This window comes from Passer montanus, unplaced genomic scaffold (genome assembly GCF_014805655.1).
Source record: "Passer montanus isolate IOZ18808 unplaced genomic scaffold, ASM1480565v1 scaffold97, whole genome shotgun sequence".
Taxonomy (NCBI): domain Eukaryota; kingdom Metazoa; phylum Chordata; class Aves; order Passeriformes; family Passeridae; genus Passer; species Passer montanus.
Window position 1 is genome coordinate 1,221,699 of NW_024375145.1, and position 288,358 is coordinate 1,510,056.

Consider the following 288,358-nt stretch of genomic DNA (forward strand, 5'->3'; position numbering starts at 1 on the left):
TCTGCTCCCTGCCTTGGCTTCAGGTGGGAAGGGTGACATTAAGCAGAGCAGGAGCCACTTCTGCAGCCCTGGGCTTGCTTCTCCATCACCCCGTGACCCTTCTCCACTGGAGACTGAGCAGCTGCTCCTGGCAAAGGGTGGGAAGAGGAGAGGGTGGCTCTGCTGCCCCGGCTCCGCTGTGTGGAGCATCCTCTCGCAGCTGTGGCTGCAGCAGCACAGCTCCACGAGGGGAAGCTGCAGGTTTCTGCTCCCACTGTGCTGTGCTGGTGTCCAGCTGGAGCACTGGCCACCCCTTCCAGGGATGGGGAGATCCTGAGTCTGACCGGAATTCCGAACAGGGAGTAGGGCAGGGCAGCTCTCTGCCCTACAAGAAGCAACCAGTAGTTGTAGCCCGGGGCTAGCCAGCCTCGCTGCTGGCACCTCTTTTTTTTTTTTTTAATTTTTCTTTTTCACGATGGGAAAGAAAATAGATTATTTCTTTAAAGATAGAAAAAAAAACCACCCTTCCCCCTCCCCTTTCCTTTCCCACCCCCCGGCTGCCGGAGCTCTGATGGGAACCGGCCGGCCAAAGCCGCTCCGTCTCGGAGCTGGGAAGAAAGCGGAGGATGCAGAACCCACCCCCTTCCCCCCCTCCTCCCCAGCCCCCTCCCCGCCTTCCTCCTGCTCCTCCTCCTCCTCCTCCTCTTCCTCCTCTCCGCCCGGCGCGGAGCTCCCGGAGCCCCCGCGGAGCCTCGGGGCCCCGGGGCTGGAGGCGCGGAGCCTCCCCTTCCCCACCCGGGGCCACAAGGCTCCCCCCGGCCCTTCCCGCGGTGGGATGGAGCTTTCTGGGCACGGGGGAGGCTTTGGGGCCGGCCAGACAAAGGCACGGGCGGAGGTGGTCGCAGGGCTCCTGCGGAGCTGGGGAGGGAGGGATGAGGAGCTCCTCCCGGGCATCCCCAGCCCGCCGAGAGGGGAGAGAAAACCCCGCAGGAAGGAGGGTGTGTTACACCGGAGACCCTCTGGGCTTTTCGGGATGAGTGAGGAGCGGATCGAGCTGGGAAAACAGAGCGCTGCAGCCCCTCGGTGTTTTCGCCTCATTTTATTTAACCATCCCCACCTTCCCCGGGAGCCAAGCTTTCTGCACTGAACCAAAAAACTGTCCAGAAAGGGGATCTCCTTTCCTCCTCTTGGAGACCACGCAAACTGCCTCCACGGGTTATGTCAGGGGCCTGAAACGTTGTCTGATTTACTGTGAATGTCAGATACTTTTCTTTGTAAATATTTTAGGCAAAGTCGAAACAGTAAACCTTTGCTCAGGCTGCCAAAGTCTCCCATGACAAATCATTGTTTTCAGATGTTCGGATTTGTGTGGGAAAACCCAACAAAAGGAAAAATGTTTAGGCTTTGTCTCCATCCTAAAGCAATATCACTCAAGAAAAAAAAAATAATCCTCCCAGCTACGTCGTAGTCCAGAGATGAAGAAAAATACTATTTTCATTACACACTTCTTAAGCACAGGTTTTATGTTACTGACTCAACAATGATTATCATTTTAAATGTGAAACACAGGCCCTAAATGGTTCTTTATGAGAAACCATTGTTTTCAAATATCTGAAATTAATTAGACCATGGCTACAGTCAATGTGCAAATATCAAACTGAACATCTGTGGAAAAAAAGAGCTTCCCATCACTTGAAAGAATATTGTGGGTCTGAAACACAGTCTCTCAAGGAAAATCTAATTTGTCTGGCATAGGCTCTCTTAAGCTATCTTTTGTGGCTTCACAATCACCTTTTCTTTGTCTCTTCTGTGCTTTTTGTTCCTCCTGAGCTGCTGTGTGTGAAAAAAACTTTACGTAAAAGTAAAGGAAATAATTCATGCAATTTACATGTCAGCAGCACTAGGGTCAGTTCGAGCAAAATCAAAGATCCTTTCTAAGTTATTCCACCTGGTCAGTGGCTCTGAAGGTCCAGCTTCCCACTCCCATCTACTTGCAAAGGACTGTGCCATGGCAGCTGTGCTGAAAATGAATCCATTGCCCCAGTTTGCCTCTCAAAGGTACAGATATGTAGGCTGCCTCCTTATTCTGGAGTGATTCAGTTATCTAAACCCCAATGTGTTTTCAGAAACCACAAAATCTCCCAAAACAATAGACTTTTTGCAAGTTCTCAGATTCCACATTTAAGAAAAGCTTTTTTTTCTCCCCCAGTACTTCTCTTTCCTACGCTTCAAGTGAAATATGTTTTCAGAGGCAAATTAAAAATCGCCAAAGGAGTCAGGCTCAGCAGCAGTGGTAACCATAGTGTACACAAGTGCTTTCTCAAACAAAACACTTGATGGCTTATGTCAATGTTTCTTTTGTGGCAAAACCCTTCTCCACCTATTTTTACTCCATATTTCTTCAGCAGAGGGGAGAGCACTCAGCTACGAAAAACCATGAATAGAGTGTTTCATTTGGTAGCAGAACAAGCCACAATTGATGGTGAGGTATTATTTCTGCATTAAATGTAATGATGCAGACACGGCATTATCTGCACTGAGATAGTCGGTTTCCAGGACAGGATTTATCAGGAGAAGGTCCAGGCTTTCAGCAGCACTGGATGATGATGGCAAAGGCAATGATGTTTTCCTCCTGTGTTCTGATGCTGCCTTCTGTTCTGACTCAGTGTTTCTGCCTTGACTCCAAGGACAAGGGGCCAGACTGGGATGTTTTATGTTTCCACAGCTAATCCCCCCAAAAGCTGTGTCAGGAAGCTGGTGGTTTTTGGTTCTGGCTGGTGTAAGTGTCAGGCTGTGTCTCCAGGTCAGGCTGAAAGAGCAGCCTGCTTCCCACAGCTGGGTCTGGCTGCTGGGAGAATGGCAGCTTTGTGATTTTGGGGAGGAGTGGTCAGTGTGGGCAGGTCACCACCAAGGTCCTTCTCAGGGCTGATCCCTGTGAGGGCCAAACACAGCACAAGGCAAGAAAGGGGGAAAGAAACTAAGAAACTTATCAGTACAGGGTGGCCTGAGCCATAGTCAAGTGTTGTGCTAATCCGTGCTGTCCTGGGCTTCCTCTGATAAACTCCATCCTGGGCATGCATTATTTTTGTTTTGATAACTCCGTGGCTGCATCATAAACTTGAGTGTGGAAGTATTCCTGAATAATCAAATGCGGGTTTGTTCTCTTGCTTCTTACCAAAAGAAATGAGTCTTTCATGCTCTTTTTTTTTGTTGTTGTTGTTGTTCTTTTTTCTTTATGATATGAAGGTACCACCATTGTGCAAAGAATAAACTCTCTGGGTCTGGTTCCACACTGATAGGGCAAACTCTTGAAATGGATTAAGAGAGATTTTCTTAACTAATCTCTTCTTCCTGGGCCTTCTCATCCTTGGCTAAAGCAATAACAAACATTCACAATGTGATTAATCCAAAACCTACCAAAGTCACTGGAAAGATTGTGCTAACTCCACAAGTGTCAGTCAACAGTTTCTTCTCCTTGCCTGTGTGTGAAAGGGAAGCAAAGAAATTAAATTGATCAGGAAGACCCTAAAAAGTGGAGGAAATAGGGAATTTAGTCTTTTTCCTTGCCCCTCCCACCATGCTGGAAAATCTCTGCTTTTCTTTGGGGACTCCCTTTTGTTGATTGAAAGAAAGGTGGAAATCTTGGTAGCTGTTAGCAGGCAAGGAAGAATGAAAGCATCCATGTCTACAGGAAGAGTCATAGCCCACCTTGAGTAAAAGAGAGTAAATTTGGGCTCAAAGATCTGATCCTGTCCTGGCATCTCACAACTTTTCATTTGCTCTCAGACATGTCCAATAGCTGTCATAATAACATTTAAAACAAACAAACAAACAAATATATAAACAAAAAAATAGGCTGAGGATGTCTGCAAATATGTCTTGGCACAATTTATAAGAATCATGGGGTAGCTGTAAATATTTTACCCCCCCAAAAAAAACGTATCACTTCCTATGAAGGAAATGGGAGCTTTTTTTCTGTTCAGTGGGGAAAGAACGGGTATGAAAGCAGAGAGAAAGATTCAGTCCCTCTCTGTTGAAAATTACCTTACTTTGTTGAATATTCTCTGATTTTTAATGATTTTTTTTAGTTTTTTGAGGGCCTCAGCTAAGGAGATGTAACATTCTTGACCCTCGTTTGAGTTTTACACGGAACATGAATCATGGTAGGAGCAGAGAAGAGGAAGTAACTTTGCCCTGAAGACCTAAACACCAAATAAAAGTAATCAGAGACAGAAAAGAAAAGGAAAAAAACTGTGATTCGCCAAATAATCATGCTGTTTGTGAGGAAGATGAGCTCAGTGCTTTGGGAAGCCCAGGACTGTCAATGAGTGAGAACTGATTTGTGATGTACACCAAGAGCTTCAAGCTCCGTGTTCTCCCTGCACCATTTCCAGGTCTCTGCTGTAATTCAGTCTTGGCTGCCATCAAGGGTTTCTCACCAAGGTTTGGTGACACACATGCCATTTTTATCCTCCATCTGCTAAAGGAAGGATAAAAGGAAGTGTTTCTGGTATCCAGACATTCAGTGAAAGGTTTTCTCTGTTGGAGCAAGTGCGGTCTCCCAGGATGAGGGCGAATGGGAACAATGTTAGCATTCATTGCACTGGCTGTAGGAGCTGAAAGATGCCCTTTTTAGTTTAAAATCAGACAGAAATACCATAAACTTTGTGAGATTTTTCCATAGTAATGCAAGTGGACCTAGTCTTGCTGCGAATGCAACGGAGGAGTTCTCCCATCACCCGGCTGAGCACAACCCTTCAGCACTCTAGTCCCAGAAGTTTTGGACATTTCCGTGTCCACAAGTGCTCAGAGAGCAGCCTCTGATATCTCTTTGGGGTGATGAGTCTGCAAATGGGGCTGGTGAGGAACTGATAATGGCCTCTCATGCTGGGGACACCAGGTCTCCCCAGGATTCTGCAAAAGCTTCTGCCATGTGGAAGTTTTGTGATAGCTCCTGGTCCTTCCCAATGGTCCAATGAGCCAAGAAACCATAAATATGGATAACACCACCTGCCTGGTGTTTGATTTTGCAGGGTGAGAAGGGGTCCCGGTCTGCTCAGACAGGAGGTGAGGTATTTCTTTTCCTTTTTGTTGGCCTTGGCTACCTCCTTGCACAGCACACTACAGGAAGATGCTGTTTGATCACCTTCTTATCTTTTTCTTCCCCTGGTTCAAATGCACCAGGGGTGGGGGAAGCTGTGGGGTTGAAATGTTTCTACTGGAACCAGTAAAAATGGTGCCCAGCAGCATCCTCTACTTCACAGCTCCAGCACCACCAGCACTGCAGGATATCTCATTTTTTTGTGCCCAGTGAACAAACAGTTTTACCATTTCAAGATGGTTATGACCAAGCTGCTACAACAAAGCTCTCTGAAGCACAACAACCTCCATCTTTCCATTCAGCAAGTTTTAGCACTGCAGATCCAGGACAGCCCAGGAAGAGAGAGGATCTCCCTGCCACACTCCAGGGAAGCAGCTTGGGATAGGAGGATCTTCCTTCTTCTGTGCAAGAAAAACAGGGAATTTGAGGAACCTTTGGCACAGCAGAGACAGAGAATGGACCTGGCTGAAGAAGCTGCCCAGGCAGAGAAAAAGGGGGTTGAGGAACAGCAAGATGCCATGAGAACAAGGGAAACCAGGGGACACTGCAGCTGAGGGAGGACGAGTGTCAAAACAAACTCCACAGAGCAACAAAAGGCAGGGGGAAAATAAGTGTTTATTTTTCTCCCTGTTTGCTTTTTAATGAAAGTAGGCAGGCGAGTGTTTGAGGGTTGTTAGCATTTCTTGCTGACCTGCAGCTGGCGCATTTTTCACCCACTTCTGTCAGAATTTATTTGAGTTTGGTACTGAACGCTGATCAGACTTTGCCCCTTGCTTTACTTAGGCTCGGAATTGCTTATACAGCAAACACTCTCTGCTAGGGTTCTCATTAATCCACTTCTTTGTTGAGGTTTCCTAGAGGAATTCCTATTTGGTAAACCAAACAGAATTAAAAGGAATGCATCTGCACCGGGGATATCCATCTTGGGTCTCTGGGACCCATTGTCCCAGCTAAATTAGACCAGGAGGCCTCTCGTGTTTGCCCGGAGCTGTGATTCCCACTGGCACTTGATAAACCATTAATAGGCTACGTTAGTTGGGAGGTTTTGGCAGATTTGGGGCACCCCTGGCAGTGTGGGATGCGGGATGCAGGATGAGGGGTGTGGGATGCATGGGATATGAGATGTGGGGTGCGGGGTGTGGGATGCAGGGTGCAGGATGGGGGATGCAAGTTGTAGGATGTGGGATGCAGGATATAGGATGCGGGATGAGGGATGCAGGATGCGGGGTGCGGGATGCGCTCCCGCGGCGGCGCGCTCCTTGCCACTAGGTGGCACTTCCCATCCTACAAATTACAGTAATTAACGCACGTCTGCTGCCGCTAATGAACATCGCCGGCTCTGTTTGATCGGCTACAGGGCGCGGAACCTGATGCACAATCTTTTCCCTTCTTTTTTTTTTTTTTTTAAGGCGCGATTGACTGGTGATTATTCTCTGTCTCAGCTTCTTATCTTCCCTCTCCCCACTTTTTTTTAAATTTTTTTTTAAGATGCTCTGAACCTCACAATGAGGTCTTTGCCTCTGTTAGGATTTCTTAGCCTCCTACTCGCATGTAAAGTTGGGTCCTTTCCTCTAGAGATAGTGCTTGTTACTGAAAACAGACGATTTTTGGTCCCATTTCATTCCCTCTTTGTTGCCTTGGTATCAGACTCCACCAATGTGACACAAAAACAAAGACAAGACAGGAAAGCCTGTTTGGGTCTTCCAGCTTCTCCTCTCAGAGCAGCCACAGAGAAAGTCTAAAAATGAGAGAAAACTTCACAGTCCAGTCTAAGAAAATGTACACTTTCTTTATTAAAAAAAAAAAAATCAAAATAAATAGACCCAGGTTTTACTGTGGATTATGTGACACGTCACCTTGCACTTTAGGTTTCTATAAAGCCCAGTTTAGGTCAAACTGATTTTTTGGCAGAAAACCAGGCATAACTAAGAGCTTCATATAGTTTCCATCTGAAAACATAAATCAAGCAGCAGGCTCAAAGGACAGCCCAGCCAAGGTTTGCTGAACCCCACAGCCCCAGACAGTGAGGCTTTCAGTGGATGTAGTCCGATATGCAGTTTTGGCTATGATATGTAGATATGTAGTTTGTTTGTTTTGCAAAGCATCTGGGTGCGAGGAGGGGAGGAAAGATAAGTGAAATGTGGCTTTTTCCAGGCCCGGGAGCCGCCCCTGGCTCCCCAGTTGCTGGTGAACACTGGGCTCTTTTACACAGCCCCGAGTGGCTCAGCGGAAGCATGTGGGATGCAAATGGGAAAAGGGCACGAGAGGGGATTTTTACTTTTTTTTCTGCCTCTTTTTTTTTTTTTTTTAAGTGTGCACCACTGTGTGTATACTTTATCATCTGTGATGCAACCAGATATCCACTCCTACCTGCAGACTCCCATTGCCCCTTTCACTTTTTATCCATCCATCTTTGCTAGCTCCATTTTATTATTTTTTTGTTTGGTGAAATTATAGCTTTCAATGTTGCAACACTTGAATTTGCCAAGTCTTGCATGCTTTCTGTGCCCAGCCCTTTTTCTCCGTGTTTAGCTGTGTTAGATATTCTCATGCTGTCTCATGAGGATTGAGACCTTTGTTTTCAGAGCAGGGTCTGTATGATTTTCTGTTGAGTGCCTTGAGATGCTCAGTTTCACAGAGATGTTTGTGTGTTTTTTTAATAAAAAACAGTAGAACGAGATAATTTCCCACTTGTGGAACCATTTAATAAATTCTCACAGGCTTACAGCAACACAAAGAGAGGCTTGAATAATTCCTCTCAGGTTTTGCTCATTTTGCAGCAATTTTGTTTTCCATGCTCTGAAAGTCTGAGTGGTTTCTAGCAAAGCCCTCCACGCAGTGTAACCTCTGCTCCCTCGCAATCATTTCACTCCGATTCACAGAAGCTTGGATTGTTCCTGCCCCCGAGTATCCCCCAGGATTAATGCCTGTTAAAACTTCCTAACATATTCCAGCCCATTCTGCTGCTTTCAGCATCTCGCTGAGGACTTTCACTGCCCCACTTTGTACCGCAGGTCCGGAGCCTTATTAGCAAACTCTAATTATGTCACAGGAGCCACACTCTGCAATAATGGCCTTATATGCAACCCAGGTGTGCAAGAACTAAAAAAAAAGAATAAAAGCTTGGTGCAGAGTGCTGGGTGGATGAAAGGTGAGGGCGTCTTTATACCTTACAATACTTGAAAGCTGGAGAGAAAAAGCGAGTTCCAGATTGTGAATATGGGGCTGAAACTGAGGGCTCTAACACTGGCGAGGTCCCTGGGAAGGGTTCTGGGTCTGAAGACTTGGATTTGTTTGTGGCTATGATTGTTCCCTGGGCAGGCAGTGGGATGCTGGATGCCTGAGAGGGATGTAGGGATGCAGAGCTGCATCAGCAGAGCCTCTGGAGAGGTGTTTTGAGGCCAGTGAAGGTCTTGAAGCCCTGTCAGTGCCTGGAAAACCTGCTGCCCTTGTCAGCAGCAGCTGTAGAAATCCTTCCACGGAGCTTTGCTTCTCCTTGCAGAGTTTGCCCAGCCCCTTCTGTTCATACACATCTTTCTTGAATGTGCAACACCCCTGCTTCCTGCCAGGGCCTCTCCCTCTCCTGGGCAAACATGTCTCCCATTTTGACTCAAAAAACCTGGTTTTTGGGCAGAGCTTGAGCTCCCACACACCCCAAACCCTGTGGTACCTCTGGGCACTGATGGTGAGCAGGACCTGAGGTCTTGCCAACATCTGGTTCCTCAGGGGGCTTCCCCAAATTCCCCAGGGGCTGATTGTGTCCGAGGAGCACTCAGCAGCACTGACCCTGCCTCTGGAATCACAATCCCTTCCATCAGCACCAGGGGCACTAACTCATGGGTGCTGATACCCCTGCTGGTGTCTGCTCCACAGCCCTCGCTCCCCCTAATTGAATTAAGCAGCAATTGAATTAAGAAACCGAGGAGAGGGGAGGGCTGGGCAGGGCAAACAGGGGAAGGAGAGATTTGCACTTTCCTTGCCTTGTGCTGAAGATGTTTGTTTTGACACAAGAACGGGGTTAATTCCGCCTCAGCAAAGAAAGCTAAGCGCAATAAAGCTCTTTTCTTAGGTGGGAAGGTTGAGGAAGTCTTTAAACTGTTGCACAGGTAATAAAGATAAATTTGGGAGATAGCTGAAAAATTCCCCCTAAGATATAAAGTAATAACAAGCTGTTCACTATAGTTTGGGTCACAATTAAAATGCCTGTGGGATATATAAGTGTCATCCATGGGAGCTCCTGTCCTGCTGCTGGAATGTATTCATTACCCAATGAATCCTTGGGTGCTGAAAAGCTACAAAGATACTCATTGACTTTTAGGACTGATAAGTCAACCTTACAGGGATAGAAATACCTTTCTTGAACACTTTGACATAATTTTTGCATAAGAGTTTATGGTTTCGGCAGAGAAGTGACAGCAAAGTTTTAAATCAAGGAAAAAAATTATTATTTCTTATATTCTTCACTATTCATTGGTTGATAGGAGGGTGCTCCCTCTACTATTGTCAAGGAGCCATCAAAATCTTAACTTCAATTTTTCTCATTTCCTAAGAAGCCAAAGGGATTCCTAGGAGTTAATTTGCAATTTTTTGCTTGTGGGATGTGTGTAGGTAACCACATAGTTAGAACTTACACTTGCACCACATTTTCATTGTTTTCATTGCTGTCGTATTGGTTATTATTAGGTTTTATTATTAGATTTTTTTATTAGAATTTAGTATTAGAGCAGCCTAATTCTTTAAAAGAAGAAAACATTGGAGGTATTTTTATCTCGTTTCTTTTTAGAACATATATATAGGTCTTAATCCGAAACGTTTTGAATTTTCTCAGGAATCTTCCACTGACTTTGAAGAGCTTTATGCTCTGGTGTGTTCAGCAAAAAGGTCAGACAAAAGGAATATGTTGACTCTGCTCAGGCTTCTATAAAAGGAAACCTGAAAGCATTTTAAATAGAAAAAATGCTATCTTTCTGCAACGCGTGTTCCCAAGGCCAGACGTTTAAGCCTCCCCAGAAGCCGGCAATAAGCTCCTCGTTTAATGTCACAATTAATTCAACAGGGCTCAGCCAGGACAGGGGGTTGGTGTGAGTTCATGCACCCGTGCCCACGCAGGCGTTCACCACACACCGTGACATTGCCCTGAAAAAAAACCGAAAAAAACCTGCATTAACATCCAGTCCGGGGCTCAGTTCACAGCTCTGGGTTTGCCAGCTGAAAGCTGAGCCCCGCTCTGACTTGGGGCTGGCTTTGAAGGAGGCCGAGATAAGGCAGCATTAATCTAAGTGAGTGGTTCTTTTTGCCTGGAGGGAGGGAGCTGGAGCTCCTTTGGGAGGCCAGAGACCACCTGGGCATTCATCCTATCGGGCCACAAATCAGTGTGTTAATAGCTTGTGTACAATGGCCTGTCAGAACGAGCAGGAGGTACCTTTGCTGCTTCTACAAGTTCTGATTTTTTTCTTTTTTTAATTTTTTTTTTGTCCCTGGGACAGGAAAAATAGATGCTATTTTAAACACACAAGAACGCAGCCCTATTTAATAATTCCTTGATAATGCCAGTAAGTTTTTTTGGTTAGGGTAGGCGTAGGTAACCCTACAAACACACTTTTGTGTGAACAGGTGAGGTGTTTTGTAAGTGGAGGATTTATGGAGGGAAAGTAACAGGAGTGAAGTTTTGTGGGCATTTTGCTGATGACTGACTCAGGAAAATGGTCAGTTTTGGACTGAAGTCTTCACGTTGGGAGATGGGGCTGTGCATTGTCATCTGGAGAGACACCAGAAGTTTCCACAGACTCCAGCAAAGGCCTGACACAGGTGGGATCAAAACTGAGGAGCCGTGACCACATCTCCTGCTGGTGCTCAGCATAAAGGAGCTTTAGTTCCGCCACAGACCACGTGGATTCAGGAGGATTTGATATTAGAGACCTTCTGCTCACATATTGCCCATATATTAAAATTTACACCGCTGTGCAGCAAGGCAGACAAGAATGTTTTTCATACTCCTGACTTCCAGAAGTGCTCCCACACACAGAGCACTTGCATTATTGGGTCCCAGATAGCAAATGAAAGCTCTTACAGAGAGGGACCCACACAATGACCTATTCAGATTAAAACTTGTACATCTAGCCTTTTTTTTTTCAGAGCACAGACACTCTATCAGCAGCCAGACAAACGAAAAAAGAGCAGATATTTTAATATCACAGCCATTTCCTGGCTTGAGGCATCGTCCAATCAATCTTATAATTCATTCCTAAAAGCATTTCCAGTTACCCACCCCTAACCTACACCCACAGTGGCACTGAGAGGGTCCCATCTCCAGGGACAAAACATAAGTGGTAAATATGCAGCATCTTGTGAAAACACAGAGGTGGATGTGGTACAAAACACACCTCACCACTCCAGCATCAAGAAATCAAGACCACAAGAACTGCAATTTCATTTCTGTAAACTCTGAGGAGTGAGAATGAAATGCAGAGCCAGTGGGAGCAGGGACATGGGGAAGAAAACAGGGGTATGGCTCAGGTGTGTAGGGTTGGGGTCAGAGGCACAGGTGGAACAGGACTTGGCAAGGGATGTGAGGAGTAACAAGGTGAGATTCTGTCAGTGCAGAGGTCAGAAAGAAAGGCCAAGGAGAGAGCAAAGCCCCTGACACTGCCAGCAGAGAGAATTTGGGCATCACTTGATGAAACTGAAGAGTGACCACTTCTCTGTGGCCTGCTGAGATGCACCCCAGCACCCTGAGGGAGCTGGCTGGCGTTGCCAAGCCACCTTCCATGGATGCCTCAGGTTTTAGCTTTTATATTTTCAGATTCTGTGCTGCTTTAGTGTGCAGTTCTGATTTCCATATGAGGGGATGGGGAGCTCTGTGCACAGAGCAGGGAGACAAAACAATTCCTGCTCCAGCTGGGCACCAAGGACAAATGATCCCAATCCCAGGCCAGGAGCACAAAGCCCGTGGGCTGCAGAGAGAAAAACAAGCAGGGTGGGACTGCAGGGGCTGCAGCTGGGGTTGGACACTGAACTGCAATGTGCACATGGAGCAGAGCTGAGCCCAGGGAGAGACCCCGGCAGTGCTCGTGCATTTTGGGACCATTTGGGTTCATCTTGGGTGCAGCCCTGGCTGGGCTCTTGTACTGCCCAGGGTGCATCCATGGAGGAGATGCTTTGAATGAATCCCTGCTTTATTCTTTAGCTCTGTCCAGCCTCTGTTCAAGGTCAGCCTTCACAAAGCATCACCATCATATCTGAAAAGTCACAGCACTCAGGCAAAGCCCCTGGAGTGACTGGAAAACAGGAAACATCATTCCTGCTTTTGAAAAGGGAGGAAAGGAAGATCTGGGGAGCTCCAGAGGAGTGAGCATCACCTCTGTGCCTGGGAAGCACATGGAAATATCCCCATGGAAGCAATCTTAGTGTCCATGCAAGAGAAGGAGGGGATTTGGGACAGCCAGGTGGTTTCACCAAAGGTCCTGTGTCCAGGGAGTCCTCAGGACTCTGTCTTGGCACTCAACCCCTGCACCACGGGATGAATGGAGCACACTCCTAGCAATCTGCAGTGACACCCCTGAGGGACAGGGTGGCATCCAGAGGGACCTGGACATGCTCCAAAGTGACTCCAGAAGCATCTCAGGAGGCTGAACCAGGCCAGGAGCTGGTGCTGCCCCTGTGCTGGGGCAATCCCACACACAAGCACAGCCTCGGGGAAGAGTTCAGTGAGGACAAAGAAGGACTTGGGGGTTCCTGTGAGTGAAAGGCTGGATTTGAGCCAACAGTGTGTGCCCACAGCCCAGAAGGCCCGACACATCCCAGGCCTCACCAAAACACGGTGGGCAGAGGGCAAGGAGGATTTCTACTCCTCTCTTCTGTTTTCCTGGGACCCCAAAGCTGGGCTGGGCTGGGCTGGGACCCCAAAGCTGTGCTGGGCCCTGTCTATCCCAAACCATTCCATGATCCCACAATTGCCACTTTTCAAACAGAAGCATTCAGAGCTTGGTGGATTTCTCTCTCTGATGAGAACTACATTAAATAATTAACCTTGTGGAGGTGCCATTCCCACAGCATGCCCTGGCAAAGAAGTAAAAAGGCTGCCATGAGAAACATGAGGGAAATAGTTGAAATAATGATGACCAAAGCAATCCCTTAGTGAACCCATTTCTGCAGGCTTTGGGTGCTGAAACATCAGCACACAGTACCTGCAATTTCTGGTCTCTTCCCTTTTATCTCTGCTGTTACAATTAGCCTCACACACACCACTTCATGGTCAGTAATTACATTCATGACCCTTATGTAGCATGTCAGTGCAACAAAAAAAGAATTTAATGCACAGTGCTCACAGAAATGGTACTGCTGCCTGTTTAATGTGTATCATTTTCCTCTGAGTTACGTGAAAATGCAAAGCAAATGGTTTTGTTACTTAAAGTGCCATAGCACTTTCAGATGGTGAAGAGTCATTTTAACTTTGGAAATGTCAGAGCTGGGTGGGGGGGGACATTAGAAATTAACATTTCAGTGTTCCCTTTTCAAACCTGCAGAGGAAAATAAGCTCAGGAATCATAAATTTCCCTTTTCTTTTTATCGTCGTTAGAAATTTCTCTGCCTACAGCCCAGTCAACAGCAATTCAGTCGTGATTCATGTGTTTAAAGCCTGAATTATGACAAAAGGAGCCATAAATTGCAGGAATTATTTTACTTTAAAGATGATGGAGTATCTACTCTGACCAGAAGACTTTTAATCCATTATATTTCTTAAATAAATATGCCTGAGCAACTAATCACTTGCTATTAGCACTCTCCTATGATCACTTCAACTAACATAACAGTGTATCACTTAAATAAACTGGCAATGTGAACAGGGTAGATTTATGGGCTTTAATTTCTCAGCTCACACTTGTCTCTTGCATTTAAAACAAATACCAGAGTGTAGCTGTTGGCTGATGTTTGTAGAATCCATTTGTTCCATGTTTTGAAAGCAACTGTAGTATTCATCAGCCAGTTTGGGACTCAATTATTATGAAAAAAACCCTCCAAAAAACAACAAAAAAAAACCTCCAAGGAACTCCAAGCAAACCCAGCTAACTAACAAGGTTAACAAAAACGCCTGTGGATTTTATGGTAGCATTGGAATTATTTTATTTTTTTTTTAATTTTCATGATGACATATTTTTTCTCCAGTGGACAAGGTATGGGTAGTGCCAGAAAAATTTCTATAGCTCTGCTCATTTGAAGAAAGGTATGAAAAGGGGGGGTCCCAAAGGGGTCCTTGCTAAGCCAAACTGGCCTCACAGACAGAGGTCAAGTACCAAAATCTGATGTTTTGCCACCAAGAAGTGCCCAGGCAGGTCACATTTTACCTGGTGCAGCAAGCATGGCACATCCATCAGCTGGTGTTAGTCAATACAAGTTACACTTCAGGATATTTAAAAACAAAACAAAACCAAACCAAACAAACAAACAAAAAAAAAAAAAAACCAAACAAACAAACAAAAAAAAAATCTACCCATTTTAAGTATAAAAATAAAAAGATTAAATTTTATTGTGAAAAAACTTACTAAAGCTGGAGGTGAACGATGTAAATTTTAAGGCAACTCCCCCTCAAAAATGACCTCACCTCTGCAGCAGTTTTTGTGCTTCACCTTTCCTAAATACATTCAGAAGTCCTCAAGGGCAGGAGAGTCAGGGTGGCTGGGGAGGATGGGGAAAAATCAACTTTTCCTCACTGCTCCGTTTGGATAAATCCCAGCACCTCCAGTGGCACTTCCCACCTCCCACCAGAGCTGAAGAGAGAGCAGATCCTTGGGTTTTAACTGATGGTTTGCAATAAGTAATATAAAGGACAAATAGAAGAGTTAAAACAAAAACAGTAGCAACAAAATCTTCATTTCAGGCTGACCCAAAAATCTGGCATTTGTAGTCAACTCAAAAATTACTTTGGGATTAAGCAATATGTTCTCATTCCTAAAAAATGACTTTGCTTTGGATTTAGACTCTTAACTTAAAGGAAATGTGGAACAAAAATTCTGTCTAAATGGAAATCCCCAAAATAATCTGAAGTAATGCTTGGATTTCTGACTTTTTCTTGCTTCCAACTTTTCCTGGACTTTCTGGAATAATTTTTTTTTTTTTTTTGGTAGGACAAATGACTTGGCAAAAATTAAATTTTAGTTTCTACAATGCTACGATGTCACCACATCTCTGTGTTTCATAGAAAAAGTTTTTAGCCAGTTCTAACCAACTAATTCATATCCTGTGGGCAGCTATAGTAAACACAGCTCAAAAAGCAGTTATTTCTCATTAATAATGAACCCAGTAGCTGGAAGGAGAAATAAAAAAAAATTTCCCTGTTTGATTGCAGGGCAGCATCTTCTCCAAGATATCTGTCATTTACCAGCCTAATAACCCAAAAAAGAAATTGCTTTGAATTCAGGTACCTGTTGCTGAGAAGGCGTTTGGGAAGGATCAAAATTTTAAAAAACCCACTATTTTTATTAGTTGGAAAGGCATGGATCAGCTCTATTTTATCAGTGATTTGAATTTCCACATATTAACTGCAGGCATCTCTAAATCAATTTCTGGTCTCTGCAAGTGAAAAGCAGAATTGACATAAAGGGCAAAAACTTACATGCCCTCCCACACAACTGTCTTAAGTATATATCACAACTGATCTAAATCAAGCTGAAAAAAACCCCTAACCCCCCAAGAAATCAATAACACCAGGATTAGTTCCATGTTTGGTTTCCTTGCATGCATTTTTCAGTATTTCCAGACTACTGCTAAGTGCCACTAAGACTTTAAATTATTGAAGGCATTGAAACAGGAGATCCCTACTTTGTGTGGGTCTGGGATTGTTTTGTGAAGCCAGATCTAGATTTTGTCTTTAGGAAGTCCTTGAACAGTCAGCAGCAGTCAGGCCATCTGCTCTGGGATCATTTCAGGAAATAAAGTTGTCCTCACAGTGATGTTGGGAAGTGTGGTGACTCACCCTGGAAATCCAAGGACACTTTCCCCCATCCCACACACTCCCTTCACACCAGCCCCACAGAATTAATTAATATTCTTGGTGCTGCAAGGAAGGATTTTCGCAGAATCTAAATGCTCTATTCGCCCTGCCAGCATTTTTAGGGAAAGCTACAAGTTTTCAGGTCAGTGGAATTCTCCCACCAGCTGCCTCCTCCCGCTCATCTCTGCCAGGGAAGTGAACTCTGCTCTGGTGGTTTGGGAGCAGGAGAATTCCACACCCCTGAGCCAGGCAGGAAGGTGTCCCTGACCACAGCAAGGGGCTGGACCAGGTGACCCTTAAGGTCCCTTCCCACCTGGATCATCCTGTGAGTCTGTGGAAATTTAAATTTAATTTTGCTCGTTCGCTCAGATCGACACAACCCAGTAAATTCATCACATCCCTTCATTCAGTCTCTCTGTGCCTGGCTTTCCTGCCACCCTCCTGAGCTCTGTTCCACCAGGAACAGAGAGGAATCCGCCTGGAACCATCTCCATCACCTCCTGCCCCCCACAGCAGGCACATTTGTGTGATTTCACCCCAGCCTAAGTTGCTCCTCACCCCTTTAGCGATCAGGGATTTTGTGTTGCACTGCTTGCACATCTCTCAGGTCTCTCCCTGAAACCTCTGACTGAAATTCTGCAGCCCACCAAAAACCACAACTGAAGTAGAACTCTAAAATTCTGTGAGGAAAAGGAGCAGGTTACAGCATTTCCATGCTGCAGTCAGCCTTGCCTTTCCCACTCCATGAGAACAGCATCTCCAAAAGGCTGGATTCCTTCTTTTATTTGGCCATATGCTCTCACTGTAACTATGTTCTTTTCATAACAACCCTGCACTAACCATACATTATTAACCCCAGGAGACCCAAACTTCATTTTAACATTTTCCTGTAAGCAGCGTGCAAGCCTAAGGTATAATATTAATGTCTTTTTTTCACCCCCTCTGCTTGCACTTTAAGTATAAGGATATGGTAAGTCAGTTTTAAAAGAAAAAAAAAAAAAAAAAAAAAAAAGAAAAAATGAAATGAAAACTCATCCAGTGTGGAGCATCCAAATCTGAATTATTTTCTGGTAGGAAAGAGTGGGCAGGTGGTAAAACATCTGTTCTCTCTCTGGGCTTTAGGTATCCAACATTGGCTTCTGCTTTGCAACTCCTCTCCCATATGTGTCTCTTACAGAAGGTTTAACACTTGTTGGAGTCTCTACAGCATTTTAAAAATCAAAACAGCAGAAAAGCAGTAATTGTAATGTTATTTCCCAGAGTTTCTGCAATGAGAACTCCCCTCAGATTTAGGACTTTTGGGTTGCACGAGGTTCTGTGACTTGTCTGGCACAGAAACCAGTGCCCTGGTCAGGTGTAGTAACCCACCCAGCGGGCTGACAAACCCAACAACAATTTTGTTTGTGCTAAAGAACAAACAAAAATCCTCCTGCCCCTTGCTCCTGCACTTTGGGGAAAAAGGTTTCTATCAAGGGATCTCCGAGAAGAACCCTGTGATGTCTCAGGAGTCTCAGGCTGAGGCCTGTCAGGGTGTAATTAACAGATGCAGACAGACCCTCTCTCGGCATGGCCAAGCTAGTTTTACACCGGATAAGCCAGAACTGTGTTTGTTTTCATTTCACAACATGCTCATAATTTTAATGAACTCGTGTGTGAGATACGGAGAGGGAGAGCAAGGCACCGTGACCAATCCCCCTCCCTGAGCGGCTGGGTCTGGAATGTCACTGGAGACAGAAAACAAAAAAAAACTGCAAAAACACCTTCCCCACGGATGGGAGCACGGGGAGGAGGGGAGCGTCAGGAATGGGGTGGCAGCAGGAGCAGGGCAGTGACTGAACCCTGTGCTGAGGGACCACCTCAAATCCTGGGGGCACCTCTGGATCCCCCACACGGGGAATGGAGGGGCTGGAGCGTGGCCAGGGAAGGGAACGGAGCTGGGAAGGGAATGGAGCCCCAGGAGAGGCTGAGGGAGCTGGGAAGGGAATGGAGCCCAGGAGAGGCTGAGGGAGCTGGGAAGGGGCTGAGCCTGGAGCAAAGGAGGCTCAGGGGCCCTTGTGGCTCTGCACAGCTCCTGCCAGGAGGGGACAGCCGGGGGGTCGGGCTGTGCTCCCAGGAACAGGGACAGGAGCAGAGGGAACGGCCTCAGGCTGGGCCAGGGCAGGCTCAGGGTGGGCACAGCAGGAATTTCCCCATGGAAAGGGGGCTCAGGAACTGCCCTGGCACTGCCCAGGGGGGTCTGGAGTGCCCATCCCTGCAGGTGTCACCTGGAGGTGGCACTCAGAGCCCTGGGCTGGGGACAAGGTGGGGATGGGGCACAGCTGGGACTCCATGGCCCGGGAGGGATTTTCCACCCTCTGGGATTCTGTGATTCTGAGAGGAAGCAGGCAGCTATTGGGGCTGATTCCCTGGGACCTGGCTTGTTTTTACCCATCTATGATTGAATCAACAGCCAAAATAGCAAAATCTCAACAAGACTGCACTGCAGTCCAAAAGCACTTGGCCACACAAACCAAACACATTTGCTGGAATGTGTCTCAGGCTGAAACACAAGAAATGTTTTCTTGCACCAGACAATGTGATGCAAATGAGTGAACAGGTAAGGGGAGACCAAGATGTTTTATAAGACAAACTGGTGGACAAGAGGCTGTAACACAAGGTAGAACTTGTCCAGCTGTCAGGCTGCAGCTCTTGGAATAAAAACCCCATTTTCCCTCTGCTGACCAACAACAAGAAGCCTAAGGATGCTCTCTGAACCTGCACCTGTGCCTAAGATCACTCTTTTTTGGGCTGAAACCTGCCCATGCAGCAGCTGCCCAGGTGTTCACTTGCACAGCAAAGGCTTTTCTGCTGCAGTGCTGGGAAATACACACACACATTATGTAAAAAGGGATTACATGGTCTCCTGAAAATGTCACATTTAAATATCAGTATACAAAGCTTTCTGGCTCTGGCTGGGACACAGCTCAGTTTGCTGTGTCAAATCCCTTGTTAGAGCAGTACCTCACCCTCTGGGCAGATGATTTGGTGCAGGTCATGCCCCAGCTCTGACCTCGGTGGAGGGACACAGGGACCACATTCAGTGCTGCTGAATGCAGGTGAGAGAAGGGCAGGGAGGAGATAACCACCCCATAAATCCATAAATCCACCCAGCAGCACTCCCCAGGACCATCACAACACCAGCATGGGTAGGAATTCCCCACTTCTCCTGCAGCTGCTTTCCTCCCCAGGCAGGGCACCTGTCCGTGATCAGCACCCACAGGGACAGCCACACCTGCCCACACCCAAAAAAGGCCAATAAATATGAATATTAATACAAATACTTTTCCTCCTGTGCTGCCTGAAGCATTCCCACTGCCTTCTGCTGCCTTCCAAACCTATTCTGTCCATGCCACAGCTCTCACACACCCCCTGTGGATGGCAGACACCTGGGGGTACCAAAAATGGGGCCCAGCATTTCTGCTGCTCATGTTTAAAAATTATCCATCAAACATCTTACAGCAGAGGGAGTTTGTGGTGGGATGATGTGCAGGCCTTCAGCCAACCCCAGATTAAATTAAATTCAATGATACTGAGAGGTGAGCTCAGCCCAGCCCTGTGTTTGCCACACCTGGGTGATGCAGAGCATCCCTCAGCAATGAGGAGAGGAGGTGCTGGAATGCCAGGCTCTGTCTTGCTCCAAGGTCAGGGTGAATAAAACTCAGGAGATGTTGATTTTGAAGCCTCCCTCTGAAGTTTATCATCCTTATCTATTACAAATTCACAAGATGTGAGCTCTCCCTAGCAAGTCAAGAAAGTGCCCCGAAATGGTGCCTGTTCAAGGATATTTAAATCCCAAATACCCAATAATAATAATAATAAATTATTAAAAATTACTCAATAAACAGTTGACATCCATATTATTTCTGCTTCTTGCCCAATTATGATCACCCAAAACCCCCAGTGCAGACATCTTTCACCCAATTAGAGAAAACCACCCAGATTTGTGAAAAAAGAAGAAGGCGCAGAAAAGACATCCAACCCACACCCAAAATTCTCCATCTTGGCTCCCACATATGACCATATGCTAAAACCCAAACCTAAGTTTTGTCACCCCGTGAGATCACACAACACTATCCAAACCACACACACAGAGTTTCTGTGCTATCACTCAAATTGTGAAGCCTTTCCCAAGGTCTCAGCTCAAGTAAACAAGGTGTTTACTTAAGTGTAAGTACTCGAGTGTTTACTTGAGGGTTGACACCCCTAAATTCAGAAATCTCCAAATTTTCAGCCCTCCAGCAGGGAGGGAGGATCTCCTGACCTGTGCCCACCTCAAGGGCTGGGGCCACCAGTGGTACCACAGGCTGCAGCCTGGGCTCTTTCCTCCCATAAACAAAAACATCAACCTGTTTTTCAAGTATTACCCCAATCCTCCAAAGCACAGCCAAGGGAGATCCCTTTTCACACATCACCCCAAACATCAGAGCCCTCCTGTCCCTGAAGTCCCTCTAGGCACTTGCTTTCCTAATACAGCAACAAAGCAGAACTTTGAGTGCAGTATTTCACATTTTGACTTATTTTTAATGACTATTTAATATAATAACTCCTGTGCTTCTCTGTCTCCTCATTTCTTTGCTGCACAAAAGCTCTCCCAGTGTGTTTATGAATGTGAGCCACTCCACTGCCCTCCAGCCATGACAGCAGTGGCTACCTGGTCATCACCCCACCACCCTAACCTGCCACCTTGGCCAGTTTTATGCACTTTAAAAGTGCCTTTTTTTCCTTAAGAGAGCACACAGCTCACATCCTTGCTCCCCTGAAGTCTGCACAGGGTTTGGGGTTGACTGCAGTGTGGTGAGGACTTGACTCACTCATCCCCCTGCCCAGCCAAACTCTCTCAAGTGATTTTGTGCCACAATGGAAAGCAATTTATTACAAAAGGGCTACAGCAGAAATCTAGCCAGGCAAATTAAGAAAAAAACCACCCCTGACAGTAGAATTTATAGAGACGTTTTCCGAGGGCCTCAAAGGGATTTCATTTCCTGACAGTTCTCTATTCAAATTGTAATTTCAGGGCTGGGTGTGGAGGAGCTGATTTGGCAGCTGAGTCCTGGTGAGGGGCAGGGTGAGGGTGCCACAGCCACAGGCAGCAGGGGAACAAAGGGACTTGGGCCAGGCCTGAGAGGTGTGAACACCAATTTGAGAAAATTCCCCTCCGCTGGGAAACAGAAATCATTACAAAACAGCAAAAAGCTGGCCAGAACGTGCCCACCTCTGTTTCAGCCTGACTTTTTAGTTTTTCCCCTCCGCTGGGAAACAGAAATCAGCACAAAACAGCAAAAAAGCTGGCCAGAACGTGCCCACCTCTGTTTCAGCCTGATTTTTTAGTATTTCCCTCCAGATCATGTCTGTGCAGAGGAGAAAGGGAAGGATATGAAGAACCTGTTGTGGTGTGGAACCTACATATATTTTTTGTGAAACCAGAGACTGCATCTTTATTTTTGTTGTTGTTTGGGTTTTTGGTGGTTTTTTTGGCTGGTGCATCTTCTTGTGCTGTGTAAGTTAAATTTCTCATTTTAGTGATAAAATCAGACAAGGTTGGCCTCAAACACCTCCTTGTTTTGAGGCCTTGCCAGTGATTTTTGTGCATCAAACTTTGGTTTGGGCTCTCTGATTTGGGGAGTTTGACTTGGGAAGTTTCCCTCCTGCAGCGGTCCTGAGCAAGCCTGAAGGTTTCATGGTGAGGACCTGTGCTGCTCAGGAGGAACACAGGTCCGTGTACACCTCTGGTTAGGCTTAACTCAGCAAACACACCTCCTGAAAGATGGAAAAACCTGACCTGAGGGCAGCTGAGCCATCCATTGAGACTGGTGACACAACAGGAAAGGCCCTTGCAGCAGCTCCACCTGGAGAAAATCACCAGCTTGCTCCTCCAGACAAAACTGAAAGCAAAATCAAGGTTTAAGAAGAAGAAAAAAAAAAAAACAAAACAACCCAGCATTGCAAAACAGCAGCTTATTCTGGGCTCACAGCAGCTCATTATGGAGCAGTTGCAATAAATCACCATCCAGTTTGGCCGTGGAGCTCAGCTGAAGTCAAAGTGGAAGACACAACATTCCTGGGAGCTGTCATGAGGAGCCCTGTCCCATCTTTCCAAGGTTTGCACGAGCAGGAACGAGACAAGCTGCACGAGGCCAAGTGCTAGGCAGAAATTATTTCACTTCCTCCATGCCTCTGCAGCAAAAAATATTCCTCTCCCTAAACCAGCTCTGATTAATTTATTGCGGAGTTTTGGGTTAAAACGTCTCAATTGCTCTTTTGTTCTTGGGAGGACACTCTTGTTTTTTATAGATATTTATTAGCGCAGCTCGTAGACAGCTGATTTCATTTCCCATCTCTCTGGGTTTTGGCTCTGAGGAGGGAAGGATGGAGTCATGGGGCTGAAACAAGGGAGCAGGACTCAGGGGTTTGTCTCCTCCAGCACGAGGAGCTGCTCAGGACCAGACCCTGGGCTGCTCTTCCCCTGTGAAATAAAATAAATTGAAATAAATGTGGTTAGCCAGGCATGCCTGGAACATCACCAGCTGAATCAAAGCTGAGCTAAGACAGGCTGGAAAAAGCCAAAGATCAGGGATGCCTTCAGCTCACGGGCAGAGAGGATCCACACCAAGGGGAAATTTAGCTTTTAGTTCTGGGTTTAGAGCAGCTGGGAATATCCTGGCCCAAGCCAGGCTGGTGCTGCTGAGCTTTCTCCACTCTCACGTGAATAATTCATGGATAATTAATGTAAATAATTAATTCATTCATCCTCTGGGACATCAGGTGATGGTTTCTGCCTGACCAGGGCCTGCCAGGTACCAGGAAGGGTGAAGATAAATTTCTCCCTCCCCAGGAAGGGAAATTAACCATGTGCTCACTGTGTGGAAATGCTGTCAGAGAGTATTGTCAATACCTGCCTTCCCAATACAGCAAGAGTGGAAAACCTTGAGCACAGTATCTGGATAAATTCTCAATGACTATTTAATGCAAGAACTTATGTTCTCTCCTGTCTCCTCATTTTTTTGCTGCATAAAAAGCTCTCCCAGTGTCTTTATAAACTGGAGTTGAGCAGGCTTGTGAGTAGTCCTGTAAATATATTTTACTGCCTTTCTCTGTTTTTATGTGGATGTGAGTCTGGAGAACAGACTTTTCCTCAGCATTTTCTGTCTGGAACTCTGGCTTTTGGTTAAAACTGAGTTTTAACATCATCTTTCACGACCTTGGAAGCCAAAGAGGACCTGGCAGCATCTCAGAAAGAAAGGGCTACACGAGGCTATTGAGGTGGGTGAATAAACTGATTAATCCCAGAGCTTAACCCTGGTCTCTCAACCCACAGGAATCAGAACCATGCACTGGAAATGAGATGCAGGACTTCAAAGTCATGGTTAATTAAGCAGGAAAAGGAGGACAATGTGGCATTACATCATTTACTCAGAGCAGCATGGGTGCTACATGCTGTACTGATGATTATTAAATTAATTCTACAGCAATAGCTGCATAAAAAACAGATATTTAAACACTTCATGCCCTTCACAGGGTGGATGTCTACCTCTGGACATGAAGCTCACAAGAAACCCTTTACAGAGATGATTTTCACAGTCCCTTTCCAAAATCACCTGCCCAGTGGCTCCGTGAGGCTGTAGGTGATGGCAGAATTTTCCTTGGTTAAATATTTCAGCACAAGGAAAACAGAGCCATAAAAAACCCTCCAAACTGAGCTTTGTTTCCTTCCCAAGAAGGAACTTTAAAGTAGAATGGTCATCCTTTCAATCCAGGGCTTGCACAAACATCACCTTGGATCATATTAGAATTCAGGGGGAAAAGAAAAAAAAAAAAGCAGAAACCAATTAAAAAACCAAAACCAAAAAACACAACAACTACAGCAACAAGGACAACAAAACAAAATTAAAAAAACCCCAAATAACAAAAAACAAACACCACCACCACCAACAACAACAAAAAAAATCCCAAAAAGCCTAAAAAAACCAAAAAACAAAGGTGATATCTGGTTGCTGTTGTCACATCTGGCCAGTGGGACAGAATGAAATTCAATACCACACAGTGCCAAGCTTCCCACATCCACATCTTCAAGAGGTTTCACTGCAATTCTTACTTTTTATTTCAATGCCACTGGTGAAAACCCTCAATGAGATTGAGCCCAAGACTCATCCCTAAGGGATCTCCAGAAACAATTTTCCTCCAGCTCAGTGTTTTCCTTCTTAAAAGTGTTGGTCTTTAAAAATATAATTTTATTTCCCTAACAAAACCAGATTAATCCTGAGGACATGTATGAATTAAATTAATTCTGGAGCATGATTATAACAGCAGTGAAATGGTTTAATGGTCAGCAAAGGATGAAAAATTCAGATTTGACCAACATTATACGGAAAAAAAAAGACAAGATGGAGGATGGCAGATCAAAAGGAATTTTAGGAGAAAGATTTTATGAGCAGGCAGAGTTTGTGAAGGGAATTAGAATAAAATTAGAGCAGGAATATGTTTAGTATGAAACTGAGAGGATTGATGGTTGATCCTTTTTTCAGTGGGGTAACCAAATCCTGGGCATTTTTCTCAATTAGGATTGCTCAGAAGAAGTTCAGATGTATCACCTTCACTCTCTGGACATTCTTTTAGTGCCTTGTTTGCCTTCCATTTTGACTTCACCATTCCCATATTTTATTTTTCCCACCAAAAAAAAAAAAAAACAAAAAAAAAAACCAACCCCATTAAAAAAACAAAAAAAAAAACAAAACAAAGGCAGATCAAAAGGAATTTTAGGAGAAAGATTTTATGAGCAGGCAGAGTTTGTGAAGGGAATTAGAATAAAATTAGAGCAGGAATATGTTTAGTATGAAACTGAGAGGATTGATGGTTGATCCTTTTTTCAGTGGGGTAACCAAATCCTGGGCATTTTTCTCAATTAGGATTGCTCAGAAGAAGTTCAGATGTATCACCTTCACTCTCTGGACATTCTTTTAGTGCCTTGTTTGCCTTCCATTTTAGACTTCAGCATTCCCATATTTTATTTTTCCCACAAAAAATAATTAAAAAAACAAAAAACAAAACAAAACAAACAAACAAACAAAAAAAAAAACCAAAAACAAAACAAAACAAAAAAAAACACAAAAAAAGAAAAGCTTTGCTTTAAACATTTATCAGCACCTGGATCCCCACGTGTAAAGAGTTTTTCTTTCCTGCAGCACCTCCAGGCTGATGGATCAAACTGCAGGAGCTGCCAGAGCCAGCAGCACCACACTGAATATTTCCAGATAATCACATTTATCCACACAGCCATTCCTACACCACAGGCACAAAGGGAGGGAGAATCTGATGCACACACACGAGTGTCTGCTTTGGGGAATAATAGTGAGAAGGAAGCTAAAATAGTGATGCAGATTGTCAAAACATTACCTCAAAATCAAACTGACATTATCAAGCCAAAGGCAACACTTTTTGCAGCACTTCCTCAAGAATTTATGGGGTTTTTTGGGTTTTTTTTTGGTCCAGAATTTTCTTTTTCCACTCCTGTAAATAAATATTTTTGACCTGTGCTTTTCAAAATTTGCTGGATGAACTCAGACCTCAAATAACAAATTGTTTTGCATGGCAATACACATTCTGTTCAAGCATTAAAGGTATAAAATTCTAGATGAGTCCAAACCTTTAATGAAAACATGGGTTTTCCTTCTGCAAAGCAACTGCATTTTTTATCTTCCCGTACAAATATAGTTAATACTGCTGGAAAAAAAATTACCTGGGAAATAATTTGTGAAATGTTAATAAAGAATCTTTGGAATCTGATCTGTCATTCCTCACTTTGATTATGTTCCTGCCTTTAAAAACCCATTTCTGGGCATTTTTCAAACAAAAAAAAAAACCAACACCATTAAAAAAACAAAAAACAAAACAAAACAAAAAAAAACCACAAAAAAAGAAAAGCTTTGTTTAAACATTTATCAGCACCTGGATCCCCACGTGTAAAGAGTTTTTCTTTCCTGCAGCACCTCCAGGCTGATGGATCAAACTGCAGGAGCTGCCAGAGCCAGCAGCACCACACTGAATATTTCCAGATAATCACATTTATCCACACAGCCATTCCTACACCACAGGCACAAAGGGAGGGAGAATCTGATGCACACACACGAGTGTCTGCTTTGGGGAATAATAGTGAGAAGGAAGCTAAAATAGTGATGCAGATTGTCAAAACATTACCTCAAAATCAAACTGACATTATCAAGCCAAAGGCAACACTTTTTGCAGCACTTCCTCAAGAATTTATGGGGTTTTTTGGGTTTTTTTTTGGTCCAGAATTTTCTTTTTCCGCTCCTGTAAATAAATATTTTTGACCTGTGCTTTTCAAAATTTGCTGGATGAACTCAGACCTCAAATAACAAATTGTTTTGCATGGCAATACACATTCTGTTCAAGCATTAAAGGTATAAAATTCTAGATGAGTCCAAACCTTTAATGAAAACATGGGTTTTCCTTCTGCAAAGCAACTGCATGTTTTATCTTCCCCTACAAATATAGTTAAAACTGCTGGAAAAAAAAATTACCTGGGAAATAATTTGTGAAATGTTAATAAAGAATCTTTGGAATCTGATCTGTCATTCCTCACTTTGATTATTTTTTATCTTCCCGTACAAATATAGTTAATACTGCTGGAAAAAAAATTACCTGGGAAATAATTTGTGAAATGTTAATAAAGAATCTTTGGAATCTGATCTGTCATTCCTCACTTTGATTATGTTCCTGCCTTTAAAAACCCATTTCTGGGCATTTTTCTCTGTGTTGTCTCCTGTAGTTTTGGGTAGGGGAGAAGCAATTGAGGGATGTAACATCTCACTGCACACCTGGAAAAATTGGTTTTACAAACACTGAGTTAGAGAACTCTATCCACAAACCAAAACAAGTCAAAGTTTGGTAAATCTGTTAAAGAGGAGGGTGAGTGGAGCGAGGATTAAATCCAGAACTGCTCATGCAGGGATGGCAGAGACCTTGGCTTTTCTCAGACACAACCAAGCAACACCAAGTATTAAATTACTAAACTTTAAAAAAATCATTTTATGAGGCATTCCCACAGGGTTCCCTTCCCAAGAGTTAATCTGAAATAGATTTCACCTGTCTGGGTGAATTGGCCACATCTCCATGCACAGGGAAGAATGAGTTCAAAGACAAAGCAGAGATCCCCACTTTTCCCACAGACAATGAAATCCCTGAGGAATTTTCACTCATTTTATGAGGCGTTCCCAGAGGGTTCCCTTCCCAAGAGTTAATTTGAAATAGATTTCACCTGTCTGGGTGAATTGGCCACATCTCCATGCACGGGGAAGAATGAGTTCAAAGACAAAGCAGAGATCCCCACTTTTCCCACAGACAATGAAATCCCTGAGGAATTTTCACTGATTTCCTGCAGTTTTTTGCAATACCACCTCTGCTCTCACACCATGAGTGACCCACACAGAACTGATTTGGAGATTGGTGGGTTTTCCCTGACAAAATTGACTGGAAAATGGAAATTTATCAGAAAAATCCAGTAGTTTCTCAGATAAACCTTGAGAAAAGAGGATTTCACCACCACTTCCCACCAGGCTGAGGGCACGGACAGTGCCAGGAGGGGAGAAGGGCTTTGGGTGTGCAAGGAGCCCCAGCTGGGTGGGAAAGGGCTCACATACACCAAGGGCTGCAGCTGCATCCCCCACCTCAAAATCTTCTGCTCAGCCCCTGGCCTGACTCTGCAAACCTGCCAAAAAAAAAAAAAAATAAAGAAGAAAGGACAAAAAACAAAGAAACAAGCAAACAAACAAACAAAAAGCAAGAAACCCCCTGAATCAAAGAGAAACTCCAAAAACAACAACATAAAATACAAAAAAAAAACCCCAAAACCAAACAACCCAGGAAAACCCAAAAAATGGAAAACAAACAAACAAATAGAAAAATCCCCAAAAAAACCAAAACCCCTCAAAACAACAACAAAATAATACAAAAAACTGCACAAAACAAAACAAAACCACAAGAAAACCCAAAAAATTGAAAAAAAACCCACAACCAAACAAAAAAACACAAACCCCCCCAAAAATGAAAACCCACCAAAACAATAAAAAAACCCCCACAAAAAACAAAACCAAAAATAAACCCCCAAGAAAACCCAAAAAATAAAAAAAAAAAACCAAAAATAAATCCCCAAGAAAACCCAAAAAATGAAAAAAACAAACAAAGAAATAAACAAAAACCGCCAAACCCCTCAAAAACAAAAAGAAACACCTTAAAAAAAGCACACAATAAACAAAAACAAAAACAAAAACACCCCCAAGGAAACCCAAAAAATGAAAACAAAAAAAACTCACAGAAATGAAACAAAAAAAAAAGAAACAAAAAACCCCAAATCAAAACAAAACCAAAACAAATCCCAAAACCAAAACCTACAAACACCCAAACCAAGAAATAAAAAACCCCAAAAACACACATTAAAAAAAAAACTAAGAAAAACCCAAACAAACCAAAAAAACCCAACCCAAAGAAAGGAGAGAAAAGTAACATTTCCTATTAGCAAAAGAAATAAAAACCCCCAAAAACACACATTAAAAAAAAAAAAACTAAGAAAAACCCAAACAAACCAAAAAAACCCAACCCAAAGAAAGGAGAGAAAAGTAACATTTCCTATTAGCAACAACACCATTTTACTATTAGAAACCCTTTTACTCTTAGTTTCCTGACAGGGGGGAGCTCTGTGGGACGTTCAGCTCCATTTTCTGCTGCAGGCACAATCCAGCCAGGCTCTGGCACTCCGGGTTAAGTCATGGAACATTTTCACTTCAGAGCTGAAACCATATACAAGCTTCTGCTGAAAGCATTGTCAGATCAGCACTGGAAGATTTTAAATCAGGCTGTGCCTCTGAATGGGTGCATGAATGGCTCTTTTGTGGCCCTGCCACTTCCCAGGCACAAAGCCTTCTTAGCAAGCAAAATATTTTGGCCATTCATGTTTTTGCTGTGTGATTTATAACACTGTCCCAAAGCCCTTTGTGAATTTAAGACGCTGTGACTGTTTTTTTTTTTTTTTCAGAGAGGAATGATTAAATATAATATTCCCAGATCCCCATGTTCTTGTATGAAGCCTGCAAATGCTGACAGGGATGCTTTCAATGGAGTATAGGATGGAATTCTGGCAGAATCAGAGCCACTTCAAAAATATCAAGTATTTCACCAAAGAGCTTTGCAACCCAGAGAGCACAGGGGATTTAAGGGCTGACTTCAGTGGGATTCCTTCTGGGAAAGAACTGGATCCCTCTGTCTTAAGCAAGGATGGATTCAGGTCCTGAAAATGCAAAGCAGAATCCTGAGGTCCACGTTGAGCTCTTCATTTTGGCCACTGAAAGGTAAATGCATGTTAACTTTGTCTTTTTGGTGAAGGTTTAAATCTAAATTAATGCTTCATTTTGGGGCAAGATAAGCTCAGGCATTACCAGGTTTTGGTAATGACCACCATTACTCATAATGTTTGACAAATAAAGACAAATTTGACGTATTTTTGCAAACGCATTTTATTTTTCTTTTTTTTTTTTAAGAAATTGCCATAAGGAAAAAGCTGAAGTATCAAAAAACCCACAATTTTAAACGCTGTGGGTTTCTAGAGGAAGTTAAAACATAGTCAATACCAACTTCAGTAGCACTTCACTCCCAAAAGCTGGAATACCTTACAAAGCACAGTGCCACAGAGAACCCTCAGGAGAAAGGACATTTTGCTTTGACTCAGAACAGACCATCCCAAAGTCACACCTGCACCTCCAAAAAAAGCTGATTTATCCATTCCAAGGGCTGAGCTGGGAAAGGCTGAGCTGGGAAAGGCTGAGCACCGCTCTGGCCTGGCATCACTCATGCCTGGAGCCTGGGAAATGTTTGATCCCGAGCACAGCCAGAGGCTGTGAGGATGCAGAACCTCATCCACAGTGCCCTCCCTTCCCCACGCAGGGATGGAAGCTGCACGTGGAGCCTGAAACTCAAATGTGGGACAGCCAAAAGGAGGTGCAGCACCCAGGGCTCTGCAGGAAGCGTGGTGCGGGAGGGTTTACAGCCTCGGAGACAAAGTTTTGGCTTTGCTCAATAAAAAAACAGCTTTCAGCTCACAACTCATCCCTGCTGGAAGCAGCAGGGTCCCACTGCCCAGCCCCCAGGTGGCTACATGTCCTCGAAGAGGTCCTGGGGCTCACAGGAGTTTTCCAGGGTTTCCAGATCCCAGTCCGGGCAGCGCTGCCCCGAGGTCGCCTGCGAGCCCAGCCCAGCCCTGGGGACAAAAAGCAGAGGGGTGTGAGACAAACTGGGAACAAATATAAGTAATTTCAACATATTTTGGGGCTTTTCCTAAGAGGGAAGTGGTTTCTGTGAGACTAATTCATTTTCTGGGGTGGCAGTGGCAAAGCAAGCAGAGGAAATTCAGTGTACAAATGTTATGAATTTATAAATGTGTAATCTATGTATCTATATACAATTTTATATAAAAGAGTTTATACATTTATATTAATATATAATAGATTTATATTTGTATTGATAATTGTATTTATATTTATTTATACTTCATACAAATATATATAATATATATTCCAATATATAAATATATATAAATATATAAAAATAATATATAACACATATAAATAACACATATATAAAATATAAATAAATACTATATTTACATATAGATATATTTAATATATAAAGATATAAAAATATAAATAAATACTATATTTACATATAGATATATTTAATATATAAAGATATAAAAATATAAATAAATACTATATTTACATATAGATATATTTAATATATAAAGATATAAAAATATAAATAAATACTATATTTACATATAGATATATTTAATATATAAAGATATAAAAATATGTATATGTTATACATATAAATAACACATTTATATGTATAACATTATATGTATATAAAAATTTATATTAAACAGTTTATAAATTTATATTCACATAAAGTATATATTTTAAATTATATTCATTACTACATTTTATATTTATATTTTATATAAATATATAAACATTTTATGTATTTATATATTGTTATATGAATGTATACACATACAATATATTTATATTTATAATTTCATATTTATATAAAATCATATTAAAAAGCTTATAAATTTATATTTATATAAAGCATATATTTGTATTTATATTCATTATTATTATTTTTATATTTCTATTTTATATGAATATAGAAATAATTTATATTGAATATGCAAATATATAAAAATATATAAATTGAATATATTTATATTTATAATTTTATATTTACAGTAAAATTTATATTAGAAAATACTTTATAAATGCTCTGCTAGAAGTCTTTTAAACACCCTGGGAATGACCATTTCACCCACAACTTCCACATGGAGAGCTGGGAAGAGCAGCACAGATGCAGACACCATGCTAAGGGATCATGTTCCCTATTTCTGCTCTCTCTCCAGGACTTGATTACAGTAAAGACAGCTCTGCCCTTGTGCCTTGGGAAGGTGATGCAGCCTGTGTTTCCAAAAAGTCCCAAAAAAGTGGCATTTCCAACAGCTTCTGATCCTGCGGGAATTACACTTATAGAGGACGAATGCAGGAAAAAAACCCAACCAAAAAATAAAATTAAAAAAAAAATAAAACCAAAACCAAACAAAAAAAAACCCAAATGAACAAAAAAAAAAACCCCAAAACCAAAACCAAAACATAACAAACACATGAACAGAAAAAAACCACAACAAAAAAAACTCAATCCTGCAGAGAAACCCTTTTTTCTTGTGAGTTTAGAGGGGATTTGTCAATCCCAGGGGTGTGATAAGGATTCCAGGGACCAGCATCAACCACTGCCTTGAAAACAAGAAGTGATCCCCTAACCCTGGCTCAGGGCCTGGCTGCAGCTTCACAGGGTTGAGGGTTCATGCCCAGGTTTATTACAATGCTGACAAAAAAGGTGGAAAATTCAGGTATTTCCCAGGATGGGAAGAGCTAGACAGAAGTGGTGGAGAGCTCAAAGCTGCCCTGTGAGGATTCAGGGAAATGCGGCACGCAATGAAATCCTAATTTTCAGACTGACTCAAGCCTCTTCCTTCAAGTGCTCCGTGTGATAAAGTCAGTACTGTTGGTCAAATTAATGATTTTTTCAGTTTTCAGAAACAATTTTTTCTGTAACTGCTACCTGGGAATCTCTAGGGAGGAGAAGTCTCTATAAAAAATGGCAATTCCAAAGGGGAATGAGCTCTCTAAGCCACCAGGCACTGCCTGGCTCCCACCCCAAGCTGCTCAGCCCCTTGGGGGCTCAGAGCTCTGGACGTTCTGTGCTTCCTGGATCTGGGAATGAGCTCCATTTCATCCCTGTCGTGCTCCAGGGCAATCAGCAGAAACCCTATAAATGCTGAGTCGTGGATGCTGCCACTTCCTGAGAGCTCTCCAGGACCCAGAAGGGTTTCCTCACCACTCCTCCTCTGCAAACCCCTCTAAATTCAGTGTATTGCTATATTCAGAGTATGGTAATTGCTTTCTCTGAAAGTCTAATGAGCTTTCTCTGAGAGCTCTTCCAAAACTCTCTTCTTCGGGCCTGATTAAATTGTGCCAAGCATATTTTATATTCCTTTTTGGCATGCATTGACACCTAAACAGATATCTGCCTCACCAAAAAGCCACTGGGATGAGCTGTAAAACAGACCTGCAGGAACTGGACCCTTCACCAGTGGCTAAAAATTTATTTAAATTATTTAAAAATAACTTATTTAAAAGTAAAATGCAGGCACCAAGCCCCAGCAGAGGGTTTTGAGGTTCAGCCACTGAAGGTGTGTTGTTCTTTTACCTCTGTGGGTCCATCTCCAGTGAGAACAGCACATGTGTGGAGCCACCCACTGATCATTTAAATTAATTCTGAAAGGTCTCATTAGCAAATAAATTAGGCTGTGGAGGCCTTCGTGCCACCACGGGATATTTCAGATATGGTTTGTTGTTCTGCCTTTTTTTTTTTTTTTTTTTTTTTTTTTTTTTTTTTTGAGCATAGGCTCATATATTATTCAGGCATAAAAGAATTAAAAGACCTCTGAGACCCCACATTTGCTGGCTGTGGGATTTCAGCAGTTCCAGAGTTTTCTGATTTGGAGAAGCAAGCCTGACAGGGCTTAGGCAACGTCAACAACCATTCCATCCTCATCGGCTGAAATAACAGTTTTCAACACCATCCATGAGAGCACATCTTTAAGCCAAGCCACTGTTGAGTTTTCACATTGCACAGTGAGAATTATTAAGCTTCTGTGTCCTTGTCACAACATGGTCCTCATTTAATCTCCTAAAATCTGCCTCTGAATAAACCCAGAGTGGAGGCACCGGGCCCTTCACGCAGAGCTCATCAGCATCTTAATTTTGGTTTCAGGACTGGGTGATTCCCACTTGCATGGCAGCTGCTCACTGAATGCCAACAGCCTGCTTTGTTAAATTAAAATTATTTGGGATTTCTCAGGGAGGCTGTATTACCATATCCTGACACATAACTGAGTTAATTTCTGTGAATTGCAGCGAGTTGCACAGCCCTCCCTTGCCAAGAAGCCTGTGAGTAAGGCATTCTTCCTCAAAGTTTACTCTTCTGCTGGATCTCCTTTTGAAGTCCTGCCTTTTGGTAAACTTAAACTCCATTAACACATCTGGAGAACTGCTGACTATAAGAGATCATTTCATATTTCCTGACATTTAGTTCATAAATTAAGGCAGAGGAGCAGACCCACAGCTGGTGTGAATCACTGCAGCACTAATAATGTCACTGCAGCTCTGCTGACTTACAGCAGCTGAGATCCTGGCCCCAGATCTGGAAGAAAGTGGTTACATGACTGGATGTTTCCTTCCAGAGCTGAGCAGGAGTCCTGAGGAGCAGGAGACACGCAAGGCTCTCCTTCCCCAACAGCCCAGGAGCTCTGCAGGAGCTGCACCAAAAAAACCTGTATTTTCTGGAAGGATGAAGCGTCCTTGCACTTTGCCTTTGCCTCCAGAGCCAGCCCAGCACTAGGTGGTCATGACTCTACCCAAGCTTTTGTCCTTGGGCAACTCCCATGGGGTTTGGAAAGAGAAAAACCCTCGCTAAAAAACGTGGATGGAAAGGTTTCCCAAGAAACTTGAGCAATCCAGGATTGTGCCCCCAAACCACTGCATTATTTCCCTCATTTTTTAGTAATTGAAATAATTGCTTCCAACCCTGAGCTGGCGTTTAAGCAGGAGAGGGGATCTCAGCTCTCACCATCTGAATTTCTCAGTGTGTCCATCCTTGCTTTGGACATGAATCCTAATGAAGGCTTCATACCACGAGCAGACAATAACAGAGGGTAAAATCTGATATACACTTTCTTCAGTGTCATAAAAATAGGTGCCAGCAGCAGCTGATAGGCAGAGAATTATTCCTGCATTAACACAGATATCTAGAATTTTTGAGGGCCCCACTAAAGCTCGTGGCTGCAGCAGAAATCTTGGCCTGGAATAACCAATGTCCTGTGGTGCTCCCAGTGCTCAGAGAAATCCAGTCTGCCCGTGGTGACTGGGGAAAAAAAGAGGAAAGTTAACCACAAAAAGAAAAAGCAATGGTGTCATGGAGGGACATGGGGGAAAGCCTCTCACGTGGAGTGATGCACTGAGAACACTCCATGCAGACAGAGCTCTTTAAAAGGGAATATTAGAATTGTGGGTAGGCTAAATGGGAGCTACATCTGATCAAAAATATGATGGTACTCCCCCTTAGAGACATGCTAGAGTCACTATAAGGTAAATCATAGAGGCATTTCTCTTTTTAATTCGATATAGAATGGAAAAAGAAAATAAAATGTTTCACATTTTGGCAGTAGTAAGAGTATTCAGCTTCCAGATGCAGTTTTTGCTGGCATTTCTTCCCAGAAATGATATGAAAGCAGGCACATATACTTCCAAATAATCCTGCAAAATGTAAATTCCACCAAGTCTTGAAGAACTTGCTGGGTACATTCAACTTTGTGACTTTAAATTAGAGGGAGTTTTCCCTAAGTTAGTGAAGAAACTGAGATTTTTTTGTGTTGATCTGAGGAGAGCAGTGGTGCCAGAGATCATCAGAGCCCAATCCACACCTGGCCCCCAAGACAAATTCACCGAAAGTAGAGGAAAATACTCAGAAAATAGCTGAATAGAACAATTCCATGCCTGGCATTCCCCTAAGCTCAGTGTGTCACTGAGGTCACCAGAGAGACAATGACAACATTATTAGATTATATATCATATATCATATATCATATATTATATATTATATATTATATATTATATATTATATATTATATATTATATATTATATATTGTATATTGTATATTGTATATTATTATCACTATTGTTATTATATAATATAAATATATAATAAATATTATATAGATATTATGTAAAATATATAATGATAACAAGTATATAATAGAATATAAATAATACTACCAAAAACAACAACAATACAAATTATTCTTGTTCAGTTTCACAATTAATTAAGAATATTTTCAATGTAGCAACCACAAAGTCAGTGTTCAACCAGGGAATCAAGTGTTCCTTCTTAAGCTTCCACCTCTGGCTGGAGGCCAACCTGCACCTGCGCCATCTCCACCTCTGCACTGCAGGGCAAACCTGGAATTCCCTCAGTGAAACACAACCTAAAGACAAACTTTAAAACCCAGGACAATTTTCAATTTTGTCTTCAGCTCCTGTGAATGATGCTTTTCATTCTCTGGGACTAGAAACCACCAAATGCGGGATGATTTTGTTTGGTGCTTGCACAAGTTGTGTGGGTTTTTTTTTAGTTCACATATCCTTGGAATCCTCCAGAGGGAGGAAAGTGACCCTGGAATCCCTCAAATATTCCATAAATTGACATACTGACTGCAGCAACAGCAAACAAATCTTTCATATTAAGAAGATGCTCATATTTATCTCCTAATGACATAACTTTTAATTTCTGATATAATTTCCAGTAGTTGGTCTAGATCAGTTCTCAACATTTCTATTCATCCACTGCATTTATTTAGTCCTACACAGCAGAAACTTTTTTAGGGACTTCTTTGAGTTGCAAATTCCCAATTAACTTCAGCTGGCATTGGTGCAGGTCCTTATGTCAAGAGAACATTCTGGTTTAGCAATATAAATACAGCCTTGGATCTTTCCATATGATCAAACATGCTTACAGATGCTCACTAACAAAGATCCACTTAAAAATGTAATAATAGATGTCACTTACAAGGAAAAAGCCTAAGCCATGTTTGTTTTAGACAAGTGGCACACATTTCTGTGGCTCATTTCCACTTAAACTCCTTCCTGCTTAAATAAACTAGACCACATGCACTTCGAGGAACACACCAGCACCACTGCCTTCACTGGGGAAAAAACACAAACCTCTTAATCACAGCTACGAAAGTACAGAGCAAAGGGAAAAACTTGGTTTGTTTAGGAATTTTGTCAAGGCCCTCCATAAATCCAGCGCGTTGCAAATCTACTGGCAAATGCTGGGAGACATTTCTCAGAGTCATGAAGCACTATTTATCACAAATGCATTTATGAAACACCTAAACTGGCTGAACTGTGCCACAATCCTGCTCCAGGCTGTCAGGTCCTGGGGCTGCAGGGTCTCCATAACCCTTTCCTACCCCTCAGGGTGACCACAGAGGGCAAATAATAAAAAAAAAAATAAAAAAAAAGCTGGTTTGATTTCTTGTGTAGGGAGAATTTGTGTGTCCTGCTCTTCCTCTGTCTGCATCCCTGAAGGGGTGAAGGTGGAGATGGAGGGATGGGGTTTTCCACCCCAGAATCTGGTGACTGCACACGGCAGCCACGGCTGAAAGCCGTGCAAAAACAAAGAACAAAAGGGTGTTTAACTGGAGGAAAGCAGGAGTTGGGTTAAAGGTAAGTCTGAGCTTGCAGAGCCTCCTGAACCACAGACTCAGCCTGCAGCTCTCTGGGGCCCACCCTCTGCACTGCCTGCTGAAGAATGAAACCACCCCCTCCACAAATTAACAGCATTTAAAGTGTTCTAAAAGAAAAAAAAAATAGACTAGGTCACAATCTGTGTGATGAAAATTTCCCTCTCAGGGGCAGGCTGGGGTACTGTGATTTAGGAGCGTTGTGGTTTGATATGGGTGGAATTTGGGGATGTAATCTAAAAGGTTTTGGTGCATTAGTTTGTTGATTTATTGAGAAATATGAGATGTTTTTGTGAAAGATATGTGTTAAAGATGGAAAAAACTTGGGTGTTTGGTTTTTTTCTGTTTGTCTTTGTTCTGTTTTGTTTGAATTTTTCTGGGGTGTCTGTTGGTTCTTTTACTGATCATTGGGTAAAAGAGGGAGTGTTATGGGGTTGGTCTTGTTTTGAGAGATTTTAAAATTGAAAAAAATCTTAAATTCCCCAACCAAAACCACTACAAGTAGAATCCATGGACTCTTTTAAAAACTCGTATGACTGAATGAAGCACCTTCTTCCTCCCTGCTGAGCAATGTGTGCACATCCACCTGGGCACCATCAGGAGCCCATATCTCTCCAGATTACCTGTTACCCACAGATCTGCTCAGCAGGTTTTGGATTTTTCACTTTAATTCAGTTTACAGCAGAAAACCAGATCAGTAGAGCGTGTGGATGTATCACTCATGCAGGTGTTTTCTAATGACAAGATGCACTCAGACACACAGAGCAGCACTGAGTTCTTCATAAATCCGGGAGCAGGGCTCCACTTACAAGCTGAGGTAGAGCAGATGAAGTACAGCAAGGTTTTTCCTCCCCTCTAATGGGTTTCTATTGAATATAAAATTGTTTTTAGGACTCAGAAGTGTGCTTTCCTCTCTGCTGCCTCTTAACTCCCATTGAACCTCTCTCTGTGCTCCTCCTGACCCCTCCCCAGCCACAGATCTGAATTCATTCATGCTTTTCTGAAATGAGATCAAAGCTTTGATAATTAAGATCAAACAATCGCCTACAGTGACACCTGTGAGAGCTGAAACCTGTTCAAACACACAGGAAGAGAAAAAAAATTTTTAAAAAACCCCAAAAAACTAAAAGAAGGGGACAGAATGCATTCAGACCAAACACAAGTTCATAACTTGTTGGGGAAATGCTGCAAAAGAGTCTGGAGAATGAGATTTGTATGAAAGGTTGCACCATCCCCAAATAAACAAGAAAACCCCAGCTAAACAAAAGAATGGCCCAGTGCATTTCCTTTGGGAAAATTACTATAAAATAAGGGGTCTTCTTCTTAATCAGCTGCTTTGCTTTTTATTCACGTAAATAATAAATAATAAAAGAAAGCAGTGACAGTCCAGCTGGGATGCCAATCACCCCCAGAGGTGGAAAGGAGAGGAGCCCAGAAGGACCACCAGGCTCTGCACCAGGGAGCCATCCGTGTCCTTTTGGGAAAGGAACCAAGACAACCCCTGGAGCTATGAGACAGGAACCAAAAAAGCGACATTTTAAACAGAAATTTCTGATTTCCACCTCTCCACAGATCAAGGCATGGATTCAGGGAGCCCATGCACCTCACGCTGCCTCCACCAGATGCTCCTTGTCAGGCTCCAGGTTTGAGAGGCACTGAAATCAGGGCATGAGGAACAGGTCTGGGATAAAACTTAGGCATTTGAGGGTCATCAGGAGCACTGACCCACACAGGAAGGTGTGACACTGGTGTCCCACAGCCTGCTCAGCACCTGCATGGACACCTGCAGGTTCCATTTCACACGTGGTGCTAGCTGGGAAAAAACACTCAGCAATTTTGGGTTGCATTGGGGTGGAATCAGCACCTTCCTGTGGGGATAAAGAGGCTGTGTCAGGCTGAAAAAAAAAGGAAATTAAGGGATGACACATCAGCTGTCCACAATGTGGGGACAGCTGTCCTTGGGTCAACTCAGCTCTGCCCAGGTGCTCTCCCAGTTAATTTTTCTTTCATGGTTCTGTGTCCTCTCAAGGCCATGGAAACTTCCCAGAGTCTTGAAGACACCCCACACACAATGTACAGGAACAGCAGAACAACAGCAGAAAGCACAGAACACAATGAAAATGTAGCAAAATTGATTAGACACCATTGCACAGTAATTCTCTTTACACAGCTGCCCCAACTCCAGCCCAAGCCAGATTTTTACCTTCAGCTCTGACACATTAGTACAAACCCAAAGTATGTCCAGGAAATTGTCTTGTGCTGCTCTGGTTCTAAGCAGCATCCAAACCACAAACATTACACAGTTTTAATCCACAGAGAGCCCTGAAAATGGTCCCAGTGCTGCACCACCACTGAAAAATTTAGATAGTTTGCCTTTCTGTTGAGTTTCAGCACAGTGATGTAAAGGAATTTCTCAATTTGCATTAAAAGCATTAAGAGAGAAGGGAACACCATGCAACTGGGACTTTATTAGGAGAAGGCAGGTGTCAATCAGAGGGGAATAATCATGGTTCACATATGAAACAGGTGCTGCTGCTGCCTGGGTAAAACAACCCAGAAACAGCACTGAAAACGGAACAGGTCCTCCCAGTGGGAACCCAGGGTGGCTTGTATCCACCCTGTGGTACTGGGAAAAACGGGAAAAATAATGCATATTTTTCAAGCACACCTCCTCACCTGGTGATGTCTCAACTGGTTCCTTTCCAGAGGAAAAGAAATTGGAATCAGTAGTCAGCCCATGGCCCAAAAGCACAGGGAAGACACTGTCTGCTGTTAATTGAGATTGTGACAGATTGATCACTCTGATTCTGTCTGAAATGGGAATCTTTGCAAAGGAGACAGAGGAGAGGGAGGTGAAAGAGCAGGACACAGGAATTCCCATCTAAAAGAGCAGATCACAACAAAATAAAATAAAAATCTGGGATAAAATCTCATGCTCAGAATAGGCAGTAAAGATAGTAAAGAATAATGCAAAAAATTTCAGAGACCTAGTTGTTCAAAGAGCCTTTTAAAAATTTATTTTAAAGCACTGTTATAAATAAAAATGGTTGCTTGAAAAGTTTCCCAATACATTTGGCAGACCAAACACATTCCTGGTATCATTGGTGGGGAAAAAAATCAGAATTAATCTGAAGCACAGGTTTTCAGTTTGAGCTTAGCTTAACTTCTTGTTAAATAACCAACATCACTTTTAAAGCAATTTACCAGCCGGATTTCCAAACCTTTCTACATTTCCATACTTGTTATTGCTAATTGTAATAAAATATTCAGGCAAGAGTAACAGAGGCTCATTCTAAACTGGTGGGGACCAGCAGGAGCCAGGGTTTGGTGCTGTCAAAGTGTTGAGTTTCAAGCCTAACATAATTCTTTGGAGCTTACACTTCCCCTGTCCTAGAAAGAGGAGAATAAGCTGTTTTCTGATGGAAACACAAGGAAATAAACCATTTAACTGCACAACACCACAACACTCCATAAACCACCAATAAAAATATAAATGTGAAGAATAAGTTTGGTGTTACTGGTGAGAAAATATGACAAGAGCCACGAGGCCCTTGGTGGGGTGAGGGAAATTTCAGTGGAGAATTTTCAGGAAAATTCCAGAAATTTCTGATTTCTGTATTTACAGAAGGGAGAAACCTGCTCAAACCCAAACTACTCCTGCCCTTCTCTCACAACAGCTTGATGATCAGGTGCATTTAACTGACTCTTGATAACAGAAAGAGCTTTTATCTTGGAAGACAAGATAAAAATAAAAAAATCCCAACTCTTATTTGATTGCTACAGCTGTACAAAACCAGAGCAGTAAGCAGTGCTCATGCCACCAGCCAGAATTTATGTAGTAAGGTGTTTCTCTTCCTCTAAGCATCCTAGACCTGATCCCAGCATCACAAAAATTGCAGATTCAGAAGGTTTGGAAGTGGACTGGGGGCTTATCAAAACCACACAGATCTCCCCAAGGCTTTAAACAGCAGAAAATCATGAGAGGAAATATCCTCCTGTAAGATTTCTCTATTGCTGCTTTCCAGAACGAGAGGGGATAAAACCAGCCGTCCCCCTTTTGCACAGGGGGGATGAAAAATGGGATAGCATAAACATCCAGGACAATCCTTTTGAAGTTTGGATCAAAAAAAAAAAAGGAATGAAGCCTCGGGGGCAGGGGCAGGAGAAGGGAAGTCACTCCTTTATCACATTGAGTCATTCATCTTGAGCAGTCCTGTGTGTCTATTACGTGTCAGCAATTGCAAATTAGGCAACAGGAGGGTGATAAAACCAGACATTCCTAGAAAACCTTCCTAGCAGATGATGCTTAATTCAAAGAAGTGGGTTTTTTCTTCCAACAGTTGCCTGAAAAGACAAAAACTCCAGTGAAACTGTCTCTGGTGACCAGTCCAGATCGATACGAGGCGAGCAGCTAGAATTAAATCAATAAAGGGAATAATGAACCTGAAGACACTTCTCCTCAAAGCAGAAAGCCCAGCTGATTCAAATTCCCTCACAGACACTGTCCTGCCTCACCAGGGCTGCCTGTTCCCACGCAGCTCCAAGCTGAGGGGCCACTGTGCTGCTGAAAATGCCTTAATGATGATTAAATACCTGCAGAACGATCAAAAATGGAAGTGTTACAAAGCTGGGTGAGGGAGAGGAAGGCATGGGACTCCTGGGGACCACGCAGAGCAACCCAGGTTTGGTCAAAGTTTGGTGAAAAACCCCATTTCTGGAGAGGCTGTTGCTGGCAGGGTGAAGGTGGTGTCTGGGGAGGGGTGTGCAGGTGTCAGAGCACACCTCACAAAGTCGTTCCTTGCCCAAATTTCTGCACTGACAGGAAGAGCAGGACCCACTGTGGGTCCAAACTGGGAGAGGCTGGAGCCCTGCCAGGTGCAGCACAAGCATCTTTTGGGGCAGGAATGGGTTTTTTGAGAGGTTAAGCACACCACACTCCAGCAGAACCTGCAGTGGGTGATGTAGTGCTGCCCTTCCCAAAGGTGAGCTCCCTCAATGCAGAAGTGAGCTCCAGAGTCACTGAGGGCTCTGCTGAGTTGGTGTGTTCACAAGTGCTTCTTTGTGCAACAGGAAATGAAGAGAATCTTCTGTGGTGGTGAAAAAAAAAAAGGAAAGAAAAAAAGAAGAAATGCAATGTGGAAATAAGAATGCTGTGGGTTGATCCCCAGAACCTGCAGTGGGTGATGTAGTGCTGCCCTTCCCAAAGGTGAGCTCCCTCAATGCAGAAGTGAGCTCCAGAGTCACTGAGGGCTCTGCTGAGTTGGTGTGTTCACAAGTGCTTCTTTGTGCAACAGGAAATGAAGAGAATCTTCTGTGGGGGGAGAGAAAAAAAAGGGAAGAAAAAAGAAAAAATACAACGTGGAAATAAGAATGCTGTGGGTTGATCCCAGCTGGATAACAAATGCCCATCAAAGCCACCCTGTCCCCCCAATCCTCAGCTGAGGAGGGCAAGGACATCACAAGTGGGCTCTGCTCCTTCTTCCTCAGGGGTTGGACTCCTCACATTCCTTCCCTGCCCCGGTGTGGATCCTTTTCCCATGGGCTCAGTCCTCCAGGAATTCCCCCAGTGTGGGTCTCCCTTGAGCCCACAGCATTCCCACCAAACCTGCTCCAGCCCTAGGGATCCCAGCCTCCTGCAGGGACCCCCTGCCCCACAGTGGGATCTCAGCCCCCCTGACCGTGCCTCTCACATGTCCCCCCATCCCAGCTGCAGGTCCTTCCCCCCTGATCTGCCATGCCAGAGGTGCCACCACCAAGGAAAATCACACAGAGAGTGCTGGTAAGGCTGCTGTCCATGCAGAACTCACAAGGAATTAAAGCATGCCGTGCTGGTGGATGCTTTGCAAGGCCAGATTGCAACCCCGCCATCCAAGGGGAAATAAAGGACCTTTAAAAAAGAGATTTAGAAACAAGAATCTGTTAAACAAGAGGTTTTTTTTCCCAACACATCTTGAATTCAGTTTGCTAAGTGGCTGCCTGGCCACCCTTGCAGCCTCTGGGCTCAGGCACTCATCACATCCTGGAGTATCCCACCTCCACAAGAAATCCAAGGAAATCACTGTGGCCCACAGACCCCCTGAACTTGTCCCTTAAATGACAGATATTCAGGGAGCTCTGTAGAACCAAAGGTGCTCCAGAGCCTGGAAATCTGACTGTACTAAAATTGGAGACTATTGAGGAGATGTTCTTGCCAATCCTCCTTGGAATAATCTCTGTGAAGCTCTGTACATAAATATATACATACAATTATGCACAGGCAGCAGGGGATTGCCTGGCTATGCTTTTCAGCCAAATCAAAGGCAGACATTAAATATACATCCTCGTTAATTCTAAGAAACATTGGGAAACTGGGGCTTTGGGCACATAAACCAATGACCTAATTACACTCATCCACATACAGCATTTTTCCTACTCCCAACAGATAAAATGCTTAGCAACCCCCGCTGCCCTTCCTGAAATATGTTGTGCAATGTTCCTGTCACCAGGGCTGCTCTGGTCTGTCTTAGATGTGACTGCTTCACAGACCAAGCCACACACACTGCCAGAGAGTCATCGGGTCTCCCTCCAGCTTCAATCACACAGTTTTGGGAAGAAACATGAAAAAAAAAATAAAAGGCTTGCGAAATGGAATGGTATGTTCAGCATAAGCCTTGCATCCAGCACGAGTGAATATTCATATATCCATATATTGCAACACAATCCACCTGAAATGCAGATTACACTCCCTTTTGCACCTCAGTTTTTAAAGGTGTCCTCTCCACCACAGAATAAAATTTATATTTCTCTTTTAAGACATACCATATACAGCTGGGTTTTGGGGTTTCTCTAACACTTGATGGAAAGACAGGCATTTAGTTTGTATGTTTGCCAGGCAAAACAGACAGGTATGAAACGCCAATTTAAATTTGTTTTTGAAGAGCTTTTGTCAGCGAGGGGAACAGAAGAGGCCTGGGACAGCACAGTGTTTATTTCCAGCTTTTCCAGTTTCTGTCCCACAGCTGAACTCCTGTTTCTGGCTGAATACACTAAAAACTATCCAGGGGTAAATATTAAACCAGTAGCAGCAAGGTGGAAAAAGAGCATTTCCTCAGACAATCCTTTCCTTAGAGATAAGTGTTTCTGAACATTGATCACTTAGGCCTGAATTTCTGTGCTGATAGAAACCCACTGAAAGAATCCCTTAAAACCAATGATCAAACATGTTTTTCTCTCTATACTTGGGTATAGAGGGTATTTAATGAATATTAATTCAGGCAAGTCCTCTGATCTGGACAGCCATGTCTTCAAGTTTAGTGGAAATTTCCAACAGGTCTACAGTTACCTCAACAAAAGACACGGAAAAATAACTTCACATATGTTTATCACAGCAATTCATGCTTACATGCTACTTTTCAACTCAAACAGTTATTTTTAGAACAGAGAGGAGTGTATCTTGCCTTCTGTCAAGATAAACACTTGTGGCATACAGCGCACAGAAAATAATCCAAAATGACAGAATTGATTTTGGAAAACGACACTCACTAACGCAGCTAATGATGAGTAATTCCAGGTTGGGATTTACCAGATTTGATCCGAACCATAAGCTATTTCTTTGTCTACTGCTATGTGGAATAATACTTTAATGGGACTGTGGTAGTGTGGCAGATTTCCCCAAACCCCAACAACCCCCAAAGAAAACCTAACAAAAAAACCCAAAAAACAAAAATAAACAAATAAAAATGCAAACAAACAAACAAAAAACCCCAACCCCCAAAAAACCAAAACAAAACAAAAAAAAAACCACCAAAAAAGCCCCCAAAACAACCTTTATTCTAACAACATAATTATTTTCTCTAAGCAGCCAACAGAATCTCACTGCACTGATGGCATGGTAATCAATGCCTTTTTTTTTAATTGAGAGGATTATCACTGAAATAAAGACAGGCTGCCCTTGCAGCTTGGTTGGATTAGGTAATTTTCCATAAAGACTTCGTGATGGTTTAGTTCCTTACAGCTTGGTTTGGTTTTTCACCCGACGCATGTCCGGGATCAATCCCTGCCCACAGACAGCCCTGCACTCCTGCCTTCCCCCACTGTCCTCCCCTTTGATGCTGCTTTCCACATCACAGCCCTGCTCTGTCTGTGCACAAACAGCTGAGCCAGGATTACAAACTCCAGACTCTGCCAAGAGTGTGAGAGCCCAGCATGAAGAAGCAGTTCAGGGATCCAAGTTCCTGTTGCCTAATCAGTCCTTTCACCCTGGCCAGGAGGCAGCCGTGCCTCTGCTGTGGTTTTGCAAAAAAAAAAACCCCAAAAAACCAAAAAAAAACCCCACCAAAAACTCATGAATTATATGGCAGCACAATGAACTATCAATTACCGACCCAATCTGCAATGCTGGGAATCAAATCCCAGAGAATCTAAGTGATCAAAGAGGAGTCGTAGGTTGCAAATTTTATTGCTGTGTTTTTACTGGAACACAGTTTATTCCTCCTAAAATCTTCCGCATTAACACAATACATAGTCTGAAGCTGTTTAAACAAGACCTCATTCCACAATTCCACATTTCAGGGAAATTAGCCAAGTAATAAGACAAAGCATTTTCTTTAGGGTATTACAAAAAAAAATTAGGAAAAGTTTTGAAAATTTAACTCCTGTCCCCAAAGCCTTAAACTCTGGAAATCAACCATAGAGCATATATTTTCCTAGATAATGAAAAGTATTTGTAATGGATTTTACAATTAAATGAATGAAAGCTGCTGCAGGATCTGTTAGGGATTGTCAAACCACTGCAAAGAATTCACTGCTACGTCAAACCCACCATTAAATTTCTTGTGCGTTTACCCACGAGGCATTAGAGAAGAAACAACACTTCACACTGAAAGGACCCCCCTCATTCGGGAGGCAATGACTCAATTTGACTTCAAGGGTGAAACGTGAGGGTGATAAATCAGCCAAGGGGCTGCATGTGGCACAACGCGCACGAGGCTCCGCGAGCAAGCGCTTGGTTTTCATTGCTGCTTTTCCACCCTCCATCCCCTTCATGCATTGTCAAAGGCACTGGAAGCAGAAAAGGCACAAACCCGTGCCTGTCTTGGCAGGAGTGACGCTGGAATGGATGAATTTATGGAATTTTTGCTGCTGCCACCAGACACAGCTTTCATAGAAGGCACTTCAGGAAGGAAAGAATCTTTGGGTGCTTTCCAGCAGGGCTAAGTCTCAGGAGGAACTTAGGCAAGAGCAAAGCATGGCTGTAAAGCAGCTTGCCCTGGGAATTCTGACAAGGCTGTGCCCTCCAGCATCTCACCAAGCCATGCTCCTGCCCTGTTGCTGGGGGGAGGGATGGAAAAATACCTGGTCTGAGGAAACCAAAACAGAATATGAATCAGCGGCAACCCAGCTGGGTTTTTTTTCCCCTTTGGCTTCTATGTTTTTTTCCTTTTGTTATTTTGGGGTTTTTTCCCTGTGCTTTTCTGTCATGGAAAGACAAAATCTTTTCCTCTTATTCTTCTCTTTTAGTACTTTATTACTCTTGTGCGTTGTCAGTGGGGTCCCTCACACTAATAGGTCTCAAACTTCTGAGCCTTTTATTACAGCACTCCCTTCAAGTCACGACTTTTTCCCAGCAATTCTGCAAAACAGGATCTCGTGCATTGAAGAAAAAATTTGAAAAAGAAAATTACTTTGGATGGAATCTCATTCTGCTAGTCCTGACTTGACTACCACAATCCTACTGAAAGAAGCACTCCTGGTAGCAGGAACCTGTAGGTTCAAAGAGGTAAAAGCAGTGGGTGTAACACCATAAAGAGCTGCAAATCCTGGCAGATGTTTGGGTGGATGGGTGGATGGATGGATCCCCCCTCAGTGTTCCCTTCTCCAGCCTGCCCAGCCCAGCCCAGATGAGCTCTCCCATCAGAGCAGGACACTCCAGCTGAAACTGCTCCTCAGTGAGGCTGGGGACATCACATCAGCATCAGCAAAATAAGTATCCCTTGAACTGGTTGCCTTGGTACCCTTAATGAAATCCCAACTTCCAGCCTGTTCAGCTCATCTCAGAACATTACAGCCTGATTGCAAGAGGCACGGGGAAAATGAGGTGATGCCAGTGGAAAACACGCCTGTTATCCATATAAATAACTCCTGAGAAAACAAGGTGTTCAACAAGGAGTCAGGATGCCCTGACAACTGAGAGCAATTTGCCAGATTTCAGTGCTTCCACATCTATCTGTACACAAATCTACGGCTGCACTGGCATTCTTGCATGCACAAAATAATTAATTTCTCTATTTACATAGGTTTTCCAGAGTAGAGAATTAGATGAGGGGTCTTTATTTACCTTACAAAGGACTGTGAAGAGAAACAAGCTCTGTGGAGCTTTTCAAACTGATCTGTTTCCCCCAGAACTCCTCCTCATTATTAGTATTTCTGCAGCACACTGTTAAATTCAGCCAGAGATGCTGCTTCATTTTTTCCTCTGGAAACACTATTCTGCAAACCAATAAATATAACTGACAATTTCTTAATATATTGTCCAAAAGCTCTTTCTCATTTCGAGTCATCTTCCCTAATCCCATTTCTCATATTACATTCTCTGCTCTGCGCTGATACTCCTCAAGCCTTATCAAATGTTTCCTTTGTTGTCCCGTAGCCAGCCTGTATGTATTTAACCTAAACCCATCCCTCATAAATCCGGGCTCCAAATTCCTTTCCTGTGCTCGGAGTTCTTCCCTCCATCCCTCCAGCTGTCAATACCTCCCTGCTAACGAGACCTCAGCATCCCCCAGCGACAGGAGACCTCTGCTTATTGGACTAAAATTGAATTGGTCTTTATTGCTGTCAAATCAGTATTCCAAATTCATGCCTAATTTGCTGTCAGTTACTACTTTTTAAGTCCCTTTTGGCATTGCTGCTTTCCAAGGTTCCCTTCACCCGCAGGAATCCGTGGCTCAGATTATTTTTCCCTTGATAGGCCGGCGCTAATTAATGTTTCCAAAATGCTTTCAAAGGGGAAAGTGCTGTATAAATATTAAGTATCCTTATCTGTGATGGGGAAACGTGCCCCATTACTGTTGTCACATAAACTTCACATCAACACACTCTGTGCACAGCCCTTGGTCATGGGCACTTGATTTCCGACAAAGCCCTGCTGACTGGATACAATAATGGGAAATATTTATGTGTGGGCTGTGTACACACCAGAGCTGGGCCCTGCAATGTGAGTGTTGCACACACAAAACACGGCCTGAGCCGCTCTGCTGTTTATGTATTTAATGTAAACAGAAACTCAGAACAGTTTGCAGCTTTGCCTGTGTATTTTACACCGATTTTTGCTGTATAAACACTGTCTCACTGAGTTATTGGCTGCCCAGCAAGGCCTGGTGCAGGGGGATTGTTCAATACTGAATGAAATGAAGTTTGGTGAGTTCAGGCAGCTTGGCTATTAATCATTCAGAAAAACAAAACTAACAAAAAGGGCCTTGTGTTTCCACCGCCTAGCATTTCCTACTTTAACGGGTGTCATTTCCAATGCTCCGTTCCACAAAGGAGTGGAACATATTTCTGCACACTTTAACACCTTGAGAGCAGGGCAGATGATGGTGTGCATCCTCCAGTGCCAGCACGGGGCCCCTGGGGACTCACAGCTCATGGCTGGTGGGTTTATGTCCCAGAGCACAAGCCCGAGGGGATGATGAGCACGGGGCACACAAAGGAAGGAAACCAACCCAGATAATTTGTTAAAGCAGGCATTAAATAGGCTGGCAAGGTTTATTCTTCCAAAAGGCTGCATTCTTGGATGTGGTCCAATAAATCACTCACCACAGAACTCTGAGGAGTTATGCAGAGATTATGAAGTTAAATCTGTGTTTACATATTTGTTTTTCATTGCGATCAGCACAATCACCATCTACCAGGATTCAACCTACCACTTAACCCAGGGTTTTTTTTTTAAATGTACCGATTTTTGACTCAGGAAATTCTGTGACAAATTTTCTGCAAGCGTTGCCCCAGAGCAATAGGGATGACAGATCTTCACTTCTACCTGCACTGTTCTCCAACAAGCCTATTTACTATGAGACATTTCATGACATTCCCTCTTGACCTGAACTAGAGTCCATCTACAAACTTCAGACCAAAGCAGGAAATTAATCTCCTAGAGGCCATAAAAAAGCCACTCCATCCAACCACCTGATGCTTTTGCATGGCAGGTTGCATTTGCTGGCCTCTCCATGGTGGTGCAAGGTGTGTTTCCACTCTCCCCTTCCGCAGGTGGAGGAGGAGGACACACCTGTGCCAGGCTTCCCAAACCAGAAATCCAGCAGGTTGTTGACTTTGGAGATGGTTTGGGCAGCACTGCACACAGCCAAGGCACCCGTCATGCTACCACAAGACCAGGAAAAAAAGGAAAAAAAAAAAAAGTGTTTGCCTCCCTTATAAAACAGAGAACAGAGCCCTTAACCTCGTATAAAATGTCTAGACTCTGGATAAACAGTCACTAGCGCTGGTGCTGCTGCTGGTTACTGAGTTACCACGGGGACAGAGCTGCAGATTGATGCCAGCCCTGCTCAGGGATGAGGAACAGGTCTGAGATAATCCCTGGGATAATCTTTGCCCTGGGATCATCCGCATGGCTGCCCCGAGGATGCAGCCACAGTTCCCACTCCACCCTCACATCCAACCTTCTTTTTCCACTCAGGTATTTCTCACCTCTGAGATGCAGCTGGAGCACTGGATCTGCAATACCTCTGTCATATTGCTGTTTTATCTGTGGTTTTTAACACCAGTTTCCTTGGCAGCAGGACACAAAGGCAATAATCCACTGACCACTGCCAGGATTTCAGGACAGAATTCCTGATTTCCTTGACAGAAACAAGGGAAACTTAGTTGAACCCACAAAATGTACAGGGAAAGGGCACATTTTACTGGATGAAGGCAGCCTATTTCAGGAGTGCAGTGCACTTTGTAGTAGTTCCACTCCATTGCCTGGATTGCACAAATTCAATTTGCTTCATTTTCTACACACTGATACAATGCCTGCACTTGACTCTTACCCTCCATGTGTTTGCTTCAGGTTTTGTTTCCTGGCACTATGTAGATAAACTCATACAGTGCTGTTTTGGAAAAAAAAATGTTTCCTATATTCACATGATTACCCAAACAAAAAAGCAGGTTTCATTCATATTGCTATTCCTAGTAAAACACAACCAGAAAGACAACACAATCCCTTGGTGTGCAAGGGATTTTTGCCAAAGATGTGCTGGAGGTGACTCCAGAAAACAGGCTGGAAAGCTCACAGCCATTTTAGAAAGGTGAAAATGCCACATAAAACAAATTTACCTATCAGCAGTGATTACCTTCCCAGGTGTTTCACTACTGGGGAAAATACGTATTAAAAAAAACAACAAACAAACAACAAAAACAGCCTTAACATGAAAGAACATCACCTGTTGCTGTTTCCACAAGCAGCAGGTTTGAAAGACCTAGAAACTGGGACAGCCTTAAAGGAATTTTCCAGGATTTCATCCAGGAATGCCTCTTCCCTGGCTGAAAACCATCTGGGCTCCTTGCTGAGCAATCTTTAATCGAATTGTCTGCGACAGAGAGAAATATTAAGAAGAAAACTAAGGAAAAAAATCCAGGTCTATTTTCACCAGGGACCTAAGCAGTAGCCTCAACTGAGATTTAAAGACAGAAAAACTGGACAAATGCACTATTTCAACCTCATATTCCAAGTTACAGAGGCACAAACAGATAAATGTGTCAGTAAAATCAGCTTGCTTTTACTGCACAGTAAGCTCTTATGAATAACCAACTTCTTCTCCCCAACACATTTTTTAAAAGAATAATTTGTTCCTAGTCAAAAAGCCTGTGTGCCAAGTTTCAGCACAGAATAAAATCTTTACAGTGGAGTTATAAATTTTTTTGAAAAGTGGGTTCTGTGTACTCACATACACTTAACCATTACAAGGGCAGCAGGTGTCACTATAACAAATGATGTAAAGTTTAATTTAAACATCAGAGAACACACTGAAATACTTTGGAAATTGCCACAGGTCACTTAACATTTTATATGAAAAAAAAAAAAAGAAAAACCCTAACTCCTCTCCCTAACATTTGATTTTTTTTCTCCCCTACACGGCCAAGTAAAGAAAACACAGACATGGATTCTTTGTAATTAGCAGGACTGTGGTTTTTACAGCCAAATGTGGGCCAAGAAGTGAAAAGTTAACAAATCATTAGACAACATACATTGCTCTGTATGAGAACCATGGCAATCTGCAGAATAGCTCAGGATACACGAGCATGAGGTCAACTGTTTTCAGTAGATAATTGTTCAGTATAAGCATCCTTGCCTCACAGACAAGGCATGCAACAACACACAGGGACTCCTGGCACTTCCAAAACAATTATATTTGCCCACCACGTTACCTAAACAAATACAGGAAGCACGGTCAGTAATCACAGATATTATTTAAATACTAAAGAAAGAAAAATAATAATTCTATTTTGTTCCCTCTCCTCTCTCCATTTTTCTGTGAATCACCAGTTTCCATGGCAACTGCACTGTTTACAACACAATAGCCTCTTCCTCTTCTTGCCCAGGCTCCCTGATGTTGCAAACCACTTTAACACCTACTTAACTTTAAAGCTGGGGGACCCCTACAGCAGTGCAGGGGACCAGTGTGGGTGTTCTGCTCAATTCAGGGACAACAAGGGAAGGGAACAGAAGGAAAAGTAAAAAACGCAACATCTGTTCGCTTAGGGATGTCCCTCCTTCCCCAGACTGTCCTTTTATTTCAATAAAAGGTTTGATTTTCAGTATTTCCTGCAGGTTTCCACTCAGGAATCCTGCTCCTCCTGAGCCAGACTCTGCTCAGGGCTGCACTCAGCTCCTACAAATATTGGTGATCAGTGTTTTATTCAGCATCTGCCACCACCAAGGCCAGGCTGGACAGGGCTTGGAGCAACCTGGGGCAGTGGAAATGTGGAATGGGATGAGCTTTAAGGTCCTTTCCAACCCAAACCAGCGGGGAATGCCATTAATAATTTACCACCATGGTGCTCTTGCTGCTGCTGGTGTCCCTACCTGTCCACAGCAGCAACAAAAAAGCCTTAAAATCAGCAATTTTAACCCATGTGGCCGAACTTAATGCGTAAAAAAATAAATAAAATTGTCTGTGAGAAGGTTTAAGGGGAAATTTTAGTTTTTAGTTTTCTCTTAAGAAAATCATGGTCTGTGGGGAGATGGGGTGTGGGGCTGGAAGAGGTCTGTGCTCCTTCCTCAGGACCCAGAGCCATTTCTTCAACTGGAGCTCTTCCTTTTCTGCAGATGAACATTTTAATCCCAGGAATACAAATATTATCTGTTAGGTATAATTTTTTTTTTTTTTGGGTGGTTTGTTGGGTTATTCTTCCTTTTTCCTCTCTTTTGCTACAGCATAACAACTCTGGCCCCATTTCAACAATGCACTTAAGCATGTGCTTAGTTTTAAGTAGATGAATAGGTCTGTTGAAAAAAATGCTCCAGTTAAGCATAAAATTAATAATGTGCCTCAGTGTTTTGGATTAGGCTTTAATTGCAGGAACAGTTTAAAGCCATATTGTATAACACTTAAACATCCACCCATAACCAAGTTATGCTTTTTCTTAAAAAAAACCCAAAAAAACAAAACAAAAAAAACCCCAAACCTCCCAAACTGTAACAATGTTCCCTGCTAGAACCAAAGTACAGGGCTAAATATTCCTAAAATGAAACCAATATTACCCTGCAATGTGATAATAAAAACAGGTCTGTGATTTTCATGCTAATCTGTGCTGTCACACTCAGAGAAGATTTTTTTTCATTCCTCTCCATAACTCAGATTATACAGTTTAAAAACACCAGTGCAGTTTGGTGTCTTTTTGGCTAATTTGGTTCTGGTTTCAAACCCCAAACACAGTAAGTCAGGTAATTCCAGAACACACATTCCAGCATCTCTTTACGCGTTTTACAGGAGGTCTTTCTGGTTTTTTGTTTTGGTTTTGTTCGGGGTTTTTCTCAGGTTTTTTGGTGGGTTTTTTCCTTGGGTTTTTTTTGTTTTTTGTTTTTTGTTTTTTTTTTAATGGTTTTGTTTTGTCTTTTTTGTTGTTGGTTTTTTTTGGTTGTTGTTGTTGGCGGTGGTGGGGTTTTTTTGTGTGTTTTTTGTGGTTTTTGTTTGTTTGTGTTTGTTTTTGTTTTTTTTTAATGGGAAATTCTATTTCCTGTATCACCACCTCCCCCACCTACCTACAACAAGAGCAACCTATTTCAATTTAATTGTGAAATATCCCAAATAAACATTTCAAGTGGCAAAGGAGCCAATGTGAGCATGGCATACACATGGATTTCTTCCCTCCTTATGAAGGAGATGTCTATCAGAATGAATTTAGCAAGAAGTGAGATTTTCTTTTTTTTTGGTGGCTATTCCACCCAACCTTAATTTAGCACAGAGAATTTCACCTGTCCTTGTGGAAGGAGAAGTCTCCCATAAAACCTAAGCCAAAACTGTAAACCTGAAGAGTTTTATTTATCCTGCTGGTGATACCTGGTGCACAATGAGACAGAGAGAGAGCTGCAGGATGGTCTGGGAGGAGGGGAACAGACAGGAAGGGAACCCGTGGTGTGCAGCAGGGATAAATACAAACTGTTGACAGCAGAGAATGAACTCTGGCACTGAATATGAACTGGTCACGAATCAGTGAGCACACAGCTGAAACCTGAGCACAGGAGGGACACGGCGGAGCCCCTAAATTCAGCAGGAGGATTTGGTGCTCAGCCCCCAGCTGCCTCGAGTTCTGTGTCTCATTCTGAGGAGCATCCCCCGTGCCAGGTACAGCAAAATATTTATGGGGCAGCTGATGGGAAAAGCACGGGGCCAGAGGAGGGGATGAAAAGGCCACAAGACATTTCTCTCTGCAGCTGTCAGAAGGAGGAGGCTGCACACCAGAAAAAAAAATAAAATAAAAATCTACAAGAAGTTTTTGCAGTGGTTTTTTTTTTCTCCCCCCTCAAGAGACACGGATACAATGATACCTATTCAGCAGCCTGAGCCTCAGAAAAACACAGAATTATACTTCTCTGCCTCTGAGTGCAGTTCTCTGTTCACATACATTGTCCAACACCAAAGGAGACAGAGGGAGAATATAGTTTCTGCAACAAAAAAGAACTGTGTCTGTTGGGACCCTCAACGTGTTGGAAATACCAAACTTTCATTCATACCATCCATGTAGCAAGGCTTCTCAAAAGATAAAGAAAAATATTTTATCAAACTCAATCAATACTGGACTTTCTCACCAAACACCGCAGTGCTTTATCCCTACAGGGTTGCCTGAGAGCTGTGGTTTGAAACCACCACCACCACCACAAAAATCAATTTTTTTTTATTATTAATTACAAGAATTTTCCTTGCAGTCGTTGTGGGAACAGTGCTCACATATTGATCTCTCCTAGGGCAGCTCCAGAAGTAATCCAACCATCTCATTCTGCCATCTTTGCAAAGAAAGTCCACACAAGTTATTAAAAAAACCTCATTTCTACTGGGCTGTGCTTGTAACCCATGTGATTTCTGCCTCCTGGGTCACAAAGAACTGCTCAGAGAAACTTCAGCATGGGAGACTGGACCTGGGGCAGTTTTCCTTTATTTGTACCAGTCCAGGGGATCCTTCCCAGCCAAACACTGCCCAGGGTAAGAGAGAAGAACCTCTGAGGATATGACAGCCAGTGCTACAGAATTATTTTTTTTTAATGTAAAATGTAAAAATGCAAATTGTAAACTATTTTTAAAATGTAAAAATGTGGTTTTTAAAATCAAATAAAAGATACTGAGGGTGAGACTGTGGATCAGCCTCATCCATTGACTATTTTAAAACTTGTATTTGTCCCTCCAAAATCAGATTACACAGGAGCAAAGATGTAAGATGTAACATGTAATCATCATCTGGAAAAAAATAATCCAAGTAGGACATTTCCATACATTTTTGCTTGATGGTTTTTGTCCCTTTTGAATCCCACGTAGTTGATACCAGATGTGGTTGTGTCAGCATCTTCCTCAGATGATGTGAAAACCACAAGCTAGTGCAGAAAAGCAATGAGGAGGAAATCCCTTTATTTCCTGCACTCATGAAGGAGCTCACAAACAGCAAAGGTTTTGATAAATAACAAATGATAGCTCATACAATAAATAATAAATTATAAATGAGAATAATAAAATAAATGATAAATGACAGTTCATTCGTGGGCTGAGATTTGAACCATGAACAGGTGGGAGAAGGTTGTCTCTGACCCTGCTCCAGGCACAGCCACTGCAGAACGAGACTGAGGATAAAATCAGAGAGTTTGGACAAAGGGAAGCACAATAAATTCCAGTGGCACCATTCGTCACAGTCTCGTATCTCATTAATGGTGTGGCCTGCATGGCTGAGTAATTTCCATGCAAATAGGAAGCACTAACATCTTAATTTCATCCTGAATGAAGTAATGGATTTATTATTTATTTAAAGTCACTGGTGTCCTTCTAGTTTGAAATGAACTGGGTGCACAGTGCTGGGGGGAAAAACAACTTTTGTGCTGGTGTAATCAGATGATATAGAACATTATTTTACCTGATTTATGCCTATCAGAGTGCACATAGCAATGTTTATCCATGCTAACCCTGAAAGCAACAGGAGAGCAGCAGGAATATTCAGCATAAACTGCAAAAAGCTGAGACATTTATATGTAGTTCCCTGCACTGCAACCAAAAGACTTATACCACTGATTTGAGCAATATTATTTACAACTTGCTTCCAATTTCCCTTTTTCCCTCTACAGACAAATTGAAATAATAGATGCAGGAGCATAATCATGTTTGGCAATTGGTGAGAGTCTTGAAAATTGCTATTTTTGATGCTGTAGTTTGAAGAGCAAATAGATTTCCATGTTTGTGTATCAGCTGGATTGTACTAATGCAGTAAAACCTGTGCAAAATGGTTTGCTTGTCTTTGGGCTTGACAGTGATTTCAGAATTTCACAGCAAAATGGCTTTTGGTGCACGATGCAACCTGCAAACTTCAACAGCTCCTTTTTGTTAGCCAAGTGATAAAAACACAAAACAAACAAGGAAAAAAACCAAGCCAAACCAAACAAAGAAAAAACTCAAACAATTTTTGCCACATAACCATTCTTAGCACACATTCAGGCAGGTCTAATTCCCTTTTTTTTCCTTTGGCAATACCTGAAATTACATGGAACACGTTTGAAAGATGAGTGCCTTGAATTGAAAGGGTTTTTATGGAGCTGGAGTTTACTGGGGTGCCACAGTAAGCTGAATTTTCCCCAAAGGATTGCAGTGATATGGGATGTGAAAATGGGAAACTGCATGGAATACAGAAAGATTGATGGGATGTCTGTTTGGGGGTGAATATCTCTTTTGTTATAAATACTTTGCCATGGACATGTAAATGAAACTTTATTTTTTCTCTCACCTCTGGCTCTTCCACTTGTTTGATTTTCATATCAAATAAACCAGATTTAGGTGCAACACTTCTGTGGGCAGGAAGTCAAGACTTCACCAAAATAAAGGATGAATATGTGGTAGCCACAGAAGTTGTTATTCCCACCTCAATTCTCCTTCTTCCCTCACAAATTTATTACAGCACTTTTACTCAACAGCGACTACATATAACTGTGAGTTTCCAGCATAAAGGAATAATGCATTTTCTTGTATTTTGTTTTATGATAAGCACAAAACCTGTAGGAACATATTTTATAATTTTCTTACACCTACTGGGAAAGTAGCATTAATATTAAGGTAACATTTGGTGGATTTTTTAAGTCCAGAACATGAATAATTGAGATATCTACACTGAGTTAAGATGGTATCTTTCTGTAAAATAACTTGGCAGGACAGATCATAAACCATTTCAAATTCCAAAAGGCATAATTTTCTGTATTACATGAAGCAAAAAACCCATCAAAATCCAAAATAGCCTTTCCTGTACATAATGAAATTCATCCCTTATACAACCACCTAACTTTTCGAGATGTGAGGTGACTTAAAATGAAAAAAACAGAGCTTCAAAAGGGGCAGCGTGACTTCCCTCATCCTTCTCTTTCCTGTGCTGTGGTCTGCACCTCTCTCCATGCACCCCAGTTCAAGATGCAGTTTTTCAAATGCTAATTCCAGATGTAGCACTGCCCCAGGAAGCTCCAGTGAAGCCTGAGGAGATCAAAAAAGGAGGATCCAGTGCTGGCTCAGGAATGTAGACAGGGTGTTCAGAGGGTGCTGCACAGAATACAAAAAGAGTCTGATATTTAATGCTGGGGTTGTACTGTCCTGACCAGCAGTGGCAGTGGATTTCACCAACCAAAAGAGGCAAATTCAGTGTTGCTTCAAACTGCACCAGCTTCCTTCACAAATCTCAGCTCTGAGGAGTCAAACATAAATAAATGTTGTTGTTTTCCCACTAATTCCACTGCTGACACGTTCTGTAATACAGATCTGTTACTTATTCAGCTGCTATCATATCAGTATTTAGAATAAACACTGCATTTCTGAAGACACCTATGAATAAATCGGATGTTCTCACAGAATTTTAAGGCAGAGGCTTCATGAACAGCCTGCTTTGCAGTGTCCTGCAGCTCAGATTTCAGATGGCTAGGTGAGAAAATACATGGGATTTATTTTCAAGCATTTATCATCTGCAATAAACCCAGACTAACCAAAACAGCACCATGACAGTAAAAAAACTCAAAACCACATTTTCAGGTCTCTGTCATTACGGTCTCTAATGAGAATTGCTGCTGTTGACATTTCAGTGGATGACAAACTCCATAAAACAGGGGTTTGTTTATGAGAACTGATGTTTTTAAGCAGCTGGCCATGACTTTTCAGCACGGAAATTATTTTAGCAGCACATCTTCCACGACACTCACTGCGATAGTCAGGACACCAACAGCAGGCTGGGAACACATTTTAAGGGGAAAAAAGGAAGAATCACCCCAAAGTCCAGCAGGAAGTGGTGGAGGAGGAAGGTTTGGGCACAGTGGCTCAGAGGCAGCCAAGATTAAGGGAATAAAAAGTGAATATATTTATTGAAGGGCCTTCAGGTACATTTTGGGCAGGCAAAGCCCATCCAGGGCCTACACCCAAAAATGGACAACAGGTCATGCATTTTCACACTTTTGTAAATTTGGTCCATTTGCATGTTGGGGGTTAATGTTCCAACTACAGCTTCAGCTAATGAAGTAATTTACCCCAAGTTTTTCCCCCCAATTCACTTTTGTTTGCATTTCTGGGCCCTGGGGCAGTGAGGCCTCCTCGACTGCCACTCCCCTCAACTCACTTTTGTTTGCATTTCTGGGCCCTGGGGCAGTGAGGCCTCCTTGATTGCCAGGCCTGGAGAGGCCTGGGACAAAATGGGAGCATTTTGACTCTGAATGTGGAATTTGGAGTTATGCACTAAAGAACTGCAGGATTAAAAATGTATGAACAATATAAATGATAAAATCCCAAGGGATCAACACCTCTTTCTCCCCAAAGCTGTGCCACTGCTGAGGGGACAGAGGCCCCTCAGGTGTCACACCCACCTGCATTCCCAGCAAAAACAACCCAGAAAAGCACAGAAGGTGCAGCATTCAGGTAAAGAAACCATTACCCACTTCAGAATAAATTTTAAAAAAAGGACCTTCCACAAGGGAGTTTCTTTCCCTTCTTTTTTATCCCTTGCCCTCCCCCTGGAAATATGTGCAGTCTACACCCCTTTTATCCTTTGCATTAGTTATTTTAAGGGCTGCAGACAATTCTGATGTAAGGCAAAATGAAAATAAGAGTGTTTCACACAGTGTATCAGAGAACCCAGTTTAAAAATGCAGAGCCTCATGCCTTGGGCCTCTAAAAACACTCTTAAAAATCAACCAATTCAATGCTTTTCATGTCAATCATACACAGAGGTCTCCAGTGACTCTGAATTTTATGAGCTGTCACTCATCCCAATCCCAGAGGTGCTCCTACTAAATACAAGCTTAATGACCCTACAAAGCATAGCTGAATATTTCCATGCGACAAAAATGTAAATTAAAAGCACAACGGTAATTGAAATTAAAGAGAAAAAAAAAAATAACTACAACAACCAACCCCAACACCACTGGCAATTTCTCCTTAAATAGCATTTTTATATTGGATATGGGCTTTGTTCACACTTAAATACACATTTTGGTCTCAGAGGGATGACAATGATGCTCAAAAACATCTGCAGACAGTAAATGGCATTACCCTGAGACAATGGAGGTTACAAGGTAATTACTCCTTATAATACATAATGGCACCTGATTAATTGTATTTCCACTCACACAAGAAACCAGAGAAATTTCTGTTGTCACAGTCACTGACCATACTGCTCACTTGAAATTTAAGTTTCATTTTCCCTTTGTTTCAAAGATGGGGATAATATGCAGAAATTTGGGGCACTGCCCCAAAATTCAGTGTGCACCTGAGCTGCCTCACTGATGGAAAGTTACCACTAAGAAGCTAAGTTATATCACAGATACTGAACACACAAATTGAAAAAATACAATTTCAATACTGTTTTGCAGGGTGATGATCCAAGAAATAAAACAGTCCAGCAGAAAAAGAGAGGCAATTAATGCCTGTATTTGTTCTCTTGGTGAAAGTTACTGAACTGGCTACCAGGTGTGTAATAATGTGAATAACTTATCACAGAATTGTGGAATGGTTTCTGTTGGAATGGAGTTTTGTTCAGGTTATTCAGTCCAAGGCCCTGCCATAAGGGTCTCCATTTGCTGTAGTTGTACTGGAGGTGTTAAAAAATAAATTAAAATGGCCTAGAAGTCGTGTTACCTGCTTGCCTCATTAGTCAATTATAAAAAAATAATAATTTTAAGATTCAGGGTAGGGCATTCAGTTGATACAAATTAATACACTTGTCAGTTCCACTCATGAACATAAGCTGAAGTATCAGAATCAGTGTGGGCATAGAAATAAAACAGACTTTTAAAAAATATATTTAAGTCAAAATGTCCTGTGTTACCAACATGGCAACTCTGAAAATCCAATTACCTTTGCAGACTGACAGGAATATTGTTAACACCTTCATTTCACCTTTGTTGGCACTCCATTCTTCTCATCTTTCAGCACAAAAATACAAAACACTGGCATGAACCACCACTGTTACACTAATCCTTTACACTTTACATGTCAAGGCATTGCTAGAAAAGTGCAAAGCTACTTTAAAACTCATGGAAAAGTTTTTATTGTGAAAATAAGGAGTGACCTACTTTTTCAGACTTTTCCACTAGTAAAATCTATGAGAAAAAACAGATACCAATGATGACAAAAGCAGAACTACAAGCTGCTGATAAGGCTCCTAAAATTGATGGGAATACATTCCCTGATGTTGACATTACACCTGACAAGTGGAAGGGCTGGAGCTGTGAACAGTCCCTTCCCAGAAGAATAGGAGAGGGAAATTTCTTGCCTGCTGAAAAATGAAACGGAAAAGGCTAAGCAAGAACCAAACTTTCACAAAAACAAGGTACATTTAGAGATCCACCATGCTGATTATACATAAATTACATGCTGTGATTTAAATAGTATAGACAGCCTTATTAATTATTAATTACACAGTGATTGTGCAGAAAGCCCACCCTCTAACAGATCCACCAGATCAGTATAAGTGTTATTGCTTTTTTCTTTTCTTTTTAGGTCTTACATCAGACTAAGTCCTACTGATTTCATGATAAGTAAACAAGAAACCAAACCAAAATTTTGGGTGTAATTTGCCCTTTTTATGGACTAGGAAAGCACGTTCTTAACTTTTGGATGTGGAACTGGGGAACAACCCAGAGAATTGAGAGAAAAGAACCCATATAAGAATAATATAATATTAATAGGGAGATTTTATGGTGATGTCATTTACACCACCATGAAACCTCAGTCCTCCCAGTGTATGTCTGCTAAGATAGGTTTTTCTCAGGGTGCTTCATTTATTTCACAAAATTTGGGAACACAAGAATAGTCGTTGTCTACACAGGTTGTGTCTTTCCTGGAAAGTAAACACAACAGTAACAGCAAAAACTTAAGTTTGCCTAAATTCAGAAATATGATTTAGGCAGCACCCCCAGGTCTCTGCCAGAGTTTTGAGTTTTAAAACTTTGCAATTAATTAATTCTCAACACTGATGTTTGTGAGTTATTTCATAAGTACTCAGTGTTTAAAAGAAACAGTAATTTTCCTCACCAAAACTGCTGCTGGGGTAACACCTTGGGACACTGAAACAAATGCTATTTATAACATCCAGCAGTAACTCAATATCATCAGGCATTCAAATATATGCCTTCAGCTCCAGCATTTCCCTGAAGCATTCAATCCTTTTAAAGACCCAGTTTTTGTGGCAGCGGTTAAAAAAACGTTCCTTCCACTTGATTAAGGGAACCATTTCATTCCCTAAAGGTATCAGATGTTACCTGTCAGGAACAGAGACAAGAATTGAGCCTTGTTTCACAGAAGGAATATTAAAAACACAGGACAAAATCAGTGTCACTGCAATGAGCTGGTGAATTATGGCGTTTGGGAAGCAGGGCTTTGGTTAAAAGCTGCTGGCTAAGGTTTAATCCAGGAAACAGCAAAACCAACACACACATACACACGCTAAAAAAGAGGAAAAAAAAGAAGAAAAAAAAAAAAGGAAAAAAGAAATGCAAGCTGCATGGAAAGGGTTCTAGGAGTTGATAAAGGCTATCAGCTTGTGTTCTGTCATAGTGAAAGAAGGAGACAGGGTGGGAGTCCAAACAGAAAAATATCCCTCCAAACAGAAGGATTCAGTGGTGATTTTTGTTTTAAATCCCTGCCATGAGGTGAGGGCAGCAGCAGCAGCAAGGGTTGTGGGAAGAAACAAATCTGCTTATAATTATTATTTCTATGGGACCAGTAATTCTAGGCCTGATAAGTAATGAAGAAGTAAAACAAATAAGAAAATGAAACAAGAGACAAATGAGGAGTTCTGCCTCTCCTGTGCTGTAGGTCTGGGCTTTCTGAGGGGGTGAAGGATGAGTCAGGGTGACTCAAAGCCCCGCCATGCCGGAGCGGGGGGAATTGAGAGGCACCTTCTGTTTTACCCTCAAAGTGGGTGATCTGGTCCCAGCACTGCCCCAGCATTAGTCATCCCATGGCAATGAAACCCGTGGAACACTAAAAACTCTTCGCCATAAAGACAGAAAGCCAAAGAAACAGAAAAAAAAAAAAATATGAATGAGCAAAGGAGGAGGAGCAATGTCGATGTTCTCGCATTAAATGAAACTGTTCACAAGACTGCTTGGCCCCTGCACACAAAAACACTTCCAAATCTGAGCACAGGCCTTGAGCCACATCTGGATCACCTGTCAGCCTGTCACCTGTCAGCCCCACAGTTTGTGCTAAATTCAGCATCACCAGCAGGGTCCTGGTGCCAATTCCAGACCTTTGAGTGAAAAGCCTTGTCACTGCAGCATGGACATTTGCTGATTTGAAGAATCAGCCTGCTTCTGTGACTTCATGTCTTCAGGCAAGGTAAGAACTGCAGGAGGGTGCTGGGGGAACCACACTGCACCCCTGGAGCACAGCTCACTGAGAGAATGGCCAGAAATTCACACATTCACGGGAAAAAGACAGAAAAAAGGAGGCATGGTTACCAAATGCCCCTTTGCAGCCCATGGGCTGCTCTGCTGTGCATAATTTCAGGATTTTGGCAGGAGCACAGTTTAATTTGCCTCTGAAGAGCCTTGTTTACTTGCATTTCCCTCTCACCAGTAACAAGCTGCCACTTCTGACGTTGTTCCAACACGGACACAAACCTGACAGGGATTTAGTGTATGGCTGCTGCATGGTTCCCTCTTAATAATATCACATAACAGAAAGACTTCATAGATTATAAATATATCCTGATGAAATAACAGATTCAGAGCTATCTCCCTTAAAAGAAAACCAAAAAAAGTTAGGAAAACAATGAAACAATTAAATAAATTAAAAGCTTGTAAGTCTACACCCATTACCATGAGAGGAAAATAGCCTTTATGCCAGGGCTAAATCACACAAGTCAATTTAAGATGTGTGCAAATGGATTAAGGACAACCGTGTCAGTTCTAGAGTTATTTGAAACATTGAAAAAAAATTCCCGTGTTTTCAAGGAAAAAAAAGAGTCCTGGAATGGGTATTGAAATGGGACAGGAAGACTGGAAACAAATGCACAGCTGCAGAATGAAACTTACAAATTCAATTATGCATGATTGCTAACTATCAATTTTGTTGCTAAAGTAGCATCATCACCAGCAATAAGGAGGACAACAATTTATCTAATTTTATGGTACTTGCAATGATGATATTCTTTAATGTATGATATTAAGCACAATTTTAACAAAAGAATTATCATTCAATTGGAGAGAAAAAACATGTAGTCTCCAGAATGATTCTTGATTCCAGAAATGTATCCAGTTGGAATTTTCTCTTCCTTCACCCACCCCTGCTTTTTCCTTAATCAACTGAGATACACAGGAACTTTCTAACAATCAAAAGAAATAAAAATAAATGCTTAATGGAACAAAACAAAATTACTGAATACAGATATAAAAGACACTTCAGCCTAATTGTGTTAGTCAGGGAGAAAAGTAAAAAAATACTGTGAGAAAACCTGTCATATTTTTTGTTTTAGAAAGGTAACCTTTGTGTCCCACATACACTAAAAAATAACAACTCCAAAAAAACCCCAACAATGCCAAAAGGAAAAAGAACCCAACCAACCTAAACAAAATTAATCACCTGGAAAAGATAAAAAACCATCAGGACTTCTACTGCCCACAATTTTAGACGAAACTCTATTGAGAGTGCTTAACCAGCAGAAGGAAAGGAAGGGCAATGCAAAAGCCGGAAAAAAGGAAATAGTCTGTTATCAAAGGACTATTAATTGCTCCCAAAGTAAGAGCAAGTGATGATCTTCTTCCTTTATTTACTCGGACGTTCAGCTGCCTAATCAAAGAAACGTTGTGCTGGTTGGGCTGAAAGAAAACTGTACCTTTTGTTTTGGTGATTGCCCACTAGACCTTAAGGGCTTTCATTGGATCGGTTTTACAGCTCAGTGCTGCACTTTAGGGAAGCAAAGGAGCAGCAGGCAGCTCCCAGCCTCCACTTGCACTGCCAGGAAACAGGAGCAGGGCTCTGGAGCATCACCCACCTCGATTTTGTGGTTGTTGCTGCTTGGTTGGTCCTCCCTCCAAAGTTGCAGTTCCTGGTTATACTCAATTTACTGCATTTTGCAAATATGAATTTCTAATTATAAGTAGCTGGCAACATTCAAGCCAACAGATTTAAAAAACAAACAAACAGAAAAAAAAAGAGCTAAAACCACCTTTCCACAGAGAAGACAAAGATTACAGGTTTTGAGTGCTTGCACTCCCTGCTCTCCTAGCAGAGCATTTTGGCACAAGCTTTTTTTGTGCATTTTGATTTTGCCACAATTCCACTGGCTCTCTTGCAGCTTGCAATAAAGTAAATGAATAATATAAAGAAAAATTTAATTTTCTTACTGCCCTGCAGACCCACAGAGTGTTAGATTTTTGCCTTCAAGCTCTTCAGCTCAACAAGAAAATATGGAAATGCACCTCTTCCTTTTATCCTCCCTGCATCCCCCACGCACAATCCATTACCAAAGCCATGAGAGTATAAAAGTGTCAGGTCCTCTTTCTCTTCAGAGCAGCAAGTTTTGTAATTTGCCTGCAGGCAGAATAGGAACAAGCAGCTTTTCAAGGTTTTTATGGCCTGAAAGAATTCTTACAACAGCAAAATTATTTTGGAAGAAAATTTCTTAACTCCTACCGGAGAGAGCAAAGATGTTCCAGATGATCTGTAAATGATATGTAATGAATGCTGAATTTTTTCCCCCTGTCTGAATTTGCTCTATTCTGCTTTTTTAAGGACTTTTCTATATTGAGAACAGAATATTTGTAATAATGGATACCATTACAGAATGTGTGTGCAGAGGCTGAAAATGACCACAGGCACATTTCTTGGGGCATGTAAGGCTTTATAGTAATTTCTGTGTGAGATGAGGCCTACAGGAGCGAAGAAAACCTTCACTCCTGATACTTAGCAACACAAATTTTTTTTTTATTCAAGATGTTTACGACTCTGCAGATGTTACAGGTTTATTTCTTTCCTTGCAGGCTGAGTGAGCACAGCAAATCGTCCCCCCGGGAACTCGTGAGCCAAGGCACACTCAGCTATCCCAGAAAACATCTCCCTGCATCCACAGGAATAAAACACCATTAAAAACCCAGTCTTAAGGGGCTGGTGAACCTCCTGCTTTACTGGTCCTGACCAGAATTCTGGCACATCTGTGAGACAAACACAGAAAATGGGCAATTTATGGAAAAGCTTTCAGCGCAGCAGCCCGGGCTCCGGGTGGGACCCTGTTATTTCATGCCCCACCTGAGAGAGGGGCAGTGAGATGAGAGAGGGGTAATCAGGCACACTAAAAGCTCTTGGCTGGCAGGGATGGGGCAGGATCACTCAGGAAGCAGCAACAACATGAGCCATTGTTTCCCAAACCTGTCCCGACAAAGGCAGCTCTGTCGCTCTGTTTGCTTTTCCCAGTTTGTCACGCTTTATGCCATTGATAAACTGTCAGGGCTAGCCCCTCCAAGGACTACATTCCCCCCAAAAACCTCTCTCTGCCAGCCTCACATATGGCACAGCTCCTTGTGCTTCAGCAGCCTGCAGTTCCCATAGGAGCTCTCCATGTTTTCCACAATAATTTCAATACTTCTCGCATTATTTTCCAGCTGTGCTGCGCACGGGCTGCGCAGCACCACAAATCCTGCCCTGTAACGTTACTCACTTTCAGCTGCTGCTGCAGCCCTGTGGGCTAAGCTGCAGAAATATTAAAAAGTACAGAATCAGATAGCTGAATGCCAAACATGCTCACAGTTTACGCACAAAACAGATGAATTTGCTAATGTTACCCGTCCCCTGAAATAAAGCAAAGTTGAAATCGGATTACTTTGGCTCCCAACAAGAAGAATGATCAAGTTTCTCTGCTCCAGAGGCAATTTTTCTCCAAGCTGATCAGGCTGAACTACCCCCTAGAAATTAACAGTATTGGAAAGCTAATAGAGCAGGACATGTACTGGATAAAATAACATTTTTCTAACGTCTTGACACAGTCAGGACTTTTCTATTTTTGAAACACACAGGAAGAGCAACAGGAGAACAATTCCTCAGATGGAGATTCCTGTGCTAAGGGAGCATCCACAGGGTCTGGGTTTGCCTCCTCTGGAGCTGGAGCATAAAAAGGGATAATTGTGGAGTCAGAGTGTAATTCAGGAACTTGTGCAATACCATTGCCCTTTAAATTCACTGATTTAACAAATAGCTTATTTTGCAAAAATTTGCCTATGTAATCAAGCTTATAGCAAGGCCTAGAATACAAGAACTGTTAATACCAGGGTGACTAAGCCGTCCACTTGCAAAAGCCAGACAAAAAGGGGATAAAATGCATGTCTGAGGACGGGAAATGTTTCACACTGAGAGCACAGAGTGGCCTTTTTCTGAAGAATGATTAGTGCTCTGCAGCTGCCCTGACCTCATTATATTCACTCTGCTGAAATTCAAACTTCCTATTCCGACAGTTTGTTCGGAAGGTGAAGGAAGAGGTTTTTTTGGTTTTTTTTTTCATTTGCCAGACATGGGTGATTACACATCTTCCTTCCACTGACAGCCAAGGGGAGACACAAGCCTGAACAGCACTTTTGCCCTCCAGAACCTCCCTGCCAGGAGGGCAAGCAGGTTTTGTGCTGAATAATTCCACCTGCCCATTTGTGCTTGCCATCCCCCTGAGCTCCAGCAGCCACAGCTCAGACTGAGAAATCACCTCTGGCAAGCCTGAAACAGATTAGTGAAAAATTGCTTCTCCTCCTATTAAGCAATTTTCAGCACTTTGTTCTGGTCAATTCAGCAGGTGACCATTCTCCCCAAGAGGCCACTGGGACCTGAGGGAGTGAAGATGACAGCTTTTCCTCCACAGATAAATGTGGTACATTTTTAATTCATTAAGACCCTCATTTAACTCCTCTAAAAACAACAGGCTGCTCACAATGCTTGTTTAATGGGAATTACAGTGGATTACCAGCAAGCACAAATTTCAAAGATAATCCATATTTGAGAACTCAGTACTTCCTCACAGCTGCACCACAAGCATTGTCTGCCTGTCATCAGCATGTTTTGTGCATTGTTTTTTGTATCATTCTGCTTCCACTAACCCAAGGCAGCAATGCAAATATTTCAGCCCAGTTCAGTTCCAGCTGCTGGGTCCAGCAGGGCATCACAGGGGTGCTGATGTCCTCACCATCTCATCCTCCTGCCCATCACCACAACTGCTCCCACCCACACCAAAAAGGCAGCCTGTGCCTCAATATTCTGTGTCCTAAAAACCTTTTCCTTGGAGAGAAATTCCTGCCCAGATCAGCCTTCTAAGAAGGGAAGACAATTTTTCAGAGATAAAACCCGCACCATCCCTGTGTCCTTACAGTCCTACAGGGACTTCCTATCTTCCCTTGCTCCCACCTGAAGGCATGCCATAGGCCAAATTCCAGATCAGGATGAATTTATGTTGTTGCCACTGCCTTTTGGGTTGGTTTTAAGCTTTTGCAGACTGCCTCTTTACAAAGTTATCTTCTGATGCAAGTCCTAATCACTGCCATGACCACAGGAAGGGAGATCAGTAATTCCATTTTCCATCATTATTCTGTCATGCTGGAGAACAAAATGCCTTTTTTTTATTTCCCAAACAAAAAAATTTCATGCTACGTAAAAGAAATACAGATGCAATTTTGCTTAGAATTTGAACAGGGCAAAGGCTGCCAGAGCTCCAGGAGTGTTTGGACAATGCTCTCAAGCACAAGGTGGGATTTTTGGGAGGTCTGTGCAGGGGCAGGGCTTGGACTGGATGATCCTGATGGATCCCTTCCAGCTCAGGACATTCTGTTATTCCTAACCAAAGAAGATCTTTACAAAAACCCTGCAGGTTATCCCAGAACTGCAAATTCACAGTTTTGGTCTGATGCTCTCTTACACAGCACAGCCACCTGCCAAAAGTAAGCCCCGTGGAATGCACAATAGGAAATTTAAATTTTGACCCACAAAAGTGAAAATACAGCAGCTCCATGTACCTAAGGTGCTGCCCAACATCAGAGCTGCCCTCTGAAGTATCAGGGAGTTCAGTCTGCCACAATTACTTTTTTTAGGCTCACCTGCTTTCTGACTGAAATCCTCAGGAAAGCACACACACAATGGCACAGGGTGATTAAAAAAGCAGGAAATTGGAGGCCCTGTGGAAGGACTCTGGCAGGTGAGCCCTCTGCAGCAGCTCCTGACTGGTGAGTGCATAAACAAACCATTCAAAGGCTAAAAAAGCATCCCACTTTCCAATGATTTTTGCAATTGATGAGACTAAGTGTGGAGGCTGGGCCCATACATCTGAAAACATTTATTTCAGACTCAGTAGATATCTATTCTCATCCATTTAATCACACTATATTGATCATGTGTCCATTAGAAATAACTTTTTCCATAATCCACACAATCCCCTTTCTACAAACTCATTCTCTTATGCTTAGAACTCTGCTAAGTGTATAATTTATTCAGATAATGAGCTGCATGTGTTTTGTTCTTTGTTGTTTTTTGTTTTTTTTAAAATTTTTTTAATTACTAAAACATCAAATGGACGTATAAGAAATCTGTCTTTCTGGTCAAAGCTATAAAGACACCTTTAAAACAGCTTTACATCATTTAATATCATGATTAGTTGTACAGAGTACTTGAATAGATGGTACAATAAAATCTAAGATATCTTAAGTGCCTTTCAGGGAAAATATCCCTGTGTTTTCCTGAGTTCTTCTGAATGCAAGCAGTTAACCTTCCATGTTGATTAATAAGTCTAGGGACCACACGTCATGCATGCAATATTTATTAATCTGTTCTTTGTATTTCAGAGGTAAGTGTATAAAATACCTGCAACACCACAGCAATTGTCAGACTGGGCTTCAGAGATTAAGTAGAAGGCAACTCCACTGATAGGAAAGGGACTATAAATAAAAACACACTAAAGATTTCATTGATCAAACGCCCTCTGAATACATAATTCATCAAGGTGTTTGAGAACATTGAGATGCCTTGTTTGAACAGCAATCCGCTTCTGTCAGTAATTTGAAATTTAAATTCTCACATTAGCTTCAGGGGGAAGCAGTGGGCGTACTCAGCAGGCTGGAGGTATGAGGAAGAAGAGATAAGGATTAAAATAGAAAATCAAGAAAAAAGTGTCTATTTCAAAGTGCACACTGTTAATTAATAGATTATGAGCCAAAAAAGAAAATGCATAAATATTCCAGTGACAGCTTCACAGTTTAAAAATAAATTTAAATTCAGAATTAAGAAGTACTCCAGCAGACTTTTATATTTGCAGTTGGATGGATGGAGGGTTTGACTGGCCAAAGTTAAAGACACAAAAGATGGAGTGGATTATTTGCCAACAGTTCATAGAACCACAGACTCCCAGCGTGATCTGGCTAGGAATGGACCCTAAAACCCATGCAGTTCCTGCTGGGTCCTGTGTCCCAGGCTGCTCCAAGCCTGGCCTTGGGCACTGCCAGGGATCCAGGGGCAGCCCCAGCTGCTCTGGGCACCCTGTGCCAGCCCTGCCCACCCTGCCAGGGAACAATTGCCATTGCCAAGATCCCAGCCAGCCCTGCCCTCTGGCCCTGGCAGCCATTCCCTGGGTGCTGTCCCTCCAGTTCCAGTTCCCCCTCCACCTTCCCTGCAGCCCCTCCACGTCCTGGAAGGGGCTGGGAGGCTTCCACACAAATTTGTCTTCTCCCAGCTGAACAGCCCCAACCTTCTCAGCCCAAAGCTGCCACTGAGCCCCAAAATCATCCCAGGTCTAGCTGATCTGGCAAGCAGGGAGAAGATCAAGGCACAGCTCAGCTCAGCCCTCATTCCTGGGTTTCTTTCAGAAGAGCTCACCAGACAAAGCTCATCAGACAAACCTCATCATCCTACCCTCCAAAGAACTCCAGAGGACAGCTTACAATCCATACAGAACAGTTTATACTGCCTGGAACAGTCAGGGAGAAGAAGGAATTCTGCTGGGAAAAGGAGGCTGGGCTGATATTCCTACTCTCTTCACAGCACCAGAAAGCACAAGGTGGACACCTCCCAAATTTTGTCACAAATTGTGACTTTGGAAGCCTCCCAGTGAGGTGGAGCACTGACAGCCTTGTTTTGGAAGGTGTGCCAGGAACTGGTGGGAATAGAGGGATGGAGAACAGTGGGAATAGAGGGATGGAGAGCTCCATCCTGAGCTCCAGGAAAGGAGCAGAAAACCATCAGGCTCCAAATCCCTGCCTTCCTGCCACTTTGCTTAATGCCATCTCTCCCCAGGCCAGGCATTTTTCTGTCCCCTGTCTATATCCATCCACTGCCTGTGTGTAATTAAGTTTTCTTCTGAAGTGCTTTTTAATAAAACTGAAGCTGCTGCCTAAGCCCTTCTCACACATCTGCTCTATCCTCATGGTGTCAGTTCATCTATAATTAAACACCAGGAAGCTTTATCACCTATCAGTCATCATTCAGCCACGAGCTTGTCTTATTTATCTAATTAAAAAGGTATTTATTGTCAACAGATTATGCACGTGCCCAGTGGAGAAGCCTTGTACTATTTCATTTAATTTGTGTGCAATAATGTCCACAGCAAAATGCTTGTGAAATCAAGGAGTGGTAAAATAAAAAACAATACCTTCAGAGTTGGTATTATCAAGGAATTCTCATGTAAGCTTCATATACAGATGGAATGTGGAATTGCTACTGTCTCCTTTAATATTGATTACTCCTCTGGTTTCTTTTTCAGGTGAATAAATAAATTTTATTATCATTTATCTGACAGCTTGGTTAGTGGAAGGAAAATTCATTTTGCTGAAAGATGGAACATGAGAAAATATATATATCACCACATTGAAAACGAGGCAAAATAAGGAAAGATAAAAACCAGTATACATTAAAATTTTCCTGTTGCTGAAAAGAAAAAGACAGAACTCTATGGAGGTGTCTTGCTTGCACATTTATAATAAAAGTTTAATTTTTCAATTATATCCCTGTAATATCCTGTCCTGCAGCACTGATTACTTCCTTGGCTGACTGAAAATTAATTTTGCATAGTGCAAAACAGTCTTTGGAACACAAGCCCCATCAAAACAAAACAAAACAAAACCCACAATCTACCTCCTCATCTAAGACTTGCCAATCCTTCTCCATTAACAGATCCACAATAACAAAAATGAGGAACTGACATGTTAATAATGTCTGTAAGAAATTATTAAAGACTGAGGACCCTGATTATGTGCTGTCACTCACTTAATTATCTTCTACTCTACAGAGTCTTTAAGTAGGCAGAGCACCAGGCTTTCAAGACTCTACATCTTGCCATAGTTTATACATAATCCCCACTATTCACTTGGAATTTTGCAGTTCAGTGCTGTTTTGACACAACCAACTACAAATTAATGTCTGAAATTGCTGTGTCCTGCAGCACCCTGAGGTTGGTACCTCTGCCAGACCTAAACCTGGGGTGAGGGAATTACCTGAATTAGTCACCACACAAGGATTCCAAAACCCATTCCAGGATGCCACTGCCAAGGTTATGAGCAGCCTCAAGGAAAGGAAAAAAAAACCCCTACAGCTGTGGACTTATGTTTCTGTTTCCATCAGCTAAACTCAGGTGAAGTTGCTCAGAAAAAAAAAATCTGATTTCTCTTTTCTTCCTCTTTTCTTCACCTACATTGAGGCAGTCACGTTTTTTGCTCCAGGGGACAACGGAGACATTGTCACATGAGAAAACCCACTTTTGTGAGAGCACACAATGGAAGAATAATATTTGGAGATGTCAGGTGGTGGCAGGTAAACCTCCACAGGTGCACCTTCATGCAGGCAGCACCGGGCCCTACCTGGATTCATTTTCTGAATTCCATCTCAAATTGGCTAAGTCTGAACCACTGGAAAGTTTTCAAGATGAAAAGCACTTGTCAACATGACTCAGCCAAGAAATATATGTAAAAGCAGAGAACTCAATTACATTTGGAATGCTGGTGCCCTGCTAAGGAACAGCAATTTCAGGTGTGACAGAAGTTTTGAGGTTAATCATTTGGAAGCCCTAACTGAGACTCAGCTTTCTGATGCCTTTAAATAAATATCAAGCAAATGCTTAAAAATAAACACTAAATACTACTGAAGACAGGGATGCCTGGTTAAGAAAAATAAAAAAAGTGAAGATGAGAAATAAAAATATTAATAGCCAGCTTAGATTCAGGGTGCTTCAAGCAATTTGAAAGGCTTGGATAGGACATGCATACTCACCTGTCCAACAACATCCAAGCCTGTTTACTATCTGTCATCTCAGTAATGAACTTTGCTAATACAAATTTCCCTCAATTTTTTTTTTTTGGTTCACTTGCATATTTCTCTTTGGAATACAAATATGTGTTTTGGTTGCTGCATCATGAAACTCCAGTGGTGTCTGCAAATTCCATGTGTCACCATATTCAATGTGATCTACCCAGTTGTGGGCTGGCTTTGCAAGGGGACCTCAGAAACAGAAAAGTCAGAACAAATGAATTTGTATTTTTAGCTTGGCAAAATGAGAACACGTCAAGAAACAGGAGTTGGTGCAGAGCTGGGAGTGGTGTGAACAAAACCATGAAGAAGGGGAGTGTCTGGCTAACATTGCCTCGGGGTAACACAAAAAAAAAACTGGCCTTTTTTCTGTAAATCTAGCTCAAGGAAAGGTTACAACAGCATCAGGAACATCTCAACCTTGCAAATCATTGCAGGAGAGAAGCTGTGAAGGGAGGATTGTGGTCTCTGGCAGCATCCTGCACCCAGTCATGCTGAGCAAGCAGCCTGACAAGCCTTCCTCCCCCTGCCCTCAGATGTGATGGTTGATTTGGTGTCAGTTAGAGCAGAAAAGGTGTAAATGCATGCCAGGCATGCAGGGGGCAAAGAGTGGATCAGGACTCACCTGGGCAACACCACATCCCTCAAAAACCGAATTTCACACCACCCCAAACCCTCCAGCCCTCACAATCCCATCCCTGCTCATTCCAGTGCCTTGACATGGTTTTTCCAAATCTCCTGCTGTGTTATTCCCTATGTTTAGCCACGCAGCCACCACCTGCACATGGGCAGAGCTTTGTTGTCCCAAACAAACCCCAGGTGTTCCCAGATTTGGGAAGGACAAAGGACAACACTCACCCCAAAGGGAAGAGGAACAAACCTCATGTATCTGTAAAAAAATAAATGCTTTGCTTCCCCTTGATTCTCTCCCTCACCACCATCACTGACTGGGGGATACTGGTTTGAACAATTTGTTTGGACATTTTGCTTACAAATTTTGCTCCAGGCTGGCTCTCACTAACATTGATAAAAATTTGATGGTTTGGCCTCTTTTTAACACTTTGGAGCCCACAAAGTGTTTTGATTCACTTAAAGAGTCAACAGGCAACTCGACACATCCTGACAATGTTTTATTTTTATTTGGACACCTTCTGTTTTGTGTCTTCAAATCTGGTTTTACTTCAGCTGAAACAATTGCTCAGGTTCTGAGCAGTTTTATCAGCACAACAGGGTATAATCTGTTTCTTTTGTTTGTTTTTTTTTTCATTTAACAGTTTTAGTCAGTGCTGTAGCTACACAGATATACAACTAGAAAGGAGTTTTAATACCAAGATATTCTTTCCTAACCTGGTGTTCCAGAACAGTTTGACACTGACACAGCACTCGAACAGAAAAATAATTTTGTATTTGTGACATACAGCAAACCCAGGAGGTTCACTCCTTGGAGAAATGTTCTCCTATTCAGGGGTGAGTTTTAGCCTAAAGGATTTAAGGTTTTCTTTATAAAAGTATATATTTTTTCAGGATAGCTTAATAAAAGTAGAATTTTGTTCAGTAGTCACCCAAGGATCAGCTCCAAAGGGAATAAAGCAGAAACTCCTTGGATGGTTCACATCCCCAGAAGAAACCAAATGATTTATCACCACTTTACTCCAGTTTTACACTTGTGCAACCTCAAGGTTTAGCCAGTCGTGGCAGAACACTGAGGTGATGAGTAATGAACCATTTTCCTCTGTGAACAAAAAATAACCCCTGTGAAAATATTTTATTGAGTTGCTCAGGAATCTGGGGAGTGGGGAAGATCACAACATGAACTAGGTGCTGAAAAAAGATCATTCCTGTGGCCAAATCATAGTTCAGAACCTGGTGATTTTAATTACTATGTGGAGAACTTGTCAATATGTACAAAAATACAACAAAAAACCCCCCATTTTTCAGACTCCTGCTAAAGTCACTGAACATTATCCGTGTTCTGTGGTGTCTTTAGAAAATCACACCTCTGTGAGCTTCCACGACATAAAACAAATTTCTTTCAACCTTTTTTCTACAATTAGCACCTTTTTCAACAACCCTCTCATAAATTATTTTCTCCAGTTAAATACCTTTATCTTTTCTAGATAAACACAAGGCCAGATGTACCATTTTTTTACTTAACAGACAGGTCTCTTACTTTGATGTCAAATACTCCTTGGGGGATCTATATAAGTGGAATATAAAATATTTATTTCTACACTCTTGAATAATTAACACCTTTTAAAGAAGCACATGAGAAATCTCATCTCTTTCTGGCATGAGACCTAGAATGAAACTCACCCTCACCAAACAGTGGAGTTTTCTTGCACATTTCTTGCCAATTTCCTCACTTTTAGTTATTATTACTCTGCTGATTCTAATTGTACAGGAAGAAACACTGATGCCAGTGGCTACACCACTGTTAGATTTTAATTCACCTCAGTACTTTGAATCAAAACAATTTTGGAAAGAGCCTTTCATTTTATCTCACTTCTGCTATTTAGGATTCATTGCAACATTGATTCTGTCACTGCTCATTTTTGAATATTGACCATTTTCCCTCAGTTTTACACCCAGTCCACTTATAACAGCTGATATGCAGAAAACCATCTGAGGAAAACACAGGCTTGTAATTAGGTTCCAAATTGCTGGTTGTATGTTCAAGCTTGAGTGATGCAACAGCTACATGACAATTGTTATGAATGGTTTGACAGATGAATAAAGCAAGGAATTATTTTAAGTGTTATTAAGCAATCAAGGGAGTGTGTCAGCAATATTCTGTGTTAACAAGGCTCACATTAATCTAATTCTGCACATCCTGCAGCTCCTAATAAGGACATTTTTATTTATGCTCAAGGAGAGCAAAAGGTAGCCAAATAATTTTAGGGGAGGCCAGATTTGTGCAGCTCTGTCTCTAATTCTCAAAGTTTTTGGGCTGATGCATGAGTATGTGCTCTGTGCCCTGCCACAGATGGCAGAACTCATCAGGAAGGGGTCCTGATTAATGCCACAGGAATTCTGACACAGGCTGCCAGAAACAGATGAGTCCCCTCACCCGACCATGAAAGTGCATTTGCTCAGGCTGTATCTATTAGTCACAGAGTATAAATTTATGAATATTTATCCACTCTGACCAGATCTGGGGAAGCTCTAAATATCATCAGAAATTCATTGCCATGGATGTCAAGGGCTTGATTTACTGCTTTTGGAGAGACACAGAGACATGGTAAATGGGAAAACAAATGCACCATCAGTGCCTCTCACCACATTCCTTCTCCTGCCTCTGCTCACAGAGGTGTCCAGTGCCACCTCTCACCCTTCTCTGTGCTCCACACCATCTCCTGCTCCTTCTCCAAGCCATTCTGAGACAGGAACAGGGCTAAAACAAAATCAGTACAAGCCCTTTCCCTTCTTTTCCTCTGTTTTTGCACCAGAATTCAAACATTCTGGAATAGAAAATCTGCATCCTTTTCAGTTTCAACAGCATCCTTATGCATCACACACAAGAGGCCTAGAAGGACACCCAAATCTGATAAAATATTTCTCATTTGCTGGGCCTAGGTCTTCACAATCACCAGTAATCAGTGAAATTAGGCAGGTGAAGAAAAACAGACAATCTAGACACAGCCATCACTGCTTGAAGAGTGAAGTCACCACTGGAAAAATAATTCCCATGCATTCATTTCTGTGGATTTAAAGCAGAGGATTAAGCACTTTTTTAGCATAAAGACCTTCAAGACAGTCTTGCTAAATCTAAATGCTAGCTGTTTAGCCCTGCTTTGCTGAGGTGGGACATTTCTGGGAGGAAAAAAAAGTGGTAAAAAGTTAAGTAAAGAAAAAAGGATGAAGATATATAAAAATAGAAAGATTAATAGCTTCATGCACCAAATCTGAATTTTGAAAAGTGCACTGAACTGAGCAGTCACTTCAGCAGAGCAAGCAGCATTTACAAGAGTTTGTGAAATCCTTTTCCATACCACGAGTTTTGGTGTATTTCTGTGCACAGCATTTTCTCCAGCAGGTTTCCTGGGGTCCATTGTGATTTAAGGGATTACTGGCCTTCCCAGACAGTTCTGCTATACAGAACACTCCAGTTCAATGCAGTAAAGAAAACTTCATGTTCACTCCAAAGAACAACAGAAACAGGTATTTGAGGCAGCTTTATGTCATTAACAGAGCCAAGCTTTCCTCTTATGCTCTGCCATGCTATTTTTGACACCAGGGCTGAGGTTACTTGGGCTTTCCATCAGCCTAATCTCAATCTCCTGCCAACACCTGATCAAAATCTCGGGCCCCTACATTACCTGCTCCTTCCTATTACAAATAATGTGAAAATAATTCTGCCTGGAGAGCTGCTTTGGGAAATTGAGGTTTGATGGCACCATCAAGAGCCCTTTGCAGAAGTGCTCACACAGAAGGTGCACGTCTGCTCCTGCACCCAGGGATGCACAGGGAATTTCAAATACTGCCTTCTTTGTTGCTTTTGACACAGTCTCCTTTTCTCAGCTTCCCACCCTTTACCCTCAAAGGCTGGAAATGTTGGAGCATGGTCTACTTCAAAAGCCAGCAACTGTTCCAGCACTGCTGGTTACCTCAACCACACACAATCTTCCCTCCTTCTTAGTGTAATTTACCTCTGAGGAGAAATTCTTTGCCCTCCCACATTAAAACACCGCATCGAGGTTCTCAGTATTTAACAAAACTAATGCACAGTGTGATAAATTAAACTATCCCAACCCACAACCTACCAAAGAGGGGCTTAAAAAGCTCAGGTAAAGCAACTCCAGTTAAAACCTTTGTTGAAAAGGCAAGGGAAAAGCATCAAAAAACTTCACCAGAAAGGTAATGGAGGAAGAAGGTATAATTTCCATTTTTTAAGCTCTTCCCTTGTAATCTCACAGCCTGAAATATGAAATAAATTTTCTGGAAGCATTTCAGTGAAATGCATTATAGATGAATCATTGGAGACACATATCTCACCAGATTTGTCACAGCAATAAAACCCTGACCTAAGGAACATGCCCTGAGACAGCAGAGGGTAGAGTCCTGTCAGTCTTACTGAGTAATAACTCCTCCATCAGCAGTCAATTATTGGGCTATTACCAGTGACAAAAACCTGTGAGATGTGCTCCAAACTGGAGAGCTGAGAGACTTTTCCCAGGAGAAATGGCAGCCTCTGAGGTCAGCAGACAATGCTCATTTTTTTCCTGCCCTCACATTATCCCACCCTTCCCTGGGGAGCTGGGAGAAATGGTGATGGTGGATCCCAATTCCTTCCAATTCCCAGGGAAATAAATCACCCATTCCCACGTGGAAGCCTAATTATCTACTGCTCAGTTAAAAGAAGAACTGCACAGGTACCACCACCAGGAGAAAAACAGCTGAGCTTTGTTGCATTTTATTCTGCCTCATTCTTTCAAGCTGAATGAAGAATTACTCTAGATTTTTTGGTACCACTTTTTTCCCCTAGTGACTCATGTCTTATTCAGTTTTTGCAATTTTATCATCAAAAGCTTGATTTTTTTTTTTTTTTTTTGCACAGGTCACACAGCACAGCTCTCCTTCCCAGCCCAGCCTGGAACAGTGGCAGGGGAGTGTTCAGGTGATGAGGGTCACTTATCAAAGCTCCCCTGGGGCACAGAAAGGTGCTGGGACATTTCTGACGTTGGCCCAGGTGGGGGAAAACTGGGGTGAGTGATGGCACACTGCTGCTGCCAGTGTCATGGGAAAGGAGGGGAGAATGGAGCAAAAATAGGTGGAAAAAGGAGGAAGGGAAGGGGAATTCAGGGAAGAAGAAGAAAGAAAGGAAGGAAGAAAGAAAGGAAGAAAGAAAGAGAGAGAGAGGGAGAAAGAAAGAGAGAAAAAGAGAGAGAAAGAGAGAGAAAAAGAGAGAGAGAGAAAGAAAGAGAGAGAAAGAAAGAGAGAAAGAGAGAGAGAAAGAAAGAATTGCTAAGCATGCATGAACCACAAAGATGCCTTAAGTCACTATTTAAATTTTTTTGGTGCAATACTCACATTAAAGGCTTATACAAGCCAACCATGCACTTCTAAGAGATTTCTTAACTTGTTTACATTTCAGCCTGAACGAGTCATCATCAAAAACTTTGTAAACATTGCCTTCCATAAATTTATGACGGCAGGACTGAGCTTCTCACTGCTGTACACACTCACTGCACTGACTGACTGAAAGATCACAGTGTTTGCCAAACCAGGAAAGTTCTCTCCTATTGTATTAAATAAATGCACTTAGGAGAATACAAAAGTCATGAGCTCTTAGGTACATCTTTTCCTCAGAAGGGATAACTGTGGTGTGAACTTCATGCTCCCTTTGGAAGGTTCTGGTGTCATTTTCAGCAGAAAAATGACAATTTTTGCCTGGTTGAACTTTTACCAGAAGAAGGAGTTGTTGTGTGAGACAGAAAACCCAGAGTCTGGTTTGTCACCCTCTGGGAATGCCAGATTCCAGGACAGATCTGTGGTTTCTCCTACCTGAGTCACGGGTGGTGGCAGACCACACTTTAAATAAACTCTTGCATTAGAGCTCCAAAAATGTGAACCGCAAGCAGTGAATTAAACAAATGCAGAGAGAGGATCCCCAGGGAGCCCTGGGCTCACCACAGGCTCCCAGTGCTCTTAAGGGGGTGGAAGTTTATCAAAAGAAAAGACAATCCAGCTTATTACAGTATTGGGATACAATGCTAAGGGATTTATTTCCAAATAAATTACATCTACCTGCAAAGACTCGGAAAAAACCTTTTGAAATGAGGAGAGTATGAAGATTGGGCAAAAAAAAATGAAATTAAAAATCCACATTTATCATTAACAAGTAAAAACCATGCAGCAGCTCATTCTACCCACAATTACACACATGACCAAGTTTAATCAGGCCCTGAAGTCAGGAGCAAACAGTGAGCGTGAGCGCCGTGGCAATCGTGTTTAAAGTAAAAATTACATTCCTTCTGATGGAGCAAGGGATGGCAAGGTGGCACAAGCCTCCCCCTGGCAACTCCTGGACCTTCCAACACACACTCAGAAACCTGATTGCATTTCTCTGAATTCCTGGGGTGTTTCTGAGAGCTCCTAAAAATACGTTGAACCCTTCCAGAGCTCTCTGAAGGAGCAGGGTTTATGTGTAAAAAAAGAAATCATTTAATTACTGGTGGCAAAGGTCCCATCAAATTGACCTGCATCTCTAAATTTCAGCAAAGCCAAACACAGTGAGGTAACATATCTCTTTCCTTCAATTTAAATTTAGGGCTGATTCTGACAGTCACTCCATTTTATCACTCAAGCAAGAGGTACCAAGCCAGCAGAAGTCAAATTTCAATTAAAAAAAACCCAACAAACTAAAGGCAGTAACAGTGACATTAAATGTACTGAACTAGACTTATAAAACTGAAATTTTTGGCATGCACAACAACTAATAAGTCAGAGTCACAGCTTGGTGTAAACAGGGAATTCCTCATTAAAAAAAAAAAGACAAGAAAAAATACATGTTATTTCTCAGTCAGTTGGATTAAGAGTATGTCTTAACACTTGCTACTCAGAATTACAGAACACTTCCTCTGTAAGAACTTTTCTTAAAATTATTTTTCTAGTCTTGTTCTCAGGAGAATCCAGCAAATTTGCATCCATAATAATGTTTTTCCTGTATTTAAGATGCCTTTCCCCAAACCACTTCTGTAATTGTACATCCACTCAACAGCAGGCATGCATTAAATAGCACAGAAATTATGAATACCCTCGAGCAGCAGGAATGGATTATATTTTGAAATATACAGAATAACTTATAGATATTTTGAGCATTACCCAGCAAAGCCTTTCTCCTAGGAAACACATGTGTCAATGAGGACCATACCATAAAAGATCCTTTATTAGCAAGAGAATGAAAGACAGAAATAAAAAGGTTTTGTTAGTCTTAACTCGCTAAAAAAACCCTCAATTTTCATAAATCAAAGTGGAAAGATGTAAGTTGCACTAGGAATAGAAGCTTTTTCCTGATTCATTTTTATTTTAGTCATAGAGACTCAATCTCTGTTCCACTGTAGTCTGTGACTGCAGGTTTAGTTCAATGACTGTGCTTAATTTTTAAAATTATATTAAAATTTTTGCCATTTTTAGTAGGTACTGTCAGCTCTCTAGTAGATTCCAACAATTTTAAAGTGAAAATATTATAGAAATATCCAGTTATTTACAGGATTCAGGCTGACAGACCACACAGCTAAGCCTCTACATTGAATGCATATTGCACACAGCTAATAGTGCCATTCATATGCAGCCCCCAAAGAGATTTGGGTCATGCCTCAATAAGCATAACTTCTAACCGTGGATTGGGAATGCTCTTATTAATATTTTTTTTTTCTCCTCCAATTACGAAATGCAAATTGTGAAAAGCAGAATTTGCATCTTAACTTGACTTATATATTATCTCTGCCTTGCACCTTAGGAAATTGCCAGATATTAAGTTAGAGTTAAAGCTGCACCAAGACCATCATGGTGTACTGGAATCAGAATAATTTTATTTTACTTCCTGGCTCAATTGTGTTTTGAAAAGTAAGATCTACTTTTTGTCTTTACATATTTTTAAAATGTGTAAATGAAGAGCCACAGGTCAGCTGTTATTAAGCAAAAGTAACATCTGTCTGCCCAAAGAAGCATTTCCCTCCACTGGATATCTCTGATTTAAGAACAACCTGCTAGAGAGCTGGATAAACCTCATTCTTGGCAGTTGGCTAACACACTAATTATTCTACATTTCTACTTTATCCTAAAGTACATCTTTATTTCAGCAAATAATTAAACAGTTCACTTGGAGACCTTGTTCCACAAATCCTAGTTCAGTTCCTTGCTGCTCTCATGGCTACTTTCACTAAGCTTAATATTATCCAAAGCACATTGCCAAGTTTCATTAAAAATGTTGATTTAGCCCTTGAATAAATTGCCACAGTAATGCTAGAAGTCCATATGGATAAATACAATCCAACTCATTTTCCTGCCACTGCACCCACACACAAAGCATGAGAAAGGCAGCACTCCTCTTGCCCTAATTTCTGTGTCAAACACATTTTTATTTGCATTCCTCTGAGTATTTTTGGTCATACCCAAGAATATATTTTCATTCCAAGGAGCAGAGAATAGCCACACAACTAGCCTCAGCATCCATAAATCTAAAATATTTGCAGAAATGGAATCCTTTAGGTTTTGATGACTCAGTATTTACTGTAGATGCTCGTGAGTTTAGGATAAATGCTACTTCCTTAGCATACTGTGGAGTCTTTTGAGAAGTATAGGAAAGTTAAGACACAACTTTTCTTAAAGGTTAAGGCACAACTTTTCTGATGTGACAACACTGAAAAACACTTTATTATCAAAAAGCAATCTGGAAGGCAAAGGGAAAATAATACCTTGGGTGCTTTCCTTTGCTAAAAAGGTATTTTTAAGTCTTTTTATTTCAGGATCTTGTACCAAGGAACTCAGGATGCAGCAGCTTTAGGGCAGCATCAGGCTGGAGGTGTTGGGTTTGTGGCAGCCCTTCCCTCCCCTGGAGAGCACAGGTGATGTCACCAGAAATTCCACATGGGAAATAACCCTAAATAAGCTCAATTTGATACAGCAAGATCTGTGGGAGAAGGGTTTTGTGTGACTTGGCCTCAAAGGATTTACATTTTTATTTACATTAAGGAGCCAGCCCTGCTGCAGGTCTGAGCAGGAGAGGAGGAGTCCTTGGTGCATTTGCAGACCTGATCACGAAATCAGATCAAATCTGGCACTTGATCCCAGAACACACTCCCCAAATCCCTGTTTGTCATGGAGCACTTCCAGAGGTGAAGGAATTTCCAAGTCAACTTTCCCCACTGCCACCCCTTTTCTTGGATAAATAAGTTTTAATTTTAATTTTTTTAAAGATTTTTGCTCAGTGACACAATACTGGAAAACATTTTGGGCAGGAACCCAACGTGCTGTCAGCTTAAGATAAAGCCCTTTGCAGCACCAAGGATCTGGCATTCCATCAGCACAAATTACTGGAGTAATTACAAATTACTCCACAAAAAGAACACCTTTATGTGTGAACTGGATCACGGGGCTAATTCTCCATCTCCCCACTTCTGACAGGCTGAAGAGAACAGAAAATTATTAGCCAAGCAAATTGACTGAAAACTTGATTAGCAGCTGGCAAAAGACTTCAGTGATGTTGAGAAAAGTAAACAGCAAACTGGAAATAATTTCAGTTCAGCTTTTGCAATGTTTCAGGTAAACAGGGATATTTCCTATCTTCCTGTCTAATCCAAGAATTGCCACTGCCACATAAAGTGCAAGAAATAAAAATGGAGATAGAGACTGATATAGAATGGATGTTCCATATGTCCAGTCTCAAAATATAACTAATTGTGTTGTGGCCAATAAGAAGAGCCACTCTTTAGATTCAGCCCTGACTCAATCTGTGAGCAGAGTAGAAATTCTTTGCACATATGAAAATCATAATGCTGCTCTGTTTCTACTAAAATTTGCCTTATTTCAAGGAATTAAAACAAAAATGTCATTATCCTCTTAGTTGCCCCCCTATGCACAGGACTGAGATTTTCATAAACAGACAATTACTCAGTGCAAGGCCTCTGTATATTTGCAATACTTTTCCTCCACAGCTTTTCCTTCTACAATCAACATTAAATAAAATGAAGCTGAATTTCAGGCAAGCACAGGCAGGCTGTCAAAATCAAACTGACCAAATACAAGGGAAAGGGCATTTTCCATTGCAATGGAGTGAGATGTAAAATAACAAAAAAGCAAGGTCTGGCATATTTCTACACCATCCTAAAAATGCAATTTTTAAACTAATAAAGCAGGATTGTAAATTCAAAACATTCCTAGTTGGCGTCAAACCACAACTTTTACATCAAAATGAGATAATTCTGCTGCTGATTTAAACAGAAATCTTTGCTAATCATGGGAAATGTCTTTGTAATCTACTTGTGTCCATGGCTGTTGAAAGAGTTTACAATCCATGGAATATTACAGATAAAAATTAAAAATATGTATTTTCAAATGTAATTTGCCATATATTTTGTAAAGAAAGATTTTTTTGGGAAGAAAACACTACCAATCCCTTCACAGCTCTGAGGCAACTTTATAGCATAGGTGTAAGCACCTCCCAGAACACATGGAAAGATTTCCAGAGGTTGAAATGGACATAAGAAAAATACTTTTAACTGTTACAAATCCTGCCCCCCTTTGTGTTGTAAGAGCAAACAGGTTTTCCTGCCTGGAGAGCTCATGTTTAAAAAAATCTATTAAAGATGGAATTGAGAGGTAATGTCTTTGCACTGGAATCCCAAAGGCAGAATCTCAGGGTGGTGAGAATCAGGATGGTGGGTTTGGAATCCCACCACCCCGATGAGGTCTGTGAACATAAAAACATTCCAATACAATTGAAACCTGCTTACTTTTCCTGGGATGGCTGCTCTGCCTCGTAAGCAGCCACCTTGGCTCCTGTCCCTGCAGGTTTTGCTGTCCTTTGCCTTCTTTTTCTCCTGGGAGCTGGGTCCACGATGTCTGGGCTGCCCAGCAGGGAGGAATCCCTTCGTTCCAGAGCTGCCAAGAGAAAAAAAAAAACAACCCAGGTCAAAAGAAATCTAACATCTGAAGTGTTTCAAGACAACCCTTAAAATATTTCTTTTCTGTGTCTTTCTTATGAGAATCTCTACAGTCACAAAATGGCCTCAGAACTGGGAGAAGTTTGTGACATAAAGGCAGGTTCAAAAAGACTGAATTTAGACTGGAAAGATAATTTTCTCTCTGTACCCCTTAGTAGCCAGTGGAGAGAAAGACCAGCAGCCTTAAAATGTTCGATCTGTCTGGACTTTCACTGCCTCTCTTGCTGAAGCTGTCCAGGTTCATCTACCTCTTTAAATTACCATGTAAATTCATAAAATATGCTGTATCTACACTTAAACAACAAACCCCTCTCCACTTTGACAATTACCTACTCAAGACTCAAATGTCAAGACAAACAGATCCTTCCTTAAGCTAAAATCCTCCATAAAAAAAAAAAAAGGCAAAAAAACCCTATTAATGCATTCAGAAGTTATGCAGACATTTTAATTCCAGCTATCAACATCCTGCAGTGTATTTTCATTTGGTATGCCTGCTTTCAAAATGAAACTGTAAATTACCTATAATTTTCAAGACAATGATATCCAGAACAGCAAAAATTTCAGCTGGAATACATTCAATAACAATGTGGTGACTGAGGCTGAAGCTATTAGGATAACTTCCCTGTTTATTATGTTTCTGTGCATTTTAGGGTGGTTTAATCCTAATGTGGATGAAAGATGCCATAATTTGAGATTCCACACACATGTTTTTCACAGAAAGTAAATAACGAATCCTTTTCCCCCTTTCCTTTCACAATTGTTATCCACGTGTCCTGAAAATGAAGCAGAGAGGGAACACACAGCCCACAAGTGGCATTTTCACCATTTCTCAAAGAAACATGTGTTTCTGGCCAAGAACACTGATAAATTAATCAGAGGCTCCCCAGAGCCTCTGCCCTCAGTGAAGCACAAGCTTAGCATTTAATAATATTAAATATTCACCAGCATGCACTACACTACATCACAGACTTGCAGATACTTGCAGGGTGACAACAGGTATTAGCTGACATATTTCCAAGGCACAAGGTAATTAACAAGTTCCAAAGTCCAGCACAGACAAGACACATTCCTGCAATAAATGCTGAGAAGGTTTAAATGACATCCTAAGTCTCCACACTAAACTTTAACCAGATATGCATACTTTTCCAGTGGTAAATGCTGAAAATATATTTATGACAGTTACCCTTTACCTGTCTGTGGCAGCATGTCCAACATTTGCACAAACACTATTTTATATATTTATAAAGTTGGCCTCTTCATAGTGAGGACACACAGAACAGTTTGCTGTCAAGAGCCCAACAAACTGGAGTAAATTTACTATCAGAACTCCCATCCTTCCTTTTTGCTGTTCTCCCACACCCTCTATTTCAGCCAAGAAGTAGATCCAGAGGTGAACCCCATGTACAAAACATAAATTTTCCTAGCATAATAAAGAAATGTTTCTGGGTTTTCACCTGTGCAATGTGCACTTGTGAACACAGCCCTCATGTCCAGCATATTTTGCTGTTTAGACACAGAATCCTTCTGTGTCTAAAATTAATTCTAAAAATACTTTATTTTCTTCTGTTTCTAAAAAAATAATTTATTGTAATTATACCAAAAGAAAGGCTTAAAGATTGAATTCAGGCAGGCCAGAATTCAATCTCACAAATAGCAGCAGAGTGGCTCATGGGTGAGGGTTGATCACCACAGGCTTGGGGATTTTTGTTTCTTTCTTGTGTTTGTTTCTTTCTTGTAAGCTATAAGTCTCAGAACTGCTGAAGAAAGGATGGAATACACTTGACTCTCACAGTACCACGCATCACCACTGGACTTTAAACACACACCCACCACTGCTACCCAAAAATAATTCCCATTAATGAATTCATTTATAGCTCTTGACTAGAAGCCAAAGAAAGCTTCAGCAAAATATTATTCATTGCTCAATGTAAAAATCTTTTGGAAAAATGAGAGACAGTCTCAGGCACAAGCCTAGCTTTTCATCCTGAAAATATTTTCTGTCCAAATTTAAGCAACGTTTTAAGGGAGGAAAGTTCCTTGACTCATAGTGAAATTAAATTTCTTACTTTTATATTATGTAATTCAATAAGAATGATTGTTATACATTTGAGAGGAATGGTAGCAATCTAAACTCAGAAAAGAATACTGCTGGATGAAAAACAGTAATTAAACCTTTCACACCAAACATTGATTAAGAAAAGAAAATATTCCCAATAGATAACACACTTCCTGCAGGTGAGTAACTGCAAGAAATAAGATTGATAAGAGAGCAAGAAAGGGATCACAGTTCAAGTACTAGAGGAATATTTGTGCCCAGGAGATAAAAGGCTTTAAATAAAAACTCCTGCTGGTTGGAAGGTTTTATGGGGTTTTTTTTTGGTGTATTTTTTTGTTTGTTTGTTTGTTTGTTTGTTTGTTTGTTTTTGTTTGGTTTGGTTTGGTTTGGTTTGGTTTGGTTTGGGTTTTTTTTTTGGTTTTTTTTTTTGTAATTTTAGAAAGTGATATTATTTGTTGGGTTGAAGGAGTTTTCCAGTGGGGTGTTCTAGAAGGCAACTGAAAACTAAAGATAGTTGTCATTGGTTTGGAAAAGACAGGATGAAATTAAATCAATGCAGCCCCACAATGCTGGGGACCAGGAAGGAGAAGATGCCTTTAATACAGAAAAATGTCAGGACTCATAAGACATTTGGAAATACAGCATAAAGATCTCTGAAACTACAAAAATTACCTTCTGCAGACTAATTACGGCAGGCAGTCCTGTTAGATTCTGCAATACTCTTTTGCATTGCTTTATTTTTATATACAGAAGTCAATTGTTTTAAAGGAAATACCTTCCAATCTGTCGTATCCACCTTTCAGTGTGAAAAAACTCTGTGCTCAAATCTTCTTTTGGGAACACCATCACCTCTAATGGAAAACCCTACAGCTTTGACTTCCCTGATTATTCATGGGAGTGTCACTGAGAAAACAGGTTCCAGATCCTCTCAGTACAGCAATAAAGGGCTAAAATCAGCACCAAAACATTAGTTTTGCCATAAAAAATATAAACAGGGACCAAAGCAAGCAGAAAGCAAGCAGAAATTTTCCAAAACTGAGGAATTTGTTTGTCTACAATGATCTAACTTCACATGGAGAGAATACACAGCCCTGATGTCCAAATTATGAATAATGGACCAGAAGAAAGAAAAAAAGCTGCAATTCATCAGATTTTACCTGCAGGAAACTCAGTCACAGACATTGTTTCTTCTCACCTTGCTTTTATATAGTCAAGATATAAAAAATTATTAAATGGATTCAAAAAACATTCACATTTCCAGCCTGCACCACTAAATGAAATGCATTTAGTTTGATCACAATAAAGAACTTGCAGTTATTTAAAAAAAAAAAAGGGCTTTTCCAGATTGCTACAGAACAGGGAATGTTTTAAGTGACACAGGCATTTATCCTGAAGAAAAGCCTTCATTTAAAATTATCTCTTATCCTGGAGATTTCATCAACAGCAGCAGAGAATTCTGACCATTTTTATTGATCTTCTGAATGAAAAATCAGCTTTTTCATCACACTTAGGAGAATTTCTTCAGATTTTCAGGTATTAACACTATTGTAGCTCCCCTAAATTCCTCCCAGAGCCCTCCTGTTAGCAGAGCAGAAATCCCTACTGGAATTCTGACTGACTCCAGGCAGCACGTGCTGCTCCATGGAATTAATCAGCCGGACTTCCACATTCTGCTCTTTAATAAAGCTGCTGGTTTAACCTAAAATCAGCACCAATATTAAACAAAACGGGCTGAGAGGCACCTGGAGAGCACCAGGACTGCCTGTGAACGCTGTCCCCCAGGCTGCCAGAGAAAGGAAAAAGCAGAGAGGGAACAGAACTCATCACTTTAATCCCCGACTGTAACTCCAGCAATTCCCTGGTTCCTCAATCCCAGCATAATTCCCCAGGGATCACCGTGGCTGATGATAATTAGCATCTCTTTGACAGTCTCAGCAGAGCCCTCTAAATGAATGGGCATGGAAATTAACACATCCCCGGGATGCAGAGGCAGTATCTGCAAAGCAGGATTAAGTCATTCCTGACAGGCAGTTGAGGAAACACCATTCCTACCTACACCGGAGTTACCCCGTGTGCACAGATCCTGGCATTTTTCAGGAGAAATTGATTTATTTAGATCACCCAGAGATATTTAACATGAGTATTTACAGTCCGTGCATCTGCTGCAGTGAAAGCAACAGGAATATGTCACTATATTAATTTCAGGAAAACAGTGAAAGGCATTCCCTGTTCCTTTTGTCCTGCCCTACTGTATATTTCATTCTTTGTATAAATTTGGGTTTGCTGTACTATAATCCCCTGGGGCCAAGAGGCAGTTGAGACCAAGGTTCCATAAATTCTCTGTCAGCTGGTTATTAACGTTTATTTTTACAAAGAATATCTCCATGGGAAGTGTTTATGAAGACACATTTTAAAACAACTCCAGCAAGAAGTTTAGCTCCAGCTATACAAAATTTATAAATTGTATTCAGCTCAGTAAGAAAGTTTACATTTCACCCTTCTAGGCTGTATTACCACTGAGTTTTCTATTTGCAAAGTCTATTCTTTTCCTGACATCAACCCTTTCTAAAATCTTTTTGAATAGAACAGTTTTATTAAAAAGAATTAAAACAAATAAAAACCAAACAAAATAACAAACCCCACACAAAACACCCTCACTTCAAACCTTCAGGGAAACTAATCCAGTTATGGTAAAATCTGTTTGCCATAAGGTTTCCTTCTCAATGGTGATTTATTGGGGATAACTCAGGTTGCTCTTCTGTTGCCATCTCACATTGTCTTGAAACTACATTGGGGAAAAAAAATTGGGTAAATTTGACATGCAAATAATAAGTTTGGTCATGAAGCACGAAAAAGTCTCTTTCCATCTATCACAATACATGAGGATAAAAAAATAATGCATTTTACACACATCCAAGGGATTCTGAGGGAGCTCATTCATTTTAATCATCAAAACCATGATTTGTAATAGAAACCCCTCTTTCACAAAATACCTTGAGAAGGGAAATTTCAAGGAACCACATAATCAGATGAGAGATATTAATTCTCAATAATCCACATCAATGTGTTTTGCCAAAAAATAACACAGTAGTATTATAATTCTAAAAAAATACCTGCTTACAACTACTGCTGAAGGTTATGATTTTGCTACATTTTTCTCTAGTCCCTGAAAGTTAGCACCTCTCTCACAGCAAAAAGAGAAAGCTTTGGGATGTGCTCAGACCTTCCCTGGTGTGTATCGGGCAGGCAACATTTTGCAATTTCAATCTGGAGATCTAAAAATCCCCTAACAATCTAAAACCTCCTAACAAAAATCTCCTAACAGTGTTTTCCCTGCTTTATTTTCCATGGGTGCTTGACAGAGGCAGCACCAAGCTGGTGGCTCAGATGCTGTGGTGCTTTTAGGCTTGGCCAGGGACTGTTTGGGGACAAGTTTCAGGCTGCTCAGCAACAGCTTTTCAACAATCCACTGCAATTCCTGATTTACTGCACGAACCTTTTCTCCCTCTGTGGCCCGTGAATCTCCCCAGACCTCTGAACTGAGGCTGATGTTCTGTGCACCACGGCTGGATGCAGTCATCCGGCACAGGAGCACATCCAAACTCAGGCATCAGCACCAAAAAGGTCGTGGTTTGAAGAGGTCTGGATGAGCTCAGTGTCCCGGGTGTGCCTGTTTGCTGGAGTCATCCTCTGGGCTCCCGGGATGTCCCGTTTGGATCATCCGTACCACCCAGGGTGGAGGTAGGAGGCTTCTGGACATAACTCCCAGGAGGCATGAAGCACCACGCAGGTCGAGTAAACAGAACAACAAAGCAGGCAGACAGAAGGGCTGAAATCACGAGGCCACTTTGGAAAAGATTTCTGGGCTGTGATGTCTCAATTCAACGTGAGGTAGTGGAGCCTGGAGTAATTTCTCACCAGGCTCGTAAAGCATAAACCTCATGCCTGGAATGCCATCATTTTCTGCTCAGATTGGATTTTCTGGTGTCTGAGCTGATGTGGCTCAGCCCACCCAGCAGATCCAGGCCCTGGCAGCAGCAGTGGTGGGGCTTCCAATGATCTAAGGTTATCTCCCCTCCAAAGTTACCCCACGTGCCAGAAATCATAATTATCCCTAAGCCCTGCTTGTGTGGATGTGGAGCCTGAGGTCTGAAAGTCAGTCCTAAAGAAGAACGTGAGTAATCAACATTATTTACTGATTTCAAGCCAGTAAGTGATTATTTTAACCTTTATGTAGTCATAAAACCACAGAACTGTGGAATGGTTTGGGTTGGAAGGGATCTTAAAGCTCATCCAGTCCCACCCCTGCCATGGGCAGGGACACCTTCCACTGTCCCAGGCTGCTCCAAACCCTGTCCCACCTGGCCTGGGACACTTTTGGGGTTACTGCAGGTAACAGTCACCAGTGCTGCTACTTGGAATGTGAAGATAAGCAACATATTTGTTCATGACCTCTATTTAAAAATCAGCTTCTGCATTAATGCCAACAGTAAGTCTCAAACCCCTCATGCATGTGGTGAGAGCTGCTGCTGCTCCTGTGATTCTGCACTCAGTGTGACCTGGATGGAGAAATACACAACAGCAACTTCAAGATCTGTAGGCAATAAAGCCTTTTGATTTTATTGAGCTTTATTTTGACTTTATTTAGCTTTATTTTGATTTTCTCAGCCAGCAGTGTGCCCACAAGGCCGATGGCCCCTGGGCTAATATTCTCTTCAGTCAATAAATTAGAGACATATCAAAAATCATCTTTCTAGTCTGCTGCAAAACCAGCTACTTTAAAAACTGCTACTTAACCTTGAGAGGTGTTTTCTTTAAGGCACATCTTGATGTGACATTTGACCAAATTACGTTGACTGGCAGTGCATATTAACACCCTATGGCTGCGTGTGTCTCCACCAGTCACCCAGAACTTCACCTACATGGAAAGCCATTACTTAGATGTCATGAATATATTTAAATTTCACTTCATTCTAATGGGCCCCAGGGGCCAAATTGTCTGTGATTCCACCCCTTGTTAAATTTATTTCCTTATTCGTTTGGATAAAGCAGTGGGTCGCCCTGGTGCTTTAAACAGGTTGTGCACTACCTGGTCTCCCTGATTAAAGCTGGTTTGGAGAATCACCATCCTGACACACAGTCCATTCCTTAGGAAACCCATGGCATTCCTAGGGAATGGACTGAGGGATTTCCCGCTGTGTACCAAAGTCAGCCTTAAAAACCAATCATGATCTGCACTCAGGACATTCCCCCCCAGTGCCCTGGAGCTCAGACTCCTCTGCCACAAGAATGATTTCTTTCCCCCTTAAACAACCTTTGAGGAAATCAATACAACTCAAGGGAGGCCATAGCTCTGGAAAATGTATGTTTTCATAATGATGGCATTTTGTGGTGGATAAATGTGTAACCTCTACCAATAACTTGATCATGTTGTACTTATAAGCCTAAGATTTTTTCATTTGAATTACACATTCCATTTTTTTTTTTTGCATTACAGGTACTTCTACCTTAGACAGAAAAAACATTTCAGGTGGAAAAATCTAAAATAAAAACCTATTTAAACAGAAACTTTGGTTGCCTGTATTTCACTCTATATTTGTAAGGAAGCACAAAAAACATTTAAACAAATACTACATTCAGAACAGAAGGGATTTTGCTACTTATTTATACAGCAATATAAATATGTGGTGCTATTTTAGAGATAAAATAGCAACATAAATATGTGGCACTTCATCTTTTAGAGGAAAAGACAGATTTAAAGCTTTAAAATAACCCACTCTAAAATCAGCCAGTGACACAAGACCTGTGCCCCCTCCATAGCAACACACAGCTTTAGCCCTGGAACACAAACCAGCCACTTTAAAACTTGTCCTTACATGTGAACACAAAGAATTATTGACAGCACAGAGCCCAATCACTCAAAATGTCACTGTCAGAGGACAAAAGTCAAGGTGAGTAAAAGGGAAGTTTTGATTCCTGGGGTGGGCAGGCACGAGGACAAGGACAGTGCTGTTGAGCAAGGCTTGGACACAAGAAAATCTGTGATCTAATGGCCCCACGAGCCACTCTGATGGAAATGTGATTTTTCAGCATGCAAAAGAATATAAAGTGTGTCCATAATACTTCAGTCAATGGAGAGTGAAAAGCCTAATTAATGCTCCAAACAGAGCTTCTGAGATGAGCAAAGGTGATGTCGAAATTGTGATCTAATTAAGGAAGCAAATTTTGACATTAAATGGGATTTGCCCTTTTTTAAAATTTTTATTGGAAGAATTTTAGAGATTAAACCACTGCCCAAAATATTAAAAAAATTGAAAATTATATTTTCAAAAATTCAAAAGTATTTTTATAATATATATACAGGATATTTTAAAAATTATATGTTTACTGTTTTTAAATATTTTAAAATTTGAAAAATTATATTTTCAAAATACTGAAAAATGAAGTGAAGAAATGGGAAGTTCAACATGACAACCTCAGCAAAGCCAAGCTTTACCTCAGCATCCTCCACACTTCAGTGATGATCACCAAAAATTTGGGGTGAAGTCTGTGAGATTTAGCACTGCCTTCTTTTATATCCACTCTCCTTTTCTTTTCCTGCCTTTAGCAAACTTTGAGACTAACTGAGGAGGCTGTGGTGACTGGTCAAAGCAGATCATTGCCCAGAAAGTGACAGACTTATTTCAAACCCCTTCCTTCTCAAAGACTGTTCCATGAGAAGCTCATGCCCTTTCCAAATAACCTTTGCTGCAGAAGTGATTTTTTGGTATATTTATATTGTGCTTTTTGTATGTATAGACATTCTTTTTCCCCCAAATTTAACAAGCTCTAGATCTTTTATTTCTACAGTGTATTTTTAAATTTTGTATAACCAGCTGATGCAGTTCCAAACTCTGCTATGCATTTTCCTGCATTTCCTGTGGAATGAGCAAGCTGAACTGAATTCTCACATGTCACTCACTAGCAACAAAGTTCTATTTACACTATTACCTTTCTGGACCCATTTATTCCTCTTGAAATCAATATAAAAGCCCCACTAAATAAAAGACATACCATGAGTATTATCTACAAATTACTGTCAGCTCTCTGCTTTTTTTTTTTTTTTTTTGTCATACCGTATCCCTAAAAGGCTTTTCATGCTGTGAATTTAAAGACAGCATTTAAGATGTCATTATGGCATGTCTTTATATACAGCTGCCATTAAGGTCTTTGTAATGGATTCAGAAATTATGAACGTGGAAGGTGCCTCAGTGAGACATGACATTAATGTTTTTATGGCAGATGCACTGGCACAATCTCAATCAACATCACGGGATAATTCTGCTCTGGAAAATGCTACAGGTAATTCTGGTTGCCCTAAGAGGCTCTGAGGATATATTTAAAGAATTTTAAAGATCTCAGTAAGTACTCTGAGAGCAGCAACACATTAATATTTATTACAACACTTACTGAACAGTGAACGTGAAACCCGGGCGTTGATACACGAGGAACAAAAAATTATCAATCAGCAGGTCTCAATCAGAATGGAGAAATTGGTTTAAACAGTAACAACTTTTATTCACATGCTCTTAAACACTCACACAGACACATCCAGAGCACGATTTTCAGCCACCATTAATTATTGCTTGAGAATGGACTGTGACACCTGTGGCAGGAGCCCAGACCTGTGTTTACACCCTGACCTGGGCTGTTTTTCTTCACCTGCTCCTCGGACATCTGCAGGGCTCCCCTGGTCTGGCTGGGCTGTGACCATGAGCAAAGCCCAGCACAGACAGGGCAGTGAGGAAGGAGCTCAGCTTCAGGAGATGTAACCCACACTCTTGGGTTCCCTGCATTCAGGATGACCCAAGAGTTCCTTTTTCCCAGCCCCATGGTCAAAGAGTCAGGATTCTTCAGCTCTGGTTCACAAGGTTGTTTCTTGTCTCAGATTTATCTAAAACATTCTTTTCCAGACCCACAGAGCTCTGCTCAGCTGGTCTGTCAAGGGCACACTGCCCACCCCTGGGCTGGTATCCACATTTTATACTATGAATTACATGTACTTTATTTATAATTTTTTTCCAATACCCATCACCTGTGTCAGACTGCCTACTTCTATTCTAGACCAATCCAAATGTGCCAGCATCACCCAGAGGATGGAGGCTAGGAAGAAGAAGGAAGAAGAAGAGGACAATGCTCATCTCCCTCCATCTTGCCTCCTAGACCCCTGTAGCAAAATCCCCAAAATTCCACTTTTCACCCAGTGATTAATTCATTACCACTCTACCTAAACTTCTGTGACTTGTGGTTCTTCATGCAAGGTTGGCAATTTGCTCCATGGGTTAGGATTGGAATCCCAAGTGTCTCTGGCCTCCTGCCAGGACTCCCCAGCCCTTTGCAAGGGGCACAGGTCACCCAGGGCACCCAGAGGGGTGTGCTGGGTTCTGACACCACACCATGAAAACACCCATGGTTTGGGCAGGGAATGCAGGAGCTGGGACATCCCCAGGGGTTTTTTAGAGGTGGTGGTGGAGATGAGTGGCAGAGGACCATGGCAAACAAGTCAGCCAGACAGCAGGGATGCAGAGCCAGGATGCAGGGTGAGTCAGTGTGTGTGATGGCCAGACTCCTCACAGGACTGGCCCTGCTCCCCTGGGAACCACTAACTCTGGGATAGTCTTTCCAAACTCTGGGATAGTCTTTCCATATGGCAAAAACTGCAGCCCTCAGTGAGAAAAAAACAGGATCACGCCCTGGGCTGTGCTCGTGTTCCACAGATCCTCCCCCAGACAGCATCCCTGTGAGCCACCAGGGCCAGGAGGCACCAGGAGAAATTGTTTATTAAAATGGGAAGGACAGGAGCTTCATCACCCAAACCCACTTGGAAACACAAACCCCAAACACCCAAGCACAAGAAACATGGTATTTTCTTTGGATAAAGAGTCTCCCCTCCAAGTTTTGCTGATATTTGCAGAGTATCAGCTGCCTGAAGGGTGAAACACAGCCTGGACTGGCAAAGTTTGATGCAATTCCTCTACCCCTCCATCAATGTTGGAATGAATGATTCTAAAAAAATGTGAATGATTCTTAAAAAAAAATACATCTATATATAGGGAAAATTTATGGTTGCTTAATATTTCATGCAAGCTCAAAATATCTACATGAAAGAAGAAAATGCTTTTCTATATTTAATGTATTTTTGTAATTTCATTACACTGGGCAATTCTCATGCCCCTGTAACATCAAAAATTCATTTAAATTATTAAGGCCCTGTGGAAATTTTAAACACTTCCTGACATTTCTCCAAAACAACAAGTTACTGTAATGGCAAGGTTTGATTACAAAAAGTAATACAGTCTCCCTCTAACTAAATAAAGCTTAGAGAAAATGGGATTTAAATACAAAGGGTGTGTAAACACACACTCCTTTTCCCATCACAACAAAACAGACTGGTTTAGACTGAAAAGAGTTTTTCCTCTGGCACCTTGCTTCAGAAAAAATATCGAGGGATGATCACTGTGATATAACCCACATGCTAAACCCTAGTGATGAAATACTGTAAAAACACAACATCATCAAAGGACATTAAATCAAAGGACAATAATCTGGGTTACTTCCAGAGAAATTTGCCGAAGATGTTGGGAAATATGAATGACTTTATGACTTTTTCTAGAGAACCAAGAGAAAAAAAGATGTTGCAGGCTACAGTGACCTGAAGAATTAGGCTCACTAACAGTAAAAGCAGGTTAGGCAGGTGATGTGTGGGATGACATAAAGCCATAACAAAGTTCTATAAGCATAAAATTATAGCATATTATATAATTTCATTTTTTTTTACTCTTTTCAGGAAAAAAAAAAGTAAACTAGAGAATTTTGGTGTCATATTTTCTCAAATTAAAGGTTCCATCTCAGAAGTACTCCAGCTGTCCTGAGCAGCGCTGTATGTGACAGCCTGATCCTTAGGAAAAAAAAAAGCTGATATTATTCAAAGCTAGAATTTTTGCCTTTACCTAACATTGTTTCTAACCATCATAATACTTGTCTAAAAAGATGTTTGAGAACCTGCAATTTTCCTTTAATGGAACGGATTATTCATTATTACATTGGTATACCCAAAAAAAAAATAAAATAAAATAAAAAAAAAAGAGGGAGAAAAAAAGGAAATCAAAAGGAAGTCACACAGAGCTCCAAATCAGACACTTAAAAAAATATTTTCCTTGTGTGCTCCAGCTGGAGCTGGGAAGGCTCCACAGTGCTGCCCTCAGTCCCACGGTTGCTGGTACTGGGTGTTATTTTGGCAGCCTGCCTCCCAGGAAGGCCAGTCTGGTCTGACTCCTCGTGGAGGAGAACACTGTGAAAAACGTCAGAGCAGAGCTCAGAGGCAGAGAAAGATACATCTAATCTTTGCCCATGCACACAACACCCTCTTTGTTGACCAACAAAAAACACATTAAAACCTCCAGGACTGGGCACAAAGTGCGGATGTGAATAGCGGCTGCTCAGATGAGTAACACTTTTATTACACGTTCAGAACTGAGCACTTTGGGCCAGAATAAGCCAGAGCAGCCTCTCTGGAAGTTAATGGAGCCATAATGAATTACACCAATTGAGAATTCAGAGTATCATTCGGGGATAGAGCTTGGTGGTGAAATGCACAAAGCAAAGCAAAAGGCTAATTGCATGCTGGGCATGAATGCAGTCACTTCAAATTGTATTTCCTGAAAAGGCAGCTGAGTAATACCATTACCTGAGAAACACCTAGAATCCTTCTTGACCATTCCCTCTGCTGCAAAACCTGCACTTGGCAGCTTTGTTCTTTTTTGTTAAATTATATGAAAGAGCTTAGGGTCCATTGCTGCTTTTTCCCTCCTGAAGTAGCTGGAAAAAAGCACTACCACGACTAAAACATCCCTGTTTAAACTGCTAACATACCAAACACCAAACCTATCCTGGGATATGAAACTCTATTTGATACAACAAATCCTTCCCAGCCTTGGAAAAGCAGATGGGAGCTGTGTGTGGCCAGGGCAGTTTTGGGAGGACTTTCCCAAAAGCTGTGATGAGCTCCCAGTCCACGCAGCTTGCTGGCCCCTGGATTGCTGCTAGCCTGCACACTCACACATCAGAGCCTCTTTTTTTGGTGGTTTAAAAAACAAAAATGCTCTGTGCCTTCAACATTTACCCTCAGGAACCCTCACTACAAAAATACCTGTTATTTCCTCTAACACTGTTTTCACTAATAACCAGCTGATAACAAGAACTGTGTTGATCTAGTTATCCACGGATATCTAAGGAAAATAAAGCCACCTCCTGTCTGCCAGACAGGGATTTTAAAGTTCCTCAGGCCCATGAGCAACAAGGGGATGATTTGTTCCAACAAGCAGCCGTGAATTAAAAATGTCAGTGTTGTCCTGAATGAGGAAAGCAACCTGGGCCACTGGGAGAAGCTCAGCTCTGAGACACCAGGCTGCTGCAGGGAAGGATTTGGGGGCTGTTTTCCCTTCTAGTTTCCTACCCCAGACAAAGGACATGGCTACACAGCAGGGCTCATTCACTGCTGCCAGGATAAGGGTCAGCACTGACTGAGCCACTGGCTGCTGTTAATAAATGCCACATCCCTCCTGCAGTAGTTTCAGCAAGCCACAGCGAGGAGAATGAAGTGGGAAACAGCTTAATCTCACCAAAATGCAGCGCCACTTCTTCCTGTCTGATGTCCCATTTTTTTCAAAAAATAAAGAGAAAAAATTTAAATTAAAACGCATCTTGTTCTGTCATAAACTGCTACTTCTCATGGCTGCAGAAGGATGGAGAAACAGACATTGTTCCCACCTTAGAACTGCAAAATCCCTAATCTGCACCACGAATTTAACACCCTGTCTCCCACCAGAAGACAGGAGCTGTGGATTATATCCCCTTGCCCCACTGAGGCTCATCTCCTGTGCCCATTCCTTTCCTTCCAGCTCAACAGGGGGAACTCACCAGTGATTAATTTTAAGGCAACTTTCCATCATTCATGCCGTAAAAATTCTCCTCAGTAGGGTACAGACACATCCTTAACGGGGCTGGGGCTTTAGGAAACTATTTAATATCTTTTAGCCATAAAATGTAAGTATCTCCTGAAAGTGCTGGATGCTTGGTGCAGCTCTCCAGTGCCTGTGAAACTTCAGTGGCACAGTTGGCCTTTCTCTGCACATAAAATACCTCCAGTGAACATAAAAGGGCCTACAATGGGATGGCTGCATGTCTTCCATCCTTAGTTTATCCAAAATAAACCATCTCTTCCCCTTGGCTCTCCAAAACTCAAATGTCCTGAATGGGAGTTGAACTCTTCTGCCCCCTGACAAGAGACAGGACAACAGGAAATGGCCTCAGATTGCACCAGGGGAGGATTAGTTTGGGTATTAGGAATAATTTATTCACACAAAGGGTCTTCAGGTGCTGGATGGGCTGCCTGGGGCAGTGGTGGAATCATCCTTGAAAGCCTTCAATAAATGTGAGAGTGTGGTGCTGGCTTCACCACCTGACCCAAAGATCTTTGAGGTCTTCCCCAGCCTTAGTGAATCTATGATTCTACAATTCCATGTTTCTGTGAGGTGGACAAAACCCTCCTTCTCTCAGGGTGCAGTGAGAATGATGTGCTTCCAGTGATTTTCTGCCTATTATTTCCTCAGATTATCAAAATTCAGCTGTGCTATGAAGCTAACCAGGAGGTTCTCGGACGCTGAAACAGCTTTTTGATGGTCACGTGCCTAGAAAGAGAGTAGAATTTTTCATTTGGCAGCTCCTGAACCAAGTGTTGCAACCAAGTAAAGAATAAGGCATCAGGAAGCAGCTCTGCCGCCTAGAAAGTGACATAATTCACTCACAAACCAAAGGCCAGCCACAGTTTTGAGCTCGCTGATGCTTTCTGAAAACGACTGGCATCAATCCTATGATTCAAATATCCTAAGGATAGCTTAAAAGCACTCATAGCCCTCACAAATCCTCTGTTGGGAATCTTGTAATTCCTGCCCTGCTTCCTGGGGAAGGCTCCTGAGAAGTCAGGACTCATGGCAGAGATCTGATTTTACCCTTGGTGTGATGTGGTCAGTGTCATCAGCCTGCAATAACTGAGGGCAGCTGCTCCCTGTGCAACACCTTTCATTCTCTCTTTCAAAAAAAGAAAAAAAAAATCAGTTTAGGCAGAGGGAAGTGGGAAATTGAAGATCTGATTTCCATCATTCACAGCCTGCCTCCGTTTCTGATCACGAGGAAAAGACAAATGCATTCATGTCACAAGTGCCAAAAATCTTTATGAAGTCCTTGGTGGCAGAAGCACTTTTTACATTTCCCTAAAAGCCATAAGACTCAATCATTTCTGGGAAGTTTAAACTACAATTTCCAGAAAGAAAATAGTTCTCTGTTCTCCACTTTGATGAAAAGTTAAGCTAAGTGCACAATAGGAGCTTATCCCTCCTGGGCATGCAGAGAGGAGGTGTATTTAAATTTATTCTGTATCTTGATGGCATTTTGTGCTTGGTTAGTGATTTGTTAATGTCCTCGGAAGTTACAGAAACTTGGCAGAACATGTTCCTAAATTTCACTGGTTAATGGAATAGTTTTAGACATGGGAAGGACAGAAAAAACAGCGAGGTGAAATAAAAATAGAGCACATCACATCAAAAATGAATGACGGCATAGTGAAATGATTGAAAATCCATTTAACCTAAAAGTCCATCTGCATTTCACATCAATCCCCAAATTTTCTTTTCCTTTACCAGTCAAGGTAGGCGACGACATTGGAATTGACCTGTTTGCTCAACAGAACTGAAATCAAATCGGGTGCAATTTACCAGCAGCCTCCAGTGGAGCATCAACATGTTTTGAACCTGCTGCACAAAGGCTCGTTCTGCAGGCAGCAGCCACACAAACAGGCAGCAGTGTTTCTGTGGGGAGGTTTGTCCAGCACACCTGGAGACATGGCTGGGAACTGTGACTCAGATTTGCTGTTGTCAAGTGAGGGAATCAGGGAACTCTGTCATGAGGACTAAACAAAAAAAATAACCGCTTCTTATGTGCTAGGAGGAAATTCACAGCAAGAAAAGCAGACAGGTGAAAACCATAGGTGCTGGGAAGGTGGGCAGGCCCTGGCACAGGGTGCCCAGAGCAGATCCCTGGCAGTGCCCAAGGCCAGGCTGGACACTGGGGCTGGAGCAGCCTGGGATGGTGGGAGGTGTCCCTGCCATGGCACTGAGTGATCCTCAAGGTCCCTTCCAACACAAGCCAGTCTGTGTGATCTACACACAACCCTGTCTCATGGATTCTGTGGGACTTTTACAGACTGGGCAAGAAAATTACTTCTATACCAAATATCCTTGTCATTTCGGACATCCTATAGATCTTTTCCTTCCCACACCAAGAGGGTGTTCCTGCAAATCCCAACCAAAAAACACTGTGAGTCTTCCCCACACGGAAAACAGGAGTCACTGGCAACTAAGGACAAAGTGTTACCTAACAAGGGAAATTCAGGGGTTCACAACTGCTTTGTAAAAAGCAGCATTTCCAGGAGATTTCCCCAAGGTTGCTTACTGCACCCCAAGTGCATTTTAGGGGCTCTGTGCTGTGTGCTATTTCCGACACAAACACACAAGTTTTGGCACCTGCTTCATCCTCATTTCCCTCACTCACACGCTGATCAATGATGCAAGAAGCCACTGCCTCACTTTGCTGGGATGTGTCCCGAATCCGCTCACAAATTCCTTCCCTGTCCCCTGGGCCACAGCTCCATGGAGTGAAGTGACTGGCTTTCTGCTTTCTTCTCCTCACCTCTAGAACAAAACAAAACAAAAACCAAACCCACCAAAAACCACAAAAGAAAATTCACCTCCATCAAAATTCTCCAAGTCTTGCCAGAATTCAAAGATTGCACCCAAAATGTTTTGATGCTTCCTGAAGCAGCAACAAGCTATAGTAGTGAGCCATTTAGTTAATGATACTGCTCCCAAAGTAGACCAAATTTCATGCCTAACTAGAGAAGTTAATATTTGTTGAGGTGTAATGAAGTAAACAATCAAGTAGGGAGTATACAACAGCCTTTTTTATATTTAGAATTTCTCTCTTTTTTTTTTTTGTTTACTTTGAAGCTTAGAGCAGACGAAGTGCATTCACACCATGTGGAGATGGTGGGACAAAATTCAAACAACCCATGGACAGTGCCAGAATGCCAACATCACCTCTTGAAAGAACCCCTGGGGATTACAGACAGGTTAACCAGGAAAGGTCTCAAGGAAATTGCTGGCAATCAGATACCCCTGACCTGACCCTCCTCTCCCAGGAACCCAGGTAATGAATATCCTTGTGAGAATCCCACACCTGGCTATAGATTAAAGAGCTGTTTTTCCCCTGACTGAGACAACAGCTCACAGTGCAGCTAATCCCAAATAAACCCTGCTTTTCCTGTATGGAACTGGAGACAGTTGCAGGATCAGCAGAGGGAAATCTGGGGGCTGTGTAAGCTGGGGCAACATTGCAGCCAGGTGAGCACACCTGGAAGAGTCAGTCTCAGCTGAGACAAATCCCTGCTCCAAGCTGTTCTCCTACTAACTGAGTTTATTCCGCCAAAGGAAACAACCAGGTTCATTACAGAGACAAAAAGTAAGACGTTTGGTCCTGACTAAACTGGTTACATCAAATTTCTTTCCAAGCCACTGATGGATTAACCCATGAAATCATGAAAATTACTTTGGTACTCTTGAAAGCTGAGATTTTTAGCACAGTTACCAAAGTGCTGCCCATTCACTTTTGTGCTGAGGAAGTTTTAAATCCTTGTTAAATAAAAACTCCAGAAACTCTCCTCTCAAAGTGAACAAAGGAATGCCCTGGCAGTGAAGTGGGAGTCATTTGACATAGGCATAGTAAACTGGTTTTCTGCCATACACATCAACACTGAAGACTAAGTTATTTTGATTGTGGCTTTCAAATGATTGAGGCAGTTACTTGGTTAGGAGAGGCCAAGAAAAACTATCATGGAATTATTGCCAATTTTTAGTTTGTATTATATTATCAGTATATTCAAAAATACTGGTACATAAAAATGTATGCTACTGTACCTTTTTTGTTTTATCTTAATTATGATGAATTTGGACACAACTGATATCTACACAATAAGGTTTAAACTTTACCCCATATGCAATGAAAAAAGATAATTAAAGATAGTCACTCATTTTAATTTACATTTAGATATCCAGATTTCCAGACCAGTATGCTCTGAACTGCTCACAGAGCATCCAAATTTCTGTTTGCATCAAGAGTGAGATTGTGCCTTCTTACACACTGACAGAATTGGTAATGAATTACAAATGAGTTATTAGTGACATTTTTATAAGCTACAAGGGAAGAAAAGGTTTGCAGCTTGACTACAGGGACACCTTCTCTGGAAAAGTGAATTACTGGGTTTAAATTTGGGAAGAATTTAAAAGAGGGCCCAATGATTTCAGTGTGTTTGGTCCCAGGTGATCACATAACTCCTCAGCACATAATATTAACTCACAGGAACAGAAGCAAAGCTAGGGGAAGACTTGTGAAATGGAGATGAAAACTGCAGGAAGACAAATCCATTCTTTTTATTTAAATCCCCCTTTTTAAAACAAAAATTAAATATTTTGTTTGTAAGATAGGGGTGTCATACTCAGGATGCCCAGAGTGGGTTTTGCACCTGTTTTTCTAAATATAAATGTAAATCTGTGAACCTTATGGATTTTACTCTCTCTGTAAGGTTAGCAGGTGTCATGTTTTGTAACAGAGTAAAACTAATCAGATATTAAAAAGAAAAAAAAAAAGAGTAAATAAATGAGGTATTTGTATGTCTGAGGAAATGCACACTCTCTGTGTTTCATGTATACTGGGTTCTCCCTGCATTTACTTAATTAAAAAAAACCAACTCAGAGTTTACAATACTTTTGTTTTGGCATTATATTTTTATTACTTTTAACTCATATAGTAAGTAAAAAAAAAAAAAAAACCAAAAAAACAAGCTAATGGGATGCTGCTGACAGCTCCAGATGTGAAAACATCTCCCCTCTGTCAGATCCCACATGGGGAAGTTGTCTTTTAGAGTGTGTAATTTGGTGTTTGACCTGCCTGGACACAGGGTGTAAAACTGAGAGCTCCTTTACAGGGTCACCTGGCCTGCTGTACACAAACCAGCGAGTTCAGGTGAAGCCTCAAAACCAAGCAGAATGCAGCAAAATGCACGACAAAATCTGGAATAATACCTACTGATGGCATTTTCCTACTGTGCCTCGATTATTCTGAAGCCATTTTCCCCCTTCCAAGTTCCACAAACTTCTAATATTCTGCATTAAATCTGTGCATGGGATGCATGCAGCATCATGGATATTGAGGAAAAGGGTTCTTGAGAAGAGCCTTTCATCCTAAAGATGAAAAGGAACTTCTCAGCCTCTCACTACAATGACTGACAAAAAAACCCCCCTGCTTTCCAGGAAGTCTGGCAACATGCCAAGTGATTTGTGTGGAATTTGTGTATCAGTTTAGTGCCATCACTTACGGTTTCCACTGAGTGAAACAAATTTTTCTAGTACAATTTTATCACCTGACTCTTAGTGTCATTTGGACTGATCTATGTGCCACCTTAAAAATAAAAGTTTAAGATAGGAAGGTGACCTTAGGACAGTACCTTTTACCTGAGATGGACTTAAATAGCAAAAATATCCAGTAAAATAAGCAGGACAGTAGAGAAGAGGAAATAAATTAAAAAAATCGTTTGCAGGACTATTACATTCATGATTTTTAGATGAAGCAAAGAGATTTCCTTCTTACTCAGGGATGTTTTAAACCATTAAAATAAAACATTTTTTTCTACTCCTGTTTTAGGTAGTGTGATGACTTTGACATTTCCTCAGGCGCAAAATCTGTTTCCCAACAAATTTCCACTGGGCTTAAAGACACAACAAAGAGCCAAACAGGGAAACCAACTCTAAAATCCAGCTAAGACTCACAGGGTGCAGCCTGGCTGAGAAAACTTCCAGTTAAAAACAGGGATGTGTGCTCTAACCTGGAAAAGCAATAAATCAAGGGAACAACCACAGGGCTCAGTGCACTCTTGAGCAACCCAGCTTTTAATCAACACAGGCTGTTTGCTGGGATGAGACACTGCAATGCAGCTGGGAAGTCATTAAGATAATTATGGCAGTGAGTGTTGCACAGGTGGCCGGAGCAAATGCCCCCACAGTCCAAATAAAAAATAAACTGGTGTGTGTGCACCCAGCTCTGGGGAACTGCCCACTGCCTGACTCCCCACCCAAAACACACAGGAAATGTGGAGTTTGAGGAGGCAGCCTGCAAAATACCCAGCTCTGCGTCCGAGGAGCTGCTGCAGAGCTTGGAACAGGCACAGGTGACAGCAAACTCTGCTGGGATGTGCTGTTCCCTGGTGTGCCAGCACCTGCAGCACCCAGGGCTTGCTGGCTGGCACTGCTAGGCAGCCCCAGCTGAAAATGAAGTTTTTATCCCAGTGCTGAGTGCTCACCCTTTTGGGAATCCTTCTTCCTCAAGAACCAATGCTTCTCCTTGTTGAAAGGATCCTTCTCCAAGAGCCACCAGTGCTAAACCAAATGTCAACTCTTCTGAAGTACAGACGTGTTTCCAAGAAGGGAAAGCAAATGCACTGTTTTCTGATTGTCAATATCTTGTTTTCAGAATATCATGAAATATACCTAAACATTTTTGATGCTGTTTCTTCCTGTCTGAATTACGACCGCCAGAGGGAAATTGGGAAGGAATTGTTCTCTGTGAGGGTGGGGAGGGGCTGGGATGGAATTCCCAGAGAAGCTGGGGCTGCCCCTGGATCCCTGGCAGTGCCCAAGGCTGGACAAGGCTTGGAGCAGCCTGGGACAGTGGGAGGATAAAGTTCAAAATGAAATTGTGTGGCAGAGGTTCCCTTGGCAGGCTTGCATTTCACTGTGCACCGAATCCAGTCATTCCTGTGCTCCATAATACAAGTCTTATAATTTGGTGTAATAAAAATAATCCCTGCCAGGTCATTTAATTGGACCAGATCCCAAAAGGACCATTGGACCCTGGGTGCTGAACAAATGCAGGGACTGTGGATTAAAGGAGAAACAGCAGCTGGAATGGGGATTGCCCCTGGCAGGAGTTTCCTGCTCACCTGATCAGCAGTGACTCCTCAGCTGTGGATTGCAGGAGGATGAGGCAGAGCAGGGCACAGCTCCAGCACCACTGATGTTGGAGTTTCACAACTGGGGAGGTAAATTCTCTACCAACAGGTGTCAAAATAGGCTTGGGAAATGATTATTCATGGAAGGAGATAACATTTATGAAGGCACTGATTCATTAATTGATTTAATTTTGACTTATTTACTTAAGAACTTTATGTCACTTACGCTCCTTGGCATGATCATATTAACCCACTCGCCCCAAAAAATGAAATAATTCCACCTCTGTTCAAAATGCACATTGCTGAATGTTTTTCAGTAGAGGAGAAGAGAAAAAAAACCAACACTGGATTCATGGGTGTGCATCAAGCTTGCAATCAGCACCTTGGTCTGAAAATGATTCTAAAATAATTTCAATTTAACTTAAACATATTAAAGGCCGTTAATTTGATGATTTATGCAGAAATTAAATAGCACTTGAAAACATTTTACAACTCACCAAGGAAATAACAGTTCTTTCATGTGTAACATTTAGTAGTATGTGGATAATACAACAACAAACATTTTTAAATTTCATATTAATCAATGCTGTTGCATCTAACTGTGCAGTGTAATCATTAGCTGCTCTAATTTTTTTGATCAATCACCAAACTTTCAACAGTCTTAGCAAAGCATAAATCTGACTCTGTCAATTGTAAAATTTCATTGAATGACTCATTTTGGGGAAACCACATTCAGCTGCATCAGCTGCATGCAGACATATAAGCATTTTTTATAATTTTCGTAGAAAAATGTCAGGGTAACATGTTGTAAATCCTTCTAAGTGCAATATTCATAACAGGATTTTTAAAGGGACATGGAACACCTTGATACCTGTACTGTAAATATATTTTGACCATGACACCTGGTGTAACACAGAGGGAAACCAGTTTGGCCACCACAAGTATTTCAGAGGCATAAAACCGTATCAGGTTGTGGGGGGAAAAATCAGTATCAAGTGTCAGGGAGAAGAAAAGAAAAGGTATCTACAGCTTTAAGGGAAAGGGAAATGAGATTATTCCTCTAGGATGAACCACTTTCAATTACAGCCTGACAAAAAGAGAAATAATTTAAACCCGAGGTAAATTAAGATGGCTAAGTACTAAAACTCCTTAAAAACAGACTTTTCAAGAGAAGCCTTCACAGATGGAACTTTAACTGCACAGCACAGCCGGGTGCTGTTACAACAGGCTTTTTAAAATTATTATTAACTTTGATCAAAGCTTATTAACCAGCAGCACCAAGCCATCAGTGGATTGGACTACACAGGAGAGCTAATTAAATTTAAAGTGCCACAAAGTCCTGAGGGCACAACACACAATCCCAAAGGCAGGAGCTGGAATGGAGGGGGTGAGAACATTTGCATGGTGAGGCAGTGGGAGATGGCAAGGTGCTTGCTCTTATTTACTGTGAGCTCTGCAGAGAATTTAGTACAACCAATTCTGAACCTGTCCTCGTCATCAAACATGCAGAAAAGTGTGGGCACTGAATGTCTGGGGAAATATGGAATATTTCCACACACCTCGGCAACAAACACAGATCATAAAATTTTATTTGATCCAACAGGGCAGATCATGACATCCCTCCTTGCCCTAAGGAGAGGTAACTTCTACCAATTACAATGTGAAATATGACTGAAGAACTCAGGGAGAAGAGAAAATAAAAGAGGATGCAAGCTGACTGTAAATGGGTGCACAGCAGCCTTGTTCTGTCCAGAGGCAGACACATATTATAGCATTTTTAAATGAAAATAACAACAATAAATCATAAAACAATTTCTTGCATTGCCTATGTCCCACCTGTTATGTTATCCTTTGTATCTACAATAGATTGCAATAATTAAATCTTTCCCTGCAGTTTTGTCATACACCTGGGAGGAGGAATCATATTCTCTTTTCTGGTCACTTTCCAGGCACTGTGAAGAGTAAACTGTTACCCTCCATCCACCTTTCAAGCTCCGGGGAAGGCAGCAGAGAAGAGGAACATTTATCCCATCCTTGCTCTTGTTTTAGAAGCCTCCTGACACATGGACCACTAAAACATTTTCCAGTTAATGAAAGGAGTTGATTTGCAGGACAAAGCCATTATTCCCAGCCATTATATCAAATTATGGTTTATCAGTCTGATATTGTCATTTCAGGATCCCGAGGAGGAAGGGCTCAGTAAACAAAACCAGAAAAATTCAGTGCATAGGGGAAGAAAGAGGGATCTGTAACAGCTGAGTTGTCCTTAACAGAATAAGAGTTTCTGTATCCTAAAATGACAGAAAAATCTTGCATTAGTGTGGTGGCATCATGCTGAGTCACCCACTCACTCCTGTGGGCTAAGAGAAACACAGGTTGGCAATTTCTGGGGTTTGTGGTTTGGTTTTTTCCCCTTAAAGAACAATTGTGTCCAGCTGGCACCAGCACACGAAGGGAACCACAGCCTTACCCCACTCCAGTTCTGAGATTTTTCCAGCTCTGATCCAGACGGGGGAACTTTTTTGAAGAACAGGTAGAGAAAACAATAACTACATTTGAATTTGGCAACTCTCAGAATCTCACCAACCCTGGAGCAAAACCTCAGCAAGCCAAAGCAAAACCAACCCTGTCCATCTCCCAAGAAACATTCCTGACACTCCATCCATGAGGAGCAGCAGCAGGATTGCCTTCATCCCCTCCTTCCTCTCTCCAGCAGGAGCTCACAGGCATTTCAAGGACCTGACACATCATCTGTGGCTGCTGCTTCAGAATTTATTAAATTGCAGTGAGAGCAGGAGCTCTGTGCCTTTCTCAACCTCACATTCACAGCCCTAAACAAGATTTCAAATAAATTCCCCCCGTGCCCATGGCATGGCAAAGCTCCTGTGTAGAATCACACACAGTATTATTTACAAATGTATCATTATTTATAAACATTGTACTATTTCTACGGGGTGTAATTCTCACCAGCTGTTTTTTCTGAGTGCTTTAAAAGACTTACTAGTTCAATTTTAATTTCTCCCTTTACAACATAAAGCATTAACTACACCAGTGTGTAGGCAAAACAAAAACTACCATGTTTCAGTTGATCTTTGCTTTAAACTATGAAGCAGAAATTGCTGTGAGAAACCATAAATCAAACCTACAAATAGTACTGGAAATGTGAAAAAAAAAAGAAAAAAGAAAAAAGAAAGTTTAGATAAACTTTTAGGCTCCAGATTCTGCCCCTTTACAAAGACTGAAATTAATCGTTCTTACTCATTTTCTTAATATTTTTCTTTATTGGGTGTTGTTACAATATTTGTGTCAGATCAACACCAGACTGAAAACTAAATAAGTAATTCAATTTTCTTTTAATAAACATCAGCAGATTTTTCTTCCATATCCACTGAAACATCCTGACATTTGAGTGCCCCAAAAATTCAGGGAGAAGAACAATTTTTGGTGACGAAGAAAAACCTTCAGACAGAGTTTTAAACTGCAGTTCAACAAATCCTGATATTTTTTTTTTTCTTTCTGATTTTGCAAATGATGATGATTTTGAAAATTATTTTTTCTGGATTTCACAGCTTCTGTGTAACATCCCTATGAGCTGCCAGAACAGAATTATCTTGTGATGGAACCACCCCAAGTTTTCTCTCTCAGCACAAACCCAATCACCTGCAGAGCACTGCTGCTTTTTCAATTAATAGTGAATTACTTAGACATGAACATATACAAATGCACTTCCACTGTGCATCTATGTGTGCATAAACACACCTGCCTTCACTTTTCTTCAAAGAAGTTTTTCAATTATGATCTTATCTCTAGTTTGTGGATTTCACCAATATCTACTAAAACTACCTCAATGATCTCCTAATTCTCATTGGCTCCTGCCATGACATTTCAAGTCCAAAAGGGAAAGAAATGCAATGATAGATTAGAATATAGGAAAACTAAGATAAACAGAAAAAAAACCCCCGAATATTATCTGTCTTATCTTTTATGCCTTACAGTCCTTGATGCTTCATGTAGCTTTGAGCTTCATTATCCACTCATTCCACTCACCCCTGAATCACTATTTTCTCCAGAAAGACATGGTCTGCCTCTTTTTGAGAGTGAAAATTCTGGGACAGACCTTAGATATTCAGCACCCAGCTGTGCTTTCCCATTGTTCTCTGAGAGAAAAAGCTGTGCACACAGGATGAGCACCAACTGACCTCAGGGATATTCACTGTGAGGGCTCAGGTGCCTTTGCCTTGAAAAACTAGAGTGTGTTACCCAGAGCATTAACTTTATAATCTTCATGTTATCTGGAAATTTTGCATCTGACCACTTCCTGTCAGTACCAAAACCCTCAAAGACAAAAGAAAGTCCATTTTTTTGTTTGCACCTAAAATGAAAACATAGCTGGTATATTTTCCAGTCCAGTCCCTCATGATTGCCTGAGCAGGGCAGTGGGTTTTGTTTTCATTATTAAATACAAATCTCTGTCTCAAAACTCTCACTGAGCTCGTCAGGCCCCACTGAATTTAGAAGAAAGCTTCACACCTTCCACACCTTTTCCTTGCCTTTTCACAATACAAATTTCTCATCATGTTACCTGAACTGATCAATTACCACCTGACAGCAAAGACTTCTGGAGAACACAGTGCAGCATCAAATTATTTCCTTCTCTGATCACAATTCCCTCCACTTTTCTGAAGCTCTGCCTACTTCATATAAAGCCAGAAATTCCTCAGCAAACAGTCCCACATGAGTGACATAGGTGTTTGCCAGGGGCACCAGGGTCCTGATCACTTCCAGTTCCCAATGTGCACAGAAAATTGCTGTTTTACAGGAACACATTGTTGTCTGGATTACCTTTACCTGTGGTGGAAATAAAAAGCTCCAGTGAGAGAACCTTTGAAGACTTGAAGGGAAGATTATGTATCTATTTTTATACACATATGTGTGTATATATCTATACATATATATATATATAAACCACATTACAGTTTTGAAATGCAGCTTTGAAACTTTGATAGCATTTGCCCTGGGTATTCCTACTAGTTTACCACAAACATGCCAAAATTCTGATTCACAGTTAAATATTTTGTACTGTATAATGGGCCATCACTGCATCCCACACACTTTTTACAAGGCTCTAGTCCTGGAAAAATTCATCAGATTAAGTTTCATGAGCATCTTCACAAGGCCAAAAATTCTTTGACAAATTAAAGTGGATTCTGCTATAAATACACTTTCATTCCATTTATGCACACAGCTCTTTTTATAGCTGTTAAACCTCTTCTCTTTCCCCTTTTTAAACACTATTGAAACTGTCAGGAGCTACCTTTTACACTTTATCAATCACGGCATGCACATCATGATTCCTAGAATTTAAAACGGAATTGTTGATGGTTCAGATACTGTTAGACTGTCATTAGCTCTGCAAAGTGTGTAATTTGTCACTTTGCAAGAAATGACAGTGCCTTCACTCCTGCAACATGCTTTTAAACCTCCCCTCTCTAATTTGAAAATGCCAGTATTGTACTCTGCTCCAGGAGAGGTATTTTTAAGGCTTGCTGGCTGGCTTGTCACAGAGCAATCTGTCAGGTAGTCTTTTGCCTTCCTTAAGGTTTATTCACACAAAGCCTGCCTGTGATATAACACAAAGACAATGCTTTCTGTCTTACCTGATGGCAACGAGGCCCGTGCTGGATTTTCACTTTCCTCATCAGTGCTGGCATCATAGTTGTTTTCTCTCTTTACAACCACCTGAGCAGCAGCTGTACTATCCCTAAAAACATCAAAAGAAAGGGAAAGAAATTAAGGTATTTTTGTTTCTCAAAGGAATCAAATCATTCAGGGAGAATATGTATGAAATATGGAAAGGGCAGGGACATGATCTGATTGGAAAATCCATTGCAGCCCAGCAGAAAGCAGGACAGATCCATCAAACACTCACTTCCTGGCCACAGCACCCACAGCAATATGCTGCTGCCTGCAGGGCTGCCAGAAAGAATCCTCCTCTTCCCGTGACTTCCAGGATTGGTTTGGATAACCCAGCACTCAGCCAGGAAGAACTGTCACTCACTGTCAGGGCCAAGGAAATGGAAAGTGAACTAAGCCAAACCCAAATGTGCACCACACCAAGAAACCCAGGGAAATTAAATACCTTGCACACTTGGCATCCGCTGCAGACTCTTTAGCTTCGCTCAACAGCTTCTGCAAGTTTCTTATCTTTGCCTTCTTTTCATTCAGCACCAGCACAAACCTGCTGTAAAGGTCTGCCTCCAGCTCCTCTTTAGCTTCCACGCATTTTTCCAGCCTGCAGCACAAAATTAACTGTTACAGCAATCATTCTGTTCCCTAGAAGACATTCCTGTCCAGAGGCCAGCCAGGAATCCCCACTCCAAACCACGCACGGCTGGTCCAGCACCTCGTGTCTGAAACAGGCCAGGATAAGCCTTTTTTTGTTGTTTTTCCACAGAGAAATGCAATGAACTCTGCTTCCAAAAGGGAAAAGTTCCAGATGTGAGCCTTTCTCTTCATGCTCTTCTTTTTTTTTTTTTTTTTTTAGGTTCTTGCACACCTCCACCTAAGACAACTAAAATTTAAACAATCCAAATGTTCTTTATTTTCAATGCTAATCACAACAGGGGGCATACCTTAGGAGGATACACATCATGAGATTATAAACAGGTATGATTCACATTGACAGGTTTCAAATGTGACCACACATTGGTGTGAAATATATTTGAATAGGACAAGAAAATTCCAAAATATAAAAATGCTTAGATGCTCTTAATATCTTCAAAGGAAAATATATCTTCAGGGTTTTAAATATCATCAGGTTTTAAAAAGAATTTAGTATCCATCCATGTGGGTAGATGAATGCCAATAAAAAGAAGCACAATGGGAGTATTAAATTAAGAATATGGCTGTATGAAGTCTCATAAGCAAAACTGGAACACAAGCAAACCTGAGCACAACAAACCAAGTGATTTGTGGCAAATGTAATTCTGTATTTAATTCTTATATTTCATAACCTTTCAGTCCTTGGGTTGAACCACAAACATTTTATTAGCTGTATACACAAGAAGCAAATAAACATCCTGATAATCTTGCTGATCATGGTAAGTATAGTAGCCATAAGTTAAAAACATATTTTTCACCAGCCTGTGCAAGGCTGTAAAAAGTTTAGAAGGCTTATTATGCTATTAAACCCAGACATGTAACAGACTTTAAAAATATTAATTTATAAGGCAAGAGATTTCAACAGACTTCCTACATAAAAACTAATTATTTTGTTCACAGATCAAAACCATATATGATGTAGGAAGCAAGACAATAGCAAAAAAAGAAATCTCACAATTTTTATGTTGTGGTGAAATGTGTGAAATCCCATGAAGCATTAAGCCTACTGTTCAATGCTTTAGGGATATGCTTGATAGTTGATAAATAATTCATCTAATTTAAATGCAAATAGTAGAACATCATTACCATACAGATCAGTTCAATAATTCCTAAATGAAAGATCATAGGTACTAATCAACTACCAGGAGACTTTCCACCTACAAAAGGGAAGTTAACTGTTTAGTGGGGAATAAATAGGCAATTCATAAAGAACCATAAACCCTAATGCAGGGCCCAGAAGAGCCTGGACATGCTTGATACTAATTATTTCTATATACGTAAAGATGTGGGGGGGAAAGGATTTTGTCTAAAATATGCTAATCTTGCCTGTATCAAATCCTGTAGAATAATCCCCTCTCCCACACACAAACCAGGAAAAGTGGTTCTGCCTTTGCTTTGACAAGGCACTGGGTTTGTGTTGGAGCAGTTGAGGCTGGTTCAAATATTGAAAAATGTGGCTGACTTGGCCAACAAAGTGCCATTTAAGATAACTTCAGTGAAGCCCCTGAGTGCTGCTGAGACACCCCCTGCTGAAAACCCACATAAATGGACACTTCCAGTGAAGTGAGGCTGCTGCTGCCTGGGCTGTGAGTAGCACAGTGGAGAAACCAACTGCAAGACTAGCCAATTTCTTTAGTCCCTGGAGAAAAAAAAAAATTAGCATCTTGAACATCAGAATGAGAATATTAACTTTTCCCTCTGGGCAGAACCAATTAGTAGCATGCCATCAGTTAATCTTATATGATTGCTTTCATTTACATGAACACCTTTTTTTGATTTATTTTTCCCCCATCATTCAAAGCTATCCACATCCAAATACAGACACAGAATGGCATTAATTTGGCAAAACACTGAGCATCACAGAAGCATCACATTAATGCTGTACTTGAAAGTTATGAGGCTTTAAAATATTCTAATATATGGCATATTTGATAGTTTAGCAGACTGGTGAAAGGCAGTGGTCTTGGGGGCAGAGATGCATTAATTGGGCAGGTGGGGGTGGCTCTGTGGACCCTTCTGGACTCACTGAGTGCTGGGTTTCACTCCAGCACCTTATAAAAAACAAGATTTCAAGTGCTGACCCAACACAGAGCAATCACTCATGCTCTACAGAGATGAACATGAGCCGTGAAATTAATTGTTTTTCTTTAATTATTAGTGGCAACCTTCACAATCCAACACTACGGAGGAAATAATTCAGCATCTCTGGTACTCATCCCTGTTCCCAGTGCTCCAAAATGATTCCTGGATCTCATGGCACTGCTCCCTTGCATTTCAGATTCACCCTTCCCCCAGCACTGGCAATGGTATGGAATGCTGATGAGCTAATCCTGAAGACTCAGATTCAAGCCCAAAGTACCTAGCTTGCATTTTTATAATCTGCTTGTGGTTTAAATACACTGTCACTGCAGATGACCACAACATAAATTGGCAGCTATTTTGAATTTGCCTTGTCTACACAAATTCTGGACACCCAAAAACAAAAGACATCCCCCACGCCCAAACCAGAAATTGGATTTTTATTGTTCAAGGAATTATTTTGCTACAGGTTATTATTACTTAAAATTTGCCACCTCCATTTTCATGGAATCACAGAGTGGTTTGGAGTGGAGGGGCCTTAAAGCCCATCCAGTGCCAACCCTGCTATGGGCAGGGACAACTTCCACTGTCCCAGGCTGCTCCAAGCCCCAGTGTCCAACCTGGCCAGGAATTAACTGGCCTTGAATTTTCTATATGAAATAAAAGCTATTCTGCTTTTATTTCATTATATTTTACATATTTTAACTCATCCACCCCTGAGATGATCACAGACACACTCAACCCCAGGCAGCCACTTGCTCACCAAAACCTCCGTGTGGTCAACAGAATTCAAACAGGGAGATGGAAATGGGATTACTGAATAATTCCACCCAGTGCCCCACAAGTCAGGGGCACAAAAGCAGCTCTCAGAAGGCTGCCTGCTATGTTTGAATTCCAAGGGAGTCCTGAGGAGAGAGGCTGTGAGCAGAGGGAGCTGCAGGGCTGGCATGCCCTGGCTGCAGTTCTGCACACCACGTGCTCCGTATCTGATGTTCCACCACTCAGCACCCTGAGTGGTGCAGGATGCAAATCCTGAATTCCTGCCTCCTGAACAAAGACAGCCACAGCTTTGTTCAACTCGGGGCAACTCGCAGCGTTTGGAGCTGAAACAGCAAGGGGAGGCAGCAGGGTAGAACTGGGCTGTGGCAACAAGAATTTAAAAAGAAAACACCACACCAAACCAAAAAACAAACAAACAAACAAAAAAAAAACAAAACCAAAAACCAAAACCAAAACAAAAAACCCTCAAACAAAACAAAACAGAAATCCCCACAATCCCCCAAAAAATCAAACCAAAAAGCCCAATACTTCTTGAATGGAAATGATTTCTGAATTAGTTTTATTCTGCATTTAACAGACATGGCCAAAGACTGGTGACTACAGAACATTCAGTGTATATTCTAAAAAAAAACCATTTCTCATCTACCCAAAACTATTAACATGCTAAAGAAATCCACCAGCTTGCACTGAGAACAAAGTCACGCAACTCTGATTTTTTTTTTTTTCCCTTTTTCCTCCTTTTCTTTGGGGTTGCTCTGTAAAAGTGCCACCCCACCATGGAAATTGATACAAGCACTAATGCCTCTTACACATCAGCGTGTAATGCAGTACAGAACACGGGTTATACAATACACTATTGTTCAATTACACTGTTAAGCAGTAAAACACTACTTAGGGAGGCCCTTTGCTTGTCAGGGAGACTGTCAGGAGAAACTGTTACTCATTTTAATGAGAGGGAAACAAAACTAACTCCTCCCAAAAGCTGGCTCTCTTTTTCAAGGTAAATTAACACAAATTAGCTGCATTCTTTCATCAATCTTCCTAGATTGTGTTTTTTCAGGTAAAGCTACAGAAAAGCAAGATAAATCTCTGACTGCTCTGTGCTAAGAGTTCTATGCTTATTGAAACAAGCATAGATGATTTCACTACAGAATGACAGACAATTCAGATTGTAAATGCAACAGCAATTACAAAAATCTATTGAAAAATTATGGTACTTTTATGCCTATAATACTGCACTCATTTTTCAATTCTGGCTTCCTCAACAAAGGAAACAGATGAAAGAAACAGCAATGTATTCCCCACACAAAAATGTAAATAATTTACACTGCCAGTCCTAAGAATCATAGGAAATAATATTAATGAGAAGGCTTCCTAAAGAAAGTGAAACTATTTCCACAGATTTTGACATGTTTGGGGTTTTTTTCTAACTTATAAGCTAAAACCACCGTTAGTTGCAAATTTTTAGTGTCAGTTGCATTTTTGTCAAAGAGAGGAGATCTACAACCACATGGGCTGTGGTTAACTGAGCTCAAAACATATCTCAAATGAATAAAAATTTCTGTCCACTGCTGCTGACCTTCTCAGGTGTCACCTGTGAATCCACCTGGGAACTCACCTCCTCTCCACGTCGCTCCAGTTGCTGAAAAGCCTTTCATTTTCCCTCTGCAGATGCTCAGTTTTGGCCTGCAGCTTTCCCAGGCTGTCCAGGCAGTAACCAATGAGTTCTTTGATCACCTCTGCTGGGTTTGGGACTTCCTGCAGCTTCAGAGATCCAAGTCTGAACTGAGACACAAGGAAAGAGTGAATTATTTCAACTGCACAAGAAACTCCACTGAGGCTTTGCCCCACTAAACTTGAATACGTCTTTAATAAGCATAAGAAATGCCTCACACTCCTCCAGTTTAAAGGGAGATAACAATAACAATCCTACCCCAAATATTCTGGGATTCTGTGATTTCTGCAGCTAATATGGAAAATCTAGCCAGCAAGTTGTCACCTCCAGGGTTCAGACAGCAAGTTCCTAATCATGAAAGGACTCCTCCAATTGAACAGGCAGCCTCATCAAGCCAGTGAGGTTAAAGGATCTGTAATGAACCAGTGTGCTTCATCAGCAATGGGGATGCTGTACAGGACACACAGGAGGTCTGAACACATTTGTTTTGCCTGGTCTGGGATAAACTACAGAAAACTGTTTTTTATGTCATGTTAAAGGAGGGATAGCTCAGCCATACTGCAAACCAGTGCCTGCTGAGCTATGACCATGCAAGCCTGGGTGAAGACACATTACTAACACAATAGTTTGAGGGAGTGGAAGAAGGAGAAGGGGTCATCTCTCTCATCTTGTGATTATCAAAAAGCCTGACATAAATTTTGTGGCACTTCCCTATGGAGGGAAGTATTACCCATCTTTCCAACTTGAATACACAGCTATAACATCTTTAAAAAGGCATAAATGTAACTGGTACACACTAGGGAGAAGTTCACTCTGTGTTGTGGCACCTCACCTGTTAAAACCAGAAATGTGGTTTGATTTATTTTTCCCCACTTTACTTGGGAGGTCATGGAAAATTACATAGAGACATCTATTAAAAAAACACCTATTGCTTGTTACCTTTTTCAGATGCAAGTTTCACTAACGCCATGCATAAGTTTTGGCTGAAAAAGGCTGGGTGAGAGCTGCTCACAAAGCTATCAAAGACATTGTTTGAAACAAGGACAGTCCTTCCACGTGGACCTTTTATCTGTGGAAGTCTCTGCCCCAACACATGATACCACCCTGACCTCCTTCAGCAAGGTCAGTCTATCAGAAAATGTGGAAAACCCGAAGGTTTAACTTCCAATTAGCCACCAAATTCACATGTGCTGCCTCTGAAGTGTTGTTGTCTTTAGCAGGCGTACATCTGATGGCTACAGATGAAAAGATGCTTTTAATTTATTTTTGGAAATTAGATTACACTATCAGCAGCCCACAGATTGGCGTGCACCCCCTGAATATCACACTTGCTGTCTGACAGCAGTAACAAAGATGGACGTTTGTGTAAAGGAAACTGTTTTTCATCACTTGCAAGCCACCACCATGCTATTTGGATAAAGAATTCACAGAGATAGAGAGGCACAGTAGCACAGATAAATGGCATCACAACCTTTTACCGTGAAGGAAATAGCAAGGAGAGCACATCATTTCTGTCTTCTGCCTTAATGTATTCAACTGAGGCCAGGTATAGGCAAATATGTTTAATCAGGAGAAACAAATTACACTTTTCACTGCACAAAAACAATAAAAAATTCATAATCCTGAAACAGGTTGAAGTAGAATTATTCTGAAAGCCTGGTGCCACTGCACAACCAAAATCATGCCAGACACTCCAAATGCAATTGTAATTATAAAAAAAAATAAAAATCCCAGCACTGTTACAGGGACACAGAATATGGGTCCATCTTTGCAGGTACTGAAGTCAAACACTGACTTTAATTTGACTTTAAGTGACTTTCAAATCTTTAATTTAGCCTTTAGGTCAGGCTTTATGTGAAGCAACTGACTATTACCTACTTTCTCACAATAAAATTCACTGTCCTGCCTCTGTCTTGGATACTGAGAACTGTGGACCATTTCTAGGAGGCTCACAAAGGTGAGCAGAGCAAACCCATCACCAGGAGGGCTAAATTTATCATGAAGGTGCTGGCAAATCAGCTAAAAAAGGTAAAAAAATAGTAAGGTTTTCTGCAAAACAAGTGCTCTTCTTTATCTCCCTTTCTCCCGCAGCCATCTAATCTTAATTTAGGATAGCCGTGGGGAGCACATTATCCAGCTGCCTCCAGGAAAACACAGAATGTTTGGATACAGCCCTAATTAAAGCAAAACTAACGTGACAGCCTGGAATGGTGGAAGGTGTCCCAAGCAGTGGAATGAGATGCTTTAAGGCGCCTCCCATCCCAAAGCACCCAGCAATTCCATGATCCCGGACTGCCTGGCTGCTCTCGGCCTGCCTCACACAGCACAAATCCACACAAAGTGCACCAAAATCCCCATCCCTGTTCCTTTTTTACACCAGCTATTTAACACAAAGACGTCAGCACTAACAATAGCAGCGCTGCTATCTGGGCAAATTACAGCTGAGTGGTGTTTGCCCCGCCAGCAGCCCGGTGCTGAGAGGCTGATAAGCCAAAAAGGCCCACCGAATTCCCAAAGCAGGGAAAAACAACCCAAAGGAAATAGAAATCTCGGGGCAGTTCTGCTCTGGAGTCCTGCTGGCATCCCGAACTGGAAAGCAGACTGGCAGAGGAGAAGATGAGAAAATAACACAATTTTACATCCAAGGATTCTGAATTTGGGGCAGGCGTGTAAATCGCAGATATAATTATATTAAAATTAAGTGTGGTGGGGGAAAAAGTGTATTGCTGAGAAGGAGATGTTAGTTTTCCCCACACACTGCTAAGATTTTTCCTTGCAGCCACAGCAAGGAACAGCTCAGTTATTTGTCCTTCATCTCCAAATCCACAGTAGGGAAAATGCAAACAGCTCCAGAGAGATGCAGTGGAGGTGGTTAAAGACCAGGATACCACAACAAACAGTTACCCGGGTGGGATATCAAGGTAAACAGCTCTTGCTTACTGCAGGAGTGAAAGAAAACATCATTAACACCTCACTAAGCTAATTTGACAAGCAACACGTCTTTGGTTTGGATCACGTTTCCGAGGTGATTTTGTAAATTTGTAACGGTGAATTTTAGATTTTTTTTTTTCCCCTTAGCTTTGTAAATTCCTGCACTTTGCTGCTCCCCAGATGAATTTAAATTTCTCGCCATCCTTACAGCTGCTGTAGCTCTCTGGCTCTGCATCATCTGCAGATGTAACTAATGTGCTTTCTACTTCCCCTTTCAGATCATTCAAGAAAACATTATGTAAAACACTGAAGCACTAAACACTTCATTTATTCAGAGAGGGAGCAGACCTGGAAGAGGTCCCAGGGGACAACAGACTGACTGTGACTGATACACTGCTGCCCTTCAATATCTGTTTCATTGTTTGCTGGGATTTTATTTTTTCGAATTTTTGGATTTTTTAAAGGTGCAGGAAGATGAACACAGAAGCATTTAGAAAACTGTGTTCCCTTAATCCAAAATCAGTCATCACTTATCCACCAGGTCTGTATTTTGAACTTAAGAAATAAAAACAAGAATTAGAAGCTTATGACAGAAATGCCATTTTCCCCTGAACTCTCACCCTGCCCACTGTTTGTCTTCTAGGGATGAAGAAAGAAGTCATCTTAATCAAAAGATACAAAATATTTCAGAAATAACTGAGAAGTTTCTCAGTATTTCTTCTAGATTCTTATGCTTACAGGAAGATGTGCTTCACATCAGAAAATAACAGATATTAAAAAATGATACAACACATTTTTTCACAGAAGATTCCAGAACTGAAAGTCACATTATTGCAGAGAGGCAGTGAATTTTAATTTTGCATTAAGCAACATATATCTGCTAAGTAATCTTTGCATTACTTCACTCCATTACATATGAGAATTATCATACCTAAGGCAGTAATTTTCAGAGGTTATGCACTGAAAGGAGACATTCACACAACAATGCCTCTCTTCTGAGTCAGAATCTGAAACTAAGCACCAACAGTGAGTGTATTTCAAATAACAACAATTTTTCACTGTGTCTATATGAAAAAAGAAATCATGCTGGAAACTCTCATTACATCTGTTTTGCTGGTTGTGATTTCTCCCTGTATTAGTAAGATTTTCTAACAATGTTTTTGACCCACAGTATATATAAGGAATTCTATACTGCCACAAATTAGATAGATTCTGTCCTTGTTGTCCTGGCAGGGTATACAGATATATAGATATAGAAGTATAGATATAGATGTATTTATAGATGTGTATGTTGTGTGTATTTATCTCTCCTATTAAATCTTAACCCGCAGTATTTAAATTTTTCCTCCTCTGTTTTGAAAACTAATTAACAAATAATTTTTGGAGAGAGCACACTTCACAGACACTTAGGTCTGATTTTGAAATTAAAATATCTCCAGCGTGTGAACTGAATGACAGAGGTTTAACCACACGAGTTGACCTTGTACAGCCTGTTACAGGCTCCAACTCAGCTCACTCAGCTTCCACTGCTCCAGCCCCTGAGTGAGACACAGAGAACTTTTCCTATCCTGGGTGAGACACAGAGATCCCTGTGCTCTGCCCCTAAAACAGCATTTCAGACTGAGCTAGCACTCCCACAAACACCTACATCCTCGCAGACAGATGCTGCCTCCTGCAAGGTATTGCCCAAGCCATGTCCTTTCACCAGGGAAATATCAAAGAAGATATTTGTTGGGGGGGGAAAAAATAAATTCCAGAGCAGCCCACCAGCACGGAGCAGCTGTGCAGTCCCTGTCTGGCTTCTTGGAGCCTGTGAAAGCAGCTGTGACCCCTGTGCTGGAGCAGGAGAGCCCTGCAGACCCACACAACAACAAATCCTTTTGTCACTGCCCTGTTCCCAGCACAGAATCACAGAATGTTGAAGGGTTGGAAAGGATATAAATCCCACCCAGTGCCACTCCAGCCATGGCAGGGACACCTTCCACTGCCCCAGGATGCTCCAAAACCCATCCAGCCTGGCCTTGGGCACTGCCAGGGATCCAGGGGCAGCCCCAGCTGTGCCAGGGCCTGCCCACCCTGCCAAGAACAATTCCTTCACAATATCTCACCTAAACTTCCCCTCTATAATTTCTACCCATTCCCCCTTGTCCTGTCCCCCCCAGTTCCCAACACCAGGTCCTTTCCCTGCAGCCCCTTCACGTCCTGGAAGCTGCTCTCTGGTCTCCACACAACTTGCTCCTTCACAGCGTGAAAAAACCCAATTTTCTCAGCCTGTTTTCACAGCAGAGGTGCCCCAGTTCTCCTTACCAGCTCCGTGGCCACCTAGAAAAAACCTGCAAGGGGAAGCTGTTAAAAGCTGTACAGGTGAGCTACCCTGAAGTCCCCCACCCATGGCTTTGTCTACTGCTGGTGCTGACAGCAAATTCTTTCCTACAGAGTCTTAATTAAAACTAATTAAACTGGAATTAATTGAATTCTAGAGGAATTGTTACAAAAGGAAGTTCTGCCTTGCACATGAGATACAGCAACTTTCTTTTTCTCAGCTGAGAACTGGAGCTCTTGCAAGACAGACAGGCTGTGATTCCCTGTTAAATATCAGCTACCTCTCCTACTCCACAGTCTCTGAAAGAAGGTAGAATCAACACTTGGATAAAAATAAGCTTTCACTATGAAAATACCTAAGAATTTAAAAGAGAAAAATGTTAATGAAAATTCATGTACAGGGTTAAAGAATATGACCTACAAATGAATGATGCTGACACTTACACAAAGAAAGTATTGTTACAAGCTTGAATCTGGAAAGCATTATACCATTTTTATTTCTTAAGTCAATCAGTGAGTGGTCTTGATTTTTTAAAGCTGTGCCACTATTATCTCGAGGGAAATCATTCAGCAGTAACTATGACATCCCTGGGTGTGGTAATAAAACGAGCACACTAGACTTGCACAATACAGTGATGACAACGTGAAAGCAGAAGTTGCTTTTGTAACAGCAGACTCTAGGAAGCTAGAAAAAATTACACAGCACCATGGAAGCCAAGAAATCTGTCAGGTTACATCAGACAGTGTAAAAATATGATCACCAGCTCCAAAAAACAAGTTTAGCACAAAAACCCTGCCTGTAAAAATCTCCCCCCCCTGATGAAGGCATTGCATCTACTCCAGAGCAAAACAGCTGACGTGATTGAGATTGCTCTCAGGTTTTTACCACACACTGCAGAAACCTTCACAACTGCCATCCTATTACCTCCATGTCCACTGGAAAATAAAAATTCCTTCTGGATCCACTATTTGGCACGGGAGCAGCTCCCAAGTATTTTTTTGAGAGTGATCCACTGTTCCTCACACCCTCAACCCCCCATATTCATGGTGATGTGGGCCCTGTAAGGATGAAAATGAGGAAAACCACAGAGAATTTGGGACAATTGGGACCATCACCAGGTGCTAGAACACACTGACACCCATCCCCACAAGGACAAGGAAGGCTCTTTCTCTCCTTCCACCCCTCATCCAGCCCATGCTCAGCAGGCTCTGATCCTGAAAGCTCTTCCTGGATGGGATGGAGGTCTGAACATCAGTTTTCCTGGGACCTGCAGCTCTGTGCAATCACAAGAAACAGTGCCACACAGACCCCCTCATACAGGAATTTAACTTTTCACAAGATTTTCTTCATCTCTTTAGTGTAGCTCAGTTATTTTTTCCTAATTTGTCTCCACACACACAATTTGTATCCATTTGTTCTAGGACACACTCTTTTCCCTCTGTCATGTTCAGACTCCACAATTTATAGATAAATAAATTTCTCAGCCAGTAATTTCTTCTGTTGGACTAAAGCACCATGTGGCTTTGGCTACATACGTGTTACTTTCTCTATCTCTCATACCACACAACCTTCCTCTCAATTCCAGCTTGCATTTCTTGACTGTGAATGACCAGGACTGTACATTTAATTTCAAATATAAACCATGTTGAAGTGGACAGTGAATATCCACATAAAACAGACACAGACTTTAGCACTGATAGTGTTCAAATGGCACATAAATCTATTTGCATGTTTCATTTCTTTCCTTTAACCCTGTCACATGTACCCTGTGTAAGAATCACCAGGATACAGGAATTATCTACATTTTAGGATGCCTGGTTCTCCAGATAGTTTTGGAATTAAAAATGGTAAATTAAAATAGTAAGAACATCAGAAAATTCTTAAATACCCTCCTCCAAGAACAAAGAAAGCCATGTACATAGGTTGGAGTACCAAAACCACCTACTGAGCAAGTAACCACTGGATTTCTTTCATAAAAGGCATTACATCTATATGTCTTTCCTTAAAGCCTTTGGAAAACTTCCTTGTTTAATCTCTACACTCCTCAGAAACACCATATTTCACATCTCTACACCATCAGCTACTTCTGTGAAGCTTAATCCCACCCAGGCTGAAAGGGTCTTTAGCTACTGAATTTTGACAGCTGTGGCATGGTCTGGTCAGGATCTACCCAGGCTGTGATTCCACTGCCTCAAAAAGTGCTCTGTAACCATTTTTTCAGACTTACTGTAACAAATATTGCTCATGAGAACACTTCCTCCTAACTAACTTAAACCTATACACACAGAGATATATATAGATATATAGATATACATAGATATATATATATATATGCAAGACCCAAAGCTTATCTTCGTAAAAAGTGATGTGTTTTCCCCAAAAAGGCCTGAACTGAATAAAGCTGCCGAGCATTTGCACCAAGGAAATGCTCATCTCTCAAGGTGCTAAGCCACAGAAACCTGCCACTATATTCCCCCCACACCACCCACCCATTTTTTTGACCAGAGTACAAATGAATCCCTTAAAATTAGAAATACACTGAATACTAAAATTAACTGCAGTGGTAATACTCAGCACTTGTAACATCAGTGACTTCTTCCACTTTTTTTGCCCTTTTTTCCCCCCAATGGTAATCACAGAAAAAAATCACTTTGGAAAAAAAAATAATTTAAGCAATTGGAGTAAAAAAACCAAAGACAAAAATCTATAAAAATAAGTTGCAGAAGTTACTTCTTAGAACAATAAATATGGAATAGGCAAGTATACCTTATAATTCCACAAACAGTGACAACATGATTATGTGAAGAACCAACAATTCAAGCACTTTGTTGGGTTTGGTATGAAATTACTATTTCACTGTGCAAAAACTGGCAGGTTTGCACTTCATGCGTGCACCCCAAATGCTTTATTCCTCTTGTGTGCTTCCCCTCCTTTTATCACTCCCTTCTGTACTCCAGGCAATATTGTACATTCAAGTCCCAGCTAAGCCTCTGCCTCTGAAGGGAGCTAACAAAGAGTGAAGCAGAACACCCTTAAAGGACCTTTATTTTTTTTTTAATTTTTTTTCACCTTTTCCCTCATTAATTCCGTGGCTCCAGGCAGGATCAGATGTGTTCCCACCTCCCTGAGCAGCAATGTCTGTGAGCAATGGAACTACTGAAGGCTGGTTTCCTATGGCTATGACTCTTGTGCTGGATCCCCTAATGTCTAAAAAGGTGAGAAATCCAGTCAAAGCCTTTCCCTTATTTAATGCATTCATAACTTCTCTCCCCCATGAGGATTTGCTAGTGTCTAATAATACAGTTGATCTCATTCCACAGCTTTTTCCAAAGCAGGCACATGAATAGGGTCTCTTTTTCTCCATCCAGGCACCTATTTCCATGAAACTAGTAGGAACCTGATATCTCTGAGACCTTTACTCCTGTCAAATCTGTTTGAAATTGTCCAGGAGTTTCAGAAGTTACTGGGGGGAAAGGGAGGAGGTAAGAGGCTGGCAGTCAGCAGAGGCACACAGCATGACCACATAAGCTTTGTTTCCCTAGGAAGCAGGGTAAAACACTTGCACTTTTTATTATTTTTAAAACCTGCCCTAAATGAATTAGGAAATCAGCCTCACTTGGAGATCTAAACTTGTTTTCTTCCTTGTTTTTCATGTAATTTATAGTGTGGCAATAATACAATAGACTCTAGACAGAACATCTGGATTCAGGTCTCAGGGCTTAAATGCATGAACAGTTCACCACTGTGTTAATACAGATTTCAGAGGGAAAGCCTTATGAGATAGCTTAAATCAGAATTTATTTCCTAGAGGCTAAGAACAGAACATGGGTCCATTACCATAAAACACACACAAACTTATCACACAGCACCTTCCTTCAGTTTGAGGCTTGAGCCTCCCTGAAAGTATGAGAGGATACCTGCCAAGGATTTTTCATTTAATCTGATAGTTTATTTGTTTGTTTGTTTATTTTCATATAGTCGTCATTTAAATTCAGGCTTCCAACTCAAAAATTATTCCAGAAAAAAAACACACCTTATTTAAGTAAAATGCTTAAAGGAGCAGAGTGAAGTTCTTTTTCTGAACAGTCACAAAGCATATGTAGCATGAACACGAAACACTGAAAAAAGCACCCTGCAAGCCTTTAAAAACCTCCTGAGAAGTTTCTGCATTATGAAAGGTAGACCCATATAAATGTGCTTTCAGCCAAAAATCTCCAAAATAAAAGCAAGACTTGCAGGAGTGCTGGTGATATTACTGTCAGTAAAGGTTCCAAGGTAACAAAATATAAATGATTAATACCTCCAAGATTAAAAAAAACACCACCACATTACGTGCTGCATAATAGGAGTATTTTAATTCTACCTGTCAACTGATCCTAGTCCTGCATGTGAAGCCCAGACTGCAGCTTTCCTTTCAAAAATATAATAAAGCACAACTGAAATGTCTGGAGTAATAACTGTCAGATATGAAGACAACTTGTCTTGGGAGCTGCTTCCCTTCAAACACTTGACCTTTAGGCTCTGGGAAGTAATGGAAACTATAAAGTGCTGGGTGAATACACCCTTGGAGCTGACGTGCCAACGTTCTGCAGGAATCTGGGTCTGATTCCCCCTGAATATGCTGGCAGTAAACAGCTCCAGGACTGCACATGACTTTTTTTTCTTTCTCCCCCCCTCTCTTTGGAAAGTGAATGTATAACCACGTGAATAAGCATGAGATAATGCCTAGACCGAGGCAAAATATAAAAGTGTTCCCAGCTAAGCACTACAAACAATTTTCCAGTGTGAGTAATAACACTGCACTCATTTAGAACAACCATTGACTATTTTCAGGATGGTGTTTTACCCTTTGTTTAAAAAAAAAAAATCCCTTCAGAATGTTGAGAGCCACTTGCTCAAGCCTTCAATATTCAAACAACTAATTACTTAATAAAAACTTCATTGACTGGAGTTATTCTATCCCACTTAAAAAAAAAAAAAAAGGCAACAGATTGAAGACTGTGCACCTAATCTGAGCAATCTGAACATCTGTGTATGCTGTGCCCCACCCAGAAACGTGGAAATAACTCAATGCATCATGAGATATATGTACTGAGCATGAAAAAATTCCAGTAAAGCCAAAATTCCAAGCAGCACTGAGTTCATAGAAGGACATAAACACTTCTATAAATTGTCAAGACACGAATAGAACATTTCTTTCCATCCAAGACCCTAAAGAAACCAACACCAAAAAAAAAAAAAAAAAAAAAAAGGCCAAAATCTTATTTTCATAGAAAAACCAAATCTTATTTTCATAGAAAGAAATCAGCGCAAGTTCAGGTTCAGGAATGTAATGCAGGTGAAAAAAACTTCACTGATTTCTCTCTCCCTACAGTTACATCCCTATTGTTATTGGTCAATTTCATCAGCAGAAAAAGATCTCCCCCAGCCCTTAGGGTACTCTGTAAGTAAGCTTTAAGAAAAATAAGAATGAAAGCAGTCTTTTTAAAAATCAAGGAGCACTTCACTTTGTTTCCTTGTAAAACACTGTCAGAGAGGTAGGAATTTGACAACAACATTTGTTCTAGACCACACACCCAGCTCCAACATGGAATTGATGACACAGGGGTGCAGCTCAAACTTGAACCATTCCCAGGTTCAGCAGGAACAGAAGAACATCTTGAACTCCAAACTGATGGCCATGGGGCCATCTCCCCCAAAAATGTCTGGAGGAAGCACTGTGTGACTCCAGTCAGAGCTACACGTTCTACCATGTAAGAATTAAAATATGACATTTTTATTCCATAGGTAAAGGCTGTTTCAGAGCATGAACTCATCATAGGTCATTCCTGAGTGATCAAATGTCACTTCACCCTGAATAACATGATTATTAAGTTCTATGTCAGATCCATTCAACACTACAAATTCAACTCCAGCAAGTAATTTTTCTATATGGATCATTACAATGATAAATGGCATCAAAATCTTTGCATTCAAGAAACCCATATTAAGTTTTAATAAGAGTTCTAATAAAAATAGATTTTCTAAAAATTCAAATCACCTGAATCTACCTAAAGACAAAAAAACTTCCTACCCTAAATCTCTTAAATCTCTTACCTAATGCTTAAACTGAACACAATTATAATACGTCTTCTCACAATGGAAGTTTCTACTCAGATGAAAAGCTGGAATGGATTCAATTAGAAAACATTTTTCCCTGAAATCTTATAAATTCTCATCTGCAAAAGAAATATAGTTCATAGATAAAAGAGTTAGACTAAACTGGTTGCTAGCAACACAAACAAAACATTTACTTTCTTTTCTGCATAATACCGTTTTCAAAAGTTTTCGTGACGAAGTATTTAGAGAATTAATGTTTTGTTAAGCCAAGGCAACCCTGGATGAGGGAGAGCATTTTTTCCCCTCACCATTAGGATTCCATAGAGCACAACTGGAGACTTCATGGGATCATGTTTTAGAACGTGAAGCGCTCAGACAAGGCACCAGCAAGACACATCAGGGCATTTCATTTGCAGAACAAAACAGAGGCAACAATTTCCAGGGAATCAAGTGAAATGAGTGAAGTCTCCTTAATTTTGCAGTCTCCCAGCACAGAGGCAGGGACAGGCTTCCTCTGGATGGCCCCAGGAGTTCTTCAGAGGCCAAGAGCAGAACACTTATCACAGAAATGGCTCAATATGGCAAAGAACCTCAGAATTTAATTTCATCTTTGCAGTAATTTCAGTGCAGGGAAAACATCATTGTTCAGGTCTGTTGTATTTCATTTTCTTAATTTTTACTTGCCAGCAAACCAGAGCAAAAGGGGAATCTGTGGATTTTCTGAAATCTACAGCAGTAGAACTAAAGATTTCTTACGAACCCGAAAATGCTGGGATTTTGTGGTTTTGTTTGGCTTTGTTTTTTTGCCTTGTGCTTGTACAATTTTTAAACACTCATATTATCTTATCAGAATAATAATATAATATTGGGATACTAATACTGTTATCTTATTTACTACAGAATAAAATGCTAGCAGTTGGATCACCTTAAAGAACATTTGGTTGAGCTAGTGCTGTTTAACACAACTGATAAGAAGAAAAAACCCACCAACCAACCAAAAAAAAAAAGAACCAAAAAAAAACCAACAAAAAAAAACCCCAAAAACCCAAAAAGCAAACAAACAACCCAACAAACAAACAAAACCACCAAAGAACCAACAACCAGAGAACAATGCATACACTGAGGTGCTAAAAAAGTCAAAACTCAATAAACATTGAGTTTTACCTTTTTTATCACCTCAGTGTATGCGCTGAGTTTTTAAACATTGCTTTCCAGCAACAAGCTGGAAAAGAAGATGCACAGCAGCAAATGCAAGCTGAAGATGGAGAGGTAACTTTTCCTTTAAAGCACAAAATGTCTCAGTGCCAAATGTCAATGATCAGTTATCAGCATTAAAAAAAAAAAAATTTTTAAAAAATCAGTATTCTAAAATTATGGATAAAATAAGATCCAAAGGGATGTGTCTGTCAAGAATCTATTTTCAAGGGCAGGTTCTGGTGATTTGGGGAAGCCCTGCCCAGGGAGCTCTGACTGCAAGACCACCCTACACAGAGTCCTGTGCACAGACAGAGTTGTAAGAAGGTAAATTTTACCATTTTTCTTATTTTATATCAATATTTCACTGTCAAACAGACAGTGCTTGGTGAGACAACGGCATGTCCAGAGCTAAACAGGCCTGACATGTTCATGTAGGGTTTTTTTGACAAGGATAAAACAAGTACTTGCATGGTCTGAGCTGTCCTCGGGCAAGCAGTTATCTGCACTTTGCTAAATATAACTTCACTGAGGTTCTCAGCACTGCATGCTCAGCCACAGAGCTGCAAAAACCTGGCCCCAAATGACATCTAAAACTGTCCCTGCCTGAGGAGCATTTCTGAAATGACAGAACTGATCACTGGACCTGCTTCCCACCAGAGCAACGCGAGGGTTTCCTTCGGGACTCACAAGGAAAATGCTCCTTTGAGCAAATCCCACCTTGTGCACGCAAAGCACAGGGAAATACAGGAGGAGACTTTTGAAAAGGAGCCATTCCACGCTCCAGGACAGCTGGTTTAAACACACGAGATGTGATTATTTATCCTGGGACGAGAGCTGGGGGAAAGTGGTGCTTTCAAGCCCCACGCAGCTGAACTGCAATGACTGTGGCAGTGTGAGACAGCCCAGGCTGGGCAGCAGAGCTGTGTTAGTGACTGCACCAGCCCACACTAACAGGAGCCAGAGATGAGCCAGAGCAGCACCACAGCTCACTGGAATAGGCTCTTTGCTGCCAAAACCCCAAACTGTAGAAACACATTAAAAAAAAAAAAACAAGGGAGATATCCCTATGCTGCGACTGACTTGCAGAATTAAGAATATTATTTCATGTTTTGCAAGACCAGAGTCCCCTATGCTCCGACTGACTTGCAGAATTGACTTGCAGAATTAAGATTATTATTTCATGTTTTGCAAGACCAGAGTCCTGCAGCCAGTAGCCAACAGCACTCAGACCAACCTCAGAGCTCACTGGATTTCTTTTTTTTTGGCTTGTTAACATTTAAACAACGACTAAAATAAATAAAAGTTAAGTAAGGATGCTCAACACTGCGAAACAATTTCTTTACCCTTACTTTGAGCCACTGGAAAGTGGTAATGGTACTCATAGCAAATGTTGCTTGCAAAGAGTAGCAATGAACAAAAGAAAATAGGTAACTGCTATGCAAATTTCTGCTAACATTAATTATATCAGGGGACACAGACACTTGCAAAAGCAGCATGTTTATTGTCTCTACCTTTTGCTTTTATCTACTGGAGTGTAGCAATTCAAATATGCTGCAAATTAAAACAAAAATGAGGCCATACTAACTGAATGTGGGGATGAAATTTCCAAGAAGCAAAAGAGATCTGATAATAATTTCATCACATTTATGTGTTGAAATCTACCTGAAACACAGCCTTCCACAGCAGATGCAAGAACCTCCATTGTTAAACCTTTAAAAATACATTGGAAATACTTGGGTCTTCAAAATCCAGAAGTTAACTTTAAAAATAAGTGTAATTTGTCCACTATCTGCCCAATCCAACTTCTAGAAAGTTGGGGCTCCGCAGAGATAGTGAGTGGACTAACCCAAAACACAACACTCCTGCACCAAGAACTACAGATCAGCTACTTCCAAAACACAGGGAACAGAGAAAGGGTGTTAAAAACTTACTAGAAACTTGTACAAAAGTGCAAAATGGATGTTGTCTCTCCCAAGTTTTCACACTCTTACCAGAAAGACTTTATCACACATATCTGAGTGCCTATATTTGGAAGAACATAAGGGAAAATAAAACAAAGGACAGCACGTGAATCTATTTCAGGTCTCTCTCAATAAATTTGAGTAGAACCTTATGAGATAGGAGGTACATTATCAGATCTCTCAAGCATCAACACTGGTGTGCATGGAATCACTGTGTGCAGAATTAAGTAGCTACAGCTCTCAGCAATCATGACTTCTCTTTCTTAAACCTGAAGTTAAAGGTAGCTTACCACAAAATATTTTTTTGTAATTACAGTAATGACCACCTGTGTCATGTCTGAATGAGATTCAGAGAGCCCCTTCCAGAAAAGAAGATGCACCACCAACTGAATAAACCCTCTGTGGCTCAAGAGATTACAGAGCATGAGAAACTTGTCCAGGAAATCAGGCTTCTGTTTTCGTCTAAATAAAGTCTCAGGAATTAACTGATATCTCACCTTCATACAAATTTCACAGATTAATAATTTAGGGCAGGACTCTACAACAATAATTAACTGATATGTTACTTTCATATAAATTTCACAGACCAGTAATTTAGGGTAACATTCCATACAGATAACAGGACTGCAGCTAAAACTGTGCAATTGCAAAACTGTTTTTAGGGACATTATTCTCTTTCCCCCACACATAGTGAGGCAGATCTCATCAATGGAGAACAAAACACTTTTGTCATACCACTCCCAAGAGGAAGGACAGCTCTCTGCAGAACTGCAAGATAATTCACGTCAAAATGAGGAGGAATCCTAACTACTATGAAAACAAATACTGTATTTCAAAACCCACAGGGAGGAGCCCATTGTGCAAGAGGTCAGGATACTTAGTGCTCTTCTACTCCACTTCATTAATTGTAGCTAAGGATGGATTTATTTATAAATATAAGTTCTCTATCATGCCATGATTATTGCCTCTCTTCTCTAAACCAGTAACATCAGTTTTATATAAAGCTTCCTTTTCCTTTCCACTGGTTCTCAAGTTAAAAAATAGCAACTGAAAAGCAAAATCCAAACAAGATGACTCTCTCACTTCTCTCTTTGATAAATTGGGAGCAACATTTAAATATAACATTATATTTAAATAAGCTGTAAGTAAAACAAACAATAATACAAATCAACTGTGATGGCTGACTTGTCCAGAAAGCAGCCACTTCTTGGCAGAAAAGTTGGGAAGTTGCAGTGTTGGAGGAGTAGATGAAACAATCCCCCCTAGCATGAGAACTTCTGCCTAGTGGAAAAATAAAACACTGCTCAGTTCAGGGGAAGACTTTCTACCTCTGCAATTCTAAGCTGGGTTCACACTATTTCAGACAAAGGACACTTGGATGTGGTGGTGCCAGGAGAGCTGAAAGGTGGAATCCCACAGTTCACTCTGTTCTGAACAGAGAGGGATCCTTCCACGCACCCTTTGGGGTGAAATCAGATGTTGGATGGATTGTGGAGGCCTGGAGAGCTCAGCACAGGAAAAACAAGGAGGTGCTGGAGCAGATCCAGAGGAAGCCATGGAGCTGCTCCAGGGTTGGAGCTCTGCTCTGGAGCCAGGCTGGGAGAGCTGGGGGTCTCACCTGGAGAAGGGAAGGCTCCAGGGAGAGCTCAGACCCCTGCCAGGGTCTAAAAGGCTGCAGGGAAGATGGACACAGACAATTGCCAAGGGCCAATTTCATGACTTTAAAGTGATTCAATCAAGTAGTGAAAAGCGTGGTACACAAATCTCAGAGCGATTTAATCCCCCAGAGTGATGAACCATTAGCATATTTTGGCCCTACTCAACTTGTAAGAATGTAAGGGAATTACAATTTTCTAGCGTTAATATTTCCAGCCATGGCAACACCATGGTTTCAGGGAAGGTAACTTACAACTCCTATAACTCCATGTGATAATTATCCCATTATCACACCCAAGGTTCTCTGCCACTCTCTCATCTTGGAGAATGCTGAGGCAACAAACCCTTCCACCCCAAAAACAACAGACACGAACTCAAACCAAACAAAAAACTGAAAAAAACCCCAAAACTAAACAACAACAACAAAAACCACAAAAAAACCCAAAAAATAAACCCCAAAACCAAAAAGAAAACACAAACAAAAAAATCCCACCAAAACTCCAAAAACCCCCATACCCCTCAAAAAAAAAAACCAAAACTAAACAACAACAACAAAAACCACAAAAAACCCCAAAAAAATAAACCCCAAAATCAAAAAAAAACCCAAACAAAAAAATCCCACCAAAACTCCAAAAACCCCCATACCCCTCAAAAAAAAAAACCAAAACCCCCCACAAACAAATAAAAACCAGTCCAAGAAACAAACAAAAAAAACCCAAATAAGCAATTAATGCAAGTTTGTTTACTATTAATCATATTCCAGAGCATAATGGGTTTAGAGTTCCATTTTCCACAGCATGGAGTAGTTTGTAGTTTTGATAGAATCAGCCCCCTTTCAGAACAAATGCGTGTTTACAAAGACTTACAATAATATGCCAGCCATGGAAGAGTTTTTGATGTCAAGGACTCCATTATATGTTTGGGTGGAAGTTCAACAACAGCTGCTCCAGATTTAATGAAGGTAGTACTCAAGGGACCGACATTTCCTGGATTTATTTATGGGAGCTTACAGAAAATGTTCAATATGTACCAAAATATACATTGTTCAGAGACTTTCATGCTTGAGAGTGAAACTCTCAATGTTTGATTCATAATGGCTATTTCACAAGGGCTTACAGGAAATAAAACTGTTTATTTTAATTGCATACAGCAAAAATGTTAGAAAAGAAAGATTTATGTTCTCTAGTGACAGTGAATGTTTTGGGTTAATTTGTCATGGTTACCATGGACAGAAAATAAAGGAATACTATTCAAGCACTACTCCAATTCAAGCACTACTCTAATTCATAGACAACTTAAAGTATCAGCAAATACTCAAGTCCTGTGGGCTCTCTTTTTAATCATTCATGTAAACTTACAGCATCTTTTAAATACAGCATAACTACTTGTGCAAACCCAGCATTTTACCTTTATTTTTCTTTCCCATTAACAGAGCTGTTTTTTCATATTTCCTGTTAATGGAAACTGAAAAATAAACCTGTGAATTAAAAAAAAAAAAAATTAACAGCAATTACACAATACTCAAAAGACTGGATAGTACTGATCTCTAATTATGTCAAGGTGGTTTTCCACTCCAGGTCAGGGTTTCTATTTTTGAGTGTAATGTGACAATTTCTTTAAAACAAACAAAATAAGTGTTTTCCCTTTTCACTTGCATATTGTCCAACAAAAAAGACTATGAAGAAAAAGATGGAAAACTATACATCTGCCCATGTTTATTGAAAGGTCGGGGAAATTAGTAGTATGAGGAGATTTTTGATAAAGATGGACACTGGAAATTTGATTACAGTGTGTCCCCTGAAAATGAAAATCAAAATGCAAATTTGAAAAATATTCTACATTTTACCTTTTCTTTTCTTTTAATATTCCAATGTATTTATGGGCCAATACTTGGAACAGCAAAACCACTGCTTACAGGTTCACACCTAATCTGTGGAAATTTTTGCTTTTCACTGTTTTGTCTTTGTTCTCCTGAATTTGTGACCAGACAATGGTCTGGTCACACACTGCCAGTTGTTATTGTGTTTTCTTACACTGTTTCAGCTATTAGGGTGTTAACTGGTAAGATGACAGAGCAGAAATTAATGTCAGACTGAGCAGAAATTAATGTCAGAGCATTAGAAATGCATTTTATCTGCCCGTTGAAATACTTCATTTTCAGCATCATTGCACCTATCCCAAAACCTTTTCCTCTTGTGTTCTGAGCTGCCAACTCTGTCTTCAGAAAAAAGAAAACAGAAAACAGCAAATGACAAATTTCAGCACAATTTCAATGGGTTTAATTATCTTGTAACAGATAAAACTCTCATCCATCAGCTATTTCTGAGGCCTCACAAAGCATTAGAAAACCCAAATACCCTTTTCCAAGTGTGACCTTCATTGTGCCTTTTTGCTACAAATCACTTCCACTGTGAACTGAGACACAAACATGAGGAGTTTGCCTTTTGTTTTTCTTTCCACTATTCCACTGTTTTTCTCCTTTCCTCCAAAACTCAACTCATTTTGCCACAGACTATTTCCCTTCCATCAGTTTTTCACACTTGTTTGTCAGTACAGATGAATGTCCAAAGTTGAGAGCAGTTCTTTTAACTCAGATTCCTTGTTTGAATTCTTGTTTGATTCCTTGTTTGCTCAAATTGCAGCCACTTCACTGTTTTTGAGAAAAATGAACAGAGAAATAGAATTTAATTGAAAACTAAGTTTAGTTCTCAACTTCTGTTTGTTCTTTTCTAACGCCTCCATTAAAAAAGCGACAATACACAAGAATAATTCTATTTCAACCTGAAGCTAAACAGTTTTTTGCAGTACACAGTTGAGTGACAAATTAGTTATTTATACCATTTCCTTTCCAGAGCTACAGAAATAATGCTTATCTAACTTAAAAGTTAAATCTCCTGAGTGCAGATGGCCCACGATTCACACGCCTTCAAATTTTCCTCCAACAACACAAAATTGGATTAGACAATCTCAGCCACTGCTGAAAAGGGATATTAGCAAAGCACAGCATCCACTTCTCCTTGCCTTTGTCTGATGAGCAGATTTTACTCACATTTTCCACAGGCTGGACTCCAAAGTCCTCAACCTCTTTTCTTAAGGATATGCCATTAACATTTGTCCCTTCTAATTTAAACATTTCACATTGCTGTCATTCAGAAAGAAATGTGAAGGGATCAGTAATGACAGGAGAACAAATACTTGTTTGCTTTTGTGAAGTTAAACTCCAACTCTAATGACCCATCCAAAAAAAATCATAAGATTTTTTCATTGTCCTAAACCCATAATATAGGGTTAAAATATTTTAACTGTTATCTTTCATTCCATAGGTTTTTTGATATTTTTAAGCTTTTAAACCATGCCTTTTAAAGCTTTTTCCCTATTGTTCAAAATAGGGACTGCCAAAACTTGAGTGAAAGCTAAAATTGTTACTCAGCTAAGCAACTGTGGTAGGCAGACCTCAAATAAATAATAACTTTTTAAGAAATCAGTAAAATGTATCCCTTTTACCTTCAAATCTTGTATATTACTGTTCAGTTTGGATGTTTTCCATACCATTTTTCCTTAAGATGTGACCTAATGGGATCTAGATGCTGCTGATATATACAGAAACACCATGCAAAAAATATGAAACGTAATTAAAATTATATTTTATCAACAAATACAGGAAGTAGACTGTAACCTTAAGGAAGTGAAGCCCTACAATTAGCATTATTTTTCAGTTTTCTCCTTCTCTGTACCATTTAATTCCCCAACTGTTTTTCCCACCAACAATCATATGCTAGCCCAGTAAAGAAGACGTCGTCCCCTCAGTCCTTAGAACAGCCTGAAACCTATTTTTCATGTATAATAATCCAGTTACCAACATCAGAAAGCTCGTCCTAAATCCATTAATTGCCTTTCCATCACAATATGGTGGCAGTGAGCAGCTTTAATCCAATTTGTAAATAACATCGGCAAAAAAAAAAAAAAAAATTTAATTAATTTTTCCTCAATATTCCTGCTCAGCCTGCATTATTCTCTGCATTTAGTAGGGCTGAATGAAAAGTGAGAGCCATTAACAGCTTTCTTTTTAGCAGCAATTAGCTAATTGGTGGCCTTTTATGGGGCTGGCTGCTGTCACCACCCGCTCCAGCGCTGACTCAGGTCACCAGGCAGCGCCAGTGAATCACTGGATTTGTAAAAGTGGAACTTTTATGATGCAGCTGAGACCTTCCCCTCAGCTTTTTCTGCCCCTCCCAGTGGGTCAGCTCCTCCCTGACAGGCAGAATCACCCTTCTCAGAAATCATCCCCTGCCCAGTAGGGTTGTGGAAGAAGCCTCAGCAAGTCCAGACTTGCGATTGTTCAGAAGGCATCTGTTATTTTTACCTCACCTCTCCATCTGCCTACAGCTACTGAGACTGCTCTCCTTGCAAGGGTGAGCTGGAAAACAACTGTTAACCTAAAATTCAAGGTACCTGTGAAAAAAACCATCAAATTTTCAATCTCAACCAGCACACCTGAGCTGAAGTGAGCTCAGGGAACGTGCATTTCTGTTAGCAAGCCATAGACAGCCACCATTTTGATGTTTCTCCTTACCAAAAAGGTGCTCCTGTGTGTGGGGTCTTTTTGGTTGCTGCTTCAAAACTGATGTAAATACACAACACGTCCATTGTTCACTGAGAACTAGCAATTTCTTTATGTTGGAGCTGTTATTTACAGCAGTCAGGTTTCAGGAGTCACACCCCATTTCAGCCCCACTGAGGCTCAGAGCACAGTCCTGTCTCTGTGGTTCTCCAGTCGAGCCAAGAAAGAAATAAAATATAAGTTTATACGAGCCTTAGTACCAGAGTCAAAAGAAACTCCTTTCAAGGGAAGTTTTATTCACTCAGACTGCCAAACTGAAAATTAAATAGCTGGAGGGCAAGGCCTTAAAGCAATTCCAATCTGGACGAGCTACGTCAAGATTTTTAATATCTAAAACAGTTGCATTCCAAAAGATCATAAGATTGTGCACTTGTCATACAATTCAGGAGAGAGAAAACAGTCTGGAGCTGAGACTACTTTTTAATTAATTCAGTGGCCCAATACTCCTAAATTAACTGCACATTTACAACCAGGGGCTCAAGAGGACTACCACATCTGGGACTTTATTAGGATCACGGAATATCCTGAGATTGATGATCCTGATGGGTCCCTTCCAAGTCCAGGTTCTGGCCGTGCACAGGACAGCCCCAACAATCCAACCCTGTGCCTGGGAGTGCTGAGGAAACACCACATCTGACACCTACAGCACGGGGCTGTCAGAGGTGTTGATGTGTTTTTATTCACAAATAAATAAAGCTGGTGCAGATATGACCCAAGGAGCACTCAATGTTTTTCTCTTCATTATCCAGATCAGCAGGAGCAGACCCATGAAGGTTAATGAAACTACCAAGGATATTACCAATTCATAACCAATTTTGAAGTAATATTTAACCTTTTAATCAACTTATGTAGCCTTTTTTGAAGGAACAAAAAGAGAAGTGAAATGAATATACACATTCATTTCTCTGTTTGAGAAGTGAACATAATTTTTGCTTTATAAAACAAGGTGCCAACAAAATTATCATGAAATTATATTGATTTAATGCTCTTGATTCCATGATAAAATTCAACAAGTTACAAACTTAAGTCTGCTCATCTATGTAATATCTTCCTTAGTAACTAATGGACTGTCTTCGTGATATAAATATTTTTGCTTTTCAGAGTCAGAAGAGGAAATGGATCAGTCTTAGCTGTCTAAAGATTTGCTAGAAGACTTAAAAATACCGAGGAAATTATTTTAAAGATTGGCACAGAGTATTTCCAAAGCAGCCTGCATTAGACCACTACAGTAACTGCAACCCACCAACGTGACTTCTGAAAAACGCTTCCAAAAACGAATGAGATACAATAAAAGTGATGGCCTGCAACCAGGGCTGAACAGAAGCCCTTCATAACTCAGGAACTTGGTGAAAAGAGCAGTGCTGCAAGCTTTTCCAGCGTATTGTCCAGTGGGTGAGTAACCAGCAGGAACCACCCTGTCCTGGACCGGCACTGCCTCCCCGCCTGCCAGCTCAGGCTTCACAGCAGCTCCAAAATCCACTGCTAAGGTACATAGGCAGGGACTACAGACTGAGCTTAACTCCTTGTCCTTGCTTGTTTCTGAACCTGGAGTGATGTCTGGAGGGGGAAAAAAACATGAATAAAAATGAACAAAAATGAAACAAGACAGCATTCTCTGTTCGGTTTCTAAGACCATCACAGCCAACCTCATGCTGTGTTTTTCTTTAATTATGCAATCATCCTAAATATTCACACGATATTTCTTAGCTTTATTGAAATAAAAACTTGTAGGGATAAAAAGCAGGCTGAGAATCATCAGACAAGTTATACAGATACTCAGTGTTGCTACAATGTGCTGATCACACACTGCAGAAGATGATCTTGTTAAATGAACTAACTGCTCGCACACTGTGAATTTAAGGGAGATTGTCTCTTTTCTCACTTGTTTATTGTCTGGTTTCCACAGCAATACACTGCCTGTTTGTTTTGAACATGACATGGAGAGCACATTTGTTCAAGGCACTATTTTCTCAGCTTTATACTGTACGTACACTGATGGTCTCGGGCCAAAGGAGACGCAGGAGTCCGAATGCACAAAACCCAAAAGGATCCAAAATGAACTTAGGCCAATCCCAGTTTTAGAGCACCAAAATGTCAAGCTACAGCTGCTCTGCCTTAATGAAGGCATGGACTGCCCAGCTTAACCCAGTCCTTCTCCCCATCTCCCCCTGAGGGAGGCTGATGACCCTGTGTCAGTTTATCTCACCAAATGTATGTGTCTCACCCAGAGGTTTCCTGCTTTGTGTCCTTCTTTCCTCACCTCCATCTCCAGCCTCCACACAGGCACAAACCACTTCACAAAAAAAACAATGCTTCACACAATTTTACTGCCACCACCAAGAGTTTACAGGGAGAAAACAGTAATTTGCTTTTCCCATTCTGATAAAAGCACTAAATTCAAGCGCCAAGACATTAAACATACCCATTTATTTCACTTCCACTAAGTTTTGACCTTTGATCAAGACTTTCTAATATGGAAAATTGCTAGCAAAACCTGCAGGCCCAAACTCCCTTCAAGCCCTTTCAAGAGGGTTCCTCTGAAGAAACTTAAAATATTTCTCCAATTTCGAACAACTCTTTCTGCTAAATTCTAAGGTTCTAAGGCTGCTTACATATTTTGGTTTGAAGAGATCACATCTTTCAACTCATTTGTATAATAAAAATCAAGAAACAGCCTAGTTTCTTCATGATTTATATACATCCATATATATTATATATATGATTATATGTTTTATAACCATTTCCACCACTTGGAAAATGCACTCAGACACTTTTTTTTTTGCTCTCCACCTCAAAGTGATACCTCATTTCTTCACTCTGCAGATGATAAGGCCAAAAACAGATACAGGAGTCAAGAGCCACACCACTGCCCTGGCACTTTTGAAAATCTTTGGTTTCTGATACAACTTCCATTCCTGGATTTTATTCTGCCTTACCTAATTCACCAATCTGGGGGAATGAAATGCAGAACTTGCATGGCAGATTCTCATTTCAAAGCAAAGTAAGGATCCAGATAAAGAGTAATATAAGACATAAAAAACTAATGTGGGAATTCACTGACATTTCATTCTCTGAACACATGAAAACACAGCAGTGGACACCTCAAGGACACAACCTGCAGGGATGTCCTCAGATTTCATGGAGCCTTTCTATCTACAGTAGACACGAAACATGTACCACATTTATTTCAGGCTTGAACAACAGTACAAATGTAAGAACCACAGCCATTACTTATTTCACTGAGTCTCAAATCCTCAGACGTTTCAATAGAAATAATTTAATCCAGCTTTCATGTAGAATATGGAAACCTCTGCAACACTACCTCAAAAAAAATCTACTGTGATATCCTTCATCCACAGATTTCCTTAGCAATCTTTTTTTTCTTTTTTTTTTTTCCACTTTTAGGTCAGTCTAAGTGTTCCTGACATTCTCTTCTTTGGACATGAGTAACTATAGGGATGTAAGCCTTGATCCTGTCCTGCAGAGGGATTTTTTTTTTTTTGTAAAGGAAATTTACCAGCCAGAATTACATTTTCATTCTGTAATCCCTTTAGTATTTCAGCAGACTTGCCTATTACTTTAATTCCAGACTGACTACAGCACAGGCAGCTTCAGATTTCAACACCAACAAGTGGGATAGGATACCCACTGCATGCTGACAGAACAGTAGCACATTTTCAAGTCTTCCATAACTTCCCATGGATTTAGCATTAAAACCAGACTTGAGTGAGCCAGAAATCATTTCAGCCAATTCTTTTTGCTCTCTTGGACACCATTTATTTGAGGAGAATGGTAATTTAAATGTTTTCATCTATGTAATATCTTCCCTAGTAACTAATGGATTGTCTTTGTGACACACAAATATTTTTCCTTCTCAGATTCAGAGGAGAAATACTAATGGAACATCTTGGTCTGCTCTGAAGTGATGGCAACTTTTTTCAGCATTATTCAGAAACCCAATAAGCCTGACAAGAATATAAGCCTAGCACAATTCACAAAATATTTTTCAAAAAGAAATCATTTATTATCTTAATTCTATCAGTTGCAGGTTTTTTTCATTATATTATTCTGGTTATCTTTTGTGAACTCACTTTTTTCTGTCTAGTCTTTTGTACTTTGACACTCCCACTTAGCCAGGAAAAGCCTCATTTAAATGTGCTTTCTTAAGAAAGAAACAGTGAGACTTTTGATCCTGTAAATGTTTTAAATCTTCCTGATATAGATCTAGGTACTTGATTCAACCACCTGTATGGTCTTTATTACCTTTTCTAAAGGCAAGGCAGCATAAAGCAAATTAAGCAAACAAGAATCAATCACCCTTTATATCTGTGTATAGGAAATCCACCATAATCTGTACGTAGAGAACACATAGCCAAAGAAACTAAATCAAAGATATTTGCTTTGTTATTAAAAAAAAACCTGAAAAACCAACCAAACCCCAAGCCTACATTCCCATTATTAACTCGCAGCATTATTAATTCCATCTCGTGTTTCTGTAATATTTTAATACCTCATTTCAGGGCAGCCATGAAGAATTTTCATAACTTCCAGAGTGATGGGAAGACAGATATGAGGTTAGCTCTCAACTCCAAAAACTCCCATGCAGCAGCCCTGGCTGCTGCCAAAAGACCACAGATGGATGCCATATGAGCAGCTGAGACCGTGATGCTGAAGGGGAGCCATGGAAATTCTTTGCTTGTAATGTACTCGTGCAGTTCCAAGGTGTAACATGCACCAAACTCAGTGTTTTAGCAGTTTTAATCTTCATCTTGATAATTTTATAGCTGTGCTCAGCAATAAGCTTCAGGAAAGGGACTCAAAAAAGCAAGGTGACAGAAAATTAAAGTGAAAACATTGCAAAAAAGATGAATTTTACAAACAGACATGAGAGACAGAATCAGTTTTCAGATATTTTTGTGCTCACAGAATTTAGTGCAAAGATGTAATTATGTTTTTCTTTACAAATCCACTGATTTTATCACAGTGACTTTTTTTTTCTTTTAAAGGGAAGGATCAGGCTTTCACTTCTGTTCAGAATGAAGTCTCCAACTTACAAGCTATCTGTGAATTAAGTCCTTTTGTCATTTGATAATCAAGAAGTGTCTGCAGAGAGAGCCCAGAAACAGCTTCTCTAATACTCCTGAATTGCATATGACTAATCCAGGGGAGTGGGGTGGAAAAGGGGGATGGAAATCTGCCTGGGCTGAGTCACTGTGAAGGCACACTAAAGAATGACTGCTGGACAAGTCCAAAGCTATTGAGACATAAATTGGCTGACCTAGTAGCCAGTTTTTAAGGCTTCGCACAAATATGAGAACTGAGCCCTCCCTTGACATCTCACACTTCCCCTTTCAACAAATGAAATTTCTGAGTTGCACTGAGAAATAATTTTCAACTTACAAAGACGCCACATAGCTGAAATGATCAAAATTTAGAAGCTTCAAACTGAAAAGCTGCTGCTTCAGCTGTGTTTGATTGTTTGTCCAACAGGATCCAGCTAATGGACTGAACAATAAATAGTATTTCTGAAACCCAAACTCACTTGTAATTGTGTTTGACAAATAAGTTAAAAGTTCCAGGTTCTTTTTCTTGGCTATCTGTTGTACTGCTGAGTTAAGTGCTGCACATCAACCTCTCTCAGCAGTGAGAACTTCCTCGTGTAACACTTGGAAAAGGTAAAACAACAAAAAAGACAGGCTGAAATTCCTCAGAGCATACGTACATGAAACCTCCCTAAGTATGAGAAGGCCAACGGGCAGATAGATCAGCTTTTAAAGTCACCACAGACAAAGGACTGTGAAAAACTGATTTCAGGAAAAAACCTCAGCGTTTTCATAGTGTTAATCCCAGTGGAACTTTCAGCAAAAAGATTTTTTTTTTGGTGAGAAGTGTCCAAACTGAAATACCTACAACAGCACTGCTATAAAACTATCTAGTGTCCATGCCATTGCCTGCAACTGCTGCCATCCCCACCCATCACAATAGTGCACACAGTAAAATAAAAGAATCCTATGACCTAAAATGCTCTTAAACAATCATTTGAAGGTCTATCTACAGAATGTTTTAAAATTAGCTTCCACGGCCATGGGAAAGACCTGATGGAAACTCAAGATCTTGCCTATCTTCCATAGGTGTCAAGTTGATAATGAATGGAAAATTTAGGACCTGCTAAACAGCTGGGCATCTACTGCAACCAAAAGATAATCCTTGGAAAACAAACACTGAAGGAAACCAGATCCTATCTCTCAAACAACCCTCCTTAGCCCATGGCTATGAATACTCACTCCACTGAGGAGAGCAGCTGGGACCTGTAACAGGATGAGCTCCCAATTAAATGCCCAACTTCAGGGCAAACCAAGAGTCCATTCAGGCATCACTTGGGAAATTCTTAATTACTGAAACGAAAAAAAAATGCCCTACAGGGCTCAAATATGTCTTAGCTACAACTTCAGGTTTTATTGCCAGCTTCTTTTTCTAAAGTAAAAAGGCATTTCAACTTCTCAAAAGGCATGTTCATTCAAACAAGGCCACATAGGTCAATTAACAGGTTAAAGGTACTTTTTCAAAACTTGCTGTAAGTTTCCAGTGGGGTTTCTGTAGAAATACCAGAACATTTCAGCTAACAAGGTCATTGTGCAATCCAAGTTGTGTTAATGTAAGAGACAGGATTAGTGCCTGAACTACGAAAATTCTGTAGCTTGGGTGTCAGCAGCAGCCAATCTATGCCATTTGTCAGCAATAAGCTGTTTTTGAGTACTACCCAAAAGCTTCAAGAACAAATACAGTCTCAATCTTGTCACACAGGACTCAGAAAACAGTAACTACACAATACTCATGATGGATTCAAGCAAATATCACAAACTGACACCACATAAATGTTACCTCTGAGCTATAAATTTACTTTTCTGAATTCTAAAAAATTCCAAAAAAAACCTTTCCCACTTGTTTTTATTTTTCCCCTGCATTTCCCACTGCATATCCCAATGTTCAAAAACCAACTTCAGATTGTTTTTTCCTCAGCTGCTGCTTTAGCCTTAGAGCAAAATACAGATCTCCTTCTCAAATCAGTGCAGGCCCCCCTGATCTAAAGCTACAGAAAGCCCAGTAAAGCCTGGAGAACCTGAGGTTGCCATCATATACCAACAAGGTGCAACATTTCATCTCTGTTTTTAAAGAGAGTGCCTATGACAAAAACCACTCTCCCCTGATTGCCATTTTCTCTTCAAAGACACTAAAACAATAAGTTGCAGAGGATTTTTTTCACCCACAAGACTACTGAAGCATTAACAGCTTTATAGAGAAATCTACATGAATTTTTCAACAAAAATTACTACATTTCTTTTACCATATGGAAATATATTTCTTTCCAATGTCACGGTCTGGATCAGGTTTAAAGTTGCAGCTGAAAGGAAAACACTCCTCTGTCATGGAATTGATGTTATTTTCCTAAACCATGTGACCTGACATGGAGGGACTTTAATTTCTTTTTTAATTAAAGTAGCTGCCATTTGTTGAATGACATCATTTTCCATGCTCAACTACATAAAATACCCAGTTTTTGTAACTGTCACTGAGCAAAACCTGCAGAGTCACTCACACACCATGAAATACAAGAGTTTCTTCAGGTAGAAGCAACAGAGAACTAAAAATTAATTGACTAAAATCCAAGACTGGCAGATAATTGAGAAATGTTTCACTGCACCTAGTTTTGATGAATCAAAACCAAGTATGCCACATGTGGTAAATTAAACAAAAAGCAATCGCAGTATTTTGTTGACCTCTGAATTAGCTGTGGAGTCACAGAGAGAGCTTCCACTACAAAATGATGGTGTCATGAAATTTTAACCTACAAATGACAGACAGACACATCACTGACAGTTTAAAGCTTCTCTTTTTCAATAAGGAAACTTTAACACCCCTGAAGGAGCAGTATGATAAACTCTGAGTTTAGACAGACAGATTTTGTCCAAATCTAGTTAAACCCTTCAAATTGCAATTAAGAGAAATGTAAAGATAAAATTTAAAATATAAAAATCTTTTCTAAGGAAAAAAAAAATGGTTTGAGAAGGGAGAAAGGTCCAGGATGGTTGTCTCACCAGCTCTAGGGATACTGGGATTAACTAGCTCAGCTTTATCAAGCACTGTCAAAAAAAAGACATTTCCTCCTACCACACTACTGACTTATATAGGAAAAAGAAAACACAAGCAAACCCACAACAAAACATTAAGCTGTCAAGAGAAGACAAGTTAGTCAAAATACCTTCAATAATTGCCATTAAAAATTTACAAGAAGTTAACAGAAGTTGTCTTTAAGGTCCATACCAGCCCTAATTATTCTATTATTTTGCAAGACATGGAAAATATAAAGTTGAGTGTATATTTATGAATATATATCATTATACACATATGATTTATATGGAAATCTTTCAAATATCATGGCCATCATCTCTGGACACACACATTCTCAGAACACTGCCTGGCACACTTCACCAGGGAATTAACACCATCTTAAACACATCTGCATTCTCTAAGAGCTCTTTTAGTACCCAGCAAAAAGATCCAGCAAGAAGTTACAGGAGCTTTAACACAATGAAGAAATTGTTCAGCAAAATTACTGGAACAAAAAGCTCATGCTTTTGTAATACAAAGAAAGGAGCACAACAGATGTGAAATGGTTTAGTGGATGTTTCTGTTTAGACAGACCTGGAAAATGGAGTCTCCTAACAAATAAAAGATAGCAGGCAATTCCTACAGGCTTAACATTCTCCACGACGACTCTTGATTTGTTATTATTACCACGAAGCTCTTTAAACAACTTGGACTCTGAATAATATACACAGAAGTACGAGAGATTATGGATAAAGGTACTAATTCCAGAGAAGTGGCACCCTCTGGAAGCTTGTTACCCTGAGCTGACGTGGTGGGGTTAGGCACAATGCACGTGTAACTCTAATTTTGGCATCCTGCTGATTATGTATACTGCTCCTGCTAGCCTCTCCACAATAGTGGTCTTGATTAAAGAGCATTGTTCAGGAAGGGGAGCACATGCATTTGCAGATGGCATAAACATGCTGCAATGACTAAACAGTGTTTGATGAGCACATGCAGCCCTGGCAGAGCCCCAGCTTGTGTTCTGCAAGCCTTGTCTGACAAACTTGAGATAAAACACACAGCTCCCCACTCCCAGGCCCAAAAACAGTTGGTAATAAAGGTGTGTAAATAGATGTCACACTCCTCAGTTTTAGGTATTAGCCTGTCCCACAGAAGTTAAACCCAAAATGAATTAAGTGTCTGGTGTCTTTCATCTAAAGTTTGGGTTTTTTAGTGGGGGAATGCTCTAGTTTTTACTAGACCCTGATCCAAAAAAATTCTACTCTTATTCTCTCCACATTTTATCTGCCCTGATTATTTCCCACAAATGAAGACCCTCAGTCATAGTGGATAAGGTCAGTCTTATCCTATGTAAGTTCACATCTTGGCATTCAACAAAGAAAATAGTTGTTTTAGAAAAACTGATTTAAAAAAGTTCTTGAGGACCACATTCAAAAAGGAAAAATTAAAGGACTGGTACTGCATGTTCTTTTCCAGAGAAAGTATGTCCTTTTTGCAGTCATGCTGGTTCTATCCCCAGGTTACATCACTGAAAAAAGAACTGCTAAACTGTAATTATGTCAGGTAACTAATACAGATAACCCTTCCACTGGTTAGCACAGCACTTCTGTTACCACATAAGGGCCCTATTAAAGTCCCTTTCCCAAACATCTTTAGTGATTTATCCATGGCCTGCAAGGATTTTTGGGAACAAAACATCTTAGTTATGTAGTTTACAGGCTTTTCAAGCTACCACACCCACATAAGAGCAGGCTGATTATTTCTCTGATGTCCTGAACAAGAGACAACTCATATTTAGTTACTTACAGTCAAGGAAAACATGGGGGTTTGCCCCTCATCACAGCTAACAAAACCTTCAGGTGGTCTCAGAAATGCAACAGTTTCCTTGCATACAAATCAGTGCATATAAAACCAAAATAAGTACTATATATATTTATGCAGTCCTATTTTAATTCCTCAGTTTCGACCCATGTCCTAGACAATGTCTCACTAGTTCTTTAAAGATGAAAACTACTTTGCTCAATATATTTCAGTCCACCAAGGCAAAACCAAAACTGCAGTGCTGAATGGCTGATTTAGAAAATCACAGCAGGTCACAGGACTGGAATTTTACCTCCTTTGTGAGCCCGGGGAAGTTAAAGACAGTGAATTCTTCTGTTTTCAATTATTAGCAAGAAAAAAACCTCACCAAAACTGGAAATAAAACTGTGCTTGTAAAGGCTAGACAAGATTCACATTTTTCCTTAACTATGCATCTTCCCCACATCACCTTGGGCTTAAGCCTCTCACCTAAATCAGAACTTGCTAATCACTAGTGTTAGTCACTAAAAGCTACATCAGATAAATCCTCTTCTTGTTTTTATCTTTCCTGCTAGTGATTCAGCTGAGAGGAGAATAATACAGACTCAGGGCAGACTGAAAGAGTACAGTCAGGTTTATTCTAACTACATAGCAAAATCCATGAATTCATCCCTGATGTTCTCAGGATGGATTATCTATATAGAACAACAAATGCTCATTCCAGCTGGAATTGAACAGGTAGGAAACACAACTGCAAGGCAAAAAGTTCAGTGTAAATTAATGGAAATAAATCTCCCATTGTTTTGCAAGATGTACAGCCATCAATTAAATGAGCAAAGAACTAGTATAAAAAAAACTTCACTGCTTCCAAATCCCAGTTTTTGGCACCTCTGCAAACCCTAAGAGTATTGACAATGTTCTGTTACAAATTTGTGTTAAGCTAATAACCTACAGGTATTACTCACACTGAAAAAACAACGTGCTTTTATGAACAGAACAAAAACCAGTACCTCAAACTGTTAAAAAACCCCAAAGCTTAAGACTTATCTGAGAAAAACACATGCAGAAAGACTAGGATTTGGGTTCCAGAAACAAGAAAAAAACCAGTTACACTTTGTACTCAACAAAGCAATTGACATTAATTTTAAATGAAATGTCAGACATTATTTGCAGAGGTACCTGAGAGGAACAAGAAAGGATAACGAAACAAATAATCTTCTGTGGAGGAGCTTTTTCCTGGCATGACACTACCCAACAACCTACTCTTGAAAGTGTGTGATGTACCTGCCTTTCTGGGAAACAAATTTTTTGCAACAGAACCACATTTTCCAGTGAGACTAAAATATTTCAGAACAATTCTAACTGAATATTTTACTCACCCGTTCCAAATCCATGTGCGGTGTGGCTTCAAATTTTTAAACTCAAAGATGCTTGGGCTTTGTCCTCGTGACAAAAAAACACTCATTCCACATAGTGACAAGTAACAGGTAGTAATTAGCATTCTGTCAAATCCTATGGGCAGGCACAACACCTCACAGGACTTCTAGGGAACCAGCAAACTTATGGCAGGGCTGTTCCACCAGAAAAAGAGCTGACCTTGCTCTCCTCACTGGACACAGAAATCAGGGACTTGCCTTGCTCAAAGAAAATTTTGTTTTTATGTGTGGACCACTAATGCAGACTGACTTCACAGTGGAAAATCAAAGATACGTGTATTTTAAATCACTGCATCTTCAGGAAAGAAATCAACAGGAAGTGTAACACTTTCCTCACTGCACATTCTGCAGCTCCCTTATTTCTTCTTCCCATCACCCTGTGATATTTCCATGTTTGTCACTTTTTAACAAATGCAGGACATCCTGAATTTGCCCTTTTCTTACATTTCAAGAAATTTCCTTCTGCAGCAGAAGTAATAGAGGTGTTGAAGTTGCTCTGAGGGTTTAAACATACCCATTCAGTATTTTATACTGGAAAAGATGCTATTTTAGTGAACCTAAGAGTTAGGATGAGGTTGAGAGCTCTCCTGTGCCTTTGCAGGTAGAAAGATGAATGCTTCCTCTGGAGCTGTGAGAGCTGAGAGAGTTTCTGAAGAGAAACCACTGGTGAGATTCTTGTTGCTTTTCAGCTGCTGGCAGCTGCTCATCCTCACAGAAAATACAGGACTGGGGTCTTGCAGTGAAGGTTTAGAGCCCACACACAGTAATCTCTTTTCCAGAGCACCTACTGTCCTCTGTAATTTGTGTTTGGGAAACTAAAGCTTGCCAATGTGCCATGATTTAAAGATTTCTTCCTCCTAAAAGGAAAGCATTTGCAAATGAAAGCAAGCCTTGATGTCCACACAGGGATTTGAAATGCTCAGCAGGTATTCCAAAAAGAGAAAATCTGAAAGAATCGAGACTAGAGGAGGAGAGACAACACAATAACACCAAGAGGGAGAAAGAATAACTGACAATTTTTCTTGCACAAATCCAGATATATTATTTTATCAACATGTTACATATACTTGAAATATGTTTAGACTCTCATTGTACTCAAGAAATATAAAGATGCCATTTATAGTGTAATTTACAGTAGGCCTTAAAGCAACTAAACTACCATTTTTGTTCAGCTGGACAGGTCTAGAAATACACAGATCCTAACAGGTTGAGAAAAAATTAGGAGAGTTTATTCATCATAGTGTCTGATTCTGCCTTTTTCAACAATACCAGTTTTAAAGGCATAAATTATCAGTATTTTAAATTAATTTCTCTGAACTACTGCTTATCAGAAGCAGAAATCAAATACATAATCTAATAGCTAAGCATGGCTTAATTACTGAATTCACCAGGACTTCTGTCACACCTTGTACACCTACACCTTGTAGGTGTACTGTACCCACTAATGTGGTAGGGAATCGTTCTTTCAGAAATGGTTTTTCTCACCTCAAGGCTACAGAAGTGATGCACTGCATTTCCAGTGTACCTGAAATATGTGAAGGCACACCCGAGGTGAGACAGGGAAAATCATGTGGCACTCAGAATTCTGAGATTACTTACAAGATAACACTTAATGTTTCTATTACAAAAGGCACATTAGAAGCCAGCTATTTCCAAAATGGGCTTCCACGAAATCCATTCAAGTGTCCACTCTCAGGTCCTGAAGTACACAGACATTAAGTGAAATAAGTGATATGAGAGTCATTACTTTCACACTGACCTGGGGATTAATCATTTCATCTTCCTCTCTCCTCAGCTGGTGGAATTGCCTGGGAAACAACCTGAACTCTCAGTGACCTTTGCTAACCAAACAACACATCCTCAGTGGTTTGCAGCAAAGTAACTACTCAGACCTTGAACCGAGATAGTTTGGACAGCACAAAGAGCTCTACCAACTGCATTTCTCTCTCAGTTAGCATGCTGTGAAAAGTTTTGGTTAGCACAAGCTTCCCCAGCTTTTCTTTCAACTTTTAGTAAACTTCTAATGAACTCACAGGCCCAACCAGGGAAAAGCAGCCACAGGAAACGAGGGAGACAAATAACAGCATCTCTTCCATCATCCTAATTAGCAACAGTGCTGCATCTAAGGTGGAATTTGTTAAGCTCTTACCCTCCCTGTTTACAAATTTAAGCAAAAGGCAAGGGGAGAAAAAAACCCAGAGCCTGTCACATTACTGTAAAAAAAGAGACTGCTAGCACTCAAATAGTTGTTTATCAAAGGCTATTTAGTCTATTTAATTGCCAGCCCCAAAGAAAAAGGAAAAAAAAAGAAAGAGCTTGCCGGATTTCCATTATTTATTATATGTGGAGTGACTCGCTGAAGCACTTGGAAAGATTTACTTCCCAGTGGTCACCTACTTAGATCAAGCACTAAATCACTGCCTCTGTGGCTGGTGTTTGTTTAGGTGGCAGCAGTTGAGCTGGACCAGCCTCCCCGGCCCCTCCGTGTGTGTGGCCCGTCCGGGGCTGCAGCTGGATCCGCACACAATTCCCACTGTGCTCCACAGACATTGTTATTCCAGGGTCCTTCCCGACTCCCCAGGCACGGCTCCCAAAGGCAGAGCCACCTGTCCTGAGGGAGGTAAATCACAAACACGCCGGGATTTTCACCAAGTGCGTCGGAATTCTCACAAAAACACGTCGGGATTTTCACTGAACCCATCGGGATTTTCACCAAAGGCGTCGGGGTTTTTAAAGGCACAACTTCTTAGGCTCAGCTGCACATCCTGAGGCACAGCCAGAGCCAGTGTTTCTAAAGCTCAGACATCATTATCTCTCCCGACCAACATTTCAAGATAAACAAGTACTAAAACCCTTACGGACATTCCTTAAGATAAATTATTTTTCTTATTCTGTTACTTCTAAGCACTACAGGCACTACAAAACAAACATGTTACACTGTGCTCCCTGTAAATCAGACAGGAATTCTTCATGACTTGGGGAAGTTTTCCATCCATTCAAAACCCAAACCATCAGCACTCATCCATTACATAAACCTGACATACATCATATACATGTAATACACATCATTATTACAAACTGATGATTATAAACACTTTTTAAATTATATGAAGACTCATACAATTTGGTTTCATTCCATAGAAGCAGTGCAGGAGTAGGTGTAGCATCCTTTTCCAGTTCATGGAAGGAACCTTTTTGTTCATTAGCTGAACAACAGGTGAATCAAACACCTTGTTAAGTCATCAAATGGGCTACACTGGCAAAGCAGATAATTACAATGCATTTTTCATTCCAGTCCCTTTCAAAGCAAGGGACACGATGGGGCTGCCAGCAGTTCCTCCAGAAAACACCTGGGCAGTAAAACTATTTTCCATATCAGAAAGTATTTCCCAGTAATATACCCATGTTTTCCTTTGCTTAACATCACCCCACTATTTTTATTTGCACTCCTACAGACCAGCCAACACAGATTTGGCACATAATTAGATTTTATGGAAGCAGAGCTTTAGCAAGATGCTACAAAGAAGGTAAAACTTATTTCAAATACCACAGATAGGTGCAGCCATGAAAACAATAAACCAGGATGGCAAATCAGAGATTTGTCAGTCATTAGTCCCATGTGGGATGGAGAACCATGACAGAGCTCAGCTCTGGAAATTACTGGGCACAGGTGACTGCTGGTGATCAGCATCATGTTCAAGGCAGGTCCCATTAAAAATAATTAAAATAATTGAATTTGTATATATAAGCATGCCTGTATTTCTAAAAAATAAGGCAAGGCATGTTATTGATTTTCTAAGACTGCAAAACTTACTCTTAGGCACCCATATACCAATTTCATGAAAAGATTTTGCAATAACTTTTACTTACATGGATTAATAAGTATTTTATAGCCCAAAATGTAACAATGCATTTCAGAAGTTTTTGCTTTTTTTTTTACTAAAAAGTGTTAATTATTAAACTGATAATAGATAAGCACTGAGTTTAAGTCATGTTTAAGCTGCAGAGGAGTTTCTCTAGGGTTCCTCTGCACTAAATTTACATTTAGGTAAATTTACATATCAGCCCACTGGATGTACAGAGTCCAGGAATTAATTTCCTAATGTGGTGCTGAAAGAGAGAGATCACAAATACTTCCACAGGGAGTTTGAAAAACATTTGGAACATCATCTATGACACACCTGAAAGCTATTTCTAATACCTAATTCTATTCTTTAATTCTACATAATTGCTTTGGCAATTTTATTTGTAGGCATTAGCTTACTACAGAGGGAGAGGAAAAAAAAGTGCATTTTCACACAAGAAATCCTATCTTATCTAAAAACATTATTTCAACACCCAAAGTTTAAAGCATACAGAGGAATCGAGGTTCTTTGTATTTTCAATTTCTTTGGCCAGATTATTATTTTCCCAAATTGACATAAGGTTGTTTCCATACAAGTTAAATTTCTCATAAGCCTTAATTGATGGAAACGTGTATTAGATGACCCCACAAACACAGGGATGTTTTCATTTAATAAAAATACAGAATGTATTTAATCTGGCCTGTATGTAGAAAATGTGTGACACAGAGCAGAAACAAAAAAAAAAAAAAGGATCCTTAACCTTACTGCTCTCAATTTCTGACTACAGTTTGGTCCTAAACTTTCAACATCTTTGTGAACAATCAAACCGCTCACAAGGTTTAGGGTCAGTATGTTCTTGGGTAAATTCACAGAAATACTTGTAATGCAGACTGGTAGACTTACATGTCCTAACTTTTGGCTCCTCAAGAGCCAAACTCAGCTGAAATTTTCTATATTGCACAAGGAAAAGGGCAGGTAAAAGTATAAAACAAAAAAAGAAGTACAAACTGGGATATTCACCTTAAAAGTTAGCTTCTTCTTCAGAAAAGTTTTAACACAGCAAAGCACAACGTGAAATATCCAGAAGTATCTACAGATACAGATAATACTGGTTTCTTTCCTGTTTTAAGAGGGTCCTTTCCTTTGCAGCCAAGCAAGCAGCATGGAACCACTTTCCAATTTTCAATTTAATACAACAATTTCAGCCTCAGCTTGCAAAATATCTAAAGTAGTTAAAATCTTCATTTTAAAACTAGGTTTCAGCATTTGAAAATTATTTTGCCTGAATTTTATTTTTTCCTAATTTAGGTGAGTTGTACAGAGAGAGGATGAAGAAACAAGGAAAACAGAAGTGCACAGGAGGCTGCAATTTGAAAAGAGCAGCATCCATCCCAATGCACCCACTTTCTTTCTAGCTTGGCCCATGCAAGAGCTCACAACACTCATTCAATCTGGAGTGAGTATCACACATCTGATTTTAAAGGCCATAACAAAATACAAAAATGTATTTCATTCTCATTGTTAAACAGTTAAATTTAAACATTTATGTACTTACAGAGCCATCTTTCAGGTTCCTTTCATAGGAGAAGTGACAGGCCTTATTCTGCTCATCTCTTGAAATGACAAAGTTGTATTTGCCAGCTGACTCTTCTCCAGCTATCAGTGCTTTCCTCAGCTCTTCCACATATTTTTCTCTTTTCATTTCCATGTCATCAGCCTCCCTAGAAATGTCTGATTCAGACACTACCAGAAAAAGACATGTGAGGAATGAATATTCATATGTGTGGGAACAAATATGTGAATTATACATTACATACAAAGCATCTATTAATATACATTTATATATATAAAATACTGGTATATAAATATATAATATATTAAAATAGATATAATATCTTATATATTATTATATAAGATATAAGATATAATATTATAATATAATATAATAGACATTAAATTCTATATTATGTATAAATATATAAGATATAAATATAATTATATATTATATTACAGTATAAAATATATACAATATAGAATATATATTTGCTATGTATATAAATAGTGCACATATTATATATATACTTACTATATATATCTTAAAGTATATATATTTTTAATATACATAATTTAAAAAATATTTACATTAAAAAAAATATATATATATGTATGTATGTATGTATATACAGACAAACACTGACTAGATGACCTTTAAGGTCCCTTCCAACACAAAGCATTCTGTAATTCTGTGATCCAGTGAAATATTAGGAGATTATTTTTCCCTTGAACACACATTGGTATGTCATTTCCAGTTGTGGAAATGTAGCAGAAATACTGGGGTTTTCAGAAGTTCTGTCCCCTTTTCTCCCCATCTGAAAATTGATTATTTCCTTATTGCTACTGATCCAGATTTCTAGTTGCCTAAAGTCACCCAAAACAGTACAAAGTGAAATGTGTAATCCCTTGCAGCATGAGGCAAAAAGGAGTAGAAAAAGGTGAGTCTGAAATATTTATAAAGGAAAAAGTTGTCTGGAACAGTGATTGCAATACTGACAAGATAAACTTGTAATAACAGTAAGAAAGTCATAAAAAGAAAGACACTAAAATGCTGCAACAGAGCACTGTGGCTTTGTTGGTTTTTAGGTTTTTTTCCCTGTATATGCTGCATGTTCCTTTAGGATTTAAAACCAGCAGAACTGATCAATCACTAGGGAAATATGATATGCATAAATCCTCAGAGATGTATATCTTTAACCCAATACCAAGGTAACACACTGGATTACATTGCATATTTGTGTGCTTCTCCTCCCCTCCAACATCCACCGTTTTCCCTCTCTCCTTGAACAGGACTCCTAACACATTTCATCATCACATTAAACATACTAAACCCATAAAAGACAACTCCATCATCAACTCTCACTCTCTCCCTGGTAGGTCTTGCCAAGGAAAATAATCCACAGCATGAGAAACCCAAAAGGGATTTCCCACAGCAAGAATATTCCGACCGTTGCCTTCCCTCCCTTCAGGTTTTGAATTTAAAATGGAAGCAGTCTCAAAATTGATGTAATAACTCTATAAATTGACCAAAATGTTTTGTTGAATGAAAACACAGGTCAGTGCAGTAGGAAAGCCTCATGCACAGCAGCATCAACCCCCAATGACATTATTGAAGGGACTAGAAATTCAGTAAGAATTTTTTCAGAAAGGGATCAGATTCTTCCAGAACAGAAAAAAAGCTTTTCTCTGGATGAGCACCCAGTGCCCACAGCAGAACTACAGTGGGTTCCTTTCTTTCCTTTTTCATGAAGTGAGGTCATCCTGCTTTCTGTTTGGGGAAATCATTATCCTCCATTCTACCACATGCAGGAACTCAACAAAATGAGAACTGTGTCTACCTATTTTTTCTATGCACTCCCAGCTACAGTGGCACAGCCTTCACTTAAAAAAATAAGAATCATCATTTTGTGAAACTAAACTGGGATTTTGAAGTCACCTAAGGATGAGAAGATCCTTCAAACAGGAAAACTAGTATTTGTCAGTGTTAACACACTTTGTTTTCAAAATAACTTGACTTCACTCTTGTCAAGCCAAGAAAGAAAAACCTTTCACTACCAGGAATCAGGAATGGAATACTTGTATTTTTACATGTACATTTTTTTTACATGTACATTTGTGTAGGGATACCTGCTTGATGGAGTGTTTGAAATGTTAAAAGGAAAACGAAGAGCAGATTTAATTTGTGTGTTGATTTTAATTTACATTTATCTCATCTCAGACCTATATGAAAGCTTGGCTTGTGTAGGAACTGAGGAGGAACAACACCCACTGGATAAGGAAGGAAGAAAGGAACTACATAAATACATCTTGTAATTCAGACAAGGAGTCCAGAAAATGGTTTTGTCTACAATTTGCTCAAAATACATAATTCTCTCCTCCCTTTGAAATATTTTTGTTACTGAGAGAAGGGCTTTTGATCAAGTATTTGACATTTCTCAAGGACTTTTTCCACTGGGCATGAATGAGAGAATCATGCACATATGCAAAGACACATCCTCTTACTGAGGTTTGGGGAAAAAAATCCCACAGGCTAAGTTTTTCCTGCTGATAATTCATTGTCCCTTTTCCTTCCCAAAATTTCATTTCACCATGAAATATAGCTACCTTTGGGTATTTAAATTCCAGAAAAATATTTAAAAAACATCTTCAATTAAAGGTTTTATGGACTCCAGTTTGCAAGTGGAACTTTGCATACACATTTGTTTGAGAATCTGCAGAAGACACAGAAGTGTTACTTCAGCACCACTCCAAGAAATTATACATTCTTCAGAAAGTACAAGGATATGGAATGTTTTGTTCTGAATGAATTAGTTTTAGCTTTCACACACAACCTCTCCAATTTCAAAGTTCTGTGGCCCATCCCAGATCATGAACCCTACCTCCTCCATCACTGGGGACAAAATGTCCATGAAATTTCCATTAAAATTGTGGGACACAGCTTACAAAGTGTTTTAAAAGGACCAATGAAGAGCAGTAATAATTTAAATTAGTGCATTTTCCCTTCCATTACCTGTCCCAGTCCAGGCACACTGACAATCACTAAGAAGTAAACCAAAGCCAGTGCCTAAATCCTTTTCCCATGACACCTGTAGAAAATATGTAGCTTTTGGATCAGAAACTGGATGAATTCTGTTCAAGGTCTTCTCCATCTTCTTCTCCTACCTGTTTAAAAAGCAAGATAAACTTGTTATAACCACTAGGATGATTAACAGCTTTGCATAACTAGATTGGGAGTTATATGTGTGGGGAATATACAAATACAAGCGTACTTGCAATTTCATTCTACTCTCCTCCCCAAATTCATTTTGCCAGAGAACTGGTGATACTTTAAACAGGAAACTGGATTATAATAAGTAAGGTTTCAGTGCCAACAATTACACGTATCTGAATAGCCTCAAATTAAGAAGCTGTCAGGAAGCTGAGGGACAGGAAATTACTACAGTCAAGCTCTTCCCCATGGGTCTGTTTTTAACTCAGTCTGCTATCACCCACAGTACAGAATATTTAACATAATTCAAAATAATCAATATTCATCTGGAAGACTGCCATGTGAAAGCTGCTACTGAGCTTCACAGCAAAGCAGAGGGTGTAGCAAATGCCAGCAACCCAAAGGAAGTATCTTAAGCACTGGATTCTGCAGAGAACAAAATACATGATGTTACAGTGAATATTTTTGCTCTTTGGCAAAGCAACTTGGCAACCTGTGCTTGACCTAAGATCTTCTCAAGAATCCCATGTATTTATACACAACCTAAGTGAAGTGACTGAGAAAAGGCTACATGGTCACTCAGACTAAAAATAGCATGGTAAAGGAGGAAAAACCCAGATGAGGCATTTAAACTACATTTACTGAGTACAATGGTGCTTGGGCAGGGATTAAATGCTTTATGGAGGTTTCCATCTAAAGTGCAGCAGTAAATAATCATGACCAGGATCAGTTCAGGCCCTGAAGGGACTCTGCTTTCCAAGCAGGAGTAGAAGGAAGCTTTTCCTGTGCTCCTGGACATTGAGAAATAAATCTAGGTACAGATTTAACTACCTTGGCTTCCCCAAAAATTGGCATTCAGATTAGGAAGAGCAGGTTTAACTGTAATTGACTGAACTGTTCCTAATCCTTGCTCAACTCTGCATCCAATAACATTTCAAAATGCCTCTCCTTTGCCCAGACAAGTGGATAACATTCAAAACCAGCAAAATATATGAATTTAAGCACTAGTTTTCAAGCATAAAGCTTTAGTATTTACATCTCTAAACCACCACTGCATTTATTATTACCAATGTCATACTCCACCTTTCTATTCCCTGAAAATGCAACAGAAACTAAAACCTTACCAAAACATAAATTGAAAAATTAATCTCAGTTAAAAAAAAAAGTTTTCTAGTTCCATCACTAACCAGCTAGCCACTTCAGCAAATCTACAGCATGTATGTGCACCTGTAAGCAAGAACCAAAAAATTAAATATTTGGGGATGGACAGCTGGTACAATGCCTTTGCAATTAGTGACTCCAGAAATTAAGGCAATTTAAATATTTGTGGGGCACTAACTGCCTAGCCATGGGTCAGTCATGAGCACAGGGCAGGAAACACAAGCATCCTCAAGCATGTTATAAATAAAGTTGGCTTTCATACGCAAGTTAATGAAATGTTAATGATGTAATCTCATTTTAAATGGTTAATTAGTGCAATAGATTGTTATAATTCATGTAATAGGTTATGAAGTAATGGGTTGTAGAGTTGAATGTACTGTAATATGAATGTATGCCCACCAGAGAGGGGATGGTGAAGTCTGGGTGAGGGAATGTTCTAGAGGGTTACCTCATGTGATGACAACATTAATATGGACTGTGACTGGAAGACCAGCCAGCCAGTGGAGCCTCAGAATTCCAAAATATTGGCCAGAAATGCACCATCTTATGGACCAACCAAAACCTGGAAAAGGACCAATCAATGCATGGATTGAAAATGCACCAATCCTGCACCTTTAAGAGACTTTAAAAACCCTGGTGCTGAGCACTCAGTACTTAGATCCAGAGAAACACCTTGCTGTAAAAATATTGTTAGTGTTACTTCTGTCTTGTTGCATAGGTCTTAAGTTTACCTTGGGGCCTCGTCCTCTGTTCTTGCACTTAATAAACAGGCACTTCTTCTTTTCAAGATCATCAGCCTCCTTTAATTTCTTTTTGCCTGTTTACCACAAGCACACATGCATGCACTCTCCTTTGCCTGCCAGACTCCCTTTTGCTTCTTGTTAATTATGGAAAAACACAGCTTCTCCTGAAATATGTTCATAGAAGTCCTCCTCTGAAAGACAATGTTTTTAAAAGTATTTCAGTTAAAGACTGTAAAGCAGTAGCAGACAGCCCAGACAGACAGCACACAGGGTACTGATGTATACATGTGTAATTCAACAGGAAGGTTTTGCTTATGTGATTTTTATCACAAAGTAGAGCAGCATTCAGTGAAAAACACCTGCACTAGAGGCTTTCTTATCAAACCAGACTTTTTATAACAAAAAACAAAGCAAGAGAATTACATTTTCTATTTATAGAAGGATAAAGCGAATGAAGTGTCAGTCAGAAAAAGTGAGGTCAAGAGTAGCAGAGGAAAGAAGCCTGTTTATTTATTTAAAGATGCACTAACGAGGTCTCTGAGGACTGAGACTAAATTCATTTGATACAGAGATACTGGTTTCCCATGCACACATCAGTATTTCATTACAGTGATGTAGCACAGCTAAAAATGAAAGTTCTGTTTAGACAACACCATTGGTACCCCTGTGGTAAAACACAACCTCAACAGAATGAGGAGACACAACCAAGAATAACACCCTGAACATCGAAACAAATGGAAAATACAGTTTTCCTGCTTTTCCACGTTATTGTGCAGCTCTGAAAACAAGCATTTTCCAAGAATGCATAAAATGAAGATACTTTTTCTCCCACCTTTCCTCTCCTCCACAGTGCTCACTGGCCTTTTGAAAGGAGTATATTACTTATTACTCCACATTTAGGATCTGCAAGCAGAGCTCAGCCAGACTCCATCTCCAAAGCACTCAACCCTTCCAACCCATCAGCAAAAGCTCAAGGACTCCAGGCTGTATACAATGCCTATTATACACTCCTCTTCAAGAGGAGGGGAAAAAACACATTCATGAAAATTAGCCTGACCTACACAGCACAAAAAACCATCACTGCAAACAGTAATATTGTAGCTTACTGCTTTTTTGAAAGCAAAACAATTACAACAGCAAACAAAAAATCCAATTTTATGTCCTGAGAACACAGAGCTGACTGCAGTGTTCAGTAAATGGATAAACCACACACAGTTTAAGCATGAATACAGCAAAAATAGCAAAGGAGTTCCCTACTTATTTAACAAATACCAGTTACCACTAAAGAAATTAAAAATACAGACAATAAATGAGGGCATATTCCTTATTCATTCACTATAAGGTGACTGCATGCACTTCATTCATTCTAAAGGCAAATCTTAAATATTAATAACAGATGTCCAGCACTGTATTTTCGAAAAAAATGTACTGCTCTGTATTTCAAGAGATGAAATAAAACAATCTTCTGAAACTAACCTGTCCCAACACACCCACCTACTCACTAAAATCATCCCTCCATCAGCTTCCAATGTGTCAAGCTTATGTGACATTTCACAGTTCAAATACTTCTGCCAGCAAAAACATTTCATTATGAAAGAAAGACAAAATTATAAAGGAGAGGTGAAACCTTATTTTCACTTTCACATCTTTGGGGTAGAAAAGTAGGAACTGTGTAAATACACAGAAAGGTTAAAACAGCCCCCTGAATTTTTGGAGCATCACAATTTAACAGTCCAGCTGTTGGTGGAGCTTGTTAAAACAAAGTGAAATACAAGCATTGTGTAAAAGTAGACCATATTTTTACTGCTACCCAAATTAGTGGATCCAGCCTAAAAAGCCCCTCTGAGTCCACCAGACCAGAGGAGCACCCTCAAGTGCCATTCAGCATCCAGCCCCTGTGGGCTCTTCCCATTCACCACCTCCACAAAATGGGAGCACTCAGTTCTTTTCTTCCTTCCCTGGTTATGGCACAGCAGAGCTGCAGAGGAGTTTTGGGGTCACAGAAAGGCAGTGTTCCATCCCCGGGGGCCACAGCACCAGCCCCTCTCCACGCCAGGGCCAGCCTGCAGGTGGGGACAGCAGGGTCCCACCCCAAAAGTGTAAATCAGAGCCTTTATTGAGGCCTTTGAACAGTCGGGGATTGAGCTGTTTATCTTTAGCACTTTGTGCCCCTGGTCTTTGGCTCCTGTGATCACCATTAGGCAATGCTTCCCTCTGAGGAGGAATCAGCTGTTGGCTGGTGCCTCTGCCCTCGGAACAAACAGGGCACACAGGCCCTTCTGAATGAACAAGACACTCTTAAAATGGGCCCACAAAGAATTTTATATGTTGTTTTGGATAGCACCAGGCATAGACCAAAAGCCAAATCTTTCAGGCTGCTCCAACACAGCATCATCATTGATAATATTCTGAACTTCAGCACTTCATTTTTTCTTTTTTTTTTTTCCCTCATGCAGACTAATGGCTTTTTTTTGTTTTTGTTTTTTTTTTTCCCAAATTGGCTGGGCTGCAGGTGTTCCAAACCTCAGCAGCTATGCTTGGAAGGCTACTTACAGACCAGAAAGAGCTACTATGTCTTTGAAATGGAACAATTAACCTAAGTGCTTTCTTGCTGAGGAAAAATGGGAGCTATCCACAGGGAGCTCAGAATAGAAGACCACACACTGCTATTGAAGTTTGGTTCCTTCTGATACTGCCCAAACTACAGATCATAACCTAATAATCAGAAGAAAGGTAATAGTAAATTCATAATCAGAGAAGAGGTACTATTCAGGAGACGCTGCATATACTCATAAGTAGATAATTGGAGATTTAAACCAGTCAAGAAAAGCTCAAGATTGCTTTTAAAGATTAAAACTAGCTATTACCACATTTTCTAACAGAAGGAAATAAGATAATGCCTATATTTATGCATATTACCAGTGATATATTTCATACAAATTGATATTCTCTGGTGTTAATTTAAAATTCCATTAACTCCAATACTGCAGGAGTAAGAACACTAAAATACCTGACAAAAACCTCAACTCTCACTCCATTAATCTTAGAACTAATACTGATCCAAGAGGGACTTCCTCTTTTCTCATTCCTTTTTGCAGGAACACAACTGGGCCAACAGACATGAAGACAAATAACACAGCATCTTTCCTGTCCCATCTCACAATAATCCTCCCACTCCTCTGGCCACAGTACTTGTTTGACATTGAAGAATGATTCAATAATAACCTTCATGTGGAAGTTACAGATAAATCTGAGAGCCAAAGAAGAGGAAAAATTAGGAAGAACTTTGGTCCCTAATGCAATTTAGGGGGCTAAGACATTTTTGTATTACATGCACCCAAAGTAATATTTAGCTGCTATTTTGTTTAGCTTTACTCTGTACCAAAAGCACTCAGGTTACAATTTCGCCAGTCATGCAACTTTGTCTCAGAGATAAAAGAAATGAACCAAAAATTAGCACTTGGATGTGAGGAAGGGAGTGATTTTCTAACTTTTTGCAGAGGGGTAAGTGGGCCAGTTAAGAAATTCAGTCTCCATGGCAACATTTGATCAGGAGATCACGGGCACAGGCTCACATGGCTCACATTTGCCTTCCCACTGCTCCATGGCAGCCACAGAACGATTGGAAACATGCACATGCTTTTTGTGCAGTTGCATGTCCCCCCCGAAAAAAAAAGAGAAACCCCCAAACAAAAAAAAAACCAAAAACAAATTAGTTCTGAGCTTTTCAGGCTCCATGGGACAATAGGATATGGAAGATTTGCCACAGAAGATCTGGAATCTACGATAAGGAGCAACTCCTTGTCAGGCTTATTTACTACAGTCACCAGCTGAAAAATGAGGAGAAACAGAAGGAAGCAGACAGTCAACAACCTTTATAGCAGGAATCTTAACTAACAAGCCTTGATCTTAATTGTAGCCTGGAGGCAAAGCCCACCCTGGTGTCTTTCATCCCCTTGAAGTCTCAGGCCTAACCCACTACCCACTGCAGGCATCCAGCCTTGCCAAGCTCACTTACAACCATCTACATTAAGCTATAATAAGGTTAAAAAAAAAGGCCTTCAGTGTATTAAAATAAACACCAAAGTGGGCAATTATACTAGTATATACTAGCAAGTAAGGGAGTATGCAGACATTTATAAAAGGGGCAGACCCTTCTTTCTCACCCTTTTTGAAACAATTCTTCCCAAAACTAACAGCAAATCCAAGATGCACAGATAAGCCAGCTTACACTAACTGAATGTTACAAACCTGCAGGAAAAAAAAAATAAAATTAAGTCATGCAACTATCACGTTTCCTGTTGAAAAAATGAATTTTAGTAGAGAAGTTCTACTAAAAAGTGCATGTGGAAGGCAGCAAAGATCAAAGGCAACAGCCAGCCCAGCCTGCAGAGGATGGATCTGGGAGGAAAAGTCAGCAAGGCGTGTCTCAGAGACCCAGACTCCCTTTCTCTGCTGCTTCTGGAAGATGCAAGTCCCAGCAAATACTTTATAGCTCCAACTTGGCAGCAGGACACCCTGGCTTTCCAAGGTCCTACCAAAGCCAGTGGTGGCACAGTGCCTTCACTTGAAAACCACAGGATGCTTTTTAAGAAAAATAATTCACTTCCTCCTCAAAAAAAAATTAAAAAAAAAGGACACACATTCCAAATATATATCATTTTCCACATAATTTCTCTGAAAAGACAGCACTAAAATTGCTGTGCGTTTCGCAGATAAAAAACAGAAAGGAAGTTGTGCCAGACACAACCTTTGAGCCCAATGTATACAGTGAGTAAGAACAAAGATTTGGGAATTCCAAGTCTCTTACTCATATTTTTAAAAGCATCTCTGAAGTTTTCAGTACCTTAGTATCCTCCACTCGAGGATAGTAAAGCTGAGGGAATTTTTGGGGGGAGGAAAAACAAAAAAAAGCAGCATGTTTTAATTACCCTTTGTCCATCCAAAAATACCCCAATACATATGTGTTTTTGATGTCTATTTGGATAACAACGTAGTCTGGCTGAGGTATCATCTGTTTTCCAAAACACTGCCTTCTTTAGGATTAAATATTATCAGGATATTCAATACAAATCTGTCGCACAGATTTCCTTTGTTTTCTGTTTTTCAGTCCCCACACAGACCTATACAATTCCACTCAGTCTGATGTGTTTCTCTAAATCTCTGACTTAACATCACTGAGCAATGGATTCCACTAAAATATATATTTTTGCTATTCTTTCCCTTTTTTTCTTCTTTTTACAGTCAAATAAATTTAGTACTGTCAAATCCACAAGAGATCCACAGGCAAGAGCACCCAGTCTGACACAAAGATGAATGAAACAAAGAAATCAGTGTCAGGCAGATACAGATGTATGTAATTCTGTATATGTAGGATTTTCTGAGGAGTTTTGAAAAATTGAGCCCAGTAACCTGGAAAAACAAGTTTCACCTAATGTTGCCACTTCAGAGGGACAAGGGCAGGTATAAATATGAAGGCTTACATATCTTTTTCTCCTCCCACCTCTACACCCAAGACTTTTCAAAGAGATGGATTATTTTAATTTCCCGTCCCTGTCAAATTAATAATAAAAAATAGGCCTAGGCTCCAAATTGCTTTATCTTACTAAACAGTTTCCTCAGGCATTTTCTTTGAAGAAAATTCCTGCATTACCCAGTCTTCACTTAAAGTTTTATTACGTTTTTTCTTTCCATCTGCTATATATCTATTAGAAAATGCAACACTAAACTCCCCAAAAACAAAGAGCTCACATGGCTTACATTTATTAATTTAAAAACTGCAATTCATTTTGCTTCACCTGACCCTCAGAGAAAAATAATTCACAAGACAAGAACAATCCACAAAGAACTGAGACATTCACTTTCAATGCAGCTAAATTTCAATTTTGCAGCTCTTTATCCAGCTTTGTTTATTACTTGGCATTGAACATTAATTACTCTGCTGATGGAATAGGCTGAGTTTGAAGATAAGGCAAAAAGACATATATTGAGCACCAATTTCAGCTGCTTCCATGCATGGGCACAGGTTCAGCATGGGTTTAGCTCAGGCTTTGTGATAATCCACATCAGACAAACCAAAGCAGGGCAGAAGCAGCAGTCCCTATCACGACACGTGCCAAAATTTTAACAAGGAGGGGACGTGGGACACAAATCCCACAGCCTCACCAAGCTATGAGCAAACAAGTAGATTTGTTTAAAAAAAAATAAATTAAAAATAGATAAAATAAAAAAGGGCACAGTTCCACACAAAATTCACAAGCCACGCACTATGCACCCTCAACCAGCACTTACAAATCTACTGGTTTGTGCTACAAACCACATTTGGAAAGGGAAAAGGGCACAAAGAGCTTCACAGGGGTCAATTTTACTTTCAGCATCACAAGTTTTGTACATTAAAAACAAACAAAAAAAAATAAAGCCTCTCAAGACTCATCAGCTCACTGCTTTTCTAAGCAATTTTCATGACTCTTTCATTCTTTCATTCATGTGGGGTTTTTTGGGTGGATTTTTTTTTTCTTACTATGGACTGGGGAAAAAAAAAAAAAACAAAACCAATCCAGAACAACAAAACCCTACTCAAAATTTAACCCTTACCCAAGATACTTGATGCCAAGCAGGGGGTCTACTCTAGGAAAACAGCTTTTCACTATTAGTGCTCCCTTACAGCTCCTAAAGAATGCTTGCAGGGGCGTGAAAAGAAACCTGCAGGCTGAGATGAGGGCACAGCAGGGGCACACCAGTGCAAAAATGCCACTGGGACTTGAGCTGAGAGGGCAATTAAGAACTCATTAGCAAAAATACAGCACAGAACTGCTTTGGCACTGAACCAGTCAGACACAAGTCGGAGATCTTAACACTCAAATTGCAACAAAGCAGAGACGTGGAGCACCACAGAGGTCTCAGGGCGCTGTGTTGAGGATGTAAATTGTTGCTTTCCCAGGTAAGTTAATGACAACATAAAACATGGGGAGTGGGGCAGAGAAACAGCACAGAAGGGATAAATATTTTAAAAAACAAGTCTCAGTTTGTCTTGGGGGGCACCTCACCTTCGTGTTTCTGGCTCCCAACTGCAGCTGCACATCAGTGCCTGACACACAACAGTGAGCAAACACAATGGCCCTGAAACAGTGCAGGTATATGAGCATAAAAAACAGACTTTGGACACAGGAGTCACCTCCCCACAGCTCCAACAACCTGTTCCAGTGCAGTTTCAGACACAGAACCTGCCACTGCATCTTCCTCTCTTTCAGGGCTACAAATGCCCTCATTTATTTTGCACCCTCAAAAGTATCAAACTCAAAACATGAACCTCATATTGAGACTACATACTAAAAAATTCCTCCTCTACCTCTTTACTTCAAGAAAAGGAAAAAAAATCTGGTTTTAGGATACTCAGGCTGATAAAAAAAAATCCCTGCAACAGACAACACGAGTAAAAAATGTAAAATATAAGGCACATTCTTAATCTATAGACTTCTCTGACCAAGGCATAGGGGGAAAAAAAGCCCTTCCCTTTAATACTGCCTTCAGGAGATCACAAAACATTACTCAAGTACTGTCCAAGACACACAAGAATGCTAGTTCCCTGCCTCTTGCTTCCTAAAACAATTTTCCTCCATGTCAGCTTTCAGAGAAATTAACATTTCTGCCCCCTCTCCTGATCTGTGCCTGCTGCCTGCTGGACTCTAAAAATTAAGGTTAATTTTCACAGCTGGAGTAATTCAATATAAGCCTCCACAACAGAGTCTGATGCTTCCCTGCTTGGCTCAGCCAGCACAAATCTCTCCCCAGGATTTTGTGAGGTTTCACCCCAAGCCTGACAGGGCTGACAGCGTTTGGAAAGCCCCAGGCTCCCTCTATCCTGTCCAGCCTCTGTACTTTTCTGAAAAGGGTGGCCACTGAGACCCCTTTGTAGACCTGTAAACAAACAATCCCTTTCATAATTATTTGAATCATTTATTTAAAAAAAAAAAATCAAAAACACACACATTAAAAAAACCCAACAAATGCAGCCTGTGATAGGATATACAGCCTCACTCTTCCTCTGGCTGCATTAATTTTTCTGTCCCAAGACAGCAAGCAATTTGGCTGGTGTCTAGATCAAGGGCACAAAAGTTCTCAGTCTCTGCACTCTTAGAAGTCACATCTGATCAGTCTCCCTTTTTCTCTGTTTATTTTACAATCTGTGCTCTAGCTGTCTGCTCTGCTGGAGGACATCCCTTCCCAGAAAAGCCACCTAGCAGTCTGCAGAGCAGATGCAGAAATATTCCAATGCTTTTCCAAGCTTTGTAAATTCGGGCAAATTAATCAAAAAATGTTTTGTGCAATCACCAGTACACCTTAGAAAGCAGTAGCACCAGAGGCCCTTGCCCAAGGCACACACTTAATGATTTTTGTGTTGATCAGAGCTGACTGTGTTAGATTAGCAAACAACAGTAATTTGTTTAGCAATTATCTCCTAAATTTCACCTTAGCTTGTGTCAACACAGCACCATACATAATTCAGCAAGTCTTTTGTACCTTGACATATCTTGGACAGCAGTCCTTACCATTCACACTATCAGATACTATGTTCTATGAATAATATTCAAATTCAAGGGAGGTTTTTGCCACCTTTCCCTTTTTCCATCTCATACAGAGGAGAAGGATGTGGGGAAGACTGAGATCCACAAGACATTGATTACAAAGAGCAAGAGATAAAGGCCATTGTTTCCTAGCCCAGGAAAGAGACACAGCTCAAGTCAGGGATACAACTAGAAAAAATACTCATTTTGGTGGAAAAATAAGTGATTTCAAGAACCATTTAATGTTATTTTATGACAGCTGTCTAAACTGGAATCTTGGTTATTTAGTGATGTTGGTTCAGAATTTATGCACAATTTTATGCATTCCCCACAACATCAGCAAGCATTACATTTCTGCCAAATGTAACAGTGAGGAAATCACAGCTGCATCCTACTAACCTTGAAGAATCAGATAATGGTTTTGAGTCCTTGAAAATCTGACCCTCAGCTCTGGGTGGTTCCACTCACTCAAGGACGTGTGCTGCTTTTTCATCTGGGGCTCCCGAGCTCTAACATAAACCCTGAAAAACATTCTCCACCTCCTGCTAAGCCCTAGGTGACAAGAGTTAGGGATTAAAATTTCTCATCCTCAAGTGGCACTGCAAGATAACGAGGACATCAGAAACAGGCATTGAGACAAAACAGCAAGTGACCCTGCAAGGCCCACAGCACACACACACACAAATATTTGCTGTACCGCTTTAATGAAGCCAACACGCAGCATAGAAAACCACCTAAATTATCTCATCTCTACAGAAATGGATGGGTTTTGGTCAAAGCAGAGCATTGTAAGACATCCAGTGCTGCTGCTGTCTGTGTCAGAAAGGCACTGAGGTCACGCGTTCCAGGCACAGCATCACTACTTCTGCAGCAAGGCCACCTCACCCTGGGTGTTTTTACAATCTGGGGTACCTTGCTAAGTGATGGTGTGCCCTTTGCATCAGCCCATCAGTTGTAGACACATGAAATCTGCCACAAAAAGCAGAAATTTTAAGCTCCCGCTGCAGTAGGAACAGTCCCCACCACACATCACCCTGTGCAGTAACTTTGTATTAAACGTGTGGTTAAAATACCAGGCTAAAGCACCCCTGGCATGAAGAATGAGGTTCATTCCTGCTCAAACAGCTGCAAACTCCAAGCCTTTCACATCTATTGTGATCCATCCTACCACAGTGATTATCATGTGGACTTCTGGCAGGTGACAGAAATTAAGAGAAAGAGGGGTCAAACCTAAATTAGATGGAGGCTTGGTTTTTTTGGTTGTTGTTAGGTTTGTTTTTTGGAGTTTTTTTTTCCTTCAAAATGACATTAGCAAACAAAATACCACGCTCTAATTGCCACTGTCAGCACACAGAACACCATCCACCCAGGACAGGTTTGCCTGCAAAATGCACACCCCTCGTGTCCCACTGCCTCTTTACTCCAGACTGAGAGCAGAGCAAACCTGTAGCAGTAGCAAAAATGCAAATAAGTTTATAAGCATTCATGCCCTGTGTTTGAAGATCCTGGGAATGACAGATGTGGGCACGGCGTAGAAGGCAAAGAAAAGAAAAGCAGTATCAGCTTCTTGCCAGTCACTCAAAGCAGCATTTCTCAAAAAAACCCCCAACTGACTGCATTTATAGCTTATTTTTAAACGTTTTCTCCACCTCATATACACACATGGAAGTGTTAAGCACAGAAACTTATTTACATGGATGTACCTGTCATGTCAGTCACCCGCCTGTGATATTTTTAAAACCATTTCCTCCAACCCTCCTCCTCCTGAGGAAAGGTAAAAAACACACAGAAGATAAAAACCAAGGCTTCCACACGCAATTGTCAGCCTTGTGGTAATTCTTCCTGCATCTGGGAACAGCCTAGGAGTTAAACCTTTTTTACCTTTCATTACAGACACAAATTCCTTGGTGTGCTCTACTCCACTGAGCAGTGTGAAAACCTTTTCCTCAACACCAGGAAACACAGCCACGACCATGAGCACTGCTCTTAAGGGACCTAAGAGCAAAAAAAAACCACTATTCATCCTAAGCTTTTATTTAAATATCTGAATATTGCTATGTAGATCAATGCAGTTGTTTAAACTTATGATTTGCAATATGATTTTCAGCAGAAAGGTGTGCCCACCCAGCCCACTCCTGCAGACAACACCAACCAAGCTGTCCCAGCTCCTCAGAGCTGCTTTTCCATGCCAAGATATTAATTAGGAGGGGGAAAAAAACTGCAAGGGAAACTGGAACAACACCATCTGAAAGCTGATATTCCAGTCCCATATCCCAGAAGACACTTCCAGGCCAGGTGCACCAATATTTTCAATTATGCCACCAAGGGTCCCACAAAATCTTTAAATGGCATTTTTCCCACCACTCCAAATTGTCCAGCTGAAATCATTTTAATACAGCACACGATCAGTAAAATTTCCCTTTTGTGTTGGAAACCTCACCTGGAAATTAAATGTTTAGGGTAAACAAAGAGCATTTCTTGCAAAAATCTGCAATGGTTTTCAGGTGGGAGCTCGCCATAAACTATCAAAGTAGAAAAAAATGTAATAAATCTATCACAAAGGGGCATGTTTGCAAACTAAACCACACTAGAGGAAGCTAGATGACCACCTGAAAGCAGATTTGGCTATGCTGTGAACAAGGACTGACAGCTGGAGTCTCCTTGGACCTTACAGAGTATTTTCAATTTGGGTTTCTAATTCACACTGAGCATCCAGAAGTGAGTCCAAGCAGGAAAAACAACCCAGTTTTTGCTTTCTATCTCTGACAAGCACAAAAAAAGTTCAAAAGTATTATTGCCTTTCAAGTCTTGAGTCATGTTGACCATCAGAGGCTGTACTCAGTGATTACACTAACAACTTATTTCTGTTTAGAAACATACTTCAATGTAACAATCATTCAAACAGTTCAAATTGAAATATCCAAGGTAATGAGGCTATTTTTAGAATTGTCTTTGTGCACTTAATGATTGTTTTTTAATCAAAAACCTTGACCTGTGATGGGAAGAAACCAATCCAGTGAATTTAACTGAGTAACAGGAATAAGATGTGTGAATACGCTGTGAGAAAATGAGCACACAGCAAGATGCTGACTACCTGTTACACAGATGGATAAACCTGCAACTGAGAGAAACTTATTGGCACTAAACAATCTAGAGAAAAATCAGAACAAATCCAGGATCAACAGAGTGCCTGAAGTCCACAGGACAGAAAGTCACCCACCTCAAACTCCAAACCTGCTCACGCTGGTAACATCCCAGGTAAATTTTGGTGATTATGAGTCTGAAACCACAATTTCTCAGAGATGTGTCAATTCACAGTGACCAAAGGAAGGAAGCTGCCCTGCAGAGGACACAAACAGCATTTTAAGTGGGCTGTGTAGGTCTCACTCAGCTCAAACTCCTCTGCCTCAGTAAATCACTGCCTCAGTTCCACGGGATGAATCCATTTCATACATGAACATCAACCCCCAGCCTCCCACAGCAGCGGCACAAGGCAGGTAAAATGTTACCTAAAAATATCATTTTAGAGAGAGAAAAAAAACAAACTGTTTACCCTCATCGAAGGAAAAAGGAAAAACTGTCCCACACTCAGCAGACCAGCACGAATTTGGTGCTGAAACACAGAGAGTGACACAGACTCCAAGCCACCACCTTGGGAAGGGGTGATGCTTTTAAAACCACGTTTATAAGGATTCCTCACGACATTTCAGGTGTTTGCTATGACAGCAACACTGGGGCACCTGGACACAGAGTAACCACTGTGAAATTCTTCCAAGCTGGTGGCTCCTTCATTTTACTGAGCTCTCACAGCACCAAAGGTTACTCCGTAAAAAACAAACACACAAACAAAACAAAACAAAAAAAAACAAAAACAAACCACCAAAAATAAAAACTCAACCCAAAAAAAAAACCCAAACCAAAACAAAAAAAAATTACAAAAAAAAATTGGAAATTCTTGGGCAGGTGCAGCTACAGAAAAGATTGAGCAAAGCTCCAACAGAAATAAACATAGCACCTTAGCCAAGACAGAACAAACCAGGGGAAGACAGTCTGGGTTCCCCCTATACAACAACAGAAGTAACAGTAAGAGGGCCCTAATTAAATAATAGCCTCATTAAGGCATTCTTTACGTTATTAAGGCGTTCTTTACGATATTAACACTTCAGCAGCCAGCGGCTCACGCCTGAAGGGTGAGACAACAGCAGTGGGAGCCGAATAACAACGAAAAACTGAAAAAAACCAACAAAAAACACACACCAAACCAACCAAATTTTGCGGGGGTTTTTGTATGTTTTTGTTTGTTTGTGGGGTTTTTTTTCGGTTTCATTGCTATTGGTTTGGGGGGTTTTTTTGGGTTTCTCTTTTGTTTTTCTTTTTTTTTGCGTCTCACTGAAGACACGCGGGCCCCATGGCCCTCCGGTGAGGGGTCAGCGAGGGGCTGATCCCGGTTATCCCGGTTATCCCGGTGATCCCCTCATTGCGGCACAACCGGGGCTGCCCTCAATGCCGGTGAGGGGGTCATTAAATGACCGCTCGCGATGATCCCGGCTGTCCCCACACCGGGACGCGGTCGGGGCTGCCCTGTTTCCCCTCAGAGCCGGGGCGGGGTCGGTGCAGATCCCGGTGATCCCGGTGATCCCCACACCGGGACGCGGCGGCCGGAAGGTGATGTGGCGGAGCGCGGCGCGATGGTAAGCGCGGGCCCGGCGGCTCCGGACCGGGCCCTCCCCGCTCCCCTGCCTCCCTGCACCTCCCCTCGGCCCTGCACGGCGCCCAGCGGCGCCTCCCGGCCCACGGAGGCCGCTGGCGCCATGAGCCGCGGCCCGCGGGAGCGGAGCGGCCTCAAGGCCGCGGTGGGGGTAGCGCGGGGCGGGTTTGTGTGAGGGGTTTGGTGAGGGGGAAAGTACCCGGTTTGTGTCCCCCGAGGGGCGTCAGCAGCCGGGGCGAGGTCGGCGAGGTGTTGTGTGCGTCTCTGACGTCTTCCTGACGTCATTGCTGTGCTGCGTGACGTCATGGTGGTGGCGGGTGACGTCATGCGCAGAGCGCTGCGCTGGGCCGCGTGATTGGCTGCTTCTCAGGGGTGTCATCAGAGGCCCGGGGCCATTTACTCGTGAAAACTGTGGATTATATCTTAAACTACCTATTATACATACATATATGTATATATTATATTTATAAATATATATATATGTATGCATATGTGTATATATGTACATATATGTATACATATGTATATATGTATATAATGTTTATATATATGTCCCCTCCCCCCGCGCTCCCCTCAGTCCCGCCCGACCTACCTCCCGCGCCGCCGCTTCCGCCTGCTCCCCGCCAGCCAATCAGCGCCGCGTCCGCCCCTTCCGCCCCGCCCCGCGCCGGCCGCGCCGGCCAATCGCGGCGCCGCGCGTATGTGTGTATATATATATAAAATATGTATAAAATCTAAGATATGTATAATTTTATATATATAATTATGGCTAAAAATTATCTATAATATATATAATCAATTATATTATATATATAATTATATTATATATATGTATACGTATACAGATATATATTACCTTTTTCCTGTATTTTTAAAAGTCCATTCATTCACAACATGTGTCCTTCTTAAGATTGTAGAAGTCTTTATAACTTACCACATAAATACGAATTTTTAAGTTTATTTATGGTGTTGTATGCCTAAAAGACAGGTGAGTACATCAGGAGTAGAATATCTGTGCTTAAATACAAGTTGATTATGTGTGTAACAAATATATGCAGATACAAAGGTACTTATATATATATATATTTTATATATATATATATTTATGGATGTATACAAATATATAGTTGAATATTTTAATAATTATGTATTATGTATTAGCAATATATATTTTTCTATAACACGTAAAGATTGTGGTTAGATATATATATGTGTATCTATATATAGATATATATGTATAATATATGTGTATAAATATATATATTATATATCTATATACACATTCTTTATTTAGAGTTGATCTAGAAGGAAATTGGTTGGGGTTTTTTTTTTTTTTTTTTTTCCCCCCCCTTTTCGATCTAGAAGCAAATTGGTTGGGTTTTTTTTTTTTTGTTTCCTCCCCATTTTCCCAGTCTCCATGCAGGTAATACAAAATAAGGGTTTGCATTTCTCTCATTCTTAAAGCTGAGCAGTGAAATACTTTTTCTTAGTCAAGGTTTGTACATTAAATGTTTATTTATCAACAACGTTTATGTGAGCAGACTAATTAATTTAAATTAAAAGGAAAAACCAAAGGAATAACTGAATTAACATATATTTTTCCTGTACAAAGGATGCGTTTGTCCATAACTTCAGCTCAGAGTTTGTTTTAAGATGGAAATTCTTAGATTTTTCTAATAATCTGAATATAGTTTGGGTTGAAAGGGACCTTTAAAGATCACCTGGTCCCCCCTCACATGAGCATGGACAGATTATCCATCCTTGCTGTGCAGTTTAATGGAATATTGCTGTATTTCCTGTTTATTTACAGAAAATACCAACATCTCATGAAGTTTCCTTCAAAAAAGGGTTCCCAGTCTCCAGGAAATTGCTGGGAGTTGCTCACCTGAGCACTCCTTGGCAGATCTTCCAGGTGATCCTGCTCCAGTCTGGGGCTCCAGGCAGAAAACAAAGGAGATTTTTTATGATGAGAGGCATAAATTATCTCAGGAGATCTCAAACACAGAAAGCAAGAGCCATGGAAAGGGGAATATTCAGAATTACAGCAGCACCTCACTCTTGTTTATTGTAATTAAAAGGGTTTGAGGTGATAGAAAAAGGCAAGAGACCTTGGTGGGGCATTGGTGTTGCTCAGTGTAATGATTAAATACAACCAATTATTTAATATTATATCACTATGTCATGTATATTTTATGTATATTTTAGTGATATGCAAGAGATACATAACAGCAACTTAAAAACAAAGGTAATGTTTCAATCTAACAAGATTATGGCAAGTGTATGAGATTCTGTTGGGATTACCTTCTCTACTTTTTCCTGTTCCTTACTCTTACAAGGACCCTGAAGCAAAAAACTCTTGTAAAGATGGTTTGCTTTGATTTCATGTTAAAGATAAGGTGAAAATAACTATCCTCAGCCTTACTCAGATGTTTGAATTTCTTCAAGACAGCAGCAGCCCTCCAGGACTTTGGGTCCTCCATGATGCCACCTCTGGTGTCAAGGCATTTTAGGGAAAAAAAAGGATTTTTGAGCTCACATTTGACTGTGAAACTGTGTGTGTGTCATGAAATGGAAGAGATCAGAGCTACATCTCCAATTTATTCTCCTTGTCCAAAGAGTAGAACCTGCAGTTCAGGCTAGCTAGCTGCACTCTGAATATTCTATGATATTCTGAAGCATGATTTCCAAAGGACTTTATCCCTTGGAAACTTTTCATCCCATTGCTTTCCAGGCTTCCTTACCATGTCCTTCCTGGCTAAGCAGATGGGAACATGTGCTGGGTGAATGGCCAGCTGCTGCCATACAGGAAAAAAATTTAAATATATATATGTATATATATACATATATATGTAAGCTGACTTCTACCTGTCTTTTTTTTTTAATGTGAAAGCAGAAATTGTGGGATTTTTTTTTCCTCTTCACTACAAGTGGATATGGAAAAAATTCACCATTTTGACTTAGAGCAAAACCGTCACTATTTCAACTTAAAGCAGCTGTGGAAGCCAGTAGAAGCTTCTCAGTGGATTCCAAATTTGCTGGGAATGGAAGGGATGCACCAGGATGAACAGCTCCCTCACTTATTTAGGAGCAGAATGTTATATTGTTTGCTGACTTCCACAAGTCAGTTTGTCCTGCCAGCTTTTGGGATTTTACATCTAAAAGCTCAGCAGAAGTTTTCCTGGTGGGCTTGAAAAGTTTGTCACATGCATGGATGGAAAAAGGGACGAAGCCAAAGGTAACATTAAAATTAATGAGGAGCTTCTCACCTCCTGAAGGGTGGTGTTCACTTTTCTTCATAGCAGAAATGTGAAGTTGCACTCGGGCAGAATTTGGCGATGGAGATAATTTAAAAGAAGTGCAGAAAACTTGACAAAAACGTCTTCTTCCCTGTCACCCTCTGGTTGGGGCTGATCCTGGCCCCACATTACTACACAAAAAGTGATTTGGGAACTTTCCACGAGGACAAACATTTCTGTCAGGTCTTTGTTGCTCTCTTAGTGTGGTGTTTATAGAAGGAAGGGGAGTTGCTCATAGAGCCAATTGTAAAAACATTCATTAGTAAATATTATTTCAAACCAAGCTGTTGGATGTAAACATACCAGAGCCCAAGACACTGCTCTGAAAAAGGAGCTTTCAGGAGTCTTTAAGTGCAAAGTTTTGTCTTTGTCTTATTCAAAACTACAAGAATGAATCAATCCTCACTCAGATTTGCTAGCAGCTTTGTTTTTATCATGACCTAAAGATACATAGGTTTAAAAACATCTTCTAGGTTGTATTACAGTCTTAAAGTGTCTTTGTATTGAGAATTTATTTCACCTGAAGTGTTCTGTGTAGATACTTCTGTCATCTTAGAGAGGACAATGTGAAAGTACATTGTCAGTGTTTTATTTCTGTGATTATTGAACTGAGGAAATTATTCTGTCAAGGTAAGATGGTCTCTTTTTGGAAGAGTAGGATGATTTGAGTCTACTTCAACAGCTTTACCCAGAATGACACTGGTTGTGAGAAACCATTGCTTTGCTGAGTGCCATAAAAGAGTGAACATCACAATTTAGTTTTTTTTTGTTTGCCTGCAGTGTTAGACACCACACGCATTCATTCTAACAGCTGCAGCACTGAATATGTTTTTCTGCTAATGCACAGAGCCAGGCGTTCAAACTCAACAAAAGCTTTTGATTTTCAGCCTGGTGACTGTGGAAACAAGTTGGGAACAGCTGTGAAAAATATTACCTGTCTTCCAGATGCTAAATGTTCAAACCATGCACCCGAACCTCTGCCAAATAAGAGACTTGCAGAGGTGCTGTGGACCTGCCCAGGGACGTGACAGGCTTAGCAGAACTTGTCATTGTTCCTTAACTATGTATATTTTTGCCTGGTATTTGTTCTTCATGTTTGAAAGAGATGGTTTGACTATGAATGAACAAAAAAAAATTTTGGTAAATAGTATACATAAAATATTTTCAGTTGTTTCGTAGTTTTTAGGTAAATTAGAATATATCTTATTTTTTGAGAAGTTAGACTTTTTCCCATAGTCACATTCACATTCCTGTACCACCTTCTGTTGCAAACTCCTGATTTTTGCATGCTGCTTTTATTACAGTAAGGATATCACCTGATTCCAAGTGTGCTTTAGTATGACTCTTACCTCTTCCATTCACACACAGAGGTTTTACTGTTTTTTTCAGTTTCAGTATAAAATTTGTGGTGAACTAAACAGGGTGGTGTGCAACTTCAGACAGGAGAGTTACTTAAAAAAAAGGGTTATTTAAAATACTGCTTTTATCTAATGGGGGAAGACAGCAGAGGAAAAATATCTCTGTAAAATTTTAAACTGTATAATCTACAGAGAAGACCTGGGGGTAAAGTTATTATAAGATTTTACTGACATACCACCATTATTCTTTGACTGTTTAGTAAATCTGTGAACATACACACCTTTTTGCTACAGTGACGTCAGTAAAAGACTTTAAAAGTGACTTTGTTTTTCATAGTAAGATATTTGGTGAAATGCAGCATCTGCTAGCTGCTTGCAGCAAAAGTTCAATTTTCAAACTAGATATTGGGGCAAAGAGGGAGGAATTTAAGCAAGTGTGAAATTTCAGCATCATTGCCTGGAGGTGTCTTCACTGCTGGTCTGTGGATTTGAATTACAGTAAAAATCCTAAGTGTGCCTAAGTCAAATGAGCTTTTTGTAGGGGAGGGCAGCTGTGTCCATACATTTAATTAAGTGTTTAATTGTTTGAGGAGATTGGTTATGTTTTAATTAGATGTATTAGTCTTCAGTTGACTGCAAAGCATACGTGTTAGTTGCACTTGCCATTTAAACTTGACAATGTGCTTCTCCAAGAAATGACTAGGAAAAAAATTCCCTTTTTCTCTGATCAAGCCTTAGCTTACATTCTGTGAGTGCAAAAATATGTTTTTCAGACAGAAATCTGAATGAACATTAAATATAGTACTTAAATTCTTTAGAAATAAAATACTGAGGAGAACATGCTGTAAATCCAAAGTAAAAAGCCATATTTATGCTGGAACAACTGCATCTGGCTGCTATTTGGGTACTTACTAACACTCCTTGCTTAGTTTTGTTGTGTACTTTAGCCAATAATTGCTTCAAACTTCAATAATCTGCAGTTTTTGTAATTGTTTTATGATGCTAATTAGCATGCCTCTTTTACATATGCTTGTTTTCCATTTGTTTTTATCAGATTGCATTTGGCAGCAGTGGGAAAAATAATTATTTTTTAATATATTGGAAAATAATACAATTAGATGCATGTTTTAATTAGTTTTTAGCAGTTGCTTTGGCTTTCAGGTTGGGAGTAGACTGCATGATTTATATCCTATTATTTTACTCAATAATATATTCTGAAAAATTTGATTTTGCTGAAGAAATAAGAATTGCAGGGCCTAATGGAACCCCTAGATAATAAGCATATTCTCTTTCAGCTTTGTAAGGACCTCTTCGTTAAAATTTCATAGCTTGATTTAACTTTTCTGACATTAAATTTTTATCACTTCTTGCTTAACTGAAGTTTAACTGCAGTATGTATGCTCTTGCTCATATTCCAGTATGAGAAAGGCAGCTGAATGATTGGGTATCCATATTTGACTCCAGAAAACATAATTATTCATCAATTCTATTATGCTGGGGAGGAAAAAATATAAAACCATTCTAAAAGGACTGAATATTCTGAAGCGTATTACACAGAGATTATACTTTCTTTAAAATATTCCAGTTATTTATCTGTGCTTGCCCACATAAATTGGTTGTTATAATAGTAACCACAGGGCAAAGTTTTGCAGCTTGCTGGCACTACAATGGCCTGTGCTTTTATAGCACAGATGGATGAAATCATCTTGGTCACGCTGCAATCAGAGATAAAATAATCATTTTGTAAATACTTTAAGTCTAGGGAAGGTTAAGCTTTGGTTTCAGTGCTAAGTCTGCTGAGATAAACTCAGGGGGCTTTTGTGTTGGGCTTTCTACCCAAAAGGACAACAGCATAGAGTTTGTGTTCTCCTCCTGCACGGGTCGTTTCCCCTGGAACCATGATACTGGGTGGTTTATTTTAAACAGAAGTCTGTGAGACAAGGGGTAAATCAGCAGGTTTTTTGTGACACTGACAGTTTCATGACAACCTAGGGTGTGATTTGTGTGCTGCCCAGGGGTTGCATCAGGAGGTGGTTTCTGAGTGTGGTGCTGCCTGCAAGGACAGGGACAGCACAAAAATCAGCAGGTTTTTTGTGACACAGACAGTTTCATCAAACCTAGGGTGTGATTTGTGTGCTGCCCAGGGGTTGCATCAGTAGGTGGTTTCTGAGTGTGGTGCTGCCTGCAAGGACAGGGACAGCACAGTGCCTGAAGCAGAGAATATTGGGATAATGGACTGAGTGAGATCTGCAGAGATGGATAACTCACGTTGTCTTGTCTGTGGGTGTTGTCAGTGCAGGAAAGTGCTTAGAAGTAGTGCATTCCTTATGGTTATTTCTGCATATTGAGTTAAATACTCCTGTGAAGTGCAAGACCACAAGGTGGTAACCACAACTCTGAGATGCTGCTGCTATTTTTCCTCTTCTTCTGCCCAAGTGTATTAAATTTAGTGCTGAGGGACAACCTTGTCTACAATGAGGTTTGCAGTGCAATTGTTGTCATGATTCCCTGTCACAGCCACATAGGTAACTTTTGACTTTCAATCAACACTTACTAAAGTACATTAAACTTCAGTTTATACTCAGATGGGAGTACATCCAGACATCCCTAGCTGTACCACTTGGTTTCCAGCTGCTGTATATTCCCCTGAGTATTTATTTCAATACAAGCCACTGCTGTTAATCCCAACACAATAAAACTTGCAGGAGTACTAATTCTTTATGGTTTATTATATGGAGTTTTTACTGAGATATGTTATGATCAGGAAATAATACTGAGGGTTTTTTTGAAGGCCTGGTTTTGGGAAGGATTTAAAACAGCCTATGGGCATGTAGCTCTCAAAGTCTTGATTTTCCAAAGACATTGGAAAAACCTTGTCTCATGCAAGTTCAGGTGACTAAAATACCTCATTGGTGCTGCAGGTGATGTGGTGGTGCTCCACAGAGGAGGGGCACGGAGGGAATGAGACAGAATGGAGCAACTGAGGTGTTCCCGCTATGTCAGAAATACACTAAATGCAGATGTAGAAGATTTCAGCATGTGGAATTAAAGCTTGCATTCTCTAAAAACAGAATAAAATGCCAGTGCTGGTTCTTTCTGGCATTGCAGCATGAGTCTCAGGAAGTTGGTTGTCATTTCACCCTCATGGGGACACAGTTAAGAGACAGCACCAGTTTCTCCATGTGCTGAGATCTCTTTGTAGAGAGAGTGAGGCTCACGGGATCTGCCATAAGCCAGTCAACACTAATCAAAAATTGAAATTAATACATGTTCATCAGAGCAGCCCAGTGTAAACAAATGAACAGCAACACATCTATGTTGTCCAAGTAGCTTGGTATGTGATTGCAGTTTTTTTAAAGGATTCTGAGCAATGTATAACTCTTGCAGCAGCTTTTAATTACATCAGTTGGAGCAGCCAGATGTAGGTTGCTGTTCTCTGTGAATTCATCTGGGCCATGAGAATTACTTCAGATGTGAGGAGTGAAGCCGCCTAATTCAGGAATAGATTCTCATTTCCAAACTCGTAAGCAGATTTTGGGCTGCTCACATCTGCCCTTTCAAAGTGCAGATAAACGTGTCATTGAGAGCGCGTTTCCGTGGAAGGGCAGATGCGATTACAGCCACGCATATCTGGGGAAGCCCCCAACAAGGAGCAATTATGTACAATTATATACCGCCCCACTTGGCTGGCTGGTAGCACATTTCATGAGTATACATTTACAGCCCCTGCTGAAGAGGCAGCAAGTGTGCCCTGCTGCCATTTTGCAGTGCCCGGTGCCGCCTCGGGAAGCAGCTGCAGGAGTTCATGGGAACGCTGTGAGCTGTCAGAGCAGCTGTCTGTCTGTCTGTCCCGCAGGACTGATCGAGTTAATGAGTTGATAGGCAGTATCTGGTTGTGCTGAGAGCAGCCGCTCCTGGATCCGGCCCCGCCGCGTTCCTAGACCCGCAGGAGCCAGGGGGAATTGAGACTTCCCTGGTTTCTGGAGCTGGCAGAACTTCTGCTGAGCACAAAGGCTGGGGATGGCAGCGTGTTGTCCTTTGTGAAGAGTCTGTGCATTATTTATGACATGATGGGGCAGAAGAGGTGGCTGGTTGGGCTAAAATGCTAAATTAAATATGATTTTGGGAAGGCTGTGGTGCAAGAAGAGACCAAGCAGCCTCATGGTTGGGAAAGGAGGGCTGGCTTTGGGTGTGGGATCGCTGCTCCCTCAACACAGGAAGGGTGGGTTTCAGGATGCTGAAATCTCTCCTCTACAGGCTGCAGGGTCAGAGCATCTCCGGTGATGCTTCTTAGCAGCCCTGTTGGACCCCATTAAGTTAGATACTGAAACTCCTTCAGATAGCTAACCCTGCCTAAAGCATGTGTTCAGACTGGCAGCTCTGTGCATGTTCTGAAGTTCATATGACCCATGGAGATTCTGAATAAGATAATATATTTTGTTCTGTTTTGCTGTTGATTTGGTCGTTTTTGGTCACCAGGTTTTTGATCTCCATATTGGAACACTTGTGTGTGTTCCAGTGGCTTTCCTTCTACTAGAACTTTTCATTTTTCTCTCCTAATCTCCTGCTAGTGCCATACTGAACTAGAATAGTGTGGTTTTCTTATATAATTCTCCTTAGCTAGATAGGTTTGATAATCAGAGATTCAAAACATTACCATTTTGTGACATAGGAAGAAAGCATGTGCACATCAACAGAGATTTGCCTCAGGCTGCGTGGAAATGAAGGCTCTGATGTTCCCTAAAATATGCTTGGAGAAGGAAATGCCAATGTATTATCCCTTCCTAAGTGCTAAATATTTACCTTTAATTAAATACCACTACTCGGCCAGCTGGGTTGAGCATTATGAACACAGGAGACAGAAGTTCATCAGAATTCCAGAACAAAGAGTGAATTTATTGCATTTGTCTTCACTTTTTTTTTTTTTTTGAGCTCACACTAAATCAGATTTGCAAATGACCATAGCAGAGAGGAGGTGAAATAAAGCTTTTTGAAATAAGCAATTGCCTCTTACACCACCTGGTGTTGTTACACTGACCGGGATGTCAGTTGAGACACTTAAGAGAAACCCCAAAAATATAAAAAAAATAAAAAGTTTAAGAAAAGGGTTTGTAGGTTGCACTTTCTGCCTGTTACTGATACTTTACTCTTTAGTAAGTAGCCAAATATTGCAGCATTTTCTCAAGAATTGTGTCTTGAATTTGTGTTTGCTGTCAACAACAGAACTTTACTTCTCAATCCTAGGGCAATTTTTGATCAATTTCTTCAGGATTTACCATATAACTAGCACTTTTGAAAGTGTATTTATAATAAAGATGTTTTCAGTTCACAATCAGAACATTATTTGAAAGTAAAAGTAATCAGTTATCATAGTTCAGGTGGGCTTAACTGTGTATTTCTACAAATCTGTTAAATTTGGCCTGTAGCCTTTAAAAAGTGGTATATTAACAAACCTACTGCACATTTTGTGTTATTCTTTGTCTTGGCTACTACTGGTTTCCTTGCCAGTGACCTCTTTCACCTCTGCTTTATTACCACCACAATATTCCATTGATGGAAAGGTTTTCTGGCTCATTGTAGGTTTCATTTTTGGTATTGTCTAAGTGGTCACCCATTTTTTCCAGAACTTCCACTTTGACAGAAGTTCTGCACTGCAGAAATGTAATTCTTTGTTTTCCTGATTCTCTTCCATAGTCTGCCATCTTCAACTTCCAGAGTCTGCTGACTGTGATCCTGCTGCTCATATGTACCTGTGCCTACATCAGATCCTTGGCTCCCAGCTTACTGGACAAAAATAAATCCGGGTATGTGGCCTGATCATTCCTAACATCCACAAGCTGTGTGTGTTCAACTGCAGCCTTTCAGCATCTCCTGATAAGTCTGTGATAATGCAGATCCTGCTTTGAAAATTTTCTCTCTTTAAAGATAAAAATCTTAATTTTCTACCTCACAATAGAGTGCAATAAGGTATTGGCAAGCACTTAGTTGCAATTTTACTGAAAGAATTTATTAGCCTTCTAACCTTGCTAATACTGCTTTATTAATCTTCTAGATTTGTAGCTTCGTTGTTAGATGCTTATTAGAGATACAGAAATGAGAGACAGAAATAAAACCTTCTCCTACATGTGGCTATTGTTGCAATAATTTATTTTTTATTCCTAGGGTGGGTGAGAAACCAGCAGAAACTGGCTTTTTGCTTGTTTTCAAGATAGGTGTTTTGCAGATAGAAGTTTGAAACACAGCTTTAGCAATAATCTGTAACTAAAAGACAACTAAAAATATTTTTTAAAATAAGCAACACACTCCTCTTGTGTGGTCTGTTCAAATCATGGTTTTGTATTCTCTAAGGTGAGGGAATTTCTGGAGGAGTTTTTGAAAACTTGTACAGACCTAACTTTGGTTTTTAATCATATGGATGCTAGCTGTGATCAGCAGAACTGTGATTTAAGTGTGGTGGATTTCGAGTAACCATTGGGCACTTGTGGCACAGAAATGTCTGGGGCTGTCCACAGAGCTTCGGTCATGCTGTCACCTCAGCCTAGTGCAAAGGAGATTATATTTGTAGAAGCAGGAGGTAATTCTAGGTGGAAAAACAGGCTTTTGGATGCTGAGTGTTTGACTTCTCCACTTTTGCCATTAGGTCATTTCCTGTTAAATAAAGTTTTCTTCTTCCCTAAGTGTCTTCCATCACTTTGGCATTTACATTCAGACGTGTCCAGTTTTAAATAGTGTTGTGACCAAGAACCCTGAGTGTTTGTCTTCTGAAAACCTTCGTTGTAATTAATCTCCAGGGTTGCTGTTTTATTATCCATGTTTTTTTTAATTTTAACAGTGTAAGATACCCAAATTACGCCAGCTTTTTTTTTTTCTTAATTTGGAGCTCTAACATGAAAACACTTGTGTCCTTTTATATGAGGCCATGAAATTGTCACTGACATGAGAGATTTCTTTGGATGGAAGTAAAGATGGAAGAAAGGATGACTTAATGAAGGACAGGGAGTGGGGGGACGAGGGGAGTTTGGGTGTCTGCTGCTGGAAGATAACACAATAGTCAATGAGGTACACACAGTAAGAAGTAAGAATGTTTATTTTACTGATTAAAATTTTAGTGCTGTTCTTGGCAAGGATTATTTCCTTTAATCTGGAGCTACTCTGTTTATTCTTGAGGCAAATCTGTCTGGGGTACAATAGAACTCTCTTCATAAAACATTTCCAAGGGGTGCTGACACTGTGGAGGAGTTGGGCGTTTGATGTGTAGGTTTGTATTTATGTAGATGTAGGACATACCATTTTGTTTTATATGTATATATTTGTAGACTACTTTGTACTGGAGAATAAAACCTTGGCCTGGAAGCAATGAAAGTTGTTTCCTGTATGGTAGATGTTTACATGGAGCTCATATGGTGCTAAACTCCTTTCCCTCTTCTAACGTACTCCATGCTCCAGTGGAAATGTCTGGACAAGTGGGATAAAACAATTCCTGGTGATATTTCAGTTTGCCACAGAGATGCTCTTACCTCATCATTCCTGCTCCAAATTAAAGGCATAAAAAAGTAGCAGTAAAATATTAAAGTGATGGAGAGGAGCAATGCTGATAGTTATTCACTATTTCTAAGTGAGTGGTAACTTTGCTGAGTATTTAGGTCTGTTGATAATAAGTGAAGAAACATATTTCTGTTGGTTGAGAGATGCCATTTAACAGTGATGTCACCCATCCTCATAACCCTGTATTTCCTCCCCCTCATTTCTGCCAAAGTGTGTCTTTTCCTACCAAGCCAAACAACCTTAAACCTTCATTTTCCCTGAATGTTTCCATGTGCTCAGTCGTGAGCAGCAGTGTTAAAGGCTGGGAAAGCAAGTGGAGATTTACTGTTTCATGCTGACTAGTGGAGAATGTGCACGACAACATAATTCTCTCCTCCCTGCTAACCAGAAAGATGTGTTAGCTCATGTGCACCAGAGATCCCCTTTGATTTTCCATGGGGATGTCTCACACTCCCTCCTGCAGTGGCACTGGGCGTCTCCTGGTGAACACATGGCATTTTGCAGCACACCCAGCCATGGCAGTTGTTGTCTAAGGCTCCACCACCTCCTCCTCAGCTGAAGAGGTTCTGTTTAATTTGGGTTTTTTGTCCTGCAGGTAACCACCACCACTTTTCACGATGAGGGCTTTTAGCATTGAGCACTGAGAGCCAGGAATCTGCAGCAGGTCGTGCACATTGGTGCTGTGGCTGCCAGACAGAGCAGGGATCCCAGCCAGAGCCACCCCTCCACCTGCATCCAAACAAGGATGGAGCAGAACACAAAGGGTGGAGAAGGAATAGTGCAGTTACACCAAGGAGCTGCTGCAGGAGGAGTTGTTTTGGAGCAGAGTTATTCAGGGCAGCATCACTTCTGTAATAAGCAAGCAGATTTTGACTTGAAGAGGTTCTAGTGGAACTGGGGTGAGCACTAATGGAAAAACCAGGGGAGCAGGAGGTCTGCACAGGCTTTTCCTGCAGTGGGAACTCCCCAGTTCTTCCAGAGGGTTCATTACCAGAAGGTCCAGAATTCAGTCTCCTTCTGCTCAGCAGCAGTCTGTGTGGACAAACAGAGGTAATGAGCTGTTCCAGAAGCACAAAAGCCTCTTAGGATGTTCTGGTGTCATCATGGCAAGGCTGGTCAGCCCTCATGTCAGTGGCTTCAGGTTCATAAATTGTTAATTGCAGTTGTTAAGGGCAGCTGCTGAAACCCATCCTCTGTTTTGTACCTGGCGCATCAGGTAGGAAAATTTCTGTTTTCACCAAGGGGTTTTGTAGGGCAATGTGCAGTAGTGGGTTCACATTAATCAAGAAATCACTGAGAAGAGGGAAAAATACCCCTGCTGAGATGGTGAGGCAAATTCAACAGACTTCTAGGCTGCCTGAAAGGGTTAATATTCTTTTTCCCATGCAGGATTCTTCAAAAGCATATGAATAGAATGGTAGTGTTTTATTTCTTTGAGCTCCTGGGCAAGCTTTTGAGTGATAGCAATATGAGAAATAGGGCTGTGGAAGTTTTCCTGTTGGTTTTGCAGCATGCAGTATGTAAATTGTAATTTTACAGAGAGTGAACAACAGTTTGAGAACCTGAGGTGCTATCAATGGAGCACTTCAGATTTACACATGAATGCCTTTCTACCTGCATGCCTCTTCAAAAAGTGCATAAATGTCTTCAGGTTACTTTATTGTGTGACCTCTTAGTCTGGAAAAGTGTGGAGTCTGTATGCAGGGATCATTACTTCTGCTTGTGGAGCTACATAAAAGCCAGAAAAGAGAGCTTTGGCTCTACAGAAATAGAGTCAAACCCAAATATGTATGTGTGTGCATGTATATATATTTTCCTTGAGGTAAAACTGAAATCTAAAGCAGAGATAAAAAGGCCTGTTTTCTAAAAATGGAAATGGAAAGCTGTTCATTATTAATTGTTCAGCAAGGGGCACATAAGTCAAAAAGCATTTCCCTTTGAGTTTGAACACCTCAGTCACTTGCTGCCACCCTTGGTCTTCACCTGCCCAGCACTGAATCTTTGTCTCAGAATTAGAGGAGGCTGCTAAATGGACAGAGAGATGCTTACAGAGAGTAAACCAAGACCATAAAAGAGGACATAAAATGGAAGTAGCAGAAAATTAAAAGATATGTTGACTGCTCGAGCATGCAGGAGCAAGTGGCCCAAGCTTAACTGTCTGCATTTAAATGTGTTAGAAGTAAGCAATTCTCAGAGCCCAAAAAAGGGGAAAGACAGACAATCAAACCTTTTTAGGTGTGAGTTCAGAACCTTATTTGTGGGGCTGTATTTACTACTTGCTTGATGGCAGCTCTCCAAGTGCTTCCCCACAGTGTTCTGTGAAGGAAACCTTCCTGCAGACAAATTTTGAAGGGCTGAAATCTGTCTGCTTACACAGGACACCTCAGTGTTGTTCCCCTTGTCTTCCTCAGATCCTAAAGCAGTCCCTGCTCCTCTGGAGCTGTCAGTGTGAGATTATTTTAGTTACACAGAGAAATTGTAGGTTTGTGACATCCCTTTGGGTGTTCCCTGGTTTGAATTCTGCTTTTCTCCATTGGTCTTTCACTTTTGAGAGGTAATGTCCTGGGCAAGCAGCACAGGAGAGACATGAGCAAGGTAAATGTTGGTAAAGGAATGAGAAAGAACCAGAAGAATTGGGAAGATTTTTTTCTTCACAAAATTTTCTGTCTGGGGTACTGTAGATGAATATGGGGTTTTGATGAAATCTTTAGATCTGAAATACAGAATGAGTATCTTTGCATGCAAAATGATCCCTGCTAGACTTAGACCTTTGCCACTTCTGTAATTCCTACTCTGTACCCTTATGTGCAGGTATCTTCTGTTTTCTGGTGTTCAGAAGGGAATCAGGTTGATTCTGTCAAGGAAATTACTGTCAGTTCAGATTATTTTAACATAAAGAAAATCAGTTGATTTGGATGTGTTAAATCAAGAGCCTAATGAATTTATTTTATCTTTACAGACTGTTGGGGATATTCTGGAAATGCGCCAGGATTGGTAATTTTTTTTTTTCCTTCAAAATCCTTAAGATTAGTCCTATTTCTACCATAATTTATTAGGATTCTGTTGCCATGTAGCAATGAAAACCATACACATCCTTTGTCTTCAAAAATGCAGGTTTTAACCTCCATGAAAGAAGAGGGCAGGTTATTGCTTAGATTAGCATCATGGAAACCCTGCATCTTCTCATGTCAGTTCATGTATCTAGTGTTATATTTTCAAAAGTCTTTTGCAGTTCTTGCCTCTTGAAACAACCAAAGGTGTATTTGTAACATGCAAAGAAATAGGTGATTTCTTATGAACTGCAGTCTGTTTGAAATTGTAATGGACTGTTGAAAAAAACCCAGATATTTACCTCATAGTAGTAGAACAACATGGAGTTCATAATGCATTGTGAACTTCTGTTGAAGCATAAATGTGGTTTTTTCCTTTCCCTTCTTTGCTCAGCTTCTGTGCACTTTTGAATTACACAAAGCTGTTCGTGTCAAGTGACATCTGCACACAGGCTGATCAGCTCTATCTGATTCTCGACATTTTCCCATAACATTGGTTTTATATTTATTTTAATCCTTATCCTGAATTTATTTGGAGAAGGAAATTGGAATATGCAGCAGAAGTTTAGTCTTAACATTAAGTTATATCCACGATTTAGGGGAAAAAAAACTACAAACCCATCATCAGTGTTCAAATTGCATTGTTATTCAGAGCAGAAACTTTGAACTTGTAATTCTAGATATTCCTACTTTTTATTGAACCTAAAGAAAGCCTTTATCATTCCCTTTCTGCATTCCCAGGCAGAGCATTTTACAGGATGTCAAAAAAGCATTGACACAAAAATCAGGGTTTTGGTGAAGACCGGTTGTTAAAATGATTGCAGATATTGTCTATTTAGATAATAGACATAGCAGAACCAATTTTAGTGCTGTAATTGAAAGATTCTGGGAAGGTGGCAGCTGTCAGAAATGAATTTTGAGCTATACCACTGAAAACAAATGTAAAAATACAGCTGCATTAGGGTTTGTCTAAAGCTGAAAAGAGCGCCTCACCTTACCTTGCCATCTTCTTTGTAGCTTATGAAGTGCAAGGATTATTTTTTCAATTAGCTGTTTTTTCTGCAACTTGCATCTAGAGTGGACCACTGACTTTCTTTTAGACTAAGTGGAAATAGGCTTTGGAGATGATTCCTGTCATTTTATGTGTGTTAATCAAGTTAGCCAAGTAGAAAGTGTAGGTTTTAAAAACGAAAATGTCTACTGGCTTCCTTTACATTTCACATCCCTGGTATGTTTAAACAACCTTTTCACATGTACATAAGATCTTAATCACTGGCAAGTGGTTACATATTTACAAAGTTGTGCAAAATAATGTTTAATCCTGCCACATGGTGATTTCTCTTTTAAGAAAATTAAGAGCAGAAAAGCATAACCCATATGAAAATTGTAATACCCTGAACCGTAGGAGTTGGACTTCCTCAAAATTTATTTTAAACAGATGTGAGACTGCAGACATTAATTCGTTCAGTTATTTGAAGTTTAATTAAATATATGCCAGATCATGACAGAATCTTGTAATGTCACTGGGCAGTCAATGCTGTGTATGGGAGGTGTCACTGCAAGTATTTCATTTTTCTTTTACTGTGGAAAGTTTGTTCCCTCTGTGTCTAAAGGTCCTGCTGCTAAAAGAAAATACTTATTTTTCATAAAAATTGCACCATGCTAGACTTGGGAGCCTTGGTGGTTTTTTTTTTCTCTAATGTTTCTCTGAAAACCATGTCTCTGATAAGGTAGTTTGTAAAGACAAAAGACCTCACACAGCAAAGGGAGATTGAACTTTGCTTAAAGCAAACAGCCCCAGCTCTGTCTTTGTTCTCCTGGGTGTGCAAAAACAGGGATCTTCTCACTTGAAAGACACATTTCAGTATTAACTCTGGCAGTTCTGTAGGCTGGAGGTCTCTCCAATCACAATTCAGTGGAACCATGAGGAATAAAGTTTAAGTGTAAAAACATTTTGCTAATTAATGGAGAAAGTGCTCATGTAAGTAGGTACCAGTCTGATTACCATTATTGATGTTCCCCTGGTTGTGCTAGAGTTCCCCACCTGAGAATCTTTTTTTTCTTGGTGAAAAAGCTGTGTAATGGTCTGTCCTAGACGAAATCAGTGGGAATAGATCTCTCATGATTGCTTTTGCCACCAGGTAAAAGTCTATTAATGGAGTAAACTTAACTTTCCTCCACAGTTTGCCCTGGGAAACTGTGACACCAGTTTTAAAGAGTCAGAAAATAGAGGAGTCTGTGCAGCTTCTGTGATCTGCTGACCATTTTTATAATGGAAAACTGTGGACCAGACCCTCTCCACCTGCTAACAATGTCTTCTTAGCAAAGGAAAAAAAGGCACCTGGCTCTGTCTGGGCAGCTGTGAGCTCACGGCTCTGGCTGCTGTGTCACACCCTGCACAGAAGATTCACACTGCAGGTGGCAGGTACCAGGACCAGACAGCACCAGCTGCACTTCACCTGACACAGAACAGCTCCTCAGCAGCCACAGAGGGGCAGAACCAGCAAAAATGGGGTGTCCTGGGCATCTTTCCACTGCCTGCCCCCAACTTTGGCACTAGGAGGTAGCAGCAACATAAAACTGCACCTCAGTAAAGGTGGTGTGTAGTGGGATGGAAGCCCTTACATGGATCTGTCACAGAGATCCAGAATCAGCCAGTGCCACCCCAGCCATGTCAGGGACACCTTCCCCTGTGCCAGGCTGCTCCAGCCCCAGTGTCCAGCCTGGCCTTGGGCACTGCCAGGGATCCAGGGGCAGCCCCAGCTGCTCTGGGCACCCTGTGCCAGCCCTGCCCACCCTGCCAGGGAACAATTGCCATTGCCAAGATGGAATGGGAAGATGGACCAGCCAGCCCTGCCTTCCTTCGCTCTAGTCCTGTCACTCCATGCCATGTTTTCAAGTCCCTCTCTTCAGGCCAAGAGCCCCAACTCCGTTTTTATGTAGCCAAGTAACCCGTCCTACATCTCAGTTTCTCCACTGCCCATGGGTGTGTTCTTTGTGAATACACAGCTGTACTTCTGCCTGCCTTTCTCCAGCTAGAAATGTTGAGTATCAGTTTGCACATGCTGTGGCAGAATCTAGGAGCAGGTGGGTCTGTTTAGCCATGCCTGAATTTTTGTTTGTTCTGGGTTCTCTCCCCTCCTGCCAGGTGAGAGGAAGAGCCCCTACGTGGCCGTGTGCTGTGTGGTGATGGCCTTCAGCATCCTGTTCATGCAGTAGCAGCTGGAGGGTGTCCCCACGTACCCAACAGCAGATCCTGTGGCAAGAAAGGATGGGAAGCCTCAGCAAGTCTCCTCTCACAAGATGGATAACCTGTCTCCTGGTGGACACCCCTGCAGATGGACCAGCATTAGTGATCACAACCCAGATGAGATGTGCTTGTTAGTGCCAGGCCAGCACTGACACTCCTGCTGTAATAATGTGGAAGGGTGTCTGGTGCCTGTCTGAGCTTCAGGGGAGCTCTTTCAGGGTTTTTTTCTTTAAACACCATGCAGTTGAAAAGGCTTGCTGTTTGTAATTCTTTAAAATTTCTTGTCCAGTAGACCTGTTGAACGAAGCGTTAAAATGGTAAATCAGCCACAGCAATAAGACCACCCTTTGAAGAATAAAGAGCATTTTGACTCTAGGGGATGTTTATCAAAGTATTTTTAGTTCTTGCTGCCTAAACAATTCCTCTTGATTTGTAAGTGATGGCTCATCCTAAAAATATGACCTCTGACCTAAGTTACTTGTAATTTCTCAAATAATCTGTCCATATTTCTGTTGTTAAGATGTGAAATAAAGGCAGGGACCATAATTGTAGTGATGTCTGATTGGCTGCTGAGAAGGCAGAGATGGGGGATCTGAGACACCTACGTTGTTCTCTGTAAAAAAAAAAACACATGTACACATTTTTCGAGGTTCCAAAATGTTGAGAAAAGTATTGAAAAGGTTCTGCTGCTGCTGTTGCATGCATGGAAAGGTTTCTAAATTAGCAGAATGAACAGTTAGCTGCAGATCAGGAAGTTGCATGTCATAATATAAAGGTTGAATCAACTAAATTACCCTCACCAGTAGTAAAGATTAGATTACTTTTAATGATACCTTCCATTATCATTTATTTCTTAATTTTGCACACTTTCAGTAATCTAGTGACTTCTTCAATAATGCCTGACAGGTGTGGGTTATATCAGACAGCTGTGTGACTTCATACTGGCTGCATTTGGGAGAGTTGTCTGTTTGCAGTATTTGTTGATCTGGAAAGGCTTGTGATCAGAAGGAACAAAGCTAAAAAGTAAAACACGCTTAAAGGTATGTTAACTGTTGTCATTCTTGTTTGAAATCCTTACTTTCGTCAATCCAAACTACCCTGCAAGTAGGAAAAACAGTTGAGTTATGACCCTTGTGTTGTCTCACATGTACCTGCGAATCTGAATCACCATCAGACACAGCCATCCAAAATTTTCCTATTCTAGGCTCAGTAAAAATAGATTTCTCCAGTTTGGGCCAAATAAATACCCCGGGCTGTGAGCCAGAGCAGTGCAGAGCTGCAGGAGTGTAACCATGCTGTGCACACACAGAAGCCTGGGACTGGGGATGTGGGGAGTGCAAAATCTGCTCTGTAACTTTAAAATGTGGATGCTGCTCCAAACAGGGCATCAAAGCAGCTCAAAGGTTTGGATTTCAAGTAGCTGTTCCTCACCAGGGGGAAGGGAGATTCCTAAAAATTCTTGGGTTTTGACTGTTAGGTGTATACATGTTCAAAATATGCAGAGAATCATCTGGTAACTTTTTATGTTGAGCACTTATATTCTAGTTATTAGTTCTTTTAATAAATAATGGCATTTTTATGATATTCACACATTTCCTACTCATCCAAGACGTTAATTACCAGATGAATTCTTAATAATCCCTGGGGTTTAGCTTCAAGTAGGACTACTAGTGAAAGAACCCAATGAGATTTTTTTGTTCTGAGTGTCTGAAAATTACTAACATGGAGGAACTGTGTTGCAAAAACCTTCTCTGTTGAGGTTTTATCATCCAAGAAGCTCAGACAGGCCTATTCCTGGCTGTTGCTTGTTGTTCAAACTTTGTTATATGGCAGCTCATCCTTTTTGGCCTAAATGCAGGTGAGGGATACTTCTTAGTTGGAATTATTTTTTTTTTTTGAGTCTTCCCCCTAAATGACATTTTCAGGCTGTTCGTTAGGTGCTAGCTGCATGGCTGCTCAACAGAACTGTCTGGAAACAAGATATTTAAACTGCAAACTGCAGTTGTTCAGAAATTGCTGCTTCGGGCAGATGTTTGCCCCAAATCAAAGACTAAGTCTTTGATTTTCAAGTTTTTAGCTTTGAAGAGATGGATACCTCATGTCTTTTAGTAACATACAGAGTAAATATTGGTTTCGAAGGTTAGAATCTTAAATCCATTTTGCCTTCTTGACTTTCTTTTTTTGTCATTCAAAGGCGTTTGAACCAACAGAAGGCCTGTACAGTTTTCCCTGTCAAAAGGAATAGTGATTAAATGTGACTGAAGCTGTAGTTGTGCCTGCTACTGTGGAAAAGTATTTCCACATTGGGACTTCATCCTTTTTTCCTAAACAGTATCATGGATGTTGTTGATGCCCAGACACCTGAAACACAACGTGTTGCTCTTGGAACACACAGAGTATTTTATACCCTTGCATGTACTTGGTATGGGTTAATATTACATTAATTTCCATCCACATCTGCCCTTTAAATGGCCTCAAAATCAAAGCAGGGATTTAGGAAGGCTGAATGGAACAGCAGTAATTGCCATGCTGGGAAATGAGTAAAGCATGAGTAAGAGATGGGATCACGGCGAAGGTCTGATGTTCTGGAGGGACTGATAAGCAGCTGAGCAGACGTGGCTGGTGGAGGAGGAAAGACAAAGTGGAGTCCAAGGGTGACAGGAAGATTTCCTGTTCTTGGAACAATGTCCTTGTTCTGTGAATGCCCTTTCTACCTCAGTAATCACAGCAGTGAGCAGTGGAAATAGAGTGTCACCAAGAGGTGAAGCTGCACTGTGATGGAGGGAATAAATGCTGTCAGTGCTCTGAGGCTTCTGTTATTTCAGTTTGTCTCCAGTTCTGTCCCATTGGCATCTGGGGCAGAGCCCACTCTAATGCCTAGGAAGGCTCATTGTGATTGATTCCTTCCCCCCTTCTCCCTTTGATAATCATCTTCTAGAGGAAAGAAAATAAAACCAGCATCCTCCTAATGATTTAAAATGCTGAACTTGGTGAAACCCACTAGAAGCCAGGAAAGTGTGATGTAAATCTCCTTCTCATACTCAGGCAGCAACTTTACATTATCTAGTCCAAAGATTCCCAGCTAAGGAAAGTTTTCCAGCCAGGTTTCTTCTCCATCCCTTTTCTCTTGTTTTACCTGTGCATTATTATTATTATTATTATTATTTTATTATTATATTATTCCAGACACGTTTGGGGAGTGCTCCCAGCATCCATCACAAGACTTCACGTGTGTTTGATGGCACTTGGCTGCCTGGGGAAGCAGTTTTCCCTTAGCTCCTGTACTGCAGTGTAATCAGCATGGCAGGCATGGGAGATCCACACTGAAAAACAGGTTTTGAGCGTGAGGCCTGAATTGTTTACCTGATGTTTTATAAATAGCACCTCTTTTTTGTGGCACCTCTGGACCATAAGGGACAAGGTGTGGAGAAATAGTCATTCTGTAGGATCTAATACCTGGGGAAAAGCCTCCCTGGGTGCAGCATCACCAGTGTCCCACAGCTAACCTGTACTCTGTGTTAAATTTTTTTATTCCATTTCAAACCTGAAGAGCTTGTGTGGCCAAAGGCACACAAGTCAGTCAGGATATCATCCATGTCCAGAGGTTTTGCCTAAATTCCAGGAGCTGTTCCCTGCCTGATGGAGCACAGGGACTCCAGCATGACCTGTTTCCTCACAGGGTACCCTTCCCTCTGGCTGTGTGAGATGGAGCCCAGGCTCCTCTGACGGAACATCAGCCAAGCTCAAGCTTCACAAACCTCACAAACAAAACCACCTCTGGCACTGCAGCTGCCTTATCTCCTCCTGCTTCACCAGCAGCTGCAGGCAGGTTGACCAAGACTTCTTAATCTGAATTAAAATACCTTGAGAAGAGTGCTGCTAACTCCTGTAATCCCCACTGGTGTGGGAGGGAATGCCAACATTTCCTCAAGGACCTGGGTATAAACATTTCAAAACAGCTGCTGCTGCCAGCTCCTGGGACATCAGTAGGGGAGCTAATTACTTAATTAAGGAGTGAGGAAGTTCCTTGCTGGTCTGTCACATTCAGAATTTTCTATGAGAGCATCTCATCATCATGTGTGTTGTTTGAAAGGGGTTCTTTGGAAGCTGTGCCACAGGAAAAGAGGTTTTCCCTCCAGCTCTCAGTGAGTGGAAGGAAGCACAAAATGTAAACACGCTGCACTGACACCCTCTGCATCACCCATTTACATAGTCAGAGGAGCCTATCACATCACTCTCGCCACACACCAACACTTACCTTTCACAAACTCAGTGGTTAAAATACTGTATTTTCCCCCAAAGGAAGACCAGGTGGTTTTAAAAGGGTAAAATTATGTATGGTTTAGTTTATTCCAGGGAAAAGAAAAAAAAAATAAATAAAAAATAAAAAAGAGGAGACTTGTTTTAAAACACAAAAGAAAGGACTTGTTTTAAATAGAAGTCAAGTCAGGTCAAAATATAGAAATACTCGTTTCAATTCTAAAATCTCCACAGCTGGTCATTCCCACATGCAAAAACTTAAATAACCTTTCAGAGCTGTAGTAGGGCTAGCAAGAACTCCAACCAAATGATAGATGTATTTGGACATTTGGATGTATAAATGTCACACCCAGTGGAATTAAGAGGAAATAAATAGTAATTTGACAGCATTGGCAAGCTGTGTTTTTGACTGTGTAGCACCACCAGCATATTTTACAAGTGTATCACAGTCATGAATAAGCCAGTCCAGACACACATTCACAGACCAGTTTTGATTTCCTATTAAGCTACATGCTCATTTTTCTTTCCCCCACCCTTTCCAGCTAATAAAGAGCCAAGGGAACGCACTGATCCTTGTCTCTTTGGAAGAAATTACCTCCAAATTCTCACGATTGATTCAGACAACTTGGATCATTGGATTGGTAAAACTCCAGGAGACAAGGAAAAAAAAAACAAACTACAACCTTCCCAGTGATAAGGCATTCTTGACATTTGAATTGTTTGTCATTTACTAAGGACATAAAACACTGATACCGAAGATGGCACTTGAAATTATCATCATCACTGGAGACCTGCCTGGGGCTCCCTGCTCCAGAGGGGTTTTTGGGCTCTCTCAAAGACTCAGTGAGTTCTCCCCCACCTCTGCCTGCCCAGGGACACGTTCTGGCATCAATCAATTAATGATACCCCTCCTGCACAGACCGGAGGCATGGAAAAGATTTTCATCTCTGAATTCACCGTGGCTTCTGGAAGTAATAAAAGCTGTTTCCTCCTCTCCTGCTCACAAGGAAGAGCAAATCCTTTGAAATCCAGCTGCTTTCACGTCGTAGCTGGGTTGGTTGGTTTGACCACCTTCACATTCATATAATCACAGACTGGTTTGGGCTGGAAGGGACCTTAAAGCCCATCCAGTGCCATGGCAGGGACACTTTCCCCTGTCCCAGTGTCCAGCCTGGCCTTGGGCACTGCCAGGGATCCAGGGGCAGCCCCAGCTGCTCTGGGCACCCTGTGCCAGCCCTGCCCACCCTGCCAGGGAACAATTGCCATTGCCAAGATCCCAGCCAGCCCTGCCCTCTGGCCCTGGCAGCCATTCCCTGGGTGCTGTCCCTGCAGCCCTTGGCAATTGTCTGTGTCCATCTTCCCTGCAGCCCCTGCAGGCCCTGGAATTAATATATTGATTATACACCTCCCAGTCTCCTCAGGGAAAGCAGCAGGCTGCCACCCCTGTTCCACCCAAATTCTCCCCAGGGCAGTTTCACCCCTAACACTGGATGAGCACAGGACACATGAGGAAATTCCTGTTTCCATAGGCACCGTGCCTGTGCCAGGCAGCAGCACAGGACATCACCTGCCAGGGCTGGAGAGGCTGCCCTGGCCACAGGGAGAGTGAAATCCATTCAAAACCAGCACAGACATACAGCAGCAAGCTCCAGAGCTTAGCAGCACTTGTACCTGGACTTTCCTTTTATCCCTCCAAATCCAGCTCCAGAAGCTGCATTAGAGCATCTGATCCTTGGAAGTGTCCGAGCAATTTCTATTGCAGTCCCTGCTGTGTTTAAACAGATTGCAGGCTTTTACTTTTCAAAAGGGAAGATATTTTCTAATTTACCGTAACAGAACTGTAAATATTTTATGTATACTATTTACCAAATTTTTTTTTGTTCATTCATAGTCAAACCATGTCTTTCAAACATGGAAACAAATACGACGAAAAAATATACTTAGTCACAATATACTGATGAGTTCTGGTAAGTCTGTCACATCCCTTTTTTAGATTAGTTCTCAGTACCAGTAAGTCTAATTTATGCACTCACCAATGGATATAGAGAAACACAAAGCATTTTGAAGATAGAATTATTCAGTTTAAAAACACTCCTAGTTAGAGCATACCACGCTGTTGATGGGGAAATTGACAGGGAGGTAATTAGAGACCAAATCAAAGCAAGAGGAGTTTTCAACAGATGGGTTTGCTGTTGAGCAACTCCACAGCCCCATTAGGAATCCTGAGGCATCGTTACCTGAAGCTTTTAGGAATCAGAGAAAAACCTACACCGAGTTATGTGTGATCTTACTTCATTTCAGGAGGTTGCCTGAGTTCTTTTGCAGCACTGAATTCAAGCAGAATTCAAGCAGACCATTTCCAGGGAACCTGCTGTGCTTCCAGCCAGAGCATCCCCCTCCCCTGTGCCCTGGTGCCTGCAGGTATTTGGGCACTTCAGCTGCTCATTAATGGGGCTGTGGATGTGTCCTAGATGAGGACACAGACCTTTTCTCATTCCACCACGCCAGAACACCCAGCAGCTTTATGGGGACCAGCACACAGCACATGAAAAAGAGGGCAGGAAAAGAAAACTTCACCCACTTTGTGTTCTGAGAGAACCAAGACTATTGATGAACTATTAATTATCATTAAATGAGGTGAATGATGTTCCCTAAATTATATACAGAGGCAGAAAGAGTGGGACCCACTCAGACTTTAAATCAGCCAAGTGAATTAAGCTGTTATCCAGATCTCAGTCATGTAAACAACTATAACTCCAACATCTCTAAGAAGCTGTTTCTTCAATTAATCACAAATTATAACTGAAATTCTCAGGCCTGTGCTATTCTGCTGTGCTGCTGATACAGATTTTGGCCATTTTCACCTTCTAAACTCTTCTCTATTGCATGTCCACCTGGAACAAAGTCACTTGGGATGACTAAATAAGCTTTACTTCCAAAAACCTCTGACAGAGGTTGTTGCTGTTTTATTCTCTTGAAAGCTTTGTTCTTAGAAATAAGACCTTTATCAAACTTTCTATCTCAGAAAAGACAGTATTAGCCCCCATTTCAACATAAAATGTTCTTGTTTTGGAGGGAAAATAAAGATTTCTATGTAAATGTAAAGAATAATGCCTCGGAATGTCTACAGAATTTACAATTCACTAATGTGTATGATGCTACCAGATGATACTCGTAGGGAATGACAATAGATGTGTGTCCAAGTGGATATTATCCCTGTTCCAAAAGTGCAGACTAATCTCAGCTGTCCTTGTGATTTACAGCATCACTAATGGAAGCAGTTTAGCAACATTTTCTGGCAAGCAGGAGCATGTGCACCAGGGAGAGGGAGAAATATCCCACACTGGAGGGAGAGGATGTGTTTGCTGAAGGGGAGAAGGATCCTGTCAATGTAAAACACACAAACAGAACTAAAACATTCTGGGCTTTCCTCTGTGTTTCTTTATATCCATTGGTGAGTGCATTAATTAGATTTATTGGCACTGAGAACTAACCTAAAAAATGTAGATAATATCAAGACCCAAGCAGGGCCAATATGGTTTTAGCTCATATCTTGGTTGTTTTCAACTGATCCAGAATTGTCCCAACATCATTCATGTGAGGCAAAAATGCCTCCAGAACCCATTTAGCCCCATTTCTGCTGTTTTGTGATAGTAATTCTCTATTGTGTTTACGCTTGGAAGCCTCTCTTCCCTCACAATTTCTTTTTCACGTACAATTCATTTTTCCTCAGACACTGGATTGTCACCCATGTGCTCCTGCAGGATAGCTCACAGGACATTATTTCTGCTAAGTCCAACAGAAAAAGCAGCTCACCTGGAATTGTCACACCTGCCAGGTGATTTGCACAGTATTTTCCTCCCTTTCTGAGAAAAAAAAAAAAAAAACAAAAAAAAAAAAAAAACCAAAAACCAGTCAGCTGTTGAAATGTACACCGGTATTTTCCCCCCTTTCTGAGAAAAAACAAAAACAAAAACAAAAACCAGTCAGCTGTTGAAATGTACAAAGTAGATAGATACTCAGCCTCTTTGGTTCTCTGGAGAAAGAACACTGGTTTTGTTTCCTCAATGATTATTTTTTTCTTGACCATTGTTTCTTGTTCTTCTGGCTCCTGCTTGGTGGCTCCTTTCCACAAGCAGCCTGGAAGGAAGAGTCCAGGGAAGCTGTGGGGCCACTGGGGAAATCAAATGGCATCACTGCAAGTGACACAAAGCAGTAAATGAAAGTCTTCCCTTCCTCGGGCTGTTTACATGTCTAAAGGCTTGGGTGACTGAAATGCTAGGATTAATTAAATCAAGCACCAGTCAATTCTGCAGAAGTTAAGTAGGTCTGTTTCGTAATGGTAAGAAAAGAGAAGAGACTAGAAACAGGAGGATATTTCTCTTTTCTACCACATCTGGTTGAAAAAGAGTATGTTTTTCTAGGCAATCATGAAAATGGAGATGAAAGAGGAGTTCTCCACTAAAAAAAAAAAAAATAAAAGGCTGGTTGATTATGATTATGGAAGTGGTAGGGAATGAATCAAAGCAGGAAAAGCTGCTGCCAACCTGCACAAATGTTATGGCTGATTGTCAAAATTCAGTCAGGCAGGAGAAGAAACACCAGGCTGTTTGTCTCTAATCAGGGTCTGACAGGGCCACACTCATCTGGCTGGAGTGGGCAGCTCCTCCTGTGCTGGGGGAGGACCTGTGAATCACAGAACCATGGAATCATCAGGGTTGGGAAAGACCTCGAGGGTCATCAAACACGAGCACAGGGCTGCCAAATCCAGCACTAAACCGTGTCCCCAAGTGCCACCTCTGCACATCTCCCTCGCCCTTGCACAGGACACAAAACATCCCTGGTGCTGCACAGCAGCAGGGATCAGTTAGGACAGCAAAAATTAAGAGGCACAGCCGTTTTTCCCAGAAAAATATAGAATTTCTGCTGCTCTCTCTGCTTTCTTACATTGCTTAGAGAGAGGGAATGTGGCTCGCCCTGGTTCTGCAGCCCCAGGCTCTTTTTAAAGATCAAACTGGCTGCCACATTGTGCACAACCAGGATAAAAATGTTAGATTTTCTATCCGTAGAAAAGCCACCTTGCTTTTGTTTGCCACGTGTCCTTTTGTTGCCAGAAGCTTTCATCAGACAGCAAAAATTAAGAGGCACGGCCGTTTTTCCCAGGAAAAATATCGAATTTCTGCTGCTCTCTCTGCTTTCTTACATTGCTTAGAGAGAGGGAATGTGGCTCGCCCTGGTTCTGCAGCCCCAGGCTCTTTTCAAAGATCAAACTGGCTGCCACATTGTGCACAACCAGGATAAAAATGTTAGATTTTCTATCCGTAGAAAAGCCACCTTGCTTTTGTTTGCCACGTGTCCTTTTGTTGCCAGAAGCTTTCATCACCTGCACCTGGAATAATGAAAGATGTACAAATGGTGGTGCAGCCTCACCAGTCTATTCCCATGCATATCTCAAAAGGCAAGTCCCCAGCTGCCCCTCAGGGAAAGACACAAATTGCCATTTTAGAGATGCCTCAATCCACATATTTTCGAGTTAAAACATTCCTTGATGTCCAGGTAGGAGAGGGCTGGAGCAGCCTGGGGCAGGGGAAGTTGTGCGTGCCATGGCAGGGGAGGCACTGGGTGACCTTCAAGGCCCTTTCCAACCCAAACCATTCTGTGGTTCTATGGTTGATATGACATGTACTTATAACAGGCATTTTTCTGGATGTCTGGGCACAAAGACAAATGATTTCAGAGATAAGAGTTCACACAGATTTCCAAAGTACGCAGTTCTTCATTGGGAACAATTATACCCAAACTTTGGATTAAGTGTCTTTGCAGACTATGAACCACAAAACCCAGCTAAGTCTTCACCAAACTACCTCAGATAAAGCAGGATTCTGCCCTTCTTCAAGGTTTCTCACCATGCAAAACTGGCACAAACCCTCCATAAAGTTTGTATCTGGGAAATATTTTAATTATTTCCAGCAGAATTGCTAATGCTGGATTCTACAGAGAAACATTCCCATCCCTGGAAGTGCCCAAGGCCAGGTTGCAGCAACCTGGGATAGAGCAAATATTGAAAAATTTTTAGAAAATGCTAATTAGACTAGCTAGAAAATACAGATCAATATAAACTGCAAAATATATAAAATCTTCAGCAGAGGATGTTTCCATGGAAGGGGAGCAATTAACTCCACTGTCACTTAATAAACCTGGGGTAAGACATGGAATTTGAGTAACACAAGCCACACAAGGTGTCTCAAACCAGGGCAGGTGCTGATAAAACTCTGTTTATGGTTAAGGTGACAAGAACTGCATTTCTTCCCTTTTCTGTGTAAAAAGTTGTGTTCTAAAGTGTATTTTTTTCCGAAGTAGAATGGCAGTTTCTACTTCAGAATGACAGGGGGAAAGATAGTAATAATAAAAGTTCAAAAATACCTTTTTACAATAGAATTATTAGTTTATTGGAATAATCTGGAAAAGCAAATCTGAGCAGCTCAAGAGACAGACAAAGCCAGAGACCTGGAAATCTTGGGTGGAGAACGGATAATCATGGGGAAGTCTCCCAACATCAATGTTTCGTGGGGGAAACAGAATTTTAGCGGAAAAGCCAGTTATGTTTTGGGGAGGTAGCAGTCAGGGAAAATAATCCCACTGAAATTAAATCTTATTTTCACCTTAACTACCCAAGGCAGAGTGTCTTGGTGAGGAATGTGGTGAGGAACAAGGTCCAAGTCCTCGGCAGAAGGAGAGGAACAGCAGGAAGGCACACCTGTGCTTTATCTTGGTGTACAATGAAGCCTAAAAGAACTTCCAGAAAATTTATGAGGAGCTCTCAGACACCTTTCACACATTTAAGAGTAATTTTTCATAAATGCTGTTGCCCAAAGTCTGGGTGACTGCAGGAAAATTGAAGTCAGACTTTTTGCCGCAGCTGCAAAATACAGACCTGTGCCTGGGGAAGGAAAACAACAGGAATGAAAGTGACAGGTAAAATTCCAGGTTTCCTTGGGACAGCAGATCCATACAGGAGCACAAACAAAGCTGCTCTGATTTATGCTGCTGACATAAAGGGCTCCCCACCTCAGAGTGCCTAACAGCCCCTTTCCTCCCTGCAGCAGAGTGCTGCCAGGAAATTCCAGATATCCAGGGAGCTGAGCTCCTGGAATGAAAGCTGCCATTCAGAACCAGCCTGGGCAAGGCAGCAGCACTGAAATTGAGCATCTGAGCCATACCTGCATTGTAAAAGCTTTTCAGGGTTTTCTTTTTAATTTCTTTCCAGTTTTACCATGGTGGGATTTTGGCGCAGGACAGCCAAAGTTCAGCCCTGAGCTGCTGACATATTAAATCTAAAAATACCAATAACTGCGGTGTGAAACCACAGTTTTTATTCCAATTTCAATTCTGTTGTGTCTAGCAGAGGCATTTCTGGTGCAGGGAAATAAGGTAGGATTGGGATCACGCTGCACTTGAAGAAAAAAGAAAATTCCAGAATACTTTGTGCTTTTTTCTTTCCTTTCCTTTTGTTTCTTAAAGCCAGACTTCCCATGATAAGATGCCTGCTGTAAAGATTTATGGACATCCACACAGCAAGACTTGGAAAAAAACCCTTGTGTAACAAACCTTCAGATAATCCCAAACTGTAGAATTTAAGGTTGTTCCATTGTCAGTATTTTCATGGCCATTTTTATAGCAATGGGTTGTTTTCTCAGTTATTTTTCTACAGTAAATCATATTCCAAACAATAGGCAGGGAAAAGCATTCTGGAGTGTAAATCACTATAGCAAGCTTCAGGATATGGAGCTTTAGAGTGAGCTGGGGAAAAGTCTGAGGAGATGTTTTCCTATGAGTTAAAGTGAAAAATTACGTGAAGCCACTGTTAGGACACATTACCAGAGGTTTATGTGTCCAAATATATATATATATATATATATATATATAAAATTTTTTTTTAAGCTTGCGTAAAAGCATGTAAATTCATGCCAATGGTAATGTCAGATGACAAAGGTGTCAGTCTCATATACCAGCACTGAAAGTCCATTTACATTGCATTTATTCACACACTCAACTTCACTATTTAGTTGTTCCTATCAGGAAAACCACATGCACCTACTCTTTTTTACTCTTGTCAAACTCATCAGCCCCCTTAAAAACACAAAATATGGTTTTGTTCTTTTTTGTTTTTACTCCAGACCCTCATTAAAACTACAACCTTTCTTGCTGCTTCTATCTGTCTTATTGAAGCGTTTGCTTCAAAAAATAAAGTGGCAGAAATGTACAGAGCAATGAATCGGATGTAAACAAAGGTATCTGCAGCCTGAACCTGCTTTATGAGGTTCTTGAGCTGTCTGCTGTGAAGCATATTTCCTGGTGAAGAAAACAGATAACCCCTCTATCTAAAAGACAATTTGGGAGCAGGGAGAGAGAGTTTAATCACGATTTCTGCAGCCTGCTTTCAATGCATGTGCACAGTGATCCTCTGAGTCAGTGAATAAACTGATTTTTAATATATTTTTAGCTGGTATACGATGGAAAAAATACTTTGGAGAATTTCATGTATAGAACATTTAAATTTTCTGGCCTAAATAACTATTGTTAACAGTCAGATATTTATGGCATGAGTTAAGGCTTTGGCTCCTGAGATAATTCTTGGCTTTCTCAGCAGTGAAACAGCTTTCTCAGTCATGTGTTGAGCATTTATTAATTAATGACAAGGCGTTAGTGGAAACAATTAGCTCCAAACTCCTCACTGAGTGTTTTCCAAGCAATATATGTATTTTTAGCATCTGATCAGAGAAGGGTGTCTCAGCACCTTGAATTAGTGTGTCAACTGCACTGCTCCTGTGAGAGGGTTTGAGAAAAGACCATGCCAGGCCTAAGTCAGAGTCTAATCTAAGTCCAGATCTAACCTTTTTCTAGGCAAAATCAAATACACTCCCTTAAATCAAATTGTTAAGGGGAAAAAATTAGATATTTTATGAAGATTTGTTCTCTTAACTCTGAGACCCACAATGTCACACTAGCACAGGCAAATGCAGGGCTTCCCTCACTTAAAAAATGCCACTCATCCTTAGATTAAAAAAAAAAAAGAAGTCTGAAATTAAATAATGCTGTGCCAGGACTTACCTTATTGCTGCAAGCAAATTGAAACAGCACTTAAAACATGCCGATATTCCAAAAATAACATAACAGCAAGCAAAAAAACGCCGTGTTTAAATGCGGCATCTTTAAAGGCGAAACGCATTTTCTCATGCACAGGAAAAGTCCTAAAGGAGTTTTAGCTGGGATTTTTTTTTTTTCGTTGGACTGTCAGAAGCTCTTTCACAGGACCCCTCATAAGAGGCTGCTGATAAGGCCCCCGTGGGCACGAGGGGAAGGGCACAGCAGGGCCATGGGTCAGGGACGGAGACGCGCGAGCATCCGCGGGCGCCAGGGATAGCACTGACAGGGTCAGCCCCCCTGGTGCTGCCAGAGCCAGGCAGGAGATGAAACACACTGGTTCACCCCAGTTAAAACCTCTGGGCTTAACTGAGACCACTCTTCTGCCTGCAGAGGAGCTCAGGGGGACCTGCACGAGCAGTAAAAGGTGTGCTGGGAGGCGTGACCTGAGCTGCTCGCAGACCTCGCCAGGAAATTCAGAGATAGAGGAGGCCGAGCCCTTCCACAGCTTCCCTTGCCACAGGAAATATATCCACAGCAGCAGTCCTTCCCTCACTCCTGAGCTCCTGAAAGGCACCAAACCCTACGGGTGAACTTTGGCATGCACGTGGTAAAAGAAGGTAAATTTTGGCTGACAATTCGTGGTACACTTGGGTAATCCCAAGCTCTGATTTGATTCTCACCCAGCAGTAAAAGGTATCTATATCTTCCTTTTCTCAGCCTAAATCACTTGCTTGTTTGGGCCAGTTATTTTTCCTGTTCTTGGCTCCAGCCTTGCCATTAGTGAGTATTGTAATGCTCAGGAAAAGAAATCCAGCTGGTGGAGTGAAGGCTCCGCACAAATTAAATGGGAAGCTTGCAGCATGCCTGTTTTTCATCTAAACACTATGTGCATTTAAGTCAGGGTTACAAAAGCTGCTGTGCCTTCAAAATTTCATTTATAGGTACATCTCATGAAAGACAGTGAAAAAAATTTAATGCATCTTCATGTGTTTCATCTCAATGTAGCCTAAAAAAATATAAGCTTAAAACTACACCAGCTTCTCTGGAGGATCAGCCATACTTTACAGCAGAGGTGAAGCCTTCTGCATTTAGGAAATTTCTTACCCCAAAACAAGTCCCACAAGTCCACTTTGGGGGGGTCTTCAAGCAGTTTATGACCATGAAAGAATCAAAGAATCCCACATTGGTTTGGGCTGGAAGGGACCTTAAATCCCACCCAGTGCCACCCCTGCCGTGGCAGGGACACCTCCCACTGCCCCAGGCTACTTACCCAAAAAATGATGACCATTTTGCCCATTTTAAGCAACTTTGCTCAAGAAAGTTCCTCCATGTGGGCCAAAACATGCAAGAAATATTTCACCTGTGAGCTTCTTACTATTTTCTGCAATATGTAATACCCAAGTAGTAATTTCTAAAAATTATTCCCTGAACAGAAACTTCATTTCATCTTTTATCAAGGTTTTATATTACATATAAAAGCAGTTTCTTGAGGGTTTTTTCTTTTCATTCTTTCTTTGTCTTCTTTTTCTTCCTTTGCATAATAACGCTTGACAAAAAATCTAGAGACAAAACTAAAATTACATTATAACTCCTTTATCTCCATTTTGTATTGTACTGGAATAGAGCACTATTAAGTGTCTTCAAATCAGGTTTCATAAAGTTAAAAATAAAGGATGGTGATGGAATTGGAAGACTCCCACAGAAATTTTATAGGAAGTAGTGCCAGTCACACAGACATTGTGTGGTTGGAAAATCCCTGCCTCCTCATCAAATTGTACTGTACAATTTCTTGTCACTAAAATGCAGTATAAAAATGAAGAGGTATGATGTGCAGGAGGCCAGCTGTGATCCCAGCTGTTTCTGAAGATTAATTGCTTTCTGTAAGACCCCCTTGATTTTGGAGTTGCACTGATGGATTGTGGAGATTCTTTCCAGTGCCACAATCCAAAATCCAAATTCTGCTCTGTGCCACTCCCAGTGGGTGAAGCCCTTATTGGTAGGAGTCAGGATAAACAAAATTAACAAGATAAACAAATTAAATTTCCTTCTCATCCACTACACCCTTTTCTTCACCACTTCACCTGATCCTGAGCAGAAATTCATGTGAACATTCAAAAATTAAATCACCTTTATTCCTCAAGTGTAAAATCCTGGACTGGGAGAAGGAGAAGCATTTTTTTGGAAAGAACCAGGGTTTCACCCAAAGTGTGTGATGCTTTTCAGAAGGTATGCATTGTTTGGAATTTTTTATGAATTTTTTTTATTACATTCCTTCCTCCCTTCCAGCTGCCCACAGGGATTCCCATCAGCTCACTGTCCTTGGTGGTAGATGGGCCTGCTGTGAATTATTTGTGATCACTGAGCTCACCCATGAGGAATTTTGTTCTGATTCTGCCAGCATGGAAATGCTTTGTGGCACAGGTTTTACTGACAGTGAGAGTGGGAATTTTATTTTCTGTTAATCCTCTCTTGGTGGATTTTGGACTGGGCAATGCAAGGATAAATGGGATAGTAGCATGATTGGAACAAAGCAACTACAACTGAGCAAAAATGAGTCAGCTTTCATCTGACTCTTCTCTTATAAGGGTTGAGGTTTTCATATTGTATATATTGCATTGTTTTATTCATTTTTATTCATATACATAGGCTCAGCTTGGCCACAGAGCATTTCACTGCTTCTAATAAACCTTCATGGCTTGACAAGAATTGCCTTCACAGGTATCAGACACACACTGGTTCTAGACAAATCACAGCTTCTAGACAAATCCCAGGTAATTTAATTCAGGGAGAATTCTTAATTTCTCACAGGTCCAGATGGTCACTGAAAGGAGAGCTGCCTTATTTTGGGTCTCAGTGCAGCTCCTGAGCTCCTCAGCACCAATGCATTTCCCAGTTCTGGGAACATCCAACACGTGTTGTGTGACAAGAAGTTACCTTGGCAACTCACTCCTGTTTCCCAACACCATCCCTCCCGGAGCCCTGGGGTTCTGGGAAGAGTTGGGAGTGGGAAAGACTGGCTGGGCAAGGGAGGCTGTCAAGAAAGGAGGTGGAAAAACTGGGAAAGTTTGAGGTAGATGAGCTAATCACCAGGCAGAGGCAGAAAATATTCCAGGATAAATATCAGGTCCTTTGTTCCAAAGAAAACTTCTTGTTCAGAGTGAGACAGTCTTTCCCAACATCAGATAAGATCTTGGCAGGAGGACAATCCAAGCACCTAAAGGACATAAATTCTGAACAGTTTGGAGATTCAGTCTTTGTGCAGAGCAAGGCTGATGATGTCTGCAAAAAACCCAAAAATATTTTTTAAAAAAATTCACCCCCACAAAAGAAAATTCTCCAGTACTCAGAAATCTCCTCACATTTAAAAAAAAAAAAAAAAAAAAAAAAAAAAAAAAAAAAAAAAAAAAAAAAGAGAGAGAAAAGGTGCAAATCCATTTAGGAAGAACACACCAGTATTACGTAGATTTTCTATTTGCCCTAGAAAATAGTAGATTTTTTATTTGAGAAGTTGAAGCACAGAGAAGAGGAATTAGTAGTTTGCTTCTAACAGGGAGCATTGATACTCATTAAAGAAATTGTTCTCATTAGAGACTCACTCATTAAGCAGAAGAGAGGAAAGCTGTGTGTGTCATCTTTCCCATTCCCAGCTGTTGGTGGTAAAGAGACCCAGCCTTGGAAGAAGGGAGAACTGCAAATGTTGCACTGACATTCATAGCCGTGTAATTTCTGCAGGATATAGGAAATCCTAATTTATTTTTATTCCAGGCTTATCACACAAAATTGATTCTTTCCTCAGTTTATCCAGAATGGGATGCGGACAAAGGCGCGCATTGGCTAGGAAAATAAAGAAATAATTTAACGTGCTTTTTGTTTCGTTTTTGGAGGAACTGAAACAAGGATTTCCCTGTTGCAGGCAGCGGTGTCATGTGCAATAATCTGGCCATTGTAAACCCATATCTGCTCCTAATTCCCAGCCCAGCACCAGATGTTCCCAAGGCGTGTTCCCTCGCAAGGCTGCAGAACAACAATGCCGGCATTTCGGCTCCTGTGTTTCAGCACCTCATCACGGCTGTTAGGGGATGGGCAGAGGGATTTCAGGGCTGTCACCCTGCCAGGGAGGCTCTGCTGGCCAACAGAGGGGATTTGGTGGCTGCAAACCCAGCCTGACCCAGGGTCAGCATCGCAGGAAGGGCTGGCACCCCTCCAGCCAGCGGCCGGCCACTCTCACACGGATCAGGTTTTGGGACACTCGTGCCTGTGGCCAAGCCCCGCTAATTTGGAGGGGGCTGGATGCTCAGTGGGGCCGAGGTGTGAGGGTTACAAGGGATGCTCTGTGCTGGGGATCAGCCCCTGCCCCATGGGGCTCCTGGCAGTTGCCACCATGGCTCCTTCTCCTGGCATGTCCAACAGGTGCCCCCAGGCTGCCAGCAGCCGGTGGGACACAGCCCCTCTCATGCCTCAGGGTTCCAGTTTTTATATTTTCTAAATCCTGTATTACTGTAGGGTATTGCTCTGACCTCCATATACAGTGTTAGATTTGGGTCAGACAACACAATCCCTCTGGGCCTGTGTTCCAAGGACACCCTACAGCCTCAGGCCCTGAAGATATAAACAAAAGTGAACTGGAGGGAGCAAACTGGGGGTAAATGACTTCATTACCTCAAGATGGAATTGGAGGATTAACCCCTTAAATGCAAATGGACCAAATTTATAATCGTCTGAAAAGCTCATGACCATCATCCGTTTTTGAGAGTAACCCCTGTGGAGGCTTTGGCTGCCCTTAATGTACCTGAAGACCTTCATCAAATACATCCATTTTTATTCTCTTAATTCTGTGTGGCCCCTGTTTTTAGGTAAACCCAAACAAAGGCCTCAACCAGGAGAATTTCCAAGCTGGCTGCAGGCCAGAGGGTCTCCAGACCTTGCCTCTGGCTGGGTCAGTGTGTCCTGTGTCACACACAACTCTTCTTGCTTTTATTCCCAGCTTTGCTGATCACCCCATTTCCAGCACCCACCCTGCATTTGGGGCTGTACTGCCCCAAAATTTACCTCCCCCCCAACACAGAAATGAGTGTGAGGGGATTTTTCCTGCCACAAACCCTTTGGGCATTGGGATGGTGATGTCAAGCCCCTGAAGAGGGTGTAGATAAGATATTTTCTGTTGTCCTCGTTTCCCACACACCTGTGGGGTGCACTGTGAATTAGGATGGATCCTCCTGAGCTTATTTTCCTCTATTAGTACAGTAAATCCCACCAAATAAGTTGTAGCTTTGTGACATCTCCCCCTTCAACTTCTGGAGTGTATGGTTTGGTTTGAGGACCTTAAATGTCTTTTCCAACCTTAATTCTGGGAAGGTAGAATGCTGATCTTTAGTCTATATATCACATTTAAGTTTCTGTACTGCTTCAGGTAAACAAATTATTCCAAAACTTATGAAAAACTGTGAGTAAAGGAAGACTCTGGCATGAAAACTAATTGTTTCTTATAATATTTTATACAGGAAGAAAGCCAACTGTTGATGAGTTATTTGTTTTATGAAGTCTCCAGAATAAAAAGATACCAATGCTGAAATGCATACTGTTTTTTTTTAGAGATAGAAGCAACTTATACATATCCCTAGAGATATGAATATCAGGGCTGTAAAGTACATGAAGAAAGTTGCAAAAATGGCAGTTATACTTGGTGGTGATACATGAGGATGTGGATCCTGTGCACAAATACTTTTCATTTTGAAAGGTTTTGGTTGTGACATGAAGTCTCAGGCATGAAAAGCAGGGATCTCACCTGAGATTTAGCAGTTCTACAAGAAATAAGGTTTGCTCTGCCTTGTTTCCAGAATAAAATGAGCTGCTTTGCTCAGGAGAATTTCTGGGTGAAATAGAGCTATTGCCCCACTTGTAGTCACAAGGGTTTTTTATTGCAACAGGATGGATGCAGCCAATCCCTGCCTTGAGGCAGAGACATTTCTACACTGATTTTGCTGCTCAAAACCAAGAACACAGGGAAAGCATGGACAGTTTCCTTAAAATTTGTTACTCTCCGAACAAAGTTTTATATGTTCTAGAAAGACAGTAAGTGTATTAATTGTCTAACTGTCGTCTGTCATTAAAGCTAAATGCTAAAACTTGTCTCTCTTTGTTTTGGTTTTCATTGGGGATTTTTTTTGATGGATTTTTTGGTTGTTTTTTATTGTTTGGTTGGTTTTGGTTGGTTTTGTATTTGGTTGGTTGCTTAGGTTGTATTTGGGGTTTTTTTAGGATTTTTTACGGTTTCGTGGGGGCTTTTTGGGTTTCTTTGTTGTTGTTGTTTGGGGTTTTTTGTTGGTTGGCGTATTTTTGTGTTGTTTTTTGGGTTTTGGGTTTTTTGGTGTTTTGTTTTGGGTTTTTTGTTGTTGTTTGTTGTTGTTGTTGTTGTTTGTTTGTGGGTTGTTTTTTTTTTTTGGTTTTTGGTTTTTAGTTTTTGTTTTTTAGATTGTGGTTGGTTTGGTTTGGTAAAAAAATTTGTTTTGACAAAAAAATTTTGAGTCCCAGCTGGGTCAGGCTGGATTTTACAAAGTTGTTTGTGAGGTTTTTTTTTTGTTTTTTGGTTTTTAGTTTTTGTTTTTTGGATTGTGGTTGGTTTGGTTTGGTAAAAAAATTTGTTTTGACAAAAAAATTTTGAGTCCCAGCTGGGTCAGGCTGGATTTTACAAAGTATAGTAAAAGCAGTAGGACACCATCCTACTGAGCACTTGCAGAAAACATCGTCAAGGAGCAGGAAAATAAGACCTGGAGAAGCTAATAATGACAATCTAATTGAATTGAAGAATCATGGAACGGGTTGGGCTGGATCAGCACACTCTGCCAGCTTATTCTGAGGGTTTTTTTCCCCCAGCATAAAGATTTACAAACCCTCCTACCTATCTCTAAGTCCGTCCCCTCATTAGGTTGACATTCATGAGGTTCCCCTTTGGATCACTCAGAGCTTCAAGTCCTGACCACGCTCGCACAGATACAATAATGTGTCAGCAACTGCGAGAATCGAGCAACAGAAACCTTCTGCAAAGGGTGAAATTCACACCACATGCTCTGGCAGATGAGATTTTTCATATAAATAATTTATCGTAAAGTTTAACTCTTATTCCATGCCACTGATCGCTAATGGATTCAGTTCTTGTTTTCCCTTTAGGATCAGTTACTGTGAGGGAGTAAGAAGGAAAAAAAAACCTGAAGCAAAAAAAAACCAGGTTAATGGAAAAAAAAAAATAAAAGGAAGCACAGTGGGCCTATGAAAGATACCTGGTTGTGCCTGTAGGAATCACAGCCTGTAATCCAGGATCTAAACTGACCCTGGTACCTTCTCAGCATCCAAAATCCCTTATGAAGGGCTGAGCACACACAGGCACAAGCCTTGAGGGAGTTGTGTTGCTACAGTCTGCTTTGAGAATCTGGCTCTGGTTTCCTTGTCTTCTGCTACTCCACTCCCCTTCCTCCCACCCTTTTGCCCCTTTTTCCATGGATGATTCCTTGAGTTGCACCCATCCCATGCAGGATGCCACATGGGTGTGCCAAAGGCCTCCTCCTCGGGTGTGGGATGAAATTTTTCACACAAACCTCTTCATCTGTTGGGCCAGAAAATCCAACAAACTGTTTCCTAGCCTTGCTGGGCCCTGCAGCCTGGCCTCTGCAGCTCCTTCAGCTTTTATGGCTGTTTTCTGCTCTGCCCTGGTTGTTTTTTTTCCCCCTAATCAACACTGTGGAGTGAACAACTCCTGCCCTGCGAGCTCCTGTGCTCTGTCACGTCACTCAGGCAGCTCCTTGTCAGCAGAGAGCCCTAAAGGCATTAACTCATTAATCCTCACACCCCCCTGATGATATGGGCAGCTATTATTATCCCCCTTTTTCGGGGACGTGGGGGAGAGAGGAAACTCTCTAAGATTAAACATCTCAACCCAAGGTCACACGGGAAGCACGGCCAGACTGGTCTCTTCTTCTCCTGTGCCTACATCCTCCTGGAGGAGCTGCAAAGCCTCCTCACAGCTGGGAAAAGCTTTGATTGTCAGGGTTTACACCCACACAGCAGGAAGCAGGAGCACTGAAATTATTTCAGGAAAATTGGGGCACTGGTGGAAGGCACCATACAGAAACACCTTTGGGTCAAAAGCCAAAATCACGAGGTCTCAGCACACTAAAGCTGGGCAGATGTTTTATTTTGCCTAGTTGCTCACATTGCCACTGGTGTTCACCATCAGTGGAAAGCCAGACTGTGTTAGGGTGGCTGGGATGAGTCCTTGCAATGGGAAGGGAGCAGCCCAGGTTGTGCCTGGGGTGTCACCCCCACCCACAGCCTTCCCCTTCTCCTGCACAACCACTTGTTACCCCAAATCACTCCCGAGTCCTTGGAATGTCCTTGGAAGGGAAGGGAGCAGCCCAGGTTGTGCCAGGGGTGTCACCCCCACCCACAGCCTTCCCCTTCTCCTGCACAACCACTTGTTACCCCAAATCACTCCAAATAAAACCACCCCAGGAGAATCCACACCTGTAACATCACAGAACAGACCATCATGGAGCAGAAATGTGGGAAAGTGTAATTCTGAGGATAATGCTCAAACCCTCTTCATTCACAGAAATCAAATTGCTCAATTTCGTTCTACCTCTGTTTTTGCCATCTGTGAAGCCACCACAGTGGTGGCATGAGTTTTTTGCAGACCTGCTTTCCTACAACACGATATTCAAGATTAGAATTCATTCCTCCTCAAAGTGAAAATGAAATATTGAAACCTCTTCTTTATGTTGTTGCCAAAAGAAATCTGTGTTTTATGGCCATGTCTAAAAATGGGTAACTTAAGTTTTCAGACTAATTGGAAACATGAAATTAAGGCACCTTTGAACAACTGTATTTGAAAAAAACAGGCAGAGATTTAATCTTTCATGAAAGACTTCAGCAGAGACGTTTGCCCCCTCCACCCAGATAGTTTGATGCTGTCCAGATGTTTTGCTGTGTGATGGGTGTGTACCTTCTGTCTGTGATGAAGAAACCAGCCCAGACATCCCTGGGCTCCTTTCTTTGTACAGCTTAAGAGGATTTAAACCTGTTTTGTCCCAGATTGTCTACTCACATTATCATTAGGGATGGCAAATCACAATGGGAGGGAAATGCTGGCTTAGGTCAGGACTGAAAGTTTTGTTGCTTAGGCAAACTCAGCCAAAATACTCATGAATTCAAAGCGTTTTAGCCTGTGAGGATATAGTAAATCCATAGCTGTTAATTTCTGGGTTTGCAAAAAAAAAAAAGTAAATCAGAGTTCAACTTTTCTTGCATGATTAGTCTATTTTTATTCTGGATAAGATGGCTAGAGGTAATGCGACAGCAATGACAAAGAAATTATTCTGTGGATTTATTACAATTCCATCATTATGTTAAATCCACTGCATGGCTGCATAAATCAGGAATTTGTATTTGACTGAAGAGAAACAATACTTATGTCACCAAACCCACCCTGCATATTGAAAATAGAGGAATGATAAGAAAAAACCCCAAAACTTTCCAATTCAGTTTCCCTTTCAGGCCAATGGTGGCTTCTGGTTTTGATCAAAACAGAGGAAATAACACAAATAAAGAAGAGTTCAAAATAGATTTTTTTCCTGTCTTGTAGGTTAGTTATGCTGGTGTGCATTGGCAAATCCAGGAGGATGCATAATGTTAAAGCTACCAAAATCATTATTAATAATCTTAGTGTCACTGCTAATACCATCAGCTGTGGGGGTAAGAACCTGCAGAAATTAGTGCAAAACCAGACAAGCCTTTAAGTCTCATTTTTATAGCTAAGAAACCATTCACATGGGAAAGGAGGAAGAGCAAAACAATGAATAAATTACTTGCTTGAGCCTGTAGAATTCCAGACTGACTGGATTATCACACATATAGGCAAGATAAGGAAATAAACCAGAGCAGGGTGGGCAAATTTATTCCTGGTGCCACTCAACACTCCTGAAATACAGAGTTTTATGATGGATAAGTGCAGGCTCTTTGGCTGTATTGTGGAACATAAAGGCCAACCCCTCCCTGTATTAATTCCTGTGTTATCCCTTCACTGGTGAGGGGGGGGAGCTGGAGAAGGGATGGGTTCACCCAAGTCAGTGCCCTCCTAAGGCTGCCCTCTGTCATGTTTGAGAGCTCTTGGAAACTGAGACAGGCCCCTCATTGTGTAGAAATATTCTCCACTCCAGAAGAGATCAGAAGGACTTGCTGGGAAGCTACACGATCAGAATTATTGAGGATGGAAAAGACTTCCAGCCCATGGAGTCCCAGCTGGGCCCCATCCCCACCTTGTCCCCAGCCCAGGGCTCTGAGTGCCACCTCCAGGGGACACCTGCAGGGATGGGCACTCCAGACCCCCCTGGGCAGTTCCAGGGCAGTTCCTGAGCCCCCTTTCCATGGGGAAATTCCTGCTGTGCCCACCCTGAGCTGCCCTGGCCCAGCCTGAGGCCGTTCCCTCTGCTCCTGTCCCTGTTCCTGGGAGCACAGCCCGACCCCCCGGCTGTCCCCTCCTGGCAGGAGCTGTGCAGAGCCACAAGGGCCCCCCTGAGCCTCCTTTGCTCCAGGCTCAGCCCCTTCCCGGCTCCCTCAGCCTCTCCTGGGCCTCCAGACCCTTCCCCAGGGGCTGAGAGAAGGAGCAGTCCCTTCCCTGTGGATGCAGCCCCACACTGGAATGGGCTCTCTGGAGCATCCACGTTATCTGCAGCCTTGGAACCTGCCTGCCAAAATCCTGAGGAAATCTCAGGGCTGGCCCAGAGATCCCTTTCTACCTGAAAATTATTATTTTCTGAGTTTTCCAGCTCTTTCCAGAGGATTAGCTTCCCCACAGAGCCACAGGTCCTGCAGCAGCCAGGATTTCTGTGGAGAAGTAGGTGTGGCAGAATCTCTCCTCAAGTATATTTCAAGACCATAGTCAGTGAAGAACACCTCAGAAGAGATCACTGAGAGGATCCCAGTGCAACTTTTTTAAAATTAACAGCCATTGCACCAAAGAAATGGAACAGCTGCACCACTCTTCCATCCTTAATTTCTGTCTGAAAACTTTTGAACACAGGTGAAGTATGGGTTGACCTGGCTGAACTGTATTACAAATAAATAACTTGAAATAGGAAGATTATCCCCTTATATCTATCACCATAATAATATTGGCCATTGAAGAGAACATGGAAAATTAATAAAAAAAGGAAAAATGCTCAATTCCACTGTGCAAGTGGAAGAGGTAATAGAAAAGAATGATAGAATTCATGAGACCTCCAAGACCATCAGGTCCAAATTTCTACCAAAAATGAAGGGGGCAAATTAAGAGTCATATCCTCTGCTGGGTCCAGATATTGGCTGAAATGTGGAAGGCATGGAGCTTCATCCCAAGCTCCCTGTTTTTGGGGGCTCTGTGGACACTGAAAGGTTCATATCCAGAGTGTCCTGGCCAAATTCCCGCTGAAATCCCCTCCTGGTGGCTCCATCCTGACCATCCCCACGGCTCTGGGCAGGTGTTTGGGGTCTGTGTGTGTGAGAAGGGGGGGACACAAAAACCCCCTGAGCAGCAGCTGGGCTCTGCCTCACTGCAGGGGAATCCCCAGCCAGCTGCTTCCATCCCCTTCCCATTGGCAATGGCCAGAAAAAACAGAGCAGGGGCCAGGATCTATTAAAGTGTTAAGTGCAGGCTGTTATCTGTGCTCTGTAATTATGAGTGTGATAGAAACTTGGTGCTTTTCCCCCTCTGTTGCAGTGCTGCTCTCCCATGCCAACATGTACACAGCAGATTTCTGTGTTTTAATCTTCAGCATGCCATTGCTTACTTGCTGCCTTGAAAGTCAGCTGCCGGGGTGGGAAACTAAGACAACCAGATGTTTTGCTTTTCATGCTGAGGAAGTGAAATTAGAGATCATCTTCCTCAAGATTTTTATGCAAGAGAGTTCAGAAATATAAGGGAAGCTATACTTTTAACCCTGTGCAGTTTAAGCATCAAATCCTGTTGGTGTAATCACTGATTTTATAAAAGTAATTAAAAAAAAATGACAGTAACATGGATGGAGAGGTAGAAAACAAGAGTAAGAAAATGGAGTAAATGTCACCCTTTGTTCTTAGTTTTGGCTTGAAAGGTAATTACTTCCTTAATGAGGGGCAGCTAAATCTCTACCACTTAAAAATCACCCATTTAGAAGTCCAAAAATGTTTATATTTACAACAAATATTTTTGCTTCTGCCCTTCATAGTCTGATGCCTCAAGGCACCCACTGCTAAAAGAAATGCAGAACTCTTACTGCAAATTGCCCACATGTTGTGGCTGGCATCCTAAATACACGGAAATGCAAAAATCCCAGTGTTTTCTCTTTTTTCCAAGGCGTATCTGACAGTTTTCAAGAGGGCTGTTGCAATGTCAAGGCAGAGGGATAGGAGGTTTTAGGGAAGCAGCCTGCAGTGGGAAGGTTCATGCACTGCCAGCTCTTGGCAATCAGGGCTGTGTGAAGGAACATTCATGGCACAGCCCTGTTCAGCTCCTCGGTGTTATCACAAATGGGAAATTAAACATTCTGTCTCACAACAGAATACACTGGCTGGCTTGCACCCACATCCCTTTAATTTCATTTGTGCTAGCTGCAAATCTGTTTCTCATTTAGCTGCAGCTTCTTTCTCAGCTGTGTCTCACTTTTTTGTGTGTGTTGTACTGCAAGTGAATTTGTATTTAGAGGTGAACGCTGCCTCCAAGCACAAATCCTAATTCCAGCCCCATTCAGCTCTGTGACTGTTTAGATTTAAACTTTAGCCCAGATCTAATGTTTTTTTTGGTTTTTTTTTTTTCAGTTGACTTCTGCCTTTGATACAGCACAAATGGAATCCCTGGAGCTGAAGACCTTTGGACTGTTGTAGGGCTGAAATATGAACCCATATCAAATCCACAGCTTGAGCTCATTTCTTGGGGGTACTGGCGAGGTCCACACATGAAACCTTGCTCATGTTTCCATGTTTCCTGTCACTCCTTGCTTATGTCTTTGGCATTCATTCACCCATCACCTTTCCAGGTGGGATTTTGCATATTCAGGCCTCCCAGTACAAATCCCGCCCAGAGATGCTCCAGAAGGAAAATCCAAATGTGACCCTGCATTAAAAAAAAAAAAAAAAAGAAAAAAAAAACCTCCCAGTACAAATCCTGCCCAGAGATGCTCCAGAAGGAAAATCAAAATGTGACCCTGCATTAAAAAAGAAAAAAGAAAAAAAAAAAAAAAAAAAAAAAAAAAAAAAAAGAAAAAAAAAAAAGAAAAAAAACCAGTGTCATTTGAACCTCCCACTGAAATGCAAGGTTCAGATATTGAACATTGCAGCCACTCTGGGCCTGCTCTTAAATCTTCACAGGAGAGGTCCTGAGCTCTTGGAGGGGAACATTTTTATGCACAGCAGGAATGGGAGCATTTGAACCTCCCACTGAAATGCAAGGTTCAGATATTGAACATTGCAGCCACTCTGGGCCTGCTCTTAAATCTTCACAGGAGAGGTCCTGAGCTCTTGGAGGGGAACATTTTTATGCACAGCAGGAATGGGAGCATCTTTAACCAAACTGGAACCAAAATCAGGGCAAGCAGAGGGCAGATCTCCCCAGCTCCCAATTCACTGTTCATGGCAGAAAACTTAAATTTTTGTTCTCCAAAACAGCACAACGATAAGTGTTAAAAAACCCATGCATCTGGAACATAATAATATATGGATTATCCTGTATGTTTTACGTTTTAAACACTTCCTACCTCTTTTTCTAAAAAAGAGAGTGTATTTTCAACCCTAAAGTATGTTACTGATATTAAAAAAAAACACAAAAAACCCCCAACAAAGACATACAAACAAATTTTAGAAAGCTTGTGAGGCTGTTTTTCCCTCCAGTGATGCAGTTATGCAACATCAGCCCGAGGAAAAGTTGTCAAAGGGAATGACAGAAAAGAAATAATCTCTGGACCCCAGGGAAATGCAAGAAATTTTAACACCAAATGACAGGATTTCTTATTTTCTTCATTAAAGAAAACTTCCCCTTATAATACTACAAAAACCAACCTTTACCTAGAAATATCTATTCACTGAGTATCACTCAAAACTCAAAAATGGTTTTATCTCAGCACTTTTTAAAAGACAAGCAAGCATGGGTTTCTGGAGGTTTGCATGCAAATTTATTTCTTTGGTTTTAGGATCACAGGAAAAACACTGGAATATTTTAATTTTTTTCCTAGTATGTGGGGAAAAAAGGGAATCTCTCCTCCTGTAGTGGGTAGATAGCAAGCAAAGAACTGGAATATTTCCAGGTACCATCTCTTGCTAAATATGAATTTCAGTTGTTTTTCAGGCAGCTCTCCTGTGGCAAAAGTGCCCATAAGTTTGAACATAAGAAGTCATTACAGGAAATTCCCATTTTCTCTGCCCAAATATTTGATTTGCTTTACCTAAGCACAGGCTGCTGTACAAGAAGGGATCTGTGGAGCTAAAAACCATCACAGAGAGGAAAACTGGCTGGAACTTTGAGGTTTCTTTGCATCTCCTCATGGTTTGATTCTTTTTTGTTTGTCAAGACATGCAATCTCAGTTACAGTCATCAGCCCAGTTTCATTTATTTTTAGAAAAGCAGTGTCTCCAAAGTATTGCAAAGTGAAATTCACCAAAAAAACAGTGCTTTCCTCTCACATTTTATGGAATTATTTGAGAGTGACAACGATGGACATACAACATTTTATTACTGACTTTGGAATGGGAGAGCTTGGCATGTCTCATTGTTTTTAATAAAATCCCAATAGGAGGAAAAGCTGGAAAGCAAGATTACATGTTTATAAACTACAGAATGAATTCTGGGACAGTTCAAAACTGATTCTTTTGGAGTGTGTTCTTAAGTCCTCAAAATGTTACTTAAACTGACAACTACATGGATGGCTACTTGCAGAAAAAATTATCATGTAAAAAGCTTTATTAAAACCTAGACATATGAGCTGCTAATCTAGCAATTAATACTAATTTCATAATATTGTGTTTTATATATAGAAATATATATTTTTAGTTTATTATAATATTAGTATTAATATTAATATATTAAATATATTAAAATAATATCAATATATTAAATAATATTAATTATATTTTAATATATCATTTAATAATGTAACTGGTAAGATGAGAAAATACCTCTAAGATCTTTCAGTCCACCACTGTGAACCCAGCACTGCTGTATTCACCAGAAAACTGTGACATTTAAGGATCAGCATCTAATGATTTGCTGTAAAATTTTAGCTTTCAAATCCCTGGGAAAGAAGTGTTTGCTGAGGGACATGTCACAAATGTAAGTTGTAAGAGAGGCCACCTAGGGAATTTATCAGGGAAAAAAAATGTAAAATTTCTTAGAAGAGCTAAAAAAATCCAGAAAAAATTAAAAACACAAGATTTTTGTCTGTTCTGGTTTTGTCACACGGTGTTGTATTTGTGGTACTGACTGCCACAGGATGTCACAGAGACCAAGAGCAGGAGCAGTTTTAGGAGGGATTAGAGGGATTGGTGGGGCTAAGCCCATCAGTGGTAATTAGGGGATCTGCTCCAAATAACATCTACACTGCAAACCCGTGCCTTGTCTGCAGCAGCCTTTCCACAGAGATCTTCCCTGATGTGGGAATGGGAATGGAGTGATCTCCAGGCAGCTCCAGCAAAGCAGGGATCCAGGCTGGACCCTCTCAGCTGAGCAGGGTGGAAAAGCCAGGTGTCTGCTGAGGAAGGCAGGAGCCTCCCCTGAAATGGAAAATGCAAACCCTCTCCCTCTGAATTATTGTAATTTTGGAATGTAGTGGCTCTCAGGCAAAGATGTGGGAATAGGAATAATGGTTCTTCACTAGAAAAAATAAAAATACCAATGCAATAGTACAAAAAACCAAACCAACCACTGGCAGAGTGAGAGCAGGAGCTGCCCCTGTGGGTCAGGGGGTTCCATAAATTTGATTTGTTCATGGACACTCAGTGGCCATGAACAGAGGATAATTAATAATTAATGGCCCATGAGCAGCAGAGATCTCCTGGAGGGAGGATTGGCTGTGGGAGAGATAAAGAAAACTGCCCCATGAACAGAGGATAACTGCCCCAGCTCTGACAGAGGGAAATGGAATTCACACCCCAGCTAAATATTTCAGTCTAACACAGCAGGTTCCCAAATATTTGTCTGTGAAGTGCCACCAGCCTGTTCCTATCCTAAAGCTTAGTAAACTGCTTTTCATATTTTTATTTTTGACAGAGATCAGACCCTGTCCCTGGTGTCCCACACGCAGCAAAGGCAGCACGTGGAGCTCCAACCCAGCCTTTCCAGCATCAGTGTCCAGGTGAGAACTGGGAAAAGATCCTGCCCTGCTGCTCTGAGAGGTGGCTCCAGGTGAGCCAGTGTGCTCTGCCTGCACCAAACCCCTCCAGAATTATTTTGGATGAGTTTTAGTATCACTTCCTACAATAATTTCACTCTAGGGTACAGCTTGGGAGAAAAAAACCCAAAACCAAAAAAACCGAAACTGCAACAACAAAACAACCACCATTAAAAAAAAAAACCCAAAAAACCAAAATAACAACAACAAAAAAAAACCAAACAAAACAAAAACAACAAAAAACCAAAGAAATCAAAACAAAACAAAACAACACCAAAACAAAACAAAAACAACAACAAAAAAACCCAAAAAACCAAAAAAAACCCAAAACCAAAAAAACCGAAACTGCAACAACAAAACAACCACCATTTAAAAAAAACCCCAAAAAACCAAAATAACAACAACAACAAAAAAAACCCGAAACAAAACAAAAACAACAAAAAAACCCAAAGAAATCAAAACAAAACAAAACAAAAAAACACCAAAAAACCAACCAAACAAAAAAAAACCAAAAAAAAACCCAAACAAAGAAAAAAATAAAAAATAAAAAAACAAAACAAAACAAAACAAAAACAAACAAACAAAAAAAACCCAAGCCAAACTAAAACAAACCAAGGAAACCCTCACCATTTTCTTTATAGTTTTTTTAATATGTGAGTACATATTCTGTCCTTTTCACAGATTTTAAAATGAAAATGTTTTGCGGGAGGGAGACTGCTGCAACACCCCAGCCTGATCTGTGATGTTTTCCCCTTGGCAAACCTAAAATAATTTTAAACCCGTAGGACAGGAATCCTGCAAGTCAGAATGTCCAAAATGCTGCAGCCCACGAGACATGGGGTAATTTTACTGATACTTGTGGGATGGGAAGTCCCTTCACCCATCACTGGCTTTTGTCCCTCTGCAAATAAATATCCTGAAGCTCTTCATGCAAAGGAAACAGTTTGGCACTAAGAATTTTGATGATTGTGCTACCTTTAGGACAAAAAAAAAAATCAATGTTACTGTGAAATTTATCCCTTATCTCATCCACCACAAGCATAACCCTTACTTGCAAGGCTGTGCTGAGCTAATCAAAGGGTTCATAAACCATTAAATAAATTACTGATTTACTGTGTACATTCATTATTGATTGAGGCAGGGAATAATCATGAGTGTATCAAGAACCAAAACACACCTATTAAAAATATATAAATGTATAAAAAATAAGTTCTTCCTCTTAAATGTGTGTCTCTACAATCACAAATGCAAATTCCTCCTGCAAAAGTGGTGTCATGAGAGGCAACAGGTTCAGTCCTAATGACTGAAGGAAGATATTCCCACACAGATCAAGGGGAAGAACTGGATGTGGATTTGGGAGTCTTTTCCCTCTCCCTGCACACTGGTTATACAATAACCACAGAACAATTAGGTGTAAAAATTGCTGTCAGAGGCTACGAAACAATGAAGATTAAACCCCACAAACAGCTGTGAGATCTCCAGAAGAACCAGTTAGAGTGAATTTATAATAAGCACCTACAACCCTGTGGAAATATTTATGGCTGGACCTACAGAATGTTTTTTTTTAGGAGAAATTTTGGATCCAAACTGGATCCTCAGATTCCATGACAATCCCATGGGTCCTCCAGCCCCACAGATAATCATTCCTTTTTTTTACTTCCTTTTATTACTTTACTTATTTTACTCACTTTATTTACTTCCTTTTATTACTTTACTTACTTTATTACTTTCTTTATTACTCCCAACCATCCAAAGTTCTGATATGCAGCTGAGCACCCCAAGCCTTTCAGGGCTCAGGAATTCTCCTCTGTCCAACCCCAACGAGCCCCCTCAGGCTGGGTGTTCTCTGAGCTCACCTACCTCCACAATAAATCAGATTTTCCCAAAGTCCAGGCTGCTTCCAGCTGAGTATTTTCCCCAAATTTTCACGGATCTGGGATTAAATTCCTGCTTTTGAGGAGGGCTGTGCCAGCTGAGGGTGAAAGCAGAAATATTGCATGCTGCCTCTTCATCAGCCTTTATTCCCAGATGGAAAACACCTTAAACATAAACTCAGAATTATGCAAACACCTTAAACATAAATTCAAAATTATGTGTGGATGTCACAGAGTGCCTTTTTAACCCAAATACAGCAGAGCAGAGGGTATAATTCCTCACAGGAGGGTCAGGATACAGCCCTCTCCCTTTCCAGGTTAAAATATAAATATATTTTGGATATAAAATGCTTGGAAACCTTCTCAGGATCTTTTCACTTCCAGCACAACTTGTGCCAAGCTACCAAATTAAACAAATTTAAGCTGGGGAGCTTAAAACTCAGCTGAGACAAAAGAGGCGTGGACAAATAGGGACCACAAACATCAACAACATAAAAAATGATTATACAATTCCTCTTTATTCTCAGAGTGGCTAAAAATTTCACTATCAGGCTCCTGAATACCTTCAAATTAAATATATGCCATAAGACCCGAGATGTAGCATTTAAGAGCCCTCAGACAAAGCTCTAAACCAGATAAACATTACCCAGGACTAAACCAAATCACTTCACAGTACCAGAACAGGAAGCTCTTAAAGTTTATTTGGACTGAAAGGAGGGAGTGAAAGCAGCTCCTCTTTGCCTGTGATTCAAGGGAAAATAAAACAAAATATTTCCAGGGTTGCAGTTATACCAGTAGGCTCTGTCACTCATTTCACCACAGCTCAGAAGAGCTTAAAACATATAAAATTCATTGTTAGCACTAAACTTTGAGTGCTGTGCTGTGTGAAAAGTGAATTAATTTCAAATTCTCTCTGTAGGCAGCACCACTTTTTACTGAATAATGTAGCAAATAAAAATGATTGTTTTTTTTCTCTCTATTTTCTTTTTTTTTCTTTCTGTAAAGAGAAAATTCAAAATTAAAGCATTTTAAATCTTTTCATTGACTTATTCATACTTTGCTTGCAGTTTTTCTAAAGAAAGTTGCCTGAAGTTCAATTTTTTTTCCTTATACTTTTCAGGTAGTGCACATTAAGACCAATGTTGAATATCAAAGACTCCCTGAACAAGGCCTCTTCAATAAGGCATTGCTAGGATTTGTTATTGTGCATAAATAATATTTATAGATAAAATATAGGAAAAAAAGAATTCAAAGGAAACTAGGCAGAGGCAATTATTGTATTAGCAGTAATATCCTCCACTGAAAAAATTGAAAACCTGCTTTTAGATGTCCTGTGGGCTGTGGATTTTCTTCTAAGGTCAGCAGAGGGAACTTTCCTGCTTTTTTCTTTTGTTCTTTTTTTTTCCCCCTCTTTTTTGAAGAGCTGCAGCTCTAACCCTCACCCGAACCATAACCCTGACCCCAAACCCAGCTTCCAAACCCAGCTTCCAGCCCAGGGCAGGCTCCACAGCCCCACAGCAAGATTTTCAGCTGGAATACCAAAGGAGAACAGCTCTGCTGTTCAATCACTCAGCAAACCTCATCCCAGGGTAATCCTTACTGTGATTTTTGTGTTTTCTTCTTAAAGAGAAAGAGGTTGCCTCGGCAGGCTGCTGAGATAAAAATTAAAGAAATAATAGTGATAAAATAAAAAACAAATAAAATACAATAAAAGGCAACAAAGTAAAATAAAATAAAATAACACAAAACAAAATAAATTAAATCAAAACAAAAGAAAATGAAATAAAATAAAATAACTCAAAATAAAATAAAATAAAATAAAATAAAGCAAAATAAAATAAAATTAAATAAAGCAAAATAAAATAAAATAATTAAAATAAAATAAAATAAAATTTAAAAATAAAATAAAATAAAATAAAGAAAAGTAAAATAAAATGAAATAAAACAAAGCAAAATAATATAAATACAATTAAATAAAGCATATAAAATAAAATAAAATAAAATAAAATAAAATAAAATAAAATAAAATAAAGCAAAATAAAATAAAATAAAATAAAAATACTGATAAAACTGCATGTGCATAAGTTGAAAATACCATGGATTGCCATGGAGTTGGGTCTCATCTTGCCACTTCACCTACTCCTCTCCCTGAATATTTCTTATGCTGGTGATAGAGAAGTGTTTGTCTGGGAATTTTCATCACCCATGTCATCAAATCCATCCACATCTGAAAATCTGGCCTGAAAAATCATTATTATCTGTCTCCTTGATCTGCTGCTCAGCAGAATACAAGATATTAAAGGAAGCCCTACACCCATTCCTTCCTCATCCAAAACATGGGGAAAGGAAGGGAGAGAGGACACAGAAAAGATTCCTGTCCCCAAAGATAAACCTCAGGAAAAAAAAACGGGTAATATTTTGGGATATTTTGTCTGCAATGTCCCAGGTTGTTTTGCTTCCTCCCACCTTGGTCCCAGTCCTCTCATTCCTCCCCAGCTGTTGTCAGTGCTCAGCACTCAAAACACAGGCAAGAATTTGGGATAGACTGTCAGATGACAGGATTTCTGCTCTGGACATCAGCGATGAAATCAAACTCTTAAATGTTCTTGTTGGGTGAGGAGGATTGTAACAGCCTTCCTCTCAAAACTAAAGGGAAAAGCAAAGAGAAAACCCTCCAAACCCAACCAAAGCAGTTTGATATCACATCAAATTAATCTTGTGGTGGGCCACAAATGGAATAAGCAAATTTGATTTGTGGAAAAAGAGCCAAACGACACAATTTCACTTTCTCATGCCTCCCATGGCCCCTGCCTGTCCCTGGCCCTGTGGAACCATTCCCTTTTTCCAGGGACCACCAGAACAGACCACTGGTTTCCTCATCAAGCCTGTGCTGTGAATCTGACTCCCTGAGTGGCTCCTGAGAGTCACTAGCAGTTGTCTGCCTCCATAAATCTCTGGAAAAGGAAAACAAAGATGCATTGTTTGAACGTGCACTGTCACTGCAGGAGTAAATAAGCACGATTAATGCTTTACTTTAGAAAACGTCTGGTTTCTGTACCCAGGGTAAAAAAACCCCAAACCTGGAGTGTATCTGTTGTTCAGCTGAAATGTAATAATACAAAGTGGTTATGAAGAAAGTTGTTTATACAAGCCTCTCTCCGCCATTATTCCTTTCCTCTCTTCTCTGCTGTTATTTATTTTAAATTCTAGTTTAAGTGGATTACATTTCATCCATAACCAGTATGTGACTACGTGTTGCCACAATGCCAGCTCCTGCTAGGACCTCACTGAGAGCAGTTGCCCACCCTTCCTCTTGATATACAAGAGACTTTCCAGTGCTTTTCCCTTCTGAAATGATTAAGAAGGAGTTCTGGTTTCATTGCACTGAATTTCTGAAGGGGCATTTCACAACCAGAACCAGATCACCTGTGCATTGCACAAACACAAACCTGCTGCAAAGTAGCATCAGCCAGGTTGTGTGCTGAAGGATGGGCAAAGGTAGGATTTAAATCAGCCTCAGCCTGTGATTAAAGGCAGCAGCATCATTAATAACAGGAGTCTAGCCCCACTCTTCAAGAAGAACTCCTGCAAATCAGACCTGGTGTGGAAAATCAAGTTTGAACCACAGCATCCCACCTCTGTGTGGTGTGAGACACTGTGCTGGGTCCTTCTGAACCCCTGAGCAGCCTTGCCCAGCAGTTCATCCCCTTCCTTTCCACCCTCTTTGTCGTCACAGCTTCCCACTTTTGGCACCATCTCTGCCCACTGCCCACATTCCCTTTCCAGGTGCAGCTGCTCCCTGCTCCCCTGTGCTCTGCCAGCTCTGGGTTCAGCACAATCCTTGTTTCCTGACCTGCCCTCATCACAGGTGCCTCTCATTTTCCCTCTTCTTTCACATCTCCTTGCCCAATGCTCTCATTTTTTTAATCCTTTTTCTTTTTTGACATCTAGTTTTGACCCTCATCAACACATTTCTCCTCTTCCATATCATGGCAGGTCCAGCCTTTTCATTTTCCAGTCTGGAGCTGAGTCACCTTTCCCACTCCTTTCCCAATCCCTTCTGACCCACTGACTTCCAGACCCTACTTCCCTTTCACTATTTCATTTTTCCACCTCCATCCCCTCCTTCCTGGGCTCCTTATCCACATTTTTTTTGCACGTTCACATCAAACATCCACATCCAGCAGTCCCTGCCATGGTGCTGGAGCACCTCAGGGAAGCACAGGGGGAGAGTCTCCCCTTAATTTTTTCTTCTGTTTAACCAAAATCCAGCTGTAGAGGAGATTACAGGTGAAATTCCAATGGAACTCCTGCATGGCAAAGTATCTTCATCACTTCCAGAGTTATACTAATAATCTCCTTAAAACGCTTATAATTAACAAAGGCTTTTCAAAAAAAGTGCATTGTGAAAAGAGCTTTTTCTGCCAGCACTGAAATTGCTGTAACTTCTCAGAGGAATATCTGCCAGGACTCCTTCCAGCTAGAACAAAATGATATGGTTTTATTCATTCTTGGTTTTGGAAAAAGAAAACCCGAGCAGGTATTTTCCTCATAATTACAGCCAGCCCGAGGCTCACATCTCACCTGGAAAGCTGAAGTTCAAATTATTAATGCTGAGCAGAGTTTAAAGCAGCAGAGAGCTGCAAGCAGTGGAAATAAAGACACCCTTAAACTGTGCTGCAGCCAGTCTCTCCTTCAGTGTTAATTACATATTTTGCTTTTTGCTTTTAGGTCAAGGGTGCTGCAAATAAAACACAGGAATTACCAGGAACTGTGTCTGCTGTAGAAGCCACTCAGCAATGTCATCTGCTGTCTCCTGAGTGAGCTGCAGCTCGGGTTTGCAGAACACATTTTGCTTTGTCTGGAAATGGTGTTTCACCCAGACAGCATCTAGGGCTGGTGAGCTTTGTGTCTTCAATTCTGCATCCTCCCTTGATCAGCTGAGTGCAAGTTTTTAGTGAGCTCTCAAGGCCAAGCGGTTTTAAAGTTAAATTTACTAAGTTAAATTTACTGAGGCCCTGTCGTACTCATACAAAAATCAAACAGAGGGAACACCATCTTTTTATAAAAACAGTACAGGAAGAAAAAAAAAAAACCCAAAACCCAAAAGAAAACCAACAAAAACCAAATATTTTCACATCCAGAGCTTTGTCCCCTCTCATCTCTGACAGCAGGAGCAAGAGGATGCACCACAGCAGTGGAGGAACAGGGTGGGATTATTGCATTAAGTCTCTATTTATACCAGGGAGTTCAGAAAGAGCTGTCGGGGCAGAGATGTTGTAACATGTCCTTTGCATTAGCAGGGTTTGGAAGCTCAGCTTAAAAGCCCTGCCATCACATTTGCCTCTTGGCAAGCCTAACACACCGTGGCTCTTTGCTGTGAGAAAGGCTTCTCAAGCAAAAGGCTCTTGCTGCTGCATTCCTTATTCCTGTTCCTAAATGTACCACACTTCCCAAGTGCCTCTGGAGCAAAGAGTTTTAGCAGAGTTGTGAGAAGTGAAAAACAAACAAAAAAATTTTCAAAAGGCATTTTCTTCTTTGTTTTTTTTTTTTTTTTTTCATTTGCAGCATCCACCCTCCTGACTTTATAAGGATTTGATCTAAGAATATACAACTTCTTAAATCAAAAACTTCCCTGTTAGATCAAAGATCAGAGGCTTCCCTGTTTGGGACCATGCTTTGGTCCCAAAGAAGGAAATCACTTTCCTGCTGACTCCAAACGTGAACAAATGTTCCAAATCCATGCAAAAGCAGAATTCTCAGTTTTAGGCCAAAATCTAAATCCAAATAAGAGTTCCCCCCTGAGATTATAAGTAATTTACTGTGTATAACACAGCAGCCTGATGTCCAGGAAAGACCAAACAGGAGTTCACAGGCAAGTCCAGTCTCCTTTATCAGAGCAAGGACAAGAAATAAAGGGCAGACAATTACACAAGGTAAAAGCTACACATAAGGAATAAAAAAGAAAACATCTCTACCCCAAAACCAGCTTCCAGATCAGTGAAATTTTATGGATGTGCTGTCCAGACAACTCTGGAAAAATAAGTTTCTTTGCAATACAAATACGATTATTTGCAATAGTTTCAAGAAGTTTCCCAGATAAAACTTACTTCTATCAGTTTCCCAAACAGAACTTATTTCTGGGTTGCTGATTCAGATCCTGTCTTTCTGTGGAGCCTCAGTGAGAACCCCTCAGAGCAGCTCCCTGAACAGAAACAGATTTTCTGTAGCATGGAAAGCACAGGGGACTATTTTGTTGCATCTCGATTTACTCTGATTGGCAGCAATATTATTATTAAACATGCAAAAACTCCCATGGACTTAAATGTCTTGAATTTTTGAATGCCATAAATCTCCAGGAAGGAAAGCTCTGTCTCCCTCCAGGCAATGTGGCAATTGCAGACAATTTAGAAGTCAGGATCCTTTTCTCAGCCAACTGAAATTATGAGCACTTCTATATCAATTTGAAATCTGGTCTCTATTGACTACCAATGCACAAAGCCACTGAAATTAGAAACATTCTTTTGAATTTGTGTTTAACTGCAGGATTGTTTTGCTTATTGAACTTCCCCTGCACTTCAGAAATAATAAATTAAGGTTGATCAAAACAGTTTGGTGCTCAGGAACCAAGCTGAGTTTCCAAGCTGCACAAATAGGAATTTTTCACCTTCCCTTTTCTCCCCATTCACTTGCAAATTCAGCTACAAAATTTATAAACAACGTTGAAATACGATAAAGAACAAAACCCACAATTTCATTTCAATTTCCAGCTTCGCAGAGCAGAATTGCAAGAATTTATGAAGCTGGCAGTCTTCTACACAGATCTCTCTCTATTTGCTTTGCATTCTGAAATAAAATTACCAGGATGAAGCTTTTTCCTTTGCTGTTTGTGCCATTGTTGAGTCCCTTCATCAGGGAGACTCTAGCGTGTGTTGGATGCTCAGAAACCTCTCTCTCCAAACACAGATTTATCCAAATTACTGCAGCCCTGGAGAGGGATCAAAGCACAAGGAATCAAGTAGCAAAAAGAACTTCTTGGCATTTGAAATCACTTGGTTCAATAGGAACAGCTAATTCAAAACTGCAAGAGGCACCTCCCACCAGCTAAATTCTGGGGGTTTATTCCATTCCAACCAGATTAAAAACTTATTTTAAATGCATTCAAAGAAATTAACTGCAGTCACATCACAACAAAGTATCCTGTTGGGTCACCCTGGTTCAGCCTGTCTTGATTTCAGCACCAAATTCCTTGGGTTAGTGTAATCAACTACAACCATCCTTCCTCCTACCTTTAAAAAAAAAATCACTTAAAAGCAATCTTCATGTGGAAACATCTTTGGGGAGGAATCCTGGTAAAGCTTTTAAGTTGACTTTTCACCCTGATTCACTCTGAAATATTTTCCCAGATTGCAAGCTGACTCCCTGCTTCTATTGAGTTGAATTTAGCATTTCAATGTCAGGGTTTCAGGGGTGGAACGAACCACAGTACAAACAAACTCACAAAAAAGTTCTAAAAGCCTAATTGTAAAAATATTGTCTTTTAAACCCTTTTTTTTTCACTCTCTTTTAGTGACTCAGAGAAAATTCCACTCTTCTTTATGTAATCTGTGACTCCCATTCAAGTCATGAGCACGAGTACCCAAGAGAACATTAACCAGAACTTTGATGAAAGACATTGTTTGTAGAATTTGTCACAATATTGCATATTATCTTTCAGCAAAGCCCAAAATAACCTTCAGAATCCTTTGCCATTTTCTCTAAATCACTTCTGCTGGCAGCACCACCTGCATCCTGTAGGGAAAAAAAACCACCCCAAACAGTCAGAGGTGGGAAATACAGCCAGGTTTCCTATGCATTTTAACACATATATTAACTTAAATCCTAATTTGTCATATCCTAGCTGGAAGTAAAGCATGGGAACATAAAATACAAACCCATTTCTTCTTTCCTGCAGCCTGACCCTGACTGTGGCCACATTTTCTGATCTCTCACTCTTGTTTTTTCCCAAGCAAGAGGGTACAACTTCTTTGGAGGCAGCTGAGTCTGGTTTATACCTGTAAAAAATCCCAAATTTGGAGATTTTGAAGGGACATGATGCTTACCCAGACATTCAGAACCTTTATAACACATGTGCACTTTCATTTATTTTATAAAGCAAAGCAGAAAGTACCATCTGAACGCCACAAAAGAGGCAGACTGAGGTTCTACATCTTCTTGGAAACAATTGAAATTTAATCAATAAATGGGCAGAAATGACAGTGAGGAGTGCATCAGAGGGAGATTTCAGGATTCATCACTTCTGGAGAAACCTGGACAAGGCTACCCCAGGGAGCTGCACGTTCCCTACAACTGAACCTCACCAGCCTCATTTGCTTTTTGGCTACAGAGTAAAAAAAAATCTACTTCCAGGAAAGATAAAGAAAATCTGAATGCCATATTTCATTAAAAGGATCAAAGGCATCACTCAGAACCTGTTCACACCCACAAAGCCCCTGTGCTGCCTTTGTGGGTTCTGAGGTGGCATGTGATACAGATATATTATATATTACATATTAAATATTATACATTATATATTATATGTTTATCATATATGTTATATGTTATGTTATATATTCTATATTATATGTTATGTATTCTATATTCTATATTCTGTGTGCTGTATATTGTATATTATATATTACATATTACATATTGTATATTATATTACATATTATATATACTATATATTAATTATAAATTACATATTACATATTTTATATTATATATTATACATTACATATTAAATACTATATATCACACAATACTTATTATATAATATATAATATATAATATATATATTATATATTATATATTATATATTATATATTATATTATAATATTATATGTTATATTGTGTATTATGTATTATATATTACTTATTATACATTATACATTATATATAGTAAATATTATATATTATACATTATGTATGGTATAGCTATATTATATAGTATTTATATTACAGCTATTATTATTGTTATAGGTCTCAGAAAATAAACAAAATCCAGATATTCTTGCTGTGTATTTCTGCCTAAAGGAGATCACTACCAAATACAACAAATAAAACTACCAAATACATTATGTCCTGGGAAAAATATGTCTGAGGACTGCCACAGCAGCACCTTAAAGGAAAATGAGTTCTGCTGTGTACACACAGGCAGCCACAGAACTTGATTAATCTGTTTAATTGCTCACAGCCCAACTGTTTTTGTAGCAACCGTCTGCAGCCTGCAACTCCCAGCTACCACAGACAAAATAAAGAGAAATAAAGAAGAATAGTGAACGTCCAAAAGCACCAAAGCTTGAAAATGCACCAAAAGCAGAAATATCCCCTAAAACTCCGCCTCAAAAGTTCTGCAAATTAAAGAACACGGAATCCAGCACGGTTTTAATGGGATCAAATATTTGTTTGTGTGCTTGGTGACACCTCTGTGTGTCCCCAGCTTGTGCCTGTGCCTGCTGTCCAAAGGGAATGTGAAGAGAAGCTCTCACTGACCCCCCTGCAGTCCAGTCATTGCTTGGGTGTGGCTCAGACCAGGATATGATCCATTAAACCCTGGGCTCAGGCATGGAATTCAGCCTCCAGAGAGCCCAGAATCCACCTGGGGATTATGGAAACAAGCAAACCTGAATCAGAATTAAGGCACTTTTTTCCCCTTTTTAAAAACTTTTTTTTTTCCTTTTAAAAAAATATTTATTTTTAATTTAATTTTAAAATATTTAATTTTAGTATTTTATTATTTTAAAAAAACCTAAACCCTTGTGAACGGGTGAATGTTGATCTTTCCTTTGCCAAGACTACAAAACAATTTATGAAGTCTCCCCCCTTGTTTCCCTCCTTCACAGCACATTTGTAGTGCTGAAACTGAGAACTGGGAACGTCAGTAGTCAAAGAAAGGAAAAGGAATTTGAGAAATAATTCTGTATTTACTGATAATGTCACAGTAATATGTTTCATGATGTAACTGCCTACCTACAAACTAGAATTTTTCACTGCTGTGCCTGATAGTCTCCCACTCAGAGACCCTGGGTCAGCTGCGTGCTGAGGCAGGGCAGAAAAATTGTGTCCACAGAAGTTTGAAGGGACAAATGACAAATTTTATCCTTTAATGTGGCTTGGTTTTAAATTAAAGCAACAGCAGAAGCCACTATTGAAATAATTGGATGCTACAATTTCCAAGAGCAGCAAACTGAGAATCCATTTCACGGTTATTTTTTTGTTGCTGTTGTTGGTTTTTTGGGTTTTGTTGTTGCTTTTGTTTTTGGGTTTTTTGTTTCTTTGGGGTTTTTTTTGTTTGGTTTGGTTTGGGTTTCTTGTGTTGGGTTTTTTGTGGTTTTTTTGGGGGGTTTTTTGTTTGTTTGGTTGGTTTTTTTGGGGGGGAGTGTTTGTTTGGTTTATTGTCTTGATTTTTTTTGTTTTGGTTTTTTTTTGTTTGTTGTGGTTTTTTTTGTTTTTTGCTTTCTATTTAAATTGATGAAAGAGGCTGTGGAACAGGAGGAGGAGCTGCAAAGGCTGAACCACTCCTCACATCACCGTCCTGAACACCAATGCACCAGGAAAGAAAACCCAAACAAAACCCCAAAAACCCCTGAGATGCTGAGTTTTCCTTGGAGAAAACTCTGTATTTGAAGGGGAGGGATGTTCCAAGCCACTTTGGGGCTGCCCATGACAATCTGGTGCCTCCACAGCTGATGTGAGGCAGAGGCAGCAGCCCCAAAAACTTCCCCCAGGGACCTGGTGATGCCAGCACGATTTTTTTGCCTTTTATCTTTATACACCTCCATGTATCCTCAGTATTTTCTCCATACACACTTGTAATTCTTTAAACCTGATATCTTTGCACAGCCCTAATATCCTGCTTAACCAGAAGATCAAACATCCCCAAAACCTCACAGTTAAAAATGAAAAAACCTTGAGCTATTTTAAAAAACCAAGACCTTCTCTAGAACACACTCTGCTAACTAAGATTAAACCCATTTAGAAGAGAATACTTTAGAATTAAGGAATGTCACACCAGTCATTCAAACATCTCATTAGAGAATCTTTGTCAGATATGCTAATTGGCAAAGTCTGTAGATTTATATACACGACACACCATGGGTGTGCATTTTGGCATATTCCACCCTCGAAATTATTGCACCATAAAAATCCTTATTAAATACTGAAATAAAAGCCCTTTTATCCCTTAACCATGTCTAACTCTTAATTGTAAACCAACAAAACTCCATCAATTTCCTTTGCTGTGACACTGGCATGCCAAGGATGAAGCATTTTCTTCAGGACCCCCCTTTTCCATCTAATAATAAATAATAAATATAAATAATAAATAACAAATAATAAATCAATAAATAAATAAATAATAATTAATCATAAAAGTGTTGCTCCACCATGCCAGGGAGCTTCTGAGAGGGTACCCTAAGGATACCACAGTCAGGCAGGGTGGACCTGGCTTCCCTCAGCAGCTCAAGGTGGGCTCACCAGCCTGGGGGTAGAAAGCAACACAAAAAACTGAATCCTTCCAATTAAAAGATGCATTGACATTAGGGGAAAAAAGTAATTAGAAAATGGTAGAAAACAGCAATTCCGGAATCAAGCCAAAACTTATTTTGAAGTTTTCACTGGTGTATGTTGGAGACCAGCTACATCCTGGAATGTTGGACCTTATTATCACAGAATCCCAGAATAAAATATTCTGAGGTATCCCAGAAGAAAAGTTGGAAAAGGCATCCAAGATCCTCAAGTCCAACCTTCTCCCATGCACCCTCTTGCCCAATAATCCTTATTATGAGTGCCACACCTTCTTCATTTGGGTTTTGAACACCTCCAGGGATGGTGACTCCATCATTTCCCCTGGCAACCCATTCCAAAGCTTCACCAGCATTTCAGTGGAGAGACAAATTGTTCCTAATTTCCCACTGGAACCCACCCTGGTGCAACCTGGGACCATTTCCTCTTGTCCTAAAGTGACCAAAGGGAAGATTGGCTCTGCTGGAAGACTGGACATTTAGTTAAGTTGTTTTTTGTTTTTGTTTTTTTTTAATCTCCCACGAAAAAATGAGAATTCAGGCAAACTAAGTGTTATCTGTCTGCTCTCCAAAGCTGCAAGTGCTGTCCTCTGTCTGTGTTTCGTGATGGCAAATGGAGACTGTCAAATGCTGAAAGGATCCTGCCTCTAAATATTAATATTATGGAATATTAAGGGTACAAGGCTGAACTTGCTCCTCCTTTTCACCATCTCTAATCACTCCTGGGGGAAATTTTAGTTTTGAACACTTCAAAATTGAATGGGATGGTGACTCCACCACTTCCCCTAGCAGCCCCTTCCAAAGCTTCACCAGCATTTCAGTGGAGAGACAAATTGTTCCTAATTTCCCACTGGAACCCACCCTGGTGCAACCTGGGACCATTTCCTCTTGTCCTAAAGTGACCAAAGGGAAGATTGGCTCTGCTGGAAGACTGGACATTTAGTTAAGTTGTTTTTTGTTTTTGTTTTTTTTTAATCTCCCACGAAAAAATGAGAATTCAGGCAAACTAAGTGTTATCTGTCTGCTCTCCAAAGCTGCAAGTGCTGTCCTCTGTCTGTGTTTCGTGATGGCAAATGGAGACTGTCAAATGCTGAAAGGATCCTGCCTCTAAATATTAATATTATGGAATATTAAGGATACAAGGCTGAACTTGCTCCTCCTTTTCACCATCTCTAATCACTCCTGGGGGAAAAGGCTTGACCAACAGATAAAAAATGTCACCACAAGCATTTCTTCTTCCTCGTGGTGGCACAGGGGCCATGGAAGGCTGGCTTTGATAAGCATTCACACCAATTATTAATTAATAAAAGAGTGATTTATTCAGGTTTTATTTCAACAACCAAAAGCATGTTCTAGGCACATGTATTTAAACTCACTGAACATTTGAATACTCACAGGTTTTTCCATCACCCTGAAAGTCACAGAATTAATTGGAGGTGTGTGCAAACAGAGTAGTTTAGAAGTGATGTGTTTAATTTCTGTTTAAGTGGTTAAAAAGAGATTAAACCCTTTTGCTACATGAAGATCCCGGATGCCAGATTTCATCTTAGCTTTAAAACCATGGAAATGTTTCCTCTGCCTTAATCATAGCATGAAAAAAACATCCCATGAAAACAACCCCCGAATAACCAGATGCTATGGCTGGTTTTGAAATTTTTCCTGTGGACAAATGATCACAGACCCTCAATGAGATGTGAAACATTAAACTCCAGTTTTGCCTCAGTGAAACTTATTTTAATCTAGATAATTTGTTTCAGTGCATGTCACAGACATGCCTTCCCTGACTGGGTAAGCTGTGACCATTAGAAAAGCAAATTTTAAAACTAACAATACCCAATCTGTAGGAAAAGCTGTAACAGAGGTATCTGCAAGGTTTTTTGCAGAGTGAAAATTGGAGGGAAGGAAAGCTGGAGAAGTATAACCCTTATTCTGACACTGTATAAATCCATGTTAATTTCCAACTTGAACCTCCAAGTACTTTTAGTCCTCTGTCTTCAATAACAGCAGAAAAGGAAAAATTGCAGGGAGCAGCAATGAGATCAATCAGATGTTGGCAAGGCAAGTAACTGAACACTGCAATTCTTGAAACTGGAAGAAAGCAGCATAAGGCAACAGGAAGCTGACAGGACAGACATCCATTTCACCATGCCTGATGTGGAATAATCATATTTTTGAGAACATGAGAGGGCATCAAATTAACCTAGCTGCCTCTCAGGGTCAGGAAATTCTTATCAAACATGCAGACAAGCTGTGGAACCACAAGATGCATCGCAAGCTGGAAGTGTTTATGGACACAGGAAAACAATGTGTTCCTGGAATTTAAAAAAACTAAATTCAAACATATAGAAAACTGGCACCACACTTGCTCCAGGAACTGTCTGAAGTGCAGGTGGCTGGAAGAGAGTTCTGGAGCAGGACACCGTGCATTTCTCAGTGTTCTTTCTCTAAAATCCTGTGATGAGAGATTACCAAATGTCCCTGGCCTGTGCCCAGCACTCATCCAAGTGAATTGTATTAACTTGATCTCTTTGGGTGAAATGCTGGTTAACTGCAGTGGATTTGAGCTCCATTCCTCCCTGTTAGGAAAAGAAACCACGTAAAAACTTCCTCAATGTCAGGATTTGTCTCATTATTCTGTTTTTGTCACATTATTCTGTTTTTACTGCGCAAATAAAGACATCAGGCTTCCTCTTTTGGACATCCCTCAAGTTCTTTTAAGAACTAGAGCAGAATTAGCCACTTTTCTGCTTCTCTGGCTCTACCCTGAGCTTACTAGAACAAATACACTCCTGTGAACACAATTTTACCTCTTCATGCTGCACCAGTTCTACCATCATATCATATTTGAGGCAGGTCTTTTAATTCATTCTCTATAAAGGGGGGTTTGGTGCCAAAATCCCCTCTCTTTTTTTTGCATCTGGGCACAACTTTTGAACTTCTACTAGCTCTACGAACTTTTCATCCCACAAACTCCCTAGCAGCCTGACACTGATGTATTCAAAGAAGGAAACTTTTCCACATTTGTTCTTCAGTTGAAATTGTTCAGACCCTTGGTGATGTTCAGCTCCCTGACAGATTTGCTTCCCAACTTCCTCTCCCCAGACCTGTGTCTAAATTTGTCCTTTTCTGCAAAGTTATGTTGATCCAGGAATCTGCAACTTCTTCAAAGTGGTGTGCATTTACACAAGTCTATTAAAAGGCACAGAAACAAAAATAATTCCAGATGCAGATGGTCCCTGATAATTCCTTAATGAGGAATGTGACTATTTTAAGATCTAAGCTTAGTACTGTTTCTATAGGAGACCACCTACATTTTTTAAAGTGCATTTCAGGGGAGGGTAGAACAAATCTGAGTCCCTAACAGAGATCAGCACACCTGCACAACCTTGGGCCAGAGAAACAGACAGGCCCAAGGCCCAAGGACTTAATTTAATACATGCTGATATCTTCTCTTTAAATCCCTGACTTGAGCATTCAGAAAAAGCATCAGAAAAAGCATTTTCCCCCACCCACTTAATTTGCTGCTTACCTGCACTTTCCAAAAGTTAAGATTTTACTTTGGCTGACCCTGAAATTCATTAGAGAAGAAGGAAACAAAGCTAAGGCCTTTAAAAAAAATAGATAAATAGCAGGACACAGATTTGAAGGAATACAGTTTACTATTTTGTGGACAACAGCTGTGTTCTTACAGGCTGAATTAAAAAAAAAAAAACAACACCAAACACACCTGCAGTCAACACCTCCCAGTCTCAGCAGGGAAAAGGAGCTTGCCATGACAGAGCAACTACAGAACCACCCAAATATTTGCAGCCAAGCAATGAAGACCCTGCACAGTCCATGTTTTACCATGTAAAGGATGCCAAGACAGTGCCAAAGGATGCCAAGGGACGTTCAGGGCCAAGCAGGATGGGACTTTGAGCGGCCTGGCCCGGAGGGTGACATCCCTGCCCCTGGCAGGGAGCTGGAACAAGCTGGTCCTCAGGGGCCCTTCCAACCCAAAACATCCTGTGATTCTGTAACTCTGGTGGCAGCCTGACCAAAAGTGCCCTGTACATCTTCTTGGGGACAAAAGTGTGGGCAGCACACCTGGGAGAAGAGCAGGGAAAATCAGGGAAGACCCAAGGTACACGGGTTTCACTGCCTTATTTTCTGGGAAAATCCCCTTGCCCAGGATTTCTCTCCTGGGAAGCCAAGAAGCCTCAGAGAAAAAGGAAAACTGTATAATTTCATTTGCTTCTCCTGTGTTTTGGAATGTGGTTGGAGATTGTTTATTCAACATGTGAAATGACTTTTTGACCAGTCAGGGCCAAGCTCCGTCAGACTGGAGAGAGAGTCACAAGTTTTCATTATTATCTTTTAACCTCCTGTCTGTATCCTTTCTGTATTCTTCAGTATCGTTTTAGTATAGCATTCTTTAATAACACAATACCATAAAACAATAAATTAGCCTTCTAGGAACATGGAGTCAGGTTCATCATTTCCCTCCCTGCGACAGGGGTCTCGGAAAATCCCACACACAGGGCCAGGCTCTCTCCCAGCTCCCTCCCACCTGGGAGAAGAGCAGGGAAAATCAGGGAAGACCCAAGGTACACGGGTTTCACTGGCTTATTTTCTGGGAAAATCCTCTTGCCCAGGATTTCTCTCCTGGGAAGCCAAGAAGCCTCAGAGAAAAAAGGAAAACTGTATTATTTCATTTGCTTCTCCTGTGTTTTGGAATGTGGTTGGAGATTGTTTATTCAACATGTGAAATGACTTTTTGACCAGTCAGGGCCAAGCTCCGTCAGACTGGAGAGAGAGTCACAAGTTTTCATTATTATCTTTTAACCTCCTGTCTGTATCCTTTCTGTATTCTTTAGTATAGTTTTAGTATAGCATTCTTTAATAATACAATACCATAAAACAATAAATTAGCCTTCTAGGAACATGGAGTCAGGTTCATCATTTCCCTCCCTGCGACAGGGGTCTCGGAAAATCCCACACACAGGGCCAGGCTCTCTCCCAGCTCCCTCCACTAATCACCCCACTGCCAGGACCCCTCAGGAAAGACACCTCCTGACACCCCCAAAAACCTGCTTTTCTCACAGGAATCCCCAGCAGACCATCCCTACAGCCCCCTTTCTGCCTTTGCCACATCCAAAGGAAAACTGCAGGCCTTGGATGAAAATATTGACAACAGCTCAATAGGAAACCCTGCTTTCAGTGGCTGCCCCATGGCTGCAGGCTATCTCTGCCATCTTCTAAAAAAAAAAAATGTTTGCAGATATTTTATTCAGCCTCTCTCACAGCCACACATTTATTGACTTTACTGCCATTTTCACAGGCAGGCCCTGCAGCAGGGCCTGCAAAAGAACCCACAGACCCCGAGGTCTGCTTAAATATGAGTTATCACTCCTGTTTTAATTTAAATGCAGCTCTCCACATCCAGTTTCTGACGCTTTCCTTGCTGCAGGTAGTGCTGCCAGTACCCCCTGAAGAAGAGCTGATGAGAAGAAGGCACATATCAGTGTTTCAGACCATTTTGTCTCAGTTGTCACCACTCGGTTGTTATTCCCTCCATCACAGTGACTCCTAAGCTAATTCCTTGGTCCTGACACATGTGCTGTGTCACCTGGCCCACAGCAGAAATTCATAGCCAAAATTATAAGGGCAATAAGTCAAGACTTCTGGGATTACTTCCCTGTATAGCAGACATAATAGGGGACAAAGCTATTTTTTCCTATTCACTGAACGCAAACATATGTCATTTATTAGCCTTAATTTTTTTTTCACTTGAAGTTTTTTTAATAGTTTGGTGTTGTAGCATGTCCAAGTTCACAAGAAGAAGGATTCACACCTGGAGATAGGTGTGAAGAATGATTCTTTCCTAATTCCTCATTGCTATTGCATTTTTAAACTGCAAAGCACTATCAAACTGCAAACACAATAGTAAAATTTATGTGTGCACCATGACATGTCAGGGCACGTTTAGCCCTCAGCTCTTTCACACTTCTCCATTAGCTCATTAAACATCATCTGTAGTGGTACTAAAACATTTTCTGGAGATTAAAAATTGTGTCCAATCATCATAACACTTTTCTTGGGATTTCAGTGCTCTCAAGCCATTCTCTCTCAAATAAATTTAGCAGATGCCAATTAAAACTACACTTCAGCATGTTTAACCACACTATTACTACAGGACCTAGAATCTGATTCTAGTGTTCTTGCAATCATGACAGATTTACTGTAGTTTTCATGTAATAAACTAGGTGGGTATGATAACATCTGTATAGCTGCTAGAGCTATACTGCATTACATGTGCCTTTACCATGGCTTTATAATCCTAAAAATATGGGTTTGGGCCAGCGTTTTATTGAGTGGCCTTGCTCAAACGTGCTCTTCATGGCAACAGAGTGTATTTTTTTTTTCCTGTTCCAGCTCCTGGAACTGTAACATGAACAGGAAATACAACATTCATGTACAACCACACAGGGAAACCTGCCAGGAGTTTGTGCTCCCTCTCCAGAGCCCAGTCCAGGGAGAGGTGAATCTGCTGATCCTACAGGTGGTGAGGGGAATCCAGTGATGCTGAAAGAGTGAGCTCTGCTTCCAGGGCTGGGAGCCTGGAGCTGGGTGGTTTTCAGGTCCCTTTCTGGGTGTTGCACCATCCTGAAGGAACCCTGCAGCAGAGCTGGGATTGGAGAGCTCCCATCTGCCAAAGCAACACCAGAAATGCACAAAACCAGGGAAAACGTCCCACCCTATTGAAACCAGATGTTCCCATTCACCCTTCAGGCCTGTGCCTTGTGCCTCCTGTATCTCAAGGTGAGGGAGATGTTCCTGGATCCAGGGATTTCCATGGTTCCATAAATAATACATGCAAATGTGCCCATGTATTTACAAGGATAATTTATTTCCATTTACATCTATATGTCCTTCTTTCCAGCCAGAAGAACTTACCCAGGCCTCCCTCCAATGCTCTGTATGAAGACTTGCACTCATATGACTATAATATTATGTATTGAATTATATATTAATTATATTGGGATGAATATATAAATATCTACATTTATTGTGAATATATGACTGGTGCTCCAGCCATTCTGCATTGCACAGGCAAGCAAGAAGTGAATTGCCACGTGATGAGCAAGAGAAAAGTGGAAATGCATGGCTGCAGCTAAAATCAGCTTTCATCTTGTGCACCCCATGGCTTGGCTGGTACAACTCAGTCAGAGTGGGGTTGCCAATCCCCGTAAGGATTCCTTTGTGAATTTTGGGCATAAAACATCATGGAAAACTCTTCCTGCCCATCAGCAAGAGGTGGTTTCAAAGATGAGAGAAAGGAAATTATTTTTATCCAACCAGAGAAAATTTGTGTCTTTAATGTTGGGACAGAACTGAAATTGGGGTGAGGAAAAGGATCTGGTAATGAAACTTCCTCCAAAGATTTTGAAAATCAAGGCTCAGGTTCCTGCTCTGTCCCAGATCACATCTCTTGGTCCAGATCAACATTTGGATCAATTTCCCTGAATTTCAGTGCCCATATTTATACATTCATTTCATTGCCAGTGAAAGAATAGGAGTGAGAGGAGGAAATTTAAAACCAGAAGTGAATTCTGCAGCAAGTCTGGCCCTAAAATTCATGTTCATGAAGAACAAATACAGAATTAACTCCTTCAAAGTCACCCCAGTGTGGGAAAGATGCTCTGCCCATCATCCAAACCAGCCCTGGGAGTACTGGGGACTCAGGGACAACTAAGATAGTGACACATGTATAAAAATACTCTTCATTCTTTCTGACTCCCAGCAGATATTTAAGTAAAAATATAATTACATACGGAGAAAGAGAAAGAAGACAGAAAGAGAGAGAAAGAAAGATAAAGATGAACAAGGTAAAGGTAATATAAAGAAAAATATAAGATGGTAAAGGTAAAGGTAAAGGTAAAGGTAAAGAAGATAAAGATAAAGATAAAGATAAAGATAAAGATAAAGATAAAGATAAAAATAAAGATAAAGATAAAGATAATATTACTTGTCTATTATGTGTTACCTTTAAATAATTTTGTTGGATTCCAGAAATGGTTTTTACTCAATACACTTCTAATTGACACCTGTGATGCTCAGTGCCATTAAGGATGTGTGAAAGATATACACTGGCTACTTTTTCCTTATGTCTGCCGCTCAGAATTTCCCTCCCAAAACCTTCCTCAGAGATGGGACACAACTAACCTGGCCACTGCTGCCTTAGTACTGCCTGAAAATAAACCTTCATCATTCAATGACCTTTATTTGTTAGAAAATTTGTTAGATAATTTATTTTTGCGACGTATCTTGCTCTTTGTCAGGATTCTCTTGGAGAATGTGATATGAGCTGCAATTAAGCACATCCCTTGCCCAGGCAGCTCCAGAGCCCAGGCTTTAAACAGGCCAGAACCAAAGCTTAACATGTGCCTTTCTGTGAGTATTTCATGTGTTTCTTCACTGAGATAACCTCTGTGCTCTGCTGGATGGTCTGGACAGATGCCTGAAGGAATATTTTGTGTGCACACCAAGAGGTAACCCAGCCCCTGCTGATCCTGGAGCTCCTACAAGGGGAGAGCTGTGGGTGATTTGTTTGGAATGGGTGGACATCAGGAAATTTCCTCCAGAAACACATTCTGAAGGAGCTGGAGGCAGGTAGAAGGAGGTGGGATGAGGCACAAAGCTGTGGTTAGATAAATCCTCTGATGGCACCCTACTGATGGACTCCAGCCTGGCCCTCCAGTGCTCTAGAAAACCTCCAAATCTTGAAGAAATCTGATCAAGCTTGGCTGGCAATGGATGCCTGGTCTAAAGGAGCTCTTTGAGACCATTTCAGGAGCTATTCATTGCCAGGTGAGCATTGTCTGACATTTTGGACCATTTAGGGTCTGTAGGAACAGCATTCTGAAACTGGATCTCCTCCATGTTCCTCCTCCAACAATTTGCACTTCAACAAACAGAAATTCTGTTATTTGCTGCGTTTGATGTGTTAATGCTGCTGAGAACATTCTGAAACTGGATCTCCTCCATGTTTTAGTGAACCAACAATTTGCACTTCAACAAACAGAAATTCTGTTATTTGCTGCGTTTGATGTGTTAATGCTGCTGAGAAAAATTCACCCTTTTGAGGGAAGACTTTGGTGATTACTTCCTAGTGGGTTTCTATATCACCTTGTGGACTTTGTCTAAGCAATCAAAGCAGAACATAAAAATGTACCAAAATAAAGCACTGAAAAGGAGAGGAATCTATTTCAGAATCTGACAGGAGAGCTCGGCCTTGAGAAAGAAAAAAAAAACCCAAACAAACAGGTTGAAATACTGGCCTCTGTGAAATTGGTGACAAATCTCCCTCTGCTACACTGCCTGCACTTGTGTTCTAATATTTCAAAGGAAAATTGATTTTCCTAGCTTTGCTATTGGCATGATGCTGATAGGGTAATAAGGAACCATTCACATCCAGCATACATACTCACACTGTGACAACCCCACTCAGCCCTTCACAACCAGAGGGAGGGAGAAAGTGGCAATTGTTAATAAATTTCCTGCACAGATTTGTTTTACCTGCTGACATTTTGAGAGGCAACTCAATCCTCATACTCTCAAATCCAACTGTGCCTGTGGGACACGACCAGCTTGCATTAAATCAAGAAGCCCTGCTCTGGCTCCAAGAGGATAATCACAATTTGTGTTTAGGAAAGTGGGTGAAGTCATTTGGGTTATTAGGAACAAATGTTTAACAATTCAAGCTTTTCAAAGACCCCTCTGTATTCTCTCCAGGAGGGTTTCAGTTTGTGCTGCCACTGTGCCCTCAGGAAAGGCTGTGTGTATGGCATGCAATACACACTGTTCTGACCTGTGTCCCCTTTGAAAACCTCAGTTCCTTCTCCTTCTCTGTCTCCTACACTCCATCTCTCTCCTTTCCAGGGGGAGCTGGTCACTTTTGTGAGTTTAAATCAGCTTAGAGTAAAGGTACCATGTTCTGTTGAAGAAGGGATCACTAATGAAGCCTGGTCTCTGAATGCATGCATGAATGCAACATTTCCACACAGAAATGCTGGCTGTGCAGGGGTTATCTCCTGCCTCACACACGAGGGCGAATGTGCTGTCTCAAGCCAAACTATTGCCAGCTTTTAATTTCTTAATATCAGTCATGGTGTGTGTTGAACAACAGTGCCACGTCAGTGTTTCATGGGATATTTAAACAGCTTCGTGAAAGCTTAGTTGTCAACAAAAAACAAGCCAGGGGGGTGGAATTAAAAAAAAAATGCCTTACCCCCAGTTCTGAAGAAACACCGTGTCATGCAGCACTGTGAGGGTGTGATCTGCAGAGCTGGATCCAAAGGACCAAAACCAGCAGTGGAAGGGTTGGTGTGTGCCTTGTCTGGGTGTGAAAAGCCAGGTGTCTGCTGAGGAAGGCAGGAGCCTCCCCTGAAATGGAAAATACAACCCCCTCCCTCTGAATTATTGTAATTTTGAAATTAAGGAGCTCTCAGGCAAAGATATGGGAATAGGAATAATGGTTCTTCACTAGAAAAAAATAAAAATACCAATGGAATTGTACAAAAAACCAAACCAAATCACAGGCAGAGTGAGAGCAGGAGCTGCCCCTGTGGGTCAGGGGGTGGCACAGCCCCATCCCAGGGGGGCTCAGCCCTCCTGCAGTGCCAGCTGTGCTTCTGCTGGAGCAGGGATCCTGCACGAGCAGCAGAGAACTGCCCCAGCTCTGACAGAGGGAAATGGAATTCACACTCCAAGTACATCTTTCAACCTAAGACATGCCTAAAGGCTGGGAGATCCTTCATAGCAATTTCAACAAGAAAGCAGGAAAATGGGAATGTTCTCCCATTCACTTCTGATGTTAGAAAAACAGTGGAGAACAGTGTAACTTTTTGATAGATTTCCTGGATTATTTTTCTTCTTAAATCCAACTGAAAACAAAAAAGGCTGGGTTTGATTTTCTGGTTTTGTTTCACCCATCTGGCCAATCCTCTGTTAGTAAAACTCTGATCAATGAAGCTATAAATGATAATTGGTATTTCACTGATGAATCTTTCCACTGTCTGTAATAAGAGAATGGTAGGAGATGCAGGCAGCTGCTCTTTAGGAGTGGAAGTGCACCAGGAGATCTGAGAGGCCAGTAAACATTTTCTTTGAAGTTTCATTGTTTTTACAAGCTATTTTGGGAAAGGAGAGGGGGGAAAAAAAATCATTATATATTTGAGCAACAAAAAGAATTGACAGCATCTTTTCATGTGCTACTTCTACCCCAGACTGATGTGGGGCAGGGAGAAACATTCTGGCACCTTGTTCTAATAAATCTTCCCCAGTTTTCTCATGGACACATCACACTGCAATTTAGAAACTTGGCAGGGAGGAAGTCCAAGTGCAACATCTTCAAAAGGCTGTGGCTTTAGTGAAAATATAAGTGAATGAACTTGGCTCAAGTACAAATAAGAAATGTATTCCTGGACTGTAAGAGCTGCAGCATTAGCTTAACCTCAGCACCAGCTCTGCCTGTCCAGAAGCCAGGAGAATTTAGTTTTATTTTAATGCATAAGATCAAAAAACACAAATAGATTGCACTCCCTGCCAGTGGGTGGAAGTAATATCTCAAGCAGCTTTGCTTCCAGTGTGTAAAAGCACTGCAGCAGTGTTGTGCATTTCCAGGTGAGGTGAATTAAAATTCAGGTGCTGTGGTGGGTCTTTCATCCACACATCTGCAGCACGATGCTGTAGCTTTATTTCCTTGTTTTCCCTACATGGTTTTTTGGGGTTTTTTTTGGTTGTTTCCTGTGATTTGTGTTATTTTTCACAACTCTTGCAGTGGATGGACACTTGGGGCCAAACCACCATGAAGATTTTTGGTGATAAAAGGCGCTGCTTTTATGCAGAAGACATGAGGAAAACACACTCCATAAAGTGTTTTTTCCAGAGGGTTTTCCTTCCCTCCTCCACCCCTCACACCAGAGGGGGACAGTGAATGGTGTGACTGATGGGTTCCAAGCTTTAAAGGCAGGATGGTGGAGTCAGATTTACTTTCCCTTTCTCTTTCAGTGGCATTTTCTTTGTCCAGAAATCCGAGCTCTGCGTGAGATGGATGTTGCTGTGAGGGAGCAGTAACTGATCTGTCAGCTTTCCCCAGTGTTTCTGTGCCACCCAATTTATTATGCCACAAAACAGAGAATGCTTTATTCCAAAACCCACAACATAAATGTTTTTGGTAGGAGTTTGGATCCATGCACATGAGCACTGTGAATTAGCTCATTGTGTCCCCCTCTCCCTGCCCCTGCCACTGAGTCAGGCTTTGCTCTCCCTTTTTCAGTGTCTAATGATTTTAATGGATTTTGCTGCAGCTTCCAAGGACTACTTTGAGATAAACACACTGCTTATCTCAAACTAGTCCTTGGAAATTCCAGTTTTCACCTAGATCTGAGGGAAATCCATAACTCAGTAGCCACAAGGTCAATTTGTCAATTATATGGCAGAATTTTCATAATATAATAATAATAAATATATAAATATATGAAAATATATCTTATATTTTTATATATATTTATAGATAAATGTCCATATATATATATATCCATGTCTATCTCTATCTATATCTAATCTATCTATCTATATCTATATCTATCTATATCTATATCTATATCTACATTTACCTATATCTCTATCTCTATCTCTATCTCTATCTCTATCTCTATCTCATCTCTATCTATATAATCTATATCTATATCTATATCTATATCTATATTTATATCTATATCTATATCTATATCTATCTATATCTATCTCTAATATAGATATAGATATAAAATTAATAATAATTTAAAAAGAGTCTTTGGATGACTCCAGATGCCTTTTCCCTCCAGAATTTGTCAAATCTGGGTATGGAAAACCTTGTGTGAAGCTCCCAACACATCCAGGATCTGATTTCACCACAAATTTTACCTGTGCCAAGTCAGGTTACAGATTTTATTCTTTGCATCCTGCCTCATGCTGGGTCGGTGTCATTTAAAGCCAGTGGAGGTACTTACATGAAATAACATTATTAACAAGTATTTGAATGTTATTTCATACCAACAGACCCACGTGTCAGTCTTAGTTCTCACTCTTGAAAGTATAAAAATCTGTCTGAAAATTCTTTAGGGCATCTCTTCCACGAAGGAATAATTGTGGTTGGGTTGTGCCACCACCTAGAGAGAACTCCCAGAGGCTTTGTGCTTGATGTGGTCAGGAAAACCACAGTTCTTCTACCATCAAAAGTGAAAATATGAACTTGACCATCTTCTATCTGGAAGGAAGCGGCAGTGTTTTAATACTGGGGTTTTTTTTTAAATGTACTTCTTTATTCCCTCCCTGCAGGAGGAGCTGGTAACACCCTGTGCTCTGTGTTGCACCAAATTTCTGGACAAGATGCTGTGGGGTAAAATTCCCATGTAGTTTGGTGGAGTCAAAATTTTGCATTTAGATGGGTTTTGGGATTTTTTTTCTGCTTTGGTTTGGTTTTATTGGTGTTTAGGGATATTTTGGGGGGTTTTTTTTGGGTTTTTTTTTGCATTTAGATGGGTTTTGGGATTTTTTTTTTCTGCTTTGGTTTGGTTTTTTTTGGTTTTTAGGGATATTTTGGGGGGTTTTTTTGGTTTTTTTTTTGTTTGTTTGTTTTTTACCCCTATGGTCTCTAAGACTGGATTCTAATGACACCAAACATAAAAAAACTGTTTTCCACCCAACAGAACAAAATTCAGCCACATTGATGGAGTCACCTCAGGGAGCCATGTGCCGGTCTCAGCAGCACAGATCACAACCATGCTCAATTTGTTGTTTCTATTTATTTTTAATTTATTTTTATGGAATGTTGGTCAACGACCCTTGAGTTCCTGCTCCAGCTGCAACCCCTGAGCTCACACCTGGGCTTTTTGGGGTTTTGGGAGTCTTGCCTTAACACCAGGCACCTCTCACAGTAATTTTGGGACACCACTCTCACAGTAAATGCCAGTGCATCACTCATTTTCACTTGACTCTGACAGAAATTTGCAGGCAGCTGCCTGTGAGTGTTTTGCTCCCTGCTGTTGTGGTTTTTCCTCTTTCTTTTTTTTCCTTTTAGAGCCTTATCTCAGGAAGACCCAAAGAGAAATGAAACACAGGGCGCTGCAGGATCAGACTGAGTCACTATTGGCTGGATTGCTTGGAGGAGGTTGTTTTTACCAGGGCTCAAATTGACATCTGCCAGGTCTCTCCTCCCCCTCCTTGGATCAGCTTCAAACAGCAGTTCTTCCTGTGTCTGAGAAATCAAGCATTTCAAGATTAAAAAGCTTTAAAATTGCCTCCAGCACAGGCTTACCTTGCTAAATCAGCACAGGCTGGAATGGACAGACCAAGTGTTGAACTCTGTGCGGGACTGCTGGCTGCTGGCTGGCACCTTGAGGACTGGGTCAAAAGTGATACAGAGAAAAAGGAAAGGTGTTGGCTGTAAAGAAACTCTTAGGGGTTTCTGAGAAAATGAAATGAAATAAAATAAAATAAGATAAATTTAAAATATGAAATGAAATTAAATGAAATTCAATGAGATTAATAAATATAATAAACATAATATAATAAATATAATATAATGTAGTTAATATAATATAAATGAAATGAAATGAAATTAAATGAGATTAATAAATATAATAAATATAATGCAATATAGTTAATATAATCTAATTAATATGATATGATATGATATGATATGATATTATATATTATATATCATACATTATATATTATATATTATTTATTATACATCATACATTATATATATAACAAAATATAATAACATATAATAAAATATAATGCCATTCTGATTTACTCTTGGTCTGAGTGAATAAGATAAAATACCATTCCCACCACACCATGAAAATCAGACAAGCTCCTCTTGCTTTTTGCAATATCGCCTTTTTTTGTGTTCTTTGATGGTTTTGCAGCTGCCATCACCTTGTTCAATCCTGGAAAGAGTGACTGGGGATGTGTTTCTCAGGGTGGGGATTCCCAGTGTGGATGGCAGTGAGAGGGGCTGGGCTTGATCCTCCTCAAGAGTCTCATTTTCCTGTCCAGGAACAGGACAAGAATTATCTCCTGCTTTTTTCCTGCAGGGCAATGCGTGTGCAGCTCCTTCTGCCTCACTTTCCTGACGTGGCAATGATGCAAGAGAGCTCAAGCTTTTCCTCATCCACCCTAAAACCACGAGGGTGTTGAAACCAGGGCATTGAAATCTCCACACATGTCCAGTCACCTGATTCCTTTCCTCGAAAAATGCTGTGTACCAGAACTGTAATTTCTGAGCTGCTGGTAAAGCAGAGGAATTGTGCAAGAGTTGTGACAGGAAAAATGTGTGGTGAAGCTCACAGGGCAGTGTGAGCTCTGCATTGGAAAGGAAACTGAAAAGTTGGTGTTCTCACACTGTAATTCACTTGGTTTGCTTCGGTCTCATGCAATTTAACTCTGACTTTATTACATTGGAAATAGATAATCAATCTCTTAATGCCTTTAAAGTTATGATTAGTAGCCAACTGAAATCAAGTAATGAAGTTCTGTAATGTAGGAAGAGTCAGTAAAGAGGTTGTGCTCTCAGCCTCAGAATGCATATTTAACTTAAATCCTGGTTAATGAACAGAACTTTTATCGCAGTACATCACACAACAGTTTTTAAATGTGATCAGGTTAACACTGCTTTTGAAATCTTCATGTTGTTCTTAAATATTTCTTACATTAAATTTCCTAGTAGTTGTTAAGTACAAAGCCCTCAAAATCTGTTTCCTATTAGACTTGCAAAGTTTATATATTCTCCCTAACCAGGTTCAAGTTTCAGCTGTGTTGTACTGTAATTTGGGAGGGTTTGGGGGGAGGCGTAAGTGTGCTTTGAGTTTCTCTTCTTCTTTTTCTTTTTTTTTTTCCTGCAACCTCTTATTCATGTTAATGGTCAGATGAAAGAGAGAGAAAAAAGGGAGAAAGAACAAGAGAATGAGGAGAGAGAAAAGGAGACACAGGGATAGACTGAGAGATGAATGGGAAGGGAAGCAAAAAAGGTGAGGGGAAAAAGGGAAATAAAAAGATGAAAATGAAAAGGAGAAAAGGAAAAGGAAAAGGAAAAGGAAAAGGAAAAGGAAAAGGAAAAGGAAAAGGAAAAGGAAAAAGAGGAAGAAAAAAGAAGAAAAATAAAAAATAACAATAAAAAGAAAGAAAAGGTAAAAAAGAAAAAGAAAAAGAAAAAGGAAAAGGAAAAGGAAAAGGAAAAGAAAAAGAAAAAGAAAAAGAAAAAGAAAAAGAAAAAGAAAAAGAAAAAGAAAAAGAAAAAGAAAAAGAAAAAGAAAAAGAAAAAGAAAAAGAGAAGGAAGGAAGGAAGGAAGGAAGGAAGGAAGGAAGGAAGGAGAGTGAGCAAGAAAACATGTATTTTTCTGTCATGGGCTGGAAATACCAGAATAAAAGGGTGAACTTAAATACATGCACATATTACACCCTACAAATAGCATAGCTACAAAGAAGACAACTCTTTTAATGCCCTGGAATCCTGCTTTCTTTGCAGACCACAATATCTTCCCAGAGGGAAAAGAGTAATAATTCAGAAACAGCTTCTGTTGAGTGAGAAGATTCAAAAGATATGTTCTAAAAAGATCTTTCAGCTAAGCTGTTTTTAAGGGTGAATGGTTGAAGTAAATTTTAGAAGCAGGATGCTGCCTGAAGAGCTATGATTAAAGGGAAATCTGTGTCAATAAGTTCTAACAGAGGGAAACTAAACACCCTAAGGGACTAAAAAAATCTGAGCTAAAAAGCAAAAATCCATCAGATTTCTTATCTCAGTCTCACTTTTCAGTCTTAAGGCAGTTTTGATCCCCTTCTCCCACACAACATTAATATGTGTTCATTTCACAAATGCATCTGCACCTCCAAAGAGGGCAAGGAAAACGTGCTGGAAAGAGATCCATCTTTGGTAAAAGTGGAATTTCAGGTCAGCATTAGTAAAAATCCAGGCACACCAAAAAAAATCAAGCCTCCCAAACTTCCTAAACTGCAAAATTTCCTTGAGCTCATTTTCCTGCCAAATGGGGCTGTTATATTAACAGACTCTGAGCTTCTGTTTCAGCAACACTAGGGTAACTCATGCTCATGGTTGTATACAAAATGAATAAAAAATTCATAAGGAAATGATAAAAATTCCAGCTCCTCATTCAAATTAACCCTTTTGCAATGCTTGGATTAGGAAGGAAATTATGGCAGAGAAGAAAGAGACTTTGGGACATCATTCTCTGTCTCCTTTAGGAAGCTGAAGCCAAGGAGAAACATCTTGCAAATATAAATAGAAAAAGCAAAATGAGCAATTCAGTGTTTTTTAGCCCAGATCTGAAGTTAACTACCTAAGTCACCTGTCATACACTGTCAAACATACCCAGAGCTCCAGATCTCCAGCCTTCTGCTGCATTATTCAGCATATTTGAATTAGGCCTCAGCTATAAGTGCTCCACTTCCATGGATATTTAAACCAGCAAGAGCATATAACTCGGGGGAAAAAAGTAAACAAGTAGTATGGGAAATCCACTGAAACAGATTGTCTGTCATCTCACTTTGGTTCTATTTATTCAGTCTGTAGTTCAAACCTCATTTTTCTACAGCTTGCCTAAACAAGTTTTGGGTTGTAGCTGCGATTTCCTCAGCACAGGAGAAAAATTTCAGCTCATTATTCTTAGGGGGGGAAGCAAAAAAAAAAAACCCAGTGTGTTGTTTGTGAAGAGTATTGGAGCCATCTGTAAGGACAGAGTGTGTCACTGCACATTAAGGAGCTCAAAGATATTCCTGCAGAGGTTCCTTTGGTAGTTATTCTGTTATGACACTGCTGAATGTGGTATTTCATCTGAACAGAAATATGGGAATGAAATAAATGCTATAAGCTTTCTCAAAAGGTTAATGGAGTGAATTTGTGGCAGCACCTCAGCCAGATCTGTCATACTCATGGAACAGATCTGTTTCTCTTGTTTTCAGTGAGGGGATAATATGTTTTAGTGTGCCTCAGGTTCAAGAAATACACCCAGGGAGACAACCTACAAAAAAACCTCCAAAACAACCAGACAAAAAACCCTTACAACCGGACACCATACTTTAGCATGGATAAATAAGAGAAGGTGATGTAGGCAGCAATGAATTATTTCCATGGCTGATGAGATTAACCTCATGGTCAGATCTGAGCAGCCTGGGGCAGTGGAAGGTGTCCCTGCCCATGGGGCAAGGGGGCTGGAATGAGTAGAACTTCAATTTCCCTTCCAAACAAAACCATTCCAGGATTCTGTGACTCCATTTCCAGCACTCACAACCTTGCAGAGTGCACGTGCAGCAGCTGAGCTGAAGTTAGCAGGAGTGTTATGAGGAACCAGCATCAAAAAAAAAAGAACCTGATTTGCCTAAATGTGAGACATTTAAGTATTTCCAATTCAAATTTCCTTTATTTAGAGTGTGCCTGTGCTTGCCCAGCTCTGCTCCAGAACAACCTCACACAAAGTGGAATTTTGGTGCCCTGGGGCTCCTAGTGGAAGCTCTTTGGTTGCAGGAGTGTTGGGGTGGCTGTGCTGCCCTGTGCCACATCCAGCAGCCCCAAAACTGTGGCAGCACCGTGGAGTCAGGCAGGGAATAATTTACATTTAGGCAGCCACAACCCTGAGGCCTCCTGCCCTGTGATTTCCAGGGTCATACGCTTGGAGCAGAGGATATGTAATTTTCCTGATGGTTTAAAATGGAAAGTTATTTGATACCTCCTTCTTCAAAAGGGAGGGGGAAAAAAAAAAAAGAAAAAAAAAAAAAAAAAGGGAGCGGTGAAGTTGTTGAGCACAGCCTCTTCCAGTCCACAATTGGGAACAGATTCCCAGACTCCTTTGATGGTGGGAAGGCTCATTGAAGGAACAGCTGTCGTTGCTCCTGGGTTCACCAAAGATAGCAGCAGCAGCAGCAGCAGCCACAACTTCCAGAAGAGATTAATGGCAAGGCAGAGGGGAGGAAATGTCTCCTCCTGCCACAGCAGCAGCTGCCATCTGCAGGCAGGGCAGGAGGGGCTGGGGAGCCTTCTCCAGGCTACCTGCAGAGAAAAGGCACAGTGCCTGCCTGGCCAGGCTGTCTGCCTTGTCCTGGCCAAATTGTTTCTGTGCTTTGGGACGTGGCAGTCCTTACTGGGGGTGGCATGGAGCTGTGGCTGGGATGGGAGAATGGGGAGCACAGGTTTGCTCCTGGGCACCTGGGGATGCCTTACATCAGCAAATATAGTTTTGAAATGTGATGGGAAGAGAAAAGGGGGGAAGTTAAGGAAAACTGATGTTGGGAAAAGCATTTTCTGAGCAGGATCAGCTTGAGGAAGGGATAGATGGAGAGTGGGAAGGAAAAGAGGAGCTATGAGATGAGGGAAGGGATATCTTAAGGATCTTTAAATTTAAAGCAAACTCTCAGAAGGAGCTTTCTGTGTAAAGAAAGATATGCTCTAATGTTTGCTAGCTCTTACTCTCGGGGTCTCCTCTGGTCTGGTCTGGTTGGGAAGATCCCGAGGTGTGTCTCTGTTAAAAGTCTCTTTTCCCCAACCCAGCAGCCAAAGAAGGAGTTGAGATGTCTTCAGTTCACGTTCTCAGGGTTGTTTATTATTTCTTTATCTCAAACATTTTCTGTCTGGCCTGCCAAGGTCTGTTCTGCAGGTCAGTCTGAGGCACACCCACACCACCTCTCGTGCTGTCTTTTATACTAAAAACTACCTGTACCATGTTTACAATAATGTTCCAATACCCATCACCTGTGTTAGACAGTGACTTTCTACTCTAAAACAGTCTGTGAGTGCCAACATCACCCTGAACCTGGATGGCAGGGAGAGGAAAGAAGAAGGACAGGGCACACCCAAACCCCTCCATTTTGGGACTCCTGACCCCCATGTAGAGAATTCCAAACCCCCCTGTACAAGGTTCAAAACCCCTGTACAGTGCTCCAAAATTTTTCCCTTCACCCTGTGATTGCTACTACAATGCTAATTAAACTTTTGTGACCTCTAATTCTTCATATCAGGTTGGCAATTTGCTCCATGAGTTAATATCAAATTCCCAGGTGTCTTTGGCTTCCTGCCAGGGTCTCCGAGCCCCTGCCAGGGCTTTGAGCCATCCAGGGCACCCAGAGGGATGTCCTGGGTTCTGACACTTATTTGTTCTGAGGTTTCCTGCTCACTGAGGGTGATGGTGCATGCAGCTGTGGAGCAATTGCAGGACCACTTGCCTCAAGGGCAAGCAGTGGTTCAGGGAACTGGAAAAGGCTCAGCTCCCTGCTTACGCAAGAGTTCTGGAAGTGGCATCTTTCATCTTCCACCTCCCTCACCCTTCCCACACAACCTGGGGTTGGGTTGCTCCACAGTCCCCAGAGCCCCAGCTGCAATGTCACACTCTGTGGTAGGAAAATTTGTGATAATAAGTCATCGTGCATTTTTTAAAGTGTTTGTTTTGTGGTCAGAACCCTTGCTTGCAGTTTAAATATTTGCCCCAGAGCACCTACTGGACTTAAGCAGCATTCATGAGGGGTCAGCTTTACCCCAGTGTGCATCACCCTGAGGGATGTCTGAGGAAATCTTCAGCCTCTGCTTGCTCCTGTCCTCAGCAGCTTCAGTGATTCACGAAAGGGACTCAGCAGCAGTGAGATATTTCTCCATTCCTGTGTCAGACTTATGGAGCCTTGGTGCTTGCACAAGTCATGAGCAGAAATGGCCTTTCTTGAGCTGTTAAACTGTCTTTCCTGAGCCAAATCAACCACCCCACAACGTGACTGTAAGGCCACCTTCCAAGAATTCCCTCAATTAATTCCTCCTCAGCACCTCATGATTTACCTTGTGTGGCTTTTACTTAAATTTAAAAATGCTGTTTCAAAGGAAGGGCCACCAAGGAACGAGAACCAAGTCATGCTCTGAAGACCCCAGAGATCAGAGTCAGATGGAGCATGCAGGAATTCCTGGCTCCTGTCACTGCATTCATCCCTGTCTGTCCTCCTCAGCCATTCCTTCTTGTTTCTATAAAAATGTAAAAAAGCTTCCCTTTATGTTTAGAAACTCCACTGCAAGAAAGGGCTGGAAATGACCACTTTATTTCTTTGAAAGGCAGAAATAAATTGAAAAGTGCCATTTTCCTCATGTCCCTGAAATGAGCTCTTCAGAAACATGAAGACCACAACAAGACCTTGGAAACCCTGGAAAAAAGCTCAGCACCAGCAGCAGTTCACAGGATGGTGTTCACTGAACCTTTCACTGAGCCACCTAAGAGTCTCTTTTGTGAGTATTATTTAAAGAAAAGTGTTAAGAAAATAAAGGAGAAGACCGAGATTGAATGATGCAGGAAGTGGGAAAAGATTTTTCTTCTCTTCCATCTGCTCAGGTGCCCTGAATTTTTGAAATGGCAGTGAAGTCTGAGGATGGAAGGAGAAATAATGCTCCTGCTGTACTCTGCTTATCCACCCCACAATGCATCTGTTTGGCGGGTTTTTTTTGTGTTCTTAACAAGCAGAATGTTTGTTCAAATTCTTCTGGCCGCCAACAAGTCCCTTCTATCAGAACTTTCATCCTTTCTGTCAATTTAAAACCATGGAGGATTCCTCTGAGGCTGCAGCATTTTTGATTCACGGTGAGGGACCATGAGGCAGATCCTGGCTCCCCACAGCAGCTTTTTTGGGAATTCTGCAGTGCACCAGCGTGGCCAGGATGGTGTTTTGACTGTGGGCTGCAGGCCCCTGTGCTCTTCAAAAGATTTGTTTCACGCAGTAAATTGTTTTGTCTGTCTGCAAGCACCACACCGTGCAGGGCAGGGGGACCAATCCCACAGCCAGATGTCCAGTGAGGAGCCACCTTCTAGGAAGTCCTGCAAGGAATTAGGGATGCTAATGCAAAATCCGCGTTTCTCTCGGCAGTGAGCTCTTTGTGCTCTCCACTCGTGGTTTTCCAGGCTTCTTTTTCCACACGCTGGGAATGAGCTGGAAGAGGGAGTGAGGCCTCTTTTTTTGTGATGTCTGTGTGTGCACGCAGGGTCCCTGACTTTGTTCCCACAGCCCCGTGCACAAAAGTGGCCCAGTGGCTCATGCCAGCCCCAGGCCTGCACAAAGAAACAGTTAAATAATGAAATCTGGCAGTGAAGTCTGGCAGGGGACCAGGCCTGTAATTCCACTTGGCAGGATTATCCAGGCCAGCAAGGAAGGCTGACTTTGTAGTATAAACAATTAACTGTGGTGCTAAAGGATCTACCACATACGACATCACTGGCCAGGGAGGATGGGGAAAGGCAGAGATGGTTGGTGCCTTTCAATTAATTTATTATTCAGCTTTGGGGTTTGATGGATTTGCTTTGCCTTTTTATTAAACAGGAGAACACACAGGAAAGGGAAAATGCAGTGCATCTCAGCAACCAGGTTTGGTTTTTTTTGCACGCTAGCCTCTTCTCAGTCTCAAAGGAATATTTCATTTGTTATGAGCAAACTTTATCTTCAAAGACAAATGCAAGCAACTTAATTAATAGCTGATATTCAGAAACAATGGCAGGCACTTTTCCACTGACATCTTGGCAAGGAAATGTGTAAACATAGGAACTGATGGAGATTGCATATTGAATTATCCATTGACTTAGAGAAAGACCCTTCTGGATACTGCAGTAATATCCTCCATGATTATTTAATGAAGAGGAGAGCTAATTTATTTAGGAAAAAGAAAATTTAATCCATATTTTGTTGTTCTGATCTTAGTAGTGATTTTTGACAAAGATTTAGTGTCTGAGCTTCAGGATAGCTTTTTGTTTTATGAAACTTCCTTATTTTTTGCTGGACTTTTCTTGTTCTAGTACATGCTAACTGCTACTATGCACTAGCCTAAATACTTTGGTAGTGTTTAAGTTACAATATTAATTTCAAGTCTTTTCTAGCTAATTTCAACAAAGAATTCCAGTTTTTTTTCCCTTATAAAAATTTGTTTAAAACATATAGTGATCTGGAACCACCTTTCTTCAGAGGAGTAGCTCTGGGAGGAATTTAGGATGGGAATATTGAAGGCCCAGGCACCCTATAACTCTGAGTTTATGCAAAGCAGGACAGGGCACAGCACCTGTGACATCAGGACATTGGATTGAGGAATACTTGTCACTGCTCAGGGATTTCTAGTGGCTTCTTCCATGGCCACAACAGCTAATTTGGGACTCATGTAACTAAACAGGGACTATCTTGGACCCTTGTGCTTGTGAAACTGGCTTTGGCTCTGGAAGAAGGACCCACCAGGTTGCTCTGTTTTTAAAAACACAGCACAGAGACCATTCCAGGTCTGCCCTCCCTGGCACCCCATGGGTGTTCTGCCCACCTTGGCTGGGTGTGTGCCTCCACGAGCCCAGCTCCACAGGAGATCAAATCCCGCCTTCCTTGCTCCCATTTCCCTTCAGTTTTGGTGGAAATGTAGGGCGTGTGAGTTAATAAACTATTCTTTATCCATCAGGTCATCAGTGGGGAGACAAAGACACCAAAAGTGAAGATGCCTTGGAGCAGCCCAAGTGTGCAATCACATGGAATTCTGCTGCAGGTCACCAAGCAATTAACCAGCCTTAAAATATTCCCTGCAGAGGGTCTCTGCTTCACTTTTCCTATCCCAAATGCTCCGTGATCATCTCACCCACGTCTGCTTTTCCTCTCACATCCCAAGCCATGTGAGTCCCATTGTGGGGGCGGCGCCCAGGCTAGGATCCATCAACACCTCACCTTCCCGAGGTGGTGATGGGCCAGCACGACATGCTGACACCTTTCAGGCATCCCAGCCAGGGAAGCAGGGGCACAAAAATAGCCACCACCCCACCAGCAGAGCTAGCAAACGCTGATTGCAGCAGGGCCAGCTGTTGGAGACCACCAGCCAAAATGCCTTTGTGTGGATTCTGCAGTCAGATGACAATAGATTTTAACCCAGCTGTGTCTGGGGGTTTTTCCCTTGTGCTGATGCAGCCACTTCCCACAGCAGTCAGCACAGGAGGGGCCAGTAAATGGAAATAAATTCCATTCCATATATTACATAAATAAATAAATTGCACCTATTGAGGTACAAGCACAAGTTTGTTCAAAACCCTTGCAATCCCTGCAGTCCCTTTAGCTGGAGAGATAAATTATCCCACCTCACTCTGATGCTCAGTGGAGGATATAATGTCTGACTCCAAGGCGTGGTGCCTTTAGATGTGTAAGAGGGGACAGAGATATCTGCTCTGCTTTGAAGTAAATCACGTAAGAACCACCATTATCTCATGGAAAGTTTTGAAAACTCCATTTAAAAGCACTTGTGTCCAGATTACCCCCGTGCCAGAGCAAACCAGAGAAACCTCTTGATTCATTCCTGTCATTAGACTATCTCACAACACATTTGCCAGACTGCTGAAAGAAGGTAGCATTTCCTCCAGACACCACATGTTGTGAAGTATTACAAATACATCGCAGAGCCCGGAATCAGGATCAGATTAGTGAGCTTGTGAAACAGTAGTGTTTTACTTTCTTGTCTCATTTATTTGAGAGGTACCAAAGCCGGCGTTGAAACCCGTTTTTTTTTTTAATGTGTGTAAACATTCTGAAGCAGCACATGGAGTTCATCTCCAAAGGTATGTGCTCCTCCAGCACATGTGTACAGACAAGGTGCCAGAATGTGGCCGTGCCTCTGCCAGTCCAGCTACAATTTCCTGTTCTCAGTCTGTGCCTCAGAACCGGGGAGTGCTCCCAGTTAAAGTGATCCCAGAAAAGCAAGGGATGAGGGCCTGCCCTCCCTCTCCAGCTTTTCCCACAGACAGCATCCAAAGGAGAGCACCCAAAAATGCCTCCCCAGGAGGGTGGTGTCAACCTGACGCTAATCAGCCCTAACAAATCCCATCTATCTTATGCATAAATATCTGCTTCTCCAACAAAAATGGAGTGTAATGGTCTGTGGACGTCGTAGGGGTTCTCTGGGGTTTTTGAAACCCATGTTTTTGTGGCAATCTGGGGTGATCTTTTGCCAAAATGTGCCCTGTTTGCAGCGGTGCCACTGTTAGCTGCAGTGCTGTGAGAACCAACAGCCCTGCAGGTGTGGATGGTGGCAACTGGGAACCTCATTTTTTACCATTTTGTACCTTTTTTGTGCCCAAACACCCAGCACCAGCACGCTCTGACTCCTCCAAGCTCCAGACTTCAATGAGTACCCTCACCTACAAGATTAAATAATAGAATTTCTGCAGCGAGAGGAGAGTCAGTGGATTGTTAACAGGAGGAACATCACTCAGCTCTACCTGTTTCTTAGGTCACCTACAAATCTAAATTTAATTTTTGTGGTTGGAAAAGTTACTGCACTCTTCTGGAACAGAGACTTCATGTTCTCTTTGTTTTCATTTTATCCAGCAGTCTGAAAATCTATTCTCTTGGAGGGCAACTCTGGAAAAATCACTGAGTCCTTATTAAGCACCAATAAATATCAGTATTTTTCACAAAAGAAAAGGAAGACCACACTTCAGGGGAAAAAAAAATCTTTACTGAAAATGTTGCCTTTCCTGAAAACATAAATTTTTTTGGTCATGAATCAGCTATTAATCCATGACTAACAGAAACACTTTGATAAGAGCTGTATTTTCTGGAGTTATTTTAAACAGTAAGAGCTTCTTTTCATTTGTTTTGTTTTCCTTTGTTTTTAGAGGGGAGTATTTATGAGATATTTAGCCTGGGTGAAATATATCTATATCTATCTATATCTATATATCTATTTATCTATATCTATATCTATATCTATCTATATCTAATCTATCTATATCATCTATATCTATATTTATATCTATATCTATATCTATATTTTAAATGGCCACAACTGTCTGCTAGAAAGATCCTTTGCTAAGGGATTTAGCAAACAAGTGCAGCCAAGTGGGAAAGTAGAGGAAACACAGGAAATTTTGATGTGATATTGGTTGATTTATTTGGTTTACACTTTTAAATCCTCCACTGTGGGGACAGGAAAATTTTAACACTGGCAACAGATTAGTTAATCTACAAAACAGATTATCCAGTAGAAGGCTGCTAATTATTCACTTCGTCATCTAAACTCAGTGAATTAACACTTGAGGTTTTCTGGGTGCTGCTTTCTCCTGGAAATGTTTTCTTTGGGAGCCCGGGGTGTGTGCCTGTGCTGCTATTTCCAGGTCCAACATTCCAATGATAAAAAACACAGTCAGGAATCCGACTGGTAATTATTAATAGTTACATGGTGTGTTATGCCTTCCAAATGAAGAAGTGGCATGAGTTACACTTCTGACATCCACAAGAAATCCCTTCCCAGGATCAGGCAGGTTGGAAATCTGTTGAATGCACAAAAACTGGAAATTTTGCTTCCTCAGAAAAAAACAAAGCAACATGGCAAGTGAATTATTGGCACCTCACCCTCTTTTAGTTCAGGCAGGCTCTAAAACCAGCTCATTGGTATGGTCTTTAGGTGTAGTGATTTTTAAATCAGGAAGATGAAATCAGAAAGAAAAACCTTCATTTCTAAGCCATACAAAGTTAGTTTAAAAAAAGTTAGTTGAGGGAAAAGGGATTTAACTTGTTAAAAGTTATTAAGTGTGCATAAGTGACTTGGAAAAAAGTAAGACAAAAAATAACTGGCTTAGAACTAGTTGCCACCTCCTTTGGAGAAAAATAGCAACGTGTGATTTTGAAAAATATTTTAATATAATGTGTAATCTCACTGTGTGCTTCAAATCTTTGCCACTTAGGTGAAGGCAGAGGGTTGCACAACATTTTCTTGATACACTGAGGCCAGTGAGTCAGCTTTGCTCTTCCCAGCAACTGGTTTAGGTGGGCAAATACAGATTTTCATCCTTATTTTGTTGCTGCCCTTTTTCCTGGAGCCTTAGGGCAGGTGAAGATCTTGCAGCTGCGTCAGAAATTGAAACAGAGACCCCTGGCACCAGTGCCCCCTGATGGAAACCTAAATTTGTCTGCCATAAAGTGAAAACAAGTTGTGGGTATAAAAACAAACAGACTTTGGGAGCTCCTTGCTAGAAACTCAAAGTGGAGTGGGAAAGAGGTGGCCAGAGGAGCCTCCTGGAGCTCAGAAAATTCAGATTTATCAGTGCTTTCAGTGCTTGTGCAAAGCTCTGGGGGTTTTTTTCTGCTGTCCATCACCAATAGTGTGAATCACCCCATTTATTGCATTGCCACAGCAGGGGTGGGAAGCACAATCCATGAAATTGGGATGTGTCCCACAGAAAACAAACAACACTTCTTACATCTGAGCAGGTTTGGGGTTTTTGTCCCCTGGAAACCAAGCTGGAAGAACCACTGTTATCTTATTAACTAAAGTGTAGTTTAAATGCTGCTCATTGCCCTTTCACAGAATGGACAAAACAGACAAATTTTGTAAATAAAAGAAACCCACAGCACTACTGGGCAGCAGCAGCCATGCTCAGGCTCCTTGCTCTGCTGGAGGAACCTCTCTCCTTAACAACCTTCAGCTAATTATTGTCATTTCCCAGAGCTGCCATTCCCTTTGCACAAGTTTGTGGACAAAAGACTGCAGCAACCTCAATTTTTCCAGCCTATATGACTCAAAGTGTTGAAAAACCTAAGCAGTGCCTTATGATTTATTTGCAAAACAGTGATGGTATTGATGCACTAAATCTTGTCTCCTGGTGTGGCTTACCCATTTCTGAGTCTGTTTCCACATCCTACATTTTCCTGCTTTGGAATTTCCTCTATTACAATAGACATGGCAGCATTAAAATAAACCAAGTGTTAATTAAACATTACATTATTAATTTCTTCTTCTTCTTCTTCTTCTTCTCCTTCTTCTTCTTCTTCTTTTTCTTCTTCTTCTTCTTCTTCTTCTCCTTCTTCTTCTTCTTCTTTTTCTTCTTCTTCTTCTTCTTCTTCTCCTTCTTCTTCTTCTTCTTTTTCTTCTTCTTCTTCTTCTTCTTCTCCTTCTTCTTCTTCTTCTTTTTCTTCTTCTTCTTCTTCTTCTTCTCCTTCTTCTTCTTCTTCTTTTTCTTCTTCTTCTTCTTCTTCTTCTTATTATTATTATTATTATTATTATTTAGTTATAGGTTTTATTATTTTTATCTATTTTTATTTTTATTTATTTTTTAAATTTTATTTGTTATGCATAACTGAGAAAATGCATCAGATTGTTCTTTCCTTGCCTTGTGGAGGGGACGTGCTGTCACTGCTTACTGTAACCAACAGCAATGGTTAAAAATAACAACGTTCACATTTCTGCTTTCAAGAACAGAAGGAATTCTGGAGGATGAGTGGATTGATTATTTCCTCCCCTCCACTCCTTTTCCTCAGCAGCTCCAGGCATAGATAATAAAAGCTGATTTTAGAAGATGAGGAGATGAAGCTTCTTGCAGCACACGCCAGGTTTTATTGATCCCTCAAAATTAAACTGGGGGCTTCCAAGGGCTGCCTGCAGCCAGGCTCTCACTTAAAAATTCACAATCACAATTGCCTCCCTAAGATACAGCTTCTCTGTGTTCTTGGAAAGAGGATTTCAGGAAATATTCTGATGTGTCAGGTACCACAGACACTGATATATTGTATATTTATAGAAATAGCTGATCCACAAAACAAACAAACAAACAAACAAAATTTGTAAGGTTCCTATGAAATTACCATTTTCTGGCTGCCATGCCAGTATTTCTCAAAATGGTACATAGCACTTGGATAAAACATTATTGCATATAAAGCAGCAATACATGTAAATAAAAAAACCCCTACAGAGTATACACATTTTTCAGGAAAACATTCTCAAAGCCTTCTGGTGTTTCTTATGGAGAATTCAAAGATTTCTCTCCATGCTTCTCCTTTTTATTTATATCAATTATTTATGAAGTAAAATATTAAATTATTAATGTTCATTAATACATCCACATTACATAAAACAGGTGGAAATATTTCATGAATTTTTAACCAATATTCAACACTAAGGGGGAGAACAGGAAAGTATTGAATACAGCAATTATCAGCTCATAGCAAAGTAGTCAAACTGATCAAAAACTGGCCTCAAAGGAGCCACAAGTGAGTCTTTAAACACTGAGAAATGAGGTGATTATTTTAAAATAATCATATTCCTAATTTGAAATAGGGAAAAAAAATTCCTCAATTTCCAAAATTTACCCTTTTATAGAGTAGAATTGCTTCAGCAGAGTAGCAAATCACCCACCCATCCACCTGAGTCATCTGTAACAAAGGAGTGATGCAGTTGCAGGTGGGTTTCTGTTTTCAAACTGCATTTCAGGATCAGAAAATTTATCAGGGCTGATAAATGTGCAGCAAGTCCCTAAACAAATACCAACAATTGTTGATGTGCATCAGTCTGTGGCTCACGTTTCTTAATTTGTTTGGCCTAAGATTTTAAATGCTGATTATTCATTCTTTATTGAAAAAAACAGTTAAAAAGAGATCTACATGAAGATTTAACAGCCATGGGAGGAAGATTTTCCTGGATTTATTTCTTGTGGTGAGTTACCAGGGGGTTTCTGGCCTTTCCCTAAAGTCATTTGCTTTTCATGAATCCATTTGACACAGAATTTCATTCACTGCCCCTGTGTGTGCATTGCATTTAAAACAGAATAAAATAGTAATTTGGGCCAGTGAGGGCAGAGTTGTGACCACCTGAAATTCAGTGCCAGGCCCAAACCCCTTTCCCAGCAACCCCTCCCTTTGGATCTCATCTTTGCTATTGGCATCTCAGGAGAAAAAGTTTAAAAGAGTGACAATAGTATGTTTCAACAGTCTAGAAATTGTCAAAAAATGGGAGGAAAATTTATAAATACATGGAAGACACAAAATAACTCAGAAGAAAACGAAATATTGGATATTTCTGGATCACATTGTTATCCCTACTAACTGCCTGTTTAGCTAAATTCAGAAACCTATTGCAAGAAATTTAGTGTAGCATTCAGTGAGGTGATCAACAATTTTTTTTATCATCCTTATTTAATGTTTAAATAACTTGGTTTTTTTTCCTGTTTCTAGTCAGTTTGGACATGTGCACTGTGGTTTCTGCAGCACTCTGTTCCCAATCCATCCCTCCCTGCTGCCACTGCTGGGGCACCTGGAGCAACCTTGGTGGTGTTTTAAACAGCAGCAGCGCACCCAAAATTTCTTGTTTTCCCCCAAAACGAGGTGTGTGCAGTGCAGCCTTTCTGCTGGAAAATGGAAAGTCAAAGTTTTTAGGGCTGTGACACCCAGAAAAGAGAGTGTTGGGTCTTTCTAGATTCATTCCACACTCACAGTCCCTGAGAAAGCACTGCTGCCTCTTGCATTTGGCCTTTGCCAGCTGTCAGTCTGGACACACACCCTGAATAAATGAGGGTGCAAATACAGCTCTGCAGTCTTTTCTTTTCTTTTCTTTTCTTTTCTTTTCTTTTCTTTTCTTTTCTTTTCTTTTCTTTTCTTTTCTTTTCTTTTCTTTTTTTCTTTTCTTTTCTTTTCTTTTCTTTTCTTTTCTTTTCTTTTCTTTTCTTTTCTTTTCTTTTCTCTCTTTTCTTTTCTTTTCTTTTCTTTTCTTTTCTTTTCTTTTCTTTTCTTTTCTTTTCTTTTCTTTTCTTCCCTTTTCTTTTCTTCCCTTTTCTTTTCTTCCCTTTTCTTTTCTTCCCTTTTCTTTTCTTCCCTTTTCTTCCCTTTTCTTCCCTTTTCTTTTCTTTTCAAGACCTATACTCCTTCTCTCTGGAAAAGACCAAAAAGAAAAAACCAAAAGGAAAAGATCCTTTATGAACCATTTCAAGAAATTTATAGCTCAGGAGACATTAATATTCTCTGTAGGTCGTATCCAGGGTAGGGAAGTACATTATTCTGTGCCCATTTAACAGGGCATACAACAGCTTAGGACATCCACAAGTCTGAGTTTCAAAATCTAGTTTTAGAAACAGCCCAGTGGGCTTAGCTTAGCAGTGAAGCACGGGGTGATTTTTGTTTCTTTCCCAAACAAGGGAGTGCAGCAAGGATTACTCCTCTGCAGCATAACGAAGGAGCCCTGCATCCCAGAATAAAAAGGAAAGATGCCTAAATTCCTTGCAGACTTCAGATAGGCCACAGTCCCTGTGCCACTGCTGTGCCAGGAGTGACCCTGGGTTGGCACAGGGCAGGAGTCCCTGCACCCCTGACAGCACAGGCAGGTGAAAAACAAAATTTAACATTCCTTGTGGTTTCTGCATTTCCTGTAGGAGCCCAGCTGTGGGTTCTTAGCATTCAACACTGCAAAGTCAACTATCAGGAGATAAAGCAAGAGTGGAAAAGAAAGAGGCAGCTGCTATTTCAGACCATTCCAGGTTTTTCCAGGGGGTAGCATAAAGAGCAGACAGCAGATAGGTTCAAGCAGTATCCAACAGAAACCTGAGAGGGATTACTGACTTCCTCCATACCATGACACATTTCAATTTAGGACATGTGGAATAAATCAGGGCGGACAGCGTGGAGCTGGAACACACAGGAAAATCAGCAATAAACCTGGAGGGTAGTCAGAGGTGCTTGGAAGCCTGGGGACTGTTAGCAGCCAGCTCTGCTGCTTTTCAGCTGATCTGGGCACTGGACAGAGGGAGGGCTGGCAGAGATAGGAGCAGAATTAATTTGCAGCCACGTAGTTGTTGTGGTCACAATTCTTTTCCATCCCTCTGCCTCCTCCTCCTTGGAGCTGCACTTGGTGTAGGATAAGGGTGTTGGCACCAGTGGCCAGCACTTAAAATATTTATTCTTGGTCTAGGTGTTTGTGGCACCCTTTGCAGCCTGGCCCTGACACCCTCTGCCTGTGACTGCTGGAAACATTTAACGCCTTAAATTCATGGAAATCATGGAATGGTTTGGGCTGGAAGGGATCATACAGATCATCCACCCCACTCCTGCCATGGGCAGGGACGCCTTCCACTGTCCCAGGCTGCTCCAAACCTATCCAGCCTGGCCATGGACACTGCCAGGGATGGCCATAAAATTATAATTTATACATAGGATATATATATATATATATATATAATACATAGGATATATATAAACAAACAAACAAACAAATAAATAAATTTATAAGTATAGATATAAATATATATATTATCTAATTATATATATATCTAAATAAATAAATATATAGGCATAAATATAGATATATATAATCTAATTATATATATATAAAAATAAAAATCTAATTTTATACATATATAAATATATATAATCTATGATATATTTTTCTCTAAATATTAAATCTAATTATAATCATCCTGTTGTGCTTGTGATTGAGCCAGCCCAATGTAAAAATGCAGGCAATTCTCCACTACTGCTGCAAACAGGCCAGGAGAATTTTGTAAATGGGGGAAGAATAGGAATTGGAAAAAAAAAAATTGAAAAAAATATTTAAATGAAACAGCCCTGTCATCTTTATCTTCTGGCAGATTTATTTATTTAGGTAAAAAATATTGAATTTTCTCCCATAATCCTCATCCTGGAACTATTGCAGGGATTTGGGGAAAGTGCACCTCTCAGCTTCACCTCTCCCATGGAGAAGAGGAAGCAAGGAATGCAAAATTAAAGTAAGAAAGGGAATAACCAGGATTTTTTTTCTCTGAGCACACAACATCACTTTCTTGTGTGGGTTCATGTGTCAGTGTGGGCTCAGTGTTCATGTGTCTGAGGTGATGGATTCCTCATATTCCTCACTCTGCCATTCCTGTGGCCATCAGCAGCTGGCTGCAAACTGGGTGCCAGACATCATGTACCTCCCTAACCCAAATTAAGGCTTTAAACAAATTCTGGAAAGCTCTGGGTTCCCCTCCATTCCCCTCTTTTCTATGCACAGATTGATTTGGTTCAGATAAAACCTCTTTTTCAGCCTCTGCTGGGTCAGATTCCTGTCTGAACCCAACCTGGGATGAGTTCATTCTGATTTCTGCCTGACAGAAATTATTTATTTTGAGGAAACGCTGGAATAGAGTCAATAATCCTTAAGCACAGATCTTCTCATCCTCCAAAGACACTATATGAATTTCTTCTGAGGAGCAGAGAAGTATTTCTAGCTATCCATCACAAAAATAAATGCTCTAAAATGACATTGGCACTGGATCCGGGATTGTCACTCAAGCCAGAGTGGAGCTGCACCACAGATCTCTTAGTCTTTAATTAATTAACTGGGAGTATGATGAGGTAGGGGTTCCTGTGACAGACAGCAAGAGAAACCCAGCATCCACCTTCAAGTGATGCACTTGCCCTCAGCTTTAATTAGATTCACAGATGCAAGCACCACTTTGAAGAGAAAATGACAGAATAATAACTTTCTCCTACACATATTCTCATATTTCCTACAATATTCTCATTTCCAAAGGACATCTGAGCCCACCAGTGAATTCCCCAGCTGATCTCTGTGCAATCATCTCAAGTTCCAGCACCAGACATTATTCTATTCCTCCCATGTATTCCTGTTCTTCCCTATCACTGCAACTTCAACCATAACTTCCAGAAATAATTTTCTTCTACAAATATTCACTTTCCTTAGCTCACATCCTAATGTTGTGTTGTTTTGGTTTTGTTTTTTTACTTTCCTCACTGTATTTTTGTGCCATCAAGCCTCCCAAAATTAGAAGAGGGTGCACATCAAAACAGCGGATATCTTTATTTAATTTTATTTTACTTTATCTTATTTGCAGCATAACCGGTAATTTAATTTTCCTTTGTATTATTGCCATGTTGCTATAATGCAATTGAAACAGAAAGGGAATGTTTAAGTATCAATAAAATAAATACCATAATATGAGTCAGGAAGAGGTTGGGCTGTGGTTTTTTTCCAGTATGAAGTTACAAATTCTAGAACAAGAATTAATTACTAATAGGCAGACTCTGAAGATATGTGACAGCAGAACCATTATATTTCTGCTGGCTGTCAGGTCAAATGGCAGTTAAAATATTTTTTATTATGAACAGTAATTCTTTTCAGGCCATGAATTTCTGAATTTTATGGTTTTTAATGCTCCTTCTTTTTTTTTTTTCCAGGCTGGGATGCTTTAGCAGCTCATCAGACTATTTGTGAGCTGATCAATGTTTCAGAGAGGGGATTCCAGTTAGCTGGAGGAACAGCAAGATTGTAATAAAAAATTATTTCCAGGCTGGGATGCTTTAGCAGCCCATCAGACTATTTGTGAGCTGATCAATGTTTCAGAGAGGGGATTCCAGTTAGCTGGTTTAGCTCTGGTTAAGGGACTGTGGTTGCCAGAGGGAAAGAATCACTAAGACACATCACTCCTTTCATCCCTCATTGTCTCTATTTTCAATTTTATGTACAGAAATCAGTGCCCACCCAATTTAACCCATGCTGTGCCCTGGCTGAACCCCTGATTTTTGTAACTGAGGTACAGCCAGCAATAAAAAAACCCCACCACCTTATTTTTCTCTTTTAAAACATTTGGGCCAAACTGTCAGATGACACAGAAAATGAGAGTTGCATCAATTTCTGCCACAGGCAAAATTCTGCTGCTCAGAACATGAACTGTGCCTCCTGTGAATGTTGATATATCAAAATGAGACACCTCACTAAAGCCAGGGCTGCAAATCCAGGAGAAGGTGGACAGACCTCACTGTCACTCCCAGTTTTCAAAATCTGTGTGAAAATTGACATTTCAAAACATTTTTTCAAGGTTTCTTCCCCAGTCTGCAGCTTCTAATGTGCCAAGCCCTCCAAATGGCAAACAACAGTGTGCCCAGCTGAGGAGTTAATTATTCTGTGTTTTTATTTTTCATTAATTTCCAGAAATTGGTTGATGGACCTTTTAAATAAAATATTTTTTTGCCTCTAGTACAATTGAGATGTGTAGAGATGTCAGTGAGAGTTTACAGACCTCAGGAAAAACAGTGTTTAAATAATCATCTGCCAGCCCATAAATAATTTCTATACTACAACAAAACAAAACAAAACAAAACAAAACAAAACAAAAAACAAAAATCAAAAACCGTAAAAAACCCAAAAAAACCCAGAAAAACCCCACCAAACTCTCCCCCCCCAAAAAAATTTTAAAAAACAAAATAAACCCCAACCAACCAAAAAAACCAAACCCCCCCCAAAAAAAAACAAAAAAAAAATGCCCCCCAAAAAAACAAACCCCAAAACTCCACACACATACACACACACAAAAAAAAAGAAAACTAAAAATTACAGAGATTCAGAAAAACCTCTTTACCTTCTACAAATGCCCCAGCCAACAGGAAAGTGTTTTTTCACTGCCATCTAGCCTGGTTATTTTTAAGTTCTAGATTGTTGCCCCTCAGCACAAAGTGGTCACAGGCTTTAGGAATTGCTCTTCAGTGGCAGCCACACTTTCTCCTCCTCACCAAAACTCCTTAAACCCAAATCTCCAGGGTAAACACACCTATTGTGGTCCTTTAAGTAAGTCTTTAAAGTGAATTAAATAAATCCTGAGCTTCACCTTCTTTTGATACACCAATTTCACCAAGTGCCGCAATTGTAATTTCAATTTTTCCCCGCTTTTCATGCTGTTTTGCTTAATTTATATAATTATATATACACTGCAAAGAGGATAATCTAGGAACCCCATTGCTGGAACCCCAGCTGCAGTGTCAGGTTCCCACTCCAGGATATTTCAGGGTGGTCCCTGCTGTGACATGGGAGCCAAGGGTACAAATCTCTCCAGTCTGATAATGGGATAAAAAGGAACTGCTGATACTTCCACATAAAACACGTTGTCTAAAAATGTCCTGCCAGCACAAAAAGTGGTGGTATTTCAGAATAATCTCATTTCCCTGACTACCCATGACAGAGGAAGGAGTTGCTTATATTTTAAGCTGCGTTTTATCTTTGGGGACATCTGTCCAGTGCATGGATATGTTGTGTTGCTCCAAACACCTCCTCCCTCCATCACATGTGTTAACACTTACTGGTCCAGAAAAGAAGAACACCAGCAAGAAAGGGGGACAAAGACCATTATTTCTAAGAGGTTTTGTTTGCAAACAAACGGCCCAGCGAAGGCACGTGGGAGTTATATTCCATTTAATTCAGAATACACACATCTGCCCCTGCCAGCCAGGTCATTCTGAACACAAATAAAAATGTTATTAAAGCTCCATCACTCCTACAGCTATAGTGCCTGTGAGACTCCCAGCGTGCAGGATGCAACAGACAGAGCTGAGCATCCAGCCTGGCTGCTCACAATCAGGATTATGAATGAGCCACGAGGGTAAGACTTGGGTCAACTAAAAGATTTTATTAAAAAGCGACTATTTGTATTAATAATGTCAAGCCTGCAGATACAGTTCTTAAATAATGGTCACATCGTGAGGAGGAATCAATTACACACAAAACCAGAGTGTACTTTTTTTTATTTTCTTATTGCATTTCTCATTTTTATTGTGATGAATGTGGCAGGGGGTTTTCAATAGGATATTTGGGAAGCAGATATTAATATTCTGAGTGCCTCAGGCCTGATGCTTGTGGAGGCGTAACATCCTAATTGAAATTCAAGGTCTTGTGGTCAAAATCTGCTGAACCAGAGATCCTCACACTACACCAAGTATTATCACATTATTCCACATGGATTATAAAACAAGTGAGAAATACGTTATTGTATCCTTTGTGTTGCACAACTTTGATATTTCCTCTGGTTTTGAAGATGGCTTTTTCAGAAGGTTTTTTAACCATGTGATGTAAACATACTGAAGAGTAAAATATATATAATGTTTAATTTAAAATATATTTAATGTGTAATTTAAAATATATTTAATGACAAAACAAAGGGACAGCAGCCACAGATGTCTCCACAGTGCACCAAGAACCTCCCACAGATCCCAGTTCCACAGAAAGCTGAAATCTACACAAATGCAGAAGGATCCTGAAAGCTGGCAAAGACATAAAGCTCCTGCACTAGACTAACAAAAAATTTAAATTCCTGATGAGAAAGACCAAGATCTCTGAGATCATAGTCAAGAGCTGCTCAGACAAAAGTGTCTAAAAATTTAATATTTGGAGCAAAATTCTGGAACTGTTCATATGCCACTGCATGAAGGATAAAAAAATTAGCTTCCATTGCACCTTTAGCTTATAAATTCACTTTTCATGTGAGAGTTTGTGCCACATTGGGATTCATCATACTTCTTCAAGCAAAACCTCTGTTCTGTTTCCCTGGACTAAAAGACACACTTTGTAAAGAGGGGACCATCCCAGAAATCACTCTCAGACAGGTGGGTCTGCAAGGAAACAAAGACCTCTCTTGCAAACAGAAATATGACTTCTGTCAGTTTTACTTAAAGAAGTAGATGGGAGGTTAGCATTAAAAAAAAAAAAAAAAAAAAAAACAAAGGGGAAAAAAGAAAAATTAAGGAATTTATTAATTCTTGCAAACAGAAATATGACTTCTGTCAGTTTCACTTAAAGAAGTAGATGAGAGGTTAACATTAAAAAAAAAAAAAAAGAGGGGAAAAAAGAAGAATTGAAGAATTTATTAATTTGAAGAATTTGAAGAGACCATTTAATGCTTTCAGATGGATTCCCAGACAGTGATGCATATGCTCATCTATTTACAAAGAATTAGTTGATTTTTCAACAAAAATGACAGTAGCATGAATTGGAAAGGCAGGAAAGGCATATCCCCCAGGTCTGGGGATTTTTTTCCCTGTTTGCCTTATATTTATATACACTTTATCCCCTTTATCCTTAGAGATCATCTCCTCTGTTGAGCTGCAACCCCAGCATGGAGAAACCCAAATATTTCCATGGAGCCTAGTAGTATTCCTTTGCCAGTCCTGAAACGCCACATGAAGTGCAAATCTCCTGTGAGAAGGTGTTTGGACCAGGTTTCACTCAAAGCAGGTGTAAAACAGTCTGACCTTAGTGCTCCACTCCAAGCAGACACATCCACTCGCAAGTCTGCAGGAAGAGGTGGTGTTGGGGGCTAAAGTCATCTGTGAAAGAGGGAAAAGCGGGGAGGAAGGACCCACCCAGTTCATTTTTGGGTATAAATTATGTAAATGTGACATTAATGGGTATATATGGAAATAGAATCATGGAATCATGTAAGCTGGGGGGAAAAAAACATGAGGTCACAGATCTGCCTCTGCTGTCCTCCCTGGCTCCTTGCTGGCATTAAAATCCAGGATGACAATTAAAGGAGACTGCTTTAGGAAAATAAAGGTAAAGCTGCTGCCAGCTTGGGACAAACAAGGGGAATTGTCTAGAAGAAGAACAGATTACAAAACGACAACAACCAAACAAAAACAAAAACAAAAATCCCACCAAGCAACCGAACCAAACTAAACAAAACCAAACCAAAACAAAAGCAACAAACAAAACATACACAAAAGAAAAAAGAAGAAAAAAGAAGAAAAATTATTTTGACTGGAAAATTAGGACAAAATAACCAAAGAGGCATTTTCTTTTTGTTGTGCCAGCCCATGAGGATGCTCTTGGCCCAAAGAGAGGGGCTATCCGAGCTGCAGGCAGAGGTCACCTCGTGCCACAAGGATGTCACCAGCTCACTGCCACTGTCCTGGGTGTGCCCAGCACTGAAAGCCCCCAGGGGGATGCTGAGGCTCCCGGGTGGGGTCTGTCCCACCCAGACCACATCTCCAGGCAGGAATGGTGCTCTCTGCTCCGTGTGCAGGAGGCACTGACTCACCCTGGGAGCCTCCTCTAGCAGCGCCAGCACCAGGGCTCCAGAGCTGGCTGTTGCCATGGCTTTCACTATTTCAGTACAACATTTGCTCATGAAAGATGTATGTCATCTGAGCTGGGATAAAAAAAAAAAAAAAGGGGCCTTGCATTGTTTCCTGAGACTTACCTTTCTCTTGGACGCAACTCATGGCTATTATTTTTGGATGACAGCAGGAAACTCCTGTCTAATTCAAAACAGTGTCACGTATTGGCATACATCTCCCCTCACCTCTGCCTCTGCCAAAATGTCAGTTTTGCTTAGGATGCTTGTCCTCCTGTCACTACAATGAAAACTGTGTCCTCCCTGGTACAATTTATCATACAGGGTTCAATGATGCAGCGTGCCAAGCAAGGAAGAGGAACGTGAAACCTTATCACCATGGTGTTTATTGACCAGTCATCCTGCTTTGTACTCATTTCCTCCCCTTAATTCCCTGCAAGTATACATTGGCTCGGAATCAAAAGGAATGCAATAGTTAAAAAAAAGCATATGCCCTGGGATGAATGTATTATTCTGTAGATGCTGATGGTGCAATTATTTCTCTCCTGTGATAACTGAAAACGTTTGTTAATAAAATCTGTTCCAGAGAAGCAGAGCATTAATCCATTATGCTGTGTGAATCCTGACAAATTAGCCTTTTTTTTCCCTTGAAAAAAATCAAGTTTGCATCTGAGACATCACCCTGAGAACGACTATTTACACACATTAAAGGAGAGAGGATGTTACACAAACAAAATAATAAAAATACTTGTTTTTGCCAGTCCTACTTGGCCAAGAAAGAAGAAAAGGATCACAGCCAGAACATGCTGTACCCAGCTCTTGCTGGCTCGTGATTCCCTACTATAAAATTAACCCATCTGACCTGATGGTCTCCCTCAGCCCTACAGCATCAGCCTGAAAAGCAAATCTCTTGAAATGGTGCCAATTAACTCCATCACTCATCTCCATCCAGAGATGCCCAGCAGAAAGGCATCACCCCTCTGTGCTTTACCCTCTGTGATCCCTGCAGAAACAGCATGGGAAGGGAGAATCACAGTCCCCTTCTCAGTCCTGGTGTCCCTTTTACCCTTTTCCTTCACCCTCAGGCCTCCCAGCCCTGCCTGTTCTGCTCTGGGTGCTCAGCAGGGCAGGTGCTCTCCGTGGTGAATGTGGCAGAGAAAAAGCAGCAGCTCCTCTCCCTGATCCTCTTCTGTCCCTTGGGGGCTTGGATGTGGCACAGGGGGACACGTAGGGCACTGGCGTGGGGTGACCTTGCCTCTCTGCTGCACTCAAAGTGGCAAAACCCCAACCCAGCATTGCATAAGAAAGCAGAGAGGGAAAACAATGAGTAAAGGTAAAATAAAGCCTTTTTCCTGAGCCTCCATGGAACTTGCTCATTTAGAACACAGTCTGGCCACACAGTCATGTCAACCTTTCCCCAGAGGAAGTCTGACAAGTTCTGTATTCTCAATTTATGTCTTTTGTTCGCCCTGAAGGAGAAGCACAGACTGGTCCTTTTGTTATGTACCTTTTCCCAAGACAGAGCACAGGACCTCCAATAAGTGCAATAACATCAGGAAATAAACATTTTGCTGATTTGCCTGTGCTTGAAAATATTCTCACAGCTATGCTACACAGAGGAAGAAGGAGGTGGTGATGATTCAGGGAGAGGCCAAAGAGTAAGAGAATAAAATCTCTCGGGGAAGAAAGCAGCTAATGAACAAAAGTTGGGAACAGAAAGAAGACTGTTATGCCACAAATATAAAATGTATAGTCACATAAGCTCATAGGAAAGAAAATGAGAGCTGACATCCTACAATGCTAGATTGATTAGGGAGGACTTGGAAGAGGACCAAGGTCTGGGAATGGCATGGGAAATCATTTCAAAGGAGAAAGAACCTCGCACTCTGCTACGGGGGATGGCAGCAGTACAATAACACATGAGGAGGATGTTGGAGAACTGCCACAGACCCTGGGCTGAGGGGAAGCAAAAACATATGACAATGTGTGCAGTTATGCTGGATACCTGCACGGCTTGCAGCGGTGATGTGAGGGATCTGGACCTTTAACTGCCTGAAAAGTGCCAGATTTGAGAGACCAAAGGTTGCCTTTCTCTTTGTCTGCCTGCTTCCTCCATTTCCAGGTACCTCCTTAGAGGCTTCCCAATGTGCCCACAATATGGCAGCCTAAAGTGAACCAGATAGTGCCACATCTCTGAATTTTTTAATTTATCCATTTTCTCCTTCTGTCCAAGGGCTGGGATCATCAATGACTGCGTCTTTGGCGTTACAGACACGGAAATTACAAATATCCTTTAATGACAGAACTTCATTTATTTCTGTGCACACACACAGAGAGCATTTCTGCAATCCAGGTACATTTAGAGGCCCATATTCACAGCTTTTCTCTGTGGACAAGGCCAGGCTACCTTTGAAAGGAATTTTCTCTCATGAAAATCAAGGATAATGCTGCATTTGAGATTTCATATGATCATGGAATGGTTTGGTTGGGAAGGGACCTCAAAGCCCATCCAGTGCCAAGGCAGGGACACCTTCCCCTGTGCCAGGCTGCTCCAGCCCCAGTGTCCAGCCTGGCCTTGGGCACTGCCAGGGATCCAGGGGCAGCCCCAGCTGCTCTGGGCACCCTGTGCCAGCCCTGCCCACCCTGCCAGGGAACAATTCCTAATTCCCAAGATCCCAGCCAGCCCTGCCCTCTGGCACTGGGAGCCATTCCCTGTGTCTTGACACTTCAGACCCTTGCAAATCATCTCTCTCCATCCTTCTTGTCTTTTCCCTATTCCCATGTAATTCTTAAATAAGCTCCAACTTCCATGATGTCCAATTTAAACACTAGCTTATCACCCTTCATTTCAAGTCAAGGAAAAGACTGAGTTGTGGGTGGAAATGTACCCATCACTCACAGTAATTTTGGGAGGTCAGAATGTGTTACACCTCTACAAACTGGGCAGTGCTCAGGGGGCCAGGCTGTCCCTGCAACACCAGCCATATTTTGGCATCCTCCAGATGTGTGTTTGACAAAAATGTGTCATCAGACCTTCCCTCCGAGTGTCCTAACAAGGCACATGTGGAGCAGATGTGCTGGCCCCCACACAGGGGGCAAATGTAGATTATTTGGACACACCTTCAGACCATGGCTTGGGTTTCAGCTCCTTCAGAAGCCAAGAATAATTCACAAACAAATGGAGTAAAAGCAAAATATTACTGGAGGAAAAACCATCTTTACATCTGGATTGTTGATTATTTTTAACAAGGGAGAGCTTTCAGTGATGTGCTCAGAAGCCAACATGAGTGTTTTCAAGGTTTAGTTCAGAAATCGTAAAAATTTGGACATAAATAAAATGTAAACATTAGTTGTATTTCTAGTCCTGAAGGAAGAAGCCATTAATTGTAAAAATTATTTATCATGACACCCTCACCCTTCACCCCAGACCAAAACCCAGATTCTTACAAACACTTAAAAAAACCTTACAAACACTGAAAAAAAAATTTCATCCCCAAACCCCGATCCTTACAAACACTAAGCACTAATTATGTTTACAATGATTGAAAGGTGTTCAAACATGCAAATAATCTGGAAGAGGGATGGACAGCATTCCAAACAGACTTGGAGACCAAGACCCAGAAAATTTTCTTTAAGTTATTTGGAACCAGAAAACTTTTGGAAACAATGGTAATGTGAAAAAAAAAAAAAAAAGATTCCTACTTAAACCCCTACATCTGTCAGTGCTTTAGAATATGAATTTTTATTCAGTTTATTTTCCTAGGGGAAAAATATATCTGGGGAAACACTGATAAATCTCTTCTCCAACTATTAATTACAAATTCAAAATGAACCTGGTTTGGCCTTTCAGAAATCTTTTTGTATTTTCTTTCCACTCAGCGTCTGTTTTTTATTTATTTTAATGTGATTAAAATGCTGCCATTCAAAACACAGAGTTTCTGCACAGATTGTCACCCTTCATCAGTCTGGGGGTATATTCACTCAAGAAATAATATTTGTCATGTATATTTTCTCTTTCCATCAAGTACTGTTTGGCACTGGTGAAAGAAATATTATATATTTAATACGTTCTGCACTAAAATCTTCACTTTCTGAACAGCTGTGAGGTGGTAGGCCCAAGGGGAGATGGAGTCTTTCTGTACAGAGTTCAGAAAGAACAGAGGCTGAAGTGCCTCGTGTTAAAATTAATTGATAGGATCAGTACAAAACTCTGGGCTAAACTAGTTTCTATCTTTGAATAACAGCTTATTTTGCATCAGTCTCCTTATCCTGGCCTAAAAAGCTCCCTGCACTGTAAGTGCACAGTCCAGCACTTCGGGGTGAGCAGGGCCAAGGGGATGTCAGGGCAGGCTGAATCATGGCTTTTCAGTCCTCTTCTTATTTATTTTTCCCCCCCCCTGAACAAAAACAGGCTCTGAGTTCAGCACGGCGTCCTGGGTCCTCTTTGGTGCTGTTGCGCTTTGGAAAATGCCGTTCATGGAGCACTTAAGAAACAAACTGTGCTCCTTTATTTTTCACCAGGGGAAGGGAAACGACCCAAAGCGTGGCGTGTGTTACGAGGTCCGTGTGAGCACAGCCAACCACACAGGACAATGAGCAAACCGCCTCAGCTTTATGGCTTCCAGGAATCAGCTGGGCTATCTCCCCTCCCAGGGGCTTCCTTAACCTGGAGAAACCCGCGGCGAACAAGAGACAGACAGTCAGGAGCAAATCACAGCCCTTGGCCTCCTCCTCCATTCAGACAAATTTTAAATGTTAAATAAATACTGAAGGAATCACTTGTCACCACAAATTATTCCTTTGAATGTTTACTGTTCATGCCAGCTTCCCTGGGGTCCTTCCCATTTAGAAACAGCTTTAACAAGCAATCCCATAAAACATTGACCATTATTCCCCAAGAAGTTGTGCCTAGTGACTTGTTACACAGAAATATGTTTCCAATTTCGCTTTGAAACGTATTAGAAAGGAGTCCTCAGTACTTTTTACATTAGCATTTAGTGCCATGTGGAAATGGCAATTATAAATTGCCACGAGCTGTACTTGCAGCCCTCAGTTTAACTGTTTGTGTGGTGCTGTGCAGCCCATTTCCCCTCAGGGCCCCGGGAGATGGGTTGGTCTGCTGCTTGCCTTGGCAGGGACAGGACAAGGGCAGCAACTGGGAGCAGAGTTGTGTCATTGTTCCATCCCTCCTCCTCCTTGCAGGCAGATGTGGAATGAGCGAGTGGCTGCAGGAACGCGTGGGCTCAAGGGACAGCTGAAGGACCAGTGGCTCAGCAAAGCCTCCACCAGCTCCAGAGGAATTTGGGAGGGGGTGAACCCTGACATGGGGACCACCAGATGGGGCCAGCACCAGCAGCAGACACAGCTGAGGGTTTTTCCTCCTCAAAGCTAGATTTTGATGAAGCCCCAGCATTCATGAAGAGCAGTCCCAGTCTTGCATGTGTGGCTGGGTCAAAACAGCTTGAGTTTTATTTGAGGCAACAATGCATTTATGTTATCAAACACCCAGATGTAGGTGCCCTTCCTTTCTAGAAAAAAGCAAGCCTGCAAACTCTAAAGGCTGAGCTGAGTTTGCCTTATTTTGTCTCCAACTCCCAATGGCTCTCAGCCCATTTTATCATGCAGTTTGGTGAAAAGGAGCTGCAGGAAGAAGCTGAAGGCCAGCTGCAATGGAGAGGAAAATGGTGGTGGCAGATGCACCTGGGGACTGACAGAAAAGCACAAGCATCAGCCCCAGAAGGATCCACACTAAGCATTTCCATTCCATTTCCTAATTCCATTCTGTGGAATTAGGGGCCAACAACCCTTGTTTATTATTTTGCAAATATTTTTATATTATCTGTAAAGCAACCCTTGCAATATTGTTTTGCCCATAGGAACAGGGTCAGCTACTCTCAGTTTTCCTAGTAATAAGTGCTCCATGCAAGAGAATATTCTAAAAAGAAGACATTTTTTTTGTCACATCATAGTAAAAATTTCAAGTAAAAGGATTAACTTTAGGAAACAGCAAGGCCCCTGAAGAGTACTATTTAAGTAAAATATTTTAATTAAAAACTAGCAGCGGTATAAGAACAGCAGAAGATTCCGAGGCAACCTGAAAGAACTAAAGTGGATTTGAGAAAAATATGTTAGGCTGCAATGGGACCTTTAAGAATGAGGCAAGCCACGAGATCTGAGGTAGTTGATAACATTCCTAAGTGCTGCAATACAAGAACTGCTGTGAAAGGGATGATGTGTCAAAATAACCCCGATGGTGGGATTCTGATGTCTGTGCCCTGCTCACATCACTGTGTCTTGAGGACCAGTGGAAGTGGACCTGAACAGGTGCCGCTCAGGGTCCAGCATCTCCATTCTACACATTTCTGAGGTTTTAAATTTCCACTCTTTCAGAAAATAGCCAGTGTGCTCTTGTGAAATGGTTGCCAGCCATCTGTGTGAGACTGATGCTGCAAAGGTCTCCTGGACCCCTTCCATCCATTCAGTTTCACCCAAAGTGACCTCATTCACCTTGATGCATGCTTCCTGGAGCAAAACAAATAGGATAGGGAGGTGGTTGGGAATTTCTCTTCAGAAGATCCCTCCCTATCTGAGCCGGCCTAGAGATGTGTGATGCTGTCGCTGGTCCAAGGAGTCCTTGACAGACCTGAGCTGTTCAGTGTTCACCTGACACTAAAGCAAAGACACAGGAGCCCTCCAGTCAATTTATTAAATCCCTTCTCTCTCAAATAGACTCTTCAGCTTCAGTGATTGATGTGAATTAGATATTAATCCATGAACACAGGATTAATATGGTGGCTGGTTCCACCCTACACAGTTACTCTGTCTGGTTGTTTCTAAAGATATGTGGTTTTAAGAGACACAAGATAGACATAGACTTCAGACTGCTTTTGGGATCAGCAATTAGTTTAGCTGTAGAAATTATGGACCTGTCCCTTTGAGTTCTTACTATTAAGCTTGGGAGGTTAATTCTCTAACGCAGGGGTTGCTCTGGCCTTTCTCCAGCAAAGCGCTCAGGCTGTGGGGTGACTTTTAATGCTAGGAATTGTTCGCCTGTGCTCAGCAGCCTCCTTGGGCTGGCACCGGGCACACACTCCATGGCTGCAGCGGGGAACCACTGAGTGTTTGGAGGATCAGTCACAATTTATCTGAGGGCAAAGTTGTTTGAGAGTTCAGAAAGCACCGGAAAAGGTTTTTTTGCCGTGACGTTTCTCAAGTATTGTAAAAATCCTGTGACCCACTCGCTGGTGTGCTATATTTGTGTTATCTCGGAGCGGATACATTTCTCACTTACTGGAGCTTTCACAGCTCATAAAAATAGAACTTCTGAACTTTCAAGGGCCCTGTGGATGGTGTGGGCGTGTGACGTGTCTGCACTGAAGCAGAGGTGAAAGGGTGCGAGGGGGCCGGAGCGACATGGAGGCCGCGGCCTAGTGCAGGCCGCAGCCCAGATCAGCCACCACATCTCTGAACAAAACCAAACAAACAATTACTGGAAATGCAGGCAGCGAAAATCCACACTTGGACTCGCTTTGACACATGCTGTCTTCAGATAAAGCCGATGCTAAACAATACAGTGGTTTTTTTTCCTCCCCCCACCAGGGAATTCAGTGGCAAAATTCTACCTGACTTCATCACAGTTATGATTTTATCCAAGGGCTGAACCTCCCAGATGAATTTTGCAGGGAGCCCTTATGGACTTCTGTGGGATCCTTTACATCAGTGATGCCCCCAAGAAACTCAGAAGCCATTGTGAACCAGGATAAATAAATAAAACACACGGTTCAGAAAGATGAGGGAGTGCAGAGACTCCCCTGTTCCAAGGGACGCGCATCAAGCTTTGAAGAGCCCTGTGCTCCAGTGGGAAATCACACTGGGATGGGGAACGACTGCAAACAAGTCACAGTTAGGCTCAGAAGCAGCATTTCACTGGGGTGGAAGGAATAATAGGATATTTACGCAGTGTTTGGGTAGAGTTTTGGGGGCTTTTGTGCCCTCTAAGCTGCACACAGTGCAGCGGGGCCAGGCCAGTGGTGGGCTGATTTGCAGTCTCAGCAGTGTCCCTGGGAGGACGAGAGCAAAGCCAAATCCCTTCTCGCCGTGTTTATAAATGGCTGGCAAGGCCTCATTGCCAGAATTAATTACATCTATCTCCTGACAGTCTCAGCTCGATTAACTACGTCTGCAATTATTACTCCAGGAAAAGAAAAAAAACAACCCACCAAGAACCTGCGACTGTGTGAAGGGAAAACTTTCTGATTTATGTACCTGGCATGTGCAGTCCAAACAATTTCCAAAGGTTTCAGCTGTCTCAGCCCAAATAAAATGATGCTGCAGGCCCTGACTAAACAATGCTGCTCCAGTGAGCAATATACACTTACACAGCCAAATTTTTTTCTGTATCAGGAATATATCCATGATCACAAGAGCTTCCTCCTCAAAGGAACTTAAATAGGAAGGATGGAGCTCTTATTTTGCTTTCAGTGGATTGAGGGGGGGAAAAAAAAAAAAGGGTTGTTTTTTTTTTTTTTATGCTCTGGAAATCTGAACCTGAGTGTGGAAAGTGAGTTCTTGCCTGCTAAGGCCATTTTGATTTTTCTGAGGTTGTTTTTGAAGTTCAAAGTAGATAAGGGCCCTATCTGGGGTTACAAGCCACTGTAACATAACACTTATCCAATTTGCAAGGATGTTAATAGCTTCAAAGTTCCCTCCAAAGGCAAACTAATCTTCCCAGATTCAGCTAACCAGACATAAGCTGGTAACAGACTCAGCTTCCCTTCTTGGCTGCTGTTGCATCTTTCCTCTAAATTACACTAAAACAAGCTGTAGGGTTACAAAGGCAAATACCAAAACTTAAAAAAAAATTAAAAGAGAAAATAAATATAAGACAGGGAAAAAAAAAAAATAAACTTGTCTTAATGAATGACAAAAGAGGACCATTGTACCAAAAGTGAAACCCTACCATAGCGCACCTAGGTTGGTTTTGGGGTTATTTTAATTATTTTACTGATTTTGCCTTTCGAAACTTGTCTTAATGAATGACAAAGGAGGACCATTGTACCAAAATTGAAACCCTACCATAGTGCACCTAGTTGGTTTTGGGGTTATTTTAATTATTTTACTGATTTTGCCTTTCTTTGTGCCACATCTGACTGCAGAGATCAAGAAGAAGAACCAAACACCTTGCATAAAGACCTTCTTATCTCTTGTCCTCAGAAGAACTATGCCTAGATACAGATATACCTTGCCAATTATTTATGCAGGTAAAAGCAGCAGGGAGTTTACCAAGTGTTGCTTACAAAAAGATTAATTTTTCCACACTTTTTTGTAGGTTTTTTTTGCTTTTTTGTGTGGTTATTTGTATGTTTGTTTGTGATTTTTTTTATGTTTTTCTGGGGTTGGGGGGAATTGTTTTCCTTTTGTTTTGGTTTGGTTTGGTTTTTTTTTAATAAAAAAACATGATGGCTGAAAAATCAAAAGTTTATGGGTTGGTTTTTGAATTATGGAATGGAGTCCAGTGCAAGGAAATTATGCCTAAGTAATGCAATGTGATGCTGCCTAGAGGTATCATTTATAGCTCTTTTTAAGACTGGAAACAAAATAGCCAAATGAACTGCCTGGATGCTCTTTTTGGATCACAGCACCTAGATTTTTAATTCTGCTAACCAAAAGACTGTCACACAAATTTAACAGATAAACTAGTACAAAGAGAAGAAATCATTCAGTGACTAAGAAATCATGAAATGCCATTTTTGCATCTTTTTCCTTATGATGTAAATTATTGATGTACATTACAGCCACCTGAAAAAATACTGCACTTGCCAGTCATGGGACATTTTTTCTTTTTTTAATTCATATCAGAGTAAAGTGGAGAATTCTCAGAAATCTTTGCAGGCTAATAACATCTACAATTTTTATTCTTTTTTCCACTGAGCAATGTAAAGCAGTGTCCCTGGCAGTTATTAACTGAGGAAGTGATCTCATTCCTACGCCACTAAGAGTATTTAAATTTAAATTTAAGTTTGAAAGATCCACTTTAGTCTCCCTACTTAGAAAGGGGCAGCCAGCCAACCTGGCTGCAGACCAAGAAATCAGCATTTCTCTGCACAGACAGCTCCAGAAAGGACCATTTCAGATTTCAGCAGAGAGTTTTCAGAAACCAAGCAGTGAAACAAAGGACACTGAGAAGATAACACGCTTCTAATATGATGCACATATCAAGATTGCTCAGTGACATTGTGGTCCTATGAGTGGAAGAGTACTGGCTGAGAAAAAAAAATCTAAACAGATTGAAAAAAAATAAACAGGAGGAAGGTGGTTTGGCAGTGTAAAAGTCTGGACTACAAAAGATCAACTTGGTCACATACCCCATTTTTTTGACTTAATGGATTCTAAATATTCCAGTGGAGAGCAAAGCTGGCTCTAGACATTTATATTAAATTGATATGACCAAGGATAACTTGGCTTTTGAATATTAAAGTCAAGTTTGGTTTTGCCTTATAATTTATGCATTGTCCTCTTTAAGAAGATAAAAAGTACCTATATGTATATTTTGTATAACATTGTTTTACAGTTTAGATGGCACGTAAACTATTTTAAAGATATTGTGTGGACTACACTCACCAGCTGCCAGGAAATATGAGCAATAAAGGTCCACATCCCTAAAAAAAACCCCTATTCTTTTTCCTGAACATGCTAAATCTCCCCATCCAACCGCTCTTGGTGAAATATTGCCTTATCTGTTCAAGGCACAGCTGAGAATCCTGCCCAGCTGTAGCATCAGGTTCAGATGAAGGTTTCAGGCTTTGAATTGCAGAAGCTGGTCTCACTCAAACAACGTGGGCAGCTACTCCTAGAGGAAGAGACTGATAAGCAGATAATAAACCCATTCTTCTTTTTTTTATTCATCTTTTTCTGTCTTTTTTTTTGGTCTCTGAGCCTAGCAGGAAGAAGCCAAGAGCTTCACTGGCTTGTGTTGCACACACAGCTGTAAAAAAGGAGGCTGTAGCTTTGTTACTTTCACAACATGGTTAGATGAACAACATCATACTTGAAATAGTCAGGGACAATTAATGGCTGGTTTTCTTTTCAATAAGTCACACTTGAAGTCAAAGTTAATAGTTAATTCATGTCCCTTTCAGTTAATGCACAGAATTAAGAGAAAAGAAGCAAAACAGCAAAGCACAAAGCACGCACAAACCAATTGACAAAACAAAACAAAAACACAAAAAACCCACCAAAACCCACCAAAAAACCAAAAAAACCCCAAAAGATCACACAGTCAACCAAAAAACCCACAACACAGGATGCTTCAGCCAAGAGTCCAAGAGACTTTAAGAAGTCCAAGAGACCAGACTCTGCTACTTGTGGCCTTCAGCATCAAGTTTGAATTCTGTTCTGAGTCTGAACCTGATGCATTAGGACAGACAGCAATGTGGTTGATCTTAGGTTGGTATTTGTACTTTGACTTTTGCTTGAACTAATATTTAATCAAGTTTGTTTCTTCATGTGCATCTTCAGCATTGGAGGGAGATTTATTTCAGCAAGGTTTTGGACACTGATAAATTTGTTACAAAGAATTTGCAGATAAGACAAAAGAGCTGTTCTGTAGCCATGATAAGGAAGGCTGCTTTGAAAAAAATCAGAGACCATATGAAGTCCATTAAGGACTGCTGAACTGCACAAAAACAACGGCAACATCCTTTCCTGTGACTCCTCGGAATATAAGAGCTTGCACAGTGCTTCAAAGGGACTTCAAGAATAACATAATTGGGGCTCACGGTCAGGCACTTAAACCCATGTAGGGCGGTGGGAAGAGCGAAATGTGTTCTCTCTTTGTTAAACCTCCCCTGCGCCTTATCTTATTTTCTCCCTCGCAGTGTTTACTCAGCGTTCATCCCCGGCCAGGCTGGTTTGCAGCACATGAATGAATGAAGACGTCTTTGATGTCGCTGTGCCGAGCAAAACAGTTGAAGCTTTTTTTTTTTTCTTTGATAAGTTCGCATGAATAGAGCCATTTGCTAATAACACGTCTTTTACTGACGCAGCTACTATGTCCGGGGAGAATTAAGAGTCCTTTTCGGGTGCAGCTCCCATTAGGGCTAACGATTCTGCAAACACTTATTTGGGGCGAGGATGTGCATAATGCTAATTGCCGCGCATTTGCATGCGCATTTAATCCGGGGAGAGCTCGACATGCTTTACAAACCCCACCAACACAATTACACATGTTGTAAATGTAGAATCACTTTGTCAACAGCTGCTGTGCAGCCACCTCGAGGTGAGACCCAACAGCTGTGCAGCAACACAAAGCAGCACCACAGAATGTGGCAGCAGCCGGGAAAAAAAAAAAAAAAAAAAAAAAAAGAAAGAAAAAAAAAAAAACCCTCAAATTGCCTTATCTGGCTGGTAGCACCAGGAGAATTCTAGGTGAGCTACATGTAAATGACTCGAATTAGAAGCTGGCTGGAGCTCTGGAGGTAACACTCCTACTGTTGCGGGGAAAGTGGCGTTTTTAATGATGGCAATTTGCCCGAACCTCTGTTTTATGTCTCTGCGCAAGGGCTGCACCTCCAGCTGCAGGGTGATGGCAAACAGAGGCCAGGGCAGGATCTCGGCTGAGCCAGTCCAGCACAGGCATCTGGGGAGCTTGGTGATGCCCTGGCCTGCATCCCAATCCCTGAACCTCCCCAGAACAGCAGGTGGAACCACGGGGCACATACTTCACTGAGAAAAGCACACAGAATTTCAAAAGGGGAGGCAAAGAACCCAAAAGGGCCATGTCAACACGATGTGGGAAACTGAAAGCGTGGTGACGATTTCATCATCACTAGGGGATGCAGTACCTTGCATGTGAAATAATAAGTGCCCACTGCCAGGGGGGCATTGTCTTGGCTGTAGTGGTGGAGAAATGCCTCTCCTGGCTTTGTCTCTCCATGGTTCAAAGGTATCCTCTGAAGCAAATGTGGGGACTTTTCCACAGCTGGAGAAGACACTGTGGTCGAAACAAACAGAAAATTCTTGCTTCCTGAATCATGGAAATGTAATAACTCTTTGCTCAGGCTATGAGACTCTGGAAAATCTTGGCGTGTTTCCCCAAGTGTGATCTCCTTGACAGAACATTAAGGAAGAGTGGGTCTTCATGCCATCTGTTGTCCTTCCTGCCTGCCATGAGCCTGATCCCGTGTAAGTGACTGCCTCATCCCAGCCCATGGCTCCTTCCCAGACCTCACACTATCCTCACACACTGCCCTGGGCTCTTCCCCTTTCCTGCTGCAGGAGAACAGCTCTTCCTCTGGCAGCAGAGGTAAATGGCAGCTGGTCTTTTGGCCATACAGCTCCACATGGCTTTTCTGGGCAGCTGTAAATGCCACTCCTGGATATCCTGGCTGGGGAGGCAGCTGTGAGCATCACATCTTGAAGCCTGGCTTCCACCACAAACCCCCTCTCCTGCCCTGACAGAAATCCCCTCCTGTGCAGAATCCCAAATAAAACACCATTTTGCAAAGGAAAGAATCCTTCCCTCCCCTTCAGGCGTGACCCTCCCTTCCGTTCTGGAGGTGGGAGATGCCTGAAGTGAGGATGGGCACCCACGGGAGGGGCTCAGGCCTGGGCTGGGGGCAGCTGGAGCAGCCCAGGGAGGGTTTGTGTCGCTGCTTTGGGCCCAGGAGTCACGTCAGCACAAACAAAGTGGGAAAGGGCTGGCCAGCATGTGTTGTCAAGCTCTCCCCTTCCGACAGCTCCAGATGGGGACCACATGGAGCCCAAAGTAAAAGTGCAGCAAATGAACCTAATCCTCTAATTCTCTGCCTGCAGTGAAATGGGCTCTCACTGCTGCTCTCCTAATGAAAAAACGAGTGAGCAGTCATCTGTCTAGGTCGCTCTCATTGCTTCTTATTGGCATAGCTGAGTTTTACCATGACTGGCTAAAGTAGCAGAGAGAAACAAATTATAGTCTATTTTCTGAGCCTGTTTTGAAACAGAAATCAGAAACATATTTTTCGTTTGGGAGGACAGCAATGCACAGCTTTATTTTTTATTCCTTTTTTTTTTGGTACAATTTTGTTTTATAAGAAGCAGTTTCCCCCACGTTTCTAATTACCCACCATAGCCCTTTGATCTCTCTCTAACCTTGCTATTAATTACTTCTCCAAATACAGCAGTAGCAGCAGCTTTTCATGAGACTTTTATTCTTCTTAGGACCTGATACAACCGCCATCAAAGTGAGTAAAAGCCTTTCAATCCACTTTAGACAAAAGGCCTTGTATCAGGCCCTTTGTGAAAATGCATAATCCACCACTAAAAGGAGGGCAGTCACTCCTCCATCCTTCTCCTTCTGTTGGTTTTAGTGGAAGTGAATCAGCACAAACACAGAAATCCTAAATACTGGTAGAAAATAATAGCGTTCCCAATTCAAAATAAAGTACTGCCTGTTTATCATGCTAAACATCATGTACAGCGTTGCTTTACTCACCAGAGTGACTGACAAACTCTTTGGTTTTTTAATGGCACGTTCTGGAAAATAATGAAAGGCCGGATTTCCACATGCTGTTGTTCATTGCTGTCTAGACTATACTGTGAAATGTACATGACAGTTCCTTGGAGGTGAGATCTTTTTGTTTGCTGACCATACAGCTGGAAATCATGTTCTGAATGTCCTGGACATTCAGGGATAAGTGCAGAATTAATGGCTATAATGTATTTTTAAGTGTCTGATGAAATTACAGCTCAATCTCACTCCGCTCAAATTGTAGCTGCCATTATAACTATATATTTGATGCAAGGAGGGTTGAGACCAGGCTTCCATCAACCTTCTTTCATGAGGATTTCACTCTGCGTAGCTCAGCCTTAAATACAAATTACACAGTCATGGGAAAATTTTTATTCTGGGAGGTGCAAAGATAATGATCTCTTACTCATTCATTGAACTCTTAAAATTCCAGTTAATCACAGTGTTTTCAAGGGCCCGTCTCCATCTCCCCAGTGGCTTTCCCCAGGCTCTGAGGCTGCTGACACTACCCTCAATCCAGCTTGGATCAGCCCCAGTCCCACAGCCTCTCATCACAAAACCATGGCATCATCTCAGGTTCCCTCTGGCTGAGATGATCCTGAGGTGTGTTAAAAGTCTCTTTTCCCCAACCCTCCATCCCCTTCTTTGGCCACTCTCCAGCTGGACATCTCAAAAAAGAGCATTCATCCCCTTGATCTCCTTGCACAGGGCAGGGCTTTGCATTTTTGCCTTTTGACTTCAGTGTGACTCCTGCAGTCCCATTCCCCCAGACTGGACTAGGTGCCTCAGGGTTTAGCTTTTCTGTTTTTCACATTCTGTGCTGCTTTAGTGTGGAGTTCTGAGCTTCACATTAGGGGATGCCGAGCTCTGTTCACAGAGCAAGGAGACAAAAGTCCTCCTCAAGCTAGGGAACAAATGATCCAAATCTCAGCCCAAGAGCACAAACCCCGTGGGCTGCAGAGGTCTTCCTCAAGCTAGGGAACAAATGATCCCAATCTCAGCCCAAGAGCACAAACCCCGTGGGCTGCAGAGAGAAAAACAAGCAGGATGGGAGTGCAGGGGCTGCAGCTGGAACTGGACACTGAACTGCAATGTGCACATGGAGCAGAGCTGAGCCCAGGGAGAGACCCCGTGGCACTTTGGGGCTATTTTGGGACCATTTGGGTTCATCTTGGGCTCATTTTGGTTCATCTTGGGTGCAGCCCTGGCTGGGCTCTTGTGCTGCCCAAGGTGGATCCATGGAGGAGATCCTTTG

At 41.1% G+C, this 288,358-nt stretch overlaps 2 protein-coding genes across 10 annotated transcripts; one reads left to right on the forward strand and one right to left on the reverse strand.

Annotated features, from left to right (window-relative positions):
- Window positions 1-29,626: 29,626 nt before the first annotated feature.
- On the reverse strand, window positions 29,627-172,567 carry XRCC4 (X-ray repair cross complementing 4). Of its 9 annotated transcripts, XM_039696328.1 has the most exons (12): window positions 171,615-171,829; window positions 170,705-170,824; window positions 169,366-169,479; window positions 163,087-163,171; window positions 158,909-159,111; window positions 156,819-156,970; window positions 153,810-153,997; window positions 116,217-116,383; window positions 111,498-111,650; window positions 111,016-111,119; window positions 83,940-84,087; window positions 77,578-78,209 (listed from the first exon to the last, which is right to left on the reverse strand). In XM_039696328.1, exons 6-12 carry the CDS (start codon window positions 156,955-156,957, stop codon window positions 78,005-78,007), a joined length of 1,104 nt encoding a protein of 367 aa, XP_039552262.1. In that variant the 5' UTR covers window positions 156,958-156,970; window positions 158,909-159,111; window positions 163,087-163,171; window positions 169,366-169,479; window positions 170,705-170,824; window positions 171,615-171,829; the 3' UTR covers window positions 77,578-78,004. The 9 variants fall into 9 exon arrangements, with proteins under 9 accessions (XP_039552265.1, XP_039552266.1, XP_039552263.1 ...); XM_039696327.1 differs by lacking the exon at window positions 163,087-163,171; XM_039696331.1 differs by lacking the exons at window positions 77,578-78,209; window positions 163,087-163,171; window positions 169,366-169,479; window positions 171,615-171,829 and adding exons at window positions 29,627-30,372; window positions 172,392-172,560.
- Window positions 172,008-191,734, forward strand: TMEM167A (transmembrane protein 167A). The gene is made up of 4 exons (XM_039696334.1): window positions 172,008-172,175; window positions 182,541-182,650; window positions 187,351-187,385; window positions 190,590-191,734. Exons 1-4 carry the CDS (start codon window positions 172,023-172,025, stop codon window positions 190,658-190,660), a joined length of 369 nt encoding a protein of 122 aa, XP_039552268.1. The 5' UTR covers window positions 172,008-172,022; the 3' UTR covers window positions 190,661-191,734.
- The last annotated feature ends 96,624 nt before the right edge of the window (window positions 191,735-288,358 follow it).

Coding starts and splice junctions, on each gene's coding strand:
- XRCC4 (XM_039696329.1), bottom strand. CDS start 156,957: ATGGAGAAGACCTTGAACAGAATTCATCCAGTTTCTGATCCAAAAGCT. Junction 116,384..153,809: donor GGAACCTGAAAGATGGCTCT/GTAAGTACATAA, acceptor CTTGTGTCTCAG/TTCAGACTTGGATCTCTGAA. Junction 84,088..111,015: donor ACGGGCCTCGTTGCCATCAG/GTAAGACAGAAA, acceptor TTCTCTTGGCAG/CTCTGGAACGAAGGGATTCC.
- TMEM167A (XM_039696334.1), top strand. CDS start 172,023: ATGATCCCGGCTGTCCCCACACCGGGACGCGGTCGGGGCTGCCCTGTT. Junction 172,176..182,540: donor TGGCGGAGCGCGGCGCGATG/GTAAGCGCGGGC, acceptor TCTCTTCCATAG/TCTGCCATCTTCAACTTCCA. Junction 187,386..190,589: donor CTGGAAATGCGCCAGGATTG/GTAATTTTTTTT, acceptor CCCTCCTGCCAG/GTGAGAGGAAGAGCCCCTAC.